Below are 207500 nucleotides of genomic sequence, written 5' to 3' on the forward strand. Positions count from 1 at the left end.
AATCCTTAAGAAACTATTACTGTTTGATGCTAAAACAGACAACCTGGAAGCGAACCGCCAAATAATAAAAACCTCTGGAAATACAGAGCAACCAAAGTCCGAAAATAAACGAAGCGAAACCCAAAACGGACTAGAGACGACGAAGTCAAGACATACATCCCTACTACTACTACTACTACTACTACTACTATTACTACTACTACTACTACTACTTTTTTTTTTTTTAACGACCTCCTTCCTCGTGGAACTGTGTGGTGGAAGCAGCAGGTTCTGTCTCCCACAGACGCAGTTCATTGGCCCCTCTCCCGCTAATTACTGTGGTCGACGACCCTTTTATTTATCTATTTATTTATTTAATTAATTATTTTCAATAATGCCTAATACAAAAGTTCATTTATCCTACTGTCAACCACCGTCTGCTCAAAATCTAGGCTTTGTATATGTGATGATTTGGGCACAGGGGACCTGGTACCTCTCAGGCGGGTCCATGACTTTTCGTCGCCGTCTTTTCGTCGCCGGACTTTTCGTCGCCGACGTTTCGTCGCCGGACATTTCGTCGCCGCGACTTTTCGTCGCCGGACGTTTCGTCGCCGCGACATTTCGTCCCCGCGACTTTTCGTCGCCGGTCTTTTCGTCGCCGGACTTTTCGTCGCCCCAAGCATAAATTGTATGCAAAGATTGACAATATTTGAAATATAAAATAATTGAAATATAAAATTGGAAATATATGATTTAATGCCAAATTCAATACACTTCTTCTGATTGATAATAATCAGGGCTCAGGTATTTGCAAGTCGGACTGGTTAAGGCAAGAATGAATGGTTTATACGGCACTGAGATGTATAGCTATTTGCCACACTCATATTATTGCATTGGGAGTAGGAATATAAGTACAAGTATGACATTAAATCATATATTTCCAATTGTCAATCTTTGCATACAATTTATGCTTGGGGCGACGAAAAGTCCGGCGACGAAAAGACCGGCGACGAAAAGTCGCGGGGACGAAATGTCGCGGCGACGAAACGTCCGGCGACGAAAAGTCGCGGCGACGAAACGTCCGGCGACGAAAAGTCGGCGACGAAAAGACGGCGACGAAAAGTCGTGCACCCCTCTCAGGCATATGAGGGCTGATCTTAGGAGTGAGAATGACAGTCTACATCTCATCCATGAAACAATGCTGCTTTTTGGTTGTTATTTCTTTTTAGCCATTACCTCAGCCAGCCGAGCGTAGAATGCCTTTGCTCTAGGACCCATCCCACCTGAAGTCGTAAAGGTTATAGGAGTGAATGAGCCCTGGTCTACATTCTGTATGCGCTCTTCGTACATCCTAATCTTCTCATACTCGTTCCGGGTACTACTACTACTACTACTACTACTACTACTACTACTACTACTACTACTACTACTGCTACTGCTGCTGCTGCTGCTGCTACTACTACTGCTACTACTACTACTTTATGAAAATACGACCTCCATCCTCGTGGAACTGTGTGGTGAAAGCAGTCAGGATCTGTCTCCCGCAGACACAGTTCATTGCCCTCTCTCTCGCCAATGACTGTGGTCGACTACCCTTTTATATCTATTTTAATGAAGCCTAATACAGAAGTTCATTTGTTCTACTATCTACTACAGTCAGCTCAAAATCGAGGTTTTGTACATGTGCTGATTTGGGCACAGGGGACCTGGTACCTCTCAGGCATATGAGGGCTGATCTTAGGAGTGAGAATGACAGTCTACATCTCATCCACGATACAATGCTGCTTTTTGGTTGTTGTTTCATCTCTTCCATCACCTCTCCCAACCGAGCGTAGAATGCCTTTGATCTAGGACCCATCCCACCTGAAGACGTAAAGGTTATAGGAGTGAATGAGCCCTGGTCCACTTGTATACGCTTTTCGTACATCCTGATTTTTTTCATTCTCGTTCCGGGAGTGGGACGATTCAATAGTTAGGTTATTGTAACAAGGGGCCATCGGATCAAATATTCGCATGTTAAAGAAAGCCAATTGTCCCCGTGTCCAGAAACCTCTTGCGCTGACATCCACTCGTGCTTCATCTCAAGTTCTCCCCTCCTAGTGGGAGTAATATTGGTTCGATGGTCACATCCTTGCATACCTCCCGAAGCATTTGGGCAGTGAGATCTTTTACCTCGTTATGTCTTTTACAACCGTGTAGTTAATGAATGGAATAAACTTCCTGCACAGGTAGTGCAATGTAGTTCAGTTCGAAGCTTTAAGAATCATTTAGATACATACCTAAGTAAGATGCTGTAATGATTATAATTCATCTTATATTATTTGTTTTTGTTTTGTTATCATTTGTCTGCCTGATTTCCATTTATTATTAGTTATATGTCAATTTATTATTATTTACTATTTACCTGTTTGTTTATTATTTAACTATACCTATGCATTTATTTATGTATTTTATTTGTTATTTACATTATTATAGTTTTTATTTATTATTTTATTATTAATATGATTTTTTTCGCATCCGACCTAGATATGGATCAAAAGGTCTCCTGTCGGCATGATCCGCCTTTGTAATCCTTTGTAATGAATCCACCCTGTTTGTATATCATCGCATGGTTTGGATTAAAATGTACACCACAGGAACATCTGTTAGGTACCCTTTCCAATGGCCATCCATGCCTCAAGGCAGTGGTATCTGTGAATTCTCTTTTGTTTAGGTTGAATCCCTTTGTCCTGATTAGTAGTGCTGCCAGCTAATTGGACGCCCCATCTTCCTGTTCCATTGCCATCTTTCTTTTTATACGATTCGATAGCTGATCTAAAAGTGTGCGAAGCTCCTCCTTCTGTCTCTCTTCCCTTCCCTTTGATATGTTTCTTTTAACTTCTCTGATTTCCTCCACGTTAGTCTCCTTCTGTTGATCTTGTGACACGATGTTGTTTGTCAGGGAGGACGCGAGTTTCAGGGAGTTTCTGTGTTTTCTATGTTGGCAAGGTTTAGCGGGTTGGAGATGCCTAACCTTCCCATTCTTGGTGGAAGTTCAATAAGTTTTCTGTCCTCTTCGTTTATTATCCATCCGTTGGTGAAGGCCGGAATTAGTTCATTTCTGACAATATCTTCAAGAGGACTTAGTTGGTCGGTGATGTTCAGTACCGTCCTTAAGATGTAGTTCCACTTGGAACTTGTTGTTGAGGGTACTGGATGCACCGACTAATAAGACAGCTTCGCAGTCTGGTTCCTCAAATATCTTCCTCATGACGTGAATTGCCGCCTCGCAACCTGTCTGTTGCCCCGCGCACACCTGAAAGTTGCCAGCCGCTTCTCGCACCTCGTCCTTCGCGACTTCCATGATGGTTTTCCCTACTATTATTCTCAACACCTCACTTATACCAAATGGACGACAGCCAGGTTCCTTATCCAGCGGGATAAGTCTACACGCTGTATATGACTCAAGGTGCTGACAGTCCTCAGTCGCCATTTTCCTTGCCAAACCAGCGATGGCCTCCTGCACTCCCCCCGTTGCCGTCCCAAATAGGCTGGTGCTGAGGAGAAATTTCCATCCAGACGCACCTAAGCCCGATGGTCCCACCGCTCCCTGGGTGTGTAGAGCAAAGTTCCAGATACTTTTACTCATGATGCTCTCAAATACCACCTCGTGGGGTGGGAGGTAGTCACCATTGAATTTACTGTCCGGGTTTGCTGGTCCTGCTGTTTGATGCTTTTCTTTCAGGATCTTCAGCGTTTCCTCGTTTAGAGGTAGAACTCCTGGGTCTTCATTCTCCCCTGCAAGCGACGTCATGGCAGCTGCAACCTTTCCCTGCCTTATCTTGTCTGCTAAATTCATGGCTCTGTCTTCTGGTCTTTTCTCTCTGTTGGTGCCATTGTGGAGTCTACCTTGAATAGCCTCTGCTTCCATCACCAGTTACTCCACTTCTCCTTTCTTCCTCTGTTGCATCCTCCGTTGCAATACCTGGAGATTCTCCGAGTGCTTTGATTTTCTGTGAGTCCTGTGTCATATAAGGCGTGGAAGGATAGCCAGCGTTTTGAATACCTGCGGTGCGTAGGGAGATGAGTTTATATATGCTCTTAGTAGACAGGTTATTCCGTCTATTAGGACATTGGTTGCATTACATTATTTTAGGCAGGGTGAAGATTTTTCCTGGGGAGAAGGCAAGTATCCTGCTGTAGGCGTCATCCATCCACTCCTCAACCATGGGCTGCTGCTGCTGCTGCTGCTGCTACCACTACCACTACTACTACTACTACTACTACTACTACTACTACTACTACTACTACTACTACTACTACTACTACTACTACTACTACTTTTTTAACGACCTCCATCCTCGTGGAACTGTGTGGCGGAAGTAATCAGGATCTCTCCCACAGACACAGTTCATTGGCCCCTCTCTCGCCAATGACTATGGTCGACAACCCTTTTATTTATCTTTTTTAATAGTGGCTAATACAGAAGTTCATTTATCCTACTGTCAACCACCCTCTGCCCAAAATCTAGGTTTTGTATATGTGCTGATTTGGGCACAGGGGACCTAGTACCTCTCAGGCATATAAGGGCTGATCTTAGGAGTGAGAATGACAGTCTACATCCCATCCATGAAACAATGCTGTTTTTTCATTGTCGTTTCTTTTAAGCCATCACCTCTGCCAGCCGAGCGTAGAATGCCTTTGCTCTAGGACCCATCCCACCTGAAGTTGTAAAGGTTATAGGAGTGAATGAGCCCTGGTCCACATTTTGTATAGGCTCTTCGTAGGCTACATCCTGATCTTCTCATACTCGTTCCGGGAGTGGGATGCCTTAAGGGTTAGGTCGTTGTAACAAAGGGCCATCGGATCAAATATTCACATGTCAAAGAAAGCCAATTGTCCCCGTGTAAAGAAATCTCTTGCGCTGACATCCATTCTTCCTTTATCTGATGTGTTGGACGTGCGGAATTTGAAGTTCTCCCCTCCTAGTGGGAATAATGTTGGTTCGATAGTCACATCCTTGCACACCTCCCGAAGCATTTGGGCAGTGAGATCCTTTACCTCATCATATCGCATGCAAATGAATCCACCCTGTTTGCATATCATCGCATGGCCACCATACCTGTTAGACATCCTAATGTCTCCATACCTCTAATAATCCTCTTCTACTACTACTACTACTACTACTACTACTACTACTACTACTACTACTACTACTACTACTACTACTACTACTACTACTACTACTACTACTACTATTACTACTTTTTTAACGACCTCCATCCTCGTGGAACTGTGTGGTGGAAGCAGCAGGATCTGTCTCCCACAGACACAGTTCATTGGCCCCTCTCCCGCCAATGACTGTGGTCGACGACCCTTTTATTTATCTATTTTTTTTTTATAATGCCTAATACAAAAGTTCATTTATCCTACTGTCAACCACCGTCTGCTCAAAATCTAGGTTTTGTATATGTGCTGATTTTGGCAGTGGGGACCTGGTACCTCTCAGGCATATGAGGGCTGATCTTAGGAGTGAGAATGACAGTCTACATCTCATCCAAGAAACAATGCTGCATTTTGGTTGTTGTTTCTTTTCAACCATCACCTCAGCCAGCCGAGCGTAGAATGCCTTTGCTCTAGGACCCATCCCACCTGAAGTCGTAAAGGTTATAGGAGTGAATGAGCCCTGGTCTACATTCTGTATGCGCTCTTCGTACATCCTTATCTTCTCATGTTCGTTCCGGGAGTGGGATGCCTCAATGGTTAGGTTGCTGTAACAGGGGGCCATCGGATCATATATTCGCATGTCAAAGAAAGCCAATTGTCCCCGTGTCCAGAAACCTCTTGCGCTGACATCCACTCTTGCTTCATCTGATGTGTTGGACGTGCGCTATCTGAAGTTCTCCCCTCCTAGTGGGAGTAATGTTGGTTCGATAGTCACATCCTTGCACACTTCCTGAAGCATTTGGGCAGTGAGATCTCTTATCTCATCATGTCGCTTGCAAATGAATCCACCCTGTTTGCATGTCATTGCATGGTCTGGAGTAAACTATATACCACAGGAGCATCTATTAGGCAGCCCTCCCAATGGCCATCCATACCTCAGGGCAATGGCATCCGTGGATTCTCTTTTGTTTAAGGTGAATCCCTTTGCCCTGATTGGTAGTGCTGTCAGCCAATTGGACGCCCCAACTTCCTGCGCCATTGTTATCTTTCTGTTTATACAATTTGATAGCCGAGCTAGAAGTGCTTGAAGTTCCTCCTTCTGCCTCTCTTCTCTTCCCTTTGAAATGTTTCTTCTAATTTCTCTGATATCCTCCATGTTAGTCTCCTTCCGTTGATCTTGTGACACGATGTTGTTTGTCAAGGAGGACGTGAGTTTCATGGAGTTTTGGTGTTCAATGTCGGCAAGGTTTAGCGGGTTGGAGATGCCTAGCCCTCCCATTCTAGGTGGAAGTTCAATGAGTTTTCTTTCCTCTTCATTTATTGTCCGTCCGTTGGTGATGGCCGGTATTAGCTCGTTTCTGATGGTTTCTTCAAGGGGTCTTAGTAGGTCGGTGATGTTCGGTACCGTCCTTAATATGTAGTTCCACTTATGTTCAACCCCATATATGAATGCGGCATATGCCGCCTGCGGTTCGGTCTTTGCAAAGTTGGCTAGAAGCCTAATTTCCGCCACCCATTCCTTAACTTTCTTTTCAACATATTGCTTTTTAAAGGATTCTGAGCCGATCACTTCACCGAGATGTCTTTCCCCCTCTTTTGTTACCTTCACTTCACTGTTCTCAAATAGGACTTTGCCATTGTCAAAGTACTCTGGCTTCACTATGAGGACAGACTTCTTTGCATTCGGAATGTAACCCAAGTCCGGGCCGCGTACCAACAACAGATCCCACCACTTCTTTAAGTCAGCTACTTTTCCTGCCCCCGTGAGATCATCTGCATATGCTACCTGTTTGACCCTGGTGTTATCATATTGTATCTTCTGCTGCAGGTGCATAAGACCGAGCACGTACATTGCCACTTTCGTTTCTTTTTTCTCAACCCTGTTGATAACAAATAGGTTTGCAGGTTCTCTGTATGTGTTCTCCACATACCTGGCCAATATTGGGCATTTAATTTTGATATTGTGTAGGCTCTCTATTTAAGTTGTTGAATGCGTTTGATGCATCGTCTAATAGGATTGCTTCGCAGTCTGGTTCCTCGAATATCTTTCTCGTGGCGTGGACTGCTGCCTCGGAACCTGCCTATTGCCCCGCGCACACCTGCAGGTTGCCAGCCGCTTCTCGCACCTCGTCCTTCGCGACTTTCATGATGGCTTTTCCTATTCTTCTTCTCAACATCTCGCCTATACCAATCGGACGACAGCAAGGTTTCTTATCTAGCGGGATAAGTCTGCACGCTGTGTATGCCTCCAGGTGCTGACAGTCCTCAGTTGCCAGTGTCTTCGTCAAACCAGCGATGGCTTCCTGCAGTCCCCCCGCTGCCGTTCCAAATAGGCTGGTGCTAAGGAGGAGACTACTACTACTACTACTACTACTACTACTACTACTACTACTACTACTTTTTTTTTCTATACGACCTCCATCCTATTGGAACTGTGTGGTGGAAGCAGCGGGGTCTGTCTTCCACAGACACAGTTCATTGGCCCCTCTCCCGCCAATGACTGTGGTCGACGACCCTTTCATTTGTTTATTTATTTATTTATTTTTAATAATGCCTAGTACAAAAGTTCATTTATCCTACTGTCAACCACCGTCTGCTCAAAATCCAGGTTTTGTATATGTGTTGATTTGGGCGGTGGGGACCTGAACTTTAGCATAATAGATAAAAGAATGTGTGCATTCTTCATACAATTTTCCTTTCTATGCTTTTAATTTTCAATACTATAAAGATGTATTATAATGCGAACGAATACAGATAATATTCATCATCTGCATCAGTGATGTAAGTCACATCATAAGATATGACAGTTTATTTAATGTTTTCGAAAATCTTACAATTCACTATAGATTTCAGATTGTAAACACCATATTAAAAGGCGGGCATAAACAACAGCCTACGTTGGCAAGGTAAATTGAGTATATCTTCGTAAGTTGCAAAAATTACCTAGGAAGATACATTTCTATAAAATTTCATGCTGGATGCTCATTAATATACTTTAAGAATAGTGTGACTGTCATTATTATTTGCATGAATGAAAGGATTGACTCGTGTACACGACGACGCACAGACTACAGTAATACCTGGTCATGTTGAACACCCTCCGTAGTGATTTGTTAGTTAATATACCATTTAGAAAATGTTAATGATAGAATGTATGCCTATCATCAAAACTGGCGTGTAGGTGCACACAAGTCACAGCTGGAGCAATCCGGAAGCAAAATACAAGTCTTTATATAATATTCCAGTGGGATGCAGTATTGTCACTTGTGAAGTTGAGACGGTTACGGTAGTTTTCGAGATTTTGAAGGTCAACTTTTTCCATGTTGAAATCAGGTCTTAGTAAATATGTCGCCATGGAAGAGCATTCGGTATTTTTGTAGAAGTGTACACAAACACAATATAGCATTAGAAAATTAGATATTAACTTTGTAAATTGTAACATCAACGTAATTATATGTTTTTCGTGGTGGATTGAGAGGCAAAATTCGGTCTCACTAATTGCCGAACAAACTGAACAAAACCGATAAAAGCCGAACATACCAACAAAACCCAAACAAGGACAGTTTTTGCTCAAATGCACACTTCTATATATATATATATATATATGGTTGCATTATTTGAACTATTTTCTTTAAAATGTGTGATTTCCATGTAATATGATCACAGAGAAGTTACGTTTTTATCCTCTGCAAAATTACCGAACACAGCTACGACACGTCCAGCCCGCCGTCTATGATCACTGGTGGTATGGATCAAACTACACTCTTTTAAGTTTCTTACTATTGTGTTATTAGTGTAATAGACTGCATATAGTTGAATTATTTCAACTATTTTCTTTAAAATGTGTGATTTTCATGTAATTTGACCAAAGAGAAGTTATGTTTTAGCCTCTGCAGTGTGACGTAACACATTTTAAAGAAAATAGTTTAAATAATTCAACTATGTGCAGTCTATTACACTAATATCACAATAGTAAGAAACTTAAAAGAGTGTAGTTTGATCCATACCACCAGTGATCATAGACGGCAGGCTGGGTCGAACCGTAGCTGTGTTCGGTAATTTTGCAGAGGATAAAACCGTAACTTCTCTGTGATCATATTACATGGAAATCACACATTTTAAAGAAAATAGTTCAAATAATGCAACCATATATATATAGTGTGCATTTGAGCAAAAACTGTCCTTGTTTGGGTTTTGTTGGTATGTTCGGCTTTTATCGGTTTTGTTCAGTTTGTTCGGCAATTAGTGAGACCCACAAAATTAAGCCAAAGACCTGTAGATCAGATGTGGGAAATATTTCAAAATACGCTTACTAAGATGATTCATACTTACATCCTGTTAAGGACAGATGCCTCCCAAATCAGACTTGGCCAAAATGGCTCAACAAAGAAAATGAAAAAAGAATTGCTGAAAAGAGATAGGCTTATAAAAAATACCATTGCTTGGGTTCACTTAATGACTATCAAAGTTATGTAATAATGCAGGGAGATTTAAAAAAGGCAATAAAAAATGAAAATGACAATATGTAATGAATATAGCTGATAAATCCCAAAGAATTCTATAGTTACATTAGAAATAAAATGGTTATTAGGAATCACATTGGCCCACTGTTATCTGCTGATGGTCAACTTGAATATTCAAATGAAGGAATGTGTGATATTTTAAATAACTATTTTAGCTCGGTATTTGTAAACGAAACACCTCAAAGTGAACTCCAAACTGAAACCTGTGAAAAGTCTAGGATAAACTTACTACGATAGATATAACAAAAGAAATTAAAAGGTGTATAGAGAAACTCAAAATAAATAAAATGCCAGGGCCTGATGGTTGGCATTCAAGGATCTTAAAGGAAATGAAAAATGAGATTGTTCTATTAAAAATTATTTTCAAGAAATCCATCATATCCGGAGATGTCCCAAGAGAATGGAAGCTAGCTAACATTACTCCCATATTAACAAAAAAAAGTGACAAAAAGGAACCAAATAACTACAGGCCTATAAGCTTGACTTCAATTGTAGGAAAAATGATGGAGACTATCATCAGGGATGCTATCAAACATCATTTAGAAAATACATACATACATATATCAAGGCTTTTTCCCCTTACAAGGGAGGTAGCCAAAAAAGAAAAGGCATAAAATCATTCCCACCCATTCCATCCCTGAATACACTCCACACCCCTCCACCCTCCCTCTTATCTTAGCACCTCCTGGATGACGGGTCATCCCTGCACCTTGTCCACTGCCCTGAGTCAGAAGTAGTGTCGCAAGACACAGCACATCCACAGCAAGGCCACTTCATTAAATCGGCGACCCCCTCTCTCCGTCCCCCAATGCATAAAAGGAGAAGACGGAGAGAAATCCATTCGGGCTGCGTCAAAATTTGCTCACACATACTACCTCACCCCCCCCCCCATCCCCCCACCCATTCCATCTCATGCATCACAACATCAATCATATGCAACCATTCTCCATCCACCCCTGTCTTCTGTCCTCTCCCATCCTTCCTCAACAGACATTCCCCTCTTCCCCAAAGCCCCCTTCACCCCATCCATCCACCTCATCCTAGGTCGTCCCCTCATGTTCACTCCCTCCACATCTACCCTCCATGCCTCTTTTACTAGTCTTTCTTCACTCATTCTTTCCATGTGTCCAAACCATCCTAATATTCTTTCATCAACCCTATCTCCCAACTTCTTTTCCACCCCTGTTCTCCTCCTCACCTCCTCATTTCTCACTCTATCTAGCCTAGTAACCCCCATCATACTTCTCACACACCTCATCTAAAACACATTCAAACTCCTTCTCTTTTCCTCTCTTATGTTCCATGTTTCTGCCCCATACAGTGCTATTGGCACAATCACTCCTTCATACAGTCTCCTCTTAGCATCCATTCCCTGATGTCTATTCCTCATTACACTCTTTAATCCACCAAGGCATTTACTCGCTTCTCACAATCTACATTCTATCTCCACCTTCACTCCACCTTTTCCTGCCACATTTGCACCCAAGTATCTAAAACTATCCACTTCCTCCAGTCGCTCTCCTTTAATGCTCACTTCCAGTCTACTGCCACTTTCACCCCTTGTACATCTCATCACCTCACTTTTACCCACATTTATCTTTAGCTTTCTTCTATCACATACTCTCCCAAACTCTGCCACCAGCTTCCTCAATCCTTCCGCAAACAACAGCTGGCTCACCTCCCACTTTTCTCCATTTTCTTTAACCATCTCCAATCCCTGACCCACTACCCTTGCATTTACCTCTCGCACCACCCCATCCATGTATAAGTTGAACAGGCAGGGCGACATAACGCATCCTTGACGAAGTCCCACCTTTACCTCGAACCACTCACTCTTTCCATTTCTAATCCTGACACAAGCTCTACTACTCTCATAAAAACTCTTGACAGCTCCCAGAAGCTTTCCTCCTATCCTGTATATCTGCATAACCTCCCACAGTGCCTTTCTGTCTACCCTATATTAGCCTTTTCCAGATCCATAAAAGCCCAAAAATCTGATCTACACAACCTCTACCTGTCCTAAATCCACACTGTTCCTCACCAATTACTCCTTCTGTTCCTCTCCTAATCCTCTCAATCAAGATCCTCCCATAAGCCTTCCCAACTACACTTAACAAGCTAATCCCTCTGAAACTACTACATTCACACTTGTCCCCTTTTCCCTAGTAAAGTGGAACTATACAGGCACTCCTCCAGTCCTCTGGCACTCTACCCTCTCTCCAGTAAACATTAAATAACCTCACCAGCCAGTCCACCATCACTGTACCTCCCTTTTTCAGACATTCTGCATGGCATCCATCCAGACCAGGTGCCTTACCTGCTTTCATCATCTTAACCTCTTCAGTACGGGCCTTAAATCTCGCGGGCAGCAGCCGATGCCAGCCGTACGACGTGTCGTAATAAGACTCGCATCATAAAATATAGTCACCGCTTATATCGATCGTTCTCTCTTTCACCTGTGATTTTTGATAACCATAGAAAATGTGATTACAGACAGTTTAGAGAGTATGTCATTACGGAGGGGCAACTACAATAAATATAATCAAGACGCCTATATGGCAGCCTCGCGTATCCACTTGCTCCTCATGACGCCTACGTATGCGGCACCGTATGGAAGGGGTTAACAACTGCCTTCACCTCATCCTTCCTTATTTCTCCTCCATTCTCCTCACTCATCACTCTCATTTTCTTCGCATTTCCCACTGCAGCTATCTTTCCCTCCCTATCCTCCTTCACATTTACCAACTCCCTAAAATATTCTGCCCATCTTCCCCTTACTGCCTTCTCTTCCATTATCATCTCTCCATCTGCACCTTTTACCTTTTCTTCTCTACTTGATTCGCCTCCTCTTCCTCTCTTAATTTCTTTCCAAAACATCTTTTTATTACTTTCAAAAATTTGTCATACTCTTACTCCATTTCACATCTGCTCTCCTCTTTGCCTCCTTTACCTTTTGCTTTACTTTTCTTTTCTTTGTACCTCTCATATGACTCCCTCGTCCTATTTTGTAACCAATCTGTGAAAGCTCGCTTCTTCTCGTCTACAACCTTCTTTGTTTCCTCATCCCACCATTCACTACCCTTTCTTCTATTTCCCCCTGTCCTTCTTGTTCCACACACCATCCTTGCACACTTTGTGACTCCCTCCTTGAACCATCCCCATTTCTCCTCCACACCCAGCTCCACTCTATCCTTTACTCCCACTCCTCCTTCAGCTTCTTTTCGTACTCCTCCTTTCCCTTTTCATTCAAAGAGTTCACTCTAAGAACCTCCCTACCTTTTGTCCCTTTCCTCTTTCTCCATCTATCCTCCACTCTCAACTTACCTTCTACCAAAAAATGATCTGATATTCCTCCACCCTCTCCCCTTAGCACATGTACATCCTTAACTCTTCCTATCATAATCCTATTTACCACTACATAATCCATTAGTGCTGTATCTACCACCCTTCCCTCCACCACCCTCTCCCATCTGTACTTATGCTTGACTTTCTTCCGAAACACTGTATTTGCTATCATCAACTCTCTTTCTATACACATTTCCACCATCAACTCTCCACTACGATTCTTTCCTGGAACTCCACATTTCCCAACCACTCCATCAATTGGACCATTTCCTACCCTAGCATTAAGGTCTCCCAGTACTATTACATTGACATTTCTTCCTAAATCCTCTATGCACTGATTTAAATCTATCCAAAAGGCCTCCCTTTCTTCTACACTCTTCTCACTGCCAGGCCTATATGCACTTACAAAGACCCACATCTCCTTTCCCAGTTTCACCTTCATCCACATTATCCTTGAGGAAACCTCCTTCCACTCCACTACCCGTTTACCTATCTCTTCACTTACTAGAATAGCCACCCCTTCCCTCCATCGCCCTCTCTTCACTCCTGATAACCTCCCACTTACACTCCCAAACTTACACTCACCCTTTCCTTTCAACTTAGTTTCACTCAAAGCCAACACATCCATCTCTCTTCTCACAAACATACTACCTATCTCTTCCCTTTTACTCTCATCTGTACCACATCCACGCACATTAAAAGACCCAAACCTTAGGGTGCTGGTCCAAAAACTCCCAGACCCTCGTATGCCTTCTCTTTTTTGTTTAGGAATGTCCCCTGTGGGGCTACAAGGAGAAGGATGCCTAGTCCCAATCCCCGTCCCTTTCTTCTCGCCTCTTACAATCCAAGTGGGAATACTTGGTGGCAGTATTCTTTTCCCCCACCACAGGGAATTCCCCCAGAGCAGAAAAAGAATACTCAGAGAAATGGTACAGGACAGCAACAAGGGGTTGGGAGACAGCATAACGGAGGGACAGTCGTAGTATAAAAGTGTCATCATTTCTCTATGAACAGAGTTTTCCTCTATCATAGACAAAATGATGTGTGGCTCTGGTCCATAGGGGTGCCCCATATAGACCCTAAAGTATCAACTGCATGCTACTTTGCCACAATAACAAGCAGCCAATACCCCAGACGGGTGGTATGATGCAGAAGTCCTATATTGTTTTTGACATGCTCAGGTGTATTTGTTGACCCATAAAACCTTCACATGCCAAGTTGCATGTCATTTGGGCCAGGGGTTTGGATTTATTTTATGGATGATTATCTCTAAATTGACAATAGTTGCCATGACATCATGATAGGTGTTAGTAAGAATAGTATGAAAGGAAGGTCCTACATTGTTTTGACATGCTCAGGTGATTTGTTGACCCATTTAACCTTCACATGCCAAGTTGCATGTCATTTGGAGCAGTGGTATGGATTTTATGGATGATTGTCTCTAAATTGACAACTTAATTGTTACCATAAAAATGCAAATTTGGTATGATGCAGAAGTCCCATATTGTTTTTGACAGGCTCAGGTGATTTGTTGACCCATAAAACCTTCACATGCCAAGTTGCATGCCAATTGGGCCAGTGGTTTGGATTTTACTGATGATAATCTCTAAGTTGACAACTTAATTGTTGCCATGAAAATGCAAATTTGGTATGATGGAGATGTCCCACATTGTTTTTCACATGCTCAGGTGATTTGTGGACTCATAAAACCTATGTACCTAAAATTTCAATAAGATTGGACCAGTGGTTTAGAGTTTATGCATATTTCTTTACCAAAATCTTTACAAATTACCACCCTTAATTCTAACATTTTGTTATAGTAAAGTCTAGCCAAAAATTCAAGGTAAAAGATAAAAAAGCATATCTCCCTTATTTTTCAAGCTGTTTAAAAAAATTAAAACGTATTTTGTTTTTAATGAAATTATCTTTTATGTTCAACAAGAATTTAAAGGTTAGAAAAAAATTGAAAATTATGTGCCCATACCTAACTAAATATAGGTTACATTTTGTAGGTTAGTTAGGTTAGGTTAGAATAGACACAGCACATCCACAGCAAGGCCACTTCATTAAATCGACAACCTCTCCTTCTCCATTCCCCCATGCAGAGAGTTGGGAGAAATCCCTTTGGTCTGTGTCACTCAAATGATTTTTTCACACATACTCCCTCACCCCCCATCCCCCACCCACTCCCTTTCATGCATCACAGCATCATCCATACACAGCCATTCTCCATTAACCCTTATCTTCTGTCTTCTCCTATCCTTCCTCAACAGACATTCCCCTCTTTCCCAATGACCCTTTTACCCCATCCATCTATTTCATCCTGTGTCCCCCCCCCTCATATTCCTTCCCTCCACCTCTACCTTATACACCTCTTTTAATAATCTTTCTTCACTCATTATTCCTGTGTGTCCAAACCATCTCAATACTCTTTCATCAACCACATCTCCCAACTCTCTTTCCACCCCCGTTCTCCTCCTCACCTCATTTCTCACTCTATCCAGCCTAGTAACCTCTATCATACTCCTCAGGCACCTCATCTCAAACACATTTAAACTCCTCTCTTTCTCTTTCATGTTCCATGTTTCTGCCCCATACAGTAATAATATATAATAATACATACAAATATACCAAGGGTCCTTTCCCCCATATAAGGGAGTAACCAAGTCAAAGCACACACCCCACACCCATCCAAACTCATTAACTGCCCTTCCTATCTTAGCACCTTGCAAATGAAGGATCACCCTGTCCTTCACTTCACTGCATAGATCAAAACCAATGCAACAAGACACTAATTGATAAATAATAATAATAATAATGATAATTTTCATTGATAGCTGTACAAGAATTCCTCCACATACTGGGACACCAACAGCATGGTGACATACAGTGAGTACTTTAGGGGTTGACATTTTGTCTCTTGACTGGGTCCAAGATCATTCTATCAACTTCAACTGTATTTTCTCCATCTATCTATATAAGTTGAGCTGACACCTGACAACTGTTCCTCCCCTTCTACTATAAGTCAGTCATATAAGAATATCCTACTCTAAAATAACAGACGATAATAACAAAAATTCTTCCCAGAGAGATCTATGGGAGGTCTCAAAGATTGCTGTCAGCTGCAGTGAGGCTGCAGGTTTCCTGTCAGCAAAACTTGATGCAACAGTTACCATTACTTACTACACTCCATCAACTATCAGACTATCTTCTTCTGGCGAGCCTTGTTCACAAATTTCATCACCTTCAGTTTATCACTGTCCTTATTTCAAAGTTGATATGTCTTATTTACAATCTCAATTCCTTGAGCATAGCATTTCTTAAAGATTTATGTGGTTTAGTATTTTCTGCTATTATTCAAAATTGTGAATTTTCTTTTAAATCAACTGAGGCATAGTTTTCAAGTATCCTCTCTCCAATAATTTTATTCAAATGTAATTCAAACTATACAGGGTGCACACTGCATTGGTTTTAAGTAGTAGATCAGATCTTTGTGGTAAGACATATGTGAGAAAGCTATAGGAAAGGGGAAGGATGTTTTTTTGGCTTTTATGGATGTGGAAAAGGCTTACAATAGGGTAGACAGAAAGGCACTGTGGGAGGTTATGCAGACATACGGGATAGGAGGAAGGCTTCTAGGAGCTGTCGAGTTTTTATGAGAGTAGTAGAGATTGTGTCAGGATTGGAAATGGAGAGAGTGAGTGGTTCGGGGTAAAGGTGGGACTTCATCAAGGATGTGTTATGTCGTCCTGGCTGTTCAACTTATACATGGATGGGGTAGTGCGAGAGGTAAATGCAAGGGTAGTGGGTCAGGGTTTGGAGATGGTTAAAGAAAATGGAGAAAAGTGGGAGGTGAGCCAGTTGTTGTTTGCGAACGACACTGCGCTTGTGGCAGGATCGGAGGAGGGATTGAGGAAGTTGGTGACAGAGTTTGGGAGAGTATGTGATAGAAGAAAGCTAAGGATAAATGTGGGTAAAAGTAAGGTGATGAGATGTACAAGGGGTGAAAGTGGCAGTAGACTGGAAGTGAGCATTAAGGGAGAGTGACTGGAGGAAGTGGATAGTTTTAGATACTTGGGTGCAAATGTGGCAGGAAAAGGTGGAGGTAGAATGTAGATTGATAGAAGCGAGTAAATGCCTTGGTGGATTAAAGAGTGTAATGAGGAATAGACATCAGGGAATGGATGCTAAGAGGAGACTGTATGAAGGAGTGATTGTGCCAATAGCACTGTATGGGGCAGAAACATGGAACATAAGAGAGGAAGAGTGAAGGAGTTTGAATGTGTTTTAGATGAGGTGTGTGAGAAGTATGATGGGGGTTACTAGGCTAGATAGAGTGAGAAATGAGGAGGTGAGGAGGAGAACAGGGGTGGAAAAGGAGTTGGGAGATAGGGTTGATGAAAGAGTATTAGGATGGTTTGGACACATGGAAAGAATGAGTGAAGAAAGCCAAGTAAAAGAGGTGTGGAAGGCAGATGTGGAGGGAGTGAACATGAAGGGACATCCTAGGATGAGGTGGATGGATGGGGTGAAGGGGGCTTTGGGGAAGAGGGGAATGTCAGTTGAGGAAGGACGGGAGAGGACAGAAGACAGGGGTGAATGGGGAATGGTTGTATATGGATGATGTTGTGATGCATGAGGTGGAATGGGTGGGGGGATGGGGGGGGGTGAGGTAGTATGTTTGAGCAAATTTTGACGCAGCCCGAAGGGATTTCTCCCCGTCTTCTCCTTTTATGCATGGGGGGATGGAGAAGGGGGGTTGCCAATTTAATGAAGCGGCCTTGCTGTGGATGTGCTGTGTCTTGCGACACATGCTTCTGACCCAGGGCAGTGGAGAAGGTGCAGGGATGACCCGTCATCCAGGAGGTGCTAAGATAAGAGGGAGGATGGAGGGGTGTGGAGTGTATTCAGGGATGGAATGGGTGGGAATGATTTTATGCCTTTTCCTTTTTGGCTACCTCCCTTGTAAGGGGGAAAGCCTTGGTATATGTATGTATGTAATATTTAATGAATCCCCTAAAGACTAGTAATGCAGCATTCTTTTATGATCGGAGAATAGAATCCAGTCTAAATTCTAATAAATTTTAATTTCTATCAGACCTGCAGCACTCCCAGAGTATAGTGATCCTGCCTGAAAACACAGCTTGCTCCCCTACTACACCTGTGCTAAACACAGCAAAATTAATTACCAACAACCATTTGTATATATTCAAACTTAATCTAAACATTTGGGGATTGATTAATTATTAGTAGGTTATTCTCCTATGTTTAGCACCAGCAGGACGGGGGGCTTCAAGACAGACCACTATACTCCGGGAGGACGCATTACAAAATATAAAGTTATTGCTTGTTCTTTTACACCCTGAATAAATATACCGTCACGGAAAACACGATCAGGCCTGTTCACAGAGTATGGGGGTCAGCTACAACTACAAAATAGATATAATCAGGAAGCTGACACCAGCATCCTCATATACCCGACTCACAGCACAAGGTACATACAGTGGGGGACAAAAACTTAGGTGCCAGATTAAAAATAATAAATTTCCTCAAATAACCTATATTATCAGGTACTTACCAGCTCTATTAATTTGTTGGACACCCCTTTCTCTTGATACATTCTTGGAGACATTTAGGGACCTAAGCTGCAAGATTTTGAAGCCACACAGGGTCCATATTTTTCCAAATATCCTTGATGGCTACCTCCAACTTGGGGATGAAGTGTCGCACTCCCATAACTTATCTTTCACGAGTGCCCAGAGGTTCTCAATTGGGTTTAAATCAGGCAGATTACCTGACCAATCTTTTATATACTCCACATCACAGAATGCAAACCATTCTTTAATAAGTTTAGCAGTGTAGCATGGTGCACCATCCTGCATGAAGACATTTGTTTTGCACTGAATAAAACAGTCCTCCAAATGATCATTAAGTAGCTCAAAATATTGGTCTGCATTCAGAGTTACATTTTTTGGTTGTATCACTAATGATCCCACACCATGGTAGCCAAAAGCATCACAAACCATCTGTGAGTTAGGATGTCTTACAGTACTGTGTGTAAATTTTGGGTCCAAAGGATCACTACCAGGACAACATTACATTTTGCCAAGACAGTTTCCAGTAATGGTGAAAGTAGCTTCATCACTCCACAACACATTTTTCCACTTCTCCACTGCATAGTGTGCAGGTGGAGTCGATCTGCTATTACAGAACAAGCCCACAGGGAGGCCCAGGAAGACTACTCCTTGTACTCTGAAGGTATTGAGGAGACAGGTGGATGCTAGTCTATGTATAACAGCACCACAATTGAAGGAAAAGAACCCTAAAGTAGTTGGTCATGTGTCAACAGTACGGTGCCGCCTGCATGATGATCTGCAATTCTCAAACCACAATGCTCACAAGAAACCACTTGTATCCTTAAAACAAAAAAGAACAGGGTCTCTTTTTGTCACTGTTACGTCCTCTGCAAGGATATAATGACTGTCTAGGAGGGGTTTGTATTTCGTGGCCTTGATGTATTTAAGGCAAAACCAAACAGAAGAGAACACAAAAGCTATTTTAATTATTGAAAATGGCAACAAAAACAATTATACTATATCTTTACAACAAAAATTAACCAATAGACAATTCGTAACATTTCATAAAACAAAAATTTCCTTAACCTGAACAAAAACTAAGTCATGAGAATAATCTTAAGGTACGTGTGAACACAAGGGGTGGAAAGTGCAGAAGCGATGTGGGAGGGTGAGTTACGCCTTGGCTAACCAACGAAAAAGTCCCTCTGTTTAGCCAGCTGGTCGCCTTATATAAGGCTGGTGAGGACGGGAGGAAGGAGAAGGAGGAGCCGGATAGAACTAGTCTGTGCTTGCAGGCGAACAGTAGGAAGGGGATTGGAGAGCAGGAGAAGAGGGAAGACACATGTATACAAGCATTTACAGGATAGCTACATAATTATATACAATGAATACCAAAAATATACATGTAGACATACATTTAAATATACAGAGGATGGTGGGCCATCACACTGCAAATATTTACAGTGGGATGTGGAGAAGTGGGAAAATGTGTGTAATATATATTATTGCCTATGGTGTTGTCTGGAGCAGAGACTGGGAGTATAAGGGAGATGGAAAAGAAGGGGGTGGTGGGAAAGGAGCTGTAAGATAGGATAAAGCAGAGTGTGCTGTTATGGTTTGGGTATATTATAAGAATGAATGACAGAAGACTAACAACAAGGGTGGAAACCATAAGTGGATGAAGTGAACTTGAGAGGAAGACCAAGAATAAGATGGATAGATGGGTTGAAAGGGGCTGCTGAGTTACATACATATACCAATGGCTATATCCCTCTTACGAGGGAGATAGCCAAACAACAAAGGCACAAATCTACTCCAACCCACTCATCCCCTTCCCTCCCTCTTATCTTGACTCCTCCTGGATGACTGGTCATCCCTGCATCTCACCCACTGACCTTGGTCTGCTACTGAGTTAGTGGAGGAAATTATAAATGGATGAAGGGATGTCTCTGCCTGAAGGAATGTTTTTCTAATTTTTTTTTTTTGTAATCTTTTTAGTGGATGAGGAGGAGGGATTGCTGTACAATGAGACAGAGGAAATAAATCAGCTCTAGCTGTTGGGCCATGCTGTGAAAGAGCTGTGCCTCACTGCATTGCTTTTGACCTAAGCAATGTGGTATGGGTCAGGGTTATCCTTCATCCTGAGGTCTTGAGTTCACAGGTTTGATTGAGTGGGGTGTCATGTTTATACATACATATACCAAAGGCTTTTTCCCCCTTACACAGGGGGTAGTCAAAAAGAAAAAGGCATAGAAATCACTCCCACCCATTTCATTTCACATATATTCCACTCCCCTCCACCCTCCTCCCTCCCTCCTATCTTAGCACCTCCTGGATGACGGGTCATCCCTGCATCCTGCCCACTGCCCTGGGTCAGAAGCAGTGTTGCAAGACACAGCACATCCACAGCAAGGCCGCTTCATAAATTCGGCAAACCCCCCTATCCATCCCCTCTTGCAGAAAAGGAGAAGACAGGGAGAAATCCCTTCGGGCTGCGTCAAATTTTTTCTCATACATACTTCCTCACCCCCCATCCCCCACCCACTCCCCCTCATGCATCACAGCCTCATCTATACACAACCCTTCTCCATTCACCCCTATCTTCTTTCCTCTCCCGTCCTTCCTCTACAGACATTCCTCTCTTTTGTAAAGCCCCTTTCACCCCATCCTTCCATCTCATCCTAGGACGCCCCCTCATATTCACTCCTTCCACCTCTGCCTTCCACACTTCTTTTACTAATCTTTCTTCACTCATTCTTTCCATGTGTCCAAACCATCCCAATACTCTTTCATCAACCTTATCTCCCAACTCCCTTTCCACCCCTGTTCTCCTCCTCACCTCCTCATTTCTCACTCTCTCCAGCCTAGTAACCCCTATCATATTTCTCAAACATTTTATCTCAAACACATTCAAACTCCTTCTCTCTTCCTCTCTCATGTTCCATGTTTCTGCCCCATACCTTGCTGTTGGCGCAATCACTCCTTCATGTAACCTCCTCTTAGCATCCATTCCCAGATGTCTATTTCTCATTACACTTTTTAATCCACCAAGTCATGTTTATAACACGAGTATTTGGTTTAACTTGCCCATACCAATTGTAAAGGGGAAACGACCTTTATTCCTTATTGTTATTATCATCATCATCATATTATCAATGTCAATGTTACTATCATTATTTTCTTATATGTTTCAGGAAGGGAAGATCAGCAGTATGCCAGGTCATTCTCAACCCACTATTTCACATTTTTTTGCTCCCTTGTCGTCAAAGAAAGCTAATGTCCGCACAGATGCTGATTGTTCAGATGCTCCTGCCAAGAAGAAGGCCAAGAAAAATGAGGTATTTTTTTTTTTTTTTATCTTAATTTGGTTAACACCTTCATATATAGTCTTTTTTCAGGGAAATATTGTATGTCTAGGTTAAAAGAAAGGTGTTATGAGAAAAAGGTACAGTATTTGGGGAGGAATGTAAAGAGAAAGTTGAATGAACAGGTAATTGTACCCATGGTTCTGTACAGAGCAGAGACCTGGAAAATAGGGAGGCAGAAAAGAAGAAACTGAATATGATAGGTGTTACAAAAATAGATAATAATTATTGTCTTATATGTCATGGACTAGAAATCTGGATGGTTATGGTCTTGGGGTCTTACTATAACTTTCTCTGGGAAGAAACTTTGAAGGCAACAATTATTACAGTATTTACCTAGTTGTATCTTATGGGAAGGGGAGCTATGCTCGTGGTGTCTCGCCTTTGTATCTTGCAGTGTTTAGTTTGCTCATAAATTTGTGTATGGTTTTTGAACACACTATTGTTTTGTCCAGTTTATTCCAGGTGTTCACCACTCTGTGTGGATTTTTTTTTTTTTTCAGATTTCTTCTATAACTATCCTTTTTTTATTTTTTTTCCATGTCCTCTTGTGTTTCTCTTGTCCCAATTTAGTAAGTCCTCTCTATCAAGTATTTTCACACCTTTCATGATTCTATAGATGGTCAGTAGGTCCCCTCTCTCTCTTCTTTGTTTCAAAGTTGATAACTTCAATTTAGCTAGTCTAGTCTCTCTTCATATAACAAGTTTGAAAGTGCTGGGGCCATTTTCATGGTCGCTCTCTGGATTCTCACAGTTTTCTTTATATTCTTTTTGGTACTGGGTGACCATAATGTCACAGCATACTCCAGTTTAGGCCTTATTAGCATGACTAATATTTTTTTTAACAATTTCTTTGTCTAAATAGGTAAATGCCACTTTTATTGATCTTAGCAAGTAATAGGATTCTCCAACAATTTTGTTCATTTGTTTATCATAGGACAAGTCATTTGAGATAATTACTCCCAGGTCTTTTTCAGATCCCACTTTCTTTACCTCCATAAGTTCCAATTTTATAATATCCTGACATTCTTTTTTTTTTTTCTGAACTCCATTATGCTATATTTCTTAATGTTGAAGTCCACTGCCCAGTTCTGACTCCATTTCCAAACCTTGTTTAGACCTCTGTAGTGATTTGCAGTCCGTTTTGTTTTTCACTTTCCTCAACAATTTAGCATCATCTGCAAAGAAGCTCATCTAACATTCCACATCTTTATTCATGTCATTCACATAAATAGCGAACATTATTGGAGCTAATATTTATCCCCGCAGAACTCCACTAATCACCTCCTCCCAACCTGAACACTTTTCTCTGAGTATTACTCCCATTTTTCTACCATTCAGGAAATCCTCCATTCAGTTTAGTGGGTTGCCTTGTATCCCTCCTATGTTTTCCAATTTTTAAAGTAATTTTTTGTGTGGTAGTTTGTCAAAGGCTTTTTGTAAGTCTAGGAAAGATCAGTCAGCCCATCCATCCCTTTCTTGCATTATATCTATTAGTGTATGCATGTTTTTGTTTGTGTAGTTTGCATAGTTCTGTGTGTATGTGTATTTACCTAGTTGTATCTTACAGGAAAGGGAGCTACACTTGTGGTGTCCCATCGCTGTATCTCGTAGTATCTAAATTGTTCTTAAATTCGTGTATGGTTTTTGCACACACTATCTTTTCATCTAGTTTGTTCCATGCATCCACTACTCTTTAGGGAAAGTTGTTCTTTTTCAGGTCTCTTCTATAACTGTCCTTTCTGAGTTTCCTTCCATGTCCTCTTGTATTTCTCATGCCCCAATTTAGTAAGTCTTCTCTATCAAGGACTTCCATACCTCTCATGATTCTGTAGATGGTCAACAAGTCTCGTCTTTATTCTACTTTGTTCCAGGGTTGGTAACTCTAGTTTTGACAGTCTCTCTTCATATGACAGTTCAGAAAGTGGTTTTGTGTATTTACCTAGTTGTATCTTATGGGAAAGGGAGCTATGCTTGTGGTGTCCCATCTCTGTATCTCGCAGTATCTAAATTGTTCTTAAATTCGTGTACAGGTTTTGCATACCCTATCATTTTGTCCAGTTTGTTCCATACATCCACCACTCTGCGGGGAAAGCTGCTCTTTTTTCAGGTGTGTTCTATAACTGTCCTTTTTGAGTTAATTTCCATGTCCTCTTGTATTTCTCGTATCCCAATTTAGTAAATCTTTTTATCAAGGACTTCCATACCTCTCTAAACCATTTCTTCAAGTAAGTAAATCCCATTTTTATTGATCTCAGCAAATTGTAGGTTTCTCCAACAGTTTTGTTTATCTGTTTATCATGGGACATGTCCTTTGTGATGATTACTCCCAGGTCTTTTTCAAATTCCACTTTCTTTACATCCTTTTCACTGGTTTTACATTGTCCTGATATCCTGTTTTTACTTTTTCCAAATTCCATTATACATTTCTCAATATTGAAGTCCACTTCCCACTTCTGACTCCATTCCCAAATTTTGTTCAGATCTCTGCAGCAACTCATAGTCTATTTCAGTGCTCACTTTTCTCAACAAATTTGTGTCATCAATAAAAAAGCTCATGTAATTGGGAAAAATTCCTAAATGAAGAAACAAGGATGGAAGAGAAATGGAATATACTAGAAGAAATTTAAAATGAGGGAGTGAGCAAATATGTACCACAACAAAAGCAAGAAAGAGTATACATTAAAATCTGGTACAACAAAAAATGTAGTGAAGCTAAGGATAAAAGAGACAAAACTTGGAAAAGATGGAAAAAAGACAAAAAAATGAGCAAATGGTAAACATACATCAAACTAAGAAATTATTATGTAAAAATATGCAGAGATGGAAAGAGAAACTATGAAAGAGAAACAATAGAAAAATGCAAGGAACAACCTAAACTATTTTACAGGTATGTAAATGGTAGACTAGAAAATAAACAAGAAATAGAAAAGCTGTGCCATAAGAACTAGATATGGCAGAAATTATGAGCAATCACTTCAAATTGGTATTCACAATTGAGAACTCTCCTAACTGTGAGGGAATAGAGAGAGAAATCCCCCCCAATGAAGGAAATAACTGTAACACAGAAGGAAATCAATGATCAAATAAAAAACCTTGATGTCAGAAAATCACATGGTCCAGATGGAATTACAAATTGGATAGTGAAAGAATGCATAGAGGAATTGACAGATAAAATATACAATATAATTAAATACACAGTCAAAGAAGGAAAGGTACCACAGGACTGAAAAAATGCAAATATTGTACCAATATGTAAAGGAGGAAACAAGGAAGATCCAACCAACTATAGACCGTTCTCCCTAACAAGCACAGTAGCAAAAATATGTGAAAAAGTTATCAAAAGTAGATGGGTTACACATCTGGAAGAAAAACCTATACTGAATCCAAATCAATTTGGATTTAGACAAGGAAGATCATGTATAACAAACCTGACCTGCTTCTTTTCGAGACTAATAGAAATAATACAAGAGAGGTATGGATGGGCAGACTGCCTTTCTAGACCTACAAAAAGCATTTGATTAGGTACCACACAAGAAACTAATAAGAAAAATAAAATCAATAGGTGGCATCAGAGGGTAGTAATTAGAGACAAATACTCGAATTGGGAAGAAATGATAAGTGGTGTCCTGCAAGGTTTGGTGCTGGCTCCAATCATGTTTGCCATATATATAATTGCCATGGATGAAGGAGTATAGTGTTGTATGAATTTTTTCACAGATGACACAAAAATACTAAAGAAAGTAAGAACAGAAGAGGATTGTGAATCATTACAGTTGGACCTGGACAAAATCTGGAAATGGACTCAAAAGTGGGAAATGAACTTCAATATCAAGAAGTGTAGTGTAATGGAGTTCGGAAAAAGTAAAAACAGAATATCAAGAAAGAGACCTTGGAGTAATAATCAGCAAAGACATGACACTGGACAAACGTATAAATTAAATAGTTGGAGAAACCTTCAACCTATTAAGGTCAATGAAAGTGGCATTTGACTACTTGGATAAGGAAATTATTAAAGAAAATATTAGTTACACTAGTAAAATCAAAACTGGAGTACACAGCAACACTATGGACACCCAGTACTAAAAAGAAGTATGGTAGGGGTTACAAGGCTGAAAAATAAGGAGTTGAGGAGGAGAGCAATGGTGAAAAGGGAGTTGGGAGATAGGGTTAATGAAAGATTAAGTTTTATTACTGATGTTTTGCCCAACTAGGACTTCTTCAGAGTGTACACAAATAAGACAACGACTACTTATATATTCACATAGCTCACCCTGTTCCTCCCTGGTCAGTGTTGTCATCTCACTTTCATCTGGTCTCGTGGAGAATTAGGCTGCTTGCTACCCTCGCCAACTTGACAAAACCGTCCCGATGATTGCTACATGGGAGTGAAATAATGTACACTGCCTCAATTGTCCTCCTTTCCTTTTTGTCAAGTCCATAATGGAGCACCTCTTTTTTTTTCCCAATCTGGCAGGTGGCCAAAGTTGTTGATATGTACCACTATTGAGTTGGAGGTCCAGTGGGCTTTGACGTCATTTTTATGTTCCATCGTCTGCTTGTGAATTCCTCTGCTAGTTCCGCCATAGTAACTAGCGGGGCAGCTTTTACATGGAATTCTAACTTTATTTCTCACAATGTCACCTATTTTTATTCCTGTGCTATATGCCAGTTTCAGGCCTGCCTTGGTGAAATTCTGTTCTATGACATTTGAGCACTTGGAGTTGGGTACGGACAGATACCCATGGTTCTCATCACTAGCCTCTTTACTTTTGCCACCCCTATTATGTTACCCAGTAGGCTATCTACATAGAAACAAGGAAAAGGTGTTACAAATAAGAAATAGGGGTGGCAAAAGTAAAGAGGCGAGTGATGAGAACCGTGGGTATCTGCCCGTACCCAACTCCAAGTGCTCAAATGTCATAGAACAAAATCTTGGGGATGGAATGGGTAGGAGTGGTTTTTGTGCCTTTATTTTTTGGCTGCCTCATTTGTTAGGGAGAAAAATCCTTTGGTATATGTATGTATGTATTTAACCTGGTCAGTGATACTGGCCTATAATTTAGTGGTGCTTCCTTACTTCCACCTTTGTGAATTGGTACCACATTTAGCCTTTTCCAATTAAGTGGCACTATGCCCTCTTTCAGAGAACATATGATAAGACTGAATCTTGTTCACTAGTTGTTCCCTGCAGTCTTTGAAAATCCAGTTTGAGATCCCATCAGGTCTGGAAGCTGTTGTCACATGTAATGATCCCAAAAGATTGAGAACTTCCCTTACTATATGCTCCTCATGTTTTCCTCCAAAATATTGCTGTCTTTGGTGAAGACTGATTGGAAACTTTCATTATTTCTGCTGGAGCTGAGGCCTGTTCAGTGACCTCACTACCCATTGCTAACTTGTTGATTATTTCTTTATGTATCAATTTACCATTTATAAATCTGTAAAACAGTTTTGGTTCATCTTTGCATTTATCTAATTCACTTCTTTCAAAATTGCTTTCTTCCTTCTTGCAAATTCTTGTATAGTCATTCCTAGCTTATTTGTAAGCTTTTGTTTTATTATTTCTTCTCTTCCTTCATTTTCCCCAAGCCATGTCCCAGGGCTTTTTGCAATTTCAGTCTTGTTTGTGATTATTTACTTCCACTCATCTTTGGCACATGTTTGTTTACTCCCAGGTTTTAAATGCCAAGAAAGATTTCCCATTTCCTCCTTATTCTCGTGGTGTTCATAAATTCCTCCTAGTTTGCTTCTCGAAAGAACTTTTTCAACCCAAAGTAATCTGCTTTCCCAAAATTGAGTGTGACTCATTCCTTGGCTCTGTTCATTCTCCACCTGAAATTCAATTGTTACATGGTCACTTTTCTAAGGGGCAAAGGTAGTTCAAGGAACTGATATCAGGTTCTTTTTATATAGTGACAGGTCTAATCTTGTGGGAATGTCATCTCCTCTTCTCTGAGTCACTTCCTTGACCCACTAAGTCATTGCATTGTCTATTGTTATACTCGACAGGATATTACCCCAAGAATCTGCTTTGCCACTTGCTTCTCATTTCTCCCAGTTGACCCCACTGCAATTAAAATATCCAATAAGGACTAAATTGCTACTTTGCTTAATATATATATATATATATATATATATATATTATATATATATATATATATATATATATATATATATATATATATATATATATATATATATATATATATATATATATTTAGAAGAGTTGTGTCTAAAAAAATTCATGATATTCAGCTTCATTTCAAGCTCTTGTCTTTGGGGGGGGGGGGCATATACCACCATGAAGTCTGTTCTGCCCAATAGTTTTAATTTTCAGGTGGATTGCTTCAGCTTTGTCTTCACTCAGATTTCTTTCTTGCATCTTTGTCACTTCTCACAACAAACATTATCCCTCCACCCATTTTATCTTCTCTGTCTCATCTTCAGGAGGTGTATCTATTGTTTCCCAACTATAGATAAACTTTTTTTTAGGAGTTTGGTCTCCACTAAATACAAAATATCAGGTTTGTTCATCTTTAATTAGTTATTTATCTCCAACCTGGCCAATAGTAAACCAACATTACCATACATTACTCTAACTTTCCTTGTGTTGCTTCCTTTGTAATATTGCCTTATTGTTTTTTAGTACCGTTTCCATACGTTCTGATTGACAACTTTCCAGAAAACTGTTGTTATCCTTCCATCCTCATTTCATTTTTGCCTTTGGCTTCCTCTAAAAAATGTCTTTGCTTGTTCCTCTTCATTAACATCTTTCCTAATCCAAATATTTTTTTAACTTTTTGTCATGCAAACTTATAAGATTTATTGATTACTTTGCCATGGCTTGTGACTTGAATTTTATTTTCATAGGACATGTACTATTCCTCTTATACTGACCTAACCTAAACTTGCTATCAATCTGAGTCTATCCCTAGAATCATTGAGGTCATTTCCCTAGTTTTTTGCATCTCTTTACTTGGTGTAACTTCCAAGAGATGATGTCTTCTCACCAGCCAAAGAGTATGATGCATCTAGTCTTGTCAGCTACTTCTATGACAAGTGATTCTCTTTTTTCTTATACATACATATACCAAAGGCATTTTTCCCCCCCTTACAAGGGAGGTAGCCATAAAACCATTCTCACCCATTCCATCCCTAATACACTCCACTCCCCTCCAACCTCTACCCTCCCTCTTATCTTGACACCTGGATGACGGGTCATCCCTGCATCATGTCCGCTGCCCTGGGTCAGAAGCAGCGTCACAAGACACAGTACATCCACAGCAAGGCTGTTTCATAAATTTGACGACCCCCCTCTCTGTCCCCCCATGCAGAAAAGAAGATGGGGAGAAATCCCTTCTGGCTGCATAAATTTTTTTTCTCATACATACTTCCTCACCCTCCATCCCCCACCCACTCCCCCTCATGCATCACGGCATCATCTATACACAACCCCTCTCCATTCACCCCTATCCTCTGTCCTCTCCCATCCTTCCTCTACAGACATTCCTCTCTTTTGTAATGCCCCTTTCACCCTATCCATCCATCTCATCCTAGGACGCCCCCTCATATTCACTCCTTCTACCTCTGCCTTCCACACTTCTTTTACTAATCTTTCTTCAATCATTCTTTCCATGTGTCCAAACCATCCTAATACTCTTTCATGGACCCTATCTCCCAGCTCCCTTTCCACCCCTGTTCTCCTCCTCACCTCCTCATTTCTCACTCTATCCAGCCTAGTAACCCCTATCATACTTCTCAGACATTTCATCTCACATTCAAACTCCTCTCTTCCTCTCTCATGTTCCATGTTTCTGCCCCGTACAATACTGTTGGCACAATCACTCCTTCAGACAACCTCGTCTTAGCATCCATTCCCAGATGTCTATTTCTCATTTCACTTTTCAATCCACCAAGGCATTTACTCGCTTCTCTCAATCTACATTCTACCTCCACCCCCACTCCTCCCTTTCCTGTCACATTCGCACTCAAGTATCTAAAACTATCCACTTCCTCCAATCTTTCACCCTTAATGCTCACTTCCAGCCTGCTGTCACTCTCTCCCCTTGTACATCTCATCACCTTACTTTTACCCACATTTATCTTCAGCTTCCTTCTTTCACACACCTACTCAAACTCTGTCACTAACTTCCTCAATCCCTCCTCTGATCCTGCTACAAGTGCAGTGTCGTCAGCAAACAACAGCTGGATCACCTCCCACTTTTCCCCATTTTCTTTAATCATCTCCAACCCCTGACCCACTACCCTTGCATTCACCTCTCGCACCACCCCATCCATGTAAAGATTGAACAGCCAGGGCGACATAACACACCCCTGTCGAAGTCCCAACTTTACCTCAAACCATTCACTCTCTCCATTTCTAATCCTAGCACAAGCTCTACTACTCTCGTAGAAACTCTTGACTGCTCTTAACAGCTTTCCTCCTGTCCCAGATATCTGCAGTACCTCCCACAATACCATCCTGTCTACCCTGTCGTAAGCCTTTTCCAAATCCATAAAAGCCCAAAAAACATCCTTACCTTTTCCTATAGCCTTCTCACATATCTGTCTTGCCACAAAAATCTGATCCACACAACCCCTACCTGTCCTAAACCCACACTGTTCCTCACCAATTACTCCCTCTGTTCCTCTCCTAATCCTCTCAATCAAGACCCTCCCATAAGCCTTCCCAACTACACTCAACAAGCTGATCCCTCTGAAACTACTACACTCACACTTGTCCCCCTTTCCCTTGTAAAGCGGAACTATACAGGCACTCCTCCAGTCCTCCGGTACTCTACCCTCTCTTAAACAAACATTAAACAACCTCACCAGCCAGTCCACCATCACTGTATCTCCTTTCTTCAGACATTCTGCATGGCATCCATCCAGACCAGGTGCCTTACCTGCTCTCATCATCTTAACAGCTGCTTTCACTTCATCCTTCCCTATTTCTCCTCCATTTTCCTCACTCATCACTCTCATTTTCTTAGCGCTTCCCACTGCAACTACCTTTCCCTCCCTATCCTCCTTCACATTTAGCAACTCCCTAAAATACTCTACCCACCTTCCTCTCACTGCCTTCTCTTCCATTATCATCTCTCCATCTGCACCTTTTACCTTTTCTTCTCTACTTGATTCGCCTCCTCTTTCTCTTTTAATTTCCTTCCAAAACATCTTTTTATTACTTTCAAAATTTTCTGTCATACTCTTACCCCATTTCACATCTGCTCTCCTCTTTGCTTCCTTTATCTTATGCTTAACTTCCCTTCTCTTTACTTTGTACCTCTCATACGATTCCCTTGTCCTAGTTTGTAGCAAATCTATGAATGCCTGCTTCTCTTCACACATTTCTTTGCTTCCTCATCTCACCACTCACTACCCCATTCCTTCTATTTCCTCCCACCCTCCTTGTTCCACACACCATCTTTGCACACCTTATGACTCCCTCCTTGAACCATCCCTATTCCTCCTCCACTCCTAGTTCTACTCTATCCTTTACTCCCACTCCTCTTTCAGCTTTTCCTTGTACTAATTCTCCTTTTTTTCCTCATTTAAGCAGTTAACTTTAAGTACCTCCCTACCTTCTGCCCTTTTCCTCTTTCTCCACCTATTCTCCACTCTCAATTTACCTTCCACCAGAAAATGATCTGATATTCCTCCACTCTCTCCCCTTAGAACATGTACATCCTTAGCTCTTCCTACCATACTCCTGGTCACTATTATATAGTCCATTAATGTTCTATCTGCCACCTCTCCATCCATCACCCTCTCCCATGTGTACTTATGCTTGACTTTCTTCCAAAACACTGTATTTGCTATCATCTACTCTCTTTCTAGACACATCGCCATCATTTCTCCACTATGATTTTTACCTGGAACTCCATACTTCCCAATCACTCCATCTATTGGTTCATTTCCTACCCTAGCATTAAGGTCTCCCTATACAACTACATTGACATTTCTCCCTAATCCCTCTATGCACTCATATCTACCCAAAAAGCCTCCCTTTCCTCTACGCTCTTCTCACTACCAGGTCCATACGCACTTTCAAAAACCCACATCTCTCTTCCTAGCAAACATTATTGGAGCCAATACTGATCCCTGTGGGACACCATTAATCACTTCTTCCCAAATAGTACTCTTATCTCTGAGCACTACTCTCATTATTCTTCCTTGCAAGAAATCCTCCATCCATTTCAATAGTTTTCCTTGTATCCCTCAAATGGTTTCCCATTGTCTTAATAATTTTTTGTGTGGTACTTTATCAAAAGCTTTTTGTAAATTTAGGAAAGCACAATCAGTCCAACCATCCTTTTCTTGTATTAAATCTATTAGTCTTGAATAGAAACAGATCAAATTTGTGGCACATGACCTTCCCTGTCAAAATCTGAATTGTCTAGGATTTAGTATATTGTTCTCCTCCAGATGTATTGTCCATCTATTTTTGATAAATTCTTTCATAAAAATTTTAGCTACTGTACTTGTAAGGGAAACCGGTCTGTAATTTGTTGGGTTTTTCTTGTTTCCCCCTTTATATAATGGTATAATATTGGCATTTTCCAGTCTTCCAGTATTGTTCCTTCTTTGAGTGAGCAGCTTATTACCTTATATACTTTGTCCATTAGTTCATCTTTACATTCTTTTAGTATCTAGTTTGCAATTCTACCTGGGCCATGTTATTTCCTGACATCAAGGTTCATTATTGGTCCATTATTTCTTTTCTTGTAACAATTATTTATCTCATGGGGGGATCTCACTTCACTCCTTTCATCCCAATGCTGTATATTTTCTCTAGTGAACACAGATTTGAAGTGTTCATGACTTCAGCCATTTCTATATCTTCTGTGTATATTGTATTCTCTTAGCGTAATTTTACTATATTCTGTTTTTTAGTTTACTGTTCACATATAGAATAATTTTGGTTGATCCTTACATTTTTCTGTTATGTCATTTTCATAGTTTCTTTTTTCCTCCTTGCATACTTTTACACATTCATTCCTTAGATTGATACATATTTGCCACTTTCCAGGTTTTTTATATTTTTTTCCATTTTTTCCAAGCTTTAGCTCTTCTACCTTTTGCCTCACTGCACCTTCTGTTAAACCAGCACTTAATATACACCTTTTCCTGTTTCTGTATTGGTCCATATTTATCCACTCCATTATAGATTTCCTTCAAAATCATCCATTTCTCTTCAACCTGTGTCTCTGTATTGTAGATTTTTTCCCAACTTGCTTTTTGAAAGAAATTTCTAAGTTTCTTAATGTCTGTTTTGCTATACATCAGTCTTCCTTTTCTGTATTTCTCATATCTCCCTATATATCCTCTTTTAGTTCAAACTCAAGTAGTATGTGGTCACTCTTCCCAGTTGGTGTCTTGTATTAAATTTTATCCACAATTTCAGGCTCTGATGTAAATATTAAATCTAGTCTTGACGGTTCTTCATTATTTCTATATCTGGTATTTTCTTTTACCCATTGTGTCATTGTATGTTCTATAGTCATGTCAAGTAATATATTTCTCCAAAGGTCCTCTCCACCTTTCATTATCATCGCTTCTCAACATATTTCTTTGCAGTTAAAATCTCCCATAAACACTAAATTTCCTCTATTCTTCAGCATTTCAATTTATGAATATCTTGTATCTTCTAACATTTTAGAATAATCACTCTCCAAGAACCCATTTTTGGGGGCACATAAATCACCACAAAGTTTCTACTTTTCATGTCTATTTTCAACTCTTATCATGATCATTTCCACACTGTTTTCTCCATCTGTAACCTTCACATTTAAGTTTATCTCAGTCAAAAACAGGACTCCTTCACCCCATTTTTCCTCTATTTTTCATCCAGTGATTATATAGTGCTTGTCCAACACTATTTGTTGGTAGTGGAGCCCTTAATTTTGTTTCCACAATTCCCATTATATCTTGTCTTTCTTCTGACAGATAATCATTTAGTTCATTTAATCCTGAGATCAAACCATTTAAATTAGTATAAGTCACATATGATTTTTTTCTTCTCCATCTCATTCACTTATCTTTTTGTTTCTTTTTCTTGAGTATACCATTTTCTCAGCCTCATGTCTAGTACTCTCCAATAGAAATTTCTTTTCAGTCTACGTTCTTTTCTCATTTTTTTCATTAGCTTCACTTCTTAGTGTCTTCTCTCTTTTTCCTTATCATTCATTTCTCTTTTTATCCATATACTTTTATAGTTTTCACTATTTGCCAACTTTCCTGTTTTTGCTAGTACTTCAGCTGCCATCTGTGACCTTAATTTGATCTTTAGAGGTAGATATTTTTTTCTTTTGAGTATTGCCCGATTCTATGCTCTTCTATTTCCTTTCTATTTCTTACCCTTCATTTTGTACTGCTTTCAGAATTTTTCTTGCTATTTTCTTCTCTTCTTTTACTCTCAAGTACCTAACTAGGTTATGGTTATCCTTTATAGCATATACTACAGTAAACTCGCGCTTATCCGAACGCGTTTTAACCGAATAATCGCATTAACCGAACATTTTCTCAATACGGTAGCCATCGCTTTAACCGAACGTATTTGGATCTCAACCGAACATTCAAACACCCCGCCGCCTCTTCCGCCACCCCCGCAAGCTTCACCAAGTGCTCACACGGTGGCAGCACACTCCATGTTTACACCTGATCGGCTGTTTGGCGGTACATACATTCGTGAGTCCTCTCGGTGACGATACAGTATCACAAGCTCTCCTTAAACATTTTCTCTTTATACTCTATAGAATATGTTTATGAACTATTATAAGCATTTCCATGTGTATGTTAAGTTTACAGGTACGAATATTGCAGCTGATATTACCGCATAAAACTATACGGGAATGAAACATACAAAGTCGGATTAACCGAACATTTCGGTTAATCGGATATTTCTAATCCCCCTTGGAGTTCGGATAAGTGGAAGTTTACTGTACTATGCACTTTTTTTTTTGTCTACTGTATTTCTAACCCCATTTTCTTTCTCTTTGATTACTTAACCTCTTCCATACGGTGCCACCTATGTAGGCGGCATGAGGAGCAAGTGGATACGCGAGGCTGCCATATCAGCGTCTTGATTATATTTATTGTAGTTGCCCCTGCATAATGACATACTCTCTAAACTGTCTTCATCACATTTTCTATGGTTATCAAAATTCACGGGTGAAAGAGAGAACGATTGATATAAGCGGTGACTATTTTTTATGATGCGAGTATTATGACTAAACATCGTACGTCTGGCAGCTAATGCTGGTATTCAGCATTTGTTTTCGAATAATTTCTTTGAAAGCTATCTTTTTCCCTTTCTTTTCTGATTTTCTGGAACTCTTCCTCTCCTATTTACCTAGTTGTATTATACAGGAAGGGAGCTATGCTTGTGGTGACCCGTCTTTTTATCTTTCAGGTGACCCGTCTTTTTATCTTTCAGCATCTAGTTTATTCTTAAAAATCTTGAATAGTGTTTGCACACATTGTTTCTTTATCTAAATTATTCCAGGTATCCATTGCTCTGTGTGGGAAGCTATGTTTTTTTTCCAGATCTATTCTATAGTTATCCTTTTTGAGTTTCTTTTCATGCCCTCTTGTTTTTCCATTGTCCCATTTTAGTAAGTCATTCCTCTCTAGGATTTCCATTCCTTTCATGATTCTATAGATAGTCAGCGGATCTCTTTCTCTTCTTTGTTCCAGAGTTGGTAATTCCAATTTGGACAATCTTTGTTCCAGAGTTGGTAATTCCAATTTGGACAATCTTTGTTCATATGTTGATTTGGAAAGAGTTGGTGCCAACTTTGTTGTTGCTCTTTGTATTTTTTCAAATTTCTTTATATTCTTTTTAGCATTGGGTGTCCATAGTGTTATGTGTACTCCAGTTTTGATCTTATTTGTGTAACTAATATTTTTTTAATCATTTCTTCATCCAAGTAGTCACATGCCACTTTCATTGACCTTGACCCCTTCCATACGGTGCCGCCTACGTAGGCGGCATGAGGAGCAAGTGGATACGCGAGGCTGCCATATCGGCGTCTTGATTATATATATTGTAGTTGCCCCTGCATAATGGCATACTCTCTAAACTGTCTTCATCACATTTTCTGTGGTTATCGAAATTCACGGGTGAAAGAGAGAACGATCGATATAAGCAGTGACTATTTTTTATGATGCAAGTATTATTACGAAACATTGTACGTCTGGAAGCTAATGCTGCCCGAGAGATTTTGGCCCGTAGTGAAGTGGTTAATAGGTTGAAGGTTTCTCTGACTATTTTATTGTTAAGTTTGTCTGGTGTCATGTCTTTGCTGATTATTACTCCGAGGTCTCTTTCTGAGTTCACTTTTTTGACTTCTTCACCAATTTTATAATTTCTTGATATTCTGTTTTTACTTTTTCCAAACTCCATTATACTATACTTCTTGATATTGTATTTCACCTCCCACTTTTGAGTCCATTTCCAGATTTTGTCCAGGTCCAACTGTAATGATTCATAATCCTCCTCTGTTTTTACTTTCTTTAGTATTTTTGCGTCATCTGCGAAGAAATTCATATAACACTCCACTCCTTCATCCAAGTCATTTATATATATGGCAAACATGATTGGAGCCAGTACTGAGCCGTGCAGGACACCACTTATCATTTCTTCCCAATTTGAGTATTTCTAATTACTACCCTCATTTTTGTCCCAGTCATGAAGTCTTCCATACCTTCCAGTAATTTTCCTCTGATGCCACCTATTGATTCTATTTTTCTTATTAGTTTCTTGTGTGGTACCTTATCAAATGCTTTTTGTAGGTCTAGAAAGGCACAGTGTGCCCATCCATCTCTTACTTGTATTATTTCTATTAGTCTTGAATAGAAGCAGATCAGGTTTGTTGTACATGATCTTCCTTGTCTAAATACAAATTGATTTGGATTCAGTATAGGTTTTTCTTCCAGATGTGCAACCCATCTACTTTTGATAACTTTTTCACACATTTTTGCTACTATGCTTGTTAGGGAGACTGGTCTGTAGTTGGTTGGATTTTCCTTGTTCCCTCCTTTATATATTGGTACAATATTTGCATTTTTCCAGTCCTGTGGTACCTTTCCTTCTTTGAGTGAGTATTTAATTATATTGTATATTTTATCTGCTAACTCCTCTTCATTCTTTCAGTATCCAATTTGCAATTCCATCTGGACCATGTGATTGTCTGACATCAAGATTTTTTATTTGGTCGCTGATTTCCTTCTGTGTTACAGTTATTTCCTTCATTGTGTGTGTGTGTGTTTGTGTTATATAGTTCAAGCTGTGTTCATGGGGTTCCTTTTTTTTTTCCACCAATCAAACTTTGACTTAGATTTGTTTATGGTGTTGAATTAGACTGCATTTCCATCCAACTTGTTCCCTAAGTCCCTCAGTTTGGAAAGCTATATTTCCAACATCTTTCAAATTAGTCTTTTTGATTTTTTTCTGTGACCTTTTATTGTTCATCCCATGTCAGCAAATCCTTCTGTTCATTTTTTCTGTACTGTTCTCTGATCTAAGTATCATTATTTTGTTGCCTCTCTCTTCACTGTGTGTCTTGTTGTATTACCTGTAACCTGAACAATCAGGCAGGGGACAGGGATCTCATAAGGCACAGAGATGGGAAGGACAACATAGATATCTGTATGTGTGTATACTTTGACTTGGACACCCCTTTATAAGGGAAAAGGCCTTTTGGTATGTATTTACGTAGTTGTATTTTACAGGGACGAGAGCTATACTTGTAGTGACCTGTCTTTGTATCTCTCCACATCCAGTTTGCTCATAAAATCTAGTATAATTTTGGCACTCACTGTTTTCCCGTTTAGTTTGTTCCAGACATCAATCACTGTGTGGGAAGCTATTCTTTTTCAAATCTTTTCCATAACTGTCCTTTTTTAGCTTCTCATGTCCTCTTGTTTCTCTTCTGTCCCATTTTAATAAGCTGTCTCTATCAAGAACTTCCATCCCTTTCATAATTCTGTAAATAGCCAGCAAATCACCTCTTTCTCTTCTCTGTTCCACTGTTGATAGATGTAATTTATCCAATCTTTGTTCATAAGTCAAATTTGTGAGCATAGGTGCCATTTTTGTCACTGCTCTGAATTTTTTCTATTTTTATTTATTCATTTTTTATTTTATTTATTCTTATTTTCTTTTATTTTTTTTGTACTATGTGCCCATAGTGTCACAGCACACTCCAATTTAGGTCTTATCAGTGCAACTACTATTTTTACCATTTCTTCATCCATGTAGTCGAAGGCCACTTTCATTGATCTTAATAAGTTAAAAGTCTCTCCAACTAGTTTATTGACATGTTTATCAGGTGTCAAGTCACTCAAGATAATCACTCCCAGGTCCCTTTCTGAGTCAACTTTTTTGACTTCTTTGGTACCAATTTTATATTGACCCAATATTCTATTTTTGCTTTTTCCAAATTCCATTATACTGCATTTCTTAATGTTAAAGTTCACTTCACACCTCTGACTCCATTCCCATATTTTGTCTAGGTCTTCTTGTAGCAATCTGCAGTCTTCTTCTGTGCTTACTCTCTTGAGTAATTTGGCATCATCCGCAAAAAAGTTCATGTAACACTTCACTCCCTCATCCATATCATTTATATATATGGCAAACATTAAAGGAGCCAACAGAGCCCTGCAGGATGCCATTTATCACATCTTCCCAGTTCAAGTTTTTGTCTCTAAGTACCACTCTCATTTTTCTCCCACTCAAGAAATCTTTCATCCATTCCAGTAGCTTACCTTGTATTCCTCTTATTATTTCTATTTTTCTTACTAGCTTTTTATGTGTGTGTGTGGAAGGCAGATTTGGCGGGAGTGAACATGAGGGGCCATCCTTGGATGAGGTGGATGGAGGGGGTGAAGGGGGCTTTAGGGAAGAGGGGAATGTCTGTTGAGGAAGGACGGGAGAGGACAGAAGGCAGGGGTGAATGGAGAATGGTTGTATATGGATGATGTTGTGATAGCATGAGGTGGAATGGGGGCGGGTGGATGGGGGGTGGGGTAGTATGTGTGAGCAAAAATTTGACGCAGCCCGAAGGGAATTTCTCCCCGTCCTCTCATTTTATGCAATGGAGTGGACGGAGAGGGGGGGTCGCCGATTTAATGAAGCGGCCTTGCTGTGGATGTGCTGTGTCTTGCGACACTGCTTCTGACCCAGGGCAGTGGACAAGGTGCAGGGATGACCCGTCATTCAGGAGGTGCTAAGATAAGAGGGAGGGTGGAGGGGTGTGGAGTGTATTTAGGGATGAAATGGGTGGGAGTGTTTTTATGCCTTTCCCTTTTTGGCTACCTCCCTTAAGGGGGAAAAAGCCTTGGTATATGTATGTATGTAGCTTTTTATGTGGTACTTTGTCAAAAGCCTTCTGCAAGTCCAAGAAGGTGCAATCTGCCCAGCCATCTCTTTCTTGTATTATCTCTATTAATCTTGAGTAAAAACATATTAAGTTTGTGGTACATGATCTTCCACTTCTAAAGCCAAATTGTTTAGGGTTTAGTATTTTATTCTCTTCCAAGTGTTTGATCCATTTGTTCCTGATAACCTTTTCGCATATTTTTGCTACTGTGCTTGTAAGGGATACTGGTCTGAAGTTTGTAGGATCTTCCTTGTTTCCTCCTTTATATATTGGTACAATGTTTGCATTTTTCAGTCATGCAGTACTTTTCCTTCTTTGAGTGAAAAATTCTATTATCATGTATAATTTGTCCTCTATACACTCTTTCAATATCCAATTTGCAATTCCATCCGGTCCATGTGATTTCCTAACATCTAGGTTTTTTTTATCTAGTCTTTTATTTCTTTCTGTGTTACCTTTATTTCTTTCATTTTAGGGGATCTTTCTTGTTGTCCATCTTCCCAAATTTGTGAGCTCTCAATTGTAAAAACAGACCTGAAATGTTTGATCATAACTTCAGCCATTTCTATGTCATCTATATATATTATTTATCTCCACAAAGTTTTCCAATTTTCGTGTTTGTCTTTTAGTTTATCATTTTACATATCTGTTAAAGAGTTTAGGTTGATCCTTACATTTGTCTATAATATCTTTTTCAGTTTCTTTTTTCTTTCCTGTGGATATTCACATATTCATTCCTAAGTTTTATATATGTTTGCCATTTGTCTTTTTTTTTCCATCTTTTCCAGGCTTTTGTCTCTTCTGTCTTTAGCCTCACTGCACCTTTTGTTATGCCAACACTTTATATAAATCTCTTTTTTCTTCTTCTTTGGTGCATACTTATCAATTCCTTCCTTGTACTTTTCTTTAAAATAGGTTCCATTTGTCTTCCATCTTTGTTTCCTCTTTGGAAATGTTTTTCATTCCTTCTCACATCGTTTTTTTTCTTTTAGTTTCAAATTCTATTAAGGGAGTGTTGCCAGCGATCATTCGAAAAATTCTGGTACATGAGAACTTTAGGTAAACATTTCAAAAGAATCTCTATGATGGTGGTAACACTCATACAGTTATACAATTGTATTTTGTTTCTTTTCTTTTTTTTTTTTACATATACCAAAGGCTTTTTCCCCCTACATGGGGGGTAGCCACAAAGAAAAAGGCATAGAACCACTCCCACCTATTCCATTTCCTATATATTCCACTCCCCTCCACCCTCCTCCTCCCTCTTATCTTGGCACCTTGATGACAGGTCGTCCTTGCATCTTGTCCACTGCCCTGGGTCAGAAACAGTGTCGCAAGACACAGCGCATCCACAGCAATGCCGGTTCATAAATTCGGCGACACCCCCTCTCCGGCCCCTCATGCAGAAAAGGAGAAGACGGGGAGAAATCCCTTCGGGCTGCGTCAATTTTCTTCTCGCACATACCTCCCCACCCCTCACCCGCTCCCCCTCATGCATCATAGCATCATCTATACACAACCCCTCTCCATTCACCCCTATCTTCTGTCGTCTCCCGTCCTTCCTCCACAGACATTCCTCTTTTGTAATGCCCCTTTCACCCCATCCATCCATCTCATCCTAGGACGCCCCCTCATATTCACTCCTTCCACATCTGCCTTCCATACTTCTTTTACTAATCTTTCTTCACTCATTCTTTCCATGTGTCCAAACCATCCTAATACCCTTTCATCAACCCTATCTCCCAGTTCCCTTTCCACCCCTGTTCTCCTCCTCACCTCCTCATTTCTCACTCTATCTAGCCTAGTAACCCCTATCATACTTCTCAGACATTTCATCTCAAACACATTCAAACTCCTTCTTTCTTCCTCTCTCATGTTCCATGTTTCTGCCCCGTACAATGCTGTTGGCACAATCACTCCTTCATATAACCTCCTCTTAGCATCCATTCCCAGATGTCTATTTCTCATTACACTTTTCAATCCACCAAGGCATTTACTCACTTCTCTCAATCTACATTCTACCTCCACCCCCACTCCTCCCTTTCCTGTCACATTCGCACCCAAATATCTAAAACTATCCACTTCCTACAGTCTTTCACCCTTAATGCTCACCTCCAGCCTGCTGTCACTCTCTCCCCTTGTACATCTCATCACCTTACTTTTACCCACATTTATCTTCAGCTTCCTTCTTTCACACACCTCAAACTCTGTCACTAACTTCCTCAATCCCTCCTCTGATCCTGCTACAAGTGCAGTGTCATCAGCAAACAACAACTGGCTCACCTCCCACTTTTCTCCATTTTCTTTAATCATCTCCAACCCCTGACCCACTACCCTTGCATTCACCTCTCGCACCACCCCATCCATGTAAAGATTGAACAGCCAGGGTGACATAACACATCCCTGACGAAGTCCCACCTTTACCTCAAACCATTCACTCTCTCCATTTCTAATCCTAACACAAGCTCTACTACTCTCGTAGAAACTCTTGACTGCTCTTAACAGCTTTCCTCCTATCCCATATATCTGCAATACCTCCCACAGTGCCTTCCTATCTACCCTGTCATAAGCCTTTTCCAGATCCATAAAAGCCCAAAAACATCCTTACCTTTTTCTAAGCTTTCAAAGGATTACAAAGGCGGAGCATGCCGACAGGAGACCTTTTGATCCATATCTAGGTCGGATGCGAAAAAAAACAATAATAATAAAATAATAAATAAAAAATATAATAATGTAAATAACAAATAAAATAAATAAATGCATAGGTATAGTTAAATAATAAACAAACAGATAAATAGTAAATAATAATAGATTGACATATAACTAATAGTAAATGAAAACCAGACAGACAAATGATAACAAAACAAAACAAATAATATTAAATGAAATATAATCATTACAGCATCTTGCTTAGGTAGTTATCTAAATGATTTTTAAAGCTTCGAACTGAACTACATTGCACTACCTGTGCAGGAAGTTTATTCCATTCATTTACTACACAGTTGGCGAAGTTGTTTCCACTCACTTCCAAATCGAATTTATTTCCTGACAGTTTGAGACCATTATTTCTTGTCTGATTCGCATTCAGTGTGAAAATTTCGTCGCTTGTGATGTCAATTCCCTTTAGAATCAGACCTTTATCAAATCACCCTTGTGTATACGCTCTTTAGGGAAAATAGATTCATATGTATTAGTCTATTTTTGTATGATTTATTTATGATATTTGGAATCAGTTTTGTGGCTCACCGTTGTACTTTTTCCAATCTGTCAATGTCTTTAATGAGATTCGGTAACCATACGGAACAGCATATTCCAAATGTGAACGAACTAACGATTTATATAGCTTGTTAATGAGTGATGGACTTTGAAGTCAAAAAGATTGCGCAATCAGTCCTAGAATCTTATTTGCTTTCTCAGAGGCTGAAATACATTGTTTGGGTGATTTGAGGTCGTTACTGATAATTATGCCGAGATCTTTTTCACTATCTACTTTTGTTAATGAATTTCCAAATAACTTGTAATCGTACTTACTGTTATTTTTACCTATGTGCATTACCTTGCATTTACTGTCTCACATATCTGTCTTACCACAAAGATCTGATCTACACAACCCCTACATGACCTAAACCCGCACTGTTCCTCACCAATTACTCCTGTTCCTCTCCTAATCCTCTCAATGAAGACCCTCCCATAAGCCTTCCCAACTACACTCAACAAGCTGATCCCTCTGAAACTACTACACTCACACTTGTCCCCTTTTCCCTTGTAAAGCGGAACTATACAGGCACTCCTCCAGTCCTCCGGCACTCTACCCTCTCTCAAACAAACATTAAACAACCTCACCAGCCAATCCACCATCACTGTACCTCCTTTCCTCAGACATTCTGCATGGCATCCATCCAGACCAGGTGCCTTACCTGCTCTCATCATCTTAACAGCTGCTTTCACTTCATCCTTCCCTATTTCTCCTCCATTTTCCTCACTCATCACTCTCATTTTCTTAGCACTTCCCACTGCAACTATCTTTCCCTCCCTATCCTCCTTCACATTTAGTAACTCCCTAAAATACTCTACCCACCTTCCTCTCACTGCCTTCTCTTCCATTATCATCTCTCCATCTGCACCTTTTACCTTTTCCTCTCTACTTGATTCGCCTCCTTTTTCTTTTTTAATTTCCTTCCAAAACATCTTTTTATTACTTTCAAAATTTTCTGTCATACTCTTAACCCCATTTCACATCTGCTCTCCTCTTTGCTTCCTTTATCTTATGCTTAGCTTCCTTTCTCTTTACTTTGTACCTCTCATATGATTCCCTCGTCCTAATTTGCAGCCAATCTATGAATGCCTGCTTCTTATCTTCAACACATTTCTTTACTTCCTCATCCCACCACTCACTACCCTTCCTTCTTTTTCCTCCCACCCTCCTTGTTCCACACACCATCTTTGTACACCTTATGACTCCCTCCTTGAACCATCCCCATCCCTCCTCCACTCCTAGCTCTACTCTATCCTTTACTCCCTCCCACTCCTCTTTCAGTTTCTTCTTAAAATCACTCTCCTTTTTTTCCTCATTTAAGCAGTTCACTCCAAGTACCTCCCTACCTTCTGTCCTTTTCCTCTTTCTCCACCTATTCTCCACTCTCAATTTACCCTCCACCAGAAAATGATCTGATATTCCCCCGCTCTCTCCCCTTAGAACATGTACATCCTTAACTCTTCCTACCATACTCCTGGTCACCACTATATAGTCCATTAATGCTCTGCCACCCTTCCATCCACCACTCTCTCCCATGTGTACTTATGCTTGACTTTCTTTTTTAATAATGTATTAGCTATCATCAACTCTCAAGTCACATCTCCACCATCATTTCTCCACTACGATTTTTACCAGGAACTCCATATTTCCCAATCACTCCGTCTAATGGCTCATTTCATACCCTAGCATTAAGGTCTCCCAATACAACTACATTGACATTTCTCCCTAATCCCTCTATGCACTCATTTATATCTACCCAAAAAGCCTCCCTTTCCTCTACACTCTTCTCACTACCAGGTCCATACGCACTTACAAAAACCCACATCTCCCTTCCCAGCTTCACCTTCATCCACATAAAATTGATAAAATATTGGCAACCTCTGGCAACCCCATTGCATAAAAAGCATATATTGAAATAGTGTTAACATTTTTATAGCTATTTCGTTTGTTGCTACAGAATTGTATTTATAGAGATATTAAGCAACTCCTTCCACCAGCATACCCCACAAAGACAGTGGACAGGGCACCAGTACTCTTGAAAAAGTCAAAGTAAGATGATGTTCCTGGTGCTTTCACCGTAAGCAACAGAGTTGATTCCCCGACCTGTATTGTTGGTGTGATCATGGAAAAATTAACAAGAAGCATGAGAGTGAAGCAGCAGAATATAGAGAGGGCCCGTGAGTGCCTGAAACAGAAGCAAGAAGGAAAAAGAAAGGAGAAAAACTGCACAGCTGCACCCAGCACCCCACAAGCATTTACTAGCCATGCCCACCTTACACCTCCTCCACCCATGCCACACCACTCACCCTCACCTCACACCTCATCAGCAAAGAAGAGGAAATTGGAGGATATGCTCTACATCGAACCATCAAACAAATGGTCGCAAAAATTTAAATCCTCCGTCCTGTAAAGTTTATCTTTTTGTTCTTTCTGTTGTAATATCTTCGGTTGTTCTTCATGGATTTTTGTCATTTTTGTTTCATTTGAAAGTAAACACCATGCTCCTTATTTTCTACAGTAAAAAATAAAATATTTTATTTTTTTCATTTATTTATTTATTTATTTTTTTATGAAACCTGAATTTTGCAGCATTTTTTAATTATGCAGAGAAACTAATAAAAAATTAGAGGTACTAGTTTGAAAAAAATGTATTCAATATGATTTGTTCCCCAGACTCTAAGCTTTCATTTCATACCAAGCTGAATGATGTGGAAGGATTTTCCATTAAGTAATTAGAGCTTCACTAGAGTTCACTATCTTCATTGAATATTCACAATGCCTTATATATACATGGGAGGAACACAATAGCCTGAGGAATTACACACTAATGTAAGGGATATATATACCTATATTCATTAAGCACATATTTGAAAAAAAAAATTCACCCACTATATAAAGCGATGGGACACTCCCTTAATATGTGGTCACTCTTCACAGTTGGTGTCTTATACTCCATTTTGTTCATGCTATCAGGTTCAGAAGTGAATATTAAGTCTAGTTTCGATGGTTCCTCATTGTTTCTATATCTAGTATTTTCCTTAACCCATTGTGTTAAGGTATATTCAATGGTCATATCCAGTAGAATGTTGGTCCAAAGTTCTTCTCCCCTTTTTACTATCATTTCTCCCCAGATTATTTCCTTTGCATTAAAGTCACCTATAATTACTATGTTACCCCCCTCTTTCAGTAACTCATTTAGAACATTCATTGTGTCTTCCAGTAATTTAGAATGATCACTATCAGACCAAGCCTGTGTTTTTGGTGGCACATATACTACTACAAATTTTCTACTTTTCATATTTTTACTTACAAATTTAATCATAATTAGTTCCACATTATATTTGCCTTCATTTATCTTTGTCACATTTAAACCCTTTTTGGTCAATATCATGACTCCTCCCTATTTATTTGTTCTATTTTTTGCCCAGTGGTTGTATAGTCCTTGTCCCACCATACTTGTTGCTAGAGGACCTTTCAGTTTTGTCTCCACAATTCCCATAATGTCAGGTTTCTTTATTTCCAGATATTCATTTAATTCATTAATTCCAGAAATCATACCATCCATATTTGTGTATGCCACATTTAATTTCATATATTCTTCTCTTTTTTTTTTTTTTTTTTTAAGTTTCCATTTTTCTGATGTACCATTTTTTCAGTCTCAGATTCAATACTCTCCAAAAAATCTTTTTTTTTCCATCTCCGTTCTTTTTTCATTTCTGTCATTGGCTTCAAATTTGAGAGCCTCGTCTTTCTCTTTTTCCTTATCACTCATTTCCTTTTTTATCCATATATGTCTGAATTTCTCACTGTTTGCTAGTTTAACCGCATTCGATAGTATCTCCTCAGCTATCATATGAGTTCTTAGTTTGATTTTTAGAGGTCTGTGTTGCTTTCCTTTGAGTATTTGCCCATCCTGTGAATCTCTCAATTTCCTTGTCAAAATTTTGCCCTTCGTCTTGAATTTCCTTCAGAATTTCCTTAGCTATTTCCTTTTCCTCTTATTCTCTCTAGTATTTATACACACTGTTTTCCTTTGATACCATGGACCACAATGCATGTATGATGTATGTGACTTCAGACCAAAGTCCACCACAGAGATGAAGAAAATTGCCTGGCTTCTCCAGGGCAGAATCTTTAGTGCACAGTTATGAATGATTTGAGAACTCAAGTTAATTTTTTTTTGTAATTTTTGTGTTCAGATTTTGTTTCCTGTGTTACAAAAATTTTAGGGGATATTTTTCTTGTATTAATTTTTTTGTGATACTGTAATGATATATTTTTTCACAGGTGTCAACAGCTCCATTCATGAAGAGAGCATCAAAAGAGCCAAGTTCTCCCAGTTCCAAGAAAGCCAAAATAGACAGCCTATCGAAGGATGGAGATGCTGCCAACAATAATGGCCATAGTGCATGTGAGAGTACCCCACGTGAACTTGCAGAAAGTACCAGAAACAAACTTGAATCATTTGTTTATAGTAAGTAGATTACAGCTCAACTTAAATGCCATGACTTGAGCAGTGAGATGAGTAGATATACTGTTGTTTGTCTCACTCCTTTCTGTCTAGATGTTTTTTTTCCACCAGTTATGGTTTATCTACAAAGTGAGGTAACTTGACAAGAGAGAGGAACTTCCTCACCACTTTCATAGCCACCTTATCCATTTCACACCTTCCTTTTTAATTTTTTTTTTTTTTTATATCAGTTGTTACCTTTTATTATACTGCTACTGTCCCTCTGTTGTGCTGTCCCCAACCCCTTGTTGCTGTCCTGTACCATTTCTCTGAATTTTATTTCCTTGTTTCGCCTACCCTGTGGTGGGGGAAAAGAATGCTGCCACCAAGTTGTCCCACTTGGATCGTAAGAGGCGAGAAAAACGGGATGGGGATTGGGACCAGGCATCCTTCTCCCTGTAGCCCCACAGGGGACATTCCTAAAAAAAGTAAAGGCATAAGAGGGTCTAGGAGTTTTCCAACCATCACCCTAAGGTTTGGCTCTTTTAATGTGCATGGATGTGGTACAGATGAGAGTAAAAGGGAAGAGATAGGTAGTTTGTTTGTGAAAACGATGGCTGTGTTGGCTGTGAGTGAAACCAAGTTGAGAGGGAAGGGCGAGTGTGAGTTTGGGAGTGTAGCTGGGAGGTGCTCAGGAGTGAAGAGAGGGGTAGGGAGAGAAGGGGTGGCTATACTAGCAAGTGAAGAGATAGGTAAGCATGTAGTGGAATGGAAGGTTTCTTCAAGGCTAATGTGGATGAAGGTGAAACTGGGAAAGGAGATGTGGGTTTTTGGAAGCGCATAAGGGCCTGGTAGTGAGAAGAGTGTAGAAGAAAGGGAGGCTTTTTGGATAGATTTAAATGAGTGCATAGAGGGATTAGGGAGGAATGTCAATGTAGTAGTATTGGGAGACCTTAATGCTAGGGTAGAAAATGAACCAATTGATGGAGTGGTCGGGAAATGTGGAGTTCCAGGAAAGAATTGTAGTGGAGAGTTGATGGTGGAGATGTGTCTAGAGAGTTAATGACAGCAAATACAGTGTTTTGGAAGAAAATCAAGCATAAGTACACATGGGTGAGGATGGTGGATGGAAGGGTGGTAGATAGAGTGTTATTGGACTATGTAGTGGTAGATAGGAGTATAACAGGAAGAGTTAAGGATGTACATGTTCTAAGGGGAGAGAGTGGGGGAATATCAGATCATTTTTTGGTGGAAGGTAAGTTGAGAGTGGAGGATAGATGGAGAAAGAGGAAAAGGACAAAAGGTAGGGAGGTGCTTAGAGTGAACTCTTTAAATGAAAAGGAAAAGGAGGAGTACAAGAAGAAGCTGAAAGAGGAGTGGGAGGAAGTGAAGGATAGAGTAGAGCTAGGAGTGGAGGAATGGGGATGGTTCAAGGAGGGAGTCACAAAGTGTGCAAAGATGGTGTGTGGAACAAGAAGGATGGGAGGAAATAGAAGGAAAGGTAGTGAATGGTAGGATGAGGAAACAAAGAAGGTTGTAGAGGAGAAGAAGCAAATTTTCACAGATTGGTTACAAAATAGGACGAGGGAGTCATGTGAGAGGTACAAAGAAAAGATAAGAGAAAAGTAAAACACAAGGTAAAGGAGACAAAGAGGAGAACAGATGTGAAGTGGGGTAAGAGTATGCCAGAAAATGTTGAAAGTAATAAAAAGATGTTTTGAAAAGAAATTAAGAGAGAAAGAGGAGGTGAATCAAATAGAGTAGAAAAGGTAAATGGTCCAGATGGAGAGATGATAATGGAAGAAAAGGCAGGAAGGGGAAGATGGGCAGAGTATTTTAGGGAGTTACTAAATGTGAAGGAGGATAGGGAGGGAAAGATAGTTGCAGTGGGAAGTGCTAAGAAAATGACTGTGATGAGTGAGGAAAATGAAGGAGAAATAAGGAAGGATGAAGTGAAGGCAGTTGTTAAGATGATGAGAGCAGGTAAGGCACCTGGGTTGGATGGATGCCATGCAGAATGTCAAAGAAAAGGAAGTACAGTGATGGTGGACTGGCTGGTGATGCTATTTAATGTTTGTTGGAGAGAGGGTAGAGTGCCGGAGGACTGGAGGAGTGCCTGTATAGTTCCACTTTACAAGGGAAAGGGGGACAAGTGTGAGTGTAGTAGTTTCAGAGGGATTAGCTTGTTAAGCGTAGTTATGAAGGCTTATGGGAAGATTTTGATTGAGAGGATTAGGAGAGGAGCAGGAGTAATTGGTGAGGAACAGTGTGGATTTAGGACAGGTAGAGGTTGCATAGATCAGATTTTTGTGGTAAGACAGATATGTGAGAAAGCTGTAGGAAAGGGTAAGGATGTTTTTTGGGCTTTTATTGATCTGGAAAAAGCTTATGACAGGGTAGACAGGAAGGCACTGTGGGAGGTTTTGCAGATATACGGGATAGGAGGAAAGCTTCTAGGAGCTGTCAAGAATTTTTACAAAAGTAGTAGAACATGCGTCAGGATTAGAAATGGAGAGAGCGAGTGGTTGGAGGTAAAGGTGGGACTTCATTAGGTATGTGTTATGTCACCCTGGCTGTTCAACTTATACATGGATGGGGTGGTGTGAGAGGTAAATGCAAGGGTAGTGGGTCAGGGATTGGAGATGTTTAAAGAAAATGGAGAAAAGTGGGAGGTGAGCCAGCTGTTGTTTGCGGGTGACACTGCGCTTTTGGCAGGATCGGAGGATGGATTGAGGAAGTTGGTGACAGAGTTTATGAGAGTGTATGAAAGAAGAAAGTTGAAGATAAATGTGGGTAGGTAAGGTGATGAGATGTACAAGGGGTGAAAGTGGCAGCAGACTGGAAGTGAACATTAAGGGAGAGCACCTGGAGAGTGGATAGTTTTAGATACTTGGGTGCGAATGTGGCAGGAAAGGGTGGAGTGTAGGTGGAGGTAGGATGTAGATTAAGAGAAGAGAGTAAATGCCTTGGTAGATTAAAAAGTGTAATGAGGAATAGACATTTAGGAATGGATGCTAAGAGGAGACTGTATGAAGGAGTGATTGTGCCAACAGCACTGTATATGGGAGAAACATGGAACATAAGAGAGGTAGAGAGAAGGAGTTTGAATGTGTTTGAGATGAGGTGTCTGAGAATTATGATTTGGGTTACTAGGCTAGATAGAGTAAGAAATAAGGAGGTGAGGAGGAGAACAGGGGTGGTAAGGGAGTTGGGAGATAGGGTTGATGAAAGAGTATTAGGATGGTTTGGACACATGGAAAGAAAGAGTGAAGAAAGACTAGTAAAAGAGATATGGAAGGTAGATGTGGGGGGAGTGAACATGAGGGGGCGACCTAGTATAAGATGGTTTTGGGGAAGAGAGGAATGTCTGTTGAGGAAGGATGGGAGAGGACAGAAGACAGGGGTGAATGGAAAATGGTTGTCTATGGATGATGTGATGCATGAAGTGGAATGGGTGGGGGGGATGGGGGGGTGAGGTAGTATGTGTGAGAAAAATTTGATGCAGCCTGAAGGGATTTCTCCCTGTCTTCTCCTTTTTTGTATGAAGGGACGGAGAAGGGGGTCACTGATTTAATGAAGCGGCCTTGCTGTGAATGTGCTGTGTCTTGCAACACCGCTGCTGACCCAGGGCAGTGGACGATGCAGGGATGACCCGTCATCCAGGAGGTGCCAAGATAAGAGGGAGGGTAGAGGGTGGGGGTGGTGGAGTGTATTAGGGACGGAATGTGTGGGAATGGTTTATGCCTTTGTTTTTTGGCTACCTCCCTTGTAAAAGGGAAAAAGTCTGGTATATGTATGTTACCTGCAAAGCAAGGTGGTAAGGTGTGGGAGAGGAACAGCCTTACCCCTTCCAGTCCCATCACATATGTTCCTTTCACTCCTTCCCAATTAAGGTTGAGTCAAAACAAACACCTGTTCACAAAAGATGATAATTGTAGAGCATATACATAAAAATTTTGTTATTTTTGTTACTGTGTATGATTCTTACTTTTGATGCCCACTTAAAACTTTATTATTTGACTTTATTCAGATGAAGATAAGCCTCCTCAGGATGAATCACAGGAGATGCCAGAAAGACTTAAGCCTTCTCCCACAAAGACAACCACTGCAAAAATGGAATTGAGTATCTTCAGGTATGTTAGATGTGACAGAGGCATTACATCCTGGAAGATTAATTAGATTAGTTTGTGTTGTTCTCTTTTTTACTAGTTTGACGAAGTGGAAATTATTTCAGAAGTCTATTTAAATACCAAGAGTTCTTCCCTCTTTCGAGGGAGGTAGCCAAGTCAAGACATGTACCTACTCCCACTCATTCCACTCCCACCACCCCTTCTTCCCCCTCATCTTAGCTTCTCATGGTTGATGGGTCATCCCTGTATCCTACCCACTGTCCTTGGTCAGAAGCAATGTAGCGAGACACGAACATCCACAGTGTGGCTGCTTCATTTAATCAGTGACCCCCCCTCTCCATCCCCAGGCACAGAATGTACAATGTACAAAGGAGGAGATAAAGAAAATCCAAAAAGCTAAAAGCTATATCCCTTATAAGCACAATTGCAAAAGTATGCGAAAGAGTTATAAAAACAAATTGATTAAGCACTTGGAAGAAAACAACACACTAAACCCCAAGCAATTTGGATTTAAGAAGTGGAATATCATGTACTACAAACTTAATATGCTTTTACTCAAGATTAATAGAAATAATACAAGAAAGAGATGGATGGGGAGACTGTGTCTTCTTGGACATAGTACCACACAAAAAGCTACTAAGAAAAATTGAAACAATAGGTGGAATACACGGAAAATTATTGGAATGGATGAAAGATTTCATGAACAAAAGAAAAATGAGTGTGGTACTTAGAGAAAAGAACTCAAATTGGGTAGATATGATAAGCAGAGTCTCTCAAGGCTCTGTATTGGCTCTGATAATGTTTGCTGTTTATATAAATGACATGGATGAAGGCATGGAATGTTATGTGAACTTCTTTGCAGATGATGTGGAACTATTGAAGAGAATAAGTACAGAAGAAGATTGCAAATTTTTTCTAGAAGACATGGACATAGTCTGGAAATGGAGTAAAAAGAACGAAATGAATTTCAACATTAAGAAATGTAGTATAATGGAATTTGGGAAAAGCAAAAATAGAATATCAGGTCAATATAAAATTGGTACAAAGGAAGTTATAAAAGTGAACTCAGAAAGGGACCTAGGAGTAATTATCTGACACCAGACAAACATGTTTACAAAATAGTTGGAGAAACTTATAACTTAATAAGATCAATGAAAGTGGCCTTTGACTACATGGATGAGGAAATGGTAGAGAAGATACTAGTTACACTGGTAAGACCAAAATTGGAATACACTGTGTCTCTATGGACACTTTGCAAGGTGACATATAAACAGAGATTGGACAAACTAAACTTATCAACTCTAGAACAAAGAAGAGAAAGGAGATTTGATAACCATCCACAGAATTATGAAAGGGATGGAAATCCTTGATAGGGATGACCTACTTAAATGGGACAGAAGAAATACAAGAGGACACGAGAAGAAACTTAAGAAAGACAGTTACAGAAGAGATCTGAAAAAAACAGCTTTCCACACAGAGTAATAGATACATGGAATAAACTGAAAGAGGAAACAGTGAGTGCTAAAACTAAACATGATATTAAGAAAGAACTGGATGCAGAAAGATACAACTGCGTGTCACTACGAGCATAGCTCTCCTCCCGCAAAATACAATTAGGTAAATACATTTAAACTTTTCCTCTCTGACTCTCTTAAATTTCATGTCCCTGCCCCATTCAAAGCTGTCAGAACAATCACCCCTTCATACAATCTCTTGACTGCCCTTAACATGTTTTCCCCCAATCCCATATATCTGCAAAACCTCCCACAGTGTCTTTTTGTTTCCCCTGTCGTGAACCTTTTCCAAATCTATAAAGGCTCAAGAATATCCTTGCAATTTGCTAAAGCTTATTACAAAATTTAAAAGTGTCCATTGTTAACTATAGCTTTAGTACTTGCTCCAGGTAACCAAAGCTGCTCCCAGGGATCTGTGCCACCCACAGAGATGGCAGGGGCTTCTTGTGGTGGTTTGCCCCCCCCCCCTCCATGATGTAGACGCCACCACACTGAAAGACAATACATTGCTGCATGCCAGACCCCCTGATATCCATCCCTCTGAGTCTTCTCCCCTGAGAGAACAGAGTCCACCTGGCCAGGCTGTGGTGCAGCCACCATCCAGCCCTTCTAAGTTACCAGAAGAGGCTGGAGGAGTGCATCATAAATAACTGTCCTGGATGTAATACTTCACCCCATACTATACAACACATTATGAGAGATTGCATTGTGCACAATCATGCATGCCAACAATGCAGTATATACTCTAAAAGTGATTTGTGGGAAAACCCTGCTCCAGCCATGGTGTTCCTTAGGGAGATGGGACTGCTTAGCCAGGCAGTCTGTGGAATGACAACAACATCAAAAACTTTTTCTTACTATATAACACAAGAAATTGGTGGGTAATACCTGCACATTTTTATATTCATGGTTCTTGTGACTGACAGGTGCTCCTCATTCCACCTTCACTATTGAACTTTGTTCCTCTTACAAATAGTTGCATGTGGATATGTTTTATATACAGTAGATAGATTGATGGATGGATAGACAGATACCAAAATCCTCTTTCTTATAAGGAGGGTGGCTGAGTCAGAATGTACACCCACATCAATAACAGATAAAATTCACCAACCATATCTTTCACCTCAGCACCTCAGGATGAAGGGTTGTTCTGTCCTCCACCACGCTATTTAGGTTAAGAGTATTGCAGTAAGTCACATTTCATCCATATCTAGGCCAAGCTGCTGGAATAGGTGTAAACTCCATTACTGTATGATGATCCCTCTTTATCCACACCAAAAGAAATTATGTCCTGGTCATTAATTTAACCAAAAACACCCATCACCCTTCAAATATATGCATTCATAACACATTTTATCAGAGTGCCTTTTGAATGTTTCTATTGTTGTGGATCTTGTGTTGTGATGAGCCTTTGATTGTCAAAAGACATCAAATTGTATGCAAAAAGAATCACTTCTTTCTGCTTTAGATCAGCATCACATGATAAATCAGCTGTTAGTGCCGAACCCAAAGAAGATAAAGGTCATCCTCTTAAAGCCAACCCTCGCCTGAAGCTAACACCCCTGGAACAGCAGGTGGTTTTGATTAAGGAGCAGTATCCAAATGCACTCCTATTTGTTGAATGCGGCTATAAGTATAGGTAAGATGGATAATTCCTTAAGTTTAATTCATTGCATGTAGGTATTGTATGTTGCAATCCAGAGGTGAAAGGTGTTATAGTCTTCATTTATATCCCAGAGGTGAAGGTAAAATGGCAAGAACTAGGGATTGCATATTGTATTAAAACTAGGGATTGCATATTGTATCAAAATTAGACCAATCATCATGAATGTATTTATTTCAATGATTTGTAGTAACTATATATGAAAAATATTTCAGATTCTTTGGTGAAGATGCTGAAATTGCTGCCAGAGAACTCAATATCATTGCCCACCTTGACCACAATTTCATGACAGCAAGCATCCCTACACATAGATTGCATGTACATGTTCGTAGATTGGTTGCAAAAGGTAAGAGGATTGTCATGGATTTTGTATTGTAGAAAAAATAGTTTGATTTCAAATACAAAGATACATACATATACCAAGGGCTTTTTTCCCCTTGTCAGGGAAGTAGCCAAAGTCAAAAGGCATGATTCCACTCCCTTCCATTTCATTCTCACCCATTCTGCTCCCATTCACCAACCCTCCCTTCCTCTCATTTGACTCCTCCTGGATGATGGGTATCCCCACATCTTGCCCATCACCCTGGGCCAGAAACAGTGCAGCAAGACTCAGCACATCCACAGCAAGGCCACTTCATTTAATTGGTGATCCCATAACACCCCCCACCCCCACCCCCCCACCCACCCCTGTCTGTCCTCTCATGCAGGGACAGACAGAAAGAAATCCCTTTGGGCTGCATCAAAATATCATTCACACTTAACCACTCCTTAATCCTCCCTCCCTATCCTCTACCCACTCCCATGCATAACAATATCATCCATACATAACCATTCTCCGCTCACCCATATCTTCTGCCTTCTCTCTTCCTTCCTCACCAAACATCCCCCTCTTGCACAATGCCTCTATATACAAAGAGCATTAAAAGAAATGAAAGTTAGTAAGGCACATAGGGTAGATAATTATCATGAGGAATGTCTGGTGAAGAAAGGAAAAGTTATGGTGAAGTGGATAGTCTATTCTCAATCTATATATCAAGGGAGGTAGCCAAAATCAAAAGGCATATACCCACTCCCACCTATTTTATTCCTACCCATTCTATTCACATCCAACACACTAGAGGGTATTATTAGGGAAGAGCAATGTGAGTTTAAGAAAAGAATATGTAGATCAAATTTTTGTAGTAAGATATGAATTTTTTTTTGGCAAAAGGTAAGGATGTCTTTTGGGCTTTGACTCAGCCATGTTTCATATAAGGGAAAAGGCTTTTTGGTAAATATACATCATTCTCATATGCTACTGCATTGGGAGGTTCTTACTTTCTGGGTGTAGATGTTTTGATGGAACTGAAGTGCAACCAGATTCATATTAATGAATCAGTAATGAATTAATTTGAACTCACCATCTCCAGTGTATTTATGAGAAAAACAAGCATTATTATTGTCCTCACATTTATTTTGTTAATTGATTTTTAAATTTGCTTCCAGGTTATAAAGTTGGAGTGGTTAAACAAAAGGAAACGGCTGCCTTAAAGGCAGCAGGTAGTAATAAAAATGCCCCCTTTATGAGAGAATTATCTGAACTGTACACCCGATCTACTCTTATTGGTGAAGATGTCACTCCCACTGGGCCAAACAGCTTGGGTGTTAGTGAAGGTGATGTCACAGAAGGAATAACCTCAACCCTCTTGACTATTTTTGAGGGCAAAAGCTTTTCAAAGAAAGAAGGCACTGTTGGCATTGGACTCCTGGTAGGTTTACATTTGATGCTTGTGGGTGAGCTTAGCGATTATCTCTTCATGTTTTGGGCACTAGCCTTGATGCTCTTAGTTCTACCCACTCATCTTATTACACAGCAAGCATAACCAAGTGAATAAAAAAAAAGAAAAAAAAAACAAAAACATGGGAGGTATACTACTAATTGTCTAGAATCTACCACCTGCACTACACAAATCCATACAAAAATAACTGTGTGCTCAAAACACAATTCAAACACCTCAGCACTCTTAACACTACCCTCATGACAGCTCTTTCCATCCATGGTCTGCCTCACTTCCATATTTCTTTCTCCATCCATCTTTGTAACACCTACCATACCTCTCAAACACTTCATTCATCTCAAACTTGTTTAGGGACTTTCCTTCTTCAAATTTCAAGTCTCCATTCAATACATTATTGTAGCCAATCATTCCCTAATAGAACCTTCACTTGTGTTCATTCCCAGTTACCTATTTCTTATGAAACTTTTTAGGAGAGAGTGGTGGATGGAAGGGTGGTAGATAGGGTGTTCATGGACTACATAGTGGTAACCAGGAGAATAGTAGGAAGAGTTTTGGATGCACATGTTCTGAGGGGAGATAATGGGGGAATGTCAGATCATTTTTATGGTGGAAGGTAAGTTGAGAGTGGAGGATAGATGGAAAAAGAGGAAAAGGACAGAAGGTAAGGAGATGCTTAAAGTAAACTGCTTAAATGAGAAAGAAAAGGAGTACAAGAAGAAGCTGAGAGAGGAGTGGGAGCGGGTGAAGAATAGAGTAGAACTAGGAGTGGAGGAAGAATGAGGATGGTTTAAGGAGGGAGTCATAAGATGTGCAAAGACGGTGTGTGGAACAAGGAGGACAGGAGGAAATAGAAGGAAAGGAATAAGTGATTGGATGAGGAAGCAAAGAAGGTTGTAGAAGAGAAGCAAGCATTCACAGGTTAGTTACAAAATAGGACAAGAGGTACAAAGAAAAGAGAAGAGAAGTAAAGCATAAGATATAGGAGGCAAAGTGGAGAGCAGATGTGAAATGGGGTAAGATTTTGAGAAAATTTTGAAAGTAATAAAAAAATGTTTTGGAAAGAAGTTAAGAGAGGAAGAGGAGGTGAATCAAGTAGAGAAGAGATGTTAAATGGTGCAGACAGAGATGATAATAGAAGAGATGGTGGTAAGATGAAGATGGACAGAGTAATTTAGGGAGTTGTTAAATGAAGCAGGATAGAGAGGGAAGGGTAGTTGCAGAGAGAAGCACTAAGAAAATGACAGTAATGAGTGAGGAAAATATAGGAGAAATAATGAAAGATGAGGTGAAAGCAGTTATTAAAATGGGTTGGATGGGTGTCATGCAGTGTTTAAAAAAGAGATACAGTGATGGTGGTCTGGCTTGTGATGTTGTTTAATGTTTATCTATAAGAGGGTAGAGTGCCAGAGGACTGGAGGAGTTCCTGTATAGTTCCACTTTACAAAGGAAAAGGGGAGAAGTGTGAGTGGGCCTTTATGGATTTGGAAAAGGCTTATGACGGGGGAAACAGGAAGGCACTGGGTGGTATTGCAGATATATGGGATAGAAGGAAAGCTGTTAAGAGCAGTCAAGAGTTTGTATGAGAATAGTAGAGCATGTGTTAGAATCAGAAATGGAGAGAGTGAGTGGTTTGAGGTAAAGGTGGGATTTTGCCATAGATGTGTTATGTTGCCTTAGCTGTTCAGTTTATATGTGGATGTGGTGGTGTGAGAGGTGAATGCAAGGGTAATGAGCCAGGGATTGGAGATGGTTAAAGAATATTAAGAAAAGTGGGTGATAAGTCAATTGTTTTTTGCTGACGACACTGCACATGTAGCAGAATTAGAGGTGGGATTAAGGAAGTTAGTGATGGATTTTGGGAAGAAGTGTGAAAAAAAGAAGTTGAAGACAAATGTGGGTAAAAGTAAGGTGATGAGATGTACAAGGGGAGAATATGGCAGCAAATTGGGAGTATTAATGGATAGTTTTAGATACTTGGATGTGAATGTGGTGGGAAAGGGAGGAGTGGAGATGGAGGTAGAATGTAGATTGAGAGAATTAGAAATTAAAAAGTGTAATGAGAAATAGACATTTGGGAATGGATGCTAAAAGGAGATTGTATGAAGGATTAATTGTGCTGACAGCACAGTACGGGGCAGAAACATGGAACATAAAAGAAGAAGAGAGTAGGAGTTTGAATGTGTTTGAAATGAGGTACTTGAGAAGTATGATAGGGGTTACTAGGCTGGATAGAGTGAGGAACAAGGAGGTGAGGAGGAGAGCGGGGATGGAAAAGGAGATGGGAGATAGGGTTGATGAAAGAGTATTGGGGTGGTTTTGACAAAAGGAAAGAATGAGTGAACAAAGATTAGTAACAGAGGTGTGGAAGGAGTGATGGAGAATGGTTGTGTAAGGATGATGCTGTGATGCATGGAAGGGAGTGGGTGGGGGATGGGGGGTGAGGGAATATGTGTGAATGGTATTTTGATGCAGCCCAAAGGGATTTCTCCCCCATCTTCTCTTTTTCTGCATGAAGGGATAGAGAAGGGGGGGTCACCTATTATATGATGAAGTGGCTTTGCTGTGGATGTGCTGTGTTGTGCTACATTGCTTCTGACCCAGGGCAGTGGGCAAGTTGCATGGATGACCTGTCATTCAGGAGTTAAGATAAGAGGGAGGGGGGTGAATGGGAGTGGAGTATGAGGAGATGAAATGGTTGGGAGTGGATTTTATGCCTTTGCTTTTTGGCAACGTTCTTTGTAAGTTGAAAATAACCATTGATATATGTGTGTACTTCTTCTGTTTGATATTTCACATCCATTCAATGCCACATATGACCCCAGATATTTAAAGTTCTCCACTTTAAACTCACTTCAAACCTGACACCCTCATCATTTCATGTACATCTCATCACATTAATTTTACCTCTATTCACTCTCAAGTTACTTATCTCACACCCTCACATGTTCCATCACCAGATGCATCATTCTGTTCTTAAACTCAACCATAACTGCAGTCTCATCTGCAAACAAGAACTGGCTCATGCCCCACTTCATTCCACTCCATTTTACCAACTCCAAATCCCTGCCTAACACTCACATTTACCTCTGTCGTTACCATATCCATGTACATGTTGAACAACCACGGTGACATTACACAACATGGCACAACCCTATTCATTTTCTCTATTTCTGACCCATACACAAGCATTAGTACTCATAAGATCTTTTGACTGCCCTCACTCAACAGACTTTCCCCTTTCCCATATATCTGCAACATGTGCTGTGATGCCTCTTTACAGTCCTTTATCATATGCATTCTTCAGATCCATGAAAGCCCAAATATTTCATAATAAAGTATGTAAATTATCAGGTTTCCATAGATTTATACAGTACATGCCAGTCAGGCTCTGAAACCTGTATGAAGAAATCATCATAGTTAACACTATTTACTTTTAACCATTTGGATACAGGTATGTGATCATTAATGCTATAAAAAATGTTTTATAAATCTTCTGTCTGAATTTTTTTTTATTTGAAATTAGGTCATATTGTAGCTCATTATTTCAGGCAATACAACCAAGTACAGGTGACATGGTCTATGATTCATTTGATGATACTGCCACTAGAAGTGAGTTGTGGTCTCGACTGGAACACATACAGCCTGTGGAAACTCTTGTTTCTTCCAGTATTTCAAATGAGAGTGCAAATACTATAAAGTCCATGACTGTAAGGTAAGTGAAAGTATTTCATTGATGTGTGGTTGGTGGCCTGATTGAAGTTTCTGCTGTAACTTTGAATCTGTATAGATTAGTTGTTAATCCTTTTGTACCAAGTTGATGGGGCCAGCAGCAGGTGGAACCTACAGGTGTGGTCCTGCAAGACAAAGATCAGAGAGAATCATGTTCCATCTATTCATCTTCAGAACATGTTCACACCTACTCTTTCATAAACTTTTTTGCTGATGATGCCAAATTACTTAAGAGAGCACAGAAGAAGACTGCAGATTGCTACAAGAAGACCTAGACAAAATACGGGAATGGAATCAGAAGTGTGAAGTGAACTTTAACATTAAGAAATGCAGTATAATGGAATTTGGTGAAAAGCAAATATAGAATATTGGGTTAATATAAAATTGGTACCAAGGAAGTCAAAAAAGTCAACTCAGAATGGGTCCTAGGAGTAATTATCTCAGGTGACTTGACACCTGATAAACAAGTCAATAAACTAGTTGGAGAGACTTTTAATTTATTAAGGTCAATGAAGGTGGCCTATGACCACATGGATGAAGAAATGGTAAAGAAAACATTAATTACACTGATAAGACCTAAATTGGAGTATGCTGTGACACTATGGGCACCTAGTACAAAAAAAAAAAAACACGAGGAAATTAGAAAGAATTCAAAGAGCAGCAACAAAAATGGCACCCACACTCAAATTTGACATACGAACAAAGATTGGATAAATTACATATATCAACACTGGAACAGAGAAGAGAAAAAGGTGATTGCTAACTATTTACAGAATTATGAAAGGGAAATTCTAAATAGAGATGACTTATTAAAATGGAACAGAAGAGAAACAAGAGGACACAAGAAAAAGCTAAAGAAGGACAGTTACAAAAGAGATTTGAAAAAGAATATCTTCCTGTACAGTGATTGATGTCTGGAACAAACTAAAAGGGGAAACAGTGAGTGCCAAAACTATACAAAATTTTAAGAACAACCTGGATGTGGAGAGATACAAAAACAGGTCACTACGAGCATAGCTCTCATCCCTTAGAATACAACTAAATAAATACAACTAGGTAAATAAGGATGTAAGAAAATTTAATTCTATTGTATTTTTTCTTTACCCCATTAGGAGTGAGGATTGTATTCGAATGGAGCAGCTGGATGAAGACAAATTTGACTATTCTGGAGCTCTCCAGAATGTCTGTCATCTATTCATGGGTGATGATGATAGAGTGCGACATATTTCAAGTCTGCCTGCCATGGTTGTGAGCTGTATCGGGGCTACAATTCATTATTTGAGTGAATTCAGACTGGACAGGATTATCAAGACTGCTGGGTAAGGTAACATGTTATTCTTGCTTTATTATTCTATATATACCTAGGGATTTTTCCCCCTTTCAAGGGAGGTAGCCAAGTCAAAATCCAAGTACCCACTCCCTCCCATTCCACTCCTATCCACCACCCTTTCTTTCCTCTCATCTTAGCTTCTCATGGATAATGGGTCATCCCTGTATCCTGCCTATTACCCTGAGTCAGAAGGCCACTTCACATAATCAGTGACCCCGCTCTCTGTCTTTTCATGCAGAAAAATTAGAAGACTGGGAGAAATCTCTTCAGGCTGTGTCAAAATATCATTTATACATAACAACTCCCTACCCTCTCCATCCTCTATCTTTCTTGCATCACAATATCATCTGTATACCATATACCAAAGGCTTTTTCCCCTTTACACAGGGGGTAGCCAAAAAGGAAAAGGCATAGAAACCACTCCCTCCCAGTCCATCCCCTACATATTCCACTCCCCTCCACCCTCCTCCCTCCCTTTCATCTTGGCACCTCCTGGATGACGGGTCATCCCTGCATCCTGTCCACTGCCCTGGGTCAGAAGCAGTATCGCAAGACACAGCACATCCACAGCAAGGCCGCTTCATTAATTCGGTGACCCCCCACTCTCTGTCCCCTCATGCAGAAAAGGAGAAGAGGGGGAGAAATCCCTTCAGGCTGTGTCAAATTATTTCTCATACATACTTCCTCACCGCCCATCCCTCATCCACTCCCCCTCATGCATCACTGCATCATCCATACACAACCCTTCTCCATTCACCCCTATCTTCTGTCCTCTCCCATCTTTCCTCAACAGACATTCCTCTCTTTTGTAATACCCCTATTACCCTATCCATCCATCCATCTCATCCTAGGATGCCCCCTCATATTCACTCCTTCCATCTCTGCCTTTCACACCTCTTTTACTAATCTTTCTTCACTCATTCTTTCCATGTGTCCAAACCATCATAATACTCTTTCATGAACCCTATCTCCCAACTCCCTTTCCACCCATGTTCTTCTCCTCACCTCCGTATTTCTCACTCTATCTAGCCTAGTAACCCCTATCATACTTCTCAGATATTTCATCACAAACACATTCAATCTCCTCTCTTCCTCTCATATGTTCCATGTTTCTGCCCCGTACAGTGCTGTTGGCACAATCACTCCTTCATATAACCTCCTCTTAGAATCCATTCCCAGATGTCTATTTCTCATTACACTTTTTACTCCACCAAGGCATTTACTTGCTTCTCTAAATCTACATTCTACCTCCACCCCCACTCCTCCCTTTCCTGCCACATTCGCACCCAAGTATCTAAAACTATCCACTTCCTTCAGTCACTCTCCCTTAATGCTCTCTTCCAGCCTGCTGTCACTCTCTCCCCTTGTACATCTCATCACCTTACTTTTACCCACATTTATCTTCAGCTTCCTTCTTTCACACACCTTCTCAAACTTTGTCACTAACTTCCTCAATCCCTCCTCTGATCCTGCTACAAGCGCAGTGTTGTCAGAAAACAACAACTTGCTTATTTCCCACTTTTCTCCATTTTCTTTAACCATCTCCCGTCATCCAGGAGGTGCTAAGATGGGAGGGAGGGTGGAGGGGTGTGGAGTGTATTCAGGGATGGAATGGGTAGGAGTGATTTTGTGCCTTTTCCTTTTTGGCTACCTCCCTTGTAAGGGGAAAAAAGCCTTGGTATATGTATGTATCTCCAACCCCTGACCCACCACCCTTGCATTCACCTTTCGCACCACACCACCCATGTATAGATTGAACAGCCAGGGTGACATAACACATCCCTGACGAAGTCCCACCTTTACCTCAAATCATTCACTCTCTTCATTTCTAATCCTAACACAAGCTCTACCACTCTTGTAAAAACTCTTGACTGCTCTTAACAGCTTTCCTCCTATCCCACATCTCTGCAGTACCTCCCACAGTGCCTCCTTGTCTACCCTGTCGTAAGCTTTTTCCAAATCCATAGAAGCCCAAAAAACATCCTTACCTTTTCCTATAGCTTTCTCACATATCTGTCTTACCACAAAAATCTGATCTACACAACCCCTACCTGTCCTAAAACCACACTGTTCCTCACCAATTACTCTGTTCCTCTCCTAATCCTCTCAATCAAGATCCTCCAATGAGCCTTCCCAACTACACTCAACAAGCTGATCCCTCAGTAACTACTACACTCACACTTGTCCCCCTTTCCCTTGTAAAGCGGAATGATACAGGCACTCCTCCAGTCCGTAGACACTACCCTCTCTTAAACAAACATTAAATAACCTCACCAGCCAGTCCACCATCACTGTACCTCCTTTCTTCAGACATCCTGCATGGCATCCATCCAACCCAGGTGCCTTACCTGCTCTCATCGTCTTAACAGCTGCTTTCACTTCATCTTTCCCTATTTCTCCTCCATTTTCCTCACTCATCACACTCATTTTCTTAGCACTTCCCACTGCAACTACCTTTCCCTCCCTATCCTCCTTCACATTTAACAACTCCCTAAAATACTCTGCCCACCTTCCTCTCACTACCTTCTCTTCCATTATCATCTCTCCATCTGCACCTTTTACCTTTTCTTCTCTTCTTAATTCACCTCCTCTTCCTCTTTTAATTTCTTTCCAAAACATCTTTTTATTACTTACAAAATTTTCTGTCATACTCTTACCCCATTTCACATCTGCTCTCCTCTTTGCTTCATTTATCCTATGCTTAACTTCCCTTCTCTTTACTTTGTACCTCTCATATGATTCCCTCTTCCTAATTTGTAACCAGTCTATGAAAGCCTGCATCTTCTCTTCTACACCCTTCTTTGTTTCCTCATCCCACCACTCACTACCCTTCCTTCCATTTCCTTCCGCCCTCCTTATTCCGCACACGATTTTTGCACATCTTATGACTCCCTCCTTGAACCATCCCCATTCCTCCTCCACTCCTAGTTCTTCTCTATCCTTCACTCCCTCCCACTCCTCTCTCAGCTTCTTCTTATACTCCTTCTCCTTTTCCTTTTCATTTAAAGAGTTCACTCTAAGCACCTCCCTACCTTTTGTCCTTTTCCTCTTTCTCCATCTATCCTCCACTCTCAACTTAACTTCCACCACAAAATGATATGATATTCCCCCACTCTCTCCCCTTAGAACATGTACATTCTTAACTCTTCCTGTTATACTCCTATCTACCACTACATAGTTCATTATTGCTCTATCTACCATCCTTCCATCCACCACCCTGTCCCATGTGTACTTATACTTGACTTTCTTCCTAAACACTGTATTTGCTATCATCAACTCTCTAGACACATCTCCACCATCCTGGAACTCCACATTTCCCAACCACTCCATCAATTGGTTCATTTCCTACCCTAGCATTAAGATCTCCTAATACTACTACATTGACATTCCTCCCTAATCCCTCTATGCACTCATTTAAATCTATCCAAAAAGCCTCCCTTTCCTCTACACTCTTCTCACTACCAGGCTTATATGCACTTAAAAAAAAAACACATCTCCTTTCCCAGTTTCACCTTCATCCACATTAGCCTTGAAGAAACCTCCTTCCACTCCACTACACCTTTACCTATCTCTTCACTTGCTAGTATAGCCACCCCTTCTCTCCTACGCCCTCTCTTCACTCCTGAGAACCTCCCATCTACACTCCCAGACTCACACTCGCCCTTCCCTCGCAACTTAGATTCACTGAAAGCCAACACATCCATCTTTCTTCTCACACACATACTACCTTTCTCTTCCCTTTTACTTTCATCTGTACCACATCCACACACATTAAAAGACCCAAACCTTAGGGTACTGGTTGGAAAACTCCTAGACCCTCCTATGCCTTAACTTTTTTTTAGGAATGTCCCCTGTGGGGCTACAGGGAGAAGGATGCCTGGTCCCATTTTTCTCGCCTCTTATGATCCAAGTGGGAAGACTTGGAGGCGGCATTCTTTTCCCCCACCACAGGGTAGGCAGAACAAGGAAATGAAATTCAGAGAAATGGTACAGGACAGCATCAAGGGTTTGGGGGACAGCATAATGGAGGGAGAGTAGCAGTATAATAAAAGTTTCATTATTTCTCTGTGAGCAGAGTCCTCCTCTATCACAGACAAAATGATGTGTGTCTTTGGTCCATAGGGGCACCTCATATAGACCCTAAAGTATCAACTGCATGCTACTTTGCCATAACAGCATGCAGCCAGTACCCCCAGATGCGGTATTGTTATGTAACTCTTTAATTGATCAGTTTAATGTTTTCAGAACAATCCAGCCATATAGTATGAAGAAGAAATACATGCACCTACCAGCTCCAACCATACGTAACCTGGAAGTTCTTACTAATAGTGACACATTTACTGAAAAAGGAAGTTTGCTCTGGGCTGTCAACAAAACTTCAACCAAGTTTGGAGGAAGGTTAGTATCAAACTGAATATTACTATTTTGCCCTTCAAAATTTTAGATGTGATATAGTCTTGCACTGTAGATAGTTGGGTTACTTAGTCACATTGTGGGAATGGATGAGAGCAGCAGCAGATGTCCTCCAAGGATTTATGAATCTGTGGTACCAGAGCAAGAGAGTTAGACCAAGGAAAAAGTGGATGTATGGGTTAAGTGTGTTTTATAGTGTATGTAAACAATGTGATCTTGACCCATTGTTTACCATATGTTATCATACATCACCTGTTTCACTCGTGGCTGTGTATCTATGATATATGTGCGTAAACTTCCATTAGGCTTACCGTACTGTTAGATCGGTAGATTGCAAGGAGTTTTAGGCCTAATAATTGCAAACCCTAATCATGAGTACTAGTAAGAGAAAGAGCTATGAAGTAGGTTTTAAGCTGAAAGTGGTGGATTACATAGAAGAACATGGAAACAGGTCTGCAGAAAGTGAGTTTGGGGTTTCAGAAGTGGTAGTGAGGGAATAGAGAAAGTAGAAAGATCAGTTTAAAGAAATGCTGCAATCCAAGAGAGCAGCAAGGTTAAAGTATCTCTATACCAAAGTCTTGAAAAAGAATTGTTTAATTAGGTTGTAGACCTTAGAAATAATGGCCTTCTTGTGAATTGATTTTTTTTTTTTTTTTTAATGTGCAAGGGCATTTGTTTACGATTATAGTTTTAGAAACACAACCATTGTTTATGTAAGTTTGCATTGTGTGCACGCATAACAGTCAGTCTACATGTGTTCTGATATTAAGATATTGTGAGTCAAGTTTTGAAATAAAGGTAAATATCTGATAATTTTTATGTTTGAATGGGTCTTGTAAATCACCAGATTATAGTGCGACCTATCCGCGGATCAACTACAAATGACCACTTTGACAATCACAAACTAGCAAAGCAACATATCCACTTGTGCAACCTATACGCGAGTATATATGGTAACAAAGTGAGAATGGTTGTAAATGGATGAGGAAATGATGCATCTTGAAGTGATGTTTTTCTTGTCTGCTCTGTAAATTTCTCAGTTGGTTCACAGGGTGATTTTTTTTGGCCTTTATGTATTTAGAAAATGCTTATGGTAAGGTAAACAGGAAGGCATTGTTATAGATATTGCAGATATATAGGATTGGAGGAAAGCTGTTGAGGGTAGTCATGAGTTTTTAAGAGAGTAGTAGAACCTGTATTAGAATTGGAAACTGAGAGAGTGAGTGGCTTGAAGTAAAGGTGGGGTTGTGTCAGGGGTTATGGGAGGTATGCACATATATGGGATAGGAGGAAAGCTTCTAGGAGCTGTCAAGTGTTTTTATGAGAGTAGTAGAGCTTGTGTCAGGATTAGAAATTGAGAGAGTGAGTGGTTCGAGGTAAAGATGGGACTTCGTCAAGGATGCGTTATTTCGCCCTGGCTGTTCAACTTATACGTGGATGGGGTAGTGCAAGAGGTAAATGCAAGGGTAGTGGGTCAGGGATTGGAGATGGTTAAAGAAAATGGAGAAAAGTGGGAGGTGAGCCAGCTGTTGTTTGCTGATGACACTGCGCTTATGGCAGGATCAGAGGATGGACTGAGGAAGTTGGTGACAGAGTTTGGGAGAGTATGTGATAGAAGAAAGCTAAAGATAAATGTGGGTAAAAGTAAGGTGATGAGATGTACAAGGGGTGAAAGTGGCAGTAGATAGGAAGTGAGCATTAAGGGAGAGCGACTGGAGGAAGTGGATAGTTTTAGATACTTGGGTGCAAATGTGGTAGGAAAAGGTGGAGTGAATGTGGAGATAGAATGTAGAATGAGAGAAGCGAGTAAATGCCTTTGTGGATTGAAGAGTGTAATGAGGAATAGACATTTGGGAATGGATGCTAAGAGGAGACTGTATGAGGGAGTGATTATGCCAACAGCACTGTATGGGGCAGAAACATGGAACATAAGAGAGGAAGAGAGAAGGAATTTGAATGTGTTTGAGATGAGGGGTCTGAGAAGTATGATGGGGGTTACTAGGCTAGATAGAGTGAGAAATGAGGAAGTGAGGAGAAGAATGGGGGTGGAAAGGGAGTTGGGAGATAGGGTTGATGAAAGAGTATTAGTATGGTTTGGACACATGGAAAGAATGAGTGAAGAAAGACTAGTAAAAGAGGTATGGAAAGCAGATGTGGAGGGAGTGAAGATGAGGGGACGTCCTAGGATGAGGTGGATGGATGGGGTGAAGGGGGCTTTGGGGAAGAGGGCAATGTCTGTTGAGGAAGGACAGGAGAGGAGAGAAGACAGGGGTGAATGGAGAATGGTTATATATGGATGATGTTGTGATGCATGAGGTGGAATGGGCGGGGCGAAGGGACGCAGCCCGAAGGGATTTCTCCCTGTCTTCTCCTTTTATGCATGGGGGGACGGAGAGGGGGATCGCTGATTTAATGAAGTGGCCTTGCTGTGGATGTGCTGTGTCTTGCGATACTGCTTCTGACCCAGGGCAGTGGACAAGGTGCAGGGATGACCCGTCATCCAGGAGGTGCTAAGATAATAGGGAGGGTGGAGGGGTGTGGAGTGTATTCAGGGATGGAATGGGTGGGAAATGATTTTATGCCTTTTTCCTTTTTGGCTACCTTCCTTGTAAGGGGGAAAAAGCCTCAGTATATGTATGTATGTATGTGTTGTGTCACCTTGGCTTTTCAATTGGTACATGGATGGGGTGGTATGGGAGGTAAATGAAAGGGTAATGGGGAGGGGATTAGAGATGGTTAAAGATAGTGGAGAGAAATGATGGGAAATGAGCCAGTTGTTTTTTGTAGTTGACATGGCTTGTGGCAAGGTCAGAGGAGGGATTAAGGCAGTTAATGATGGAGTTTGGGAAGGTATGCAATAGGAGAAAGTTGAAGGTAAAAATGGGTAAAATAAAGTGATGAGATGTACAAGGCAAAGGTATGGTAGTGAATTGGAAATCTTAAAGGGGTGAGGGTGGAGGAAATGGACAATTTTAAGTATTTGGGGTTGCATGTGGCAGGAAAGGGAGGAGTGGAGATGTAGGTAAACTGTAGATTGAGAGAAGCAAATAAATGCATTGAAGGTTAATTTTTTAGGTCAAGCCAAACGGGCCTTGGGTCACATCACACAATAAGTGGTCTGTTGCTACTCTCAGGATCTGACATTGAGTAGCTAATGCATGCACGTGCAAGTAGAATGAATTAGTGACAATCTACAGGCATTTCTTGCAATATAATAATAAACATAGAAATCACAATCAAGCCAATTCACAGAATTCAGGGGTCACTCAACTACAACTACAAAATAGATATAATCAGGACACCAATGCTGTCATCTATGTATACCCTCCCACGCCTCATGATGCCTGTGTAGGTGTAATCATACGGAAGAGTGACGAGTTAAACACCATGTGAGGATGGAGCCTTTATTTGTACGACATTGCGCTTATTACAGCTTTTTCAAGTACATAGTTGTGATACACATGCTTGAGATTGAATTAGAGGAATGGAGAGAATGGGGAAAGAAAGAGGTAGGGGGAGGGGAAGGAAGAGGAAGAAGAGGAGGAGGAGGAGGAGGAGAAGGGGGATTGAATACTGGGAGAGGTTGAGAAGGCTGGCCCAGACGTCTGCGGGCAAATTGCTCACAAAGGGTGGCTTAAAATTATGTTGGCCATGGGTATTAAAGGAATTATGTGGGTTGAGATGTTGAACATGCCTCTATTTTGTTCAATAGTGTTGGTTCCTTGAATGACTGCTGCTTCCAAACATTTTCTGCAGATCTTGTCAGGCTCTCGTATGAGCAGCTCTGCATTTTCCCAGTCCATCAGGTGGTTTTCCCTGTTCCTATGTGTCACACATGCATTGGTGGTGACATAATGCCTGATGTCGTAACGGTGTTCATATATTCATGTATTCAGGTCATGTGACGTTTCTCAGATGTAAGCTTTATTACATCCCGAGCACGGAATACGATAAACACTGGCTTTGGTGCCCAGGGTTTGGTTGTTGTTTGTTCTTGTCCTCGCAATGCCTTTGATCATCCTGCTGGTCTGGCACACTACTTCCAAATTGGTGGTTCTTAAAATATGAGTTAGATTGGTGACAACATCGCTGGTTGGCAGCACAAGACATATGGAAGAGGTTAACCTCTTCACTCCGGGGCACATCGCATGTCTGGCAGCATTAGCTGCCCGACGTGCGATGTTGCGTCATAATAATAATTGCATTATAAAAAATAAAGTCAGTGCTCAATCGTTCGTTCTCTTTCACCCATGAATTTTGATAACCATAGAAAATATGATGAAGCCAGTTTAGAGAGAATGGAGGTTATGTAGGTATGACTACAATAAATATAATCAAGATGCCGACGTCGGCATCATCACGTACCCACTTGCTCCTCATCCCGCCGACGTAGGCATCACCGTATGGAAGTGGTTAAGAGAGGCAGAAATGTGTTTGTGATGAAGTGTCTGAGGATATGGTAAGGGTTACAAGATTGAATAGAGTGAGAAATGAAGAAGTAAGGAGTGTGGGGGTGAAAAAGATGACAAATAGGATTATTGGGATATAAGAACATAAGAACATAAGAAATAAAGGAGACTGCAAAAGACCATAAGGCCTACACTAGGCAGCTCTGTATCCATCACCACCTGTCATCCCCATCCATAAAGTTGTCTAATCGTTTTTTAAAACAACTGATAGTTTCAGCGCTTACTACATGGTTACTAAGTTTATTCCATTCATCGACCATCCTATTAGTAAACCAATTCTTGCCTATTTCCTTCTTAAATCTAAATTTGTCCAGTTTATACCCATTACTGCGAGTCCTGCCCTGTTGTTTTATTATGATGACCTTGTTTGCATCACCCTTGTTATAGCCTTTGATCCACTTGAACACTTCTATTAGATCACCCCGCACTCTGCGTCTTTCCAGAGAGTGTAAGTTTAGGTGTCTAAGCCTCTCTTCGTAAGACAAATTTCCGAGTCCTTGTATCATTTTGGTCATTCTTCTCTGTACTGATTCTAGTGAATATTTTGGACACGTGAAAAGAATGAACAAAGAAAGATTAGTAAAAGATGTGTGGAAAGCAGAGATAGATGGAGTGAACCAGAGGGGATGACTGAGGATGATATGGATGGGGTGAAAGGGGCTTTGAGCAAGAGGGGAGTGCCTGTTGAGTAAGGAAGTGAGAAGGCAGGATATAGGAGTGAGTGGAGAATGTGTATGGATGATATTTTGATGCAGCCTGAAGGGACTTCTCCCTGTCTTCTTTATTTTCCACATGAGGGGTTAGAGAGGGTGGGTTTTGGGTTTTGGATGGGCATGCTTTGGTCCATCCACTTCCCTTATAAGGGGGAAAAGGGATTATGATATGTATGTACTTTTCAGGCAGCTTCGTAAGTGGATTACTCAGCCTCTGCTAGATGTTGATATCATCAGAGATCGACAAGATATGGTGGAGGAATTGATGACGTCAGACTCTCCAGTTATAGCAGCAGCCAAAAAGTGCCTCGAAAAACTTCCTGATGTGGAGAAAGCTCTCACCACAATATTTTACAAGAAGGTAGATTTCTTATGATGTATTGGAAGATCCCTGAACTGCAGTATTGAATGCATGTTCTTGTGCAGTATTAATTGCACAGTAGCATGCAGCTATGGAAATAGAAGAAAGGGTAGTGAATGGTGGGATGAGGAAACAAAGAAGGTTGTAGAAGAGAAGAAGCGAGCTTTCACTTTTGGTTACAAAATAGGACAAGGGAGTTATATGAGAGGTACAAAGAAAAGAAAAGAGAAGTAAAGCAAAAGTTAAAGGAGGCAAAGAGGAGAGCAGATGTGAAATGGGGTAAGAGTATGACAGAAAATGTTGAAAGTAATAAAAAGATGTTTTGGAAAGAAATTAAGAGAGGAAGAGGAGGCGAGTCAAGTATAGAAGAAAAGGTAATAGGTGCAGATGGATAGATGATAATGGAAGAGAAGGCAGTAAGGGGAAGATGGAAAGAATATTTTAGGGAGTTGCTAAATGTGAAGGAGGATAGGGAGGGAGAGATAGCTGCATTGGGAAATGCTAAGAAAATGAGAATGATGAGTGAGGAGAATGGAGGAGAAATAAGGAAGGATGAAGTGAAGGCAGTTGTTAAGATGATGAAAGCAGGTAAGGCACCTGGTCTGGATGGATGCCATGCAGAATGTCTAAAAAAAGGAGGTACAGTGATGGTGGACTAGCTGGTGAGGTTATTTAATGTTTACTGGAGAGAGGGTAGAGTGTTGGAGGACTGGAGGAGTGCCTGTACAGTTCCATTTTACAAGGGAAAAAGGGACAAGTGTGAATGTAGTAGTTTCAGAGGGATCAGCTTGTTAAGTGTAGTTGGGAAGGCTTATGGGAGGATCTTGATTGAGAGGATTAGGAGAGGAACAGAAGGAGTAATTGTGAGGAACAGTGTGGATTTAGGATGGGTAAAGGTTGTGTAGATCAGATTTTTGTGGTAAGACAAATATGTGAGAAAGCTATAGGAAAGGGGAAGGATGTTGTTTGGGCTTTTATGGATCTGGAAAAGGCTTATGACAGGGTAGACAGAAAGGCACTGTGGGAGGTTTTGCAGATTTACGGGATAGGAGGAAAGCTTCTAGGAGCTGTCAAGAGTTTTTATGAAAGTAGTAGAGCTTGTGTCAGGATTAGAAACAGAGAGAGTGAGTGGTTCGAGGTAAAGGTGGGACTTCGTCAAGGATGCGTTATGTCGCCCTGGCTGTTAAACTTGTACATGGATGGGGTAGTGCGAGAGGTAAATGCAAGGGTAGTGGGTCAGGGATTGGAGATAGTTAAGGAAAATGGAGAAAAGTGGGAGGTGAGCCAGCTGTTGTTTGTGGATGACACTGTGCTTGTGGCAGGATCAGAGGAGGGATTGAGGAAGTTGGTGACAGAGTTTGGGAGAATGTGTGATAGAAGAAAGCTGAAGATAGATATGGGTAAAAGCAAGGTGATGAGATGTACAAGGGGTGAAAGTGGCAGTAGACTGGAAGTGAGCATTAAGGGAGAGCGACTGGAGGAAGTGGATAGTTTTAGATACTTGGGTGTAAATGTGGCAGGAAAAGGTGGAGTGAAGGTGGAGGTAGAATGTAGATTGAGAGAAGCGAGTAAATGCCTTGGTGGATTAAAAAGTGTAATGATGAATAGACATTTGGGAATGGATGCTAAGAGGAGACTGTATGAAGGAGTGATTGTGCCAACAGCACTGTATGGAGCAGAAACATGGAACATAAGAGAGGAAGAGAGAAGGAGTTTGAATGTGTTTTAGTTGAGGTGTCTTAGAAGTATGATGGGAGTTACTAGGCTAGATAGAGTGAGAAATGAAGAGGTGAGTAGGAAAACAGGGGTTGAAAGGGAGTTGGGAGATAGGGTTGATGAAAGAGTATTAGTATGGTTTGGACACATGGAAAGAAAGAGTGAAGAAAGACTAGTAAAAGAGGTATGGAAAGCAGATGTGGAGGGAGTGAACATGAGGGGATATCCTAGGATGAGGACAGAAGACAGGGGTGAATGGAGAATTTTTGTATATGGATGATGATGTGATGCATGAGGTGGAATGGGCAGGGGGATGGGGGGTGAGGTAGTATGTGTGAGAAAAAATTTGATGCAGCCCGAAGGGATTTCTCCCCGTCTTCTCCTTTTCTGCATTGGGGGACGGAGAGGGGGGGTCGCCAACTTTATGAAGCGGCCTTGCTGTGGATGTGCTGTGTCTTGCAACACTGCTCATGAGACAGGGCAGTGGACAGGATGCAGGGATGACCCGTCATCCAGGAAGTGCCAAGATAAGAAGGAGGGTGGAGGGGAGTGGAATATATAGGAAATGGAATGGGTGTGAGTGGTTTCTATGCCTTTTTCTTTTTGGCTTCCCCCCATGTAGGGGGAAAAAGCCTTTGGTATATGTATGTATGTATTATTATTTCTATTATTATTATAATTTTGGTTATCAGTAGTGTTATTATCATCATTTTGATCCATTATAAAAGGGCTAAATGGCAACATTCATCAAGGCGACGGCTTTCCAATAATGATACAGACACTTTCACATATACACAAACATAAGTGTTTTGAAATAAATATTTACATTATATAATCTTTATCATATTGCTATAAATAATATTCAAGTCAATAATATTACACAAGCTCGTCATCTTGATGTTCATTCACGATGTGGATGGGTGTATGTGAGATTCTCCCTATGTACACTGAATGGGGAGGATTTTCTACTCAGAGTGAACTGACATGGTATTTCTTTAAGTTTAGATATTGGTTGGTTGATTATTCTCACTCATTCAGTATGGGAAGAGAACAGGATCATTTCATGCTAACTATTTAATTTTAAAGACTGCCTTTCGACCCCCTAGCAATCTACTCATCCCTTTCAACCCCTTGGATGGTTTCATTGACTCCCTAGCAATCTACTGACTCCCTTTTGACCCCTTGGCTATTTGTTGACCCCTTGGATGGTCTCATTGACCCCTGGGGGTCGATATTGACCACTTTGGGAACCACTGACTTAGATAAAGAAACAGTGAGTGCAAATACTATTCAAGATTTTAAGAAAAAAACTTGATGCTGAAAGATATAAAGACGTATCACCATGAGCATAGCTCCCTTCCTGTGAAATACAACTAGGTAAATACAAAAATCAGATGCACACAACCCCTACCTGTCCTAAACCGACACTGTTCATCACTAATTATTCCATCTGTTCCTCTCCTAATTCTCTCAATCAAGACCCTCCCATAAGCCTTCCCAACTACACTTAACAAACTGATACCTCTGAAACAACTACACTCGCACTTGTCCCCTTTTCCCTTGTAAAGCAGAACTATACAGGCACTCCTCCAGTCCTCTGGCACTCTACCTTCTTTTAGACAAACATTAAACAACCTCACCAGCCAGTTCACCATCACTGTACCTCCCTTTTTTAGACACTCCACATGACACCCATCCAACCTAGGTTCCTCACCTGCTCTCATCATTTTAATAACTGCTTCCACCTCATCTATCCTTATTTCACCTATATTGTCCTCATTCATCTCTGTCATTTTCTTAGCGCTTCCCACTGCAACCACCTTTCCCTTTCTGCTTCACATTTAGCAACTCCCTAAGATACTCTGTCCATCTTCCTTTTACTGTCATCTCTTCCTTTATCATCTCTCTATCTGCACCGTTTACCTTTTCTTCTCTACTTGATTTGCCCCCTCATCCTTTCCTTTCAAAACATTTTTTATTACTTTCCAAATTTTTTGTCATACTACTACTCCATTTCACATCTGCTTTCCATTTTGCCTCCTTTATCATCTGCTTTACTTCTCTTTGTACCTCTCATATGATTCTCTTGTCCTATTTTGTAACCAACCTGAATGCTCATTTCTTCTACAACCTTCTTTGTTTCATCATCCTGCCACTCACTACCCTTCTTTCTATTTCCTCCCATCCTCCTTGTTCCACACACCATCTTTGCACACCTTGTGACTCCCTCCTTGAACCATCCCCATTCCTCTACCCCTAGTTCTACTCTATCCTTCACTCCCTCCCACTCCTCTTTCAGCTTCTTTTTGTACTTCTTTTCTTTCTCTATTAAGCAGTTTACTCTCAGCACCTCTACCTTCTGTCCTTTTCCTCTTTCTCCATCTATCCTCCACTCTCAACTTACTTTCCACCAAAAAATGATCTGATATCCCCCCACTCTCTCCCCTTAGAACATATACATCCTCAACTCTTCCTATTCTTCTATTGGTTACCACTATATAGTCCATTAAAACCCTATCTGCCACCCTTCCATCCATCACCCTCTTCTATGTGTATTTATGCTTCACTTTCTTCTTAAACACTGTATTTACTATCATCAACTCTCTAGACACATCACCATTACCTCTCCACTATGTTTTTTTCTTGGAACTCCACACTTCCCAACCACACTTTATTGGTTCATTTCCTACCCTAGTACGAAGGTATCCAAACACCACTACATTGACATTTCTCCCTAAACTCTCTATGCACTCATTTAGATTTACCCAAAATGCCTCCCTTTCCTGTACACTCTTTTCACTACCAGACCCCTATGAATTTACAATAACCAATATCTCCCTTCCCAGTTTCACCTTCATCCACATTAACCTTGAAGAAACTTCCTTCCACTCCACCACATTTTTACATATCTCTTCACTTACTAATATAGCCACTCCTTCTCTTCCTCATCCTCTTCACTTCTGACATCCTTCCAACTACATTTCCAAACTCAAACTTGGCCCTCTCTCTCAAAGTTTCACTCAATGCCAACACATCTATCTTCTCACAAACATACTGCTTATCTCTTCCTTTTTACTCTCATCTCTACCACATCCGCACACATTAAAAGACCCAAACCTTAGGGTTTTGGTTGAAAAATTCCCAGACCCTCCTCCTCCTCTCTCTCTCTTTTTTTTTTCCCTTTTGGGGGTACAGAGATTAGGATGCCTAGTCCTATTCTTTCCCCATTTTTTGTCACTTTTATTCTCCCCTACCACAGGGTTCAGCAAAAGAAAAAAAAAATGCATATTCAGAGAAGTGATACAGGACAGTATTAAATATTAAGAGTTGGGGGACAGCATAATGTACCTTTGGGGGTACAGAGAGTAGGATGATTAGTTCTATCCTCATCCCATTTTATGTCGCTTTTACAACTCAAGTAAGAACACTGTTGCATTATTCTTCTCCCCTACCACAGGGTTTGGAAAAAAAAGAAAGAAAAAAGGAAATGAATATTCAGAGAAGTGATACATACATATACCAAGGCTTTTTCCCCCTTCCAAGGGAGGTAGCCAAAAAGGGAAAGGCATAAAAACACTCCCACCCATTTCATCCCTAAATACACTCCACACCCCTCCCACCCTTCCTCTCATCTGAGCACCTCCTGGATGACGGGTCATCCCTGCACCCTGCACCCTGCCCACCGCCCTGGGTCAGAAGCAGTGTCGCAAGACACAGTACATCCACAGCAAGGCCGCTTCATTTAATCGGCGACCCCCCCTCTCTGTCCCCCTTTGGATATAAGGAGAGGACGGGGAGAAATCCCTTCGGGCTGCGTCAAAATTTACTCACACATACTACCCCACCCCCCACCCTCCCGCCCATTCCTCCTCATGCAGTCACAACATCATCCATATACAACCATTCTCCACTCACCTCTGTCTTCCGTCCTCTCCCTTCCTTCCTCAACAGACATTCCCCTCTTCCCCAAAGCCCCCTTCACCCCATCCATCCATCTCATCCTAGGACGTCCCCTCATGTTCACTCCCTCCACATCTGCCTTCCATACCTCTTTTACTAGTCTTTCTTCACTCATTCTTTCCATGTGTCCAAACCATCCTAATATTCTTTCATCAACCCTCTCTCCCAAATCCTTTTTCACCCCTGTTCTCCTCCTCACCTCTATCTAGCCTAGTAACCCCCACCATACTTCTCAGACACCTCATCTCAAACACATTCAAACTCCTTCTCTCTTCTTCTCTTATGTTCCACGTTTCTGCCCCATACAGTGCTGTTGGCACAATCACTCCTTCATACAGTCTCCTCTTCGCATCCATTCCCAAATGTCTATTTCTCATTACACTCTTTAAACCACCAAGGCATTTACTCGCTTCTCTCAATCTACATTCTACCTCCACCTTCACTCCACCTTTTCCTGCTACACTTGCACCCAAGTATCTAAAACTATCCACTTCCTCCAGTCGCTCTCCCTTAATGTTCACTTCCAGTCTACTGCCACTTTCAACCCTTGTACATCTCATCACCTTACTTTTACCCACATTTATCTTTAGCTTTCTTCTATCACATACTCTCCCAAACTCTGCCACCAGCTTCCTCAATCCCTCCTCTGACCCTGCCACAAGCGCAGTGTCGTCCGCAAAGAACAGCTGGCTCACCTCCCACTTTTCTCCATTTTCTTTAACCATCTCCAATCCCTGACTCACCACCCTTGCATTCACCTCTCGCACCACCCCATCCATGTATAAGTTGAACAGCCAGGGCGACATAACACATCCTTGACGAAGTCCCACCTTTACTTCAAACCACTCACTCTCTCCATTTCCAATCCTAACACATGCTCTACTACTCACATAAAAACTCTTGACAGCTCCCAAAAGCTTTCCTCCTATCCCATAAATCTGCATAACCTCCCACAGTGCCTTTCTGTCTACCCTATCATAAGCCTTTTCCAGATCCATAAAAGCCCAAAAAACATCCTTCCCCTTTCCTATAGCTTTCTCACATATCTGTCTTACCACAAAGATCTGATCTACACAACCTCTACCCATCCTAAATCCACACTGTTCCTCACCAATTACTCCTTCTGTTCCTCTCCTAATCCTCTCAATTAAGATTCTCCCATAAGCCTTCCCTACACTACTACATTCACACTTGTCCCCTTTTCCCTTGTAAAGAGGAACTATACAGGCACTACTCCAGTCCTCTGGTACTCTACCCTCTCTCCAGCAAACATTAAATAATCTCACCTACCTGTCCACCATCACTGAACCTCCCTTTTTCAGACATTCTGCATGACATCCATCCAGACCAGGTGCCTTACCTGCTTTCATCATCTTTACAACTGCCTTCACCTCATCCTTCATTATTTCTCCTCCATTCTCCTCACTCATCACTCTCATTTTCTTCGTATTTCCCACTGCAGCTATCTTTCCTTCCCTATCCTCCTTCACATTCAGCAACTCCCTAAAATATTCTGCCCATCTTCCCCTCACTGCCATCTCTTCCATTATCAACTCTCCATCTGTACCTTTTACCTTTTCTTCCCTACTTGATTCGCCTCCTCTTCCTCTCTTAATTTCTTTCCAAAACATCTTTTTATTACTTTCAAAATTTTCTGTCATACTCCTACCCCATTTCACATCTGCTCTCCTCTTTGCCTCCTTTACCTTTTGCTTTACTTCTCTTTTCTTTTCTTTGTACGTCTCATATGACTCCCCTGTCCTCTTTTGTAACCAATCTGTGAATGCTCGCTTCTTCTCTTCTACAACCTTCTTCGTTTCCTCATCCCACCATTCACTACCCTTTCTTCTATTTCCCCCTGTCCTTCTTGTTCCACACACCATCCTTGCACACTTTAAGACTCCCTCCTTGAACCATCCCCATTCCTCCTCCACACCCATCTCTGCTCTGTCCTTTACTCCCTCCCACTCCTCCTTCAGCTTCTTTTCGTACTCCTTCTCCTTTTCCTTTTCATTCAAGGAGTTCACTCTAAGAACCTCCCTACCTTTTGTCCCTTTCCTCCTTCTCCATCTATCCTCCACTCTCAACTTACCTTCCACCAAAAAATGATCTGATATTCCCCCACCCTCTCCCCTTAGCACATGTACATCCTTAACTCTTCCTATCATAATCCTATTTACCACTACATAATCCATTAGCGCTCTATCTACCACCCTTCCCTCCACCACCCTCTCCCATGTGTACTTATGCTTGACTTTCTTCCGAAACACTGTATTTGCTATCATCAACTCTCTTTCTAGACACATTTCCACCATCAACTCTCCACTACGATTCTTTCCTGGAACTCCACACTTCCCAACCACTCCATCGATTGGACCATTTCCCACTCTAGCATTAAGGTCTCCCAGTACTATTACATTGACATTTCTTCCTAAACCCTCTATGCACTCATTTAAATCTATCCAAAAGGCCTCCCTTTCTTCCATGCTCTTCTCACTGCCCGGCCCATATGCACTTACAAAGACCCACATCTCCTTTCCCAGTTTCACCTTCATCCACATTATCCTTGAGGAAACCTCCTTCCACTCCACTACCCCTTTACCTATCTCCTCACTTACTAGAATAGCCACCCTTTCCCTCCCTCGCCCTCTCTTCACTCCTGATAACCTCCCACTTACACTCCCAAACATACACTCACCCTTCCCTTTCAACTTAGTTTCACTCAAAGCCAACACATCCAACTTTCTTCTCACAAACATACTACCTATCTCTTCCCTTTTACTCTCATCTGTACCACATCCACGCACATTAAAAGACCCAAACCTTAGGGTGCTGGCCCGAGGCCCGCCAGCACCCCTTATGCCTTTTCTTTTTGTTTTAGGAAATTGCCCCGTGGGGCTACAGGGAGAAGGATGCCTAGTCCCTCTCCCCGTCCCTTTCTTCTCGCCTCTTACGATCCAAGTGGGAAAACTTGGTGGCAGTATTCTTTTCCCCCACCACAGGGAATTCCCCCAATCAGAAAGAGAAATGGTACAGGACAGCAACAAGGGGTTGGGGGACAGCATAACGGAGGGACAGTCGTAGTATAAAAGTGTCATCATTTCTCTATGAACAGAATTTCTTCTATCATAGACAAAATGATGTGTGGCTCTGGTCCGTAGGGGCGCCCCATATAGACCCTAAAGTATCGACTGCATGCTACTTTGCCACAATAACAAGCAGCCAATACCCCAGACGGGTAGAGAAGTGATACAGGACAGTATTAAGTATTAAGAGTTGGAGGGACAGCATAATGTAGGGACAGTCACAGTATGATAAAGTATCATCATTTCTCCATGAATAGAGATTTCCTCTATCACAGACAAAATGATGTGTGGGTCTGGTCCATAGGTGTGCCCCATATAGACCCTAAAATATCAGTTGCATGCCACTGAACAGTTTTGACCCAACAGTAACATGCAGTCAGCACCTGAGGCAGGGATGCACAAAGTAAAATGTTTAAATGAGAAGAAAAAGAGTAGAAGTACCAGGAAAAGCCTAGACAATTGTGGGAGATAGTGAAGGATAGAGTAGAAGTAGAAGTGGAAGAGGATTTGAAGTGTTTCAAGGAGTAAGTGACAAGGTGTGCAATGATGGTATGTGGAATGAGAAGGATGGGAGGAAATAGAAGGAATGGTAGGGATTGGTGGGATAAAGAAATGAAGATGGTAGTAGAAGAAAAGAAACAAGCATTCAGGGATTGGTTGCAAAGTAGGATGTGGGAAACAAATGAGAGGTACAAAGAAAAAAGAAGAGAAGCAAAACATAAGATAAAGGAGGGTAAGAGGAGAGCAGATGTAAAACAGGGAAGGAGTATGACAGAAAACTTTGAAAATAATAAAAAGATGTGTTGGAAGGAAGTTAGGAGAGGAAGGGGAGGTAAGTCAGGCAGAAAGGAAAAGGTAAAAGGTGCAGATGGAAAGATGCTAATGGAAGTGGAAGCAGTAAGGGGAAGATAGTTAGAGTATTAGAGAGCTGTGGAATGTGGAAGAAGATAGGGATTGATTGATTGTGGCAGTGGGAAGTACTAAGAAAATAATGGTGATAGTAGAGGAAAATGGAAGAGATATAAGAAAAGATGAAGTACAAGGAGCTTTGAAAATAATGAAAGCTGGTAAGGCTCCTGGGTTGGATGGGTGTGATGCATATTGTCTGAAGAAAGGAGGTACAATAATAGTGGACTGGTCAGTGAGGTTGTTTAATGTGTCTAAGGAGGGTGGAGTGGCAGAGGCCTGTATAGTTTCAGTTTATAAAGGAAAAGAGAACAAATGTGAGAGTATTAGTTTTAGAGGGATCAGTTTGTTTTAGTGTAGTTGGGAAGGCTTATGGGAGGGTTTTAATTGAGAGGATTAGGAGAGGAACAGAGGGATTAATTAGTGAGGAACAGTGGGTTTAGGAAAGGTAGGAGTTGCATGGATCAGTTTTTTGTAGTAAGACAGATATGTGAGGAAATTTGGAAATGGGTAAAGATGTTTTCTGGGCCTTTATGGATTTGGAAAAGGTTTATGACAGGATAGACAGAAAGACACTGTGGGAAGTATTGCAGATATATGGGTTTAAGGTATATTTGTTAAGGTCAGTCAAGAGGTTTTATAAGTATAGTAGATCCATAAGGAGCTAAGATAAGAGGGTAACTAGGGTGGTTGATGGGAGTGGAATAGGTGTGGGTGCATGCTTTTGACTTGGCTACCTTCCTTATAAGGAGGAAAAAAACCCTTGGTATGTAATAGATAAGCCTGTTTTAGAATTGGAAATTGAGAAAGTGAGTAATTTAAGGTAAAGGTAGGGCTGTGTCAGGCCTTTGTCATGTCACCATGACTGTTCAATTTGTACATGGATAGGATGAAACAGGAGGTAAATGAGAAGGTAATGGACAGGGTATTGGAAATGGTTAAAGATAATGGAGAGAAGTGAAAGGTGAGCCACTTGTTTGTGTATGACACCATGCTTGTGGCAGGGTCAGAGGAGGAATTAAGGCTGTTTTGGGAAGGTATGCTATAGGAGGAAGTTTAAGGTAAATGTGAACAGAAGTAAAGTGATGAGATATACAAGGGAAGAGGGTGGCAAAGTTTTAAGTAGGTTTTAAAGGAGAGAGGCTGGAAGAAGTGTACAGTTTTTAGTATTTGGGGTTGCATGTGGCAGAAAATGAGTGAGGTTGGAGGTAAACTAGATTGAGAGAAGCAAGTAAATGCATGCATACATACATACATACATATACCAAGGCTTTTTCCCCCATACAAGGGAGGTAGCCAAAAAGGAAAAGGCATTAAATCATTCCCACCCATTCCACACCTCTCCAACTTTCCTCTTATCTTAGCACCTCCTGGATGACGGGTCATCCCTGCACCTTGTCCACTGCCCTGGGTCAGAAGCAGTGTCGCAAGACACAGCACATCCACAGCAAGGCCGCTTCATTAAATCGGCGAACCCCCCTCTCCATCCTCCCATGCATAAAAGGAGAAGACAGGGAGAAATCCCTCTGGGCTGTGTCAAATTTTGCTCACACATACTACCTCACCCCCCATCCCTCCGCCCATTCCACCTCATGCATCACAACATCATCCATATACAACCATTCTCCATTCACCCCTGTCTTCTGTCCTCTCCTGTCCTTCCTCAACAGACATTCCCCTCTTCCCCAAAGCCCCCTTCACCCCATCCATCCATCTCATCCTAGGACGTCCCCTCATGTTCACTAACTCCCTTACCGGCCTTCCATACCTCTTTCACTAGTCTTTCTTCACTCATTCTTTCCATGTGTCCAAACCATCCTAATACTCTTTCATCAACCCTATCTCCCAACTCCCTTTCCACCCCCATTCTTCTCCTCACCTTCTCATTTCTCACTCTATCTAGCCTAGTAACCCCCATCATACTTCTCAGACACCTCATCTCAAACATATTCAAACTCCTTCTCTCTTCCTCTCATATGTTCCATGTTTCTGCCCCATACTGTGCTGTTGGCACAATCACTCCTTCATAAAGTCTCCTCTTAGCATCTGTTCCCAAATGTCTATTCCTCATTACACTTTTTAATCCACCAAGGCATTTACTCGCTTCTCTCAATCTACATTCTACCTCCACCTTCACTCCACCTTTTCCTGCCACATTGTACCCAAGTATCTAAAACTATCCACTTCCTCCAGTCGCTCTCCCTTAATGCTCACTTCCAGTCTACTGCCACTTTCACTCATTGTACATCTCATCACCTTACTTTTACCCACATTTATCTTTAGCTTTCTTCTATCACATACTCTCCCAAACTCTGTCACCAACTTCCTCAGTCCCTCCTCCGATCCTGCCACAAGCGCAGTGTCATCAGCAAACAACAACTGGCTCACCTCCCACTTCTCTCCATTTTCTTTGACCATCTCCAATCCCTGACCCACTACCCTTGCATTTACCTCTTGCACTACCCCATCCATGTATAGCTTGAACAGCCAGGGCGACATAATGCATCCTTGACGAAGTCCCACCTTTACCTCGAACCACTCACTCTCTCCATTTCTAATCCTGACACAAGCTCTACTACTTTCATAAAAACTCTTGACAGCTCCTAGAAGCTTTCCTCCTATCCCATATATCTGCATAACCTCCCACAGTGCCTTTCTGTCTACCCTATTGTAAGCCTTTTCCAGATCCATAAAAGCCCAAAAAACATCCTTCCCCTTTCCTATAGCTTTCTCACATATTTGTCTTACCACAAAAATCTGATCTACACAACCTCTACCTGTCCTAAATCCACACTGTTCCTCACCAATTACTCCCTCTGTTCCTCTCCTAATCCTCTCAATCAAGATCCTCCCATAAGCCTTCCCAACTACACTCAACAAGCTAATCCCTCTGAAACTACTACATTCACACTTGTCCCCTTTTCCCTTGTGAAGTGGAACTATACAGGCACTCCTCCAGTCCTCCAACACTCTACCCTCTCTCCAGTAAACATTGAATAACCTCACCAGCCAGTCCACCATCACTGTACCTCCTTTTTTTAGACATTCTGTATGGCATCCATCCAGACCAGGTGCCTTACCTGCTTTCATCATCTTAACAACTGCCTTCACCTCATCCTTCCTTATTTCTCCTCCATTTTCCTCCCTCATCACGGTCATTTTCTTAGCATTTCCCACTGAAACTCTCTTTCCCTCCCTATCCTCCTTCATATTTAGCAACTCCCTAAATTATTCTGCCCATCTTCCCCTTACTGCCTTCTCCTCCATTATCATCTCTCCATCTGCACCTTTTACCTTTTCTTCTCTACTTGATTCGCCGCCTCTTCCTCTCTTAATTTCTTTCCAAAACATCTTTTTATTACTTTAGAAATTTTCTGTCATACTCTTACCCCACTTCACATCTGCTCTCCTGTTTGCCTCCTTTACCTTTTGCTTTACTTCTCTTTTTTTTTCTTTGTGCCTCTCATATGACTCCCTCGTCCTATTTTGTAACCAATCTGTGAAAGCTCGCTTCTTCTCTTCTACAACCTTCTTTGTTTCCTCATCCCACCATTCACTACCCTTCCTTCTATTTCCTCCTGTCCTTCTTGTTCCACACACCATCCTTGCACACTTTATGACTCCCTCCTTGTACCATCCCCATTCCTCCTCCACACCTAGCTCTACTCATCCTTCACTCCCTCCCACTCCTCCTTCAGCTTCTTTCCGTACTCCTTCTCCTTTTCCTTTTCATTTAAAGAGTTCACTCTAAGCACCTCCCTACCTTTTGTCCCTTTCCTCTTTCTCCATCTATCCTTCACTCTCAACTTACCTTCCAAAAAATGATCTGATATTCCCCCACCCTCTCCCCTTAGCACATGTACATCCTTAACTCTTCCTATCATAATCCTATTTACCACTACATAATCCATCAATGCTCTATCTACCACCCTTCCCTCCACCACCCTCTCCCATGTGTACTTATGCTTGACTTTCTTCCGAAACACTGTATTTGCTATCATCAACTCTCTAGACACATTTCCACCATCAACTCTCCACTACAATTCTTTCCTGGAACTCCACATTTCCCAACCACTCCATCAATTGGACCATTTCCTACCCTAGCATTAAGGTCTCCCAGTACTATTACATTGACATTTCTCCCTAAATCCTCTATGCACTTATTTAAATCTATCGAAAAGGCCTCCCTTTCTTCTACACTCTTCTCACTGCCAGGCCCATATGCACTTACAAAGACCCACGTCTCCTTTCCCAGTTTCACCTTCATCCACATTATCCTTGAGGAAACCTCCTTCCACTTCAATACACATTTACCTAACTCTTCACTTACTAGAATAGCCAGCCCTTCCCTCCCTCGCCCTCTCTTCATTCCTGATAACCTCCCACTTACACTCCCATACTTACACTCACCCTTCCCTTTCAACTTAGTTTCACTCAAAGCCAACACATCCATCTTTCTTCTCACAAACATACTACCTATCTCTTCCCTTTTACTCTCATCTGTAACACATCCACACACATTAATCTCTTCAGTACGGTTCAAAATCTCGCGAGCAGCATTAGCTGCCAGACGTATGATGTGTCGTAATAATATTCGCATCATAAAATATAGTCACCGCTTATATCGATCGTTCTCTCTTTCACCCGTGAATTTTGATAATCATAGAAAATGTGATGAAGACAGTTTAGAGAGTATGTCATTACACAGGGGCAACTACAATAAATATAATCAAGATGCCGATATGGCAGCTTCGCGTATCCACTTGCTCCTCATGCCACCTACGTATGCGGTACCTAATGGAAGGGGTTAAAAGACCCAAACCTTAGGATGGTGGTCGGAAAACTCCCAGACCCTCTTATGCCTTTACTTTTTCGTGTAGGAATGTCCCCTGTGGGGCTACAAGGAGAAGGATGCCTAGTCTCACTCCCCGTCCCTTTCTTCTCGCTTCCTACGATCCAAGTGGAAATACTTGGTGGCAGTATTCTTTTCCCCCACCACAGGGAATTCCCCCACAGCAGAAAATGAATACTCAGAGAAATGGTACAGGACAGCAGCAAGGGGTTGGGGGGACAGCATAACGGAGGGACAGTCATAGTATAAAAGTGTCATCATTTCTCTATGAACAGAGTTTTCCTCTATCATAGACAAAATGATGTGTGGCTCTGGTCCGTAGGGGTGCCCCATATAGACCCTAAAGTATCAAGTGCATGCTACTTTGCCACAATAACAAGCAGCCAATACCCCAGATGGGGTAAATGCCCTAGGGGATTAAAAATTGTCATGAAAATAGGCATCTGGGAATGGATGCAAAGAGGAGATTATATGAAAGGGTGATTGTGCATATGACACCGTATTGGGTGATGATTTGGAATTTAAGAGATGCAGAAAGAAGTTTAAATGCATTTGAGATGAAGTATCTGAGAAGTAGGGTCTACAAAGTTGGATAGAGTGAGAAATAAGAAGGTGAGAACTGGTGTGGAAAGGCAACTGGCAGATAGGGCTGATGAAGGATTATTGGGATGGTTTGGACACAGGGGAAGAATAAGTGAAGAAAGAAAAGTAAAAAAGGTGTGAAAGGTAGAAGTTGATGTTGTGAACTTGAGAGGACAATCGAGGATGGGGTGGATGGATGGGGTGAACGGGGCTTTGAGTAAGAGGGGAATGTTTGATGAATAAGGGAGAAGGCAGGGGATATGAGTGAGTGGAGAATGTTTGTGTAAGGATGATACTTTGATGTAGTTTAAAGGGATTTTCTCCCCATCTTCTCTCATTTCTGTAGGGATGATACTTTGATGCAGTCTGAAGGGATTTTCTCCTCGTCCTCCCAATTTTCTATGTCTGTCAAACAGGGAAAGGAGAGGGTGGGGGATTGGGGGAATGGAAAGTGGTTGTGTGTAGATGATATTCTGATGCAGCAGGAAAGGATTTCTCCCTGTCTTCTCTAATTTCTGCATGAGAGGATGGAGAGGGAGTGTTGCTGTGTAAGTGAAGTAACCTTGCTGTGGATGTACTGTGTCTTTCTTCATTGCTTCTGACTCGAGCATTGGGTAGAAGATAGGGATGACCCTCTATCCAAGAGGAGCTAAGGTGAGAGGGAAACAAGGGTGGGTGATAGATTGAGTGGAATGGGTGGGAGTGGGTGTGTGCCTTTGAGTTAGCTACCTCCCTTATAAAGGTGGAAGAATCTCTTGGTATATAGATTAATATTTGAAGACAGTTGCTTGGCAGCACTCAAACCCCCCCCCCCCTCTTTCTCTCACATTCTTTACTTTTTGCACGGTACTTGTTGCAGTAGATATTGCACATACCTGTTGCATCATTACACAATTTCTCTCTATTATGACTGTTAGGCTGGTAGTCTTGCCCCATGTTGGGCAGCCAAATGTTAGGTTGGTTGAAGGCAAATTCTAATGGAAAAAGAGTTGGTTTATTTAGCAATGAATTTGAGCACCACTGTTATATGGCTTGCTCTAAGGGCGAGAAAAGGGGGAGGGGGTAAGACGAGAGGGCAAGGGAGGTGACAGCTTGTGTGTTTCAAGTAGTGTCTCAAGGTGATCTGCTTGCAGGGGAGGGGAGAGGAGGTGAGAAAGCAACAAAACAGCAAGCCAGGCTCACACTGTGATGCTCCTAGGCAATCCAAATCTTTGGCAGTTGGCCAGTCTTTATATACAGGGGCAGTTCATGATCCATGCTCCCAACTGGCACAAAGTCAAAGGGTGATGCATGGGAAGTCAGATGCAAAACATTCTTACAGCACTGACTCATGAAGACAGAGGATATGGGGGCTGGTACTACACATAAGTTCCTCAAAGAGTTCAATGTTCATCATCACATGGTCAGGCAAGGCTCTGGTTGATCCATTGTTGGGATTGATGCTGGTACTACATGTGAGTTCCTCAAGGAGGCTTTGTCCCACCTGTGGGCCTCAAGGAAGCTTGGGTCGAGTCATGCAGCTGGGCCCATGAGCCCCTTGGGAGCCTCCTGGGTCAAAAGTTGTGGGATAGCCTTTAGAAGAGATGAGGAAAGGAGGAGGAGGAGGAGTGAGGACAATCTTCCTAACAAGGACCAATATTAGGCACTTTGCTTGTGTTGGTCTTACATGATTGTTAGTGGAACTACCCATTTTAAAAGCCCATCAACCCCCTCACCTCCAGGAGGTACATCCCTGAGGGGCTAACAATCAGTCTCTAAACTGGACCCAGGGTCTCTCTCTCACAACTTTAACTGTATTTCAAATAAATGGAGAGCTGACTACCAATGACTGCTCTCCCCTTCCTACTACTGTCAGCTAGTGACAAAAAAAAAGTCCCACATCAGCATAACAAAAACAGTAGTCCAATTTTTTTTACTTCCCAGGGAGGTCTATGGGACAGCTCAAGGACTGTTGCCAGTTGATGCTGGTTTGCAGGTTTTCCATTCACTGACACATGAAACAACAAAAATTATTTCTCCATATTACTTATTCACCCATTTGTCATCTTTCCCATTTTCCACAAGGGGCTAAGATGGAAGGAGTAGTAAGTGAGTTTTGGGTGGGTGTAGGAAGGGTGGAGGGTGTGTTTATGCTTTGACTTGACCAATCCCCTTATAAGGGAAAAAGGTCTTTGGTTTTGTATGTATGTATCCATTTATTAAAGAATAAACTTTTGTTGTTGGTTTTCCCCAAGAGTTACACCAGCTACATTGGGAAATTTGTTTTTTACACAATTTAGGAATTAAACCCCTGTAAGAACTGAGGATTATATGTCCATAATTGTTTTGAAGTATATGTTTAAGAAACTTGGTTCTGTTGGTATTGTATGCTAATATTTATTTATAAATGTTACAGTGCAGCACATATGACTTTTGGTTGACCACCAAAACTTTAAGTCAAATCCATTATGAGCTGTCCAAGGTGGGAGGGAACCTGGAGGATTGCATCAAGACAAAAAGCTTGGTGGAATTGATTGAAAGTATCCTCTCTGGATTAGCTAATGTTGCACCATTCATGGACAACCTCGACCCTGTTAGTGCCAAGTAAGTCACTATAATAATCTGGTCTGCAAAACTTCCAGTAATCTAATGTTTATTTGGTTATTGGTTGTTATTGATTTAACCCCTAGAATATAATGATGCCTATGTAGGCGAATATATGAGGATGCCAGCATCAGGGTCCTGATTATATTTATTTTGTAGTAGCTGAGGGACCTACTTATTCTGTGAACAGGCTTGATTGTGTTTTCTGTGGCTATAAACATTCTGGGTGAAAGAGAAAGAGTGTAACAGCTGTAACATTATACTTTATAAAGCATGTATTGTGATGCATGATCATACATCAGGCAGCTAATGTGCATATAAATATGTGACTTGTATTGAAGAGGTTAAATGATTCTTCTGTTTTCTTCGTCATTTGATGTATATGTTAAGACCAGTCATTGGGTCCATTATAGTTCCTTCTTGCAACCCCATACTTTCCTACTGCTCCATCTGTTGTCTTATCACCTACTCTAGCATTAAGACCCCCTCAATACTACTATCCAAAGTTTCTTTGAGGCAACAGTTAAATGAAGTTACTTTATTTGCCAGCTCCCTCCCCATCCCCATTCTCTGCCTTACCTCTACATTTCTGACTGTATCCATTCTTGTGTGCACCTACCATGCTTCTCACACACCAGTTCAAACACAATTGAAGCTAATGATAGAAAGTAGAAAAGAACAGAGACGGAAAAAACGAGTTTTTTTGTATAGTGCTGGACTTGAGACTGAAAAAATGGTACATCAAAGAATGGAAACTTAAACCAAAAAAGAGAAGAAAATATGAAACTAAAAGTGGCATACACAAATAATGATGGCATGATCTCTGGAATTAATGAACTAAATGACTATCTAGAAATAGAGAAACCTGACATCATGGGAATTGTGAAGACAAAACTGAAAGGTCCTCTCTCAACAAGTATAGTGGGACAAAGTCCATACAACCACTGGGCGAAAAATAGAACAGACAAGCAGGGAGGAGGTGTCATGATATTGACCAAAAAGGGTCTAAATGTGACAAAGATTAAGGAAGGCAAAGGCAACGTACAATTGATTATGATCAAAATTGTAAACAAATAGATGAAAAGCAGAAAATTTGTAGCAGTGTATGTACCACCAAAAACACAGGCTTAGTTTAATAGTGATCATTCTAAATTACTGGAAGACACAATGAATGTGCTAAACAAGTTACTGAAAGAGGGTGGTAACATAGTAATCATGGGTGATTTTAATGCAAAGGATATAATCTGGGAAGAAATGATACTAAAAGGGGGAGAAGAACTTTGGAACAACATTCTTCTAGATATGACCATTGAATACACCTTAACACAATGGGTTAAGGAAAATACTAGATATAGAAACAATGAGGAACCGTCAAAGCTAGACTTGATGTTAACTTGTGAACCAGATATTGTGAACAAAATGGAGTATAAAACACCAATTGGAAAGAGTGACCATATACTAGTAGAGTTTGAATTAAAAAACAAAACAATGTAGGTAGGAATGATAAATATAGAGAAGGAAGATTAATGTACAACAAAACGGATTTTGCAAAACTACCTCCCTTGTAAGGGGGAAAAAGCCTTGGTATATGTATGTAAGAAAATTTTTCCAAAACACAAACTGGGATAAATTCTCCAAAGAGGAAACAAAGATGGAAGTCAATTGGAACATATTCAAAGACAAGAACAAGGAAGGAATTGATAAATATGTACCAAAGAAGAAGAAACAAAAAGAGATTTATATAAAGTGTTGGTATAACAAAAGATGCAGTGAAGCTAAAGACAGAAGAGACAAAGCCTGGAAAAAAGAAAGAAAAAAAAAAAATCCAAATGGTAAACATATATAAAACTTAGGAATGAATATGTGAATATACGCAGGAAAGAAAAAAGGAATTATGAAAAAGATACACAAATGTAAGGATCAACCTAAACTCTTACAGATATATAAATGACAAACTAAAGGATAAACATAAAACAGTAAAACTGCGTGGAGATAATATATAGATGACACCGAAATGGCAGAAGTTATGATCAGACATTTCAGGTCTGTTTTTACATTTGGGAGCTCACAATCTAGGGAAGATGGATAAGAAAGATCCCCTAAAATGAAAGAAATAAAGGTAACAAAGAAAGAAATACATATAGCAATGCTTTTTTCCCCTTACAAGGGAGGTAGCCAAAAAGGGAAAGGCATTAAATCATTCCCACCCATTACATCCCTCAATACACTCCACACCCCTCCACCTTTCCTCTTATCTTAGCACCTCCTGGATGACGGGTCATCCCTGCACCTTGTCCACTGCCCTGGGTCAGAAGCAGTGTCGCAAGACACAGCACATCCACAGCAAGGCCGCTTCATTAAATCGGCGAACCCCCCTCTCCGTCCCCCCATGCATAAAAGGAGAAGACGGGGAGAAATCCCTTTGGGCTGTATCAAATTTTGCTCACATATAACACATACTACCTCACCCCCCATCCCCCGCCCATTCCACCTCATGCATCACAACATCATCCATATACAACCATTCTCCATTTACCCCTATCTTCTGTCCTCTCCCGTCCTTCCTCAACAGACATTCACCTATTCCCCAAAGCCCCCTTCACCCCATCCATCCACCTCATCCTAGGACGTCCCCTCATCTTCACTCCCTCCACATCTGCCTTCCATACCTCTTTTACTAGTCTTTCTTCACTCATTCTTTCCATGTGTCCAAACCATCCTAATACTCTTTCATTAACCCTATCTCCCAACTCCCTTTCCATCCCTGCTCTCCTCCTCTCCTCATTTCTCACTCTATCTAGCCTAGTAACCCCCATCATACTTCTCAAACACATTCAAACTCCTTCTCTCTTCTTCTCTCATGTTCCATGTTTCTGCCCCATACAGTGCTGTTGGCACAATCACTCCTTCATACAATCTCCTCTTAGCATCCTTTTCCAAATGTCTATTCCTCATTACATTTTTTAATCCACCAAGGCATTTACTCACTTCTCTCAATCTACATTCTACCTCCACCTTCACTCCACCTTTTCCTTCCACATTTGCACCATGTACCTAAAAGTACCCACTTCCTCCAGTTGCTCTCCTTTAATGCTCACTTCCAGTCTACTGCCACTTTCACCCCTTGAACATCTCATCACCTTACTTTTACCCACATTTAACTTCAGCTTTCTTCTATCACACACTCTCCCAAACTCTGTCACCAACTTCCTTAATCCCTCCTCCAATCCTGCCACAAGTGCAGTGTTGTCCGCAAACAACAGTTGGCTCACCTCCCACTTTTCTCCATTTTCTTTAACTATCTCCAATCCCTGACCCACTACCCTTGCATTTACCTCTCGCACTACCCCATCCAAGTACAAGTTTAACAGCCAGGGCGACATAATGCATCCCTGATGAAGTCCCACCTTTACCTCAAACCACTCACTCTCTCCATTTCTAATCCTGACACAAGCTCTACTACTCTCATAAAAACTCTTGACAGCTCCTAGAAGCTTTCCTCCTATCCCATATATCCGCAAAACCTCCCACAGTGCCTTTCTTTTTACCCTATCTTAAGCCTTTTCCAGATCCATAAAAGCCGAAAAAACATCCTTCCCCTTTCCTATAGCTTTCTTACGTATCTGTCTTACCACAAAAATCTGATCTACACAACCTCTACCCGTCCTAAATTCACACTGTTCCTCACCAATTACTCCCTCTGTTCCTCTCCTAATCCTCTCAATCAAGATCCTCCCATAAGCCTTCCCAACTACACTTAACAAGCTAATCCCTATGAAACTACTACATTAACACATGTCCCCTTTTCCCTTATAAAGTGGAACTATACAGGCACTCCTCCAGTCCTCCAGCACTCTACCCTCTCTCCAGCAAACATTAAATAACCTCACCAGCCATACCACCATCACTGTACCTCCTTTTTTTTTAGACATTCTGCATGGCATCCATCCAAACCAGGTGCCTTACCTGCTTTCATCATCTTAACAACTGCCTTCACTTCATCCCTCCTTATTTCTCCTCCATTTTCCTCACTCATCACTCTCATTTTCTTAGCATTTCCCACCGCAACTATCTTTCCCTCCCTATCCTCCTTCACATTTAGCAACTCCCTAAAATATTCTTCCCATCTTCCCCTTACTGCCTTCTCTTCCATTATCATCTCTCCATCTGCACCTTTTACCTTTTCTTCTCTACTTGATTCGCCTCCTCTTCCTCTCTTAATTTCTTTCCAAAACATCTTTTTATTACTTTCAAAATTTTCTGTCATACTCTTACCCCATTTCACATCTGCTCTCCTCTTTGCCTCCTTTACCTTTTGCTTTACTTCTCTTTTCTTTTCTTTGTACCTCTCATATGACTCCCTCGTCCTATTTTGTAACCAATCTGTGAAAGCTCGCTTCTTCTCTTCTACAATCTTCTTCATTTCCTCATCCCACCATTCACTACCCATCCTTCTATTTCCTCCTGTCCTTCTTGTTCCACCCACCATCTTTGCACATTTTGTGACTCCCTCCTTGAACCATTCCCATTCCTCCTCCACTCCTAGCTCTACTCTATCCTTCACTCCCTCCCACTCCTCCCTCAGCTTCTTCTTGTACTCCTCCTTTTCCTTTTCATTTAAAGAGTATACTCTAAGCACCTCCCTACCTTTTGTCCTTTTCCTCTTTCTCCATCTATCCTCCACTCTTAACTTACCTTCCACAAAAAAAAAAAAAAAAAAAAAAAAATAATAATAATAATAATAATAATTCTGATATTCCCCCACCCTCTCCCCTTAGCACATGTACATCCTTAAGATCAATGAAAGTGGCCTTCGACTACATGGATGAAGAATTGATAAAGAAAATAGTGGTTACACTAATAAGACCTAAACAAGAGTATGCTGCAACACTATGGGCACCTAGCACAAAAAAAAAAACATAAGAAAATTAGAAAGAATCCAAAGAGCAGTGACAAAAATGGCACCTACACTATCAAATTTGACATACGAACAAAGGTTGGATAAATTACATCTATCGACACTGGAACAGAGAAGAGAAAGAGGTGATTTGTTGACCATTTACAGAATTATGAAAGGGATGGAAATTCTCGATAGAGATGACATATTAAAAGTGGGACAGAAGAGAAACAAGAGGACATGAAAAGAAGCTAAAGAAGGATAGTTACAGAAGAGACCTGAAAAAGAATAGCTTCCACATAGAGTGGTTGATGTCTGGAACAAACTAAATGGAGAAACAGTGAGTGCCAAAACTGTACACGATTTTAAGAATAAACTGGATGCGGAGAGGTATGAAAACAGGTCACTACGAGCATAGCTCTCATCCCGTAAAATGCAACTAGGTAAATAGGTAAATACATCACATTCAGATGCTTACTTCCCACCTTCCAGAAATTCCAAGTCTCTTCCATATAATGCCATGGGTATAGTTACTCTATACAACCTTTTCCTTGCATCCATACCCAGAAACCTGTGTCTCATAATATTGCTTTCCATTTCGCCCAGACAGTTACTTGACTCCCGTAATTAATGATTCACCTCCACTCTCAACTTTTCCTGACACACTTTCATGAAAAGCTCATAAAGTCTCATTGTAAAACATTTTTCTTTCAGAGTAGTCAATGAAAAAAAATCTTGCAAGAATTTCTAATTAATGATAACTTGCTTGTATTTACAGGGATGGTAAAAAAACAACATTATTCTGTGATGTTTCTATGTATCCTGATGTTTTAAAACGAAAGCAAGAGATTAAAGCAGTGGAAGATGCACTTAATGGACTTCGTTCTGAGATTGCAAGGGTAAGTATAAAAATTAGTTTTCAATGACAAAGAATGTGAGGTGATCAAATAGAAGTATTCAAATGGTTTGGGTTTTAACAAAGGTGATGCAGACAAGGACAGCAGGGCTGGATTTGTAGTACATACATACATATACCAAATGATTTTTCCCCTTGCACAGGAGGTAGCCAAAAAACAAAGGCATAGAAACAACTCCCACCCATTCCATCCCCTACATATTCCTCTACCCTCTTCCCTCACTCTTATCTTGGCACCTCCTGGATGATGGGTCATTCCTGGATCTTGTCCACTGCCCTGGGTCAGAATCAGTGTCACAAGACACAGCACATCCATAGCAAGGTCACTTCGTTAAATCAATGACCCCCCTCTCTGTCCCCACATGCAGAAAAGGAAAAGACAGGGCGAAATCCCTATACTCGCTTCTCTCAATCTACATTCTACCCCCACCCCCACTCCTCCCTTTCCTACCACATTCACACCCAAGCATCTAAAACTATCCACTTCCTCCAGTCTCTCTCCCTTAATACTCACTTCCAGTCTGCTGCCACTTTCTCCTCTTGTACATCTCATCACCTTACTTTTACCCACATTTATCTTCAACTTCCTTCTTTTGCACACCTTCCCAAACTTTGTCACTAACTTCCTCAATGCCTCCACTGATCCTGCTACAAGCACAGTGTCATCAGCAAACAACTGGCTTATCTCTCACTTTTCTCCATTTTCTTTAACCACCTCCAATCCCTGACCCAATACCCTTGCATTTACCTCTCGCACCACCCCATCCATGTATAAATTGAACAGCCAGGGTGACATAACACATCCCTGATGAAGTCCCACTTTTACCCCAAACCACTCAGTCTCTCCATTTCTAATCCTAACACAGTCTCTACTACTCTCATAAAAACTCTTGACTGCTCTTAACAGCTTTCCTCCTATCCCGTATATCTGGAAAATCTCCCACAGTGCCTTCCTGTCTACCCTGTCATAAGCCTTTTCCAGATCCACAAAAGCCCAAAATATATCCTTACCTTTTTCCATAGCTTTCTCACATATCTGTCTTACCACAAAAATCTGATCTACACAACCTCTACCTGTCCTAAACCCACACTGTTCCTCTCCTAATCCTCTCAGTCAAGACCCTCCCATAAGCCTTCTCAATTACACTGAACAAACTGGTCTCTCTGAAATAACTACACTCACACTTGTCCCCTTTTTCTTTTTAAAGTGGAACTATACAGGTACTCCTCCAGGTCTCTGGCACTCTATCCTCTTTTAAACAAACATTAAATAACCTCACCAGCCAGTCCACCATCACTGTGCCTCCATTTTACAGACTTTCTGCATGGCATCCATCCAGACCAGGTGCCTTACCTGCTCTCATCATCTTAACAGCTGCCTTCACTTCATCTTTCCTTATTTCTCCTCCATTTTCCTCACTCATCACAATCATTTTCTTAGTGCTTCCCACTGCAACTACCTATCCCTCCCTATCCTCCTTCACATTTAGCAGCTCCCTAAAATACTCTGCCCACCTTCCTCTCACTGCCTTCTCTTCCAGTATCATCTCTCCATCTGCACCTTTTACATTTTCTTCTCTACTTGATTTGCCTCTTCTTCCTCTTTTAATTTCCTTCCAAAAAAAATTCTATTACTTTCAGAATTTTCTATTATACTCTTACCTCATTTCACATCTGCTCTCATCTTTGCCTTCTTTATCTTATGCTTTATTTCTCTTTTCTTTTCTTTGTACTTCTCATATGATTCCCTCATCCTATTTTGTAACCAATCTGTGAAAGTTCGCTTCTCCTCTTCTACAACCTTCTTTGCTTCCTTTTCCCACCACTCCCTACTCTTCCTTCTATTTCCTTCCGCCCTACTTGTTCCACACACCATCTTTGCACACCTTATGACTCCCTCCTTGAACCATCCCCATTCCTCCTCCACTCCTAGCTCTATTCTATCCTTCACTCCCTCACACTCCTCTCTCAGCTTCTTCTTATACTCCTTCTTTTCTTCCTCATTTAAGCAGTTCACTCTAAGTACCTCCCTACCTTCTGCCCTTTCCCTTTTTCTCCACCATCTTCCACTCTCAACTTAACTTCCAAAAAATTATCTGATATTACCCCTCTTTCTCCCCTTAGAACATGTACATCCAAAACTCTTCCTACTGTACTCCTGGTTACCACTATATAGTCCATTAATACTCTATCTACCACCCTTCTATCCACCACTCTTTCCCTTGTGTACTTATGCTTGACTTTCTTCCTAAACACTGTATTTGCTATCATCAACTCTCAAGACACATTTTCACCATTAACTCTCCACTATGATTTTTAACTGGAACTCCATACTTCCCAATCACTCTATTTATTGGTTCATTTCCTACCCTAGCATTAAGATCTTCCAATACAACTACATTTCTTTGAGTCGGTTACATTTCTTATTGGGGAGAAAAAGCTCTTGGTATATAGAGTAGAGTTCAACATTGATAGTTGTTTCAATTTGATATTTCACTTTTATACACATACATTTGCAGTCCAAGATCTTTAATATCTATATTTTTTTTCACAGACTCTTCGGCTCCCAGCATTTGTGTATACATCAGTATCTGGTTTGGAATATCTAATTGAAGTGAAGAATGCTCAACTCAAGGCAGTTCCCAAAGACTGGTCTAAACTCAGCTCGTAAGTTTCCAGTGATTGATAGATTCTTTCATTTTATGTCAATGTTATCATGATTGTTATGATTATGCATTTGTTAGTATTTTTAATATCATTGTTGATTGCTTTTGCAATAAATATGGTCGTGAGTCATGTTATTAATATACTGTTACTGGGATGATTAGTCTCATAAATTTGAATGAGTGAATATCAGATTTTTTCACAATTCTATGGCCTCCTACCATTGTCATTGCACCTCTTGATTCACCAGATTCCACTGTAACTTGCTTGGCAATCCTTTCTTCCATTTCCACTTTGTTCCATTTATATCCCTGACACCTTTTCTCTTCTTTCAGATTTTTAAGTGCTCACTACTCTTGAAATATTTTTTTCTTCATTTATTTCTTATCTTTTCTTATAATGTATGCACTTAACCCCCTATAGACCAGTCATGCAGCATTCTCTTATGATTTGAGACTTGTTTCATTAATAATAATAGTTGTCATGAGTTTCACTGACTGGAAGCCTATAGGCCCATAGTACATTGCTCCTTAGGCCCTCCCATAGATCTCTGGGAAGAAACACAAAAACGCTTTCTGGATATGTATATTTACCTAGTTGTATTTTAAGGGAAGGGGAGCTATAGACTTGTTTCATTAATAATAATAGTTGTCATGAGTTTCACTGACTGGAAGCCTATAGGCCCATAGTACATTGCTCCTTAGACCCTCCCATAGATCTCTGGGAAGAAACACAAAAAGGCTTTCTGGATATGTATATTTACCTAGTTGTATTTTACGGGAAGGGGAGCTACACTCGTGGTGTCCCGCCTTTGTACCTTGCAGTGTCTAGTTTGCTCTTAAATTCATGAATGGTTTTTGCACACATTATTTGTTTGTCCAGTTTGTTCCAAGTGCCCACCACTCTATGTGAAAAACTGTTCTTCTTCAGATCTCTTTTATAACTATGTTTTTTTATTTTCTTTTGTGTTTCTCTTGTCCCAGTATAACAAGTCCTCTCTATCGAGTATTTCTGTGCCCTTCATGATTCTATAGATGGTCAGTAGGTCGCCTCTCTCTCTTCTTTGCTCCAGAGTCGGTAAATCCAATTTAGCCAGTCTCTCTTCATATAACAAGTTTGAAAATACAGGTGCCATTTTTGTGGCTGCTCTCTGGATTCTTTCTATTTTCTTTATGTTCTTTTTGGTACTGGGTGACCACAGTGTCACTGCATATTCTAGTCTAGGCCTTATCAGTGTGACTAATATTTTTATTATCATTTCTTCCTCCAAATATGTAAATCCCACTTTTATTGATCATAGCAAGTTATAGGATTCTTCGACAATTTTGTTTATTTGTTTACCATAGGACAAGTCGTTTGAGATAATTGCTCCCAAATCTTTTTCAGATCCCCGTCTGGGGTATTGGGCCCCATCTGGGGTATTGGGCCCCATCTGGGGTATTGGCCCTGTCTGGGGTATTGGCTGCATGTTATTGTGGCAAAATAGCATGCAGTTGATACTTTAGGGCTTATATGGGGCGCCCCTACAGACCAGAGCCACACATCATTTTTGTCTGTGATAGAGGAAAACTCTGTACATAGAAAAATGATGACACTCTTCTACTACGACTGTCCCTCCATTATGCTGTCCCCCAACCCCTTGTTACTGTCCTGTACCATTTCTCTGAATATTCATTTCCTTTTTTTGTCTACCCTGTGGTGGGGAAAAAGAATACTGCCACCAAGTATTTCCACTTGAGTCGTAAAAGGCGACAAAAAAGGGATGGGGGGATGGGATTAGGAGTCCTACTACCTGTAGCCCCAAAAGGGGATATTCCTAAAAAAAGTAAAGGCATAAGAGGGACTGGGAGCTTTCCAACCAGTACCCTAAGGTTTGGGTCTTTTAATGTGCATAGATGTGGTACAGATGAGAGTAAAAGGGAAGAGATAGGCAGTATGTTTGTGAGAAGAAAGATGGATGTACTGGCTTTGAGGGAAACTAAAATGAAAGGAAAGGGCAACTGTGAGTTTGGGAGTGTAGCTGGGAGGTACTCAGGAGTGAAGAAGGGATGAGGGAGAGAAGGGGTGGCTATACTAGTAAGTGAAGAGATAAGTAAGCAGGTAGTGGAGTGGAAGGTGTCATCAAGGTTGATGTGGATGAAGGTGAAGCTGGTAAAGGAGATGTAGGTTTTTGTAAGTGCGTATGGGCCTGGTAGTGAGAAGAGCGTAGAGGAAAGGGAGGCATTCTGGGTAGATATAAATGAGTGCATAGAGGGATTAGGGAGAAATGTCAATGTAGTTGTATTGGGAGACCTAAATGCTAGGGTAGGAAATGAACCAATTGACGGAGTGATTGGAAAGTATAGAGTTCGAGGCAAAAATCGTAGCGGAGAGTTGATGGTGGAGATGTGTCTTGAAAGAGAGTTGATGATAGCAAATACACTGTTTAAGAAGAAAGTCGAGCATAAATACACATGGGAGAGGGTGGTGGATGGAAGGGTGGCAGATAGAGTGTTAATGAACTATATAGTGGTGACCAGGAGTATGGTAGGAAGAGTTAAAGGTCAGATATCAACAGATATACCATTCGCTAAAAATCATCGTATTGCTCGAAAAAGTACTTTTTAACCCCTTCCATACGGTGCCGCACACGTAGGCGTCATGGACTTAGATCTCGGTGGCAGCAGCCAAGGCCAGCCGTACGACGTGTCGTAATTATACTCGCACCATAAAATATAGTCACCGCTTATATCGATCGTTCTCTCTTCACCCGTGAATTTTGATAACCATAGAAAATGCGATTACAAAAGAATTAGAAAGAATGTCATTATGGAGGGGTGACTACAATAAATATAATCAAGACGCCGATATGGCAGCATCGCGAATCCACTTGCTCCTCATGACGCCTACGTGTGCGGCACCGTATGGAAGGGGTTAAAAGCATACAAATAAAGTTTTTACCTATTACAGAAGAATTTATTCAGAAAATTCACTTTTAATTGCGCCTCGCATACCACTTTTCCGAAGTCTAGATATTCAGAATAATAATATTGTTTGTTTGGCAACTGTGACGTCACGAACGCGGAATTCCCCGAACCATTCCCGAAGCGCACGGGCGGAATGTTTCGAATAGCATACGACGCAATGAAATGAAGACAAAACTGTTTTTTGCCAAATTTGATAAGATGTAGATGGTGGAATTATATAGAATACTGTCAGTATGTTTTTTTATGTACATTGAACTGTAAATACAAAAAGTTATGGAAGTCTTGATATCTGACTTTTAAAGGTCAGATATCAAGACTTCCATAACTTTTTGTATTTACAGTTTAATGTACATAAAAAAACATACTGACAGTATTCTATATAATTCCACCATCTACATCTTATCAAATTTGGCAAAAAACAGTTTTGTCTTCATTTCATTGCGTTGTCTGCTATTCGAAACATTCTGCCCGTGCGCTTCGGGAAAGGTTCGGGGAATTCCGCATTCGTGACGTCACAGTTGCCAAACAAACAATATTGTTATTCTGAATATCTAGACTTCGGAAAAGTGGTATGCGAGGCGCAATTAAAAGTGAATTTTCTGAATAAATTCTTCTGTAATAGGTAAAAACTTTATTTGTATGCTTTTAAAAAGTACTTTTTCGATGATTTTTAGTGAATGGTATATCTGTTGATATCTGACCTTTAAGGATGTACATGTTCTAAGGTGAGAGAGTGGTGGAATATCAGATCATTTCCTGGTGGAAGGTAAATTGAGAGTGGAGAATAGGTGTAGAAAGAGGAAAAGGGCAGAAGGTAGGGAGGTATTTAGAGTGAACTGCTTAATTGAAAAAAAAAAGGAGAATGATTATAAGTTGAGAGAGGAGTGGGAGAGAGTAAAGGATAGAGTAGAACTAGGAGTGGAGGAGGAATGGGGATGGTTCAAGGAGGGAGTCATAAGATGTGCAAAGATGGTGTGTGGAACAAGGAGGGCGGGAGGAAATAGAAAGAAGGGTAGTGAGTGGTGGGATGAAGAAGCAAAGAAGGGTGTAGAAGAGAAGAAGCAGGCATTCATAGATTGGCTACAAATAAGGATGAGGGAATCGTATGAGAGGTACAAAGTAAAGAGAAAGAAAGCTAAGCATAAGATAAAGGAAGCAAAGAGGAGAGCAGATGTGAAATGGGGAAAGAGTATGACAGAAAATTTTGAAAGTAATAAAAAGATGTTTTGGAAGGAAGTTAAAAGAGGAAGAAGAGGCAAATCAAGTAGAGAAGAAAAGGTAAAAGGTGCAGATGGAGAGATGATAATGGAAGAGAAAGCAGTGAGAGAAAGGTGGGCAGAGTATTTTAGGGAGCTGCTAAATATGAAGGAGGATAGGGAGGGAAAGGTAGTTGCAGTGGGAAGCGCTAAGAAAATGATTGTGATGAGTGAGGAAAATGGAGGAGAAATAGGGAAGGATGAAGTGAAAGCAGCTGTTAAAATGATGAGAGCAGGTAAGGCACATGGGTTGGATGGATGTCATGCAGAATGTCTGAAAAAAGGAGGTACAGTTATGGTGAACTGGCTGGTGAGGTTATATAATGTTAGTTTAAAAGAGGGTAGAGTGCCAGAAGACTGGAGGAGTGCCTGTATAGTTCCGGTTTACAAAGGAAAGAGGGACAAGTGTGAGTGTAGTAGTCACAGAGGGACCAGCTTGTTGAGAGTAGTTGGGAAGGCTTATGGGAGGATCTTGATTGAGAGGATTAGGAGAGGAACAGAGGGAGTAATTGGTGAGGAACAGTGTGGTTTTAGGACAGGTAGGGGATGTGTAGATCAGATTTTTGTGGTAAGACAGATAGGTGAGAAAGCTATAGGAAAAGGTAAGGATGTTTTTTGGGGTTTTATGGATCTGGAAAAGGCTTACGACAGGGTAGACAGGAAGGTACTGTGGGAGGTACTGCAGATATATGGGATAGGAGGAAAGCTGTTAAGAGCAGTCAAGAGTCTTATGAGAGTAGTAGAGCCTGCGTTAGGATTAGAAATGGAGAGAGTGAATGGTTTGAGGTAAAGGTGGGACTTCGTCAGGGGTGTGTTATGTCACCCTGGCTGTTCAATCTATACATGGATGGGGTGGTGCGAGAGGTGAATACAAGGGTAGTGGGTCAGGGATTGGAGATGATTAAAGAAAATGGAGAAAAGTGGGAGGTGAGCCAGTTGTTGTTTGCTGATGACACTGTGCTTGTGGCAGGATCAGAGGAGGGATTGAAGAAGTTAGTGATAGAGTTTGAGAAAGTGTGTGAAAGAAGGAAGCTGAAGATAAATGTGGGCAAAGGTAAGGTGATGAGATGTACAAGGGGAGAGGATGACAGTAGGCTGGAAGTGAGCATTATGGGTGAGAAACTGGAGGACATGGATAGTTTCAGATACTTGGGTGCGATTGTGACAGGAAAGGGAGGAGTGGGGGTGGAGGTAGAATGTAGATTGAGAGAAGTGAGTAAATGCCTTGGTGGAGTAAAAAGTGTAATGAGAAATAGACATCTGGGAATGGATGCTAAGAGGAGGTTATATGAAGGAGTGATTGTGCCAACAGTAATGTACGGGGCAGAAACATGGAACATGAGAGAGGAAGAGAGAAGGAGTTTGAATGTGTTTGAGATGAAATGTCTGAGAAGTATGATAGGGGTTACTAGGCTAGAGAGAGTGAGAAATGAGGAGGTGAGGAGGAGAACAGGGGTGGAAAGGGAGTTGGGAGATAGGGTTGATGAAAGAATATTAGGATGGTTTGGACACATGGAAAGAATGAGTGAAATAAGATTAGTAAAAGAAGTGTGGAAGGCAGAGGTAGAAGGAGTGAATATGAGGGGGCGTCCTAGGGTGAGATAGATGGATGGGGTGAAAGGGGCTTTACAAAAGAGGAATGTCTGTTGAGGAAGGATGGGAGAGGACAGAAGATAGGGGTGAATGGAGAAGGATTGTGTACAGATGAGGCTGTGATGCATGAAGGGGAGTGGGTGGGGGATGGGGGGTGAGGAAGTATGTATGAGAAAAAATTTGATGCAGCCCAAAGGGATTTCTCCCCGTCTTCTCCTTTTCTGCAGGGGTAAGGAGAGGGGGGGGGTTGCCGAATTTATGAAGCAGCCTTGCTGTGGATGTACTGTGTCTTGCGACACTGCTTGTGACCCAGGGCAGTGGACAGGATGCAGGGATGACCTGTCATCCAGGAGGTGCCAAGATAGGAGGGAGGGAGGAGTGTTGAGGGGAGTGGAATATATGGGAAATGAAATGGGTGGGAGTGATTTCTATGCCTTTTTCTTTTTGGCTACCCCCTGTGTAAGGGGGAAAAAGCCTTTGATATATGTATGTATGTACAGTATGTACTTTCTTTACCTCCTTAGTTCCAATTTTATATTGTCCTGATACTCTATTTTTACTTTTTCCAAACTCCATTATGCTACACTTCTTAATATTGAAGTCTGCTTCCCATTTCTGATTCCAGTTCCATATCTTATTCAGGTCATCCTGTAGTGATTCGCAATCCATTTCAGTTTTTACTTTCCTTAACAATTTAACGTTGTCTGCAAAGAAGCTCATGTAACATTGCACATCATCATCCATGTCATTCACATAAATAGAAAACATTAGTGGAGCCAATACAGATCCTTGCAGAACTCCATTGATATTCTCTTCTCTTCCTCCACAACCACCAAATACCAGCCTCCGGAAACATATTCATAATCATATCACTCACCGCTCCATTAACACACTGAAAGACAACACACTGATGCATGCCAGACCCCCTGATATCAACCCTTCTGAATCCTCTCTCCTACGAAAGGACAGAGTCCACCTGGCGAGACTGTGGTGTGGCCACCACCCAGCACTTCCAAGCTACCAGAAGAGGCTGGATGACCACATTGTGAACAGCTGCCCAGGATGTAACACTTCACCCCATACCATACAACACATAATGGAAGACTGCATTATACACAATCATGCACGCAAACAACACAACATACACTCTATAAAGGATTTGTGGGAAAACCCAGTTTTGGCTGTGGCATTCCTTGGGGAGATGGGACTGCTCGGACAGACAGTCTAGGGAACAACAACAACAACAACTCCATTGATCACCTCCTTCCAACCTGAATGTATTTCTCTGGGTACTGCTCTGGGGTATTGGCTGCATGTTGCTTTGTGTTGTTGTGGCAAAATAGCATGCAGTTGATACTTTAAGGTCTATATGGGGCACCCCTATGGACCAGAGCCACACATCATTTTGTCTGTGATAGAGGAGGACTCTGATCACAGAGAAATTATGAAACTTGTATTATACTGCTACTGTCCCTACTTTATGCTGTCCCCCAACCCCTTGTTGCTGTCATGTACCATTTCTCTGAATGTTAATTTCCTTGTTTCACCTACCCTGTGGTGGGGGAAAAGAATGCTGCCACCAAGTTGTCCCACTTGGATCGTAAAAGGCGAGAAAAACGGGACAGGGTTTGGGACTAGGCATCCTTTTTCAAGTAGCCCCACAGGGGACATTAATAAAAAAAAGAAAAAGAAAAAAAAAAGTAAAGGCATAAGAGGGTCTAGGAGTTTTCCAACCAGTACTCTAAGGTTTGGATCTTTTAATGTGCATGGATGTGGTACAGATGAGAGGGAAGAGATAGGTAGTATGTTTGTGAGAAGAAAGATGGATGTGTTGGCTTTGAGTGAAACTAAGTTGAGAGGGAAGGGCGAAAGTGAGTTTGGGAGTGAGGTTGGGAGGTTCTCAGGAATGAAGAGAGGGTGAGAGAAGGGGTGGTTATAATAGTAAATGAAGAGATAGGTAAATGTGTAGTGGAGTGGAAGGAGGTTTCCTTAAGGTTAATGTGGATGAAGGTGAAACTGGGAAAGATGTGGGTTTTTATAAGTGCCTATGGGCCTGGTAGTGAGAAGAATGTAGAGGAAAGGGAGGTTGTTTGAATAGATTTAAATGAGTGCATAGAGGGATTAGGGAGGAATGTCAATGCAGTAGTATTGGTAGACCTTAATGCTAGAGTAGGAAATGAACCAATAGGCAGAGTGATTGGGAAATGTGGAGTTCCAGGAAAGAATCATAGTGGAGAGTTGATAGTGGAGATGTGTCTAGAGAGTTGATGATAGCAAATACAGTGTTTAGGAAGAAATTCAAGCATAAGTACACATGGGAGAGGGTAGTGGATGGAAGGGTGGTAGATAGAGTGTTAATGGATTATGTAGTGGTAGATAGGAGTATGTTAGGAAGAGTTAAGGATGTACATGTTCTAAGGTGAGAGAGTGGGGGAATATCAGACCATTTTTTGGTGGGAGGTAAATTGAGAGTGGAGAATAGGTGGAGAAAGAGGAAAAGGACAAAAGGTAGGGAGGTGCTTAGAGGGAACTGATTAAATGAGAAGGAAAAGGAGGAGTTTGAAATGAAACTGAGAAAGGAGTGGGAGGGAGTGAAGGATAGAGTAGAACTAGGAGTGGAGGAGGAATGGGGATGGTTCAAGGAGGGAGTCACAAGGTGTGCAAAGATAGTGTGTGGTACAAGAAGGGTGGGAGGAAATAGAAGGAAGTGTAGTGAGTGGTGGGATGAGGAAACAAAGAAGGTTGTAGAAGAGAAGAAGCGAGCTTTCACAGATTGGTTACAAAATAGGACGAGGGAGTCATATGAGAGGTACAAAGAAAAGAAAAGAGAAGTAAAGCACAAGATAAAGGAGGCAAAGATGAAAGCAGATGTGAAATGAGATAAGAGTATGATAGAAAATTCTGAAAGTAATAAAAAGATGTTTTGGAAAGAAATTAAGAGAGGAAGAGGAGGCGAATCAAGTAGAGAAGAAAAGGTAAAAGGTGCAGATGGAGAGATGATACTGGAAAAGAAAGCAGTAAGAGGAAGATGGGCAGAGTATTTTAGGGAGCTGGTAAATGTGAAGGAGGATAGGAAGGGAAAGATAGTTGCAGTGGGAAGTGCTAAGAAAATTACTGGGATGAGTGAGGAAAATGGAGGAGAAATAAGGAAGGATGAAGTGAAGGCAGTTGTTAAGATGATGAGAGCAGGTAAGGCACCTGGTCTGGATGGATGCCATGCAGAATGTCTGAAAAAAGGAGGTACAGTGATGGTGGACTGGCTGGTGAGGTTATTTAATGTTTGTTGGAGAGAGGGTAGAGTGCCAGAGGACTGGAGGAGTGCCTGTATAGTTCCACTTTACAAGGGAAAAGGGGACAAGTGTGAGTGTAGTAGTTTCAGAGGGATTAGATTGTTAAGTGTAGTTGGGAAGGCTTATGGGAGGATCTTGATTGAGAGGATTAGGAGAGGAACAGAGGGAGTAATTGGTGAGGAACAGTGTGGATTTAGGACAGGTAGAGGTTGCATAGATCAGATTTTTGTTGTAAGACAGATAGGTGAGGAAGCTATAGGAAAGGGTAAGGATGTTTTTTTTTTGCTTTTATGGATCAGAAAAAGGTTTATGACAGGGTAGACAGGAAGGCAGTGTGTGAGGTTTTTGCAGATATATGGGATAGGAATAAAACATTTAGGAGCAGTCAAAAGTTTTTATGAGAGTAGTAGTGTGTCAGGTCTAGAAATGGAGAGATTGAGTGGTTCGAGGTAAAGGTGGGAATTCGTCAGGGATGTGTTACATCACCCTGGCTGTTCAACTTATACATGGATGGGGTGGTGCGTAAGGTAAATGCAAGGGTGGTGGGTCAGGGATTGGAGATGGTTAAAGAAAATGGAGAAAAGTGGGAGGTGAGTCAGCTGTGGTTTGTGGACAACACTGCGCTTCTGACAGGATTGGAGGAGGGGTTGAGGAAGTTGGTGACAGAGTTTGGGAGAGTGTGTGTTAGAAGAAAGCTGAAGATAAATGTGGGTAAAAGTAAGGTGATGAGATGTTCAAGGGGTGAAAGTGGCAGTAGACTGGAAGTGAACATTAAGGGAGAGCAACTAAAGGAAGTGGATAGCTTTAGATACTTGGGTGCAAATGTGGTAGGAAAAGGTGGAGTGGAGGTGGAGGTAGAATGTAGATTGAGAGAAGCAAGTAAATGCCTTGGTGGATTAAAAAGTGTAATGAGAAATAGACAGTTGGGAATGGATGCTAAGAGGAGATTGTTTGAAGGAATGATTGTGTTGACAGCACTGTATGGGGCAGAAACATGGAACATAAGAGAGGAAGAGAGAAGGAGTTTGAATGTGTTTGAGATGAGGTGTCTGAAAAGTATTATAGGGATTACTAGGCTGGATAGAGTGAGAAATGAGGAAGTGAGGAGAACAGGGATGGCAAGGGAGTTGGAGATAGGGTGGATGAGTGTTGGGTTGGTTTGGACACATGGAAAGAATAGTGAAGAAAGACTAGTAAAAGATGTGGAAGGCAGAAGTGGAGGGAGTGAACATGAGGGGGCTACCTAGGATGAGATGGATGGATGGGGTAAAAGGGGCCTTGGGGAAGAGGGGAATGTCTGTTGAGGAAGGACAGGAGAGGACAGAAGACAGGGGTGAATGGAGAATGATTGTATATGAATGATATTGTGATGCATGAGGTGGAATGGGTTGTTGTTGTTGTTTGTTGTTGTTGTCGTTCCCTAGACTGTCTGTCCGAGCAGTCCCGTCTCCCCAAGGAAGGCCACAGCCGAAACTGGGTTTTCCCACAAATCCTTTATAGAGTGTATGTTGTGTTGTTTGCGTGCATGATTGTGTATAATGCAGTCTTCCATTATGTGTTGTATGGTATGGGGTGAAGTGTTACATCCTGGGCAGCTGTTCACAACACGGTCGTCCAGCCTCTTCTGGTAGCTTAGAAGTGCTGGGTGGTGACCGCATCGCAGTCTGGCCAAGTGGACTCTGTCCTTACGTGGGAGAGAGGATTCAGAAGGGTGGATATCAGGGGGTCTGGCATGTAGCAGTGTGTTGTCTTTCAGTGTGTTAATGGAGCGGTGAGTGATATGATTATGAATATGTTTCCGGAGGCTGGTATTTGGTGGTTGTGGAGGAAGAGAAGAGAGTATCTGTGTGTAATAAAGGTCTATGGGTGTAGTTTTAATGTTTCTTGGTGTGTGTGGGTGTTCTGCTATGTAGTGTAGCGGGTGTGATGTGTTTGTGGTGGCTGCAGCAAGTGTTTGTGTGCCTCTCATGTCGAGGTGGTCCTTGACTTTGAGGACTTTTGTTTCATGGTGTAAATGGTCTGTAGGTGATGTATTTGTGCAGCCTGTAATTGTTTTTAGGGCTTTGTTTTGTATGATTTGAAGGGTGTTGTGGTGTGTCTCACTGAGATTAGGAGCCCATGCAGGACTCGCATAATTCATCACTGAGCGTATGCATTGTTTGTATATTGTTATATTAGTTTCTTTGTTTTGTCCAAATGTTGTTCCAGTGATTGACTTGAGTGCGTTAAGTCTAGGTGTGCATTTGTTTTTTATGTTTGTGAGGTGTTGTTTGAAAGACATGGATGTATCGTATGTTACACCAAGAATTTTCGGTGTGTTTGTGTGTGGTATTAGAGTGTTGTTGATGTAGAGATGAGGTATGTATTTGTGTTCTTTTGTCCAGTTGGTGAGAAGTGTTGCTGTAGATTTGGTTGGAGCTATTTTGAGTCTGTTTGTGATGAACCATGTGTTGAGTGTGTCAAGGTAAGGCTGGATTATTTCTGCAGCTTTGTCTGTGTTACGATGTGTGCATGTGATTGTTATGTCGTCTGCGTAGGAAGAGATTTGTATTTCTGAGGTGTCTGGCGTGGGTAAGTCATGCATGTATAGGTTAAATAATGTGGGGGATAGAACTGAGCCCTGTGGTACTCCGTTCTTAATGTTTCTGATGTGCGATGATTGGCCATTATATGACACATGAGCATTCCTGCCTGCCAGATAATTGGCCAGCCATCTTTTGGTGTTATTGTGCATGTCTGTGTTATATATTTTATTTGTTAGGTTGTGGCGGGGGATAGCATCAAAAGCTGTCCTAATGTCCAATGTTATAAGAAGTGTTGTGTGGTGGGGCCTATCTGAATTGATGCCATCTAAAATTCTTTGTGTGAGGTTTGTCAGAAGAGTGTTTGTGGAGTGTAGTGGCCTAAAACCGTGTTGTGAGTCAGCAAGGGGAATATATGGTGTGACAAGTTTAAGTATTAGGCGTTCAATGACTTTAGAGGGGGTGCAGAGAAGTGTGATTGGGCGGTGCGATGTTGGGATTGTTGGGTCTTTGTTCGGTTTTGGAATGGTGATTATTTTACCATGCTTCCAGATGTCGGGTATAGTGTTGTGTGAATAGCTGTAGTTTGCAATGTTTGTGAGTGCGTGTATACCTTGTGGTCCAATGTGTTTTAGGTGGATGTTGCTTATGTTATCAGGGCCACAGGCAGATGAGTGCTTGAGACTATGCATTATGAGTTTTGTCTGACTGTCTATGAAGGGTGTATAGTCTGAGTCTGTGGGAAAGTCTTTCTTACGTCGAATGGTGCGTCGGTCGTCAGGGTGAGATGTAAGATGGCTCGTCTGTGCGAAATGACGTATGAGTGCGTTTGCTTGTTGTCTGTTTGAGGGTAGATTATCTGTTGTTGTGATTATTGCTGCGTGAGAGCGTGTAGTGTTAGTGTTGGATAGTGTGATGCTGTTGAGTGTTTTGTACAATTTGCTGGTGTTTTGTGATCAAGTGTATTGATAAAGTTTATTTATATAGTTTTGACAATTTTGTGTTTTTTGTTCATGTATTTTATTGGCAATCACAGTGTTTAGTGTTTGTATTTGGTCTGCTATGTTTTGAGGGATAGGTGTGGGGGTATCGTGTTTAAGTGTGTCACGTTGTCTGATGAGGCCTTGGATTTCTGGTGTGAAGTTGGGGTTGTGTGATTTTCTGTTGCCTCTAGGGATGTATCTCTTGTCTGCGTTTTGTATGATTGTATTAAAAGCGTGCACAGCATTGTTTATGTTTGTGATTGGTGTACTGTTAAGTGTTTCAAAATGTTGTTCTGTCTCTTCATTAAAGGCTTCCCAGTTAGCTCTCTTGTAATTGGTGTAAGTGTGTCTGTGGCCAGCTGGGGTGCATCTTGTTTTGGTGGTGATGATGATTGGAAGGTGGTCAGAACCAAGGGCTCCGACCACTCTCCATGATGTTGTTGGGGTTAGGCAGGGGGAGCAAAAGGTGATATCAGGAGAGGAGGGAGTGTAGAGGGCTTGGTATGGGATATGTGTATGATTATGCGTGTTGTTCATGATAGTCAATGAGTCGAATTGAGTCTGTATATCAAGCCCTCTGTCTGTGTCAGGGTTGTCGACAAACCAGGCAGACGACTTGGCGTTGAAGTCACCACCCATGATCAGGTTGGGGATTGAGGTTAGTTGGCTGAGTTGAGGTCTGAAGGTGTTTGGAACTGTGGGGGATGATTGGGGGGGAATGTACATGTTAACTATTGTTAGTGTTGAATTGTTGCCTGTGCGGATACGAATGGATTGGGTTTCAGTTGTGTTATCTGTGGTAGGGAGGAGAATTTTGGTTGTGGCACTTGTGTCCACAAAACAGATGGAATGGTGGATCAGGGTGATGAGTCCACCGCCATTGCCGTCAGTCCGGTCTTGTCTGATGGTGGTGTAATTATGAAATGATGGTGTTTTGTGTGAGTGTCTTAATTTTGTTTCTTGTAGAATTGCAATGTGTATGTTGTGTTGTTTGAGAAAGTGTTCAAGTTCATGTTTTTTAGTGTTAATTCCGTCAATGTTGTGTTGTAATATGTTGATGTTGTGTGTTTTGTATGTGTTGTATGTTGCCGTTTGGGGTTGAGGTTGGGGTGGTAGTGGGGAAGGTGTAGGATCTGGGTCAGAGGGGGGGAAAGGAGAGATCGGGGACAAAGGAAGGGGAGTACTAATCGGGGGTAAGGGCAAAGGGAAATTGGGAGTGGGTAAGGGTGTTGGTTGTGGTTGGGGAGGTGGGATTGGGGTTACTGGAGGGCAGGTAGAACATGTCCAAGTGTTTGTGTATTGGTTTGTGTCAGCAAGTGTTGTACAAGTGAGGTGGGCCCAGTTTTTGCACATATTGCACTGAACTGAGCCCTTTGTCTGTCTGCTCGAAGTAATGGGTTTAGAGCATGTTGGGCATGTGTATTTTGTGGTGGGCCCAGGATTGCTCTCTACATCTCCGGCTAAAAGTAGAAGAAGAGGGGTGATCGCCGGAAAATGACCCCTCAGTGCTGAAAAAACGTAACATTGTGTGTTGGAAAGAAAGGATTGTGGTACTCCCCCAGGTAGGCGTAGCTCCTCCTTGGGGATCGGTGCCATCTGCGTAGAGCTGATGGCCAGGGGTAGTTGCTGCTGATTGGCCCCCAACTCTTGGGGTTGGGGGGTGGTCCCACGACGTAGACGTTGCAGCTCCAGGACCGGTGGAATGGGTAGGAGATGGGGGTTGAAGTAATATGTGTGAGAAAAATTTGATGCAGCCCGAAGGGATTTCTCCCTGTCTTCTCCTTTTCTGCATGGGGAGACGGAGAGGGGGGGGTTGCCAATTTAATGAAGCGGCCTTGCTGTGGATGTGCTGTGTCTTGCGACACTGCTTCTGACCCAGGGCAGTAGACAAGATACAGGGATGACCCATCATCCAGGAGGCGCCAAGATAAGAGGGAGGGGAGTGGAGTGTATTAGGTATGGAATGGGAGGGAATAGTTTTTGTGCCTTTGTTTTTTGTTTACCTCCCTTGTAAGGGGGAAAAAGCCCATGGTATATGTATGTGTGTACTACTCTCAGCTTTCTACCAATAAGGAAATCCCCCATCCATTTCAGTTGGTTCCTTTGTATCCCTCCTATATGTTCCATTTTTTTTAAATAATTTTTTGTGTGGTACCTTGTCAAAAGCTTTTTGTAAGCCCAGGAAAGAGCAATCAGCCCATCCATCCCTTGTACTATGTCTATTAGTCTTGAGTAAAAATATATTAAGTTTATGGTGTATGATCTTCCTTGTCTGAGACGAAATTGTCTTGGGTTTTTTATATTATTTTCTTCCAGGTGTTTTACCCATCTATTCTTGATAATTGTCTCACAAATTTTGGCTATCGTGCTTGTTAGTGAGACCGGTCTATAGTTAGTTGGTTCTTCCTTGTTTCCTCCTTTATATATTGGTACTGTGTTAGCATTTTCCAGTCTTTTGGTATTTTTTCTTCGTTAACCCCTTCCATACTGTGCCACACACGTAGGCGTCATGAGGAGCAAGTGGATTCGTGACGCTGCCATATCGGCATCTTGATTATATTTATTGTAGTCGCCCCTGTGTTTTTACATTCTCCCTAATCTGCTCTTAATCCCATTCTCTGTGGTTTTCAAAATTCACGGGTGAAAGAGAGAACGATCGATATAAGCCGTGAATATATTTTATGATGCGAGTATTATTACGACACGTCGTACGGCTGGCATTGGCTGCTGCCCGCGAGATTTAAGTCCCGTAGTGAAGTGGTTAAGTGAGCAATTTATTATGTTATGTATTTTGTCCATTAGTTCTCCTTTGCATTCTTTTAGAATCCAATTTGCAATTCTGTCTGGGCCATGCGAATTCCTGATATCAAGGTTTGATAAATGTTTCATTATTTCTTTGTGTGTTATTATTATTTCACTCGCCGATTGAATGAAGCGGCCTTGCTGTGGATGTGCTGTGTCTTGCGACACTGCTTCTGACCCAGGGCGGTGGGCAGGGTGCAGGGATGACCCGTCATCCAGGAGGTGCTCAGATGAGAGGGAGGGTGGGAGGGGTGTGGAGTGTATTTAGGGATGAAATGGGTGGGAGTGTTTTTATGCCTTTCCCTTTTTGGCTACCTCCCTTGGAAGGGGGAAAAAGCCTTGGTATATGTATGTGTATGTATGTATTATCTCACTCATGGGGGGAGATCGCAATTCATTTCCTTCGTCCCAATATTGTGCCTTCTCTTAGTGAAAACAGACTTGAAGTGATTATTCATGACTTCAGCCATTTCTAGATCTTCTGTGTATTCTATATTTCCTCGGCATAATTTCACCATTTCCTGTTTATTTTTAAGTTTACTATTCTAATATCTATAGAATAGTTTGGGTTGCTCTTTGCATTTGTCTATAATGTCTTTTTCATGGTTCCTTTTTTCCTCTCTTCATACTTTTTCATACTCATTTCTATACATCATACATACATATACCAAAGGCTTTTTCCCCCTTCCAAGGGAGGTAGCCAAAAAACAAAGGCATAAAAGCCATTCCCACCCATTCTATCCCTAATACACTCCACTCCCCTCCATCCTTTACTCTTCCTCTTATCTTGGCACCTCCTGGATGATGGGTCATCCCTGCATCTTGTCCACTGCCCTGGGTCAGAAGCAGTGTTGCAAGACACAGCACATCCACAGTAAGGCCGCTTCATTAAATCAGTGACCCCCCCTCCATCCCCTCATGCAGAAAAGGAGAAGACAGGGAGAAATCCCTTCGGGCTGCATCAAATTTCTCTCGCACATACTACCTCACCCCCCCATCCCCCCACCCATTCCACCTCATGCATCACAACATCATCCATATAGAACCATTCTCCATGCCCCCCTGTCTTCTGTCCTCTCCCATCCTTCCTCAACATACATTCCCCTCTTCCCCAAAGCCTTTATGTAAAATTTTTTCCAATTTGCATTCTGAAGAAATTTCTTTAGTTCTCCAATGTCCGTTTTGTTGTATATCGATCTTCCTTTCCTATACTTTTCATTTCTCTCCATGTATATTTCTTCCTTTAGTTCAGTCTCAATAAGTATATGGTCACTCTTTCCAATTGGTGTCTTGTATTTAATTTCATGTAAGTGATAGAAATAAGTTTATACAATATTTCATTTATTACTATTGTTTTTCAGAACCAAGGCTTGTGCAAGATTCCGCTCACCAGCTGTGGAAAAGCTATTTACAAGACTGCAACAACTGCGGGAACTACTGCAGGCTGACTGCCAGCAGGTAGTAGAATTAACATGATTTTGTGTTATACACAAAAATTAGAATTTTGGATATAATCTTAAGTGAAGGGTGGGTGCATGCCTTGGCTGGCTACCTCCCATATAAAATGGAAATGGCCTTTTGGTGTGTGTGTGTGTGTGTGTGTGTGTATATATATATATATATATATATATATATATATATATATATATATATATATATATATACATATACATACATATATCACTTAGACAAATATAGTAGCACATTTGTAAATAATAATCATGAAGAACCCACAGTCGGAATAAAAGGAAACTTGGAAGAAATTATAACTTCTATATTTTGGCTAATAGCTATAGCCCTCTTCAAGAAAGTACAGGTTACAAGAATTTCCAGACATAAGTACAATTGAGATGTGAGTAGAAGGGTAACATGCAGAGCTAAAAACAGGACAATCTGTCGTGCAGGGTGGAGTCAGAGTTGAGGGTATGTGTGGGTGGTGTGAGGTCAGAAGGGAAGTGGGGTCAAGATTGGTGGAGGAGCAGGTTCAGGAAGGTGAAAAATCTTAACCAACGGCTCACAGCTAGCTGTGAGATTATGTCTGGGGACCATTGACCTTTGGAGATGTTCAAGTTCGGACATTGTTCGATTGAGGCTGATTCAACAATTTTTCGTCTTAAGCTAAGTTGGACTTAAACAAAATTTCGGCCTTGTCCCAGTCAAGACTGATTTTTGGTACTGACATGTTGGAACACAGCGGAATTTTCCTGGACATACCTAATGTATCTTTTGTGCTCCATTAACCTGGTATTAAGATCCCTTTCAGTCTGTCCAAGGTACACTAAATCACAATCATTACAAGGAAGGCTATACACTCCTGGGGCCTCATTTCCCTTTAATCTTTGATGAACATTAACAATTTGTTAGTGTACACTGTTAGGGTAATGGTGGCAACTGTGAGAAGCTTGTTGGGAATTAATTTAAAAGAAGGACTGATGGAGTTACAATAGGGATTTTTAAAACATATTTGAAAGAGGGTTGTGTGGTGGCAACTGAATTTTTATGGTGGCTGGCTCTAGCCTTGCTGAGGGCTTTATCCAGGAACCAGGACAGGTATGCCAACTTCAAAAGTTGCCTTTTGATGAGGTCAATCTCCTGGTACAAGAATCTAATTTATCTCCTGTTTTGGCTAACTTGTACATGGAGTACTTTGAATGTACTCCATTACCCGCCATCAAACCGCCTGAGATGATTTGGTTTTATGTCAATGACATTTTCCCAGCGTGGGATGATAGGTGGGGTGCATTTGAGGTGTTTCTGGACAAGTGGATCCAGTTATCCCCTAACATTAAATTCAAAACAGAATGGGAAGGTCAACAGATCCCTTTCCTAGACATTTTAATTAGAAGGATTGATGGAGAATTATTTTTTACAGTTTATAGGAAACTCACCCATTGAGGTAGCTATCTCCACTTTTTTAGCAACCATTCCAACAAAGTCAAGAAGAGTGTTGCCTTTGGCCTTTTCTTGAGAGGTTTTAGGATTTGTAGTCCTAGATTCTTGGACCAGGAAATTGACCTCATCAAAAGTCAACTTTTGAAGTTGGCATACCTGTCCTGGTTCCTGGATCAAGCCCTCAGCAAGGCTAGAGTCAGCCACCATAAAAATTCAGTTCCCATCACACAACCCTCTTTCAAAGATGTTTTAAAAATCTCCTATTGTAACTCCATCAGTCCTTTTAAATTAATTCCCATCAAGCATCTCACAGTTGCCTACCATTACCCTAGCACTGTACACAAACAAATTGTTAATGTTCATCAAAGGTTAAAGGGAAATGAGGCCTCAGGAGTGTATAGCCTTCCTTGTAAAGATTGTGATTTAGTGTACCTTGGTCAGACTGGAAGGGATTTTAATACCAGGTCAATGCAGCACAAAAGATCCATTAGGTATGCCCAGGAAAATTCCGCTGTGTTCCAACATGTCAGTACCAAAAATCACAGTCTTGACTAGGACAAGACCAAAATTTTGTTTTTAAGTCTAACTGTAGCCTTAGACGAATCTTTTTTTAATCAGCCTTAATCGAAGAATGTCCGAACTTGAACACCTCCAAAGGTCAGTGGTCCCTGGACATAATCTCACGGATAGCTGTGAGCTGTTTGGTTAAGAATTTTCACCCTCCTGACACCACTTCACCTCTAGCCTCACACCTCTACCCACACATCCCCTCAACTCTGACGCCACCCTGCATGGCAGATTCTCCTGTTTTTAGCTCTGCGTGTTACCCTTCTACTCACATCTCAATTGTACTTATGTCTCAGCAAATTCTTGTAACCTGTACTTTCCTGAAGAGGGCTATAGCTATTAGCTGAAATATAGAAGTTATACTTTCTTCTAAGTTTTCTTTTTATTCCAACTGTGGGTTCTTCGTGATTACATACAAGGCTTTTTCCTCCTTACAAGGGAGGTAGCCAAAAAACAAAAGCATAAAAACCACTCCCACCCATTCCATCCCCAACACACCCCTCCACCCTCTTCTCTCCCTCTGTATGAAGGGTCATCCCTACATCTTGCCTATTGCTGTAGGTCAGATGCAGTATTGCAAGACACAGCAGATCCACAGCAAGGCAGCTTCATTAAATTGGCAACCCTCTCCCTCTCTATCCCCTCATGCAGAAAAGGAGAAGTCGGGGAGGAAGGAATCCCTTCGGGCTGCATCAATTAATTTCTTGCACATGCTCCGTCACCCACTATCCCCCACCCACTCTCTTCCATGCATCACAGCATCATCCATACACAACCATTCTCCATTCATCCCTATCTTCTGTCCTCTCCCATCCTTCCTCTTTCCCAATGCCCCTTTTATCCCATCCATCCATCTCATCCTATGTCGCCCCCTCATGTTCACCCCTTCCACCTCTGCCCTCCACACCACAATTACTAATTTTTCTTCACTCATTCATTCCATGTGTCCAAACCATCCCAATATTCTTTCATCAACACTATCACCCAACTCTCTTTCCACCCCCATTCTCCTCCTCATCTCATTTCTCACTCTATCCAGCCTAGTAACCCCTATCATACACTAAAAGAGGAAACTAAGAAAAAGAACAAGAATAGAACGGAGAACGAAAGGAAGGAGTTTTTTTGGAAAGTGATGCACTTGAGACTGAGGAAATGGTACATAAGGGAAAAGGAAATGCAGGAGCAAGAAGAAAAGACAGAAAAGGAAAAAATTAAAGGCAACATATACCAACATAGCTGGATTGATATCAGGAATAGATTAATGACTATCTGTGGAGAAAAAAAAAAAAAACTGATATAATGGGGATTGTGGAGACAAAATTAAAAGGATTATTACCACCTAATAGTATAGGCCAAGGATTATATAATTGTTGGATCAGAAACAGAGAAACAAAGCAGGGTGGAGGAGTCATGTTGTTAACCAAGAAAGGCCTAAATGCAACAAAAATCACAGGAGAGAACAGTGTGGAGTTGATTGTGATAAGAGTTGAGTGATTTATGTCCCGCCTAAAACTCACGCATAAAATGAAAGTGAACTCTCCAAAATGCTGGAAGACACAAGAAAACATTAAATGAAATACTAAAGAAAGAAGGAAATCTGGTAATTATGGGTGATTTTAACCCAAAAGAAATATGTTGGGAAGAGATGACTGTGAAAGGTGAAGATCACTGGGGAAACATATTACTGGAAATGACCATTGATTACACATTGACGCAATGGGTCAAGGAAAATACCAGACATTGAAATAATGATGAACCCTCAAGATTGGATTTTATATTCACATCAGAACCTGAAATTGTGGATAAAATCGAATACAAGACACCAATTGGAAAAAGTGATCACATACTACTAGAACTAGAATTAAATGAAGAATTTTTTTTAGAAATAAATGAAAAACACAGAAAACAAAGACTAATGTGTAATAAAACAGAATTTGTGAACCTTAGAAAAAAAAATTGAGAAGCAAATTGGGAAAAATTTAATGAAGAAACAAAGGTGGAAGAGAAATGGACAATTTGGAAGGAAATCTAAAATGAAGGAGTGAACAAGTATGTACCTAGACAAAAACAGGAAAGGGTATACATAAAATCCTGGTACAATAAAAAGTGCAGTGAGGCAAAAGACAGAATAGAAAGCCTGGAAAAGATGGAAAAAGAAAAAAAATGAGAAATGGAAAATATACACCAAACTAAGAAATGAATATGTAAAAATATGTAGGGAAGATAAAAGAAATTATGAAAAGGACATGATAGACAAATGTAAAGATTATCCCAAATTATTTTATAGATATGTAAACAGCAAACTAAAAAATAAACAGGAAATACTTAAATTACATCAAGGTAACAGAGAATACACAGAAGATGTAGAAATGGCAGATATTATGAACAAACATTTCAAATCTGTATTCACCAAAGAAAAAGAAAATCTACAAAACTGTGATCAAAGAAATGAAGTAAGATTTCCTCCAATGAAGAAATTAAATATTACTCAGAATGAAATAAGGAATCATATATTAAGGCCTGACATTAACAAATCACATGGCCCAGATGGAGTTGCAAACTGGATACTAAAGGAATGTATAGACGAACTAACAGGAAAATATACAAAATAGTTGAACGCTCACTCAAAGAAGGAAAACTACCAAGAGGCTGGAAAAATGCCAATATATAAGGGAGGAAATAAGGAAGACTTAACAAATTATAGACTGGTGTCCCTAACAAGTACAATAGTTAAAATTTGTGAGAAAATCATCAAAGATAGACAAAATATTTGGAGGAGAACAATATACTGAACCCAAGGCAATTTGGATCCAGACAGGGAAGATCATGTACCACTAATTTTATTTGTTTCTATTCAAGATTGATAGATATATTGCAAGAAAGGGATGGCTGGACAGATTGTGCCTTCCTGGACTTGCAAAAGGCATTTGATAAGGTACCACACAGAAAATTGCTATATAAACTGGAAACAATAGGAAGCATACATGGAAAACTATTGAATTGGATGGAGGACTTTCTACATGGAAGAAAAATGAGAGTAGTGCTCAGAGACAAATATTCAAAATAGGAAGAAATGAGTAGTGGCATCCCACAGGGGTCAATACTAGCTCCAATAATGTTTGCTATATATGTAAATGATGTGGATGAAAGTATTGAATGTTACATGAACTTCATTGCGGATGATGTAAAGTTATTAAAGAGAATAAACTCTGAAATAGACTGTGACTCATTACAGAGGGATCTGAACAAAGTCTCAGAGTGTAGCAAGAGCTGGGAAGTAATTAACATCAAGAAATGCAGTATAATCGAATTTGGGAAAAGCAAGAATAGAATATCGGGACAGTAAAAAATTGACGGAAAAGAAGTAAAGAAAGTAAATTCTGAAAGGGACCTAGGAGTAATCATCACCAAATATATGTCACCAGATAAACATATAAATAAAATAGTCAGAGAAACATACAATTTGTTGAGATCAATAAAGGTGGCCTTTAAATACTTGGATAAGGAAATGATTAAGAAAATTTTACAAACACTGATTAAGCCAAAATTGAAATATGCAGTGCTGATATGGTCACTCAGTACAAAAAAGAATATAAGAAAATTAGAAAGAATACAAAGAGCAATGACAAAGATAGCCCCAACACTTTCAAACCAGACATATGAACAAAGACTGGCCAAACTGGAATTGCTGACCCTGGAACAAAAAAGAGAATGAGGGGACCTACTAACCATCTACAGAATTATGAAAGGAAAACAATGCCTTGATAGAGAGGACTTATAAAAGTGGGACAGAGGAAAAACAAGAGGACATGCAATGAAACTTGAAAAGGACAACCACAGAGGAGACCTGAAAGAGAACAGCTTCCCACACAGAGTGATAGATATATGGAACAAATTGGACGAAAAATAGTGTGTGCAAACACTATACCAGAATTTAAGAACAAACTTGATCTTGCGAGATACAAAAACAGGTCACCACAAGCATAGCTCCCCTTCCTATAAAATACAACTAGGTAAATACATTCAAACTCCTCTCTTCCTCTCTTATGCTCCATGTTTCTGCCCCTTACAGTGCTGTCACCACAATCACTCCATATAATTTCCTCTTAGCATCCATTATCAAATGTCTATTTCTTGTTACACTTTTTAATCCCCCAAGGCATTTACTTGCTTCTCTCAATCTACATTCTACCTTCACCTCCACCCCCTTTCCTGCCACATTCGCACCCAAATATCTAAAATCCACTTTCTCCAGTCTCTCTCCCTTAATATTCACTTCCAGTCTCTTGCCACTTTCACCCCTTGAACATCTCATCACCTTACTTTTACCCACATTTATCTTCAACTTCCTTCTTTCACACACTTTCTCAAACTCTGTCACTAACTTCCTCAATCCCTCCTCTGATCCTGCTACAAGTACACTTGTCATACACAAACAATAGCTGGCTCACCTCCCACTCTTCTCCATTTTCTTTAACCATCTCCAGTCCTTGACCCACTACCCTTGCATTTACCTCTCGCACCACCCCATCCATGTATAAATTGAACAGCCAAGGTGACATAACACATCCCTGACAAAATCATTTTACCTCAAACCACTCAGTCTCTCCATTTCCAATCCTAACATAAGCTGTACTACTCTTGTAAAAACTCTTGACTGCTCGTAACAGCTTTCCTCCTATCCCATATATCTGCAATACTTCTCACAGCGTCTTCCTGTCTACCCTGTCACAAGCCTTTTCCAAATCCATAAAATCCCAAAAAATATCCTTATCTTTCTTATAGCTTTCTCACATATGTCTTACCACAAAAATCTGATCTACACAACCCACACTGTTCCTCACCAATTACTCCCTCTGTTCCTCTCCCTCCTATAAGCCTTCCCAACTACACTTAACAAGCTGATCCCTCTGAAACTACTACACTCACACTTGTCCCCTTTTCCCTTGTAAAGTGGACTATACAGGTACTCCTTCAGTCCTCTGGCACTCTACCCTCTCTCTAACAAATATTAAATAACCTTACCAGACAGTCCACCATCACTCTACCTCCTTCTTTCAGACATTCTGCATGACATCAATCCAAATTACCTGCTCTCCTCATCTTAACAACTGCCTTCACTTCATCTTTCCTTGTTTCTCCTCCATTGTCTTCACTCATCACAGTCATTTTCTTAGTGCTTCCCACTGCAACTACCTTTCCCTCCCTCTCCATACATATACCCTATCCACGAGGGGGAGTGGGTGTGGGATGGGGGGGTGAGGGAGTATGTGTGAATGATATTTTGAGGCAGTACAAAGGGATTTCTCCCCATCTTCTCTTTTTCTGCATGAGGGGACAGAGAGGGGAGGTCACTGATTATGTGAAGTGGTCTTGATGTGGATGTGCTGTGTCTTGATGCATTACTTCTGACCCAGGGTGGTGGGTGAGATGCAGGGGTGACCCGTCTACCTGGAGGAGCCAAGAAAGGAGGGAGGGAGGGGGATGAATGCAAGTGGAGTGTGTGGGGATGAAATGGGTGGGAGTGGATTTATGCCTTTGACTTTGGCTACCTCCCTTGTAAAAGAGAAAAAGCCCTTTGTATATGTATGTATATTTATGTGTATAATATGGATATAATCTTATGTATATATTGTGATGTCCACAATACAGGCATGGATTACATTACTCGATGAATTTTCAAAATCATATCAAGAGCATAGACAAGCAGTTCTGTGCCTGGCAACTCTTGATGCATTGAACTCCTTGGCATGTATTGCCCAGTCCCATGGGTACTGCCGACCAGTGGTTGAAGAAGAAGGGGGGATCCTGCAGATAACTGGAGGAAAGCACCCTGTTGTGAGTCAGTTGAAGACAGGAGATGAACAGTTTGTGGCCAATGACACAAACATGGAGGTAAAATATACATGTATTTGTTTTTCCATATACTTGGTATATAGTCATATATAAATTTTCATGGATTTAATCATTATTTATAGATTTGGCTATCTTCAGTGCATGCCACAAATAAGCAATTCAGTTACTTAAAGCACTGAGTCAACTCTGATACTCATTGGTAGCAAGCACATTTTCATCTAAAATGTGTTGGCACTTGACAAAACTTGGAATGCCTGGTAATGATAAAAATTCTGAATTATTGTACTTCTATGCTATATAGGGATGAGGTGAGGAGGAGTGAAAGGGATGAGAATGTTCCTCTCATGCCTAGCCATTTTGATTTGCAAGGAGCAGTTATTGAATAGAAAAAACATGTCATGTAGTGATGATCTATGCCAAGATGATGAGGGATAGGGGGTTGCCATATGATAAAGCAGTGGGAGTAAACTAGCTCCAACTTTTGGGCCCAGCTGTTGAGGTGCTAAGGTGGGAGGTTCAATAAGTGATTTTTGGATTGACAAACATTATTCAATTCTTTTCTACCCAAAGGTTTCAGGTAAGAGGGTAATGCTTGTGACTGGACCAAATATGGGTGGCAAGTCATGTTACATGCGGCAAGTGGCTCTCCTTGCACTTATGGCTCAAGTTGGCAGCTTTGTCCCAGCAGAAAGTATGCATCTTTCTGTATTAGATGGCATCTATACAAGGTAAGAACCTAATGATTTGTCAGTTATCTGGCTGTCCTAGAGAAGTATGGTAGGGATTACAAGGTTGGATTGAGTGAGAAACCAAGTGAGAAGGAGAGTGTGGGGTGGAAAAAGGGAGATGGGTTGATGAAAGAGCATTGGGATGTTTTGGACACATGGAAAGAATGAGTGAAGAAAGATTGGTAAAAGAAGTGTGGAAGACAGAGGTGGATGGAGTTAACAGGAGGGGGCAACCAAGGATGAGATGGATTGATTGGAAAGGGCCATTGAGCAAGAGGGGGATGTCTGTTGAGGAAGGAAGGGAGAAAACAGAAGATAGGAGTGAATGGAGAATGGCTGTCTATCAAAGGGAGTGGGTGGAGGATGGGAGGGAGGTTAGGGAGTGGTTATGTGTGAATGATATTTAATGCTACCTCCCTAGTAAGGAGGAAAAAGCCCTTGGTATATGTATGTACAAAGGATTACAGAGGAAGAGCATGCCAACAGAAGACCTTTTGGTCTATATCTAGGTTGATGCAGAAAAAAGATAAAGATAAATAATAAACAAACAGATAAATTATAAGTAATAAGTAAACAGATAGATAATAGTAATTTATCATTTCATATCATATTGCTCAAGAATGAGGTGGATGAACAGGGTGAAGGGTGCATTGGATGCAAGAGGGATGTCTCTTGACCAAGGAAGACAAGTGAATGGAGAAGGGGTGTAAGGATGACCAAAAGGATGTTCCTGTCTGGTCTGTAAATTGTTTCAAATGAATGTAGAGGGTGGCTGCTGCCATATAATGAAGTGGTTGGGGTACACCAGCTCCAGCTGTCAGGCATTATGTCTTGCTGTATCTTATTTAACCACTTCCATACGGTGACGCTTATGTAGGCGTCATGAGGAGCAAGTGGGTACACGATGATGCCGACGTCGGCGTCTTGATTATATTTATTGTAGTCGTACCTATGTAACCTCCATTCTCTCTAAACTGGCTTCATCATATTTTCTATGGTTATAAAAATTCACGGGTGAAAGAGAACGAACGATTGAGTACTGACTTTATTTTTTATAATGCGATTATTATGATGCAGCATCGCACGTCGGGCAGCTAATGCTGCCAGACGTGTGATGTGCCCTGGAGTGAAGAGGTTAACCTGGTGTGGTGGGGGACTGGGATGACCATTCATTTACAAAGAGCTAAAATGAGGTGGGCAACATATGTTTATTAGATGGGTGGTAGATATATGCTTTGACTTGGCCACCCTTCCTTATAAGAGGGATAAGGCTATTTTGTTTGTGTGAATTTATATCAGACTTTAAAAAGGGTAAGTTACATTAATACCATACATAAATAACTTATACATTTCATCATCATCGTCTTGTCATGCTGTTCCTCTTCTTTGTCTTATTGTCTGTTGCCAGTCAGTTTTACTTACATATACCAAAGGCTTTTTCCCCCTTATAAGGGAGGTAGCCAAAAAGCAAAGGCATAAAAACCACTCCCACCCATTCCATCCCAAACATACTCCACTCCCCTCCACCCTCTTCCCTCCCTTATATCTTGGCACCTCCTGGATGATGGGTCATCCATGCATCTTGCCCATTGCCATTGGTCAGAAGCAGTGTCGCAAGACACAGCTCATCCACAGCAAGGCCACTTCATTAGATAGGCGACTCCACCTCTTCGTCCCCTCATGCAGAAAAGGAGAAGACTGTGAGAAATCCCTTTGGGCTGCATCAGTTTATTTCTCACACATACTCCATCACCCACCCACTCCACCTCATGTATCACAGCATCATCCATACACAACCATTCTCCATTCACCCCTATCTTCTGTCCTCCCCTTTCCTTCTTCAACCGACATTCCCCTCTTTCCCAATGCCCCTTTTACCCCATCCATCTATCTCATCCTAGGTTGACCCCTCATGTTGATGGTGGAGATGTGTCTATAGAGTTGATGATAGCAAATACAGTGATTAGGAAGAAAGTCAAGCATAAGTACACATGGAAGAGGGTGGTGGATAGAAGGGGTAGTAGATAGAGCATTAATGGACTATATAGTGGTAACCAGGAGTATAGTAGGAAGAGTTTTGGATGTACATGTTCTTAGGGGAGAGAGTGGGGGAATGTGAGATAATTTTTTGGTGGAAGTTAAGTTGAATATGGAGGATAGATGGAGAAAGAGGAAAAGGACAGAAGGTAGGGAGGTATTTACCTAGTTGTATTTTACGGGATGGGAGCTATGCTTGTTGTGACCTGTTTTTCGTATCTCTCCGCATACAGTTTATTCTTGAACTCGTGTATAGTTCTGGCATTCACTATTTCACTGTTTAGTTTGTTCCAGACATCAATCACTACGCAGGAAACTGTTCTATTTCAGGTCTCTTCTGTAACTGTCCTTCTTTAGCATCTTATCGTGTCCTCTTGTTTCTCTCTTATCCCATTTCAATAGGTCATCTCTATTGAGAACTTTCATCCCTTTCATAATTCTGAAGATGGTCAACAGGTCGCCTCTTTCCCTTCTCTGCTCCAATGTTGACAGCTGTAATTTCTCCAATCATTGTTCATATGTCAAATTTGATAGTGTGGGTGCCATCTTTGTCACTGCTCTTTGGATTCTTTCTAATTTCTTTGTATTTTTCTTTGTGCTTGGTGCCCACATTGATATAGCATATTCCAGTTTCGGTCTTATCAATTTAGTAATTATTTTCTTAACCATCTCTTCATCCATGTAGTCAAAGGCCACTTTCATTGATCTTAATAAATTGTAAGTCTCTCCGAATAATTTATTTACATATTTGTCAGATGATCACTCCTAGGTCCTCTCTGAGTTTACTTTCTTTCCCAAAACTGTGTTATTGCCTCTTCCAAATTCCAATATGCTACATTTCTTGATGTTAAAGTTCATCTCGTATTTCTGGCCACATTCCCATACTTTATCCAGGTCATCTTGTAGCAATCTGCAATCTTCTTCTGTTTTCACTCTCTTAAGTAATTTGGCATCGTCAGCAAAAAAGTTCATGTAACAATTTACTCCTTTGTCCATATCATTCATGTATATGGCAAACATTAAAGGAGCCAAAACAGAGCCTTGTGGGATGCCACTTTTTACATCTTCCTATTTCGAAATTTTGTCTCTAAGTACCACTCTCATTTTTCTCCCAGTTAAGAAGTCCTTCACCCATTCCAATAGTTTACCTTGAATTCCTCCTATTTTTTCATTTTTACTAATTAATTTTTTATGTGGTACCTTGTCAAAAGCTTTCTGCAAATCTAGGAAGGTGCAGTCTGCCCATCCATCTCTTTCTTGTATTATCTCAATTAGTCTCGAGTAAAAGCAGATTAGATTTGTGGTGCACGATCTTCCACTTCTAAAACCAAATTGTTTGGGGTTTATTATTTTATTTTCTCCCAAGTGTTTGGTCCATCTGTTCCTGATAATCTTTTCATATATTTTTGCTACTGTGCTTGTGAGGGACACCAGTCTAGTTTGTAGGATCTTCCCTGTTTCCTCCTTTGTATTTTAGTACTATGTTTGCATCTTTTCAATCTTGCGGTACCTTTCCCTCTTTTAATGAGAAGTCTATTATCTTGTGTACTTTATCTTTCAGTTCGTCTATACACATTTTCAATATCCAATTTGCCATTTCATCTGGTCCATGCAACTTTCTGACATCTAGGCTTTTTATTTGGTCTCTTATTTCCCTCTGTGTTATTTTTATTTCCTTCATCATGGGTGAACTTTCTTGTTGTTCGTTCTCCCGGGGTTGTGAGCTCTCAATTGTAAAAACAGATATGAAATGTCTGATCATAACTTCTGCCATCTCTGTATCATTTATGTACTCTTTATCTCCTTCAGGCAATTTTACTATATCATGCTTATCTTTAAGTTTGTCGTTTATGTATCTGTAAAAGAGTTTTGGTTTGATCCTTACATTTGTCTATGATATCCCTTTCATATTCTCTTTTTTCTTTCATGCATATGTTGACATATTCGTTTCTAAGTTTTTTATATGTTTGCCATTTAGATGTTTTCATGTCTTTTTTCCATTTTTTCCAAGCTTTAGCCTCATTATATCTTTTGTTGAACCAACATTTTATATAATTTCTTTTTGTTTCTTTTTTGGTACATATTTGTTAACTCCCTCTTAATAATTTTCTTTAAAATATGTTCCATTTGTCAGCCATATTTGTTTCCTCTTTAGAGAACCTATCCCAATTTGCATTTTGGAAAAAATTTCCTTAGTTGTACAAAGTTCATTTTGTTGTTCATAAATCTTCCTTCTCTATGTTTGTCATTTCTATGTTGTTCTGTTCTTTTAATTCAAACTCTATTAGTATATGGTCGCTTTTTCCAATTGGTGTTTTATACTCTATTCTGTTCACAATATCTGGTTCAGAGGTTAATATTAGGTCTAGTTTTGATGGTTCCTCATTGTTTCTATATGTATTCTCCTTTACCCATTGTGTTAGAGTGTATTCGATGGTTATATCTAGTAGCATGTTGCTTGAGATTAAATGCCTGTAAAGTATAGTAGAGGTAACTATGCTGGATAGAGTGAGAAATGAGGAGGTGAGGATGAGAGTGAGGGTGGAATGGAAGTTGTGAGATATGGTTGATGAAAGAGTATTAGGATGGTTTGGACACATGGAAAGAATGAGTGAAGAAAGATTAGTAAAAGAGGTGTAGAACGCAGAAGTGGAGGGAGTGAACATGAGGGGGTAACAAAGGATAAAATGGATGGATGGGTAAAAGGGACATTGGGAAAAGGGGAATGTCTGTTGAGGAAGGAAGGGGGAAGACAGAAGATGGGTGAATGGAGAATGGTTGTGTATGGATGATGCTATGATGCATGGAAGGGAGCGGGTGAGGGGTGGGGATGAGGGAGTATGTATTTACCTACCAGTATTTTACAGGACGAGAGCTATGCTCGTAGTGACCCATTCTCATATCTCTCCACATCCAGTTTATTCTTAAAATCTTGTATAGTTTTGACACTTTCTCCATTTAATTTGTTCCAAATATCAATCACCCTATGTGGGAAGCTATTCTTTTTCAAGTCTCTTCTGTAACTGTCCTTCTTTAGCTTCTTTTCATGTCCTCTTGTTTCTCTTCTGTCCCATTTTAATGTCTCTATCGAGAATTTCCATCCCTTTCATAATTCTGTAAATGGTCCACAAATCACCTCTTTCTCTTCTCTGTTCCAGTGTTGATAAATGTAATTTCTCCAATCTTTGTTCGTATGTCAAATTTGATAGTGTAGGTGCCATTTTTGTCGCTGCTCTTTGGATTCTCTCTAATTTTCTTATGTTCTTTTTGTGTGCTAGATGCCCATAGTGTTGCAGCATACTCTAGTTTAGGTCTTATTAGTGTAACCACTATTTTCTTTACCATTTCTTTGTCCATGTAGTTGAAGGCCAATGTCACTGATCTTAATAAGTTAAGTCTCTCCAAATGATTTATTGACATGTTTATCAGGTGTCAAGTCACTTGAGATGATCACTCCCAGGTCCCTTTTTGTGTGACTGATATTTTGACGCAGCCCAAAGGGATTTCTCCCTGTCCTCTCTTTTTTTGTGTAAGGGGATGGAGAGGGGGGGTTGCCAACTAAATGAAGCAGCCTTGCTGTGGATGTGCTGTGTCTTGCTACATTGCTTCTGACCCAGGGCAGTGGGTGAGATGCAGGGATGTCCCATCATCCAGGAGGACCCAAAATAAGAGGAAGGGAGGGGGTGAATGGAAGTGGAGTATGTGGAGATGGAATGGGTTGGAGTGGATTTTATGCCTTTCTTTTTGGCTACCTTCCTTGTAATGGGGAAAAAGCTGTTGGTGTATGTATGTATTTAGTTAAGCTTATATGTTTCTTTAGTCTGACAATGGAGAATTTTATTCAACTGTGTAAAGAAACCCCCAAATAATGAAAGTCTTAGCTCCGTTGCCACTAACACTTTCAGTCACATACGTTATTCATCTGTAGGCCCCATGCCTCTTCCTTAACTCAGGATTTAGTCAAGTTCCACTAAATCAGTTCGAAGGTTAAGTAAACTTATTTATCTTTCTCTTTTCTTCCAAATAAAATTACACTTGGTTATTCAAGATACACCAAGGGACTCCCACCTGGGATCCTTGGACTCCCACCAAGCCAAGTCTGCTTCGATGTCACTAATTCATCCAATAACTTTGAACATTACAAATAAGTGCCATCCTTTAACCACTTCCATACTGTGACGCCTACGTAGGCGTCATGAGGAGCAAGTGGGTACGCGATGATGCCGATGTCGGCGTCTTATATTTATTGTAGTCTTACCTACGTAACCTCCATTCTCTCTAAACTGGCCTCATCATATTTTCTATGGTTATCAAAATTCACGGGTGAAAGAGAACAAACGATTGTGTACTGACTTTATTTTTTATAATGCGGTTATTATGACGCAACATCGCACGTCGGGCAGCTAATGCTGCCAGACGTGCGATGTGCCCCGGAGTGAAGAGGTTAAGGGCGTGACTTTACCTCTGTGCACCAATAATTTCTCTCCTCCTCCACCCTTTTCTCAAATCAGAAAGGCTGTTATACTGTCTCAAGCAATGCTGTTTACATAAGCTCTTCTGTCACAAGCGGAACGTGGCTTAGTGTTTACATTTCATCACATTAGAATCTCTATCGATACCCTAGCTTATATTTACAAACATTAGGCGGTAAGCGAGAATATGCAACTCTGCAACTTCCTCTTGGCCATTGTTTCAAAACATCCAGGTAATAAAATGAATACCTTTCCACATAACCCTCTATCTACCTAAATGTCTACCTCAATCTACCAGCCTCTTACAAAAGTGTTAATGATGAATTTGCCAGAACTGAAATATGATGACTTGGAGTATTAACAAACTTCTGAATATTTAACAGAATGGGAGCTTCAGATGAAATATACAGTGGTCGCAGCACCTTCATGGTAGAAGTAGGAGAAACCTCAGACATAATGAAACAAGCTACAAACAAATCTCTTGTTATTTTGGATGAACTTGGTAGAGGAACTTCAACACATGATGGAGTTGCTATTGCCATGGGGACATTAGAGTATTTCTTGAAAGAGGTGAGTTCAGTGAACTTTGCATTATATCTCATTGTATCTTTGTTTGTAGAGAGTAAATCAAGAGGGGCCTTACCTCCAGGTAGATGCACTAAAACCATCCCTAAAGAACATCTGCATTCAAGAAACAATATCCTCCCCCATAGAGCACTTCATGAAAATAATAGTCACACAGTTGTATACAAGAGTCCACAGTCCCATCCATTCAGCACATAACATAACACAAGCACAACCATGTGAATGTCAAAGGGGTAGAGCATTGTTTCTTGTGGTGTTGGTCAAGGTGATGGTAGTTCAAACCCTGCCACCAATGTATTGGACCAGGGGCATGGTTCATTAAAGTCTACACTACAAAGTCCTCTGTGAGGGGGACCATCCTGCCTCCTGATAGGGGGGAGCTTGCACATAACATAACACAAGCACAACCATGTGAATGTCAAAGGGGTAGAGCATTGTTTCTTGTGGTGTTGGTCAAGGTGATGGTAGTTCAAACCCTGCCACCAATGTATTGGACCAGGGGCATGGTTCATTAAAGTCTACACTACAAAGTCCTCTGTGAGGGGGACCATCCTGCCTCCTGATAGGGGGGAGCTTGCAACATTTAGCCGAATGTGTGTATTTACCTAGTTGTATTATATGGAAAGGGGAGCTATGCTCTTAGTGACCTGTCTTTGTATCTCAGTATTTAGTTTGTTCTTAAATTCTTGTATGGTGTTTGCACACAATATTGTTTTGTCCAATTTGTTCCAGATTTCCACCACTCTGTGTGGTAAAATGTGTATATATATATATATATATATATATATATGTATATATACATATATATATATATATATATATATATATATATATATATATATATATGTACAACATTGAATGGGTCCCAGTGATTAGAGATACATTTTAACAACCACAATCCACTTTAATTCTAAGCCATCAATGGAGGCCGACAAGCATAAATTGAAATACGTTACTGCCAAGGACTCGAACCCAGCAACCACATGACAAGTGCCGTCATCAACTGGGCTAGGAATGCTCATGTGTCATATAATGGCCAATCATCGCACATCAGAAACATTAAGAACGGAGTACCACAGGGCTCAGTTCTATCCCCCACATTATTTAATCTATACATGCATGACTTACCCACGCCAGACACCTCAGAAATACAAATCTCTTCCTACGCAGACGACATAACAATCACATGCACACATCGTAACACAGACAAAGCTGCAGAAATAATCCAGCCTTACCTTGACACACTCAACACATGGTTCATCACAAACAGACTCAAAATAGCTCCAACCAAATCTACAGCAACACTTCTCACCAACTGGACAAAAGAACACAAATACATACCTCATCTCTACATCAACAACACTCTAATACCACACACAAACACACTGAAAATTCTTGGTGTAACATACGATACATCCATGTCTTTCAAACAACACCTCACAAACATAAAAAACAAATGCACACCTAGACTTAACGCACTTAAGTCAATCACAGGAACAACATTTGGACAAAACAAAGAAACCAATATAACAATATACAAACAATGCATACGCTCAGTGATGAATTATGCGAGTCCTGCATGGGCTCCTAATCTCAGTGAGACACACCACAACACCCTTCAAATCATACAAAACAAAGCCCTAAAAACAATTACAGGCTGCACAAATACATCACCTACAGACCATTTACACCATGAAACAAAAGTCCTCAAAGTCAAGGACCACCTCGACATGAGAGGCACACAAACACTTGCTGCAGCCACCACAAACACATCACACCCGCTACACTACATAGCAGAACACCCACACACACCAAGAAACATTAAAACTACACCCAAAGACCTTTATTACGCACAGATACTCTCTTCTCTTCCTCCACAACCACCAAATACCAGCCTCCGGAAACATATTCATAATCATATCACTCACCGCTCCATTAACACACTGAAAGACAACACACTGCTGCATGCCAGACCCCCTGATATCCACCCTTCTGAATCCTCTCTCCCACGAAAGGACAGAGTCCACTTGGCCAGACTGCGATGCGGTCACCACCCAGCACTTCTAAGCTACCAGAAGAGGCTGGACGACCGTGTTGTGAACAGCTGCCCAGGATGTAACACTTCACCCCATACCATACAACACATAATGGAAGACTGCATTATACACAATCATGCACGCAAACAACACAACATACACTCTATAAAGGATTTGTGGGAAAACCCAGTTTCGGCTGTGGCCTTCCTTGGGGAGACGGGACTGCTCGGACAGACAGTCTAGGGAACGACAACAACAACAACAACAACTGGGCTAGTTGGTAAGTTACTATGGCCCTTGTCACGTGGTTGCTGGGTTCGAGTCCTTGGCAGTACCGCATTTCAATTTCTGCTTGTCGGCCTCCATTGATGGCTTAGAATTGAAGTGCATTGTGGTTGTTAAGATATTCACATATATATATATATATATATATATATATTTATATATATATATACAGGTAAACGTCGACTTACGATGGCATTAGGTTTCGATAGAGCCATCGTAAGACGAATTCATCGTAAGTCGATCCCCAATTTGTGTATCACTGTTCCGTGGTCACTGTACCTAGCCTACCTGTATATTAACCACCAGAGATACTGAATATAGCCTATTAAACATGTACAGTACAGGTAAACGTCGACTTACGATGGCCGCGACTTACGATTGTTCGACTTTACGATGACGACGACGACGACGACGATATGATAATTTAACCCCTTCCATACGGTGCCGCACACATAGGCGTCATGAGGAGCAAGTAGATTCGCGACGCTGCCATATCGGCGTCTTGATTATATTTATTGTAGTCGCCCCTGTGTTTTTACATTCTCTCAAATGTGCCCTAAATCCCATTCTCTGTGTTTTTCAAAATTCGCGGGTGAAAGAGAGAACGATCGATATAAGCGGTGACTATATTTTATGATGCGAGTATTATTACGTCACGTCGTACGGCTGGCATTGGCTGCTGCCCGCGAGATTTAAGATCCGTACTGAAAATACATATTATAGTGTTTGAATATGGTAAAAAGGATAAAAATAATTAAATAAACTACTGTACATGTTTAATAGGCTATATTCAGTATCTCTGGTGGTGAATATATAGGTAGGCTAGGTACAGTGACCACGGAACAGAGTGGGGATCGACTTACGATGAGATCGTCTTACGATGGCTCTATCGAAACCTAATGCCATCGTAAGTCGACGTTTACCTGTAGTTTATTTAATCATTTTTATCCTTTTTACCATATTCAAACATTATAATATGTATTTTCAGTACGGAACTTAAATCTCGCGGGCAGCAGCCAATGCCAGCTGTACGACGTGACGTAATAATACTCGCATCATAAAATATAGTCACCGCTTATATCGATCGTTCTCTCTTTCACCCGCGAATTTTGAAAACCACAGAGAATGGGATTCAGGCACATTTGAGAGAATGTAAAAACACAGGGGCGACTACAATAAATATAATCAAGACGCCGATATGGCAGCGTTGCGAATCCACTTGCTCCTCATGACGCCTACGTGTGCGGCACCGTATGGAAGGGGTTAAATTATCATATCGTCGTCGTCGTCGTCGTCATCGTAAAGTCGAACAATCGTAAGTCGCGGCCATCGTAAGTCGACGTTTACCTGTATATATATATATATATATATATATATATATATATATATATATATATATATATATATATATACATATATATATACAGATATATATATACACACACACACACACCTATATATAAAGGGGGAAATAAAGAAGACCCTACCAACTATAGGCCAGTCTCTCTAACAAGTACAATAGCAAAAATTTGTGAAAGAATTGTCAAAAATAGATGGGTAAAATATTTAGAAAAAAAAACGTGATAAATCCAAGGCAATTTGGATTCAGACAAGGACGATCATGCGTCACCAATTTAATATGTTTCTATTCAAGGCTAATAGATATAATACAAGAAAGAGATGGATGGGCTGATTGTGCATTTTTAGACCTAAAAAAAGCTTTTGACAAAGTACCACATAAGAAGTTGCTTAAGAAATTAGAAACTGAAGGAGAAATACAGGGCAAACTGCTAGATTGGATGGAAGACTTTTTGCAAGAAAGAAAAATGAGAGTAGTGATAAGAGACCAACACTCAAAATGGGATGAAGTAATAAGCGGTGTTCCACAAGGAACAGTTCTGGCCCCAATAATGTTTGCTATATATATTAATGATATGGATGAAAGAATTGAAAGCTATATGAGCTTCTTTGCAGATGCAAAACTATTGAAAAAAGTGAACACAGAAGAAGATTGTGAATCACTACAGAGAGATCTAAATAAAGTACAGGAATGGAGTAGGAAGTGGGAGATGGAGTTCAATACAAAGAAGTGTAGTATAATGGAATTTGGAAAAAGTAAAAACAGAATAACAGGATCATATAAATTGGGAGAAGGAATAAAAAAGTAGAAAATGAAAAGGACCTGGGAGTCATTGTTATGAATAATATGTCACCTGAGAAACATATAAATAAGATTTTTGGAGAAACCTATAATTTAATAAGAACAATCAGTGGCATTTACATACCTGGATGAAGAAATGGTGAAGAAAATTCTAATCACCCTGATAAGACCAAGATTGGAATATGCAGCAACGATATGGTCACCAAGTGCAAAAAAATTTATAAAAAAAATTTGAAAGAATACAAAGAGCAATTACAAACTTGGCACCAACACTCAAAACTATCATATGAAGAGAGACTAGCAAAACTTGAACTACAGACACTAGAGCAAAGAAGAGAGGAGATTTGATAGCTATTTACAGAATCATGAAAGGCATAGAAATTAGATAGAGAAAATCTGATAAAATGGGATGACAGAAATACAAGAGGACATGGAAAGAAAATAAAAAAAGACAGCTATAGAAGAGACCTGAAAAGGAACAGCTTTCCTCACAGAGTAATTGACAGTTGGAACAAGTTAGATGAGAAAGTGGTGTGTGCAAAAACAGTACATGAATTTAAAAATAGTTTAGATAAAATGAGATACGAATATGGGACCCCACGAGCATAGCTCCCCTTCCCGTAAAATACAACTACAACTAGGTAAATACACACACACACACACACACACACACACACACACAGGCCACAAAAATTGACATTTAGGATTTTAGGACAATAAAAATCAAAAGTAGTACTTACTGGCCTTTTATTTCCACTTTTTGCTACACTTAATATTTTGACATGTTACCCTTATTCTTTATAACCATCTGGATCCTTCTGGGCATCGAATTGGCAAGTTCGGTAAAGTAGGTGGCATCCATTGTTGCCCACATCCTCTGTGGCTACTCCTTCAGGACAAGGATGCTTGTGAGTCGCGAGTTTTCCAATTTTTTTCATGTCGTTCCAGGCTTTTTCAATGAGGTTTAGGTCAGGAGAGTTACCTGACCACTCCAAAACACTAATGTTATGGTTAGAAAGGAACTTTTTCACTGCCTTGGGCATGTGAGAGGGAGCACCATCATGCATGAAGTGGTCACACTCATGAATAACCCAGAAAGTGAGCATGTGATCCCTCAAAACCTCAGTATAGTTACTTTCATTGTCACATGGAGAAAAGGTAGTCCACCCCTGCTCTTTTTTCCATTAAAGGCACCCTACACCATCACATTGTCTGGTTGTTTTACTTTCTTGACTGTGCACCGCGGGTCGTATCTTGACACATCACTTGCTCGACAGACGATCTTGGAGCCACCCCTAACCAGCCTGAAGGTGCTTTCATCAGTGAACATGACATTCTGCCACTGCTATGGTGTTCAGTTCTTGTATTTCTTGCAGAATGCTAGTCCTTTTTTCTTCATGGGCTCTGTGAGCAGTGGCTTCTTGGCAGCATGTCAGGCAGGTAACTTTAGGTCTTTTTGGAGCCGATGTTGAATAGTTCTGACAGAGACATTTTTCAGTAGTTCTGGATGCTTTTTCTTTGCTCCGAGTGTAATGGATGGGTCTGATTGTACTTCTTGTTGTAGGTGCGTGTAGAAGTCGTCTTTGGTGCCCCAGAGCCTAGTTTTCTTGGTGGAACAGTACTGGGAGGGAGGGCGGCGGTGGCTTTCTTGACACCTTCAAATTCCCTGCTCTTCTCTTCCATAGTGAGCTTGGTATGCCCCATCTTGAGCACTGGAGAAGTTAAAAAAAGGGGCACTTAGGGGCAGCATACAGGGCCACCTCCCTCACCGAGCTCAGACAGCTCACCAGAAAAGGGCAGGAGTGGACTCTACTTTCTCCCTACAAATGTGACAATGAAAGCAAGTAACTGTATTGAGGTTTTGAGGGATCACATGCTCACTTTCCGGAATATTCATGAGTGTGACCACTTCATGCATAATGGTGCTCCCTCTCACAGGACCAAGGCAGTGAAAAAGTTCCTTTCTGACCATAACATTAGTGTTTTGGAGTGGCCAGGTAACTCCCCTGACCTAAACCTCATTGAAAATGCCTGGAACCAGATGAAAAACAAGCTGGAAAAGTCGCAACCCACAAGCATCCCTGTCCTGAAGGAGGAGCTGAAGAAGATGTGGGCGACAATGGCCGCCACCTACTTTACTGAATTTGCCAATTCGTTGCCCAGAAGGATCCAGATGGTTATAAAGAATAAGGGTAACATGTCAAAATAGAGTAGTATCAAAATGGAGATAAAAGGCCAGTAAGTACTATTTTTATTGTTATTGTCCTAAAATCCTAGATGTCAACATTTTGTTGTTGTTACTGTATATATATATATACATGTATATAATCTTTTTTTTTTTCCCTCCAGATCTCTTCCATAAATATCCTTTTTAAGTTTCTTTTCATGTCCCCTTGTTTTTCTTTTATGCCACTTTAATAAGTCTTCTCTGTCAAGGACTTCCATGCTTTTCATGATTCTGTAAATGGCTAATAGATCTCCTCTTTCTCTTCTTTGTTCCAGGGTTGGTAGTTCTAGTTTAGACAATCTTTGTTTGTATGTCAATTTTGAAAGTGTTGAGGCCATCTTTGTCATTGCTCTTTGGATTCTTTCTAATTTCCTTGTATTCTTTTTGTACTGGGTGTCCATAGTGTTGCAGCGTACTCCAATGTTGTTCTCATCAGTGTGACTAATATTCTTTTAACCATTACTTCATCCAAATAATTAAAAGCCACCTTTATTGATCTTAGTAAATTGAAGGTTTCTCTATTTTGTTTGTGTATATATGAATATATATATGATGCTAAGAAAAGTTGTAGCTGAATTATGCTATTCAATGTGAATGACAGGTTCAGTTTTAACATTAAATGTAGTCAAATGATTTACAATTGCGTCCTGTGTGAAGTTTTAACAAATGGACTATATAGCTCCACCACTGGTCCGAACCATTGGCTGTGTGTTGTTGCCTTGTGGTAGTCAGTCACACAGCCAATGGAGTGAGTCCCAGTAGTGGAACTAGTTAACTCATTTGCATCCCACGGACAATTCAGGTTATTAATTACCTATTTTGTCTTGCAGACTAAGTGCCTTACAATTTTTGTAACACATTATTTTCCACTTACGGACTTCGAAAAATATTATCCAGAACATGTGGGTAACTACCATATGTCCTTCATTGTCAGTGAAGAGGAAAGTAAGTAACATCAATGTTATAATCATTTTGGAAGGTTAATTGAGTAAGTTGTTGTTCATGGATGACACTACTTGTGGCTGAATCTGAGGAACGATTGAGGCAGTTGGTGACTTGAGGTTGGAGGGGGAAGTGAGAGGAGAAAGTAAATGTGGGTTAAAGTAAGGTAATGAGATGTACATGGAATGATGATTGTGGCCAATTGGATGAGAGATTGAAGGATGAGTGGCAGAGGTGCTGTTGTGACTTGAGTGGTGTGGCAGGGGACTGGGATGATCCTTTATCTACAAGGTGTAGAGATGGGAGGGGTTGGTGATGGATGGGTTTTGATGGATGTCCGTTAAATGTGTGCTTTGATGTGCTTCTCCCTCCATGAAGGGGAAGAAGGCCTTTTGGTTTGTGTATGTATGTATATATATATATATAAGGATAAAGTTTAGCTCTTGTTATAATGAAAGACATCATCACTTGGCTATTTTATTTTTTATTCTTTTTACTTCAGTTACCTTTAATACCAAAACAGTCATTCACTAGCACTCATAAGTAATATCATCCACCACAAATTTATTACAGGTCAGGCTCATGACATTGATGTTGTGACCTTCCTATATCAACTAACAGAAGGGAGTGCTGGGCAAAGTTATGGTCTCAATGTTGCAAGGCTTGCCAACTTGCCACACTCTGTACTAGTACGAGCAGCATCCATGTCAAAAGATCTTAAAAGGAAAGTGGATGTCAGAAGGTAAGTTTCTTTTTATTTTGATTCTTGCAAAGGTGATTATGTAGTACATGTAAGCATATGTCAAATAGTAAGGTAATGGTAATATCCAAGGACACAAAGTTAATATGAAGTTGCCTGGGAAAGAAGTGGAGCAGGTATAAAGTTATAGATATCTGGGAAAGAATGTACATAAAGATGGAAAACTAGAGGAAGAAATTTCCCATAAAGTATGGTAAGGGAAGATGGAAGCTGCATAAGAGCAGTATGGAGAAATAAAAGGACATCACTGGATGCAATGAATGAAGCATCAGTAATGCCAGCTGTTATGTATGGGAATGAGGGTTGGGGGATATATTCAAGAGATAGGTCATGTGGAGGCACTGGAAATAAGGTACTATAGTATCAAACAATTCACTGCCCCCCCCCCCCCCACACACACACACCTCTTTGTTAACTAGCAGCAACCACCAGATTGGCAAGTAAGTTACTCAAGAATAAACCAAGAAGGGTGGCATAGTGTGTTCATTAATGTAATTGATACCCTTAGGTTGGTGGTCTTAATGGTATGGCTTATGTTGAGTCAATACATATACCAACAGCTTTTCCCCCTTACAAGGGAGTTAGCCAAAGTCAAAGGCATAAATCTACTCCCACCCAATTCACCCTCACATACTTCACCACCCCCCTCCCTCCCTCATTCCTGTGTCTAGCCCACTGCCCTGGATCAGAAGCAATGTAGCAAGACACAGCACATCCACAGCAAGGCTGCTTCATTTGATTGCCCCCCCCCCCTCTCTGTCCCCCCATGCAAAAAAAGAGAAGACAGGGAGAAATACCTTCGGGCCGTGTCAAAATATAATTCACACTTACTCCCTCACCCCCCCACCCATTCGCTTTCATGCATCACAGCATCATCCGTACACAACTGTTCTCCATTCACCCCTCTTTCCCAATGCCCCTTTTACCCCATCCATCCATCTCATCCTTGGTCACCCTTTCATGTTCATCCCCCCACCCACTCCCTTTCATGCATCATATCATCATCCATATACAACTATTCTCCATTCATCCCTATCTTCTGTCTTCTCCCTTCCTTCCTCAACAGACATTCCCCTCTTTCCCAATGTCCCTTTTACCCCATCCATCCATCTCATCCTTGGCCCCTTTATGTTCATTCCCTCTACCTCTGCCTTCCACACCTCATTTAATAATCTTTCTTCCCTCATTCTTTCCCTGTGTCCAAACCATCACAATACTCTTTCATCAACCCTATCTCCCAACTCCCTTTCCACCCCTGCTATCATCCTTACTTCCTCATTTCTCACTAGCCTAGTAACCCCTACTATAATTCACAGAGATTTCATCTCAAACACATTTAAACTCTTCCTCTCTTATATTCCATGTTTCTGCCCCATACAGTGCTGTTGGCACAATCACCCCTTTGTACAATCTCCTCTTAGCATCCATTCCCAAATGTTGTATTTCTTATTACACTTTTCAATCCCCCAATGCATTTACTTGTTTCTCTCAATCTACATTCTCCCTCCACCTCCACATCTCCCTTTCCCACCACATTTCCACCCAAGTATCTAAAACTAATTTCCTCCAGTCTCTCTCCCTTAATACTCATTTCCAATTTGCTGCCATCGTCTCCCCTTGTATATCTCATCACCTTACTTTTACCCACATTTATCTTCAACTTCCCTCTTTTGCACACCTTCCTAAACTCAAACTCTGTCACTAACTTCCTTAATCCCTCCTCTGATCCTGCCATAAGCACACTGTTGTCAGCAAACAACAACTGGCTTATCTCCCACTTTTCTCCATTTTCTTTAACCATTTCTAATCCCTTCCCCATTACCTTTATGTTTACTTCTCACACCACCCCATGCATGTATAAATTGAACAGCCAAGGTGACAAAACATCCCTGGGAAAGTGCCTCCATTACCTGAAACCACTCACTCTCTCCATTTCTGATTTAAACACAGGCTCTACTACTCTCATAAAAACTCTTGACTGCTCGTGGCAGCTTTACTGCTATCCCATATATCTGCAATACCTCCCACAGTGCCTTCCTGTCTACCCTGATATAAGCTTTTTTCCAAATTCATAAAGACCCAAAAAACATCCATACTTTTTCCTAAAGCTTTCTCATATATGTGCCTCACCACAAAAATCGGATCTGTGCAACTCCTACCTGTCCTAAACCCACACTGTTCATCACCAATTACTCCCTCTGTTCCTCTCCTAAACCTGTCAATCAAAACCCTCCCATAAGCCTTCTCAACTACACTCAACAAACTGATCTCTCTGAAACTACTACACTCACACTTGTCCCCTTTTCCCATATAAAGCAAAACTATACAGGCACCCCTCCAGTCCTCTGGCACTCTACCCTCTTTTAAACATACAAACAACATCACTGGCCAGTCCCCATTATTGTACCTCCCTTTTTTAGACACTGCATGACACCCATCTAATCCAGGTCCCTTACCTGCTCTCATGATTTTAATAACAGCTTTCACTTCATCATTCCTTATTTCAACTCAATTTTTCTCATTCATTACTGTCATTTTCTTAGTGCTTCCCAGTCGAACAAACTTCTCTCTCTTTCCCCCATCACATTTAACAAGTTTATGGAATTGAATACAATTGCTTTCAATGCTTGATGTCTTCTTTTCTTTTCAGGAAAGGTATACCAATATTGAAGCAGCTCATTACATCCAAAGATAATATGAGGGAACTATTGATGGAATTAAAGGAATGTATTTAAGTTAAATTAAATTCCATGACCTTTTAATACAATAGTGTAATTGTAAGTATAAAATTTTAATAATAACTACTGCTCTAAGTTTCATTGAATGGAAACCTGTTGTTCCAAAGCAGCTGACAGTGGTCATAGAGCCCTTTTTTTTTTGCTTTCTCTGGGAAGAAACTGGGGCAGCAGTTACTGGTTGTCAGCTCCTCTTATGTGAAAAAGTAAGAGGAAAATAATTTAATTTGGTAGATTTTGAGCCTGGCCTAGATAATTAGTTCCAGCCAGCCATGGAAATCTGTTCCTTCAGATGAAAGTGAAGGTGTTGGCTGGTTTTGAAGATGGATGGCAGGGAGATGGTTCTCTCCAATGGCATCTTGCAGGATCACCATTACCAGATACCTATGTTTTTTTGTTATCCCTATATGTGCAAATATATTTACAACCTGAATAGTTTGAAAACACTAGTTCATTTGTTTGTGTATGAAGCCATGGTTTGCTTAAAAAGGAGGTTGATGTTATTGCAAACTAGTTGTGCCTATCCAATTTTAAAGCCAGTTAAAGAGGCATATCCCCTAAATTTGGCATCATTTTCATACAAATAACCTTCTGCTAGGTAGGCATATATGATGTCTCCTTTGTAAACATAAAGAGCAGCACTGTTTGCTGCTGTACCAAATCCATAATACTGTGCTTCAGAGGAAATGATGCGCTGACGATTACGCATTAGGTCCACCCTGCAATTGGAAAAGAAAAAAAATTTGCATTGAAGTAGGGCTAAGAATAAACAGTTGCATCCAAATTGTGCTCAGTGACATTAAAAAAAAAAAAAAAATCATATCACTTTTTTATATTATTTTATTTCATTTTTTTTCCAATCATGTCAATAGAACCTTTCCTGTAGAGAATATAGTTTTCTGTCACTAGTCACAACAAAATCTACAAATCTACAAAAGGCATCATTTCATAGAAGGAAAGCAGTCTTTCATCTGACCATAATTGTCGGGGATGAAAAAAAAAAAAAAATAGGGCGACATCACAATGTTTAAAGAGTTATTTGAGGTAGTCTTAACCCTTTCAAATGAAACCTATTCAAGTGATTAAAATGATCTACAATTAGCTGGGACAGTATCTATAAACTCAACCACTGTGTAGGAAGGGTTAAAGAGAATTACAAAGATCTGTATTCATCAGTATCAGTGGAGTACAATTAGGTTTAAGATAAAAACAACTATTGTTGCAGGTCTCAGCAATTAGAAACCTGCAGCCTCACACTAGCTAGCAATATCTTGGGTCCTATAGTATAGATCTCTCTAGGAAGAAATTGGAATGCTGTGTTGTACTGTATTAGCATGGGATAGTTTCTTTTTTCTTCAGCTAAGAAGAGGAGGGGAATGATCAGCACTCTTTATCCAAAAAGGTGTTGGGAAAATAGTTGATCATGAGAGCTCTTGTGCCCAAGCTGAAGACAAATTGCTTGCCCTGTAGGCATATGGTTTTGAAATGGGCAGTGAAGAGATGATTCTCTCCAGTGTCTATCTTGGAGGACCACCAATGGTATATACAGCGAGTCCTCCTTATACGGTAATTCTTTATCCAGTAAATTCACAGTTACAGTATTTGGTAATTACTACCCTCGATTCTATTTACGGTAAGAAAAATTCACAGATACGGTATCCGCTCGTGTTTTGGAGGTAAAATTAGATATTTTGAAGAGGAAAGAGCAGGGAGAAGGTAAGTCTGCCATAAGTCGAAACTTGGGTTCGGTATACGGTAATTTCAATTTGCGGTAAGGCTTTCAGGAATGCATATGTACCATATAACGAGGACTCTGGCACCTTAGACTTTCTTAGAAATTAAAATGTTCATTGTATGGAAGAGCTTCCATTTTATTTTTAATGAATTATGTATTGAAAAGAATATGTAAATATTTTGTGGAATTAAAGTTAGCAATTTGAAGCATAAGACTTGAATCTTTTATGGAAGAATGGTACAAGGAAGTATTTTGTAAATACTTTCATGCAGCAGTAGAAGCTTCAGATAGAGGGAGGACTTGTGAACCCTCTAAGAAGGAAAAAGCATATACAGCTTCTAATAGTAGGCTATTACTTCTGTGGAATCTTTGTACACTCAAAAACCATTTTTCAGAATCAGGTAGTGCAAATCTTTGTTGATATGAATGATACCCCACCTCAAATAAATACATATACTTTGTATACCAAAAGGTTCTTTCCCCTCATAAGGTGTTGGCCAAGTCAGCTTATTCCCACCCTTCATCCATACCACATCCATCCAGAAACCTATTTGTTGTCCCACAGAAATGTACCTTTCAAGAAAAACAAGAACCCATATTAACATGCTTGCATTCAGGACACAATCCAGATCTAAGACAGTACATACATATACCAAGGCTTTTTCCCCCTTACAAGGGAGGTAGCCAAAAAGGAAAAGGCATAAAATCATTCCCACCCATTCCATCCCTGAATACACTCCACACCCCTCCACCCTCCCTCTTATCTTAGCACCTCCTGGATGACGGGTCATCCCTGCACCTTGTCCACTGCCCTGGGTCAGAAGCAGTATCGCAAGACAGCACATCCACAGCAAGGCCACTTCATTAAATTGGTGACCCCCCCCTCTCCGTCCCCCCCATGCATAAAAGGCGAAGACGGGGAGAAATCCCTTCGGCCTGCGTCAAATTTTGCTCACACATACTACCTCACCCCCATCCCCCCACCCATTCCACCTCATGCATCACAACATCATCCATATACAACCATTCTCCATTCACCCCTGTCTTCTGTCCTCTCCCGTCCTTCCTCAACAGACATTCCCCTCTTCCCCAAAGCCCCCTTCACCCCATCCATCCACCTCATCCTAGGACGTGCCCTCATGTTCACTCCCTCCACATCTGCCTTCCATACCTCTTTTACTAGTCTTTCTTCACTCATTCTTACCATGTGTCCAAAGACAGTAACAATATATAATAGGTCTGGCCACAGAATGAAGCTACCCTAGATACAACCATCACATAGAGCAGCGATTCCCAAACTATGGGTCACGAGACCTTGTTAGAAAAAAAATAATTTCAATCAAAAGCTTCCCTACACTTGTGTTTTCAATAAAAGAAGACTTTTGAAATTGCTTTTTGATGCTTGGGTCGCCACATCTTCGCCAGATCTGGATTTGGGTCGCGGCCAAAAAAAGTTTGGGAACCACTGACATAGAGGATACAGAGCATCTCATCATTAGTCTTCCCCTCAAATTTACTCAAAGGCTTTATCCCCCTCATAAGGGGTAGAGTGGGGTTGTGTACAGGGGGGAGAAGGTTGAAGGTAAATGTAGGTGGGGGTTGGGTGGTGAGATGTGCAAGGGGAAAGGATGACTGAAATTGGGAACTGAGTCTCGAGGGAGAGAGGCTGGAGGAAGTGGATAGCTTTGGGTGCTTGGGGTAGCATGTGGCAGGAGGGAGAGGAGTGCAGGTGGAGGTGGACTTTGGATTGAGAGAAGCAGATGGGTGCCTTGGGGGATTGAGAAATGTAGTGAGAGGTAGAGGATGGATGCTGAGAGGCATTTGTGTATTTATTTACCTAGTTGTATTGTTTCTCTTCTGTCCCATTCTAATAAGTCATCTCTATCAAGAATTTCCATGCCTTTCATAATTCTGTAAATGGTAAACAAATCACCTCTTTCCAGTGTTGATAGATGTAATTTCCCCAATCTTTGTTCGTGTGTCAAATTAGATAGTGTAGGTGCCATTTTTGTCACCACTCTTTGGATTCTTTCTAATTTTCTTATGTTCTATTTTGTGCTAGGTGCCCATATAGTGTTGCAGCATACTCTAGTGTAGGTCTTATTAGTGTAACCACTATTTTCTTTACCATTTCTTCATCCATGTAGTCGAAGGCCACTTTCATTGATCTTAATAAGTTAAAGTGTCTCCAAATAATTTATTGACATGTTTATCAAGTGTCAAGTCGCTTGAGATGATCACTCCCAGGTCCCTCTCTGAATCAATGTTTGACTTCCTTGTTTCCAATTTTATATTGACCCGATACTCAATTTTTGCCTTTTCCAAATTCCATTATGCTACATTTCTTAATGTTGAAGTTCATCTCGCATCTCTGACTCCATTCCCATATTTTGTCTAGGTCTTCTTGTAGTGATCTGCAATCTTCTTGTTCTTACTCTTTTGAGTAATTTGGCATCGTCAGCAAAGAAGTTCATGTAACAATTTACTCCCTAATCCATATCATTTATATATATGGCAAACATTAAAGGAGAGATTGTGCCAACGGCACTGTGTGAGGCGGAGACATGGAACATGAGAGAGGAAGTTTGGGCATCTTTGAGTTGAGGTGTCTGAGAGGTGTGGTGAGGGTTACAGGGTTGGATGGAGTAAGAAATGAGAAGGTGAGGAAAGGAGCAGGGGTGGAGGGGTAGATGCAGGATGGGGTTGGTGGGGGAGTGTTGGGATGGTTTAGACACATGGAGGGAGGGAGTGAAGAAAGATTGGTGGAAGAAATGTGGAGAGCAGAGGTGGGTGGAGTGGGCATGGGGGTTAGATGGATGGATGGGGTGAGGGGGACATTGAGTGGGAGGGGGATGTCTGTTGGGAGAGGAGGGGAGAAGGCAAGAGATGGGGTGAGTGGCGAGATGCTGTGTGTGGATGGTATTGTGATTCATGGAAGGGGGTGGGAAATGGTTATATGTGAATGATACTTTGACGTAGCCCAAAGGGGATTTCTATTAGTCATCAATGTTTCTGCATGAGGGGACGGACAGGGGAATCACCAATTAAATGAAGTGGTCTTGCTACATTGCTTCTGACCCAGGGGAATGGGCAAGATGCAGGGATTACCCATCATCCAGGAGGAGCCAAGATGAGAGGGATTGAGGGGTGGTGAATGGGTGGTAATGGAATTATGCCTCATGACTTTGGCTACCTCCCTTGTAAGGGGGACAAAACCCTTGGTATATGTATGTATATAGGGGGGGCTGGCTGAGTCAAAGCATACACTCATCCCACACCAATCTATAATGGCAATGAGAAAAAATAATGGTAGTTCAAACAAATTACAAATAATGAAAAAAAGAACAAAAAGCTGAAAATACATCTTAGGCTATAATGTCTAGTTAGATGGAATAATGTTTGTAAAGAAGTTTATACTTTTAAGGTTATTTAAGGATAAAGCCATACAGTACTTCCTTTAAAGTTGTATGTACTGGTTGTATTGGATTAACCTCTTCAATATGATGTACAATGATGTACAATGATGTATCGCAATATGCGCATTACAAAATATAAAGCTACTGCTGTTATACTTCTCTTTCACCCTGAATAAATAAAACGTCACAGAAAATGTGATCAGGCCTATTCACAGAATATGGGAGTCACTCAGCTACAACTACAAAATAGATATAATCAGGAAACCGATGCCAGTATCCTTGTAAACCCCACTTGTGGCTCATGATACATACATAGGCATCATTGTATTCAAGAGGTTAATAACACCTTCAGTACCATTGTACACTTCTTTGTAGATTTTGTTGTGGCAAATGCTAGGTGAAATTTTATTTAATCAAAGGGGCATATCCAAGCTATAAGGTATCTTGGTAGAGCAGAATCTTGGGGGCAGTGCAATTCTTCATCCATCCCTATAGTGGTGAGATGGGAGGGGTGGGTGAGTGGATTTGTTGGTGTGAATATGTCTTGACTCGGCCAACCCCCCCTTACAAGGGTGAGAATGCTATTAATACCTACCTACTATACAGGCGAAGGTGCCACAGATATAAAAAAATGGTCTGATGTTTGTTACAACAAAATCTGTAGTGTGATACAGTGTTGAAAAGGTTAAGGAAGTAAATATGAGAGAATGATGTCTGTTTATACTTTCATACCTCTATACTTCAGGGACAATACTTTTTCTGTATGGAGTTGCTGCTTTTGAGAACTGGACACATTGTAACCTTGTGATGAATGTGTTGGAACCTGATCTCTTACTATGTTTTACAATATTATTTGTATATTCAAGCTGCTGCCAAAGAAAACCTCTTAATTATATGGGTTAACACCCCAAATTAAGGGACCGCTGGTCAAATTTTGGGTGAAAACTTAAATAATGGTCAGATTATTATGAAATTTTAATGATTAAGGTTTTGTACCTACTCACGTGTGTAGAAAGTTTCAGGAAGATACATGAAAAAACAAACGAGATAAAAATTACTAATGTGTAAATTATTACTAAAAAACGGACTTATTGAATTGTCTTATAACATGAATTGTATTTACCATATTACCATGAAAATTTGCATGTAAATAGGTGAAAGGGTACTTATTAACTTGTTGATCTTAATATTTCTCAATTTGTATAGCTAAAGCAAAAAAAAAAATTACATGTCGTTTCATTAAAATCTAGTTTTTTCCCGATATTGAGATAATAAAAAATAATATCTAATTGAAACTGAAATTTCTGTAAACAACATTTCATAGAAAATTTATCTACAAATAAAATGCCACAAGAATGAAGTAAATTGATTGAGAATTGCTTCTACAGTTACAAATTAAACACAACTTACATTTAGGGAAACAGTGTTTTTTGTTGTGCGACCTCAGAATGCCCCACTAGCATAATCTACCAGGCTTTTCCGAACGAATGAATGCCTCGTCTTCTTCTTTAATGGAATATCCATAGATTTGTCCTTTTCTTCTAAATATGCTTGCATAGATGCAGTGATTTCAATGCTGAGTAGAGAACCGAAGAAGCCGTCTTCATACCCAGCATTGTATGTTGCAACCGCTATTGCAGTTGCGAATTTCACCATCCTAGGTGAAGCATTTCTGTGCTTAGGTGTTATCTTCCAAATTCCAGTTCCAAGCCTTTTAGCAACATGATTTATACATTCTGCCTTGTTCACTTTATAAGCTTTTCCGTAAGGTCCATTATTATTGTTGAGTTCACACACTGATTTGTAAGCAGAACTGTCACCATCCGATACAAATGTTCGATACATCACACCATTATCACTTGACCTAGTCCACAATGTCACTGCCACTTTACTCTCCATCCCTCCAGACGGACCTTCATAGTTAGCATCACATACCTTCGTATGTTCACCTTCCCTCCACATTACATACTCAGTCTCGCTTATTTTTTCCCCCTTCAAATCCATTTTTTTTCTTATGCACATGTCACATAATTTAGAACACATATCGTAATCCAGAACCAGTCCAAAATCAACATCGATGGCTGCACCAACACCAAAGTTCGACTTGAACCCTCTCTTTTGCCAAGTCCCATCATAGGTGACATCAACATTTACCATTCCATTTTTAGCCAGGCCACCTTCTTTTTTTGAATAATGTTCAATCACAACATTCCTACTTCTTTTCAAAATGTCCTGGGTGTGTATTACGGCCTTTTCAGTAATATGTTTAGCATACCGTATGTATGTCTTCATAGTGAAGTGTTTCAAACTGAGGAATGAAGTTATTCTACTTGCACCATCATACCCCACCCCCAGTATCATCATGCAATAAATAAAGAGTGTTGTAATGGGATAAAATTTCTCTCCCACTCCCATGGCTGGTTTACGAGTCTCATTCGTGTCAATAAGCACTGCACCACACTCGCATTTCACTAAAAAATATGTGTCTATAATGTGATGACTCAACTTCACTTCACAATTTGTACTAAGACAATTACCACATGCCATATTACCTACTAATGTCTCAAGATCATCTTCTTCTATAATTATTCTCTTTTTCTCGATTCCTTTTTTCTTCTCTTTTTCATCAAAGAGACTAGATTTTCTCATAGCAGATGTTTGTGGTTGTGTTGGTGGAGGAGGAGGAGAAGGGGGTGGTGATACCTCTTTCTTCTTTTTCCTCCATTTTTCTAAAGTCATACTCCGTGACTTTACATGTGCTTTACGCTTTGGCATATTGCAATTGTTCTAAGGTCTTTTTCATAAAGAAACACGAAGCACACAGTGTTTTTTTAAGGCTATAACCAACGTGTCTGGCGCAACACAATACCACACTGAGGTGTGAGGTCCCGACGCCCGTGTGAGGCAAAGTGTTGTTGAACGTGCTACCAAATGTACGATAATGTTCAAAGTAAAAAAAAAATCATAAAAAATAACGAAAGAAGCTAGAGTGACGCGGAAAAAACATAGGTATCCTCGCATTACGATTTAAATGCCCAGATGTAAACAAACCACGCCTGCACCCTTTAGTATTTAATTAAAAACAGACAGCTGATATCGCTTTAAACGTTAGGATATGATTGTCAGATGGTGGTAGAATTTTATGGTGTATTCATCTCATTTCGGTGATTTTGACAATTTTTCGCTCAAAATTGGGCCTGCAGTCCCAGTCTTCTAACAAATTGCAAATAAAATTATATCCATAACACATCAAGAATTTTGTAGTGATTTGAACACTTTATGCAAATGGGCAGAAAATTCCCAGAAGTTTTTCAATATAGATAAATGTAAAGTACTTCATATTGCCTATTGGTAATAGCCGGTCTTACTAAACGCCGACCAAAGTCGACCAAAGCCGACCAAAACCACACAATGACGGTTTTTTGCTCAAATGCATAATTTATATATAAAAATAGCATATGGTTGCATTATTTGACCATGCTCAGGTGATTTGTTGGCCCATAAAACCGTTACATGGCAAGTTGCATGTCAATTGGGCCAGTGGTTTGGATTTCATTGATGATAATCTGAAAATTTACAACTTCATGGTTACCATGAAAAGGCAAATATGGTATGATGGAGATGTCTCGCATTGTTTTTGACATGCTCATGTGATTTGTTGATCCTTATAACCCAAGATTACCGAATTTCAATAAAATTGGAGCAGTGGAATCTTTACAAATTACCACCCTTAATTGTAACATTTTGTTATGGTAAAGTCTAGCCAAAAATGCGGGCTAAAAAAATAATTCAAAAAGTCATATCTCCTTTATTTTTCAAGCTATTTCAAAAATTTAAAAAGCATTTTGTTTCTAATAAAGTTGTCTTTCATATGCAACAATAAGCCAAGGGTTATTTTTTTTTTTTAATTTTGTGCCCGTACCTGTTTGATAGTGACCCATTTTTGTATCTCCGCCTCTAGTTTGTTCTTAAAATCTTGTATAGTTTTGGCACTCACTGTTTCCCCATTTGATTTGTTCCAGACATCAATCACTCTATGGGAAGCTATTCTTTTTCAGATCTCTTCTGTAACTGTCCTTCTTTAGCTTCTCCTTGTGTCCTCTGTTTCTCTTCTGTCCCATTTTATAAGTCGTCTCAAGAACTTCCATCCCTTTCATAATTCTGTAAATGGTCAACAAATCACATCTTTCTCTTCTGTTCCAGTGTTCATAGATATAATTTATCCAATTGTTGTTTGTAAGTCAAGTTTGAGAGTGTAGGTGCCATTTTTGTTGCTGCTCTTTGAATTCTTTCTAATTTCCTTATGTTCACTTTTGTACATAGTGTCGCAGCATACTCCAATTTAGGTCTTATCAGTGTAATTAATATTTTCTTTACCATTTCTTCATCCATATAGTCAAAGGCCACTTTCATTGATCCTAATAAGTTAAAAGTCTCTCCAACTAGTTTATTGCAATGTTTATCAGGTGTCAAGTCACTTAAGATAATTACTCCTAGGCCCCTTTCTGAGTTGACTTTTTTGACTTCCTTGGTACCAATTTTATATTGACATGAGATTCTATTTTTGCTTTTTCCAAATTCCATTATACTACATTTCGAAATGTTAAAGTTCACTTCACACTTCTGACTCCATTCCCATATTTTGTCTAGGTCTTCTTGTAGAGATCTGTGTTATTATGAAGTTGAGCAGCCGTCTCATATCTGTGTGTATATGTGTATATATATATATATATATATATATATATATATATATATATATATATATATATATATGTTCTTATTTCACAAGATTATCTTAGTCTCTCTTTTAAGGTATGAGATGATTTCTCCCTGGGAGGGCATTTGAGCTGCCATATCACAATTTTGAGTCACATTAACTCTTCTTCAGTGGCAAGGAAGTGGATTTTGTCATCTCAGTGGAAGAGATGGGAATACTGGCTGTTTGGTGATCTGACCAGTATTTAAGGCACACTAACATCATCTGTCTCATTCATCCTTGTCGCTGATTGGCTGTTTTCCTTCTCATGCTTGGTAATGCTTGCAGGTCTGATGACTGTGTTGAGATTAGGTTCTAATTCTTTAATGTTTAAGGCTTCAAGAATGGGGAGACGGCATGTGTCTGGGGATGATGTAATGATATCAATGTTTTCTGTGAGCCTTATTATGGTCTCCTGGTGTTCCTGACATAAGTGAGTTCTTGGGGCTCCTGAAAGATGGTAACTGAGAAGTCTGCTCAACTTCATAATCATCATGCTGACATAGATGGATAGGAGGGTTACACAGTTCCCTCATTTACAAGTGAACCTATAGATGACATGCAATTGTTGAGTTGGCTTTTTCTTTATGTTCGGATTATTTCATAGTAACAAATGGGTGATTTTCTGTCTTTTATAATATATCACTACATTTATTCTATTAATGGGATTTGTACTCACAAAGAAAATTATTGATCAGTGGTATCATACCCAGGAAGACACCACAGAAAAAAAAAAAAAAATCAAAATATACTGTTGACCCTATTTCTTTATACATACATTACATATATATACCAAGGCTTTTTCCCCCTTTCAAGGGAGATAGCCAAAAAGAAAAAGGCATAAAATCATTCCCACCCATTCCATCCCTAAATACACTCCACTCCCCTCCACCCTCCCTCTTATCTTAGCACCTCCTGGATGACGGGTCATCCCTGCACCTTGTCTACTGCCCTGGGTCAGAGGCAGTGTCGCAAGTCACAGCACATCCACAGCAAGGCCACTTCATTAAATTGGCGACCCCCCTTCTCTGTCCCCCCATGCATAAAAGGAGAAGACGGGGAGAAATCCCTTCAGGCTGCGTCAAATTTTGCTCACACATACTACTTCACCCCCCATCCCCCCACCCATTCCACCTCATGCATCACATCATCCATATACGACCATTCTCCATTCACCCCTGTCTTCTGTCCTCTCCCATCCTTCCTCCACAGACATTCCCCTCTTCCCCAAAGCCCCCTTCACCCCATCCATCCACCTCATCCTAGGACGTCCCCTCATGTTCACTCCCTCCACATCTGCCTTCCATACCTCTGTTACTAGTCTTTCTTCACTCATTCTTTCTATGTGTCCAAACCATCCTAATACTCTTTCATCAACCCTATCTCCCAACTCCCTTTCCACCTTTGTTCTCCTCCTCACCTCCTCATTTCTCACTCTATCTAGCCTAGTAACCCCCATCATACTTCTCAGACACCTCATCTCAAACACATTCAAACTCCTTCTCTCTTCCTCTCTTATGTTCCATGTTTCTGCCCCATACACTTCTGTTGGCACAATCACTCCTTCATACAGTCTCCTCTTAGCATCCATTCCCAAATGTCTATTCCTCATTACACTTTTTAATCCACCAAGGCATTTACTCACTTCTTTCTTTATAGTATACATAAAAGAGGAGAGAATACTAAAACAAATCATAAAAAGAAATGTAAAACCTACAAATTCCATTAATAGAATAAATATAGTGATATGTTATAAAAGACAGAAAATAAGCTTTTTGTTACTACAAAATAATCCAAACATAAAGAAAAAGCAAACTCAACAATTGCATGTCATCTATAGGTTCACTTTTAAGTGAGGGAACTGTGCAAATTTACCATCCACCTATGTCAGCATGACGATTATGAAGAATGTATATATATATATATATATATATATATATATATATATATATTACAGACGCTCCTCTACTTACGTTCATTCGTTTTGCGTTTTTTTTTTTACGTTTGAACTGAAAAAAAAATGGTAAAAAAAAAAAAAATTGAGTGAAATTTTTAGTTTAGCGCGCTCTCCGTAGTTCAAACTATACTTACGCATGACGCTGCGTCCATTGTTTACATGGCACTAACGGCAGACTGAACGTGCCTTGCCTCCTCCTCCTCCTCCTCCTCCTCCTCCCCCTCCTCCTCCACCATCTCAATTAATGTTGCTTGAATTTAATTTGTTTGAAATTATAGTTAGTATTTTACAATGTTATGTGTATAATTAATGATTTAGGGGTGTTTTATAAGATACGGTAATAGAATTTACGGATGTATAGTACAGTAACAACTTACGTTCATTTTCAACTTACATTCGGCCGTTCGGAACGTAACTAAAACGTAAGTTGAAGAGCGTCTGTATATATATGTATATATATATATATATATATATATATATATATGTGTGTGTGTGTGTGTTTACCTACCTAGTGTGTATTTACCTAGTTGCATTATATGGAAAGGGAGCTATGCTCATGATGACCCGTCTTTGTATCTTTCGGCATCAAGATTTTTCTTAAAATATCTAGTGTATTTACCTAGTTGTATTTTACGGGAAGGAGAGCTATGCTCGTGGTGTCCTGTCTTCATGTCTCGTTTTATCTAGACTGTTTTTATATTTGTGTATCGTTTTTGCACACACCACATTTTCATCTAACTTGTTCCAAACGTCTATTACCCTGTGGGGAAAGCTGTTCTTTTTCAGGTTTCTTCTATAACTGTCTTGATTTTCTTTCCGTGTCCTCTTGTATCTCTACCATCCCAATAGTTTCTATGCCTTTCATGATTCTATAAATAGTTATCAAGTCTCCTCTCTCTCTTCTTGGCTCTGATGTCTGTAGCTCAAGTTTTGCTAGTCTCTCTTCATATGATAGTTCTAAGAGTGTTGGTGCTAATTTTATAATTGCTCTTTGTACTCTTTCAAGTTTTGTTATACAATTTTTTGTACTTGGTGACCACGTCATCAATTTTAGTCTTATCAAAGTGACTAGTACTTTCTTCACCATTTCTTCATCCAGGTATGTAAATGCCACTTTGATTGTTCTTATTGAATTATAAGTTTCTCCAAAATCTTTTTTATATGTTTCTCAGGGGACATATTCATAGTAATGACTCCCAGGTCCTTCTCATTTTCTACTTTTTTAATTTCTTCCTCTCCCAATTTATATGAAACCCCTGTTCATTTTTGGCTTCTTCCGAATTCCATTATACTACACTTCTTAATATTGAAGTCCATCTCCCACTTCCTACTACATTCCCATACTTTATTGGGATCACTGCAGTGACTCACAATCTTCTACAGCGTTCACTTTTTTAAACAATTTTGCATTATCCGCAAAGAACCTCATATAACTTTCATTTCCTTTATCCATATCATTAATATACATAGCAAACATTATTGGGGCCAGAATTGTTCCTTATGGAGCTCCACTAATCACTTCATCCCAATTAGAGTGTTTGTCTCTTATTACCACTCATTTTTCTTTCATGCAAGAAGTCTTCCATCCACTTCAGCAATTTGACATGTATTCCTCCTGTAGTTTCTAATTTCTTTAGCAATTTCTTATGTGGTACGTTATCAAAAGTTTTTTTCAGGTCTAGAAATGCACAACCAGCCCATCCATCTCTTTCTTGTATTACATGCCTTGAATAGAAGCACATTAAGTTTGTGACATATGATCGTCCTTGTCTAAATCCAGATTGCCTTGGATTTAGTACATTGTTTTTTCCAAATGCCTTACCCATCTAATTTTGATAATTCTTTCACAAATTTTAGCTATTATACTTGTAAGAGAGACCAGTCTATAGTTAGTAGGGTCTTCCTTGTTTCTCCCTTTATATATTGGTACTATATTTGCTGCATATTATTTTGGCAGAGTAGCATGCAGTTGATACTTTAGGGTCTATATGGGGTGCCCCTATGGACCAGAGCCACACATCATTTTGTCTGTGATAGAGGAAAACTGTTCATAGAGAAATGATGACACTTTTATACTACGACTGTCCCTCTGTTATGCTGTCCCCCAACCCCTTGTTACTGTCCTGTACCATTTCTCTGAATATTCATTTCCTTTTTTTGTCTACCCTGTGGTGGGGAAGAGAATGTTACCACCAAGTCTTTCCACTTGAGTTGTAAAAGGCGAAAAAAAAAAAAAAAAAACGGAACGGGGGATGGGATTAGGAGTCCTACTACCTGTGCCCAATAGGGGACATTCCTAAAAAAAGTAAAGGCATAAGAGGGGCTGGGAGTTTTCCAACCAGTACCCTAAGGTTTGGGTCTTTTAATGTGTGTGGATGTGGTACAGATGAGAGTAAAAGGGAAGAGATAGGCAGTATATTTGCAAGAGGAAAGATGGATGTGCTGGCTTTGAGTGAAACTAAAATGAAAGGGAAGGGCGAGTGTAAGTTTGGGAGTGTAGCTGGGAAGTACTCAGGAGTGAAGAGAGGATGAGGGAGAGAAGGGGTGGCTATACTAGTAAGTGAAAAGATAAGTAAGCATGTAGTGGAGTGGAAGGACGTTTCATCAAGGTTGATGTGGATGAAGGTGAAGCTGGGAAGGGAGATGTAGGTTTTTGTAAGTGTGTATGGGCCTGGTAATGAGAAGAGTGTAGAGGAAAGGGAGGCTTTTTGGGTAGATATGAGTGCATAGAGGGATTAGAGAGAAATGTCATTGTAGTTGTATTGGGAGACCTTAATGCTAGGGTAGGGAACAAACCAATAGATGGAGTGATTGGGAAGTATGGAGTTCCAGGTAAAAATTGTAGTGGAGAAATGATGGTGGAGATGTGTCTTGAAAGAGATTTGATGATAGCAAATACAGTGTTTAGGAAGAAAGTCAAGCATAAGCACACATGGGAGAGGGTGGTGGATGGAAGGGTGGCAGATAGAGCATTAATGGACTATATAGTGGTGACCAGGAGTATAGTAGGAAGAGTTAAGGATATACATGTTCTAAGGGGAGAGAGTGGGGGAATATCAGATCATTTTTTGGTGGACGGTAAATTGAGAGTGGAGAAAGAGAAAAAGGGCAGAAGGTAGGGAGATACTTAGAGTGAACTGCTTAAATGAGAAAGAAAAGGAGAATGAGTATAAGAAGAAGCTGAGAGAGGAGTGGGAGGGAGTGAAGGATAGAGTAGTACTAGGAGTGGAGGAGGAATGGGGATGGTTCAAGGAGGGAGTCATAAAGTGTGCAAAGATGGTGCGTGGAACAAGGAGGGCTGGAGGAAATAGAAGGAAGGGTAGTGAGTGGTTGGATAAGGAAGGAAAGAAAGGTGTAAAGGAGAAGAAAAAGGCATTCATAGATTGGCTACAAATTAGGACGAGGGAGTCATATGAGAGGTACAAAGTAATGAGAAGGGAAGTTAAGCATAAGATAGAGGAAGCAAAGAGGAGAGCAGATGCAAAATGGGGTAAGAGTATGACAGAAAATTTTGAAAGTAATAAAAAGATGTTTTGGAAAAATTAAAAGAGGAAGAGGAGGCAAATCAAGTAGAGAAGAAAAGGTAAATGGTGCAGATGGAGAGATGATAATGGAAGAGAAGGCAGTGAGAGGAAGGTGGGCAGAGTATTTTAGGAAGTTACTAAATGTGAAGGAGGATAGGGAGGGAAAGATAGTTGCAGTGGGAAGTGGTAAGAAAATGAGAGTGATGAGTGAGGGAAATGGAGGAGAAATAGGGAAAGATGAAGTGAAAGCAGCTGTTAAGATGATGAGAGCAGGTAAGGCACCTGGGTTGGATGGATGCCATGCAGAATGTCTGAAGAAAGGAGGTACAGTGATGGTGGACTGGCTGGTGAGGTTATTTAATGTTTGTTTAAGAGAGGATAGAGTGCTGGAGGAGTGCCTGTATAGTTCTACTTTACAAGGGAAAGGGTGAAAAATGTGAGTGTAGTAGTTTCAGAGGGATCAGCTTGTTGAGTGTAGTTGGGAAGGCTTATGGGAGGCTCTTGATCGAGGGGATTAGGAGAGGAACAGAGGGAGTAATTGGTGAGGAACAATGTGGTTTTAGGACAGGTAGGTGTTGTGTAGATCAGATTTTGTGGTAAGATAGATATGTGAGAAAGCTATAGGAAAAGGTAAGGATGTTTTTTGGACTTTTATGGATTTGGAAAAGGCTTACGACAGGGTAAATAGGAAGGCACTGTGGGAGGTACTGCAGATATATGGGATAGGAGGAAAGCTGTTAAGAGCAGTCAAGAGTTTTTACGAGAGTGGTAGTGTACGAGGCCGGTAGTTGTACGAATGGAAATGAGCTAGGGCATTAGAATGATGACTCAATAATTCAGACTCGACGCCTACTGTTGTTATTAAACAATATTGGAAAGCGTCGTTCAAGGCGACGTTATGTCTATGTAAACACACCGACGGTGGTGACTGTTTTATAATCGATGATGTAATCAAAACTCTGTAAGCGCAGGTTAGCTTCGTTTGACTAATGCTGAGGTAAACGATATTGCTAGTGGCATTGCAATGGCTTTCCGGATTGGTGCAAGGTGGAGAAGGAGGAAAAAACTATTGGTGCATGAATTCAAAGTCACGCCCATAAGGAGTGACATTTATTTGAGAAGTCATAGGAGATTGGATTAGAAAAATTAGTGACGTCAGACGAAGGTAGCTTAGCGTAGGATACGGGGATCTAGAGAGACGATGTGGGGAGACGAGAGAAAGAGATCCTGAGTGTAACAAGACTGTGAAATTACAGTGAAAGAAGAAAGAAAATTCACCACCCTTTTATTAACCCAAAGGACGAGAGAACTAGGCACGGGGCCTATGGAAATTAGAAAATAGTGAGACTACAGGAAATACAAGGCATTGGGCCTACTGCTTAAGAGGAACTTGAACATTTAGTGAAACTCACGTAACGAAGGCAAGGGGCCTCGAGACGAGTGGTATTACAAGTCAAATATAAGTGTAATGATCGAGGACCGACAGTGGTGGTGACAGTGGTGACAAGGGGTGGTGAAAGGTAGAGCTTGTGTTAGGATTAGAAATAGAATGAATGGTTTGAGGTAAAGGTGGGACTTCGCCTGGGATGTGTTATGTCACCCTGGCTGTTCAATCTATACATGGATGGGGTGTTGCAAGAGGTGAATGCAAGGGTAGTGGGTTAGGGTTTGGAGATGGTTAAAGAAAATGGAGAAAAGTGGGAAATAAGCCAGTTATTGTTTGCTGATGACACTGCACTTGTACCAGGATCAGAGGAGGGATTGAGGAAGTTAGTGACAGAGTTTGAGAAGGTGTGTGAAAGAAGGAAGCTGAAGATAAATGTGGGTAAAAGTAAGGTGATGAGATGTACAAGGGGGCAGAGTGACAGCAGGCTGGAAGTGAGCATTAAGGTTGAGAGACTAGAGGAAGTGGATAGTTTTAGATACTTGGGTGCGAATGTGGCTGGAAAGGAAGGAGTTGGGGTGGAGGTAGAATGTAGAATGAGAGAAGCGAGTAAATGCATTGGTGGATTGAAAAGTGTAATGAGAAATAGACATCTTGGAATGGATGCTAAGAGGAGGTTATATGAAGGAGTGATTGTGCCAACAGCACTGTATAGGGCAGAAACATGGAACATAAGAGAGGAGTTTGAATGTGTTTGAGATGAATTGTCTGAGAAGTATGATAGGGGTTACTGGGCTAGATAGAGTGAGAAATGAGGAGGTGAGGAGGAGAACAGGGGTGAAAAAGAGCTGGGAGATAGGGTTGAAGGGTATTAGGATGGTTTGGACACATGGAGAGAATGAGTGAAGAAAGACTAGTAAAAGAGGTGTGGAAGACAGAGGTGGAAGGAGTGAATATGAGGGACATCCTAGGATGAGATGGATGGATGGGGTGAAAGGGGGCATTACAAAAGAGAGGAATGTCTGTTGAGGAAGGATGGGAGAGGACAGAAGATAGGGGTGAATGGAGAAGGGTTGTGTATGGATGATGCTGTGATGCATGAGGAGGAGTGGGTGGGGAATAGGGGGTGAGGAAGTATGTATGAGAAAAAATTTGATGCAGCTCGAAGGGATTTCTCCCTGTCTTCTCCTTTTCTGCATAAGGGGACAGAGAGGGGGGTCGCTGAATTTATGAAGCAGCCTTCCTGTGGATGTGCTGTGTCTTGCAACACTCCTGACCCAGGGCAGTGGACAGGATGCAGGGATGACCCGTCATCCAGGAGGTGCCAAGATAAGAGGGAGGGTGGAGGGTAGTGGAATATGTAGGGAATGGAATGGGTAGGAGTGGTTTCTATGCCTTTTTCTTTTTGGCTACCCCCTGTGTAAGGGGAAAAAGGCCTTTGGTATATGTATTTATATTTGCTCTTTTCCAGTCTTCTGGAGCTTTTCCTTCTTTCAATGAACTGCTTATTTGACTATTTTATAAAGGATTACAAAGGTGGAGCATGCCGACAGGAGACCTTTTGGTCCATATCTAGGTCGGATGCAAAAAAGAAATCATAATAATAATAATAAAAAACTATAATAATGTAAACAACAAACAAAATACATAAATAAATGCATAGGTATATTTAAATAACAAACAAACAGGTAAACAGTAAATAATAATAAATTGACATATAACTAATAATAAATGAAAATCAAACAGACAAATGATAACAAAACAAAAACAAATAATATAAAATAAATTATAATCATTACAGCATCTTGCTTAGGTGTTTATCTAAATGATTCTTAAAGCTTCGAACTGAACTACATTGCACTACCTGTGCAGGAAGTTTATTCCATTAACTACATGGTTGGCAAAGTTGTTTCTACCTACTTCCAAATTGAATCTATTTCCGGACAGTTTGAGACCATTGTTTCTTGTCTGATTCTCATTCAATGTGAAAATTTTGTCACTTTTGATGTTGTCAATTCCCTTTAGAATCTTAAAGACCTGTATCAAGTCACCTCTGAGTCTAAGCTTTTTAGGGAAAACAGATTCATATGTTTTAGTCGATTTTCGTATGATTTATTTTTGATATTTGGAATCTGTTAGTTCATTCCTGCATTCTCTCAAAATCCAGTGTGCCATTTCTTCTGGCCCATACAATTTTCTGACTTCGAGATTACTCAAGTGATTCATTATTTCATTCCTTGTTACTTCTGTCTCTTTCGTAGGGGGGACTTTCTCCTCCCACTCGATATCTCTAGGTTGTATGTTCTCCTTTATAACCACCAATTTAAAATGCTTATTCATAATTTCTGCCATTTTTAATTCCTCTGTATTCAACTCCTTGTCATAGTTTCTCTGATTCTTGTTTGTTTTTCAGTTTGTTGTTTACATATCTGTAAAATAGTTTTGGTTGGTCTTTACATTTTTCTATAACATCTTTTTCGTATTTTCTCTTTTCTTCTCTGCACACTTGTACATATTCAATTCTATAACTAGAATATATTTTCAATTTTTCAGGGCTTTTGTCTGTTTTCCATTTTATCCAAGCTTTATCCCTTTTGTCTTTTAATTCCCTACATCTTTTGTTGTACCAACACTTTACATATTCTTTTTCTTGTTTTTGTCTTGGAACATACTTTTCCGCTCCTTTACAAATTATATATTATATATTCCATTTCTCTTCTACTGTTGTTTCCTCCTTGTGTATCCTTTCCCAGTCTGCTTTTTGAAAGAATTCTCTTATTTCATCAAAATTTGTTTTTCCATACATCAATCTTCCCTTTCATTTTTTCAATGTATTTTTCTTCATTTAGTTCCAGTTCAACCAATATGTGGTCACTTTTACTTATTGGTGTCTTATATTCAATATTGGCCACTATTTCGGGTTTTGATGTCATTATTAGGTCCCAATCTCAATGGTTCTTCCTAATTTCTATACCTTGTATTCTATTGTATCCATTGTGTCATTGTATGTTCTATAATCATATCAAGTGGTACATTTCCCCATTGGTCGTCTCCACCCTTCACTGTCATCTCTTCCCAGCAGATTTCTTTGCAATTAAAGTCACCCATTATAACTATTCTTCCTACATCTTCCCTTATCTTATTTAGTGTTATCTTCTAACATATTTTTGTGTTCTCTCTCTTCCCACGAAGCCATTTTAGGAGGCACATAATTTACTACAAAGTTCCTGCTCTTCCCATCCCTGTCTTCCACTTCCATCATAATCATCTCTACTCTATTCATTCCATATGTGACATTCCTCACATTTATATCCTTAGTCAGGAATATAACTCCACCACCTTGTTTTACGTCTCTGTTTCTAATCCAATAATTATAAGCACCATGTCCTACACTGTTGAATGGTAGTGGACCTTTCAATTTTTTCTCTACAATTCCCATTATGTCCAGTTCTTTTTCATTCAGGTAATCATTCGGTTCATTCAAGCCTGTTACTAAGCCATCTATATTTGTGTAAGACATTTTTAATTTTCTGCTATTTCCATTGTGTTTTCTGTTTCCCTTCTGTTTTTCTCTGCTATGAACCATTTCCTCACTTTCATATTCACTACTCTCTAATAGAATTTCTCTTTGTCCGACTCTGTTCTTTTCTCGTTTTTTTTTTCTTTAGCTTCTAGTCTTTTTGTTTTCTCCTCCACTCTTTTCTCTTCATTCATTTCTCTTTTTATCCATACCTGTTTATATTGTTCACTGCTAGTTTCCCTGTTTTTGCTAAGATATTTTTTGCTGTCGTTTGTGACCTGAATTTAACCTTAATTGGTCTGGTCTTATCTGTATTGTATTTCCCTATTCTGTATATTCTATTTCTTTCCCTGTTTCTGGTTCATCTTCTTGAACTACTACTAATATCTTATTTACTTTTCCTTTTCTTCCTTTATTCGTGTAGTCTTATATAGATTATACTTCTCTTCCATCCCCAATATAATTATACATTTCTTTTTATCCACTAAGTCTTTTACTATATTCTCCTTCTACCTCATCACTTTAATAACTGTGTCCTTTGTTCTTTCAGCTGCTGTTCCATTATACCTCTAAATTCCATTTTATTGTTCTCTTGTACTTTTTTCCAACCATTTACCTCTTTTGCTATGGACTCTTTATTCTCTTTATTACTCCTCTTCAATTCCTCATTCTCGTCCTTTACTTCTCTTAACTGTCTTTTTAATTCTTCTATTACTTTAGTTAGGTTTTGATTCTCCTTCTTTAGTTCTTCCAGTTTATCAACTCATTGAGTAATCAACTCTATTTGGTTAAACCTAACTTCCCAATTTTCATTCATTTCTTTTAGTTTCCTAAAAAAAAAAAAAACCCATAGACTCTGGTGATTTGATACAGGTCTTTAAGATCCTAAAGGGAATTGACAACATCAAATGGGACAAAATTTCACACTGAATGTGAATCAGACAGGAAATAATGGTCTCAAACTGTCAGGAAATGGATTTAATTTGGAAGTGAATAGAAAGAAATGAGCAAATCATGTAGTAAATAAACGGAATAAACTTCCTGCAGAGGCAGTGCAATATTGTACAGTTTGAAGTTGATTAATTTAGATAATCACCTAAGCATTATGCTGTAATGCCTGCCATTTATTTATCATTATTTGTTATTCATCTAGTTTTTTATTCATTATAAATCATTGTTATTTTTCTGTTTGCTTATTATTTGTCAATATTTTATTCATTTATCTACTTATTGTGGAATGAGTGTGGTGCAGATAGGGGTGCACAATTGGTACCCCTGGCACAGGGTCAAAGATCACGGTGTAGGAAGGAGGGCGAAGGGGTGCGAGGGCGTGTACGAGTAGTATGTGGAACAAGGTGTAAGTGTAGCTTTGATGAGATTGCAATTAACAGAGCTAGTGGTTTAAGGTAGGTAGATTGTAGAGTGAGAGAAGTAAGTGCGTTGGGAGATTGAAGAGTGAAACAGATATCAGGTGAGTTACAAGTATTACAAGTTATCTAGACGCTAGAGATGGCCGAGGCGACGAGCACAAGGGGACCATTCAAGATGAACAGTATCACCTTAAAACCATATGATGGCAATGGAGACGTCGCCTGGTGGCTCAAAAAGGCAGAATTAGTGGCAAAATTAATTAACCGGAGTCACGGACGTAGCGAGCCATAATGCCCTTAACTTGGAGGGCGACGCATTGGCCATCTACCTAGAAATGTAAGGTAGTGATCAAGCAGATGCGGAGGAAAAAAAAAAAAAAAAAAAAACATAGAAGAGGCTTTCGCCGAGAGTCCGTTCGAAAGATTGCCACGAAAGATTGCCACGTTCACCGCTTCTATGCGCACTAACAGACTACGCATTGCACTACAGAACAGATCTACAGATCTATTACAAGCACCCCTAGAGGCCCGTGTAGCCATCCTAAGAGACATGCACTGGCTACAGAGTAGCCTGAGGAAGTCCCTCTACATCGATTCACATCGAGAGGAGGAGCAACTGATGGCCTCGCTCTCCGGCGCCTGTGAGAAGGACCCTTCCAAGTTCTGGAGGACCCTCAAACGTGAGCTGGAGGAGTGCTCTGTGCCTCCACCCAAGGTCATCAACCATCTTAACCACTCTGCACACTCCCCCCAACACCAAGCTGACCTTCTGGCGTCAGCATGGAGTGAGGTCTTTAAGCCCCATCCTGTGCAAGGACCACATTGCTTTAGCACCTTGCACAGTGTTAACTCCTTCATGAACAGCTGTAGTGACCTCATTCCCGACGAGACTGTTGATCTCTCTCAGTTAGATGAAGATGATCCCCTTATCTGCCCCATCGTTTTGGAGGAGGTAAAGGGGGTTATCTCGGCATTAAAACTAAAATCCCCTGGCCCTTCAGGCATCGATGCACACATAATCAAACGTATGCCAGACAACATAATCTCACACATGACGACACTATATAACAGCTCACTAGCCTCTGGGTACTTCCCACAACTATTCAAGGCCTCCCATACCATCCTCATTCCTAAACCCCAGAAACCCGCCTCCGCCCCCCTTTCATATCGGCCCATCTCCCTTCTGGAGTACTTTGGAAAGGTGTTCGAGCACGTCTTAAGCCGCCGCCTGACCGTATACCTAGAGACGGAGAATGTGCTGAGGGACTGCCAGTTTGGTTTTCGGCCGGGGCGCGGTGCAGAAGACGTAATATCCATAATCACTCAATGGGTTCAAAGACCGACAGACGGTCGCCCTGGTAAGGCCATTTTGGTTTGTAAAGATGTGGAGAAGGCATTCGATACTGTCTGGCACGAAGGCCTTAAGTACAAATTGTACCACAACTTCGACTTTGCCCTGCCGTTCACAAGGTTGCTCTGCAACTACCTGGACGACAGGTCAATTAGAATAAAGTGGCGGGGCTGTCTGTCCCAACCTTTTGTGCCGAAGGCTGGAGTACCCCAAGGGTCAGTCCTTGCCCCCACTCTGTACAATCTATATACGAATGACCTGCCAGAGCCGGCTTATCCTCGCAACCAGGCTCTAACTCTTTCGTATGCGGACGACACTAACCACATAAGCAGACACAAAACGCTGCAGGGAGCGTTACACGTAATGCAAAACATCCTAGACGGGGCACACGCGTGGGAGCAACAGTGGCGCATTAAGACCAACGCGTCGAAATGCAATGCTGTACACTTCCGCTGCAAACGAACCAACAGAACAATCACAAACACTCCTCTTAAAATAAACAACACAAACATCCCAGCGAAGGACCATACCCGTGTGCTAGGTAGCACACTTGATAATGGCCTTACCTGGACCCCACACTTCCGCAAGCAGGGAGCGAAGGCTAGGGCTGTGCTGGGTAAGCTCAGACGCTTCAAAACTGCAACACTGAGAACCAAACGTCGATTGTACCTAGCCCTCGTCAGACCGATTCTGTGCCAGTCCCCGGGACTAAGCCAGCTGACATGTGCCACCAATAACTACGAGCATCAGAAGGTTCAGAATGCCGCTGTCCAGTTCATCACGGGCTCGCGATGGAGCGACTTCAGAACCACTGAGTCTCTACACCAAATTTCCAACATCCGTCCACTCAACCAACACAAACACAAACTTCACTCAAGACACCTAGAAAAACTGCACGCCAAACACAAACATCTGATACAACATATTACACCTAGACCACACCGTACAGACTATCTGTCAGCTGCGCCCGTCCCACGTGCGGTGTACACGATAAAACGTGTATAACCGCACCAACAAGTAACACACCCCTTCACCAGCTTGACTGGTGATAACCGCCATAATGTAATAATAATAATGGTAATGGTAATAATAATGATAATAATAATAATAATAATATCGCTACTCAAACCCGACCTGGGGTAAAACAGGAATTCTCATGCCTTACCTGGGGCTAATCAGGAACGCCCTCTACACGCGGGAAGTGAAATCTACTCACTAACCGTAAATTACACACATACACCTCTCACGAACATAGCCGCATCCCACGCACAAACATATACACTTCCTTTTTCTTCGACTAAAATTCGTTTCCTTTCTCACTTTCTCTTATACTACATCTTCTCATTTCAGTTTACCTCCCACTAAAGATTTTTCCGTTTTTCCCCCTTTCTCTCCTACTACGTCTCCTACCATTTTCCAAACTTTCGTTGGTGATATAATATGCTCTTCCTCCCGGCATTGGCGCGACCGTCCAAGTTCCTAGCCCAGTTCTCCTAAAGCCACGACAACAAACTAGCCCCTAATCGCTCGCAATTCGCCCGGTGGCAATAGCCCTCTTTTATACACTACTATCTTTTCATTTTCTAACAGACATTCTTCCCCTCCCAGAAAACCCGATCCCGCTCAAGCGAGGTGGTCTTTTCTTGGAATCCAGAATCCAGAATCGTTTAATCGGATGCAAAGAATGTGCTGGTCTGGCAAACAGGTCGACATTTTTGCCAACGAAATTAGGAGATTGGCTGGACTGTTGACATTCAAAGGCGAAGGCTTGGAGCAACTCGTTAGAATGGTGTTTGTGAATGGCTTTCCAGATCACGTATCTGCTGGACTACAGGAAGTAAATAATGCCGTGTCGGCGAGTATGGACGTTTGATAGTCCGTGCTAGGCATCTCACAAGGACACACAAGGGTGGGCCTTTAGCCGTCATGGTGAGAGAGAAACCGCAAGGCTCTACGCAAGACCCACAGCCGAGATGCTAGCCCGATGACTCAAATGGGAAGAGGGGGGAGCGGGCGGAGCGAGGCCCTCCACCGGACAATGGAAAAGGAAAAACAAGGGACCTCAGGGGTGACCACAGCGAATGGAGGGGACCGCCTCAGATCGTTTGTTATGGGTATCGGCGCATCGGTCACTTCGCGAGGAATTGTAGAGAGATGGAGCCCATATGTTACGAATGCAGTCAGTCCAGACATATTGCCCCACACTGCGAGCAGGGAAACCGACGAGAGGCGGCTGCTACGCAAGCGGCCGCCAAAGAAATGTAAAGACGCTATCCAACTGTATGCCAATTGTAGATGTCTGATTGAGAGGAAGACGCGCAAAAGCACTATTAGATTCCAGCTGTTCAACCACAATTGTAACGGCCGACTTGATTAAAGAATTCAGACAGGGAGATATGGCTCTGATGACAGTTGACGAAAGGGAGATAAAGCGAGGGCGACCAGGAACTTGAAATGACGGTGGAGGGCATTCCGATAAAACTAAGACTGTTATTAGAACGGTCATAGAGGGAATTGATGTGGTGCTGGGAATGGATGCAATTGCACAGCTTAGAGAAGTCAAATTTGTCGCCGGACAAATGAGGATTGGAGCGATACGCGACTCGAGCACAGAAGGAAGAGGGAGGAGCCGTCTAAGGCCGGAAAAGGACGCAAGAATAACAATAAGGGCCATGACGGGCAGTGTCGCCGCAAAGCTCGATTTTGATGAGAAGGCGGCGTCTTGTACGATTGAGGACAAAGACTCCCGGGCAAAATTTGATGACCAGAAGTGGTAGGTAGAGTAGTACCTGATAAAAGGCTCACCTCTATTGAAGAACAAAGTCGACTGCTATGAACAGACCCTCGAAGATGGGGTCAAGGATGACTTTGACATCGAAGTAGAGCGGTGGATTTATGAGGGAATTTTGAGTCCATGGGAGGAGCCGATGGAGGGTGGAATCTTGCCTCTGATGGCAGTGATGTAGCCAAACAAGAACAAAGTGCAACCGGTGTTGGATTTCCGAGAACTGAACCAGTTCGTGAGGTGTCATACTGGCGATGATTTCGTAGACGTATGTAACGAGACCCTACGCAAATGGCGCTAAATGAGGGGGGTGTCCATGATTGTAGATATATGGGCGGCTTACCTACAAATTCATGTGGCGAAGAAGCTATGGAAGTACCAACTAATAAAATATAAAGGTAAAACATATTTCTTGACCAGACTGGGATTTGGGCTGTGCTCAGCTCCGAGGATAATGACGAGGATCTTGAAGACTGTACTGGAGAAGACTAAAACGATGAAGATGGGCACGGACTCCTACCTCGATGACATACTGGTGGATGATACTGTTGTACCGGCGTCAGACGTAGTGGAACACTTAGCTCGGTTTGGATGCCGGAACAGATGGAAGGAGGACCAGTGTTAGGACTGCAACTAGAGAGAGACGGGACCGGAAACCTGCTGTTCAAGAGAGGCAACGAGATTCCGAATGTAACGAACGAGATGAGCAGACGACAGCTTCTCCCTGTGTGCCAAATTGGTTGGTCACTACCTGATCACCGGTTGGCTCCGTGTAGCGTGCAGTTATATTAAGAGGCGGTCAAGGTCGAAGGATTGGGGAAAGTTGATGAGGGCACACTCACGATGATAAATGACGTCGTACGACGGGTGAGACACGATGATCCAGTGAGAGGACGGTGGAATGCACCACAACAGGGCACAGGTGTAGTATGATGTGATGCTAGTAGCATAGCAACCTGCGTAGTCTTGGAGATAGGAGGTCTGGTAGTCAAAAATGGGGCGTGGCAGTGAAAAATTATGATTACCATCACATTAACGTATCGAAGTTGGATGCTGTTGGAAAAGAAGTCAATTTGGCGCTGAAATAGGGGCTACGCGAGATCGAAATCAGGACTGACTCAGCCATGGTAGCGGGGTGGATGAATTCAATGCTGACGGCTGAGAAGAGAATACGTACGAAAAGGGCAACAAAGGTCATTGTGAAATGGTGCCTTGGGATCCTGAGGAGGTTAATAGATAAGTTCAACGTGAAGGTGAGGGTAACCCAAGTGCCGTCGTGAATGAACAGAGCAGATGCGTTAACCAGAGTGAAGAAAAGTTGGCTGAAAGTGCCGGAAGAACAGGACGAGAAGGTTGAAGTGTGCTCTGCATGGTCCCTATGTGCGAAAGAGTTGCATGGAACTCATCACCTAGGTGTTGATAGATCACTGTTCTTAACAAGGAAAGTTGACCCGAACATAACTAGGGGAGAAGTCCGTTGGGCGGCGAGAGCGTGTATCCGATGTCAGTCAATAGATCCCACCCCTATACCGCACGCGGTGGGGGAGCTTAGCGTAGAAGAGAACTGGAGGAAGTTGGCGGTCGATGTAATCAACTATTGGCAAGGCATGTACTTATCGATGATCGACTGCAGCCCGAGACGCTTCACCGTCAGGCTGGAGCTGAAGACAGAGATGGGGGAGGAACTTGCATGGATGATGAATGAGATATTTCTGGAACAGGATCCAGTGGGTGAAGTCCTGATGGATAATAGCACCGCGTTTCGGTCAGGAACGCTGAAAGAAATGATGGACAAGTGGAGCACAAGATGTTTCTTTAGGGCTGCTTAATGGCCGAGCGGAAAAGGAATAGTAGAATGACACCATTGCATGATTAAGTATATCGCTGAGAGGGCACTAACACCACCCATGGAGGCAGTCTTCTGGTATAATATGTCCCCTATGTCAGGCCAAAACGAAGATTTGGTTCCACAGAGAGCCTTATTTAAATATGGTTGGCGACATCCCCGGATAGGGCCGGTGTTACCAGCCAATACTGAAGAAGGCCCTGCCTCAGTACAGGTGTGGGAAGAGGTATGGGTGAAGCCAAAGGACGGTAAGCGCACGTCACATTGGACGAGTGGGATCGTAATGGAGGTAAATTCGTGGAACAACATCTCTGTCGAGGGAGTGCTGCAACATATCTTGGATTTTCGTCATGTGGTGAGTGACAGAGAAAATGAGGAAGAAAGTCACGACACGGTAGTAAATGGGGGAGCAACGCCCCGATGACCGCAGCACGACAGACATCATCTAAGATGGATACAGGACTACGAAGTAGGAAGTGGCGGAGATGAAGAATAGGTTGATTTTGAGATCAAGAGTGTGTGTGGTATGAGTGTGGTAAATGTGGTGCAGATTGGGATGCACAGATGGCACCTCCAGCACGGTGTAGGAAGGAGGGCAAAGGGGTGTGAGGGCATGTGTGAATTGGTGCGTATGTGGAATGAGAAGGTGCAAGTGTAACCTTGATAGGATTAGAATTAGCAGAGCTAATATTCTTAGATGAAGTAGATTGTAGAGTGAGGAAAGTGTGTTGGGAGATTGAAGAGTTAAACAGAAGCAACCAAAGAACCAGGAAATTGCAGAAATTGGGTGAGTTACAAGTATTACATTTGTTTTTTCCACCTGCATCCAACCTAGTTATAGACCGAAAGGTCTCCTGTTGACATGCTCTTCCTTTGTAAATAACATCATAACTATCATTGTTATTTTATTAATCTATATAGGCCTACTTATTTTTTTCTCCTGCATCTGACCTAGTTATAGACCAAAAGGTCTCCTGTCAACATGTTCTTCCTTTGTAAATAACGTCATAACTATCATTGTTATTTTACTCATTTATACACTTATTTTTTCCCCTGCATCTGACCTAGTTATAGACCAAAAGGTTTCCTGTTGACATGCTTCCTCTGTAAATAACATCATAACTATCATTATTATCTGATGCCTGGAAGACATTGGTGTAAAAAGGTAAAAAATTAGTTACACATGACTTACCCTTGGAGAATCCATGATTTAAGTCACAAATGAAATTATGTCTCTTGATATGATCTCTAATTCTATTAGCTAATATTGATTCAAGCATTTTACCTATAATTGATGTCAAACTGATTGGCCTGTAATTATACATAGATGATTTATATTCCTTTTTGAAAACAGGAACATTTACCTGCCCCTGAGAAATAGGCACAAAACCATTATCCACTATTTTATTAGATTTTTCCATTAACTAGTTGCAGATTACAAATTTACACTCTTTAAACACTTTTGGACAATTTTTGTCTTGACCTGCAGATTTTGTAGCTTTAAGTCTATCAATCTGTTTGACTCTTACTACCATACTACCTAATACTGATGTTAGTCTACTACCCTCATCTCCACTGAAAATCTAACCTTTCCTTTGTAAATACCTTGAGAAAATATCTGTTAAGCTCCTCACACATTTTTTCCTCAAGCTACAGTGACATCTTTGTTGTTTTTAATTGGGCCTATCCAATCCTTATTTTTTGTTCTGCAGAGATGAAAGAAGCACTTTGGGTTGGGTCTTGCTTGTCTGGCAACCTAGATTTTGTAGTTACGTGTCACTGTGTGCATGTTCTTTTTAACCAGTCTAGCCATATTGTTATATTCTATCTAAGGTGTGTTTCCCCATATTTGATTGGCATAAAGCCCTCTTTTTATTCCAATTTAAATTGTCAGCCTGTTCATCATCCATTTAGGAATATATTTGACTTCATTGTTTTGAAGTGAATAAATTAACTTTGTGTATTAAAAATCAAAGGTTACTATACATTTCATCCAGATTACTGACCTCATATTTGTGAGTGATCTGTTCCAAGTTTTGCATATTACCCTCCATGACCCAACACCTGACTGCACTAATGATATCTGGGCTCACCATGTATCTTACCCAGTCATAGTCCTTTAGGTTGTACCACTACATTGACATTTCTCCCTAATCCCTCTATGCACTCATTTAAATCCATATAAAAAGCCTTCCTTTCCTCTACACTCTTCTCACTACCAGGCCCATATACACTTACAAAAACCCACATCTCTCTTCATCCACATCAACCTTGAAACCTCCTTCCACTCCATAACACACTTACCACTCTCTTCACTTACTAGTACAGCTGTATAGCCACCCCTTCTCTCCCTTGTCCTCTCTTCACTCCTGGAAACCTCCCACCTACACTCCCAAACTCACACTCACCCCCTCCCTCTCAACTTAGTTTCACTCAATGCCAACACATCCAACTTTCTTCTCACAATCATACTGCCTATCTCTTCCCTTTTACTCTCATCTCTACAACATCCATGCACATTAAAAGATCCAAACCTTAGGGTACTGGTTGGAAAACTCCTAGACCCTCTTATGCCTTTATGTTTTTTAGGAATGTCCCCTGTGAGGCTATAGGAGAAGGATGCCTAGTCCTAATTCCCATCCTGTTTTTCTTGCCTCATATGATTCAAGTGGAAAGATTTGGTGGCAGTATTCTTTCCCCCCACCACAGTCAAGAAACACAAAAAAATTCTGTTTTCTTCCCAGCCTTTCACAGTTGTGCTTATCTCTCATAACTTATTAGGTGGTGGTGAGGAGCCTACACCAGGAGGTGTATACCCATGGCCAAAACAGTCACCTTTGCCCTATGTGCTAGGACTGTTGGGGCAGGTGACATTCATTGTGGGGAACTGGAGAGGAGCATGGGGTTTGAACTCGCAACTAAGTGAATATGAGACCATTGTGCTTCTGATTATGCCCCCAGCACAGTATAACTTATCATATGGTAAGAAGATAATGTACCTGGCTCGTCCTTGGAGTGGTGAGATCCCGTGTAAACTGAAGAAATAGAATCCTGGGCATTGGCAATGAAAGTATCCTCCAGTATGGTTATAACCTGGACCCACAGAGGCTAGCACCTGAGGGGGGGGAATGCAAACATCTCATCACAGAGGTGTACAGGATGTCTTTAAAATCATGCTATCAAACAAGATTTTATGTATTATTTCACAATATTCCATTTGTCATGTATTAAATGATGAATAGACCAATAATGGGAACCTGTTTGAGGTGGTCAAGTGAGATGGACATTAGAGAGAATCATCTCCATGCTATTCAATTTTCAAATCCCATTAACACTTGGTTTCAACCTTTCCTCCAATTTTTCACATAGGAACTGACAAATAAAGGCTCCTCCTTCAAGGGAGTGACAAAGAAACCAATCCACATGAATTCAAGTCTAAATACTGTATGATAATTGGAAATCAAGGATATAGATTAAGTTGGAACTGTACATGAATATGAGGCTAGGTATAATAAAAAATTAGAGAACAGGAAACAGGACTCAACAAGTGTTGTTCCATTCCTGTATACTACAACTAGGTAAGTACATGAATACAACATAAACTACAGTCCAACATCTCACATAGATTTCTGGGAGAGCCCATGGACTGTCACATGCTACTGTGGGGTTGTAGGCTTCTAGTTAGTGAAATTTAGAGGCAACAGTTGTTTTATATCTAAACATGTGGGTTTGCAATATCATTGCACCCAGAGAGGGTCAGATGCTGAGCTTCATACCCACAATAGTAATGACATACTTGGGATTAAGCTATGCAAACTCTTTCAAATGTACTTTATGTAGAAATATGAGTCTCACTGCTAACCTTATCGAAGAGGAGCTGAACTCCCTTTGTGCCAGCTTTGCGGTGTTTATAGTTGGCTCTGCTGACAGAAAAAGCCACGGTGCGACAGTCAATGGTTGAATTGGCATTGGTGATACTTGGTGCTGATGGGGTAAACAACAGGACAGTGTGCAATGTTTATTCTCAAATGCTTTTGCATTTATCTATATGGCTATGTTTTGTATATAACTGGCATTTCCATAAATACTATTAATATCATCTATAGTTGTGAAAAGGCAGGGACTGGAAAAAAGTACAGGAGGTGGTGTGGTCATACTGTGAGAACATACATAAATATACCAAGGGCTTTTTCCCGCTATAAGGGAGATAGCCAAAGTCCATTCCTACCTATTTCATCGCCACCCACTCCACTCCCAATTTACAACTCCCTCCCTCCCTCTTATTTTGGTTCCTCCTGGATGACAGGTCATCCCTGCATTTTGTCTATTGCCCTGGGTCAGAAGCAATGCAGCAAGACACAGCACATGTACAGCAAGGCCACTCCACTTAATTGGCACCCCCCACATGTATCTGCCCTCCCTCGTAGAATCATTGAGGATGGGGAGGAATCCCTTTGGGCTGCATCAAAACATCATTCATACACAACCACACCCTAACTTCCCCCCAATCCCCCACCCACTCCTTTCCATGCATCACAGTGTCATCCATACACAACCATTCTCCATTCACCTCTATCTTCTGCCCTCTCACTTCCTCCCTCAACAGACAACCCCCTCCTGCTCAATGCCCCCCCACCCATCCATCCCATCCTCAGTTGCCCCCCCCCCTGCCATGTTCACTCTATCCACCTCTGTCCGCCACAATTCCCCTACCAACCTTTCCTCACTCCCTCCATGTGCCCAAACCACCCCAACACTCCCTCACCAACCCCATCCCCCAACTCGCACATCAGTAACATTAAGAATGGAGTACCACAGGGCTCAGTTCTATCCCCCACACTATTTAATCTATACATGCATGACTTACCCACACCAGACACCTCAGAAATACAAATCTCTTCCTATGCAGACAACATAACAATCACATGCACACATCGTAACACAGACAAAGCTACAGAAATAATCCAGCCATACCTTGATACACTCACTCAACACATGGTTCATCACAAACAAACTCAAAATAGCTCCAACCAAATCTACAGCAATACTTCTCACCAACTGGACAATAGAACACAAATACATACCTCATCTCTACATCAACAACACTCTAATACCACACACAAACACACCGAAAATTCTTGGTGTAACATATGATACATCCATGTCTTTCAAACAACACATCACAAACATAAAAAACAAATGCACACTTAGACTTATTGCACTTAAGTCAATCACTGGAACAACATTTGGACAAAACAAAGAAATTTATATAACAATATACAAACAATGCATACGCTCAGTGATGAATTATGCGAGTCCTGCATGGGCTCCTAATCTCAGTGAGACACACCACAACACCCTTCAAATCATACAAAACAAAGCCCTAAAAAAAAGTGGAGAAAAGACAAAAAACAAAGCAAATGGCAAATTTATGTTAACTATAGAAATGAGTATGTCAATGTGAGAAGAGAGGAAAAAAGGAACCATGAGAAGGATATTATAGACAAATGCAAAGAGCAACCCAAACTATTCTATCGGTATGTGAATGGTAAACTTAAAAACAAACAGGAAATGGTGAAACTATGCCAAGGAAACATAGAATACACAGAAGATTTAGAGATGGCCGAAGTCATGAACAATCACTTTAAATCTGTTTTCACCAGAGAGAAAATACCAAATTGTGACAGATAAAAACAAGAAATCTCCCCTCATGAATGAGTTTACAGCATCACTAAAGGAAATATCAGAACATCTATCAAGGCTGGATGTCAGAAAATCACATGGCCCGGATGGTATTGCAAATTGGATTCTAAAGGAGTGCAAAGAAGAACTAACAGACAAAATACACATCTTGATAAACAGCTCACTCAAAGAAGGAAAGATACCCGAGGACTGGAAAAACGCTAACATTGTACCAATACACAAAGGAGGAAACAAAGAAGAACCCACCAACTATAGGCCAGTATCACTAACAAGCACCATAGCCAAAATTTGTGAGAAAATAATCAAGAATAGATGGGTAAAACATCTGGAAGACAATGACATATTAAACCCAAGACAATTCGGATTCAGACAAGGAAGATCATGCTCCACAAACTTAATATGCTTTTACTCAAGACTAATAGACATAGTGCAAGAAAGAAATGGATGGGCTGATTGTGCATTCCTAGACTTGCAAAAAGCCTTTGACAAAGTACCACACAGAAAACTACTAAAAAAACTGGAGCACATAGGAGGAATACAAGGAAACCTACTAAAATGGATAGAGGACTTTCTGACTGGTAGAAAGATGAGAGTAGTGCTCAGAGAAAAATATTCAGATTGGAAAGAGGTGATCAGTGGAGTACCGCAAGGATCTGTGCTGGCACCAATAATGTTTGCTATCTATATGAATGACATGGACGAGGACGTGAACTGCTACATGAGCTTCTTTGCCGATGACGCCAAACTGCTAAGGAAAATAGAAACTGATGAGGACTGTGAAGCACTGCAAGAAGACCTAAATAGGGTATGGAACTGGAGTCAGAAATGGGAAATGGACTTTAATACTAAGAAGTGTAGCATAATGGAGTTTGGAAAAAGCAAAAACAGAATATCAGGAAAATATACAATTGGAACCAAAGAAGTAAAGAAAGTAGGATCCGAAAAAGATTTGGGAGTAATTATCATGAACGACTTGTCCTATGATAAACAGATTAACAAAATTGTCGGGGAGACTTACAACTTGCTAAGATCAATAAAAGTGGCGTTTACATACTTGGACGAAGACATGATAAAAAAAATATTGGTTACATTGATAAGGCCTAGATTAGAGTATGTGGCGACATTGTGGTCCCCCAGTACCAAAAAGAATATAAAGAAAATAGAAAGAATCCAAAGAGCAGCTACAAAAATGGCACCTGCACTTGCAAACCTATCATACGAGGAGAGATTGGCTAAACTGGAGTTACCGACACTGGAGCAAAGAAGAGAGAGAGGTGACCTATTGACCATCTACAGAATCATGAGAGGCACAGAGGTACTCGATAGAGAGAACTTACTTAACTGGGACAAAAGAAACACAAGGGGACATGGAAAGAAAATAAAAAAACATAGCTATAGAAGAGAACTGAAGAAAAACAGTTTTCCTCATAGAGTTTTGGACACTTGGAACAAACTGGACAATGAAATAGTATGCGCAAAAACCATTCATGAGTTTAAAAACAAACTAGACACTGCGAGATACAAAGGCGGGACATCACGAGCATAGCTCCCCTTCCCGCAAAATACAAGTAGGTAAATACAACTAGGTAAATTACAAGCTGCACAAATACAACACCTACAGACCATTTACACCATGAAACAAAAGTCCTCAAAGTCAAGGACCACCTCGACATGAGAGGCACACAGACACTTGCCGCAGCCACCACAAACACATCACACCTGCTACACTACATAGCAGAACACCCACACACACCACGAAACATTAAAACAACACCCAAAGACCTTTATCACACACAGATACTCTCTTCTCTTCCTCCACAACCACCAAATACCAGCCTCCGGAAACATATTCATAATCATATCACTCACTGCTCCATTAACACACTGAAAGACAACACACTGCTGCATGCCAGACCCCCTGATATCCACCCTTCTGAATCCTCTCTCCCACAAAAGGACAGAGTCCACTTGGCCAGACTGCGGTGCGGCCACCACCCAGCACTTCTAAGCTACCAGAAGAGGCTGGATGACCGCATTGTGAACAGCTGCCCAGGATGTAACACTTCACCCCATACCATACAACACATAATGGAAGACTGCATTATACACAATCATGCACGCAAACAACACAACATACACTCTATAAAGGATTTGTGGGAAAACCCAGTTTCGGCTGTGGCATTCCTTGGGGAGACGGGACTGCTCGGACAGACAGTCTAGGGAACGACAACAACAACAACAACAACAATTCCCCTTCCACTCCTACCCCTTCCCCACCTCTCACTCCACCCAACCTTGTAACCCCCACCACACTTCTCAGACACCTTATCTCAAGCAACTCTTCCTCTCTTCCTTTCACATGTTCCATGTTTCTGCCCCATGCAGTGCTGTTGGCACAATTACCTTCTCATACAATCTCCTCCCAGCATCCATTCCCATATGTCCACCTTTCAATACACTTTTCAATCCCCCAAGGCACTTACTTGCATCTCTCAATCTACAATCTTCCCCCACCTCTATACCTCCCTCTCCTGCCACATGCAACCCCAAGTATCTAAAACTATTCACTCCCTCTAGCCTCTCTATTTCAACACTCAGCTACTATCCTCTCCCCCTGTGCATCCCATTCCCTCACTTCCAACCACATTCACCTTCAACCCCCTCCCCTTGTACACTTTCCCAAACTCTGTCACCAACTTCTTCAGTCACTTCTCTGATCTTACCACAAGGACAGTGTTATCAGCAGAAAACAACTGGCCTACCTCCCACCCCTCCCCAACCATTTCCAATCCCCTCTCCATCCTCCCCAACCATCTCCACATCCCTTTCCACCACCCTTGCACCCACCTCCCACACCATCCCATCCGTACACACATTGAACAGCCACAGTGACATGACACATACCTGGTGAAATCTCTCCTTCACCTCAAACCAGCTGCTCTCTCCACTTCTAATTCCAACAGAGGCTCTACTACTCTTGCAAAAACTCTTGACTGCCCCCAACAGCTTTCCTCCAATCTCATATATTTTCAAAACCTCCCAAAGTGGATCTGTCACAAGCCCCTTCCAGATCCATAAAAATGCCCAAAAAACATCCTTATCATTTTCCGAAGCCCTCATACATCTGTCTCACCACAAACATTTTATCTATGCCCACTGTGCTCCCCACCAACCACCCCCACTGTCCCCCTCCCAATTCCCTCTCATATCCCCCCCCCCAACCACACTCAACAAACTGGTCCCTCTGAAACCACTACACTCACATTTGTCCCTTCCTCCCTTGTAAAGTGGAACCACATGAGCACTCCTGTGAGAATTGATGAAAAATATTCTCAAAGGATTCATGAATCAAGTGATAGGAATGAGATCAAAGGTTAGACCAAGGAATAGGTGAATGAGGCTATAAAAGTTTTCCATACCCATACAAATGTATTAGCTTTTGGAATAACTTAAAAGAGGAAATAATTGAATAAGAAATAAATTTAAAATAAAATTTGACAAATGAAGTCAGACAGGACCCCATGATTCCTGATTCATGTAACTGAATATGATTGAATAATAAGCCATACTAATGTATTTGCAGAAGATACAACTGTCATGGGGAGAATAGATGATGAAGATTACAAATTGTTGAAAAAAAAAAAAATTGACATAGAAAAAATCAAAGAGTTTGATCCACCCTAAATTAGAATATGCAGCAGTGGTGTGATACCCACTTAAATTAAAGGATGCAGGTAAGATACAACACGAAGAACAGGTGATCTCAAATGTGGCTACTAAAATTTAACCTAAGTAAACTTAAATATAATATTGTGCACATTGATAGATATAATACTATCACTACAAACTATCTGGCAAAATTTCTCACAATTCACTCACTTGTTAACTGCTCACTGATTCCCAGAGGGGGCAGCACTATCCCATTGACAACTTGCTGCCCAGGGTCCTCAGGTGAGTCTCTGCTGTTAGGGAGCACTTCCCCGAGGACTTCCTCCACAGGGCTGTGGTCTGGAAGTTCAGCTGCTACTGTCCCAGCACCGAAAATGCTTGCTACTGCATTCTGGTAGTAGTCCTGCCCAGAAAATAATCTTTCATAAGGAAAGAGAAGTCTTAAGTATTGTACTTTAAAGATGATTATGCTTTTTTTTTTTTTTTTTAATTGTTTCCATGTCTTGCTTTTACTGAATGATAACAGCTGCAATGAGTGCTATCTCATAACTACCCCACAATCATTCTTATCATGATTACATGTACCATATATGTCCACATGTATTTGTTTCCTACAGCTGAACCTGTACAGCTAAAAATTGATCAAATTCACATTAGTGATTGCACTTGGGTGAGACCTGATCTATTTCAATTTCACATTAAGTGGTTACAATCCTCTGTGTCACCTTTGAGCAATGCCCTCTGGTTAATTTTCTGTTCTAAGCCAGTGAGGCCTTGTTGTGGATTTATGTAAACATATCAAACTGGGGAAAGGCACAGAGGACCATAAAGTCAGGTTAAAGTTTAATGACAATTTTGTGGTCTCTATTCCAAGTGACACCTCAATCATCCCATACCCATTCTGTTGCAATATATTTGATAATTGGTATCATACTGAAATATTCTAAAAGTAAAGTGAACACCCAGTGATTCCATACATTAGTATATTGCCCCAAAAGCGTCAGTGTGCTTTTGAATATGGCTGTATTTAGTGATAACAGTTGCCTGAAGGTACTTAGGATGGTTTCTGACTAGTCATTCAGTGCACTGACTAGTCAGTGTATGAGAGTGATACACTTGAACATAAAGAATATCACATCTACTCCCCTCTTCTCCCCTTCTGTACACAGACTTGGGGAGCACTGCCCCCTGCCCCCCACACCTTTGTGCATCCTTTCTTCCAATTTGTCACAAATAAGCGACCAATTGATTATTTTCATTATGCTAATTTTGGGGTGGGGGTGGGGTGTGTGGGGAGTCTACAGCCTCAAGAGGGTAGTGGCTTCACCCCCTTCCCCCTAGCTATGCCCTTTTTGACTGAGTAGTCTTGGGCCAATAAAGATACACTGTGTAGAGAAAAATAACAAATGCAGAGGCTTTTCGTTAGCTGTGTATTCACATTCGTATCAATCAATCAATCAGCCATCCTGATTCGACTACTGAACAAAGGCCTCTTTCATAGCATTCTATGATTTGCATGACTTCACCAACCTCTGCCACATCACTCCCGCAAATTTCTCTCTCCTCTCTCCACCTTCTGTCTGGTGTTCCTCCTGCATTCTTCCCATCTCACAGCATCCACTCCATTGCTCATCAGTCATTTCCACTAACTTACCTGCCCAGGTCCACTACCTCTCTTTTACTGCCTGTACAGAACCTTTCACTCCAGTCTGCTCTCTCACCCAACTTCTCTTTCAGTCTCACAGCATTGTTCCCAACATTGAACTCTCCATTCCCCTCTTAGCTTCATCTCCATTCCCATCATCGGTTTCCATGTCTCATGCCAGCAGATTAATGCTGGCGGAATGCTTGATTGTAAAAATTACATTTCAGACATAAAGGTAGAGAGCCTCTCATGATTTTAATATATTTACCAAACATTTTCCAACCAAATGTAATTTGCCTTTGTATTTTATTATGATCACTTTCACCATTTGGTCCAAATAATCATGCTCTTCAATTTCTAAAGGACTCACCATCTATTACAATTTCTTTACTTTGAACTGTCATGTTGAACATTATGTTCATATAATGTCAAATAAAAGATTATTTCATGAGGCCTTGAGATTTGCTTATGGTGGAATAAAGAAAAAATAAACAAATTCTTCCCATAAGCAAAATTTGAAATGTCACTCTTGTGACCTCCATTCCCAGTTCTTGATCTCACCTGCTGTTCCTCGGGTGATGGGTCCTTGGGAAAGAGCGCTGTCAAGTTCTGTGGCCACTCTTGCAAGTCAGTACCACTCTCCACCAGAAACCCTGGAACAAACTGGGTGGTGGTTGGGTGACAAACAGCTCCCAGGAGCACCAAGATGAACAAATGAAAGCTACCAGAGAGCAGCAGCAACATCCTGATTCCAGGTCAGTTCCAAGCAGAGGAAGACAGGGATGGTTGACTGAAAAAAAAAAAAAAAAAATCTGGATTTTTATCCTGAAATTGATAGGTAAAAATATTCATATTTCTATGATTATTTTTATGATTTTTAGGATTATTATTTTTATAATTTATGATTATGATATTTTATGATGAGATGGATGGATGGGGTAAAAGGGTCTTTGGGAAAGAGGAGAATGTCTGTTGAGGAAGGATGGGATAGGACAGAAGACAGGGGTGAATGAAGAATAGTTGCATATGGATAATGCTGTGATGCATGAGGTGGAATGGATGGGGGATTGGGGGTGAGGGAATATGTGTGAGAAATAATTTGACACAGCCCGAAAGGATTTCTCCCCATCTCCTTTTCTGCATGAGGGGACGGAGAGAGGGGGTTGCCGATTTAATGAAGTAGTCTTGCTGTGGATGTGCTGTGTCTTGTGACACTGCTTCTGACCCAAGGCAGTGGGTGAGATGCAGGGATGACCCATCATCCAGGAGGTGCCAAGATAAGAAGGTGGAGGGGAGTGGAGTATGATAAGGATGGAATGGGTGGGAGTGGTTTTATACCTTTGTTTTTTGGCTACCTCCCTTATAAGGGAAAAAAAAGCCTATGATATGTGTATGTATGATTACCACTAACCTTGTTCATTAAGCACCAGTTAATCCTTGCTATGATATATGTCAGTTTCCAAGTCTTACATCTGTAGATTATTGCTGGTAGTATACATTGATTGTAAACTTTGAATTTCAAACATAAAAGTAGAGAGCCTTTCATGATCTTATAGTTACCAAATATTTTCCAACCAATTGTAATATGTCTTTGTATTTCATTATCATGATCTTAGTCACTTTCATCGGGCCTAAATAATTATACTCTTCAACATTACTTGAGCTTTATTCTTATTCATTTTTTAGATCTACCTTGAGACTTTCCTTGTTTAGATTTCTCAGCATTTTTGCAAGTCTTCTGCCCTTTCTGAAATAAGAGAAATGTCATCCACAAACCTTAGTTTATCAAAATATTAACCATTAATCTTCAAACTTTCTCTTCCCAACTCAACCCTCTGAATATCCATTTCAAGCAAGCTGTAAATAATTTGGGTGAAATTGTATTGGATTGCTATACTCCTTTCTTGATCTTTATCTTTTCTGTATCATTGTGTAGTTGAATTAGTGGTGTCTTTCACATAAATCTTTTCTAAAACCCTTGCTTAATGAGCTGAGTATTTCTATTTGTTCTACTGAGTCAGAGGCCTTTTTATAATCTACAAAAGCTAAAAAGAGGTATGTTGTACAACCACTCCTCGTTTAACGACGACAATCGGGACCAGCGTCGCCGTCGTTAACCGAATTGGTCGTTAAGCGAAAGTGTATACATATACGTGCATGTACTGTATGTACAATGTCCAGCAATACATATATCTTTATTTTCGTGTATTTTCCCTCCTTTGTACAGTACATTAAAGCTTTATTTACTGTTAATTTACCGTGGTTAGGTTCCTGAAATTACCGTATATGACCAAATCCGCGTATGCTGACATTCCATATCAAATACCGGGGTATTTTTTTTTAGTTTCGACCATGGGCGCAATATTGCAATAGAAAATTAATTATTAATTTTGTAAATTAAAATGTATCAACGTAATATGCAGTTTTGTGGGCGGAAACCGAAGTAAAGAATACCTTGCTACAAGCAAATATGCTAATGAACGAAGTCGGTAGCATAGGATCGGGACGCCATCTCGTCGTCTGTCAATTGACGGCCTCGGTACTTCCGACAGTACCTCGCCAGGTACATTTTCTTGAAGGAATGTTATGGTGCGGAGATACATGCATTCCTTCAAGCTGCAATAACTTTGTATACCCCGCAAGCTGAGAGAGTGGTTGAAAAGCCCGCCAACGTCTCTCACGACGACGACAACGAGGACGAGCCGGATGACATTTAATTTGCAGGTGATGATTTATTAGACACAGGTTAGTTTAGGTTAGACGAATTTATCATCCTTTCATTTCTTCAATGTCGGAATCTATCATAACAAACATGGTGTACCATTCGTCCGACATGACTTTGTTACTTACGAAATCTGTTTTCGCACTTTTTTTTATTTCCGCTCACAAAATTGTATATTACGTTGATACATTATAATTTACAAAATTAATAATTAATTTTATATTGCTATATTGCGCTCATGGTCGAAACTAAAGATATACCAATACCGGTATATACTGTACCCCAGGTAGTTTGTGCAGCTTGCAGGATGGTAATGTAAACCTAAGCTTCAGAACACTTTACCTCACAGCTAATATCCACCGTACAAGTTCAATTATAACATCATACAAATTTGCCTCAGCCAACTTAATTATCGTACACGACGTCGTAACTTCGGGAGATCTACGTTAAACGAATATTGGTCTGTCATAAAGCCCGTCGTAACTCCGCGTCGTCGCTAACCGAGTAGGTCGTTAAACGAGGAGTGGTTGTATTCCGTTGTTTTCTCAATTAACTGATTCATTGGGTGCAAGTTGTATTGAGTCAAATATCTGCTACTAAAACCTGCCCATTCTCTTGGTTGTTTTCCATCTTAAACTTGAATTAGTTTATTTTTAGAGATCTTGGAGAATACTTTATATACAAGCTAACTGCTCAGTAGTTACTAAGGTCTTTCTAGTCTCCTTTTTTATAAAGAAAAATCACTATAGTATTGCACCATTATTCAGGAACGCTTTCTTGATGTAAACACTGTGTACAGCTGAGGTAGTTTACAATGGACTTCTTTCCCCAGGTGCTTTTCCTCATTTCATATTTTTAAAGAGCAAATGCTACTTCTTCCATTGTAACTTCTGGTACACTACGAACGTCTACAGCTATGATTTTTGGCAAGTAAAGCCCTTGGTAAAATTCTTTAACCATTTTTACTGTTCTGTCTTTGCATTTAACGGTCTCTCCATTTATATCTTTCAACGATATAATTTCCTGTCTCCAAAATTATATACATGCACACACACACAAACACACACACACTTTCAACGAACGGACGGCTTGAAGAACGTTCTGAAGAAAAGTGCAGATTGTGGATCCCAACGCAAAGAGAAGTGCCTTTTTGTATTTACAGGGTGGGGGGAAATTGCTCGTGGGGTAGTGGGAAAGTAAGGAAAGAGGAGAAGGGGAGGGATTGCTGGGGAAATGGAAGGTAATGAGGAAGTAGAGGACTTGGTCCTAATAGACCGCCGAAAAGTAAACAAACGACCGCAAGACGAGCTGGAGGACGACGGAATGTCTAATAAGAATGTAAAGATTAGAAGTATAGATAGGAACAATACAGTAGAAAGTGATGAGAATATTTTCAAGGGATTTAAAGAGAGTGGGGGGGACACAACCCCCCCCCCCCCCCCCCCCCCCGACTGACAAGACTAGAGAAGTATGTTGATAAGGTGATCGAGGACTTGGAGAGTAGGTTAGGTCATATGAACACCATTTTACAAAGGGTTGAAAGATTGGAAGAACTAGAAAAGGAGAATAAAAACTTAACTGATGAAATAGAAGACCTAAAAAGACAGTTAAGAGATGTAAAGGTGGAGAATGAGGAATTGAAGAAGAATAGTAAAGAAAACAGAGAAACGATAGCTAAAGAAAGTAAAAATTGGAAGAAAACCCAAGAAGGAAATAAGGTTTCATTCACTGACATAGTCAAACAGCAATTGAAAGAACATACTGAAGACTCAGTTATTAAAGTGATGAGACAAAAGGAGAATATAGTAAGAGATTTAGCAGACAAGAAGAAATGTATTATTATATTAGGTATTGAAGAGAAACACAACACAGATAGAACCACAAGAATCAAAGAGGAAAATGAAAAAGTAAGCCAATTACTAGAATCAGTTCAGGAAGATGAACCAGGTATTATGAAACAAATCGAAGAGAAATTTAGACTCGGAAAGTATAGCACAGACAAGACCAGACGAATTAAGATTAGGGGGGGGGGGCGAACAACGGCAGAGAATATCTTATCCAAAACAGGGAAACTAGCAACAAGTGAACAATACAAAAAGATATGGATAAAAAGAGAAATGAATAAAGAGGAAAGAGAGGAAGAAAAGCAGAAAAGACTGGAAGCTAAGGCAAAAAACGAGAACAGAACGGAGTCAGAGAAAGAGAGATTCTATTGGAGAGTAGTGAACATGAAACTAAGGAAGTTCGACATACAAAAGAAAAACATAAGGGAAACAGAGAACACAATGGAAGTGGCAGAAAACTAAGAGTGTCTTACACAAATATAGATGGATTAATAACAGGATTGAATGAGCTGAATGATTATTTGAAAGAAAAAGAACCAGACATAATGGGAATTGTAGAAACAAAATTAAAAGGCCCACTACCACCCAACAGTGTAGGACATGATGCATACAATTATTGGATTAGAAACAGAGAGAAAAAGCAAGGGGGTGGAGTTATGTTCCTGACTAAGAAGGATATAAACGTGAAAGGTGTCATATATGGAAAGAATACAGTAGAGATGATTATGATAGAAGTGGAAGACAGAGATAAGAAGAGCAGAAAATTTGTGATAAATTATGTGCCTCCAAAAACAGCCTCATGGGAGGAGAGTGAACATAAAAGTATGTTAGAGGACACAAAGATAACATTAAATAAAATAATGGAAGATGGAGGAAGAATAGTTATGATGGGCGACTTTAATTGCAAAGAAATCTGCTGGGAAGAAATGACAGTAAAGGGTGGAGATGACTCATGGGGAAACGCTCTACTTGAGATGATTATTGACCACACAATGACACAATGGATACAGGAGAACACTAGGTATAGAAATGAAGAAGAACCATCGAGACTAGACTTATTAATTACATCTGAACCTAGAATAGTGGACAAGATTGAATATAAAACACCAATAGGTAAAAGTGACCACATATTGATTGAACTGGAACTTAATGAAGAAAAATATATCAAAAGAAATGAACAATATAGAAAAGAAAGAATGATGTATGAAAAAACAAACTTTGATAAAATAAGAGAATTCTTTCAACAAGAAAACTGGGAAGAAATATACAAAGAAGAAACATCAGTGGAAAAGAAATGGAATATTTTGACAAAAATTTACAAAAAAGGAGTGGAAAAGTATGTCCCAAGACAAAAACAAGAAAAAGAATATGTAAAATGCTGGTACAACAAGGGTTGTAGGGAGTTAAAAGACAAAAGAGACAAAGCCTGGACCAGATGGAAAAAGGACAGAAAACCTGAAAAATGGAAAATGTATACCAGTTATAAAAATGAATATGTACAAACGTGCAGAGAGGAAAAGAGAAAATATGAAAAAGACGTCATAGAAAAATGTAAAGATCAACCAAAACTATTCTACAGATTTGTAAACAATAAACTGAAAAACAAACAGGACTTGGAGAAATTAAGACAAGGGGGAGTTGAATACACTGAGGAAATGGAAATGGCGGAAATTATGAACAAACATTTTAAATCAGTGTTTACAAGGGAGAACATACAACCTGAAGAGATTGAATGGAAAGAGAAAGTCCCCCCTATAGAAAAAATAGAAGTATCAAAGAATGAAATATTGATACAATTGAGTAATCTTGATGTCAGAAAATCACATGGACCAGATGAAATAGCAAACTGGATTCTGAAAGAATGCAGGAATGAACTGGCAGACAAAATACATAGCATAATAAGCAGTTCCTTGAAAGAAGGAAAAGTTCCAGAAGATTGGAAAAAAGCAAATATAGTACCTATATATAAAGGAGGAAATAAAGAAGAACCTAACAACTATAGACCAGTCTCTCTAACAAGTACAATAGCAAAAATTTGTGAAAGAATTATAAAAAATAGATGGGTAAAATACTTGGAAAAAAACAACGTACTAAATCCAAGGCAATTTGGATTCAGACAAGGACGATCATGCGTCACCAATTTAATATGTTTCTATTCAAGGCTAATAGATATAATACAAGAAAGAGATGGATGGGCTGATTGTGCATTTCTAGACCTAAAAAAAGCTTTTGACAAAGTACCACATAAGAAGTTGCTTAAGAAACTAGAATCTGAAGGAGGAATACAAGGTAAATTACTAAATTGGATGGAAGACTTTTTGCAAGAAAGAAAAATGAGAGTAGTGATAAGAAACCAGCACTCAAAATGGAATGAAGTAATAAGCGGTGTCCCGCAGGGAACAGTCCTGGCCCCAATAATGTTTGCTATATATATTAATGATATGGATGAAGGAATTGAAAGCTATATGAGCTTCTTTGCAGACGATGCAAAACTACTGAAAAGAGTGAAAAATGAAGAAGATTGTGAATCACTACAGAGAGATCTAAATAAAGTACAGGAATGGAGTACGAAGTGGGAGATGGAGTTCAATACAAAAAAGTGTAGTATAATGGAATTTGGAAAAAGCAAAAACAGAATAACAGGATCATATAATTTGGGAGAAGAGGGAATAAAAAAAGTAGAAAATGAGAAGGACCTGGGAGTCATTGTTATGAATAATATGTCACCTGAAAAACATATAAATAAGATTTTTAGAGAAACTTATAATTTAATAAGAACAATCAAAGTGGCATTTACATACCTGGATGAAGAAATGGTGAGGAAAATCCTAATCACCCTGATAAGACCAAGATTAGAATATGCAGCAACAATATGGTCACCAAGTACAAAAAAATGTATAAAAAAACTTGAAAGAATACAAAGAGCAATTACAAAACTGGCACCAACACTCTCAAAACTATCATATGAAGAGAGACTACAAAAACTTGAACTACAGACACTAGAGCAAAGAAGAGAGAGAGGAGATTTGATAGCTATTTACAGAATCATGAAAGGCATAGAAATTACTGATAGAGAGAATCTGATAAAATGGGATGACAGAAATACAAGAGGACACGGAAAGAAAATAAAAAAAGACAGCTATAGAAGAGATTTGAAAAAGAACAGCTTTCCACACAGAGTAATAGACAGTTGGAACAAGTTAGATGAGAAAGTGGTGTGTGCAAAAACAATACATGAATTTAAAAATTGTTTAGATAAAATGAGAAATGAAGACGGGACCCCACGAGCATAGCTCCCCTTCCCGTAAAATACAACTAGGTACAACTAGGTAAATACACACACACACACACACACACACACACACACACACACACACACACACACACACACACACACACACACACACACACACACACACACGAGAGAGAGGAGATTTGATAGCTATTTACAGAATCATGAAAGGCATAGAAATTACTGACAGAGAGAATCTGATAAAATGGGATGACAGAAATACTAGAGGACACGGAAAGAAAATAAAAAAGACAGCTATAGAAGAGATTTGAAAAAGAACAGCTTTCCTCACAGAGTAATAGACAGTTGGAACAAGTTAGATGAGAAAGTGGTGTGTGCAAAAACAATACATGAATTTAAAAATAGTTTAGATAAAATGAGATATGAAGACGGGACCCCACGAGCATAGCTCCCCTTCCCGTAAAATACAACTAGGTAAATACAACTAGGTAAATACACACACACACACACACACACACGACAGTCGAAGTGACAGCGAAATGTAGAACTCCAGGAAAAAAGTCAAATATCATGGATCTTAACGAGGGAGTACCTTTGTTGTATTAGTATGGAAGGGGAAAGCTCGTGGTGTAGTGGATAGGTGAAGAAAAAGGAGAAAGTGAGGGATTGCTGGGGAAAATGGAAGGAAATAAGGAAGGGGACAAACAGGTCCTGGAAGTCAGAAGGAATGCCAACAAGAGATGTGCAGACGATAGAGGTGAAGACGAAGAGATTAGTAAAAATGTAAAAATTAGAAACATAGATAAGAGCAGTGCAATGGAAGGTGAAGATAATTATTTCCATGGATTTAATGAGGGAGATGATAACCTCCCCCGATTAGCAAGTCTAGAGGAAAAAATAGAGAAAATATACAAACAGTGGGAGGGTAGGTTTAGTAAACTTACACGGATTACACAAAGAGTTGATAAATTGGAAGAACTAAAGAAGGAGAACCAAAACATAACTAAAGAAATAGAAGAATCAAAAAGACATTTAAAAGAAGCAAAGGATGAGAATGAGGAATTACTGAATAATAATAAAGAGTCCATAGCAAAAGAGGTACAAGGTTGGAGAAAAGTCCAAGAGAACAACAAAATTGAATTTAGAGATATAGTAAAACATCAGATGGAAGAACAAAGGACACAGTTATTAAAGTAATGAGGGAGAAGGAGAATATAGTAAGAGACTTAGCGGATAAAAAGAAATGTATGATTATATTAGGGATGGAAAAGAAGCATAATCCAAATAGGACTACAAGAGTAAAGGAGAAGGAAAAAGTAAAGATATTAGAAGTAGTACAAGAAGATGAACAAGAAACAGGGAAACAAATAGAAGAAATATATAGACCAGGGAAATACAATACAGATAAGACCAGTCCAATTAAGGTTAAATTCAGGTCACATGCGACAGCAGAGAACATCTTAGCAAAAACAGGGAAACTAGTAGACAGTGAGCAACATACGAAGGTATGGATAAAAAGAGAGATGAATAAAGAAGAAAGAGTGGATGAGAAAACAAAAAGATTAGAAGCTAAGAAAAAAAAACGAGAACAGAACAGGGTCAAAGAGAAATTCTATTGGAGAGTAGTGGATATGAAAGTGAGGAAATGGCTCATAGCAGAGAAAAATGGAAGGGAAACAGAAAACACAATGGAAATAGCAGAAAATCAAAAGTGTCTTACACAAATATAGATGGCTTAGTAACAGGCTTGATTGAACTGAATGATTACCTGAAGGAAAAAGAACTGGACATAATGGGAATTGTAGAGACAAAATTGAAAGGTTCACTACCATCCAACAGTGTAGGACATGGTGGTCTATAGTTAGTAGGGTCTTCCTTGTTTCCCCTTTTATATATTGGTACTATATTTGCTCTCCTCCAATCTTCTGGAACTTTTCCTTCTTTCAATAAACTGTTTATTAGACTATGTATTTTGTCTGTTAATTAATTCCTGTATTCTCTCAAAATCCAGTTTGCCATTTCATCTGGTCCATGTGATTTTCTGACATCGAGATTACTCAAGTGATTCATTATTTCATCCCTTGGTACTTCTATCTTTTTCATAGGGGGGACTTTCTCCTCCCACTCGATATCTCTAGGTTGTATGTTCTACCTCGTAAACACCCATTTAAAATGCTTGTTCATAATTTCTGCCATTTCTATTTACTCTGTGTATTCAACTCTTCCTTGTCTTAGTTTCTCTAATTCTTGTTTGTTTTTCAGTTTGTTGTTTACAAATCTGTAAAATAGTTTTGGTTGATCTTTACATTTTTCTATAACATCTTTTTCGTATTTTCTCTTTTCTCTGTACACTTATACATATTGGTTTCTATAACTAGTATATATTTCCATTTTTCAAGTCTTTTGTCTTTCTTCCATTTTATCCAAGCTTTATCCCCTTTGTCTTTTAACTCCCTACATCTTTTGTTGTACCAACACTTTACATGTTCTTTTTCTTGCTTTTGTTTTGGAACATACTTTTCCACTCCTTCCTTATAATTTTTGTCAAAATATTCCATTTCTCTTCTACCGTTGTTTCCTCTTTGTGTATTTTTTCCCAGTCTGCTTTTTGAAAAAATTCTCTTATTTCATCAAAATTTGTCTTTCCATACATCAATCTTCCCTTTCTATATTGTTCGTTTTTTATGTATTTTGCCTCATTTAGTTCCAGTTCAACCAATATATGGTCAATTTTACTTATTGGTGTCTTATATTCAATTTTGTCCACTATTTCGGGTTTTGATGTCATTATTAGGTCCAGTCTTGATGGTTCTTCCTCATTTTTATACCTAGTGTTCTCTTGTATCCATTGCATCATTGTATGTTCTATAATCATATCAAGGGGTTCATTTCCCCATAGGTCGTCTCCACCCTCCTCTGTCATCTCTTCCCAGTAGATTTCTTTCTAATTAAAGTCACCCATTATTACTATTCTTCCTCCATCTTCCATTATTATTTAGTGTTATCCTTGTGTCTTCTAACATATTTTTGTGTTCTCTCTCTTCCCACGAAGCCATTTTAGGAGGTACATAATTTACTACAATCTTCCTGCTTTTCCCATCCCTGTCCTTCACTTCCATCATAATCATCTCCACTCTATTCTTTCCATATGTGACATTCCTCACGTTTACATCCTTCTTAGTCAGGAACATAACTCCACCCCCTCACCCCATAACTCCTCACTTCCTTCAATTTTCCTCTCTGTTTCTAATCCAATAATTATATGCACTATGTCCTACACTGTTGGTGGTAGTGGACCTTTCAATTTGTCTCTACAATTCCAATTATGTCCAGTTCTTTTTCCTTCAGGTAATCATTCAGTTCGTTCAAGCCTGTTATTAAGTCATCTATATTTGTGAAAGACATCTCTAATTTTCTGCTACTTCCATCGTGTTTTCTGTTTCCCTTCCGTTTTTCTCTGTTGTGAGCTGTTTCCTCACTTTCATATTCATTACTCTCCAATAGAATTTCTCTTTTTCTGACTCTATTCTTTTCCCGTTTTATCCTTAGCTTCTAGTCTTTTTGTTTTCCCACCCTCTCTTTATTCATTTCTCTTTTTATCCATACCTGTTTATATTGATCACTGTCCGCTAGTTTCTTACTATATTCTCCTTCTCTCTCATCACTTTAATAACTGTGTCCTTAGTTTGTTCTTTCATCTGCTGTTTCACTATATCTCTAAATTCAATTTTATTGTTCTCTTGTACTTTTTTACAACCACTTACCTCTTTTGCTATGGACTCAATTTTCTTTATTATTCCTCTTTAATTCCTCATTCTCATCCTTTACTTCTCTTAACTGTCTTTTTCATTCTTCTAATTCTTTAGTTAGGTTTTGATTCTCCTTTAGTTCTTTCAGTTTATCAACTCTTTGGGTAACTAGCGTTAATTGTTTAAACCTAACCTCCCATGCTTCGTTCGTTTTTTTTTTTCAGTTTATTCCTCTAGATTTACTAGTCGGGGGAGGCTGTCACCTCCTCCCTCATTAAATCCATGAAAACATTTATCTTCTTTTTCCATTGAGTTGCTATTATCTATATTTCTGCTTTTGACACTTCTGCTTCCTTGTTCTTCCTCGTCTGTGTGTTCTGCACCCCTTTTGTTCACACCCCTTCTAATATCCTGGGCCCGTTCGTCCCCTTCCTCACTTCCTTCCATTTTCCTCAGTAATCCCTTTCTCCTTTTTCTTCACCTTCCCTCTATACCACGAGCTTTCCCCTTCCCTATTAATACAACAGAGGTACTCCCTCGTTGTTGAGATCGATTAAACTTATAGTTTTCCTGGAGTTCCAAACTTCGTTGTCAATTCGACCGACGTGTGTGTGTGTATTTACCTAGTTGTATTTACCTAGTTGTATTTTACGGGAAGGGGAGCTATGCTCGTAGTGTACCGTTTTCACATCTCATTTTATCTAAACTATTTTTAAATTCATGTATTGTTTTTGCACACACCACTTTCTCATCTAACTTGTTCCAACTGTCTATTACTCTGTGAGGAAAACTGTTCTTTTTCAGATCTCTTCTATAGCTGTCTTTCTTGATTTTCTTTCCGTGCCCTCTTGTATTTCTATCATCCCATTTTATCAGATTCTCTCTATCAATAATTTCTATGCCTTTCATGATTCTGTAAATAGCTATCAAATCTCCTCTCTCTCTTCTTTGCTCTAGTGTCTGTAGTTCAAGTTTTGCTAGTCTCTCTTCATATGATAGTTTTGAGTGTTGGTGCCAATTTTGTAATTGCTCTTTGTATTCTTTCAATTTTTTTTTATACATTTTTTTTTGTACTTGGTGACCACATCGTTGCAGCATATTCCAATCTTGGTCTTATCAGAGTGATTAGAATTTTCTTCACCATTTCTTCATCCAGGTATGTAAATGCCACTTTGATTGTTCTTATTAAATTATAAGTTTCTCCAAAAATCTTATTTATATGTTTCTCAGGTGACATATTACAAAGGATTACAAAGGCAAAGCATGCCGACAGGAGACCTTTTGATCCATATCTAGGTCGGATGCAAAAAAAAAAAAAAAAAAAAAAAAATCATATTAATATTAAATTAAAACTATAACAATGTAAATAACAATTAAAATACATAAATAAATGCATTGGTATAGTTGAATAACAAACAAACAGGTAAATAGTAAATGATAATAAATTGACATATAACTAATAATAAATGAAAATCAGACAGACAAATTATAACAAAACAAAAACAAATAATATAACATAAATTATAATAATTACAGCATCTTACTTAGGTATTTATCTAAATGATTCTTAAAGCTTCGAACTGAACTACATTGCACTACCTGTGCAGGAAGTTTATTCCATTCATTAACTACACGGTTGGCAAAGTTGTTTCTACCTACTTCCAAATTGAATCTATTTCCGGACAGTTTGAGACCATTGTTTCTTGTCTGATTCTCATTCAATGTGAAAATTTGGTCACTTTTGATGTTGTCAATTCCCTTTAAAATCTTAAAGACCTGTATCAAGTCACCTCTGAGTCTACGCTTTTTTAGGGAAAACAGATTCATGTGCTTAAGTCGATTTTCGTATGATTTATTTTTGATATTTGGAATCAGTTTTGTGGCTCGCCGTTGTACTTTTTCCAGTCTGTCAATGTCTTTAATGAGATTCGGTGACCATACGGAAACAGCATATTCCAAATGTGGACGAACTAACGATTTATATAGCTTGTTAATGAGTGATGGACTTTTGAAATCAAAAGATCGCGCAATCAATCCCAGAATCTTATTTGCTTTCTCAGAGGCTGAAATACACTGCTTGGATGATTTGAGGTCGTTACTGATAATTACGCCGAGATCTTTTTCACTATCCACTTTTGTTAACGAATTTCCAAATAACTTGTAATCGTACTTGCTGTTATTTTTACCTATGTGCATTACCTTGCATTTACTTGTGTTAAATTTCATTAGCCACTTTTCAGACCATTGCTGTAATTTATCTAAATCTTCTTGAATATCTAATTGGTTTGAGTGATCATTTGCCACTCCGCACAGTTTTGTATCATCAGCAAATTTGGAAACAGTAGATTTTAGTCCATGGTCTATATCATTTATATATATTATGAATAGAAGTGGCCCAAGAACGGAACCCTGAGGAACTCCACTTGCAACACTTTTCCATCCAGAAGTTTTTCCATTTAAAACAACTCTCTGTTTTCGACCTTTCAACCAATTACTAGTCCAACCTAATAGGCTACCACTTATTCCATCCAAAGCTAATTTAGTAAGTAGTCTTTCGTGTGGGACGGTATCAAAAGCTTTTGCAAAGTCTAGATATATTAAATCTATATTGTTTCTTTTGTCATAACAATGTGTGTGTGTGTTTACCTAGTTGTATTATATGAGAAGGGAGCTATGCATCCTGTTTGTGTTTGTGTATGTATATACGGTATATATATATATGTGTGTGTATACAGTATATATATATATATATATATATATATATATATATATATGTGTGTGTGTGTGTGTGTGTGTGTGTGTGTGTGTGTGTGTAGTGCGTGTATAATACAAATGTGTACAGTCTCTCCTCGTGGGGTAGTGGTTAGAGTTCCCGGCTGCCACTACAGCGGTCCGGGTTCGAATCCCGCCCAGGACTGAAATAATATCAGTATCGCTGCGTTGCGGTTTGTTACCCCAACTCTCGTGGGCGGTGAGTTGGGTGTGTGCGTGTAAGATCACAGCATTACCCATAGATCGGTCATATATGAGCTGTGTCGGGAGTGAAATAGCTGTCGATCACGAGTCCAACACGTGTTCAAGACCATGGTGAATCTCACGTCACACTATGCCTAACATTTTTGTTTTTAGTATCATTAGGTATCTAGCAACCAATCTAATTTTCCTTTTCGAGTTCACCAGGCGACATCGATGCCAGTTACAGTTGCCACAAGAATAGAATAAATGGAACAGGGCCAACGCCATCTCAATTTGAAATGGGTATGTATAAATAGAGCGAGATACGGCAAACCTATCAAAGAAATTGTTCGAATTTGAAATGTCACATTTTCGTATCATTGAAGCAAACTGTCGTACTTCTGCACCAGCTTAGTAATAAAACAACCTTATGATAGAAAATGTATTATCTCACCTATTTATGTGCACCCACCTTATGCTACTGTTTGAGAGCGCGTACGTTGTCTCCTATATATGTTGTACGTAGTCGTTTCCTTTCCGGCCTTGCCATCCATCGCCAACACATTCAATTCTTGCCAGAAATTTGACACTTCTCTATGTTTCCAATCTTCCATATTTTTAAAAGTACAATCGAAAAGTGTTCAGCATGTTATCATTGTTGCTGGTGTGTGTGAGAAAGATGATATTGGTTCAATTTATCATATATATATATATATTCGGATGCTAGACTTCTTGTAGCATTCCCTTCTCGCCTGGAAAGCCAGACAAGTAACCTAATTACGTTGAGTGAACATGATGATGCAAATTTATATTATAACTATACCGAGATGCCTGAGAATTAAGTAATCGAGAAAAAGGATGAGGTTATTTTTAAGGCCAAATTTATTATCAGAAAATCTCTGTAATCTTGGAGAATAATCACAGATCTATTGTTCGGAATCTCAAATTCGGAAAACTAGAGAATGAAAACGCCTTTCGGAAATATGCCCGAATTTTCTTAAAGGTCTTTTCGCTTACAATCTGAAGAAGTGGATGAAGGGAGTGGATGGGAACGCTCTTTTACCTGAATAAAATCACTTTATGGCAAATGCCCTGGGGCGGCACACTTAGGAGGGCGGCAATTCTATTGTGGACATGTCGCCCACAAGGCTGACAAAATAATTGTAATAAAAAAAAAGGTCAAAGGAGTTCTGAATATTTTACCGTAATAAACGAATTTTGCGTTAGAATAAACAGAATATGAAATGCTTTTCCCATATCCTTCCTGCTACAGGGACATTAAATACATTTCTTAAAATCCGTATAATTATTTCGCAAGCCAATAGCCAAAACAGTAAGGGATGGTGGAGATGTGAATCGGTGATGGGGGAGGGGGGGGTCACTCAGAACTTTGCCCCCGGGAGGCACTTAGGCATGTAAGGGTTCTGTGCACACACACACACACACACACACACACACACACACAATGATAACACCAGCATAGCACGGGTTTACACTCTGTGCAGAGAATTCCATCGGATGCGTGGCGGCAGCCGGAAGTGAGATCTGAGGCAGGCACGACTACCACAGTGCAAACGTGGAGGTGGGGGCGGCGCCTCTCTGTGCTCATTTAAACCAACTCTCTCTCATCCCAAGTGCTGGGAGGAATCGTCATCGACAGATGTCTGGGTTTTATTTCCCGTATGTAAGAATAACTGTTCGTTGGTGATAATGAAATATGTTTTTAGGTTAAGAGATGTCTTGTAGTCAGTGTTTTATTCACACTGTTGATGTAACGGTACTTACAGGTTTATCTCCCATACACTGATAGTCACACTCATGGTGCAGCGGTTAGATGTATCACCTGTCACTATGGTGGTCCGAGTTCGTATCCCGCCCAGGGCTATAAGAATTTCAGTATCACCGCGCTGCGGGTTGTTATTCCAATTCTCGTGGGCGGCGAGTTAGGGGTGTGTGTAAGACCTCGTATTACCTATAGATCGGTCATACGAGCTCTGAGCTTTCATCCGGGAGGTTAATAACTGTCGATCACGAATCCAACACGTGATCCAAGACCATGGTGAATCGCGCGCACACACACACTATATTTGCATGGAGCCAAGAATGGGAAATGAAGTTCCATACAAAAAAAAAAAAAAAAAAAAAAAAAAAAAGTACTGGAAATGGGCAGTAGTGGCATAAGGCTATGCTTAAACTACTTGGGAACTGAACCCATCATAAAAACAAAGAGGAGAAAGATTTGGGAGAGACATACGGACTACTCCAGATCAATGTGGCGTTTCACTATATGGATAAAGAGATGATGAAAAAACTAATCGAAACACTGGTACGTCCAAGATTGGAATTTGCGTCAGTAGTGTGGTCCACACACAGAGTGAAGGATATAAGTAAGATCTAATGAATACAAAGGACAGCAACCCAACTGGTCCCCAGCCTGACAGATAAAGCATATGAGGAGAGACTAAAATCACCGAGTCTGCCAATTTTGAAAGGTCGACGAGAAAGAGGCGATATGATTACAGTATTCGGGTCACTAAAAGGGAGAGATTGCAGTGGCAGAAGAGAGCTCCTGATTAAAGATGGGAGGGATTTAAAGGTCATGGGGGCAAATTAATAAGGACATGTCTCAAAGATGTGAAGAGATGCATTTTTCCATATAAATGGAATAGCTTATGAAGTGATGTAGACCAAACTCAAACAATCCACGAGTTCAAATCTAAAAATGATAACTGGAAATCAAGGATATAGATTAAGTTGGAAATGAATTTGAAGCTAGGTGTAATACAAAATTAGAAAATAAGAGACGGGACCCCACGAGCGTTGCTCCTTTCCTGTACACTACAAATATGTTAAATACGATTAGGTTCACACACGCACCACTCTCGAACGGCACTTAAGCTTCGGTGGGAAAGAAATTGTGTGTGTGCAAGGTCACATTATTACCCATAGAATGTGCCATATATGAGCTTTGAGCTCTCATTAAGGAGAGCAATAACTGTCGATCACGAGTCTAATACGCGATCCAAACATGTGGTAAATAAATGACATACACAAATATACCTACCTACATGCATGCATACACACACACACACACACACATACACAAACGCACGCAAGCTATACACACACAAACATACAGACATAATAGAAAAATGTAAGGATCAGCCAAAGCTATTCTATAGATGTGTAAATGGGAAACTAAAAAACAAATAGGAAATAGTGAAACTATGCCAAGGGAACACAGAATACACAGAAGATACCGAAAAGGCTCAATTTATGTGCAAACACTTCAAGTCTGTTTTCACTAGAGAAAAAATGCAACATTGGGTCGAAGGAAATAAAAATAACACGGAAAGAAATAATGTGTCAAATAACGAACCTCGATGTTAGGAAATCGCAAGGGCCCGGATGAAATAGCAAATTGGATATTAAAAGAACGTAAAGAAGAACTAGCAGATAAAATATACTATAATAAATTGCTCAAAGAAGGAAAAATGTCAGAAGACTGAAAAAATACTGATCTCGTACCAAATTATAAAGGAGGAAATAAGGAAGACCCAACAAATTACAGACCGGTTTCCCTTACAAACACAGTAGCCAAAATCTGTGAAAAAGTTATAAAAAGTAAATGGAAAAAACATCTGGAGGAGAACAATATACTAAATCAGAGACAATTCGGATTTAGACAGGAAAGATCTTGTACCACTTATTTGATCTTGTTATGTTCTGGAATCATCCATTACACGTACGCGCACACACACATACAATGGCGCATCACTTTTAAGTTCTAAATCTTTATAATACCACAATCTGCTTTTACTCAAGACTACTAGATATACTATAAGAAAGGGAAAGAATGGGCCGATTGTGCTTTCCTAGATCTACAAAAAGCTTTTGATAAAGTCCCTCACAAAAAACTATTAAGAAAACTGGAAACCATAGGAGGAATACAAGGTAAACTATTGAAATGGATGGAGGACTTTTTGCATGGAAGAAAAATGAGGGTAGTGCTCAGAGATAAGACTTCTACTTGGGAAGAGGTAATTAGTGGAGTCCCACAAGGATCAGTCCTGGCTCCAATAATGTTCGCCATATATGTGAATGACTTGGATGGGTGTGTGGAATATTACATGAGTTCCTTTGCAAATGATTCAAAATTGTTAAAACGGACTGTGACTCACTGCAGAGAGATCTGAACAGGAAAGGACCCAGAAGTGGGAAGTGGAATTCAACATTAAAAAATGTACCATGATGAAATTTGGAAAAAGGAAAAGGTAAAAAAGTATTTCAGGACAATATAAAATTGGTGAAAAAAGAAATAAAGACCTGGGAATGATCATCACAAAAGATATGTCCCCTGACAAATATATAAACAAGATTGTTGGTGAAATCTATAACTTACTAGATCAATAAAAGTGGCTTTACCTATTTGGATGAAAAAAATGGTAAAGAAAATACTAGTCATATTGATAAGGCCTAAATTGGAGTAAGCAGCGACATTGATCACCCGGTACAAATATGTATATATATATATATATATATAGGTATATATATATATATATATATATATATGTATATAAATATATACATATATATATGTATATATATGTATATATATATATATATATATATATATATATATATATATATAACGAAGATTTTGAGAATCCAGAGAGCAGCTACGAAGATGGCCCCAGTATTATCAAAATTCTCATATGAAGAAAAGTTTTTGAAATTGGAGTTGCCGACTCTGGAACAATGAAGAGAAAGAGGTGACTTGTTGACTATCTACAGAATTATGAAAGGCATGGAAGTCCTTGATAGGGAAGACTAAACAAATTGGGATAAGAGAAACGCAAGAGGACATGGAAGCTCTAAAAGGACAATTATAGAGGAACCTAAAAAAAAAAAAAAAAGCTTTTCCCACAGAGTGGTGGATGTATGGAACATATTAGACGAAAGAACAGTGTGTGCAAAAACAATACAGGAATTTGAGAGCAAACTAGATATGGAGAATTAAAAATCGCAAGGGCCCGGATTGAATAGCAAATTGGATATTAAAAGAACGTAAAGAAGAACTAGCAGATAAAATATACTATAATAAAATGCTCAAAGAAGGAAAAATGTCAGAAGACTGAAAAAATACTGATCTCGTACCAAATTATAAAGGAGGAAATAAGGAAGACCCAACAAATTACAGACCGGTTTCCCTTACAAACACAGTAGCCAAAATCTGTGAAAAAGTTATAAAAAGTATATGGAAAAAACATCTGGAGGAGAACAATATACTAAATCAGAGACAATTCGGATTTAGACAGGAAAGATCTTGTACCACTTATTTGATCTTGTTATGTTCTGGAATCATCCATTACACGTACGCGCACACACACATACAATGGCGCATCACTTTTAAGTTCTAAATCTTTATAATACCACAATCTGCTTTTACTCAAGACTACTAGATATACTATAAGAAAGGGAAAGAATGGGCCGATTGCGCTTTCTTAGATCTACAAAAAGCTTTTGAAAAAGTCCCTCACAAAAAACTATTAAGAAAACTGGAAATCATAGGGGGGATACAAGGTAAACTATTGAAATGGATGGAGGACTTTTTGCATGGAAGAAAAATGAGGGTAGTGCTCAGACATAAGGCTTCTACTTGGGAAGAGGTAATTAGTGGAGTCCCACAAGGATCGGTGCTGGCTCCAATAATGTTCGCCATATATGTGAATGACTTGGATGGGTGTGTGGAATATTACATGAGTTCCTTTGCAAATGATTCAAAATTGTTAAAACGGACTGTGACTCACTGCAGAGAGATCTGAACAGGAAAGGACCCAGAAGTGGGAAGTGGAATTCAACATTAAAAAATGTACCATGATGAAATTTGGAAAAAGGAAAAGGTAAAAAAGTATTTCAGGACAATATAAAATTGGTGAAAAAAGAAATAAAGACCTGGGAATGATCATCACAAAAGATATGTCCCCTGACAAATATATAAACAAGATTGTTGGTGAAATCTATAACTTACTAGATCAATAAAAGTGGCTTTACCTATTTGGATGAAAAAAATGGTAAAGAAAATACTAGTCATATTGATAAGGCCTAAATTGGAGTAAGCAGCGACATTGATCACCCGGTACAAATATGTATATATATATATATATATATATATATATATATATATATATATATACATATATATATGTATATATATGTATATATATATATATATATATATATATATATATATATATATATATAACGAAGATTTTGAGAATCCAGAGAGCAGCTACGAAGATGGCCCCAGTATTATCAAAATTCTCATATGAAGAAAAGTTTTTGAAATTGGAGTTGCCGACTCTGGAACAATGAAGAGAAAGAGGTGACTTGTTGACTATCTACAGAATTATGAAAGGCATGGAAGTCCTTGATAGGGAAGACTAAACAAATTGGGATAAGAGAAACGCAAGAGGACATGGAAGCTCTAAAAGGACAATTATAGAGGAACCTAAAAAAAAAAAAAAAAAAAAGCTTTTCCCACAGTGTGGTGGATGTATGGAACATATTAGACGAGAGAACAGTGTGTGCAAAAACAATAAAATATTTAAGAGCAAACTAGATATGGAGAATTAAAAATCGCAAGGGCCCGGATTGAATAGCAAATTGGATATTAAAAGAACGTAAAGAAGAACTAGCAGATAAAATATACTATAATAAATTGCTCAAAGAAGGAAAAATGTCAGAAGACTGAAAAAATACTGATCTCGTACCAAATTATAAAGGAGGAAATAAGGAAGACCCAACAAATTACAGACCGGTTTCCCTTACAAACACAGTAGCCAAAATCTGTGAAAAAGTTATAAAAAGTATATGGAAAAAACATCTGGAGGAGAACAATATACTAAATCAGAGACAATTCGGATTTAGACAGGAAAGATCTTGTACCACTTATTTGATCTTGTTATGTTCTGGAATCATCCATTACACGTACGCGCACACACACATACAATGGCGCATCACTTTTAAGTTCTAAATCTTTATAATACCACAATCTGCTTTTACTCAAGACTACTAGATATACTATAAGAAAGGGAAAGAATGGGCCGATTGCGCTTTCTTAGATCTACAAAAAGCTTTTGAAAAAGTCCCTCACAAAAAACTATTAAGAAAACTGGAAATCATAGGGGGGATACAAGGTAAACTATTGAAATGGATGGAGGACTTTTTGCATGGAAGAAAAATGAGGGTAGTGCTCAGACATAAGGCTTCTACTTGGGAAGAGGTAATTAGTGGAGTCCCACAAGGATCGGTGCTGGCTCCAATAATGTTCGCCATATATGTGAATGACTTGGATGGGTGTGTGGAATATTACATGAGTTCCTTTGCAAATGATTCAAAATTGTTAAAACGGACTGTGACTCACTGCAGAGAGATCTGAACAGGAAAGGACCCAGAAGTGGGAAGTGGAATTCAACATTAAAAAATGTACCATGATGAAATTTGGAAAAAGGAAAAGGTAAAAAAGTATTTCAGGACAATATAAAATTGGTGAAAAAAGAAATAAAGACCTGGGAATGATCATCACAAAAGATATGTCCCCTGACAAATATATAAACAAGATTGTTGGTGAAATCTATAACTTACTAGATCAATAAAAGTGGCTTTACCTATTTGGATGAAAAAAATGGTAAAGAAAATACTAGTCATATTGATAAGGCCTAAATTGGAGTAAGCAGCGACATTGATCACCCGGTACAAATATGTATATATATATATATATATATATATATATATATATATATATATATACATATATATATATACATATATATATGTATATATATGTATATATATATATATATATATATATATATATATATATATAACGAAGATTTTGAGAATCCAGAGAGCAGCTACGAGGATGGCCCCAGTATTATCAAAATTCTCATATGAAGAAAAGTTTTTGAAATTGGAGTTGCCGACTCTGGAACAATGAAGAGAAACTTGTTGACCATCTACAGAATTATGAAAGGCATGGAAGTCCTTGATAGGGAAGACTAAACAAATTGGGATAAGAGAAACGCAAGAGGACATGGAAGCTCTAAAAGGACAATGATAGAGGAACCTAAAAAAAAAAAAAAAAAAAGCTTTTCCCACAGAGTGGTGGATGTATGGAACATATTAGACGAAAGAACAGTGTGTGCAAAAACAATACAGGAATTTGAGAGCAAACTAGATATGGAGAATTAAAAAAAAAAAAAAAAAAAAACGGGACATCACGAGCATAGCTCCCCTTCCCACAAGATAAAAACTAGGTAAATACAATTAGGTAAACTCGATAAATGCACGCAAAATGTACACACACACATATGCACACTACTCACACACACACACATCACACACACACACACATGAATTTAAAAATAGTTTAGATAAAATGAGATATGAAGACGAGACACCACGAGCATAGCTCCCCTTTCCGTAAAATACAACTAGGTATATACAACTAGGTAAATATACACACACACACGATCGGCAGAGAGACGGCGACGATTGGAACTCCGGAAAAAAACGAAATTTTCGTGGATTTCAACGACGAAGGAGTACCTGTGTTGTATTAATAGGGATGGGGAAAGCTCGTGGTGTAGTGGGCAGGTGAAGAAAAAGGAGAAGGGGAGGGATTATCGAGGAAAATAGAAGAAAATAACGAAGGAGACGTACGGGCTCCCCCGGATGCCAGAAGAAATGTAAACAAAAGGTCTGCAGACGACGCAGATGAAGTCGAAAATATCATTAAAGGCATTGAAATTAGAAATATAGATAAGAACAACACAATAGAAAGTGGAGACAATTATTTCTATGGATTTAATGAGGGAGGGGATGACAACCTCCCCCGATTAGCAAGTCTAGAGGAAAAACTAGTGAATATAAACGAGCACTGGGAGGTTAGGTTCAGCCAACTTACACGGATTACACAAGGAGTTGATAAATTGGAAGAACTAAAGGAGAACCAAAACCTAGATAATGAAATAGAAAAATTAAAAGGACAGTTAAAAGAAGTAAAAGATGAGAATGAGGCATTAAAGACTAATATAACAAAGAGATTAAAGAATCCATACCAAAGGAAGTACAGGGTTGGAGAAAAGTCCAGGAGAACAACAAAATTGAATTTAAAGATATAGTGACTCAATAGATGGAAGAACAAACTAAGGACACAGTTGTTGATGGAAGAGAAGCATAATCCAAATAGGACTACAAGAGTAAAGGAAAAGAAGGAAAAGGTAAACAAGATATTAGAAGTAGTTCAAGAGGATGGATAAGAAACAGGGAAAGAAATTGAAGATATTATAGACTAGGGAAATACAATACATATAAGACCAGACCAATTAAGGTTAAATTCAGGTCACAAACGACAGCAGAGAATATCTTAGCAAAATCAGGGAAACTAGCAAAAAGTGAACTATATAAACAGGTATGGATAGAAAGAGAGATGAATAAAGAGGAAAGAGAGGATGAGAAAACAAAAAAAATTGAAGCTAAAATAAACGAGAAAAGAACAAAGTCAGACAAAGAGAAATTCTATTGGAGAGTAGTGGATATGAAAGTGAGGAAATGGTTCATAGCAGAGAAAAACGGAAGGGAAACAGAAAACACAATGGAAGTAGCAGAATATCAAAAGTGTCTTACACAAATATAGATGGCTTAATAACAGGCTTGAATGATCTGAATGATTACCTGAAGGAAAAATACTGGACATAATGGGAATTGTAGAAACAAAATTGAAAGGTCCCCTACCATCCAACAGTGTAGGCCATTGTGCATATAATTATTGGATTAGAAACAGAGAGGCAAAACAAAGGGGTGGAGTTATGTTCCTGACTAAGAAGGATGTGAAGAATGTCACATATGGAATGAATAGAGTAGAGATGATTATGATGGAAGTGGAGGACAGCGATGGGAAGAGCAGGAAGTTTGTAGTAAATTATGTACCTCCTAAAACGGCTTCATTTTTATTCGGGACATAATATTAAGACTAAAACAGTATAATAATTGGCTTCTTCCTCGGGTCTTTTCGCATCTGCAGTGAGGAATTTCTGGAAGATGAACTAGATCACATCACAAAAACCTTCAAGAAACTAAGATATCCCAAAGGTCTCCTACTTGAATTAAAAAAGAAAGCTAAGGAAATAAATAAGAAGAGTAAAGATATCAATAATTGCAACAAAGAAACACGATATGTCACAGTCCCAAATTCCATCATTATTTCAACCCAAGACAAAGTCCTCTTAAAAGCAAGTATTAAGATAGCCAGAACATCAGGTAGCAAAGTGGAACATTTTGTTACGCGTAATTATAGTAACCATACAAATGAAAATAGTATTGCATACAAAATACCTTGTGAAAATTGGCCCTCTTCATATTTTGGGGAAACAGGTCGTGGATTAGAAAAAAGGTTATACGAACACAAAAATTATGTAAGAACCCACAGGCTTTCTAATTCTATAGTAAGACCATAGATACACATGACCACCTTCTGGACTGGGACAATACAATTGTAATAGATCAAAGTTCAACGAAGAAATTAAGAAAAACAATAGAAGCAGTTATATTAATGTTAATGAGAACATTAACCATAGAGAAGGTTTTATATGCTTGGCAAGAGCTAGAAGTTTACTGGTAGTCGAAGAAAACAAACTGACAAATGTTCTGAGCACGACGACCTTTCCTAGGCACCCTGTGAGATGACAGGACGGTGTATAAAATGTCCATGTTGTACTTAATTGTTAAGATTTGTGATCAAGACCCTAAGGGTCGAAACATTAAGGCAGTAAAAATTCTTCCATTACCCCTCGTATATTTCCTCCGCCTTCAGTTACATTTGTCATAGTTTAAATATATATATATATATATATTATATATATATATATATATATATATATATATATATATATATATATGCAAAGTAGACCACTTGGAAAAAGAAACTAGTGAAGCTATATGAATATATATATATATGAATATATATATATATATGAATATATATATATATGTATATATATATGCAAAGTAGATCACTTGGAAAAAGAAACTAATGAAGCAGAGCGCTTTCGTATATTACATCTTCAGTGCAAAAAGTACATAGTTTATATATACATGAAGAAGGAACAAAGACAGTAGTTTATATAAGAGTAGAGGACATTTACCTCCTGGAAAACAATAGGTCAGGTCGCAAGGGTCAATGTGTCCCACTAATGAGGGAGGGGCGACATTAGGTCACAGTCACAGGGTTACATTTAACTAATTATTCTTTTGCTTATTTCTTGGCAGACAACTTTTAACTTCCCAACCAAAACCATCTTTCAGTTATCATAATGTTTTAATTTGCCATTTCAAGAAAACTTGTTTAGTGCCACAGAATTATTAAAAATATTTAACGTAAATCTAATTTTTAAGAATAATTGTACAGTAAAACATACTTGTATGCTCATCAACAATAGTATTGAAGTTGAAAAAGGATTCATTTATAAAATTCCTTGCAAAACGTATAATCAATTTTACATAGGTCAAACTGCCAAACCTTTAAACACCAGAATTGAACAACACAAGAATTTTTTTAGGGATGTCAATAACTCTACTAGAATCTTAAAATATGTTCAATTAAATAATCATCCTAATGATTTGGGTAATGCCCACGCCATCTATTACACCAATAACATAATAGTAAGAAACTTAATAGAGTGTAGTTTGATCCATACCACCAGTGATAAAAGTACTAACTTACACAAAGGCTTATATAAGCATGACAATTTTATCTGCCAAGAAATAAGCAAAAGAATAATAAGTTAAATGTAACTCTGCGACTGTGACCTAATGTCACCCGCCCCTCCCTCATTAGTGGGACGCATTGACCCTTGCGACCTGACCTACCGCTTTCGAGGAGGTAAATGTCCTCTATACTCTTATGTAAACTGTCCTTGTTCCTTCTCCATGTATATGTAAACTTAATTTTATTCAACTATGTGCTTTTTGCACTGAAGATGTAATATACGAAAGCGCTCTGCTTCGTTAGTTTCTTTTTCCAAGTGGTCTACCTTGCATAAGTGAACACACGTATCCGTGTTCTTATTAGCATATACATACATAGACACACACACACACACACACACACACACACACACACACACACACACACACACACACACACACACACACACACACACACACACACACACACACACACACACATATATATATATATATATATATATATATATATATATATATACAGACGCTCCTCTACTTACGTTCATTCGTTTTACGTCTTTACGATTTTACGTTTGAACTGACTGTAAAAAAAAAATGGTACAAAAAAAAAATTGAGTGAATTTTTTAGTTTAGCGCGCTCTCCGTAGTTCAAACGATACTTGCGCATGACGCTGCGGCCATTGTTTACATGGCACAAACGACAGACTGAACGTGCCTTGCCTCCTCCTCCTTCCTCTCCTCCTCCACCATCTCCATTTATGTTGCTTGAATTTAATTTATTTGAAATTAATGTTACAGTAAACTCGCGCTTATCCGAACGCGTTTTAACCGAATAATCGCATTAACCGAACATTTTCTCAATACGGTAGCCATCGCTTCAACCGAGCGTATTTGGATCTCAACCGAACATTCAAACACACCGCCGCCTCTTCCGCCACCCCCGCGCCACCCGCAAGCTTCACTAAGTGCTCACACGGTGGCAGTTCACTCCATGTTTACACCTGATCGGCTGTTTATACTCTATAGAATATGTTTATGAACTATTTTAAGTATTTCCATGTGTATGTTAAGTTTATAGGTATGAATATTGCAGTTGACATTACCACATAAAACTCTACGGGAATTAACCACAGAAAGTCGGATTAACCGAACATTTCGGTTAATCGGACATTTCTAATCCCCCTTGGAGTTCGGATAAGTGGATGTTTACTGTATTTTACAATGTTATGTGTATAATTAATGATTTAGGGGTGTTTTATAAGATACGGTAATAGAATTTACGGATGTATAGTACAGTATAAACGGTCATACATTACTAGAATGTACAGTAACAACTTACGTTCATTTTCAACATACGTTCGGCCGTTCGGAACGTAACTAAAACGTAAGTTGAGGAGCGTCTGTATATATATATATATATACATATATATAATACACACACACACACACACACACATATATATATATATGTGTGTGTGTGTATTATATATATATATGTATATATATGTATATATATATGTATATATATATATATATATATATATATATAATTCAAATCATCCAT

At 40.2% G+C, this 207500-nt stretch overlaps 2 protein-coding genes across 5 annotated transcripts; one reads left to right on the forward strand and one right to left on the reverse strand.

The window, feature by feature from the left end:
* Positions 1 to 7954: 7954 nt before the first annotated feature.
* Positions 7955 to 141121, forward strand: LOC143033848 (DNA mismatch repair protein Msh3-like). 4 transcript variants are annotated; one of them, XM_076199400.1, is made up of 21 exons: positions 7955 to 8030; positions 21763 to 21906; positions 46864 to 47050; positions 51057 to 51159; positions 54139 to 54309; positions 54549 to 54679; positions 55819 to 56081; positions 59660 to 59823; positions 60953 to 61159; positions 65416 to 65568; positions 70952 to 71126; positions 88624 to 88811; positions 94487 to 94607; positions 97179 to 97291; positions 114062 to 114158; positions 121812 to 122054; positions 122586 to 122743; positions 129636 to 129822; positions 137377 to 137491; positions 138062 to 138230; positions 140899 to 141121. In XM_076199400.1, the coding sequence occupies exons 2-21, from the start codon at positions 21781 to 21783 to the stop codon at positions 140981 to 140983; spliced, it is 3156 nt and encodes a 1051-aa protein (XP_076055515.1). In that variant the 5' UTR covers positions 7955 to 8030; positions 21763 to 21780; the 3' UTR covers positions 140984 to 141121. The 4 variants fall into 4 exon arrangements, with proteins under 4 accessions (XP_076055515.1, XP_076055516.1, XP_076055518.1 ...); XM_076199401.1 differs by having other exon boundaries at positions 7973 to 8049; XM_076199403.1 differs by lacking the exon at positions 7955 to 8030 and adding an exon at positions 8218 to 8236.
* A 359-nt stretch (positions 141122 to 141480) lies between these two features.
* On the reverse strand, positions 141481 to 180388 carry LOC143033563 (uncharacterized). Its single transcript, XM_076199053.1, has 5 exons — positions 180206 to 180388; positions 178210 to 178402; positions 172490 to 172611; positions 171627 to 171742; positions 141481 to 141702 (listed from the first exon to the last, which is right to left on the reverse strand). Exons 1-5 carry the CDS (start codon positions 180386 to 180388, stop codon positions 141504 to 141506), a joined length of 813 nt encoding a protein of 270 aa, XP_076055168.1. The 3' UTR covers positions 141481 to 141503.
* Positions 180389 to 207500: the final 27112 nt, after the last annotated feature.

Source organism: Oratosquilla oratoria, chromosome 16 (genome assembly GCF_046742065.1).
Source record: "Oratosquilla oratoria isolate Oo_2021 chromosome 16, ASM4674206v1, whole genome shotgun sequence".
Classification (NCBI taxonomy): domain Eukaryota; kingdom Metazoa; phylum Arthropoda; class Malacostraca; order Stomatopoda; family Squillidae; genus Oratosquilla; species Oratosquilla oratoria.

Excerpts from the sequence above, each read along its gene's own strand:
- LOC143033563 (XM_076199053.1), bottom strand. The coding sequence starts at position 180,388 with ATGTTGCTGCTGCTCTCTGGTAGCTTTCATTTGTTCATCTTGGTGCTC. Across the intron at positions 171,743-172,489 it reads TTCAGCTCCTCTTCGATAAG|GTGCTAGCCTCTGTGGGTCC; the intron begins GTTAGCAGTGAG and ends CCCCCCCCTCAG. Across the intron at positions 141,703-171,626 it reads CCACTCCAAGGACGAGCCAG|GGTGGACCTAATGCGTAATC; the intron begins GTACATTATCTT and ends TTCCAATTGCAG.
- LOC143033848 (XM_076199400.1), top strand. The coding sequence starts at position 21,781 with ATGCCAGGTCATTCTCAACCCACTATTTCACATTTTTTTGCTCCCTTG. Across the intron at positions 65,569-70,951 it reads TCAACCAAGTTTGGAGGAAG|GCAGCTTCGTAAGTGGATTA; the intron begins GTTAGTATCAAA and ends TGTACTTTTCAG. Across the intron at positions 94,608-97,178 it reads TTCGTTCTGAGATTGCAAGG|ACTCTTCGGCTCCCAGCATT; the intron begins GTAAGTATAAAA and ends TTTTTTTCACAG.